The following is a 288,358-nucleotide window of genomic DNA, read 5'->3' as shown; positions in this document are numbered from 1 at the left end:
GCTGTACTGTCATGATCTTGTTTTCTTCTGTCAACAACGATTTGTTATTTATTCTTTAACCAGACTTTACTTGGTTAATGTAAGAGCTTTCGAAAATGTCATGAAGATATGTTACTTGTGATGCACTTTGTAAATGGGTGAGTGGTGGGGGAGAGGGAGGGGGAGAAGGGAATTGTGTAATATAATTCGTACCTAACGATACTTATTTTTTGTTGCTTCCAATTTTTCGTGCCTCTATATAAATTGTACTTCCTAGCACGCACTGTGTCACAGTTTATTAGGTATTCACCTGTTACGCCATCTTGTTATCTTGTTTTATGTGCTCTGGGAGGGAAATTCATACTCTGTAACGGCAGCCTACTCCGTGGGTCTCTCTCTCTGTCTCTCTCTCTCTCCCACTCTCTCTGTCTCTCTGTCTCTCTTTTAGTGTGTGTGTGTGTGTGTGTGTGTGTGTGTGCATGGAAACTAAGGTACATCTTTTTGTTATGTCATGCTGCAAAAGGATGTTGAAAATCAGGTGGACTGACAAGAAACGGGGAGGTTCTTCACAGACTCGGCGAGAAGAGGATGTGGAAAACAATGACAACAAGGGGCAGGTGCAGGATGATACGACGTATGTTAAGACGCCATGTAATAACTTACATGGTACGTGAGGGACCTGTAGAGGGTAAAAACTTCAGGGGAAGACAGATATCTAAGAAGTACATAAGAGCGATTGGCGCAAGTGCTACTCTGAGGTGAAAAGATTGACACAGGTGAAGAATTCATCACGGATCGCAGGCATCGTGTAGACAAGATTAGACTTATTACAGCGTGCACACAGGTATCCAAGCAATCGTATTCCCTGAGTTCTGTACACGAATGGTATAATGCAACGTACCCTCTACCATGCACCTCACAGTGATTTGTAGAGTGCACATGTAGCAGGCTGCATCGGCAGCAAAATCGTTTAGGATTGAAGGACAATTCCATTTCCCTTCCTGGCTGTTATAAAATCACTCGAATTTTCCCCACGATCGGCTGATCTCGGCTGTTAACCGTTTGCAGTTCCGTACTCCTGATCCATAATCTACGCCGTCACCATTTGTGGGTCTGTACAAATGTACATCTGTCACAGTAAATCCGATCGAGGACAACGTCCTGTCTCGTTATAGCTTTAAAATAACAATACTGCCATAGTGGCATACGTGTTTAAACTTATCGCACTGAACAACCCGGGTTGATTCGACACTGACATGATCAATAAATTTGTGGCTGTGCCCCGACACGAAAAAACTTAGGCTATTTGGGTTTGAGGATAATTTGGGATTTGATGCGGAAAGAAATGAACCGTATTCTTTTCGCCTTAAGCATTTTATGACAACCACATACAGTCGCAACATGGCCCTATCCGATTTTCCAGAACTTAAAGACTTAATGACTTTATTTTGGTAACGATGAAGCGGTGCAACCAGAGGTGAGGTCGTGGCTCCGTCAACAATCAAACATTCTACAGTGGTGATATCAACAAACTGGTCTCTCGTTAGGGGAAACTGTTCGTCACCAGGGCGACTACACTACTGGCCATTAAAATAGTACACAAATGCAGATCATAAACGGGTATTCATTGGACAAATATATTATACTAGAACTGACAAGTGATTACATTTTCATGCAATTTGGGTGCGTAGATGCCGAGAAATCAGTACCCAGAACAACCACCTCTGGTCGTAATAACGGTCTTGATATGCTTGGGCATTGAGTCGAAAAGAGCTTGGATGGCCTGTACAGGTACAGCTGTCCATGCAGCTTCAACACGATACCACAATTCATCAAGAATAGTGACTGGCGTATTGTGACGAGCCAGTTGATCGGCCACCATTGACCAGACTTTTCAATTGGTGAGAGATCTGGAGAATGTGCTGGCCAGGGCAGCAGTCGACTTTTCTGTATCCAGAAAGGCCCGTACAGGACCTGCAACACGCGGTCGTGCATTATCCTATTGAAATGTAGGGTTTCGTGGGAATCGAATAAAGGGTATAGGCACGGGTCGTAACACATCTGAAATGTAACGTCCACTGTTCAAAGTGCCGTCAATGCGAACAAGAGGTGACCGAGACGTGTAACCAATGGCACCCCATACCATCATGCCGGGTGATACGCCACTACGGCGATGACGAATACACGCTTCCAATGTGCGTTCACCGCGATGTCGCCAAACACAGATGCGACCATCATGATAATGTAAACAGAACCTGGATTCATCCGAAAAAATGACGTTTTGCCATTCGTGTTCCCAGGTTGGTCATTGAGTACACCATCGCAGGCGCTCCTGTCTGTGATGCAGCGTCAAGGGTAACCGCAGCCACGGTCTCCGAACTGATTGTCCATGCTGCTGCAAACGTCTTTGAACTGTTCGTGCAGATGGTTGTTGTCTTGCAAACGTCCCCAATCGAGACGTGGCTGCACGATCCGTTACAGCCATGCGGATAAGATGCCTGTCATCTCGACTGCTAGTCATACGAGGCCGTTGGGATCCAGCACGGCGTTCCGTATTACCCTCCTGAACCCACCGATTCCATATTCTGCCAACAGTCATTGGATCTCGACCAACGCGAGCAGCAATGTCGCGATACGATAAAGCGCAATCACGATAGGCTACAATGCAACCTTTATCAAAGTCGGAAACGTGATGGTACGCATTTCTCCTCCTTACACGAGGCATCAGAACAACGTTTCACCAGGCAACGCCGGTCAACTGCTGTTTGTGTATGAGAAATCGGTTGGAAGCTTTCCTCATGTCATGACGTTGTAGGTGTCGCCACCGGCGCCAACCTTGTGTGAATGCTCTGAAAAGCTAATAATTTGCATATGACAGCATCTTCTTCCTGTCGGTTAAATTTCGTGTCTGGAGCACGTCATCTTCGTTGCGTAGCAATTTTAATGGCCAGTAGTGTATGTTGAGTTTTGACACAAAAATTCGAAGACATTACTTTTCAGAACGCCCTCACATTTCAGTTCCAGAAGATAAACTACTTCTAACTAAGAGAATCACACCACCACCAACTGAATTTAATGTATGTTGTCTGTACACCATTAGGTTCTTGACAAAAACTTCGGCTGAACCCATCTCCCTCTTGTCTTCGAGGGTAAGCAGCGGCAGAGAGGGGTGGCACATAAAGGCAAAGTTGTGTATCACAACCGTTACAGGTTCGGCACACTTATGACGGTCACAGAGGAAACTGACTGTCTGGAAAAAAATGGGGTTTTGTAGACTTGGGTCTCTCATCTTCACCTTCCCCAGACGTGGGGTGAGGCGGCCAACTCAACGTGAGAGATTTCCGAGGCTTTTTGTGAATAAAACCGTCTAAATCAGTGGTTCCTAACATGAGGGTAATTACTCTCTGAGGGATAAAATGAAATTTTCTGAGGGATAAAACAAGGGGGTTCTGCTATGTTTCGGTCAAGAAACTATATTATTTTTAAAAGGTTATTACTATTATCACTATTTTGGAGGACTGTAATACTAATTACGTAAGTTACCAGTAATTGCATTTTCTCAAATACTATCATTAACGTGCATCCCTATGTGGTGATTACAGATTATGAAACGAACATATGAACATATTCCTTGCATATTCCACGCACTACACGCATATTTTGAACTTTGTACTACGCACCAACGACTGTAAAACTGAGACGTGTAGAGGATACATGCTTAAATATCTGTTGAAAATGTGATCTCCAAACTTTAGGTAGTTAACGCAGTGGACCAGAAATTGTTTCATTATTCACTCTGCAACAGATAAACGAAATGACTGATAGCACAACATAACCATGATTGTGTACTGGCTGCTGAAGTATTTTAGGGCTTACATATTATTATTGTTATTATAATTAGGGAAATCTTTCAGTTTCTGTCATTTCAGAAGTAAGAGGTCCAGCTATCAAATAAATTTCAAGTAATAAGTATAGTGCACATATCTTAACTTGGTTGATTTTAAATGTGGGAGCAGACTACGCGTGCAGTAGGTGTCACTAGGGAGAAGAGTGATAGAGAGGAAGCACGTTTTGTAGCAATTATCTGTCGTCAATGTGGATTGTTGGTTTTCTTTTCTGAAAAGGAATTGTAGGTAGCACTCGCGACGGATTGGGAACTCGTTCATCATTCTGTAAAAAAAAAAAAGGTTGTTCTGCGCAGAATCGGAGAGGAAAGGAATGTGTGGAAAACATTGATAAGGAGAATGGACAGTATGATAGGACGTCTGTTAAGACATGAGGAAATGACTTCCATGGTACTGTAGAGGGCGAAAACTGTAGAGGAAGACAGAGATAGGAATAAATCCAGCAAATAATTGAGGACGTAGGTTGCAAGTGCTACTCTGAGATGAAGAGGTTGGCCAGGAGAGGAATTCGTGGCGGGCCGCATCAAACCAGTCAGAAGACTGATGACCAAAAAAAAAATAAAGGTGTACATCCAAGACTTCCATATCATCCCCTAGAGTTCCAGTGTCCAGGGTTTCTGATCGAACAAACTAGAAATATCAGCAGAACTCACAATATCAATGACATTCAATATCTCTATAACTTGTATGCGATTCATTAACGTGGCCGTTTCGTCGTTCAAGTTGCTGTTCAACACATGCTGGCTACCATACGAAACTCCACCGCTACTTCTACCAAACCAAATTGCCAACAGTTCCTACCACACATCTGGTCCCACCTGGTTGCGACGTTAGCTGCCCTGTGACCAAAACCGCCTACGTTTCTGGCTTCCTGTTCTTCCACAAACTTTACTCCCTTGCCTCTGACGTCACAAATCGACGTCATAACGTGTCTCACAAGTAATATGTAAATTAATTAATTTATAAATAATTCATTACTGTAATACACCCTAAGCCAAAATAACCGACACGCCACGAAGGAGTTACGCAAAATGGTCAGAAAACTGATGTGCATTCAGGTATCGGAAGATAATGCAAAATTGTAAACTTTGGCGCACGATGGATGAATGTTTACCGCTGCATCGTAATTTCACCGCGCTGATGGCAAGGATACTAAACAGGGGATATGTCGACACCAGGGCATAAGATCTCTGCGAATATCATTCCGTGCCCTCAGATGGACAGTAACTACGCCCCGCAGACAGGGGCAGATGCCAGCATTTGAGAGAGGATGCGTAGCTGGGCCTAAAGAACCGGCGAATCACTAGAAATTTCAATAGGAGCGATGCTACTATTCGATGATGTTGGTAGTAATGGGTGAACCATGGTTGGACACAGCGTCTAGGAGGAGGCGGTTGACTTTCGAGGGGACCTTCTGGGAGGTGCATCGAGTTATGAGCTCCCACTTCGCCCGCTTATAGTGTGGGTGGACACATATCACACCCTAAAATTGTAGGTGCCAATGCGACCTCGTTTTTTAAATATTGCCTGTTAAAGTTTGGGCAGCTTTTTATATACAGAAAAGTTTCACTATTGTGGCAAGTGAAGCCGGCACGGAAGCTCAGCGTGTTCGGTCAGAGAGCTGGTTGGCCTCTGTAATAAAAAAACTGAGTGTAACGATCAACAAAAGAACCTTAACGGATGTCATGTGACGCCCGCAACGACCAAATACAACGATCAACAGCGAAGAAAAACAAAAAAAAAGTGGCAAGTGAGTGAGACCCCCGTCCAGGCGACCCTGATTCGAGACCCGTCTATGCTTCTTTTGTTTTCTTTTTGTTTTTTGAGATGCTTGTTTTAATTTATAATTACTCACGAAAATTTTACAAGGAATTGATTAAAAAGAATTACAAGCCTCTACAAATAAAAATTACAAACTGAATGTCACATTTTGTTTCAATCTTTTTTGTGTATTTTTATTTTAACAGGAAATTAACCGTAATCAGAACGTAGACATATATAAATTTGCCTATTTACCTAAAAATTGAGAGAAGTTGTTAAAATATTTCTTCGAAAATAGTCATAAACCCGTCATACATAGGTGTATGTTGGGCCAAAGGTCCTAGAAAATTTTATTCCTGTCAGATCGTTGACGCGTCGTCGCGCCTAAATCCTGTTTATGGTCTGTGACCGTTGGCGCTGCCCTATTTGTACCTGCCGTTCCACGAATAAAGGGACTCTACTGTGTGTACGTGACTAGCGACGGTTACATCTGCCGAATAAACGTTTCACGTCAGTTGAAAGCTTGGCTCTGAAGTGTGCAGACGTTTATCCTTTAAAATGGAGCAAAAAGTGCAAGTTGTTCACGAGTTGTCAGTCAGTGCAATTTTGACGATATTGAACATTTGTTGGAAGACCAAGGAGGTGTTTTGTGGGCTCCACCTAACAATGAAGAACGGCAGGAGGTAACAAAATTTGACATTCAATGTGTAATTTTGATTTGTAGAAACTTGTAATTCTTTTTAATCAATTCCTTGCGGAATTTTGATGATTAATTATAAATTAAAAAGGCATTTGAAAAAAAGGAAACAAAAGTAGCATAGACGGGTCTCGAACCAGGATCGCTTAGACGGGAGTCTCACTGCCTTCTCACTCGGCTACTCGCTCACTTGCCACAATAGAGAATCTTTCATGTATATAAAGAGCTGCCCAAAGTTTAACAGGCAATGTTTAAAAAAACGAGGCCGCATTGGCACCTACAATTTTAGGGTGTGATAGGTGCCTACCCACACTATAAGCAGGCGAAGTGGGAGCTCATAACTCGATGCACCTCCCAGAAGGTCCCCTCGTTCGAAAGACGACAGAAGGTGAGGAACGAGCAATCGTCAAAGATGCACTCAGGGACCCGGATTCATCGTTATCATCAATCCGAGGTGCAACTAGTGCTTCCGTGCCCACAAGGACTATTAATAGGCGGAAGAGGGCTGAGCTCATGACGCTCCTTATGCCGACTACCGTTGACCTCTGTACACCAACAAGCCTCTTTACAGTGGTGTCAGGCATATTCGGCCTGGAATTTCAGTGAATGGATTAGAATCGTCTTCAGTGATAAGCCCGGCTTCGAACTGAGCTCCGACGACCAGCGGAGACGTGTCTGGAGGCGCCCTGGTGAGCGGTAGGATACCAAGCTGACTGTCGCCCGTCATAAGGCACGACAACCAGGAATGACGGCCTGGGACGCCATTTCATTTCATAGTAGGGCTCCTTTGCTTGTCATCTGCAGCACCCTTATAGCACAATGGTACGTCGACGGTATTCTACGCCTCGTTTTTTGCCCTCCATGACAAGCCATCCTGGGCTTACATTTCAGCAAGATAATGCCTGCCCAAACACGACGACAGTTCCTACTGCTTGTCTTCGTGCTTGCCAAACCCTACCGGTGCCAGCAAGGTCGCCGGATCTCTCCACAATTGAGAACGGTTGGAGCATTATGGACAGGGCCCTCCAACCATCTCGCGATTTTGACCAATTTGACATAATTTGGGACGCTATCCCTCGGGAGGACAACCAACAATTCTATCAATCAGGGCCAAGTCAATGTTTACATAAGGGCTTTAGATGGACCAACGCGTTTGTGACTTGTTCAGACTGTGAGGCTCCTTCTCTTGAATAAATTGAAACGTCCCCTTAGAAAAATTTATGAATTACTGTGCTGGTAAACCTCTTACGTCATTTGATTTTCAAACAGCTGAGCAGAACTGAACGTACTGAGACATTTCTCTCTTTACTTATTCTGGTCAACACTAAACTGACACACAATATTTTTAGCGCAACGCAATCTGACTTTCAAAAATCTCTACAAAAGAATGGCCCTGACTAACAAGAACCTATACCTTTCATGAATCACTTAACTCACAAAAATCTTCGTTACTCTAACTACTGCAATACAGCGAGCGCCAATACTGCCAGCTAAATAAAAGATTCTAACTACTGAAGGCACTAACTACTGATAGGCATAGTTAGCAAATGAAAGATTTTGATAGAGAACAAACAATGTATTTACCTTAATAGTGTTCGAAAGTCATAATAACTACTGCAATACAGCGAGCGCCAATACTGCCAGCTAAATAAAAGATTCTAACTACTGAAGACACTAACTACTGATAGGCATAGTTAGCAAATGAAAGATTTTGATAGAGAACAAACAATGTATTTACCTTAATAGTGTTCAAAAGTCATTATATATATATATCAGTTCATGACATCCAGTTTTACAAATTTACTCTATCTGATGGCCACACGTCCAGATCGTCCGCTCTCAAAACTCCGTCATCTCTCTTCCCACATCCACCACTGCTGGCGGCTCACCTCCAACTGCGCAACGCTATACGCTGTTAACAGCCAACTGCCCAACACTAAAATAGCGAATATTCCAACAATGCCGACCAGCCACAGACTGCACACAGCACAGCCAGTGATTTTCATACAGAGCGCTACGTGACGTTACCAACATAAAAACCTGAACAGCCTACTTACAAAATCAATCAATTCCTCTGAAACTATTCCTTTTTTATGTGCACATATGTACGTCACATCTACCGATTTCCGTCCCATTCACATAATTAGTCCGTGATACATGGTTGTTTTTGTCTGAGAGTGTATTTGGCTTTGCATGCGACGTATGAAACAAGGAAATTAGCCATAAATGATTGTATGATGATTGGTACCCAAATACATGTTCTTAAACTGCGTGATTCATGGTGCAAAGGAAGTGTGCGTATATGACAATAAGTGTTCCGTCTTGTTCCGAAAGAAAATTGTCTCCCCTTTCTCATAATATATTCGAATTTGCGTTATTCCTTATCATTTTCTTCTAATTTGCATGTTTAACTGTATCATAATCAATGATAAACTTATCTATGTAAATATGAGTTCGTTGCATCTTATGATGCAGAATTATTCTGTTACTGTGATCCCAAAATGGCATGCCACTGTGTATTAATCTGTATCTTGTCTCCAAGTGGCTATAACCTAATTAATTCTAGCATAAAATTCCTTTCATTCCATCATTTATTGCTGATGTAGCAACCAGTGTAAAATTGGATCTAAAAATACAGTCTTAGTTGCGAAGTTTTTGAAAATAAAAACCTCCGCAACCAAGACTGTATTTTTATTTCCAATTCCACTATTCTGTTACTTCGTGCTGCCGCGCCTGCGTCTGGTACCGCGCGTAAATTTTGGGCAGCTAAATTGACTGTCTTTGACAAGAACCAATGAATGACATCTTCTGTGACACAATCAGATTAATACTAGTGAAGATATAAATTTTATAAGTTTCAATGCCCTTTGTAAAGCGTAACTTGTAAAGTAAGTGCTGCAGAGGTTAGCTTCAGCAATTCTACTCATCTGCTCTCTTCATGTTGGTGTATTTGCCTATTATTTATTTTATCTGCCACCTACAGTCAAAAATGGTTCAAATGGCTCTGAGCACTATGGGACTTAACATCTGAGATTATCAGTTCCCTAGGATTTAGAACTGCTTAAACCTGACTAACCTAAGGACATCACACACATCCGTGCCCGAGGCAGGATTCGAACCTGCGACCGTAGCGGTCGCGCGGATCCAGACTGAAGCGCCTAGAACCGCTCGGTCATACAGGCCGGCACCTATAGTTACCTAGTCCATCAGCGCAAATATTTTCCATCATCCGTCATAATTTCTCGAGCTCAGAACGTAAGCCGCCTCCCACCTCCAGAATACTGGTCTCCAAAGTTTTTTCCATGACGTCATCTCTGTTGTGTGCGAGTGTCACCTTCCTTCCGCTCGCAGCCGCACGCCATCCGACTGAGCCCTCACGCCAAATTACGGTGTACTAGAATTCATTTACTTGTCTAAACAGAGTACTGTTAATTGTGTTAATACTTTAAGAAAAATGAGCTGTAATTCGATTAGATACTCAAAAGTAGGAAAAAATGCGTAATGATCGTAGGGAAAAGAATAGCCATAGTTTGGGATACAGTGGCCACACCTCGCGCAAGAAGTTAGCATATAGAGGGACTACTTTTCTAAAATTGGTTCAGGTAAAGCCCATTTGACCAGCCACAATAATTTGACTTAATGACGTATCACGACAGTCGTCAGACTTCTGGAAAATGTATAGAACAACATGTATTACATAAAATCAAATAATACAAACATAAACAAACGAATATATACATATAATTTCTAAAAAAAAGAGCTTTCGGTACTGCGACCTTTTTGGGGGTGTTTCTGAAATTTAAACTTCTTGAAACGTTATTTTAACGCTCTTCTGAGCATTTTGAAAATGTGAATACAACGTTTGTACTGTTAAAAAATAAAGCTCTCATGTGCACCAACAATCTTTTGTTACACATTTTGTTAATTAAGCGGCCGGCCGGTGTGGCCGTGCGGTTCTAGGCGCTGCAGTCTGGAACCGCGTGACCGCTACGGTCGCAGGTTCGAATACTGCCTCGGGCATGGATGTGTGTGATGTCCCTAGGTTATTTAGGTTTAAGTAGTTCTAAGTTCTAGGGGACTGATGACCTCAGCAGTTTAGTCCCATAGTGCTTAGAGCCATTTGAACCATTTTTGTTAATTAAGCTGAACCTTATTTCTCAGTTTATGATTTGTTACAAAAAAGTTAACGATAGTAAGGTGAACACATGTAAATTTGAACTACAAGATACTGAATAAGGTATAATTTATATGTTTTAACTTCCAGTTTATATAACTGTCCGAAGCTTGTAGATGATTTAGTTGTACATCGCTCCTCTCTCTCTTTCCTTGGTGTCCATAGTGGAATGTCTTCCACGTAGCAGCCAAGATTCCTTATAGTTTTAAGGGTCAAAACGACTCAGTGATGGGCCATTTCACTTCAGAAAAAGCAGTGAAGAAACATGTTTACTTTTTGAGATACTTTGCTTTGTATTCACAATTTCCACCAAAGTTCTCCCATTTGTCAAAAACATACTCGCGAAATGCTTCAATCGTATTTCGTTTGTTCAACTGACTGCGAATTCCACGTGTCTACAACTTTTCCTCCAAAATTGATATTGTACACGTCTCAAAACCTCCGGTTCTCATTGTTTTTCGTCAGAGGTACCGTATATGGCAATACAATTAAAGGGTCACTTTTCTTGAAACCCCGTCACTTTCTTCCATTACGACGCAGAAGTTCGAAATTTGTCTCAAAGATAACTACTACATTTCTCTGTGACAGTACAGTAGTGTGCGGCCATGCGACGTCACCCTCAGTCTCGGTGACGTTTCAAATAGTAAGGTGTCGACACGGGCGGAAATAAGACCAGAGCTAAAAATTTCATCTGAGATGTAAGGTGGGTTAAAGATGTCACTTTGGCACCGAACGCCACTGCAGTTCTATCCAACGACACCGTGGACGTGTTACAAGGTCGTCACACTCCTCCCCTCCCTACATCTCACCTTTTCTCTTGAAGCCTCTGCGATGGAGGTCAGAACCGCAACACCCACGTTGGATCATGCGGTTTTGTTATGGGTGACCGAAGAAAATTTTTCAGACGCACCGCCGCTCAGAACCGACACGAAATGGCCTCAGGTGGCAGAGAGAGCGTCAATGAAACCATACCTTTCATCGGGCCGTTCGTTTACACATACTCCGCAGTCGAAAATGACAATTTGCTGTTCGATGTGCAAGAAAGTGATCTGCTGACACCCCCTGGACAATTTAACCCTTCTCTAGGGCATCGTGGCGCGGCAATTCCATTGAACGGGATCTGACTCCTTTGGAGTGGAGTGCGCCCGCAATTTTTATTCTGGTATAGAGAGCAGAACTCGTAGGAACCGTTGAAAAACATGATCCGAGCAGTGTGAATAAAAGGGGAAAGGGTCCCTCTGCGACCCTTCTTAGTTTAGCAACATCCTCAGTGCCATACACGAATCTTTGTTAAGCACTTTAAAAATATTCCTGCCAGAGCCATGCATTCACCAATGATTATTTACTGGCAGGATAGGCAAAACTTTCGATACCTTCAGATATCGAAAGCGGCCAGCAGTCGTAAATGCAACGATACAGCGATACAGCGATACTCAGCTCAGGTTGTATTTATGGGGTTGCCTATTGCCCATTCTAAAAATGGTTCAAATGGCTCTGAGCACTATGGGACTTAACATCTGTGGTCATCAGTCCCCTAGAACGTAGAACTACCTAAACCTAACTAACCTAAGGACATCACACACATCCATGCCCGAGGCAGGATTCGAACCTGCGACCGTAGCAGTCGCGCGGTTCCGGACTGAGCGCCTAGAACCGCGAGACCACTGCAGCCGGCATTTCCCATTCTGCTTTCACATAGCTCTCAGCGAATGCGTGTCTCTGTATAGGGACATATTTCAAAAACCCATCATTGGTGCGTGGGTGGCACAGAGGGTGTTGCCAAACTGGGATGTCTTTTGGATATCCAAACACCCCAACAGTACTCAAGAAAGAGTCACTGATAAGACAACTCTCTTGCTGATAAGTACTAGGACAGCAGTGGGCATACGAGACGACCTAGACGTTGATTCTCAGGTTATGTTTCCAGTGTCAGGGAACACTTGACTTGAAGAAATTGTGTGATGTTCATTCATGATTACCCCTTTCTCCCATCCCCCCCCCCCCCGCCCCCCCCCCAATCGCATCTTCCCAGGCACCTGATAATGACCCTTGTGTCAGTTCACACTGGACTTTGATATAGGGGGTATAATGTTACAGCTGAGGCAATTGGGCGACGCATATTCAAGGTCATCCCACTTCTCTCCACCCACAGTCATCGCCAAACACTTGATAAGGCCTGCTGGTGTCAGGTTACACTATTGCAGAGCTCACATGTAAGGTCGTCTCCGACTCCTCTCCCCTACGAGATAACCAGCATTTGTGTGTGCTACATTCATGGTCACCCAGGGGTTGCCCTACAACACTTATGCCCCCTCTCTCCTCCCGTCCCCTGGACCAACAGCATTAAAGATCACCCTGCCCTTCCTCATCCTTTATAGCTTGTGTTTGCGTAGAACTCTCCATTTCAGGTCTCTACACCATAGGGAGAGGTTCAGAAACAAATTATTATTGACAATAATCCTATAGTCCTTTAGCGATAGGGTCACGAAATAATGACAATGGTATAACATATTAACTAATGATTTATTAATAATTTAATTTTCTTTACAATGAAATTTGTTAGCAGTATTGTTTAAATTTTCACTAACAAGAGTTTTTCATTTATTGGTTTATTTACAAATCAATTTTTGTTCGATGAACAATAATTTACGAAGCTACCTTTTCTGATGGTATATATGCATTGGTTTACTTACACAGCTATTTACTCACAATTTTTTCTGAAGACGTACACTGACGTAAAAAGGAATCTCAACACCAGCAAGGATTTGTGTGACATAAACGAAAGTTGGTAGGCGTGTTTCTGCATATGAAATACGACGTGTATTGCTTGCCCTTTTGCCACACGATATACTGCGAACTATGGATGAAGGGCAACAGAGGGATTCCCTGTTTCTATATTCGCGGAAAGTATTTGACACAGTGTCCCTTTTGCAGTCTGTTAAAGAAGGTATGAGCATATGGAACTGATTCACACATATGTGAATGCCTCGAAGGCTATTCAAGCTGTAGGACCCAGTATGTTGTCCTCGACGGTGAATATTCATCACACGCAATAGTATCGTCAGGAGTGCCTCAGGGGAGTGTGATAGGATCACTCTTTTTCTCTGTATACACAAATGATTTGGAGGACGGGTTCGGCAGTAATCTATGGTTGTTTGCTGGTGATACTGTGGAGTACGATAAGGCGTCGAAGTTGAGTGACTGTAGGAAGATACAAGACGACTTAGACATAATTTCTAGTTGGCTTGATGAATCGTAGCTGGCTTTAAATGTGGAAAAAAGTAAGTTAATGCGGGTGAGTAGGAATATGAAACCTGTAATGTTCGGTTACGGTATTACTAGTGTCCCGCTTGACCCAGTCAAGTCGTTTAAATATCTGGGCGTAACGTGGCAAAGCGATATGAGGTGCAACGAGCACGTGAGAACTGTGGTGGGGAAGGCGAATAGTCGACTCCGGTTTATTGGGAGAATTTTAGGATAGCGTGGTTACCATGTAAAGGAGCCGCATATACGGGTTGTCCAGAAATTCCATAGAAGGAATTCAGAGGCGGGTTGCTGGACTTGTTACGGGTGCTTTAAACAACACGTGAGTGTTACGGAGGCGCTTCGGGAACTCAATTGGGAATACCTAGAGGGAAGGTGACGTTCTTTTCGAGAAAAATTATGAAGAAAATTTAGAGAAACAGCATTTGAAGCTGATCGCCTAACGATTCTACTGCCGCCAATATATGTTGCGCGTAAGGTCTACGAAGATAAGATTCGAGGAATTAGGGATGATAGTGAGTCATATAGACGGTAGTTATCCCTCGCTTTATTTACGAGTAGAACAACAAAGGAAATGACAAGTGTTGGTACAGGGTACCCTCCGTCATGCACCGTGCGGTGGCTTCCAGAGTGTCTATGTAACTGTAGCTGTAGATCTAGATGTTGTAAACCAACATGTTCTACAGTGTGTCGAAATGTTGCCTTGGCCTGCTGGATTACAAGATCTGTTTGCAGTCGACCACGTATAGGACATTAGGACTTAATCGGACGATAACTCCAGCGTCATCCACAAACAGCATTTACAGTCCCTGTATTCAACATCCTGGCGGTTACACCGATTATTAATGTACTAGCATTTCACACTTTCGCTGGTTTACTTGGCTCTCACATTAACCTGTGATCTTGCATTGTTAATCACTGAAATATGAAACCTAGACAAGTGTATTCCCGAAATTTCTTTACTTTAAATTACTTAATTTTTAGTGTTGCGCTTTTTTGCGTCAGTGTATACACACTACTAATACTATAAAGTACACTAAGAGCTTATATACTACACTTTGTAACTGTTGTGTTTCATTCTATATATTTTTTAATTACTGATCATTCTTTTTATATATTAATTACTTATTGGGTTGATCAACTTACACATATTCTTTATCATGTATATACGAGAAGCGACAATAAAGTAATGAGACTGATGTGAAGAAAATGTTTCTTACCGTTTTAGTCAATTTTAGCGTTCTCTCCTTCAAAGTAATTCCCTTCTGATTGCACACACTTTTTCCAGCGCTTCTGCCATTGATGTAACATTTCTGGAACTCATCTTCTGTAATATCCTCCAAGACACTCGTCACAGCTTTTTGGACATCTTGTGTTGTTTGAAAATGGTGTCCCTTTACCGCCGTTTTGACTCTTGGAAATAGAAAAAAGTCGCACAGAGTGATGTCTGGTGAATAAGGTGGCTGTGGTAGTACTGAAATTTGTTTTGAGGTTAAAAATTGCTGTTGTGGTGTGAGATTTTTGGGACCATTTTTGCACAAATCTTTCTCATACCAAGATTTTCAGTTATTATAAGACGAACCGTTTCTCGATTGATGTTCAGTTATTCTGCTATCATTTTCACGAATAATCTTCGATCAGATCACAAGAGTTCACACACCCTGGCCAAGTTGACATCTGTCCGTGAGGTTGATGGTCGTCCACTGCGGTCTTCGTCTTCAACATTCTTTCTGCCTTCACTAAACATTTTATGCCAACCTCCAAAAGCCTTATGAACCTTACCGTAAGTTGTCGCGTTTTCACCCAATTTAACGCAAAAAGAAATGGCATACCATTGCGCAATATTATGGGATTCCATTTCCGTGACGAGAGACACAAACACGTGTTAACTTATTACAGCACAACTCACGACTGAGCAGTTGCATCGATGTGCCGCTTGGACTAGAAGTTGCTTAGACCAAGGTGAAAGAATTTTGCCTATATATATAGAACGATGATGATGTTTGGTTTATGGGGCACTCAACTGCACAGTTATCAGCGCCCATACAAATTCTCAACCTTTGATCAGTCCAAACTCGCCACTTTCATGAATGATGAGGACAACACAAACACCCAGTCATCTCGAGGCAGGTGATGGAGAACGAGGGCTAACAGCAACAGATGAAGAAACACCATCTATCCACACAAAATTCAATATTTACGTACTCATACAGTGTGCACATAATTTCATGCACGCATACTGGCTTACACAAGGTAAAAAATGGTACATCCAACTATTCCACACATACATCCACTATTTACAAATAAATTAAGTCCATCACTCAGTGAATAATGTGAGTTCAGAAGTGTCCCAAATCTGTCTCTGCAGATGAAGCATTTGTCGTCATGACGCAACAGCCCTACTTTCATCTGCAGTGCAATATGTATCTCAAGACCTCGTGATCGAAAAACTAGTTGCCGCTCCATATGAGGAGTGGCGCCAACGCCCTCGATCAGGCGCCTCTTGTAATCCTCTACCGAGATAACCTTCGAGGCCGCACGATGCATTCTATTACCCCGCCTTACGATCTGAACCCTAAAACCTCCACAATCTGTGAATCATTCGTATCGTCTTTCATCAGGCCGATAACATTCTTGTTTTGAGGTGTCGTTCTGTAAAGATTATCAGCCACATATCCAGACGTGTTGAACGTTTCGGCTTTATGCGTAGAAACTTCATCTACATCTACATATACATGTACGGCTACAGCTACATACAGATTCTGCAAGCCACAGTACGGCGCGTGGCGAAGAGCACAACATACCACGACTAGTCATTTCCTTTCCTGTTTCACTCGCAAATGGAACGATATACGCCGTACGAACCCTAATTTCTCTTATCTTTGTGATTTTTATTCCAAATGTACATCGGTGGCAGCAGAAACGTTCTGCAGTCAGCTTTAACTGCTGCTTCTCTAAATTTTCTCAGTTGTGTTCCTCGAAAAGTATGTTGCCTTCCCTCCAGGGATTCCCATTTCAGTTCTTCAAGCACCTCTGTAATAGTTGCGTGTTGTTCGAACCTACCGGAAACAAATCTAGCTGCCCAGATTTGAATTGCTTCAATGTCTTGTTTTGATCTGACCTGGTACAGATCCTAAATACTGAAGCAGCACTCAAGAATGGTATGTACTAGCGTGCTATAGGCGGGCTCCCTTACAGATGAGCCACACATTCCTAAAATTCTTCCAGTAAACTGGAGTCGACCATTCGTCTTCTCTACTATAATCCTTACTCGCTCGTTCTATTTCATATCGCTTTGGAACGTTATGCCTAGATAATTAATCGACATGATTCTGTCAAGCAGCATACTGCTGTTGCTGTATTTCTACATTACGAGTTTGTTTTTTTTCCACTCATCTGTATTAATTTGCATTTTTCTATATTTAGATCCAGCTGCCATTCATCGCACCAAATTGAAATTTTGTCCAAATCATATTGTATCCTCCTACAGGCATTCAATGACGACACCTTCCCATCTGCATTAATTTGCATTTTTCTATATTTAGATCTAGCTGCCATTCATCAAACCAAATTGAAATTTTGTCAAAATCATATTGTATCCTCCTAAGGCATTCAATGACGACACCTTCCCATACACTACAGCATCGTCAGAAAAGTGTCAGAGATTGCTGCTCACCTTGTCCACCAAGGAAATAACAGCGGTCCTATCACACTTCCCTTGGGCAATCCTGGTGATACCCCTGTCTCTGATAAACACCTGCCCTCCACAACGACGTACTGGGTTATGTTAATTAAGAAGCCTTAGAAGTACTCACGTATCTGGGAAATAATCCATTTGCTCGTACCTTCGTTAATAGTCTGCAATGGGGCACAGTGTCAAATGCTTTTCTGAATTCTAGGAATGAAGAATCTGCCTGTTGCCTTTCATCCATAGTTCGCAGGATATCATGTGAGAAAAGGGCAAATTGAGTTTCATATGAGCGATGCTTTCTAAAACCATGCTGATTCGTGGGCAGAAGCATTTCCATCTCAAGGGAATTTTAAGAATACTTTACTTTACTTTACACGTGGCTAAGGCCTTATCGACCATACACCTGCTCTACGAGCCTCTTCCAATTTTTTCTATCCAGGGAAATTGTTGTCCAATCAGAGTTGATGCCCATCCTAGCTGCATCTTCCCGGATATTCTCCATCCACCTAATTCGAGGTCTTCCTCTTCTTCTCTTTCCTTCTAATTTCTTTGTGGATGCTATTTTGGGTAGTCTGTTCTCCGGCATCCTTGCTACATGACCAGCCCAGTTAAGCCTTCTCTTCTTTAACATTTCCACAATGGTACTATGTTTGTACAGCTCCCGTAGTTCTTCATTTTTCCTTATCCTCCACTCCATGACATTTTCATCGAAGATTGGTTCAAATATTTTTCTTAGTATTTTTCTTTCAAATATCAACAGTTTTTCTTCATCTTTTTTCCTGAATGTAATAGCTTCACATCCATATAATGCTACTGGTACAATAGTTGACTGATAAAAACGGGTCTGTAATTTTACTGGATCGTTCTCTTGACCTTCTTATATGCAGGAGTCACCTGTGCTTTTTTCCAGTTACTTGGAATTTTGACGCTAGGCAGAGACTCGCGATAAATGTAAGTAAATGCAAGTAAATGTAAATAAGTAAGGGACCAATGCCGTGACGTACCCTTTCTAATACCGAAATGGGATTCATGCGAATCTGCCGATTTATGTTTTCAACTCTTTCAATTGTTTCTGTAAGTCAGGGATGCCTATTACTACGTCCTCCATACGGGTTTGTGTGTGTGTGTTTTCAAAAGACGCTACGTGAACGAGCCACACCAAACTGGACAGAAGCCTTAGACTCGTTTCGTATGGATCGCAGCCTTTCACCAGCTAGATGAAACTGTCTGTATCCATATAAGGTAAGTGTGAGAACAACGAAGTGTGGGTTCGGAGAGGTCCAAAACACATACCGATACAGGAAGGCTTCGTGAACTACCGAGGAACCTTAGTCATATCCACAGTGACTAGTCTTTGATTGAAGGTGGTAGCCTGCTAGGAATTTGGCCTGGCGATGTACTCTCTTACACCATAACGGTCCCTTCCTCCGATCCCCCTGGTAAACTAAATGAATTTTGCGGTTTTCGCTAACAATTTCCGTGGATTTCCCGGAAACTGAATTGTTCATGTTGTGAGATGCTTACATCAATGAAATCCTTCAACCAGCAACGCTGCTTGAAGGAGATGCCACAGGTGATTCCAACAAACTGTGACATTGCTGGAGATTTCTGCAGTATACAATATACCTCTGCTTGTTTCCCAACATTGTCATGAACTTCAGGATGGAACCACTTTGCGGAACTAGGCGCCCTAGACGCAATAGTAAGTCACTGTGCGGCAAGAACGTCATGCAAGTGTCCAGGATATTCGTGTATTTACAACAAACACTATCTGTGACCCTCCCATGAACCATGGACCTTGCCGTTGGTGGGGAGGCTTGCGTGCCTCAGCGATACAGATATCCATGCCGTAGGTGCAACCACAACGGAGGGGTATCTGTTGAGAGGTCAGACAAACGTGTGGTTCCTGAAGAGGGGCAGCAGCCTTTTCAGTAGTTGTAGGGAAAACAGTCTGGACGATTGACTGATCTGGTCTTGTAACACTAACCAAAACAGCCTACAGACGTAATATTTCCCGAGGGCATGCAGCTTTGCTGTATGGTTAAATGATGATGGCGTCCTCTTGGGTAAAATATTCCGGAGGTAAAATAGTCGCCCATTCAGATCTCCGGGCGGGGACTAATCAGGAGGACGTTGTTATCAGGAGGAAGAAAACTGGCGTTCTACGGATGGGAGCGTAGTATGTCAGATCCCTTAATCGGGCAGCTACGTTAGAAAATTTAAAAAGGGAAATGGATAGGTTAAAGTTAGATATAGTGGGAATTAGTGAAGTTCGGTGGCAGGAGGAACAAGACTTTTGGTCAGGTGAATACAGGGTTGTAAATACAAAATCAAAAAGGGGTAACGCAGGAGTAGTTTTAATAATGAATAGGAAAATAGGAATGCGAATAAGCTACTACAAACAGCATAGTGAACGCATTATTGTGGCCAAGATAGACACGAAGCCCATGCCTACCACAGCAGTACAAGTTTATATGCCAACTAGCTCCGCAGATGACGGATATTGATGAAATGTATGATGAGATAAAAGAAATTAATCAGATAGTGAAAGGAGGCGAAAATTTAATAGTCATGGTTGACTGGAATTAGATAGTAGGAATAGGGAAAGAAGGAAACGTAGTAAGTGAATATGGATTTTTTTTTGAGGGGGGGGGGGGGGGAGGAATGAAAGAGGAAGCCGCCTGGTAGAATTTTGCACAGAGCATAACCTAATGATAACTAACACTTGGTTCAAGAATCATGAAGGAAGGCTGTATACATGGAGATACTAGAAGGTATCAGATAGATTATATAATGGTAAGACAGAGATTCAGTAACCAGGTTTTAAATTGTAAGACATTTCCAGGGGCAGATGTGGACTCTGATCACAATATAATGGTTATGAACTGTAGATTAAAACTGAAGAAACTGCAAAAAGGTGGGAATTTGAGGAGATGGGACCTGGATAAAATGAAATAACCAGAGGTTGTAGAGAGCTTCAGGGAAAGCATTAGGGAACGATTGACAAGAATGGGGGAAAGGAATACAGTACAAGAAGAATGGGTAGCTTTGAGAGACGAAATAGTGAAGGTAGCAAAGGGTCAAGTAGGTAAAAAGACGAAGGCTAATAGAAATCCTTGGGTAACAGAAGAGATATTGAATTTAATTGATGAAAGGAGAAAATAAAAAAACAGGAAGCAGCGGATGCGAACGAGGTAGCAAATTGGTAAACCAAAGTGGCTAAGCACGGATGGCTAGAGGACAAATGTAAGGATGTAGAGGTGTATATCACTAGGGGTAAGATAGATACTGCCTACAGGAAAATTAAAGAGACCTTTGGAGAAAAGAAAACGACTTGCATGAATATCAAGAGCTCAGATGGAAACCCAGTAATAAGCAAAGAAGGGAAAGCAGAAAGGTGGAAGGAGTATATAAAGGGTCTATACAAGGGCGATGTTCTTGAGGACAGTATTATGGAAATGGAAGAGAATTTAGATGAAGATGAAACGGGAGATATGATACTGCGTGAAGAGTTTGACAGGTCACTGAAAGACCTAAGTCGAAACAAGGCCCCGGGAATAGACAACATTCCAATAGAACTGCTGACAGCCTTGGGAGAGCCATGCCTAACAAAACTCTACCATCTAGCGAGCAAGACGTATGAGACAGGCGAAATACCCTCAGACTTCAAGAAGAATATAATAATTCCAATCCGAAAGAAAGCAGGTGTTGACAGGTGTGAAAATTACTGAACTGTCAGTTTAATACGTCACAGCTGCAAAGTACTAACACGAATTCTTTGCAGACGAATGGAAAAACTGGTAAAAGTCGACCTCGGGGAAGATCAGTTTGGATTCCGTAGAAATGTTGGAACACGTGAGGCAATACTGACCCTACGACTTATCTTAGAAAATAGATTAAGTAAAAGCAAACCTACGTTTCTTGCATTTGTAGACTTAGATAAAACTTTTGACAATGTTGACTGGAATACTCTCTTTCAAATTCTGAAGGTGGCAGGGGTAAAACACAGGGAGCGAGAGGCTACTTACAATTTGGACAGAAAACAGATGGCAGTTATAAGAGTCGAGGGGCATGAAAGGGAAGCAGTGGTTGGGAAGGGAGTGAGACAGGGTTGTAGCCTATCCCCGATGTTATTCAATCTGTACACTGAGCAAGCAGTAAAGGAAAGAAAAGAAAAATTCGGAGTTGGAATTAAAATCCATGGAGAAGAAATAAAAACTTTGAGGTTCGCCGATGACATTATAATTCTTTCAGAGACAGCAAAGGACCTGGAAGAGAAGCTGAACGGAATGGACCGTGTTTTGAAAGGAGGATATGAGATGAACTTCAACAAAAGCAAAACGAGGATCATGGAATGTAGTCGAATTAAATCGGGTGATTCTGTGGGAATTTGATTAGGAAATGAGACACTTAAAGTAGTAAATGAGTTTTGCTATTTGGGGAGCAAAATAACTGATGATGGTCGAAGTAGAGAGGATATAAAACGTAGACTGGCAATGGCAAGGAAAGTGTTTCTGAAGAAGAGAAATTTGTTAACATCGAGTATAGATTTAAGAGTCACGAATTCGTTTCTAAAAGTATTTGTATGGAGTGTAGCCATGTATGGAAGTGAAACATGGACGATAAATAGTTTAGACAAAAAGAGAATAGAAGCTTTCGAAATGTGGTGCTACAGAAGAATGCTGAAGATTAGATGGGTAGATAACATAACTAATGAGGAGGTACTGAATAGAATTGGGGAGGAGTTTGTGTCACAACTTGGCTAGAAGAAGGGATCGGTTGTTAGGGCATATTCTGAGGCATCAGGGGATCACCAATTTAGTATTGGAAGGCAGCGTGGAGGGTAAAAATCGTAGAGGGAGACCAAGAGATGAATACACTAAATAGATTCAGAAGGATTTAGGTTGCAGTAGGTACAGGGAGACGAAGAAGCTTACACAGGATAGAGTAGTATGGAGAGCTGCATCAAACCAGTCTCTGGACTGAAGCCCAAAACAACAACTATCTGTGATTCTTCATCCATCGGAATCTGCAAAAAGGTATCACTCAAATCTATCTTAGAAAAGCAACGTTCAGCACCAAGCCTGTCCATGAGTTCCTCAGGCCGAGGTAACGGATAAATGTTAACAACTGTCAGTGGGTTTACTGTAGACTTGAAGTCAACACAAATGCGAATGCGACCAGAAGACATAGGCAACAAAACGAGAGGACTTGCCCAAAGACTAGCTGAATGGGAACAATTACACCATTATCTTGCAATTCTTTCAATTCACTGGCTACTTTGTCTCTTAAAGCAATTGGAACGAGGCGGTCCCGGAAAAACTTAGGCTGTGCATTGTCTTTCATTGTAACATGTACTAGAAAGATATAAGATTTTTCCATTCCTTCAGAAAATCAATCAGGAAATTCTTTAAGCTAGCTAGCTACACTGTTCAAATGGTTCAAATGGCTCTGAGCACTATTGGACTTTACATCTGAGGTTATCAGTCCCTTAGAACTTAGAACTACTTAAACCTAACTAATCTAAGTACATTACACACATCCATGCCCTAGGTAGGATTCGAACCTGCGACCGTAGTGGTCGTGCGTTTCCATACTGAAGCGCCTAGAACCGCTTGGCCACTCCGGCCGGCAGCTCCACTGTCTTTTGGTTCAAAATCAGACACTGAAAGTACATTGTCTTGGATGCTAAGTCCAAACAAATCAAAGGCATCTAAACCGAATATGTTCTCGTTGTTTGTTGACTTCAACACAGTAAAATTCACTGTCCTGGTGTGAGATTTATAAGTGACAGGCAAACTACGCTGTCCAGGCACTGGAGTTTCCTGTCAGTTGTAAGCATCGAAATGCTTGCTAGATTTAGAAAGGCGTTGTGTGGCTACTGTTCGTACGTGGCACGATTAAATAAAGTTACTAAGGCACCTGTGTCTAACTGATCGTTGGTAATGATGCAGATAGTTTGTTAGAACGTCGTTGCACGGCATTGGGGTGAGAAGGAGGCACAACCTTAGTCTTACTTTTGTCAGAACCTGTTGTAGAGTTTGAAAACACAGCGTTCACAGCATGTTCACGAACAGTTTTTTTATGGGAGCGGGCAAAATTGGCGTTTTTGTGCTGTTGCAAACAAACTGCTTGGACATGGCCTTTTTTTTCCACACGTGTAACATGCTGCTTTACGTGATGGGCAATCCTGTCGTTCATGGCGAGCAAAGCAGCTGGGTCAAGACTTAACTAAATTCACAGGCCTGTTTACCTGTCTACGTGGCTGTCCGCGCGACTGCGTAGCGCCGACACCCCCGGGATAACAAGGCCGCCCAGCAGTGTTAGTGACGTCACACTAAGCGGCCCATAGCCGACGTAGCAGTCCACGGACACCTCCGTACAGACGCGCCTGATGCTAACGATCTTCTGTCCGTCATACAGAAAGGAGCGAACTATAATTCGAACCAAAGACTAAATTATATATATTCTTGTAAACAGCATAAAGGTTCATAACGAAATACCGATTACATATACGGGCAGGAATAGGTTCTAGGACTCCTCTGAAAAGTGTTTATCTTCAGTACCAGAATGAACATCAAATTGTCAGGTTTTCTAAATAGAAAAGCACTTTGTTAGTAACACACAGCAATAATGAGACTTGCAGTTGGTGATTTCTACGTGGAAAAGGAAATAAGCTGTAGAGAGATTGAAACTGGTAAGTAAAGAGAGCCTCAGCCTTTTGCTCACATTCTTACATGTAATGCACTTAGTTGTTTTTCATTTCCTTACCTTTCGTAACATTTTTAATATTGTTTCAAGAAGTGTATCTTCAATAGCAGAGTGAACTTCAAATTGTCAGGCTTTTCTTAAAGGAAAGAGCAGTCCCTTAGTATCACAGTGCAAGACAGAATCGTGTGTTCAGTGATGTCTACGTTAAAAGGAGAATATTTGATATCTATCTTTTGTTTCCATTCTTTATTACTGGGGATACACTTGTAAAAATTCTTGAAAAGAGCTGTCACCATGAACATATGAGTAAATTCACAATAGTCATTTGTTTTATGAGATAAAGCGAACTCTTGTTACCTTATTGTAAACGAAAGTTGTGAGGGTTTTGCTATGTATGACAGTGTTTAAGATAATTTACTTTCAGTGTAATAGCTTGAAAATGTTAAGTCCTGCTGTCAGTTGGCATTTGTCACCACCTGTATGCGAGTTTTAAAGCTAAATAGTGTTCTGACAATTATAAAGTAGTGGCAAAGTTCCTCAACCGATTAAACTTATTCCTGCCCGTATATGTAATCGGTATTTCGTTATGAACCTTTATGCTGTTCACAAGAATGTATATAATTTGCTCTTTGGTTCGAATTATAGTTCGCTCCTTTCTGTATGACGGACAGATGATCGTTAGCATCAGGCGCGTCTGTAAAGAGGTATCCGTGGACTGCTGAGTCGGCTATGGGCCGCTTAGTGTGACGTCACTAACACTGCTGGGCGGCCTTGTTATCCCGGGGGTGTCGGTAGCGCTCGTTGTTGTGTCTGCTTGGTGCGGTCGCGAACCAGGGCCGACTCGATCCGACAAATCGGGCCTGGTCAAACATATCGGCGGCTATGGCACCCGAATCGTATTGTTCTAAGATTTGCAATACTTGGAGAAGTGATGGATCAGAGGAATGTTATTGCATCACGTATTAACTCACTGCAAAAGTGGCCACAACTACACTTAAGTACACACTTCCTAGTGAAGTCCGTTAATTTTGTGTACCACTGGCGGTACGTCTGTTCCGGCTTTATCTGCAAGCGACTGATATCTAGGTGCAGCTACTTGGACTTGCTGGTCATAGTATTGAGTTAATGCAGCAATTGCTTGGTCAATGACGAGTTCGTCGAGAGACGCGGCTCGGAATAGTTTTTGTATTAACCTGGAGACCCCACAATCGAAAGGAAGGATTGTAACTCTACAGTACCTTGAACACGATGAAATTGACAATGTGCTTGGATCTGAGTCAGGTACTGAACCCATTCCTCCTCTGTTTCCTTAAACTGCGAGAACGTTGGTATACTTATATGGTTATGGTGTCTAGATGACCTGCAGCCGTCTAGGACGAAATTAGAATTATATTAACACCTTCAGCTGCTAACGGGCGTTGATATATATCAACGGGGAGAGGTGAAAATGTGTACCCCGAACGGGACTCGACCCCGGGATCTCCTGTTTACATCGCAGACGCTCTCTCCATCTGAGCCACCGAGGGCACAGAGGATAGTGCGACTGCAGGGACTATCCCGCGCACGCCTCCCGCGAGACCCACATTCCCACCTTGTATGTCTACACACTACATTCGTAGTGTCCCACCCCAACACACTAATCACTCGTGGAAGACATTCTTACCAAGTTTCGCAAGAGTTCAGGAAATGTGTGTGCATCCGCACAGAAGAAGAAGGTTATGGCCGGTGTTGCCAGAACTATATACTTATATGGATATGGTGTCTGTTCTTTCGGCCGACTGATGACCTTAGCAGTTAAGTCCCGTAAGATTTCACATTTTCTTTCGGCCATGACCTTCTTCAAATGGCTCAAATGGCTCTGAGCACTATGGGACTTAACTTCTGAGGTCATCAGTCCCCTAGAACTTAGAACTACTTAAACCTAACTAACCTAAGGACATCACACACATCCATGCCCGAGGCAGGATTCTAACCTGCGACCGTAGCAGTCGCACGGTTCCAAACTGTAGCGCCTAGAATCGCTCGGCCAACCCGGCCAGCTTGACCTTCTTCTTCTGTGCGGATGCACACATATTCCCTGAACTCTTACGCGACTTGATAAGAATGTCTTCGACGAGTAATGAGTGTGTTGGCATGGGACACTACGAATGTAGTGTGCGGACATACAAGGTGGGAATGTGGGTCTCGCAGGAGGCGTGCGCGGGATAGTCCCTGCAGTCACACTATCCTCTGTGCCCTCGGTGGCTCAGATGGATAGAGCGTCTGCCATGTAGGCAGGAGAAAAAAATGGCTCTGAGCACTATGGGACTCAACTGCTGAGGTCATTAGTCCCCTAGAACTTAGAACTAGTTAAACCTAACTAACCTAAGGACATCACGAACATCGAAGCCCAAGGCAGGATTCGAACCTGCGACCGTAGCGGTCTTGCGGTTCCAGACTGCAGCGTAGGCAGGAGATCCCGGGTTTGAGTCCCGGTCAGGGCACACATTTTCACCTGTCTCCGTTGATATATATCAACACCCAGTAGCAGCTGAAGGGTTAATATAATTCTAATTTCGTTGGTATATTGGTCGGCGGCACTTGTTGGGCTGGTTAGTTGGTTGGTTGTGGTTGTGCGTCCGACGGAGCTTGTGCAGCCAGTAATTGTTTTATCGTCGACAGTATGGTTTCGATTTGTTGGTTCTCAAACTGAAAAGCTTGTGTTAGATCCATCACATTGACCATCTGCGGCTGAGGCGCGGGGGCAGGGTGTGGAGGGGGCTGTAAATTCATGGTTTACACAAATCCGCTAGATCAAAAAGAAAGCAAATCCTCTGAAAAGAGAAATTTGATTAGTTCTGCGGCTCCCCTTCTGGAATACATTTAAGACCACAACAACAAATTAGCAAATAGAAACGCTTGAACACGGCCATCTCTGCAAGCTAAAACATAAGAGAAGCAAACAACACCTTCGACCAAGTTGATTATCTTCGATCGCCATTGAATTATCTTAGTTCGCCACTGTAGCGTCTTGTACCGAAAGAAAGCAAGGGAGAGGATGTTGTTATGGGTAGCCGGTATCCTCTTTCTTCAAAACAAATGCACACATGGATTAATACAGTTCTTTATTTACATGAGTCCGCCCCGATAGCTGAGTGGTCAACGCGGCGCTTTGTCTCGCCAAGGGGCCCGGGTTCGATTCCCGGCTGGGTCGGAGGTTTTCTCCTCTCAGGGACTGGGTGTTGTGTTGTCCTCATTATCATTTCATCATCATCAATGGAAGGCAACGGGAAACCACCACTAGAATCACTTCCCTAGACGCTGATGCGATGGACCTCTCTGTCTGGGCTTCCCCCATAACCAGACCTACCATAACGCAGAACACAAAGTTTACAGTTATTTACATGAACAGGAAGCTCTTACTTAACTTGAATAGAGTCCGTGTTTTGTGGTACAAACGCATCAGTAATAGTCCTCTTGCATACCGATGTAATGTTAATAAAACTAGACCTGCTATAGTCGCTAATCTGGTCGCTATGTACTGCAGTAGCATGTGACGAATTAAACCCACTCTGTGCGTAAACTGGTAGACGCCAAACTGGATGAGTGAGTGAGTGAGGCCCTGCGGGTAGCGGAGGTGGCCTAAATACATGCTGTCGAGAGGGCGTTGGCAGACTGTTGCTTGGTGGTGCGTCTCTGGCCTCTCGTAGGAGAGGTGCGCTTGATCCAGCGCCTACTAATCGATCTTCGCGGTTCATCTTTGCCGACTGGTGTGCTGGCGGCAACTTACGCCAGCACACGAAGTCTTGCACACATTCATACCGGTTTGAAAAGGAGTCGCTGCAGTTTCAGCTACCTAGTTTCATATGTTTTCAAAGTCACCCACCTACCCACTCCCTAGCCCCCTCTCCATCCGTTCAAATAACATTTGTAGATCAATGTAAATAGGAAACGTTTTAGGAGTTTTGGTAGAATAAAAAATAAGAAACAAATAATCTTCTAATGAAAACTTTACTCTTTATGTACAAGTGTTTGCACACAGAAAACAACACTTTCTTTGCTTGGTGTAGCTTTCACAACAACAAGTTTAATTGTTAATTTGCAATTTAAATCTACGATGAAATCACCTATTTCTTTCTCCAAGCAGTAATTAGAAACGTACAAAGAAGGTATGTCCTCAAATTCCAAAAAGTATAAATTTTTTCTTGTAAAATATCTATTTTTTGGTTCTAACAGTTAGCTCTGTTCATGATTGCAGATTTTCTAAACAACAACATTCAGGGATTGTACTGTTGGCTTAAATTCCTGCATATCACTGTTGTTAATTCAGTCCACACATTCCTGTGTATACGCTGGAAAGTCTTCTGCTCCACATTCTTGTGGGATTTGTTTACAATTTTTGTTCAAATGGTTCAAATGGCTCTGAGCACTATGGGACTCAACTGCTGAGGTCATAAGTCCCCTAGAACTTAGAACTACTTAAACCTAACTAACCTAAGGACAACACACACATCCATGCCCGAGGCAGGATTCGAACCTGCGACAGTAGCGGTCGCGCGGTTCCAGACTGTAGCGCTAGAACCGCTCGGCCACCAGCGGCCGGCACAATTTTTGTTCAATGAATGTGTAGTAACTGTAGTTATTCCTTCAGCTTTCAACTCCACAAACGGCTGTTCCATAGCTATGTGAACTGCTACCATTTCATCACAACTGGAAAGAATATAACGATTCTTTTAGCCAATTAAACTGGGAATAGAGCTTTATAACCAGATTTTTCTTGTATCTCTTAATGAAGCGAAACGTTCTCGATTCCATTGTTTCTGTCCAGAATTACGGCATGTGACCAACTTCCATTACAGTTTACTGTAAAAGCAGAAATTTTATACTGCTCAGTTATAGCAAGTTTCTGCAAACACTGTGTTTAATGTAACATGCTAACTAGCATGCACATATGCAGTAACTTTTTTTCCAGTTACAGTTTATATTCTTCCATTATGGCAGTTGTTTTCTCCAAGACACATTAAGTGCACTTAAAGGAGTAGTTTCTTTAATAGGGAATGTTCTAAGTCAGTGCGATACATTGGTTCTTTTTCTCAAGAGTTGTGAAGTAACATTGTTGGTAGGAATCTTTTTAATTCAGGAATATCTATATTAGATGCTACTGTGGACAACAGTGTCCTTCCCCGTCTTGCGTCTAATTCATATAATCATAAAAACCGTCAACAGATGTCCGTACGATCATGTTCTGCACGAAAGATGGCATTCTGGTCAACAGACAACCACGCCAACGATGAATTAATGGCACCTATCAAACGGGCTAGTGTTTGCCTGGAGGTATCACATCCCCAGTCATTCTATACATAGTCAGAGACGGTGCAGTATGGCAGAGAGAAGACGCCTATCAAATTCTCTACGGTGGAAGCCATAGGAATAATGGAAAAGGGACAGTCGCAAATTGTTGTGGCCCGATAGCTTGATGTGGGTCGTTGTGTTGTTTCTCGGATGTGGCGAAAGTTTATAGAGAGTGAAATTGAATCCAAAGGGCTAGTGCAAGGTCGACCTTGTGTGACATTACAAAGAAAGGACTGTTATAAGGGCACGCCTTAGTACTTCACGGCAACTGGCGTCTGACACAGCAGCATCCGCTGGACTTGTTGTATCTAAGCAAACGGTGTACAGAAAGCCTCTGCAGAGTGGCGTTTACTGTCGCAGACCTGCTGTATGTGTACCTCCGACGCGTCTTCACAGAAAGGAACGCCTAGAGTGGTGTCGTCAACATGCCACCTTGACGGTCGAACAGTGGTGGGCCAATTTTCTTTTCACAGATGAGTCCCGATGTGGTCTGGAGAATGGTTCTCGGCGGATTTGCACCTGGAGAGAACTTGGAACACGATTTCGGGACCCAAACATTGTGGAAAGAGTACGATATCGAGGAGGATCTTTAATGGTGTAGGCAGGGATTATGTTGACCAATCGAACACGTCTTCACGAAAGTGTATGGTGAATCAGCAAGATTTAACTGCTGTCAGGTACTGTGAGGAGATCTTGGGATCACATGCGCGGTTGTTGCGAGGTACTGTGGGCCCAGACTTCGTACTGATGGAAGATAGTGCTCGACCTCATAAAGCACAGTTGGTTGATGTTTTCTTGGAATATATAGCATGCAAGACGTGGCTTGTTTGCTCTCTCGATTTGAATCCAATAGGGCACGTCTGGGATGCATTAGGGAGACGGGTTACATCACGTCAGCATCCACCAACCACTCACCAACACTTACGGGCAGTTCTGCAGGAAGAATGGGCGTTATTGCCTGAACATGAGATTGATGACATCATTCACAGCATGCCCAGTTGTTGTCAAACCTGTATTGCTGCCAGAGGTGGTCACACTCCCTACTGAGCACATTAACCAGTTGTCGTAATGTGTGTGCAAATCCGTTAAGCTGAGAAAAAAAAAAAAAAAAACAACGAACGTGTTTGTCTTTCGTCACGCATGTTGCAAATGTTTACGTTCTGTATTCTTTATACTGTTTCTACACTTATATATAGGCCGGTCCATTGATTGTGACCGGCCCAAATATTTCACGAAATAGCGTCCAACGAAAAAACTACAACGAACGAAATTTGTCTAGTTTGAAGGGGGAAACCAGATGGCGCTATGGTTGGCCCGCTAGATGGCGCTTCCGTAGGTTCAGACGGATATCAACTGCTTTTTTTTTTTAAATAGGAACTCCCATTTTTATCTAAATGGTGCAATGTATGCTGGTTTCCGTCTTAATGTTCTACCGATGTTACTACAAGATGTTTCACTGCATGACAGAATGGCGATGTACTTCCAACATGATGGATGTCCGGCACATAGCTCGCATGCGGTTGAAGCGGTATTGAATAGCATATTTCATGACAGGTGGATTGGTCGTCGAAGCATCATACCATGGCCCGCATTTCTTTCTGTGGGAAAAGTTGAAGGATATTTGCTATCGTGATCCACTGACAACGCCTGACAACATGCGTCAGCGCATTGTCAATGCATGTGCGAACATAACGGAAGGCGAACTACTCGCTGTTGAGAGGAATGTCATTACACGTATTGCCAAATGCATTGAGGCTGACGGACATCATTTTGAGCGTTTATTGCATTAATGTGGTATTTACAGGTAATCAAGCTGTAACAGCATGCGTTCTCAGAAATGATAAATTCCCAAAGGTACATATATCACATTGGAATAACCGAAATAAAATGTTCAAACGTACCTACGTTCTGTATTTTAATTTAAAAAACCTACTTGTTACCAACTGTTCGTGTAAAATTGTGAGCCATATGTCTGTGACTATTGCAGCGCCCTCTGTCACAAAGCGAAAAAAGTGGTCCAAATAAAACATTCATATTTATTTGCATACTACACGAATATGTAATAAAAATGGGGGTTCCTGTTTAAAAAAAAAAACGCAGTTGATATCCGTTTGACCTATGGCAGCGGCATCTAAGGGGCCAACCATAGCGCCATCTGGTTTCCCCCTTCAAGCTAGACAAGTTTCGTGCTTTGTAGTTTTTGCGTTTGACGCTTATTTCATGAGATATTTGGGCCGGTCACGATCAGTGGAGCACCCTGTATATATCAACGGGGACAGGTGAAAGTGTGTGCCCCGACCGGGACTCGAACCTGGGATCTCCTGCTTAAATGACAGACGCTCTAGCCATCTGAGCCACCGAGGGCACAGAGCATAGCGCGACTGCAGGGACTATCCCGCGCACGCCTCCCGCGAGACCCACATTCTCACCTTGTATGTCCACACACTACATTCGTAGTGTCCCACCCCATCATACTCATTACTCGTGGAAGACATTCTTACAAAGTCCCGTAAGAGTTCGGGGAATATGTGTGCATCCGCACAGAAGAAGAAGGTCATGGCCGGTGTTGCCAGAACTATAGACTTATATGGATATGGTGTCTGTTCTTACGGACATGACCTCCTTCTTGTGTGCGAATGCACACATATTCCCCGAACTCTTATAAGAATGTCTTCCACGAGTAATGATTGTGATGGGGTGGGCATTGCAAATTAAAGGTACGTCACAAAGGTAATTCAAAACACAGCAATATCTACCAATGCCAGAGTTTTACTTCAAATGGCTAGCTTAAATTTACCCTACTAAACACTATGTAATCTTGTACAGATGGCTAACCGAGGTCGAGTAAGGCTTTAACTGACGATTTTGGGGAAAACTTGTTGTGTTATCCAGAAATCTGAGGAGACCTGTTTACGAATATTGTTTTTTCGTATAGTGAAAATGGGTTCCTCATTACTGCAGTAACCCATAAACCGTGCCCTCTTGTAAGCAGCTAAAAAGTACACGGCTAGAATTACTTGCCATTTAGAGAGGCGTTGCTTTCATGCCACCTGATTTTCCGGAACTTACCTGAGAAACTTGGAAATCGATATACATATTTTGAACTCACCAAAACAAGTCTAACACCCAACGTCCAAGGTAGCAGACAGCGAATCCCCTACTGTAGGGAATTCCTTCCTGTACAAGGTAGCTGACAGGAACGCTAGCAATTCATGTGTCACAGCACGTTACGCCAAAACGAACACGTAATGAGGGTAACAAGATAATCAACAACAAAAAAACATTTATTAAAATACACTACTGACCATTAAAATTGCTACACCAAGAAGAAATGCAGATGATAAACGGGTATTCATTGGACGAATATATTATACTAGAACTGACATGTGATTATATTTTCACGCAATTTGGGTGCATAGATCCTGAGAAATCAGTACCCAGAACAACCACCTCTGGCCGTAATAACGGCCTTGGTACGCCTGGGCATTGAGTCAAACAGAGCTTCGATGGCATGTACAGGTACAGCTGCCCATGCAACTTCAACACGATACCACTGTTCATCAAGAGTAGTGACTGGGGTATTGTGATGAGCCAGTTGCTCGGACACCATTGACCAGACGTTTTCAATTGGTGATAGATCTGGAGAAGGTGCTGGCCAGGGCAGTAGTCGAACATTTTCAGTATATAGAAATGCCCGTACAGGACGTGCAACATGCGGTCGTGCATTATCCTGCTGAAATGTACGGTTTCGCAGGGATCGAATGAAGGGTATAGCCACGGGTCGTAACACATCTGAAATGTAACGTCCACTGTTCAAAGTGCCGTCAATGCGAACAAGAGGTGATCGAGACGTGTAACCAATGGCACCCCATACCGTCACGCCGGGTGATACGCCAGTATGGCGATGACGAATACACGCTTCCAATGTGCGTTCACCGCGATGTCGCCAAACACGGATGCGACCATCGTGATGCTGTAAACAGAACCTGGATTCTTCCGAAAAAATGACGTTTTGCCATTCGTGCTTCCAGGTTCGTGGTTGCGTACACCATCGCAGGCGCTCCTGTCTGTGATGCAGCGTCAAGGGTAACCGCAGCCATGGTCTCCGAGCTGATAGTCCGTGCTGCTGCAAACGTCGTCGAACTGTTGGTGCAGATGGTTGTTGTCTTGCAAACGTCCGCATCTGTTGACTCAGGGATCGAGACGTGACTGCATGATCCGTTACAGCCATGCGGATAAGATGCCTGTCATCTCGACTGCTAGTGATACGAGGCCGTTGGGATCCAGTACGGGGTTCCGTATTACCCTCCTGAACCCACCGATTCCATATTCTGCTAACAGTCAACCGCAATCGCGATAGGCTACAATCCGACCTTTATCAAAGTCGGAAACGTGATGGTACGCATTTCTCGTCCTTACGCGAGGCATCACAACAACGTTTCAACAGGCAACGCCGGTCAACTGCTGTTTGTGTATGAGAATTCGGTTGGAAACTTTCCTCATGTTAACACGTTGTATGTGTCGCCACCGGCGCCAACCTTGTGTGAATGCTCTGAAAAGCTAATCATTTGCATATCACAGCATCTTCTTCCTGCCGGTTAAATTTCGCGTCTGTAGCACGTCATCTTCGTGGTGTAGCAATTTTAATGGCCAGTAGTGTAGTTTGTACAGTATCAAATAGTCTGCTTCAAGTGATGAATCATGCATGGCTCTGTAGTCAAATCCCTACAAGCTAATTTAACGTAACACACTGAAAAGGAACTATTTGATCTACAGAAGATCAGTCTGGAATGTTGCATGTAACATATTTTAGTTATAGCTCTGAGTAAGAACGTCACTTAACGCTCGGCGTTTGCTATGCGACGATCACTCGTTTACGCCAGCTGGATATATCGATGCCAACTAATGCTAGGCTTCGACTGGCTCTGTAGGCAACCGCTGCCGACGATGAAATGGAACAGTTGGCAGCTGGAACTCATGAATCGCAACTGCAACTGTGCGACTGTCTGAACTGCAACTGCGAGTGGACCGTGCGGCTGGTCCCAGCGGAGGTTCGAGTCCTCCCTCAGACATGGGTGTGTGTGTTTGTCCTTAGGATAATTTAGGTTAAGTAGTGTGTATGCTTAAGGACTGATGACCTTAGCAGTTACGTCCCATAAGATTTCACACACATTTAAACATTTTTTTGCAAGTGGCCCACCACGTGCGGTGCATGTCCATTTATCTGCGAGGGGAGGAATAATCTTACATCTGCGATCGCATTGGCGAAAGCTGAAAGTAGTTCCTGGTGCCAGTGCTCTCCATGGCCACTGACATCCCTATAGGTGTATTGAGCGAGCTGTCTGAATATGTTATGTATCTACAGTGTTTGATAGTATGGTACAGCAATCGTACTTTGGTTGTTAACAAGTTTTCCATTACCTACAAGATTGGTCAATGGTGCAAATATGCAAGGTATGTGTATTTTCTTATATATTATATAACTGTGAATTTACGACATTAGTGCCATGTATGTTTCGTGCTTGAAGTCTTGCATATTTTGAGAAATAATGCAATTTTATTTTGCTGAAAAATTTAAATTTCTCTTCATAAGCTGAGATCTGTAATTATACTTGCGTATTATGGTAAGCAACCTGCATGTGTTTTGTACTTTATAAATGATGAATAATTTTATTTTAGTGGCAAAGATGTTATTTTCGAGATGCTGAACTTCCATCTCCCTCTCATTGCACCATCGTCGATGACTGAGTTCCATCTCTGTCTTCTTCCAGCACAATCTATGGTCTTGTTTTGGTGTATATAAACACAGCAGAAGTTATTCTGTATTGCAAATAAGTGCAGTTTAAGTGATACATCGCAACAATCATCAAAGCACCTTCCTTCCTATAATGAACGTTCTCCAGCTCGTATGTCTCTGACTCTGTGTGTGTGTGTGTGTGTGTGTGTGTGTGTGTGTGTGTGTGTCTGTGTGTGTGTGTGTGTGTGCATCTGTGTTATTTTTTTCATTGCACGTTTTTATTTGGTATTTAGTAGCTGATTAAGGGAAAATCAATTTTCTGGTAGCCTTGACGCCATTGTTCCGACTGGTAAAATATTGCAGTCTTGCTCAACCTAGACTACCTCCAATCATTTGTAATAAAAATCAGCAACTGCCAATAGATCTCATCGTTTATATTTTTCTACTGCAGAACGCAAAACACTATGTTCAACTCATTAAATTGGTGCTTCTTAAGGTGAAACATTACTCAAAAACTTCTAAAAATCGTAGTTGATAACAGTACATTGTATGAACCCTTAATAATAAAGCATGAGATTGTCAACACTATTTACATACCTTAGACATGAAGATATCATTGTATCGCTTGAAAAACATTATGTAACAATTTGAATGAGGAAATATTTAATTTGAGGGTTCATTGTGCCTTACACCAAGAGTAGGCCTAAAAATAAAATGCGTTATATTCTTCCAGTAGCTGACAGTAACTGAAACTTCCTGTTTGTTTGTGTGCTTGCCTACTTAGCATAGTATTTTCGCTGATATATTTTCTGCAGTTCTAAGCCTGGTCAGTTTGTCTTACTACATAACTCTTCTAGTCCTAACTTGAAATGTCAACTGTCTGTTTAGAATATTATTTGTAACTATTTACCAATGGAAATAGCGTTGGGACACTTACTTTAGAGCTCACAATAATTTTTAGGCACCAATGCAATGGATGTATATGGATATGTGTGTGTGTGTGTGTGTGTGTGTGTGTGTGTGTGTGTGTGTGTGTGTGTGTTGGGGGGGGGGGGGGCGGTAATAACATTGCTGCAATTGATGTGGACATTGTATCATTTTGTCTTGCTACTAACGCATTTTGCAGACTTTTAGACATATAAAGAACACTGCAAAAATTGAAAGGCAACATTTAATTAGCGGAATATGTGTAATTCGATGATCTGTTGTGCCTTACACCATGTATGGTACAATAATCGACCTATGAACGCTGCCATCTATTGGCAGGGACAAGCAACAGGAGCATAAAGCAGCAGTTGATTTTATTTCGCATTTTGACATTTGCAGAATAGTTGAAGTAAAACTCATGTTCAGCCACTACTGAAGCCAGTTTTGATTTTAACTATTATTTTATGGACAGTATGTCTCTTACTCGTTCTCTTGTCATGTTAAAATTTTTACTTAGACGTCTGTGATGTAAAAAAGATACTATACGTGTGAAACTCTGGTACAATACAAGAGATCAGGTTAAATAAATAAAAGAAATATTCTGTAGTGAGTGGTATGTAGTTTTCTATGAAATTTACAGAAGTGAGACGGAAATTTACTGATGAGAGAGTACATTATGTGACACAAATGATGTTTTGTAGTGAAGAATGAAAGCATAGTTGCCAATATTCTTTTTACACAGTGTCATTTTATGCAGTTCAGGCGAATGTTACGTAATTGTTTTAAGTCTGTGTGTGTGTGTGTGTGTGTGTGTGTGTGTGTGTGTGTGTGTGCGTGCGTGCGTGTGCGTTTCCCAACTCGTGTGAAGCTTGCGTAATTTTTTTCGGAACTACTGCATATCTTCGAATATTATATCAATTCAAATAAGTTTGTGTAATTTTACGGCTACATTCTGATTGGTTACCTCATTTTAATACTATACCGAGACTGTCTGAAATATTGGGGGGGGGGGGGGGGGAAGTGGGAGGGGAACAGAGCGTGGCTTGTCACATGATGATGACGATGTTATTGACAAAGGGGTTGAGCTTACTGCCATGTTGAATTGTGAAGTCATGTAGGAAACTGCACTTTGACTGGCACATGGTGTCAGTGGCAACAATAGGTTCAATACCACATTTTAACAATTGGTTCAATACCATATTTAAGCGCGATGTGAGCTGGATATACTACTGGCATCAATTGGGCAAGAAAGAGTGTCCGAAATATTCTTCAGATATGAGTCTACATTTCACCTGCTGTTCTGCGCGGCCCCAGTTAGTTCTTATTGGACTAACATCGGATTATTTAGGGACCAGCCGAATTGCTGCAGGTGCCTCAGGGTTCATGAGCCAGGAACATACGTGTGTCGCCTTGCAAACACAATTATCATCATCTTGGAAATGTCATGCCCATTATCAAGATATTGAAGAAAGCAGAATGCTGAAATAAACATCCTGGTTCATGCTCTCGATAACCTGAAAGACTGGGCCCAAGTCCTGGTACGGTAAACAATCCCAAAACACCATAGAAGCACGTCCTGTCTGAACTGCACTCTCCATACACTGCGTGTTAAGCGACTCAGTGGGCCGTCAGTGCAGTCGACGCCTTGCTTCATTTGAAAAGAGGTGAAATCGTGACTCAACGGAACACACTACACGACTTCCGTGAGCTACTGTGTAGTTTCTGTGTTGTCTGGCCCACTGAAAACGTGCAGCTTAATGTGCCGCTGTTTGTGGTGGCCTTTTGTGAGGCGCCTAACTCCAACTGACCATTACAGGAAGTTGCCTTCCCGATGTTTGCTTGGGAAGTAGTTGAGATGGACCGGTGCAGGACCGGTGTTGTCAGGCCTAGTGCAACACAAAACTGAATGTTTTGTGTTTTTATCTAAAGTCAGGGATAGTGCATTTACAAAGAAAACGTCATTAATTTTCAAGAAAAATTTTATTTACTTTTGCAAGTGTGAAAGTTTCTCCAGTAGATTTGATCCTAATATTTGCATCATCAGCAAGGAGAACTAGTTCTGCTTCTTCGATATAAGAAGGCAGATCAATTATATAGTACAAGAGCAAGAGGCGATCAAATATCAGTCCCTGTGATACACCGGTAGTGATCATTTTCCATCCTGAAGATGCTATTTTGTATTTGGACAGCATGGGTTTATTAATGCGACACTCTGCCACATAGCGAGCCAGTAGCCCAACAGATGAGCTATTGGATGGTTCATTGGAAACATTGTGGAAATGGCGTATGTGTTAGAGGAGATGGCGCTGTGATATCACGAGAAATGATTGCACAGAACAAAGTCAGCTGTAAGAATTCTGAAAACGCTTTCATTCAGCGCCGGATAGATAATAGCAAACGAAGATGGAGACTCTCATATGTCCTTCCTTCTTTTGCATAGACTTCTTTCATCTCTTAATGTTTCTGTCAAGTCTTTATTTCGTGCTTTATTTATGTTTTTAATTTCCAACATCCTATGTGGCATTGTATATCAGATCAAGTGTGTGCCCGGGATCTGATCTGAGCTGAGGGGAGGGTTCAAATGGCTCTGAGTACTATGGGACTTAACAGCTATGGTCATCAGTCACCTAGAACTTAGAACTACTTAAACCTAACTAACCTAAGGACATCACACAACACCCAGTCATGAGGGGAGGGGAGTGGGGGAAGATTGAGTTGGAGAGAAACGCAACTCACTTTAATTTCGCGGAAAATAACGAAAAACGTTTAGAGATATCACGACAAAAGGTTCTGGACGTCAGTTTGAATGTCTGGTTGTCAGTATCTGTGTTGCTCAGTCGTTCTTCAGAATGATACTGAATAGCATGTCTATATGATGAGGCAGTAAGTCAGTTCGGTTAATGAAGATCATTCTCTTCTAAGAGGGGATGGAGCGGGGGGAGGGGGGAAAGGGAGGCAACTGCCCCAGGCCCATATTTCAGACGCTTCCAAATTCTTTTCTGGTTAACTCAGGTCTAAATTATGCTTAACAACAATTTTGTGTTTCGGAGACGCGGTTATCAACCAATCTTTTCTGTTCTACGTCCGTATCTGACACCAATAGAGGTCTCTCGTTGCAAAAGCAACACAATATCAAAACATTCTTTGACTATTCTAATCTTCTTCTGATGTCTGAGTTACATTGACCATCTTGTATAACCTTGCTTCCTAGACATTATATTTTTTCCTTCTGCTGTGTTCTCTCCAATCATGACATAAAACAGGATATTCCTCTCTGTACTACTCTTCCACCCTTTCGTTTTCGATGTATGTATCTTCAAGCAAAACAGCGTGTGCTAAACTACTTGAGATTTTTGCGATACTTCAGTCTGGTTTATGTTATGGTTGTTATTACTGTGGAGCTTACAGGACAAAGTTAGTCTAGTGGCAAGGAATTTAAAACATCTTCGAAACCCAGCGTGGTAGAAATAACCTGAGCCATATTGGTAAGTGTGTGAATCCCTTGTCTGGCTATTGTGTGTAAATAGAAGTTGTATAATAGATAACCTATAAAAACGACGGCAACAATACAATGCGTCAATGAAAACGTAAGGAGAATTCCAAGATGTTCGAGTTAAATCTTTCGAATCGTGGAGCTATCTTCCTCTTACTCATATGTATCAGAAAGAGAGATTTTTTTCCCGTGGAAATCACACTATCATAATTCCAAAACTGCTGCCATTTATTCCTACCACGCACGGGAGAACGGGATGGCGAAGAGCGGATGTCAGAGTAAATGAAGTGGAAAAGTGCGCGCAACACTTTACGTTAACGGGAGTGAGAGCAGATAGAGAACAGATACACTCACCCAAGGGGACAATAAAACCGACACGACAAATCGACGCTTTCACAGTAGCAGTAGAATCTAGATTTTTCTCATTGTTTCATTTGTGATTTGTGTAGTGTAATGGTAGCGTCACAGATCATTTTTCGGGCCTGCAACGGGATCCACTCAAGTCCTGCAACTAAATTACGGACTTGCGTCATAAAGTAAGAAGTGGAAATGATACGCAACTCCTCGAAATAGTGCCAAGATTTGCACCAGGCACCACACGAACATTTTATTGATACAGGGTGATTCAATGATGATGTTAAAAACTTCCAGGGGTGATGGAAAAGGGGACTTAATGCATCAGTTCGAGGTGGGCTCTAAAACGAATTCCTTAAGAGTTATGGACACTTGTTCAGTAGAAGAGATGAGCTTCACAATAGCGAAGGTGATCAAGTGTTCTTGTGTCTTAGTGTCTATGCGCCCAAGACCCCATGTTTAATGGACATTTTTTATCTTGTTTTGGTCCATGCTACCACCTCTGGAAGTTTCCTATCCGACATTCTTAGCAACAACAGTACCGATATGCGTGTTCCACTGTCAGAGGTATCACAATGAGTTTTGCTTACAACTTTCGACTCTGTCGTTTCCGAACCAGCCCCCTTTACCTCAAGCTGATTCTGTTACCCTTCTCCATTATCCCTAAAAGTTTGTATCACCCTGCATAACCTGGAGCAGAAGTTCACAATTCATATACAGAATGAAGAAAAAATGCCGCACTAGGAGGTCGTCGTGCGATACCTAGACCAGATTCAAGACAAAAGTTTACCTAGGAAAATCATACCGGGTGCATTTTTAAACCACTTGCATGAAAACAAAGAGCTGGCAATACTGTCACGCAGTGCAGCTCTTCGGAATGCACAAAGGTACGTGTAACACCTCACGCTACCGTACCAATCTTTGGCGCTCAATGAGTAGAATGCTTGGACTTTAAACCTACATCAAACACGGAGTTATGGTTCGAATCCACATCAGGTTCCTTTCCTTATTTTTAGACGTTCATTCCCTAGTTAATGTCGTTTATAAGCAGGACATCACATTGTCACATGACAACAACCCATCACAAGGCAGTGGGATCCACTAATGTGTCTACTAATCGAACTATGCACAACCATAACTGGTCGTGTCAAGTTCATGTAGAGTGGCTTCCCAATGTAGTGCAAAAACGATGAATACATCGATGTGGTGCTGGATGTACCCCATGGCCAAGACGCTTGCTGCTGCTCGCCAAAGGCACCATCCCGATAAGAACGTTTTTCGTCGCCTGCAGCAACGCCTTCGGGAAACCGATAATTTTCGTCCACAAGTAATGGACAGTGATAGTCCAAGGACTAGACATACTCCACAAACAAAGGACGCGACTCTTGAAACCGATCACCAACCACCTCGACGAAGTGCTCGTGATATTGAAGGCAGTTCCAGATATCTCAAAGAAGACGATGAAGAGCTCCATGCATGTCATTACACGTTAACTCAACACCAGCGGTCAGAAGACCTCATTCGGCGAGCACAGTTCACATCAAAAGGAAGACAACAAAATTTTTATAAATAACGTGATATGGACTGACGAATCTAGTTTCACTCGTGAAGGTATTTCCAACCTCCACAGCAACCATTACTGGTGTGAAAACAACCTACATGTCACTCGTGAAAGTTGCTTCCAGGCACGCTTTGGCATAAATCTATGGGCTGGAGTCGAGGAGGGAGTGCTTTTGAGCTTTTACCTGTAGCAGAACTAGAATGCGTCCCTGTGTCGTACGTTTCTTTCCAATAATTTGCCTGACACAATAGGAAACGTTCCACTTGATGTTTGGCGACAGCTATGGTTTCAGCACGATGATGTACCGCCACCATGAATGTGCATAACTATTTAAATGAAACACTTCAGGGTAACTGATAGATGGTGGAGGTCGAATGTTTTGGCCGCCACGTTCCTGGACATTAATCCACTAGGTTTCTATTTGTGGGGACACACAAAAGAAGTGGTTTATGGTATTCCACCTACTTATGTACACGACCTAACAGCTCACGTGCATGCTACTTCAGCAGTGGTGGATGCAGGTGTATTTCATAGGGTCCAGCAAAGTATGATCCAACGAGTGGCGAAGTGTTTACAGATGTAAGGCGGTCGCTTTGAACATCTTATCTAACGTGAACGTTGCTCGTGCGTGTGCATACCGGCTCTGTGAAGAGAAGCCAGGACGTCAAACGCACAGAATAAAATTATTGTGTGTAGCATACTGCTTAGTCTAGTGTAGCCTACCCATTGTGTTTTGTGTGCCTCATTAGGAACAATGATGTTACTATATCCACTGCTATATTCTACTGACTTTGTGTCATGGACGAAAGAAAATGATCGTTTACATGTGTAAGAAGTTCATGTTATGTCTTAATGTTTAAATAAAGGTAACAGTAATAGAAAGAAATACATAAATAACACATACCGGATACAGTTTGATTGTTTAAACGAAAAAAGAGTTTGACACGATCTCGATTCGAACATCGGCTAGTCTTACGTACCCGTTCCCTAGCTCCCCGCCTCGTCTCACTGAGGTAATGGGAGAGCTCTTTCACAGTGCAGGATTCATGCTGCCTGTTCTTGACCATGCTGCATGCAGTTATAGCGTTGCCAATGCCTTGTTTTGTAAATCGCTTTTTTAATAAACTCATTGGCGGAGCTAGGTGTTGCAGAATCGGATGCTGACCGCCAAGTGTTTTTTTTTTTTTTAATTTTTTATTTCCACGCTGTATATCAGATTACATTCATCGTTCGATAGACACATATTGAGGCGATAAAGAAAAAAATATTTTCACACATTCGTAATAAGTAACCTAAAACCAACTACATGTAAGATTGCTAGAATTCCTCTAAATCAATTTAATTGTTAAGAACAGTGCAATTAAGTTTAAATGGAAATATCACAAAGATGCGCTTGGGCATGATTCACCATCCTGTGGGATAATTATCTACAATGGTTGAGGAATTGTGCGCTTGAGAAGGGATGCTTGTATTAAATACGAGATCAGTGAAAATAATCACCACTTAAGTTATATGATAATTTGTGTTATGAAATTATAATATTGATATGTTTTTAAATACTTGTGTGGAACGTATAATCGCCTTCATTTTAATATTTCAATAAAACTTTGAATGTTCATCTCTTGGATAAGCAGCCAAGACAAACATGGTCCTGGGGTGTCTTCGTTAGTACATGCAGCATGATTCCAAAAAGATCACCCAACACACTTGTAATACGGTTCTTCGTCTTTAACTACTTGTTCACATATGAAACATAACTCTACAGGTTCTTTATACGAGTAGGCAGAGATTTTCCAGGTTGTTGCGATCATTGCCATCTGCATCGTCATAAATGCAGGAAATTTCAGATGCCTTCGATAAATCAGGTGTTTCCTCCTTACTTCTTGTTTTCTTTTCCTTCTTTTCTGGCTTTTCAGTGATGCAGCCATGTACAGCTTTCATATTTTTGTTTTTCAAGGCAGTCTGTTGTTCATTACCTCAGTCTGCCATTACATACTAAGGCGATCACATTCTGCAACTTAAACCGTTATATTTGGAAAACAAATTCATGGAAAGATATAACGAATTAAAGGTTTTACTAACATATTCAGATAAAAGTAAATCAGTAACATTTGTTGACTTACCTTATTTTCTGCCTGTCTGTACTCTTTTACTACCCCCACATTCACGGATTCCACGCCTGCATTCTAGTTCCTGTTCGTTACTCACAGGAATTAGAAGAGGACAGCGGTAATCGGTAGTCACCACGTTCATCGCAACCTTCAAATATTAAATGTGTACAATTATCTGATGAGCACTATTACCCAACTCTCCCCTACAAGTGACTTACGAAAGAAATAACGAGCTAACGATCCTAAATCCTCAAGAATATGGGAAAAGTGGATAATTGTATACATCCTTCAATTTACATCAAAGTAAAAACTTTACCACAAATATTTAAATTATATATAATACCAACAATTATGTAGTCAAAAATCGTCAAAAATAAAAATAAAGTTTGCAAATGTTACGCGCTACTGCACTCAAAATGGACCGAGGTAAAATATAAGGCAGCGTTATAGTTATCTGATATAGTTAATAATAAACACATGAATGAGTTCTACTAATAAATTAATCATTAGGGTAGAAGTCGGTAATCACAATTTAATATTTTTTTTTGTGTGGGATCTAAAATTTAAAAACCTCTCTCACACCGGCCCGATTTAGCTTCACTGATCAGGATAGTAAAAACATGCGTATGTTAAGGGAATTTTCATTCACAAAGCACGCTTATCACATTCACACAGTTCAATACTGTTCTATCCTGATTAAATTGAGCTTAACTTAAATTCCATAAGGCAGTGGAGCAATTTCGAAGTCTCGGTGCGACGAAAATTGTCAGTCGATCTCCTGGAAACATTTGTAATAATTATTAACTTTCGGTGATCACATGGGGAAGACCGGAGATCTGGTGGTAAGACCGTGTTAGCCTATTTATTTGAAGTAACTGGATATCTTGAGCATACAAAACGGCATGTTCGTCCAGTGTAAATCAGACGTTCCCCACTGATCCCGTGGAACACGGCGTAGTAAGCAGACACTGTCAATAATAATCAGTTAAATAATACGCGAACACACTTACTTTAGTTTAGTTCATGTGTTAAATTCCTTCTCATACAGAATCTCATAAAGATGGCGACTAGCTCAACAATACATCCATATACCTCCTTCTTTCACGACTAATCGGCAAGAAGTCCTTCATTCTCTTTATAAGAGAAAACATAGATAGCAGAGAAGCTATTCCATGGAGTAAATGGACGCTCCAAGGAATAATTGGGCTTGAAACTAGTTTGCATTGATAATCGGTAAGATAAGAAGAGATATTTCGAGATATGTACTGAGTTATATAATTTATAAAATTTCTGAAAATATCGCGCAGAGACCGCTGCAAGAGACATTACATCGCCCCTCGCAGCGAGCAAAGTTGATATGTATCCACTTTGCGAGCTAACTATTGGCTAAGCTAACTCGTTAGAATTTGTGGAACATACGTTCCTATAAATTTTAATAAGATAGTAAGATTTTTTTTTTTCAAATTACAAGAATTGAAAGAGATTTGGGATCTACGTTACCTAAATACCTAGCTGTTGCTTTCACGTGTACTGGGGCATACCCGCATCCCACGTACACAACCAGGGAAGATGGACTTATATAGTTGTTAATCAGGTCTACCTATTCAGGAACTGGCCTTCACAGGGAAACGCCGGAAAACCTGGAGGCTTAGACCCCAACTAGGTATCACAGATGATAGGAAAGACAGAATAATTTAGAAATTTGAGAGATATTCTAGAATTCATAGGAAAGATAAAATCTGCCTCATAGCCAAAAAAAAAAATCTTTACACATGCAAATTTTTTACAATCTTCTGAAAAATTTTCTTCATTGATGTCTTGCTGAACTGCGGTGAAACTGATCGAACAGGAACATGGGACACGGCACGGAGGACAGGCGTCGCATTGGCGTACCGGACAGGAGACGTAACGGATTTGAGAGACCAGAAGGAACCTCAGGAACAGGTACTCAGGATTGTGGCATGAAACAATCGAAATTCGTCTAAGGAATGGTCAACTATTAAAGATTCCTGGAAGAGAAGGGTTAGTCGAATTTCTCCAGATTCATTTTGAACTCAAATATGGACCTGATCCATCCAATCTTCCATCTGAGGAGTGGGAAAATCCATTCGTCTTATACTTTCCACACCTAGGTGTCTTAATCGATACTGTAGTTGCACAATATCATAACTGCAGATCGGAAAACAATTTTGAAAACATGGATAATTTCATCCATCTTCTTGAGTAAGCCGAAAGGTTCTAATTCTGGTTTAAATTATTTATTTATTTATTTATTTTTGTTGGCTTTTCCGGGTGGAAGTAGATCTGAATCTTTCCTAATTTGGTTTCAGGTACGAATGTGGATAGCATGTCAGAATGTCAAAAACTTTATTATATGCGACAATTTCCAAAAAAAAATTATATCTTACTCATACATGATTAAAATGAAATTTTGCTGAAAGAGAACGTTTAATTAAGTCTTGCTGCATGACCTCTCCAGCTGAAATTAATATTTGTTATTATTGATTGACGATCAAATTTTTCTCTTTTACACTCAGATTGCCGCATTTTCTCATGAACATATATGAATGCAATATAACAATAAACAAATCCAACTGGAAAATGACACATTATTATAAATTCAATGAAGAACTTTCTTATTAACTCTAATTTTATAAACACACACTATGCTAGTTAATTAATTAAATTCTCTTGAATAGAATTTAGCTCGCGCCAAAAAAAAAAAAAAAAACCAGCGAGTCTTTATATCTGTGGACAGTAGCAATCGATTCTAATTTCCTAACGCGGTTCATTTGTTCTCCTGTGAACTGTCAGTTTACAAACACTAACTTCACACGCAAGCGCCGTATTCGATCATATAGTTTCCGTAAACTTATTCTCACTGGAGATTAACACTCCCTGAATGTATATTATTTCACACGCACAAGCTTCTTTGGTGATCATCGTGTAGACAGATAATCCGTAAGTCTTCACAGCAGCAACAGCTACAGTTCCACTTACATTTCTAAATACTCCTATACTATCACAGAAGCAATCGCTTACTGTTCATTAAACTATCACAGATGCTTGGCATGCTGTCATTCAACCTATCACAGTAGCTGAGGCATACTGTCCTTCGCACTTCAAATTTTCTTTTCAACACCCAAATACTTCATACAGACTTTTCATTTAATTTGAAACACTTTCCTTAAAAGTACCTCTTTAGGTCTACATGGGGAAATAATCCTTTTATTTTTCCAGAATCCGGATATGCTAATAAATACGCACCAGGATTCGGTATATCAACTATTATATATGGACCTGTATAAATTAGATTCCATTTTCTGATGGTCTTCTTCAACCTTGATGACTTGATGTGTCTTCGTAAAAGAATTTTCTGTCCGATATTGAAAGTCTGAATCCGTTTGATGTTTCTGTCATGGATTTCCTTTCGCTGTCTTGCTTCCTCCGTGATATTAATGAGAGCATTGCGAATTTTTTCTTCCCATGACATTTTGGTGTCCTCGAGTTTAGGCAAGTTATGTACCCAAAAGTTTCTTTCATTATCTCTGAACATCAGTTCATTCGGGGTAAAGTTTGTAGAACTATGAGGTAAATTATTATATATCTGCTCAAACTCGGTCAAATAGTTTATCCAGGTAGTTCGTTTATCATGACAGTACGTTCTCATGAATCTGTTTAGTTCTCGAAAAACCCGTTCAATTAAATTCCCTTGTGGATGATAACAAGATGTAAATATCTGTTTTATTCCTATTTGTGATACTAATTTTCTCCATAAATATCCAGTAAATATCTTCGCAATGTCAGAGATTATAGATTTTGGAATCCCTGCATGAGGAATGTAGTCATTTACAAACTTTAATGCGGCAGCTCTTGCAGTTGCTGATTTTATAGGATATAGTTTAACATATTTTGTAAACACATCACAGAATCCAATAATGTACTTAACACCACCTCTGGCTCTAGGACGTGGTCCACAAATATCACATGATATAAGTGATCTTGGTGCTTCAGGTATTATTGAGTGAAGCGCAATTTTTACTTCCCTTGTTGTCCGACTTAGCCTTTTGACAGAGAACACATTTCTGTATGACTTTGTGCACTTTTCGCCTTATATTTGGGAAGTAACAATAATATCTAATCTTATTAGCACACTTTACAACACCAACATGACCCCAGGTCAAATGTGTAAACCACATTAATCGTTCTTCATATTCTGCGGGTATGCAGACGCACCACTTTGGATTCTCAGCCTTCCCAGATTTAAAAAATAAAATATTATTCACAAGCCGGTAGTATTCCAAATTGACCATAGGATTTTGTTGATTGAATTGCCGTATTATAGCATTCCATCGTCGATCCTTCTTCTGAAGCTGAGCCATTGTCTTACATAAATGAATATAATATAACTTGTAATTATTTTCTTGAAGCAGAAGCACTGGAAATTCTGCATTATTATTTATATCCAGTTCAGGTGTTATTCCTTCTGGAGATCTTGACAACGCGTCAGCTATAATATTTTCTTTTCCGGCTACATGAATAATTTGAAACTGATATTCTTGCAGCGCCAGCGTCCACCTTGACAAGCGAGGATGCAGCAACTTACAAGTTTGTAAAAAGGCTAGTGATTGGTGGTCACAATAAACGGCTATCCCTGAGCCATATACATAATAATTAAACCTTTTCAAAGACCAAATAACTGCTAAAGCTTCCAATTCCGTAGTGGTATATGCTCTTTCACAGGTGGATAAAACTCTGCTAGCAAATGCAATTGGACAAAAGGTTTTTACACCCTCGATGTACCTAATTTGAAATAAACAAGATCCTAATCCCACATCTGATGAATCAGCGGCTAATCAGAATCCGACATTCATATCAGGGTGGTATAATAACGGAGCATTTATCAGTTGACCCTTAATTTCACAAAAAGCCTTTTCACAATCATTAGACCATTGCCATGGTACATCTTTCCTCAGGAGCCGGTTTAGTGCTTCAGAGTTCGTTGCTTGAGTTTTAAAAAATCGACGAAAAAATGAAGCCAAGCCTATAAAGCCTTTCAGTTGTCTTCTGTTTCTTGGAGTTGGAAAATTTTTTATCGCACTAATCTTCGCTTCTGTTGGAAGAATGCCTTTTGCATTAATCATATGTCCTAAGAATTTAATTCTCTGTAGAGAAAATTCGGATTTTTTTAGATTTGCAGTTATACCAGTTTGTTTGAACACAGCAAAAATCCTCCTAATAAGTTGTACATGTTCCTCCCAAGTTTTAGAGGCAATTAATAGACCGTCCACAAAAATTGTTATTCGACTACGTAGTTCTGGTCCTGGGGCATAGTCCAACGCAGAAATAAAAACTCCAGAGCTGATATTGAGACCAAACGGCACGACCTTGAACTGATAGCTTCTCCCTCCATATATAAAACCAGTATATTTTCTTGAGTCCTTGTCTAACTGGACTTGCCAGAACGAACTTCTCAAATCAATACTGGTTAAATAGGATACATCTCGAAATTTCTGTATTAACTCATCGATGTTCTCCGGATGTGTGCGCACAGGTAATATAATTTTGTTAATTTCCCTTGCATCTAATATCAATCGAACTTTTCCTCCTGGCTTTGGTACAACAAGCAACGGAGAACATGGGCTGTTCGCCGGTTCAATAAGATTCCAGTTTAACATTTTTTGTATCTCTTCCTGAACTGGTTGTTTTAATCGCCAGGGAATGGGATAGTGTGTGCGGTAAAATGTCTTATGGGGCTTAATCTGTAATGTACAAACATATCCTCTAATAGTTCCGGGCTTTTCATCGAAAACTGACTCATATTCTGTTAATATATTGACTAATTGTTCCCTCTGACTATCCGTTAGGCAATCTGACCCAGTAATCTTCTGTTCGACTGTTTGTCTGAAATCCTCTACATGAATTGACTTGATCGGTAGTCGGTACATATTATTATTTTCAGCGCAACTCAACTGCACAGCAACACCACGGAAATATCGCTCATACACTGCCTCATTTCTCAGTAAGAACAGTGTAACACACTGATCTTAGATTTTATAATGCACCTTTCCTTCTACCAAGTCCAACTTGCAATTGGAGGCTTGCAAAGTTCCAATGCCAAGAATACAATCTACTAACAACTTTTCCACTACAAGGAATGTGCATTGTTTAGCTACATTTCCCAATTTTATCTCTATAAGCGTTTGTATCTTGACGTTCCGGGATTTTGCTCCCACTGCACCTATAACTCGGCAATTTTGTACTGGTACGACAGGGATTTTCTTAATTTTACTAATTCTGTGAAACAAAGTTCCGGATACTACGTCTGTAGATGAAGCTGTGTCCAATACAACATTGGTTAAAATTCCTCCCACTTCTGTGCTGATCTCAGACACAGGAACCCTTTTATCTTCGACTACACAGGCCTCTTAGTCTCTCGTCAATTCATCTGTCATTAATTCGCCTTCATTATATCTCAACATTGCCACGGAATTAATTTCGTTTAAAACAAGTTTGCCCCTGTTGTATTCCCCGGCCGACTTTACGGAGCATAAAGCGGCCCTCTTCAGTTTAAATGTCGATTATTATTTCTTCTTGAATCATCTACTACTTCTGTTATGACTGGTTGTTGTTGATGACTGGTTGTGTTATTTGCTTCAAATCGAGGGTCAGAATTTCTGTACGCGTTGTTGTTGATGACTGGTTGTGTTATTTGCTTCAAATCGAGGGTCAGAATTTCTGTACGCATTATTATTATTTGAAAACTGCTGGTTCTGATAATCTCTTGCATTTCCAAACATTGGGTTGTATCTGCGACCTGTTCGATTGTCTCTGAATCTGCCCCTCGCAGCACTATTATTGAAATTTCCATTTTCGTTGCAATTGTTTCCGTTGAATCTCTGACTATTCCTAGTATAATAATTATTAAATCCGTTTCCGTTCCGGTTTGCGTTTGGCGCCTCAATCGCTCTCTTCTGCATAACCGGTTGTATTGACCGATGTTCATCTTCCTCGATCATATCTATAGTGTCAAGCGTAGTCATGAGAGTCAAGGTCATGCTCATTAATATACAGCATTCTATTTCTGATACTGGCCGGAAGTCGAGATTTTAATATGCCAATCACGTCTTGTAGAGGCACAGGCTTATCACAATACCGCGATTTGTTTATACATTTCTCTAAGTATTTCTTTAAAGACCCACGTGAAAAGGAAAAAGGTTCCGGGTATAATACCTCCTGCCTTAAACGTTCTTGTACACCTTCGGACCAGTATTTGGATAATAATGATCGTTCAAAATCTTCATATGTGTCCCAAGTTGATATCATATCAGATGCCCATATAGCTCCCCCTGAATATAACCGGTCACGAAACTAACCTTTTGCCACTCACTCCAATTTTTTGGCAATACTCCCCTAAAACTTCTTATAAACACTACGGGATGAACATTTTTCTTGTCTGGGTTGTAGATCTGGAATTGACGTTGTTTCAGCATTTTCTCCTCAGTATTGCTTTTACAATTACAGTCATTATGACTACCCTCATAGAGTTGTGATTGATGTTGATTGCAAAAACGAACGTGTGCATTACTGTCCCTGTCTGTACTTGATCGGTTAAATAATGTAGCTTCATTGATAGATCTTGTTATGGGTTATTTTCCTTTCGTGGAACACAAATCTTCTCGAGATAGATTTAAGGATTTCTCAGTGGTTTCTTTCCACTGATAGATCTTGTTATGGGTTCTTTTCCTTTCGTAGAACACAAATCTTCTTTTCCTTTCGTGGAACACAAATCTTCTCGAGATAGATTTAAGAATTTCTCAGTGGTTTCTTTCCACTGATAGATCTTGTTATGGGTTCTTTTCCTTTCGTGGAACACAAATCTTCTTTCCTTTCGTGGAACACAAATCTTCTCGAGATAGATTTAAGGATTTCTCAGTGCTTTCTTTCCACTGATAGATCTTGTTATAGGTTCTTTTCCTTTCGTGGAACACAAATCTTCTTCGCCTAGTTGTTCTCTGGCTTCTCGAAAACCTTTATTACATAAATTTTCTTCAGAACTTTAGCTCATAGATTGAATAGCTGTCCTGACCGTGTGTTCAATATTGTCTGAAGAAATGCTTTGCCTTTCCAAACTTAACTGCGAGAATTTTCCCGCGAGAATGTTTACCTTATGATCAACCTCGTCTTGTCTCTCCTTTATGTTATTTATGGATTTATCCAAATTTTGGATGTCCTTCGGGATATTTTCTTGTGATTGTCTCAAATCCTGCATATCTGCTGACATCTCATTTACTTGTTGCTTTAATTCATCTTGAACTTCAACTAATACCGGAATTACCGCCATAGAACATTGCATCTGTTCTTGTGCTTGAACTATCTGTGGGATTGACTCGACCTGCTCTTTAATAGTACCAAGCTTAGTAGCAACATACTCAGTTAGCTCTAGGCGTAACTTCTTCGCATTTTCATTACACTGCTGAGCGACTTGCTCAATTTGAGCAGCTAATTTTAATTCTGTCTTTTCATTCTGAATTTTCAATTCTTCCGCAGTTTTATTTAATTTATCATCAAGTTTCTGAAATCTCTCTACTAATTTATTATTTAATTCCGCTTGATTAGCTTCTAATTGCTCCTGGACTTTCACTTGATTGGCTGCTAATTGTTCATTCAATTCCCTTTTAGTCTCTATTTGCGCTTTAGTTAAGTCTGTTACATTTTTGGCTAACAGTGTTAATTGCTGCATGATTACAGTCAATGGGTTTATTTCGTCCTGCTCAGATGACATCTGAACACTTAAGCTTTGATGTGGGGCCTGACTAATGCTGCCGCTAGGCACTGCTTCAGTTAAGCTAGCGCCTAATGTTTCACTAACCTCAGAAACAGCTGACGGCTGTTGTGATTCGTTCTGCTGTTGCGTTGCCATTTTATAAGCCGCCCTAGTAAGAACCATTAATACACAGAACAACAAATACATAAAGTCACTCGCATCTGAGTTAATAATGTCACTGACCTAAACTTTGCATAATACTCACTTATAATAAACACTTCCTATCTAAAGTTCAACCCAACATTCACTTAATCAATCTGATTCAAACCGATAGACATTTAACTAGTTATTCTAAATTTCTATCTACAAAAATTTAATTGTATATTGTCTAGCCTGAACGACGTTCTCGTAGGTTGAGGCGAAATTGTGACTTCTGGAACAGGCCTCGTCTTCTTTTCTCTCGTGCACATGCAACATAAAACTCACACAATGTTTAAGTAATGCTCAAAAATGTGTCCTGTCACAGTGAAGCCAAATTTAATATTTTTTGTATGTGGTCTAAAAATTTAAAAACCTCTCTCACACCGGCCCGATTTAGCTTCACTGATCAGGATAGTAAAAACATGCGTATGTTAAGGGAATTTTCATTCACAAAGCAGGCTTATCACATTCACACAGTTCAATACTGTTCTGTCCTGATTAAATTGAGCTTAGCTTAAATTCCATAAGGCAGTGAAGGAATTTCGAAGTCTCGGTGCGACGAAAATTGTCAGTCGATCTCCTGGAAACATTTGTAATAATTATTAACTTTCGGTGATCACATGGGGAAGACCGGAGATCTGGTGGTAAGACCGTGTTAGCCTATTTATTTGAAGTAACTGGATATCTTGAGCATACAAAACGGCATGTTCGTCCAGTGTAAATCAGACGTTCCCCACTGATCCCGTGGAACACGGCGTAGTAAGCAGACACTGTCAATAATAATCAGTTAAATAATACGCGAACACACTTACTTTAGTTTAGTTCATGTGTTAAATTCCTTCTCATACAGAATCTCATAAAGATGGCGACTAGCTCAACAATACATCCATATACCTCCTTCTTTCACGACTAATCGGCAAGAAGTCCTTCATTCTCTTTATAAGAGAAAACATAGATAGCAGAGAAGCTATTCCATGGAGTAAATGGACGCTCCAAGGAATAATTGGGCTTGAAACTAGTTTGCATTGATAATCGGTAAGATAAGAAGAGATATTTCGAGATATGTACTGAGTTATATAATTTATAAAATTTCTGAAAATATCGCGCAGCGACCGCTGCAAGAGACATTACAACTAACAAATCCTCTAGGCTAATTACACAGGGAACAAAATAATTTTTCTGTGGCATAAATTTATGTTGTCTATATGATGATGAAGTGCTTAGCGCATAAGTTATTTTGCTTGAATAGACTCTGGTTCTCATGATAAACCATTCTATAAAAAAATACACGCTTTTTACTAATCTACTCCAATTCACGTGTCTTTTTCGAAGAAATGTAACTGTACTCAGTATGGCCTGTGTTGGTAACTATGACAGGAATCCAACAGATAGCACCTCATGCGCATTTGGACACTACGTTAACAATCTCTGCTTGTCACAGAGAGCGGTATGACTATCAGCCATTTCACAACTGAGCACTTGCACGTGAAAGGCAAAGGTCCCGAGATCGAGTCTCGGTCCGGCACACAGTTTTGATCTGCCAGGAAGTTTCATATCAGCGCACACTCCGCTATAGAGTGAACATTTCATTCTAGAAACATCCCCCAGGCTGTGGCTGAGCCATGTCTCCGCAATATCCTTTCTTCTAGTTCTAAAAGGTTCGCAGGAGAGCTTCTGTGTGTAGGATACGAGGTACTGGCAGAATTAAAGCTGTGAGGACGGGGCGTGAGTCTTGCTTGGGTAGCTCAGTTGGTAGAGCACTTGCCCGCGAAAGGCAAAGGTCCCGAGTTTGAGTCTCGGTCCGGCACACAGTTTTGATCTGACAGGAAGTTTCATATCAGATTTTGTTGTTTGCCATTCGCTCATTATGTTCTGCTGATAAGCTTCTTGCGTTGCTCATTCGTTACAATCTTTCTACAATCGTGATACTATATCAGTTACTTCATGCTGCTTTCCTGTTTGGACGTTTTTGTTACAGAAAGTGTGAGTTCTTTATGGAAGACTTTTGTTAATAACCCCGCCTATTTCTGCTGCATACGTGGTAAATATTGTCAAGAAAAGCAATATCTACGAAATGTAGATAAATGTTGGCCCCCATAGAACGTTTTTAAAACTTGCGTGGAGTCACTTCCATATTGGACTCACGGAGGACGAAAAGTGCTTCCGTTTGGAGTAGCCATGACGTGGACAGAGCGAAGAAACCACCTCGATGATTGCTACATTTATGCTGTGAATGTAAAAGCTATGAATCGATACAAAAAGCGCTCTTGGGTTTACCCAAACGCGCAATCCGCTAAGCTATCAATTTTGCACACTGAAGATTTGCCAGAAGCAGTATTTACTTCCTTATGAGGCAATTACTGTGATGATGTCAAAATGTTAGACAGCCAGAGTAAAAGAAATAGCGAAAGTGAAATCGAAGAATGTAGTCCGATATTGAAAGGCTTTTCTCGGGGCGAGCTAAATGACTTGATTCGAGATAAAAATTTATCTAAGATACTTGCGTCAAGACTAAAACAAGAACATTGCCTTCAGCCTGGCTTAATAGTAACAGCCTATCGAACTAGAGAGCGCGATGTTCTTCCATATTTTAACGAGACGAATGATGCTGCATACTGTAGTGATATTTCTTTGCTTTTAAATTTAATGAGTCTTCCAGTAATCCAGCCGAAAGACTGGCGACTTTTCCTAGACAGTTAAATAAAAAAGTTTCTAATGTGTGTTATTGCATAACGGAAATAACCGATAGCTCATTCAACTATTCTGAAGGAGGAATATCAAAATGTTAAAGCTGTTTTATAGACAATTTCATTTCATCAATATATGTGGTCAGTGTGTTTAGTTAGATTCAAAAATGGTGAATTTTTTATTGGGTTAGAAGAGTTGGTACACTAAATATTCCTGTTTTCTTTGACGGTGGGACAGTCCTGCGAAAAATGACATTGGAGCAGAGAAGACTGGCCACCGAGAATGAACATCGAACATGACTACAGGAGAAAATAACATCGTTCATGAACCGTTGGTCAGTTGCGAAGAAATCATTCTTCCTCCACTACATATTAAACTTGGGCTTATAAAACAGCTTGTTAAAGCTTTAGGTAGAAATGGCGATAGCTTCAAATATATTTGTCAATTATTTCCTGGTCTTTGATGGGCCACAAATCCGTACTCCTATAAACAATGATGATTTTACAAACCACATCACTCAAGCTGAATTGGAAGCATGGACAAACTTTATATCGGCTGTCAAAATTTTTTTTGGGGAATCACAAAGCTAAAGAGTGTTCCAAAATAGTAGAACTGGAACTTGCAGAGAGACTGTGTGGATCAAAAACACCGTAGAAAATCCCATACTAAACCTCTTCTAAATTATTATTGTTATGTTATTGTTGTTATGATTAATTTTATTATTCTTTGTATCATTTATAGCATTTTGTATGTTTAAAATCATCCGATAACTTTAAAATAAACTTTTAAAATAAATCTCCTACTTTTTATAATTTAATTTCCAGTATAAATGGACTGCCTTTATACCAAAAAGTTTAATTAATTCAACAAAAACACTACTATTTTCGCATTCAGTAGATCAGTGATACTGAATAAAAAATCACATGCCGCAGAATCAGTGTTACCCTGTGTTATAAGTATTAGTTACTAAACTTTTAACGATTGATGGCAAATTACTGAAACTGTCTGTTCCTCAATAATGGGCACCGGTCTGGACCAGAGTAATTTTAAGGGCTTAAGTAAATTATTGTTATCTCTAGTTCGGATTCAGCGGAGTGAGCTGTTAATTTGAAATATAGATATATTATTTTCGTAGACTCCATCTTTGAGGGTCTTTCAGTTGTAGTTTGTTAACTGTATACTGGAAAACTACCTAAGAGCTGTGTTTTATTTAATGTATTCGTATTACGCTATCGCTTTCAGGTTTGTAGAATCACATAATCAGATGTCCATGCATCTCTTCTGATTATTCAAGTTGATGGTATATCTGATTAATCAGAAATGGATATCCAAACACAGAATTATACGATCCCAAAACCAAAAGTATGATAAGAATACCTTAAATAAAAGAAAGTTGACTGTAAATTTATCCTGGGTAAAATTAAGAATTACATTGTTTATGACGAATTTAATTAAGGAATAAATAAAGAGAGAAGCAGAATCTAGCATATCCTGCTTTCTAAAGTCTTCTGTAAGACATTATTGAATCCATGCAAGAAATATTTCGAATAACACTCTTTTGGAGGGAAAAACTTGAGTTTAGCCTACTGAACTACCATCAAACTTTTATGTTGTAGGAGTATGACTTAAAGGTTCAAATGGCTCTGAGCACTATGGGACTCAACTGCCGAGGTCATTAGTCCCCTAGAACTTAGAACTAGTTAAACCTAACTAACCTAAGGACATCACACACATCCATGCCCGAGGCAGGATTCGAACCTGCGACCGTAGCGGTCTCGCGGTTCCAGACTGCATCGCCAGAACCGCGCGGCCACTTCGGCCGGCTGACTTAAAGGGATAACAATAAGCAAAGTGTGCTAAAGCTTTTTATTTTTACATCACCTGTGTAACAGCATAAAAAAAAGAATTTCGGCTCTTCGGTAGTTCTGTTGTTTGCTCCTTGAACAGAAGTATATTATCAAGCTGTGTTGCAAAAAATTTTCTACTGTAGTCTGCTCTATTTGCATATCCTTATATTTGATGGACATGGCTGATGGAAATCTTTGTACGTTCTGAGGTGCATAGAATGACTTTTTCTCGAAGTTTAATGCCATGTAGTTTCACATCAGCGCACACTACTCTGCAGAGTGAAAATTCAATCTGTGTGCTTTCTCAGCTGAGTATAATATACAGTGTAGGTAGTACTGGGCATTATAAAGTGGCAGCATTGGTGAGCTCTCCAGGCAAATCATCATCCATCTTAGAAGAACCCATTGATCAGTTTGAGCATTGTAGATAGTGCAGTATTGGTACCGTCTGGTCACGTGAGCCTCCCTCCACCTCTGACGTAAGTTAAAACAGTGAACTAGTGTGGTAGTGCTGCTCAGCTGTATAGCATCAGCGCAGTGAGATGAGTCGAACAATGACGCGAGAAAAAGAAAGCAGTTGCCTATCATGTTTGGACGTGCCCCTAGCCATCTAGTGACTCCTTCCGATCTGATCATGTAAGCGTAGAAACGATGAACGATTTCAAAGAGATAGTATCGACGGCAATTAAGAGATACAAACCACATAAATGAACAAGTGATGGTACTGATCCCCCATGGTACACAAAACGGGTCAGATGGCTGTTGCAGAAGCAGCGAAAAAAACATGCCAAATTTAAAAGAACGCAAAATCCCCAATTTTTGCAGACGTTCGAAAGATAGTGCGTTCTTCAATGCGAGATGCTTTTAATAATTTCCACAACCATACTCTGTCTCGTAATCTGGCAGAAAACCCAAAGAGATTCTGGTCATATATAAAGCACACCAGTGACAAGACGCTATCAATACCTTCACTGCGCGATAACAACAGTGAAGTCATTGATGACAGTGCCACTAAAGCAGAGATATTAAACACGGTTTTCCGAAACACTTTCACCAACGAAGACGAAGTAAATATTCCTGAATTTCAATCAAGAACAACTGCCAAGATGAGAAACATAGAAGTAGATATACTCTGTATAGCAAAGCAGCTTAAATCAATTAATAAAGGCAAGGTCTCCGGTCCAGACTAAATACCAGCCAGGTTCGTTTCAGAGAATGCTGACACGATAGTTCCATATTTAGCAATTATATACAACCACTCGCTCACAGAAAGCTCCGCACCTAAAGACTGCAAAACTGCTCAAGTCACACCAATACCCAAACAGGGAGATAGGAGTAATCCGCTGAATTACAGGCCCACATCACTAACGTCGATTTGCAGTAGGGTTTTGGAACATATACTGTGTTCGAACATCATGGATTACCTCGAAGATAAAAATGTATTGACACACAGTCAGCACGAATTCAGAAAACATCGTTCTTGTGAAACACAACTAGCTCTTTATACTCATGAAGTAATGAGTGCTATCGACAGGGAATGTCAAATTGATTCCATATTTTTAGATTTCCGCAGGGCTTTAGATACCGTTCCTCAAAAGCGTCTTCTAACCAAACTGCGTGCCTATGGAATGTCGCCTCAATTCCCGTCAGAAAGCTCACAGTTCGTGGCAATAGATGGAAAGTCATCGAGGAAAACAGAAGTAATATCATGCGTTCCCCAAGGAGCGACATAGGAGACATTCTGAGTAGCAGTCTTACATTGTTTGCAGATGATGCTGTCATTTAACGTCTTATAAAGTAATCAGATGACCAAAACGAATTGAAAAATGATTTATATAAGATGTTTGTATGGTGCGAAAAGGGCAATTGACGCTGAATAAAGAAAAGTGTGAAGTTATTCACATGAGTTCTAAAGAAATCCGCTAAGTTAAGATTACGCAAAAAGTCACACAGATCTGAAGGATGTAAATTTAACTAAATACTTAGGTATTAAAATTACAAATAACATACATTGGAACGATCACATAGATAATATTGTGGGAAGAGCAACCAAAGACTGCGATTCGTTGGCAGAACACTTAGAACGTGCAACAGGTCTACTAAAGAGACTGCTTACTACAAATTTGTCCGCCATAGTCTGGAGTACTGCTGTGCGGTGCGGGACCCGCATCAGGTGCTACCGACGGAAGACATCGAAAAAGTTCAAAGAAGGGCAGCTCGTTTTGTACTATCGTGAAATAGGGGAGATAGTGTCACAGACACGATACGTGAATTGGAGTGGCATTCATTAAAATAAAGGCGTTTTTCGTTGCGACGGGATCTTCTCATGAAATTTCAATCACTAGTTTTCTCCTCCCATTGCGATGGCATTCTTTTGGCACCCACCTACGTAAGGAGATATGATCATCACGATAAAATAAGAGAAATCATGTCTCGCAAAGAAAAATTTAAGTGCTCGGTTTTCCCTCTCGCCGTTTGAGAGTGGAACTGTAGAGAGACAGCTTGAAGTGGTTCATTGACCCCTCTGCCAGGCACTTTAGATGTAGAGACTGTCCAAAGTGTTTACAAGGAATGGTGCACCGCGAGCAGCCATCTCACACGTATTAGGAGCAGCAATAGTGAACAAATCCTAGCCAACAGGGACCAGAGGGACGTGCTATGATTTGTCAATGACAATCGGTTTCAAACCCGACAGGAACTGTGGCGACCAGTGAACGTAAGTCCATTTCAACAAGTTTCCGAGCGAACACTGGGAAGACTGCAATTGACATTTGGAGACCATGCAAAGAGCCATTGCTCACAGCGGCGCATGAAAGTGCACGCCTTTAATGGGCCGTCCAACACGAAACTGGGCAGCAACTGCCTAGAGGGGTGTTGTGCAGCTCAGTGATTCGCGAGTGTGCGTTTCCCAATGACGCCAGGTGTCGAGTAGTGCACGGACGGACCAATGACGTTGATTATGTATTTAAAAACATATGTATACGATCCTCTAAACTCCTCCAAAAATGTGTCAACATTATACTTATAATACCATAACTCCTTTAACCCTGGTTTAGCAGCACAGTAACTAATTTTGTTGCTATAGAACGTGATGGGGACTTCAACGCTCTGGCAGTCCGGGAACAGGAATGCTACACCACGAAGATGACGCATCCGTGTTTGGCGACATCGTGGTGAACACACATTGGAAGCGTGTATTCGTCATCGCCATACTGGCGCATCACCCGGCGTGATGGTACGGGATGCCATTGGTTACACGTGTCGGTCACCTCTTGTTCGCATTGACGGCACTTTGAACAGTGGACGTTACATTTCAGATGTGTTACGACCCATGGATTTACCCTTCATTCGATCCCTGCGAAACCCTACATTTCAGCTGGATAACGCACGACCGCATGTTGCAGGTCCTGTACGGGCCTTTCTGGATACAGAAATGTTCGACTGCTGCCTGGCCAGCACATTCTCCATATCTTTCACCAATTGAAAACGTCTGGTCAATGGTGGCCGAGCAACTGGCTCGTCACAATACGCCAGTCACTACTCTTGATGAACTGTGGTATCGTGTTGAAGCTGCATGGGCAGCTGTACCTGTACACGCCATCCAAGCTCTGTTTGACTCAATGCTCAGGCGTATCAAGGCCGTTATTACGGCCAGAGGTGGTTGTTCTGGGTACCGATTTCTCAGGATCTCTGCACGAAAATTGCGTAAAATGTAATCACATGTCAGTTGTAGTATAATATATTTGTCCAATGAATACCCGTTTATCATCTGCATTTCTTCTTGGTGTAACAATTTTAATGGCCAGTAGTGTAATTAGGTGAGACTCGAACTCAAATATTACTCTTTCTAGTCATCCTAATTACTGTAGAAAGTTTCAGCAACACTACATCGACGTGGATTTGGAGAGAAGCTGGAGAGACTGGCGAACGAACCTGTAAATAAACATGCCGGCTTTCAACGGACTGAAGACACACAACACGAAGTCTGCCACTCGTCTTTACCAGCATGTTACACACGACAAAACACACACAAGGCGAGTTTAGTTCCGATGGACATTTCAATACATTTGAAGACCAAGAATATATGCTAAGCTTGTCTGTAAAACTATAAAATACAATAAAAATAATAATATACCACGAAGTTAAAATGAGTATTCCTTCTCGGCCTTACCGAGTCTCTCAATGAAGCTCTGGCGGCTTGTAAACGCTGTATCCGCAAGTGAGGCCGACAGGGCTGTAGACAGCGGCGCTAGAGTTCGTGTCGTTTTCCTTGACTTCAGGAAAGTTTTTTACACAGTACTGCACTCCCGTGTGGGGAAAAAGTATCGGACCAGATTTTTGCACTGGCTTAAGGACTTCCTGAGAGACAGAACTCATCCCTCTTAACGAGACAAAATCGATAGATGTAAATGGTTCAAATGGCTCTGAGCACTATGGGACTTAACATCTGAGGTCATCAGTCCCCGAGAACTTAGAACTACTTAAAATTAACTAACCTAAGGACATCACACACATCCATGCCCGAGGCAGGATTCGAACCTGCGACCGTTGCGGTCGCGCGGTTCCAAACTGAAGCGCATAGAACCGCTCGGCTACAACGGCCGGCGATAGATGTAAAGGTAATGTCTGGAGTACCCCAAGGAAGTGTGGCAGAACCGTTACTGTTTACAATGTATACAGTATAAATGATCCACAGAAAGCGTCGGAAACTTTTTTAAACTGTTTGCAGATCATGCTGTTGCCTATGAGAAAGTAACAAAACCAGAAACCAGTGTAGATCTTCAGAACGGCCTGCAGAGGATAGGCTCTGGTAGTTGACCCGAGACGGCCTGGGTGACCGAGCGGTTGTAGGCACTGCAATCTGGAACCGCGCGACCGCTACGGTCGCAGGTTCGAATCCTGCCTAGGGCATGGATGTGTGTGATGTTCTTAGGTTAGTTAGGTTCTGGGGACTGATGACCTCAGAAGTTAAGCCCCATAGTGCTCAGAGCCATTTGAACAATTTGAACCAGTTGACCCTGAACATTAATAAATATAACAGATTGTGCGTAGATAGTAAAAGAAAGCTCCCACTGTACAACTACACTATGAAAGAGAAACTGCTGGAAACAGTATCTACCGTAAAATATCTAGGAGTTAACTGTCCAGAGCGACCTTAAATGGAGTGACCACATAAAATAAATCGTAGGAAAGGTAGACGCGAGACTGAGATTCCTAGGAACATTCTTAAGGAAATGTAGCTCTCCCACGAAGAAAGTGGCCTGTAAGGCGCTTGTTCGATCGATTCTTGAGTAATCTTCAACGGTATGGGATCCTTACCAGAAAGGACTGATAGAGAAGATCCAACGAAGAGCGGTGCGCACGTCACGCGGTCGTTTAGTCGAGAGCGTTGAAGAGAGTCTGAACAAAGACAGGCGTTGTAACATATCGGAGAAGCTTGCTATTGAAATTTCGAGAGAGTAAATTCCGTGAAGAGTAGAACAACACATTATTTTCTTCCACATACATCTCGCGAAATGATCATGACAAGAAAGTTCAAGAAATTAGAGCTATAGTACAGAAGCCTACCAACAAACACTCTTCCCAAGCGCCATTCGCGAGTGGAACAGGGATCACGTAGTGGTAACGGAGGTAACCTCCGCCCCACACCGTGGTTTGCGGAGTATGATATAGATAAAGAGAGAGAGTAAGAAAGAGAGGGGTGCACTGTAGCGAGAAAGGGCTGGAAGAGCAAGCGAGATGAAGTTACCCGCTTCCTGCGTGTGACTGCCCTGGTGCCCAGAGCCTGCGGCAAGGCAAGAGCAGCGATTCGTCTCCCTCGCCTTCTTAGTTCTTGCTGGCTGCTCAGCCAAGTAATTTTATTACACGGACCTTGTAAGGGTCCGCCTGTTGCCGAAATGTCATTATGTCTCAAGTAACATTCTAGTGAAGGCATCGGCTGAATGAGATGATTGCAAATCGACAGGCGAGTATATAGACAAGCCCAGAAAATACCTTACGGATTGATAGGACACTTATGGGCAACGCTGTTAGCCACGACCAGGCGACTGACAAGGGGAGGCCAGGACGTTTGGAACGCGGATTTACTGCAAACTTCGTACACTCGTAGTACCCCATGAGGACAACAAAATGTGTAAGCAGTAGCGCGTACTTCTCAAGCGTTATTGAGAAAATCACAAGGTAATTTCGGTCGTCGAATATATATCTGTGCGTGGGCATTTTAACCACGTAGCGGCTGCAGCTGAGTGGTGCCCGCACGGTAGCTCAGCGTGTTCGGACACAGCGTTAGCTTTCCTTTATAATAAAAAAACTGAGTGAACGTATGAACGAACAAACTGAATGGGTGTTATCGGACGTCCGCCCTCAACAAATTCAACGAACAATATAGAACATTTTTTTTAAGAGTTTGGCGTTCAAGTCGCTGGATCGCTGGATCGAGTTCCGTTCGTCAGTGTTTTTTTATTTACAATACAGTCATTTTCTTTATTCTTTATATTACAATTGATATAATGGAAAAAATACGTGTAATCGGATGAACTTTTATTAAATTTACAATGTTATTTGGCAGTCTACCAATTTTTATTATCACAAATAATTTAATATTCATAACTATCGACTCTTGAACGACCAAACGCATAAAGTGATACTGAAAATTTATGCTTGTCCGTGATTTGAGAAATCCCTTAAACCTGGAAGGAGCCCGAAACGACTTGTTACCTCCAAGTTTTGACCGGCACAGACGGCTTTCGAAAGATGTACAATTAATCGTCGCTTTCGACATTACGCGTCCAAGTTGCAGGATGGTATTTTTCGTAAAAACATGGAAAACATAAAGTTAAACGGCACTAGCTGCACTGAATAAATGCTACGTTTCTGCATACGCAAGGTCTTTTGACGTATTCCTTGGAAAAACAAACCTCGTTAACATTTTCAAAAACCTCTCTTTCAGACGATACTTTCGAAGCAAACCATGCATAACGCAGTATTTCCTTAAAAATCGGCGCTGATAATTGGTTGTGCTGTATCGAGTGTATTTTAAAAGCGTCTTCCGAGAAGCAATTTATCGTTCCCTTTCCATTAAATACGAACAGTTTTGAAGACACGGACAAGCATACATTTTCAGTATCACTTTGTGCGTTTGCTCGTTTACTAGTCGATAGTTACGACTATTATATCATTTGTGATAATAAAAATTACTAGACTGCCAAATAACATCGTAAATTTAGTAAAAATTCATCCGATTACACGTATTTTTTCCATTATATCAATTGTAATATAAAGAATAAAGAAAATGACTGTATTGTAAATAAAAAACACTGACGAACGGAACTCGATCCAGCGATCCAGCGATCCAGCGACTTGAACGCCAAACACTTAAAAAAAAATTGTTCTATATTGTTCGCTGAATTTGTGTTCAGGCTGGACGTCCGATGACACCCGTTCAGTTTGTTCGTTCATCCGTTCGCTCAATTTTTTTTTTTTTTTTATTATAAAGGTAAGCTAAGGCACTGACCGAACACGCTGAACTGCCGTGCCGGCACCACTCGGCTGCAGCCGCTTCATGGTTTAAATAGCCACGCACAGATATATATATTTGACGACCGAAATTACCTTGTGATTTGCTCAGTAACGCTTGAGAAGTACGCGCTACTACTTACATATTTTGTTGTCCTCATGGAGTACTTCAAATGGTTCAAATGGCTCTGAGCACTATGGGACTTAACATCTATGGTCATCAGTCTCCTAGAACTTAGAACTACTTAAACCTAACTAACCTAAGGACATCACACAACACCCAGTCATCACGAGGCAGAGAAGATCCCTGATCCCGCCGGGAATCGAACCCGGGAACCCGGGCGTGGGAAGCGAGAACGCTACCGCACGACCACGAGCTGCGGACCATGGAGTACTACGAGTGTACGAAGTTTACAGTAAATCCGCGTTTCAAACGTCGGCCGCTGGCTACGTATAACCGACGGCCGTTTGAGGATGCGATATTAGGATAATGCTCGTTTCACAGCAGTTCACGGGGAAGTGACGTCATTTTGACGTCACGCGCAGTACCGACGACAGCAGGATCCGCCACCGACTTTGTGACATACAAGAATATGAATATTATTGCTCCTCGATTCACTCGCAGCAATTTAAGCTTCCTCTTAGGTTCCAGCCTAACCACACCCTCAGGAAACGCCACACATTCGTAAATAACAGCGAAATAAATGTGACGAAGAGGAACATGAACGGCAATGCTCCTTGTTTCACTCGCTTCAATTTTAACTGTCCTCTTAGGTTTCTGCCTAACCACACTCTCTATAGCCTGCACGTATTCGGACGCCTAATCACACTCTCCAAAGCCTGCACGTATCCGGGAATAAAGAACCAAATATTTGTGAGAAAGAAGAATATGAATTTTATTGCTGCTCGTTTCAGTCGCAGCAATTTACGTTGTCCTCTTACGTTCCTACCTAACCACATGCTCGGAAACCCATATTCACTTACCGAGCGAGGTGGCGCAGTGGTTAGACACTGGACTCGCATTCGGGAGGACGACGGTTCAATCCCGCGTCCGGCCATCCTAATTTAGGTTTTCCGTGATTTCCCTAAATCGCTCCAGGCAAATGCCGGGATGGTTCCTTTCAAAGGGCACGGCCGACTTCCTTCCCCGTTCTTCCCTAATCCGATGAGACCGATGACCTCGCTGTCTGGTCTCCTTCCCCAAAACAACCAACCAACCATATTCATTTCATCCTTCGTTATCAGATCAGACTGAATGTGAATGATATCCAGTATTGCAGAACATACTTGTACTCCATTCATAAGAAAGTAACAGAACATACTAAAAACGCTGACATGGAAGGAAATGCATGTGACGGAATACCCACCGACAACTTTCCACTCTAGAAACCACAATGTTATTCATTACGCTAGCACTTAGCCATATGATGTTTAACTCCGGTCTTGGTTATCATGTTCTGTCTCGAAGGCTTGTATCGTTGAGGCGTTATTAAGTGACATTTAATGACAATGGTGAGACTTCATGTGATAAACTGTCAATGCTCGGTTACACTAAAACGGCACACTGCAAATTAAAAAACAAGTCATTCATTCTTAATTAGTAAATTATTGACGCTAGTAACTCATTCCTAAGAGAGCATTCTTGTATGAAGGCATTCACCGTCGATAAATCACTACGTGAAATTTTATTATAGCAATAATTATAATACATCATTCGAGGAATGAAGTATTTTTGTAGATCACCGGTACGCGCGCATAAATGTCGAATGCTAATGAAAGTCGATAGCCGATCGTAGTGTTGCCGACATTGCGCGTGATGTCGTTTGCGGGAATTATTGTGAAATTACCATTACCCTGCTACTTACGGCAAATAGAAAGATATCGACGGCCAGAACTGAAGTTAAGTCATATTTATCTAATGATCGAACAGCGCCGAGTTTCCTTTATCTGAACTTTGATTGACGTAAACAGACTTTATGGTAGTTAGGGATTTGACAGCGTACTTTTACGACTAATGTAGAAACAGAATTGTGTTATTATGAATTTCCTTTGAACGTGATTAAATAGTTTACACCATACTGATGTGATTGTGTGAGTTGCACGATATCTCGTACTTGAGAATCATTTCCCATTTATTTAAAAGCAGTGATATCCTCAATTCGTGATCATAATGATGCTAATATATATTGATTTCTTGGAATAAGGAGATTGATGATTACGATTGATGAGACCGCTACAGAAGCAAGGAAAAGTTTGCACCTGTTCAGTGAAAAGTGTGGCCTTTAGCGATAGACTTGTCTTAAGGGGGTAGGACGTCAAACGGGCAGACTTGGAGCAGGAGAGGCACCACAGGACATTTTAATTTCCACTGTCTGTACTTTTACAAATAAATTCATAAAACTTTGTCAGCATAACCACAGTATAACTCACACCCATAGCAGTGGAAGTTCAAAAACATAAGAAAATAGATTTTGTTTACCTGCGAAATTTCATCATTTTTTCATTTACTATTGGGTGCATTTGTTGCTATAGGTACACTTTTCTTCATAAGTAAGAGAGATTCTTCGATGAATTTTGCACAGCATACAAACCATACTTACAGGTGTATAAAACTCTAGAATTTATTTAATTTGCGAAAAAATGAATGAGCTGTCACATTTTAATATTTGTATTTAGAAAAAACTCAAATTTTATAGTTAATTATCTCAATTTTTACCACAGTTTTCAATAGATCTGGAAAATTCTGGAGTTCCATACACCTTTAAATATGGTTTTTTATGCTGTGCAAAATTTATCGAAGAATCTCTCTTACTTATGAAGAAAAGTGTACCTATAGCAACAAATGCAGCCAATAGTAACCGAAAAAAATGATGAAATTCCACATGCAAAAAAATTTATTTTGTTATGTTTTTGAACTTCCACTGCTATGAGAGTGAATCCTGGATCCTTCCTGGTCATGCTGACAAATATTTATGAATTTATTTGTAAAAGTAAAGACAATGAAAATTAAAATGTCCTGTGGTGCCTCTCCTGCTCCAAGTCTGCCCGTTTGACGACCTACCCCCCTTAAGTTGTGTTACGTGACTTTGATCACGAGATTGTAAGTGGTTCCTCTGCTGCTGATGTAGAGGCCATTACACAGCCTGAACGTCATGTGTGTATAACGAGTGAAAGAAGAGAGGAAGATCACTGTTTAACATCCCATCGGAGTCCGCCCCCGGTAACTGAATGGTCAGCGCGACAGAATGTCAATCCTAGCGCCCGGGTTCGATTCCCAGGCTGGGTCGGACATTTTCTCCGCTCAGGGACTTGGTGTTGTGCTGTACTAATTACCACCATTTCATCATCATCGACGCGCAAGTCGCCGAAGTGGCGTCATGTCGAAAGACTTGCACCCGGCGAACGGTCTACCCGACGGAAGGCCCTAGTCACACGACATTTACATGTGCATCCCATCGGAATCAAGGTCATTAGAGATAGGGAACACCCACAGAATGATTCAAGGATGGGGAGTGAAATCTGCCGTGCTCTTTCAAAGGAAGCACGTTGGCATTTGCGTTTTAGGGTAATCACAAAAAATCTAAATCAGGGTGGTTTGATGCGGATCTGAACCATCATCCTCCCAATGCGAGCCCAATGTGCTAACCACTGCACCTCATCATTCGGTACGTGCACACAAAGTAAAGATATCGCGAACACAGGATTTTCTAATTCGTGGGATAAATACGAGGGCGGTTCAGAAAGTAACCTCCGATTGGTCACAGTGCGGGTTGTGGGGGGGAGTAGCGACGCCACCTGTGCGTTCACACACTCAACAGGTCAGTCGGCATCAAGCCGTGGTCGAGTGAACGTCGTACCTGCGCTAGTTTAGTTTTTGTGGCAGTTTGAAATGTGTGCTGCAATAGAAAACCCCGCCAAATGTGAAGTGCGTGCTGTCATAAGGTTTTTTACAGCCAAAGGATATTCTGCAGCAGCTATTCATCGTGAGCTTTGTGCCGTGTACGGACCAAGAGTTATGAGTGAAGGAGTTGTCCGTGAATGGGTACGTTTATTTAAAAGTGGACGAGAAAACGTTCATGATGAAGAGAGGAGTGGTAGACCATCATTGGTGACTGACGAACTCGTTCAGACAGTTGATGCAAAAGTTCGTGAAAATCGACGTTTCTCAATGTCGGAGTTGTCTACTGGTTTTCCACAGATTTCTAAGACTCTCTTGTACGAGATAGTGACAGCAAGATTGGGTTACCGTAAGTTCTCTGCACGATGGGTGCCCAAAATTCTTACCGACCACCACAAAACTCAAAGAATGGCCTCTGCATTAGACTTTCTGTCACGTTATGAGGACGAAGGAGAACCATTGTTAAACAGAATCGTGACCGGTGACGAAACCTGGATTAAGTACGTGAACCCTGAGACAAAAGAACAATCAAAGATGTGGGCACATTCAAAATCGCCTACCAAACCAAGAAAAGCCTCGCAAGATTTTTCTGCCAGAAAACTGATGGCAACGGTGTTTTGGGATGCCAAAGGGGTGTTGTTGGTTGAATTCATGGAACGTGGTGCGACCATTAATCAAGACGTGTACTGTGAAACAATAAAAAAGTTACGACGGGCTATACAGAACAAACGCCGTGGTATGCTGACTTCCGGTATCGTTTTTTTGCACGATTACGCCCGTCCTCACTCTGCTCGCAGAACAACGGCCCTTCTTGAGTCCTTCAAGTGGGACGTTATCAACCATCCACCTTACAGCCCAGACCTGGCGCCAAGTGATTATCACCTCTTCATGCATTTGAAGAAATGGCTCGGGTCACAGCGGTTTGATGACGATGAAGAGCTCAAAGATGCGGTCACAGGCTGGCTCCAGGCACAAGCGGGTGATTTTTATGCAGAAGGAATTTCAAAGCTTGTGAAGAGATACGATAAGTGCCTCAATCGCTATGGGGACTATGTAGAAAAATAGTGCAAAGATGTAGTTGTAAGATGTATATATTAAAATATTTTTATTTAACTTGGTGTATTTTTTTAAATCAACCGGAGGTTACTTTCTGAATGGCCCTCGTAATAGAAACACCAGTGCTGATGGCGTGTGGTCCATATTGGTATGAACAGAGAGAGAATCCAGATTTAAACATTACTCACAAGAATCAATCGAAAAACTCCACGATTCGTAATGAGCAACAATTCCGAGTACGTCGTGCAATTATTAAAGTAGCTTCCTATCAAAAGAAAAGTATCTACACTCACTAATGAAGCACAGGATGTACCAAAGTATCTGCCGAGGACGACCTGTTGTTTTAAGAGAATGGGGCTTAGTAGCCAATGTTACGGAGAAACAGAAGAGTGGGAAAAGCTCTGATCCGCAGAGAAGCATTCAGATAGGCCACCCTGTAGTGGTAGGATGGTTCTAATGGCTCTGAGCACTATGGGACTCAACTTCTGAGGTCATCAGTCCCCTAGAACTTAGAACTACCTAAACCTAACTAACCTAAGGACATCACACACATCCATTCCCGAGACAGGATTCGAACCTGCGGTCGAGCGGTTCCAGACTGTAGCTCCTAGAACCGCTCGGCCATCCCAGCCGGCTAGTGGTAGGAACTGGGAGGAAATCGTAATGTGCTGAGCCAAAATTACTGTACACAGTTTTGCAAAAGAATTAAAAAGTATAAAAAACACATAAATATTAGGTTTTAATATTCAAGCTCAAAACTTAGTTTTTCTTCACTGTTAGGGGACACATACCATTATCGCATATTACAGTTTCTAATGACACCACGCTACAAGAATAACAACTTAATACTCTGATGGTAATGCACACTAAATGCTAACAGAGCCCTTCGAGATACACGTGCCTCTACCAATGGCAAGCCAGACCAAGGTGTTACACAAGCAACAGCCCCCTCAGACACACACAGCCGACTGACCCCGTGCCTTGTCGTCACAATCCGCGTCATTTGCGGCATCTTTTGGGGAGCCACCACACACTGCACGACCCTACTCTCGAAGCCAAAATCAAATGCGCACGAGCCCAAGTGGGTCCCCCTCACTGCACAAGAAGCCCCTGACAGGACAGTTTCGAGAGGACACTCGAATTATCCAAGAAGTTAGAAGGTGCAGCGGGCAACGACCTTGCCGCAGTGGATACACCGGTTCCCGTGAGATCACCGAAATGAAGCGCTGTCGGGCGTGGCCGGCACTTGGATGGATGACCATCCAGCCGCCATGCGCTGTTGCCATTTTTCGGGGTTCACTCAGGCTCGTGATGCCAATTGAGGAGCTACTCTACCGAATAGTAGCGGCTCCGGTCAAAGAAAATCATCATAACGACCGGGAGAGCGGTGTGCTGACCACACGCCGCTCCTATCCGCATCCTCAACTGAGGATGACACGACGGTCGGATGGTCCCGATGGGCCACTTGTGGCCTGAAGACGGAGTGCTTTTTTTTAAAAAAAGGTGCAATGCATCCTGTCACGAAGCAGCAACTGTGAGGCCTTGGTTTGTGGACAGTAACATTCGTGAAATGGGTTGGTCTGTCCAGAATCCCGATATGAACCCAATGGGACACCTTTGGGATGAGCTAGAGCTTCGACTGCGCTCCAGACCTTAGCGTTCAAAATCACTATCTTCTCTGTTCGGCTCGTGAGGAAGATGACTCTGAGCACTATGGGACTTGACATCTGTGGTCGTCAGTCCCCCAGACTTAGAACTACTTAAACCTAACGACATCACCCACATCCATGCCCGAGGCAGGACTCGAACCTGCGACCGTAGCGGTCGCGCGGTTCCAGACTGAAGCGCCTAGAACTGCTCGGCCACACCGGCCGGCTCGTGAGGAAGAATGGGCTACCACTCCTCCACAGACATTCCGACACCTTATTGGAATGTTTACCACTTTTTACGTATGCTCAGACCCTTGTTTATATCCGTTGCGGCACAGTGTCGAATGTTTTCCGTACATTTATGAATACGGAATCTTCGTGGTAGGCTCCAACCAGTTCGCAAGATATTGCGTGTGGAAAGAGTTAGCGATGTCTTACACATTCATCTGATGTACAGACAGAAACTTCTGTCTCTCTTTGGAGACCCATGATATTCGAGCTTAGAACATGATCAAAGAAACTTCATTATGCTGACGTAATACATACTGCCAATGTTATCAACAATGAACAACTGCATTGAACATGAGACCCTACGTGGTAGACGCAGTGAGAAAGAAAATGCCACAAAAGTTCTTTTGTATTCAATACATTAGACGTAAGTATACAGGGTGGTCCATTGATCGTGACCGGGCCAAATATCTCACGAAATAAGCATCAAACGATAAAACTACAAAGCCCGAAACTTGTCTAGCTTGTAGGGAGAAACCAGATGGCGCTCTGGTTGGCCCGCTAGATGGCACTGCCATAGGTCAAACGGATATTAACTGCGTTTTTTAAATAGGAACCCCATATTTATTACATATTCGTGTAGTACGTAAAGAAATATGAATGTTTTAGTTGGACTACCTTTTTCGCTTTGTGATAGATGGTGCTGTCATAGTCACAAACATATGGCTCACAATTTTGACGAACAGTTGGTAACAGGTAGGTTTTTGGTTTTTTGAATTAAAATACAGAACGTAGGTACGTTTGAACATTTTATTTCGGTTGTTCCAATGTGATACAGGTACCTTTGTGAACTTATCGTTTCTGAGAACGCATGCTGTTACAGCGTGATTACCTGTAAATACAACATTAATGCAATAAATGCTCAAAATTATGTCCGTCAACATCAATGAATTTGGCAATACGCGTAACGACATTCCTCTCAACAGCGAGTAGTTCGCCTTCCATAATGTTCGCACATGCATTGACAATGCGCTGACGCATGTTGTCAGGCGTTGTCGGTGGATCACGATAGCAAATATCCTTAAACGTTCCCCACAGAAAGAAATCCGGGGACGTCAGATCCGGTGAACGTGCGGGCAATCCACTTGTCATGAAATATGCTATTCAACACCGCTTCAACCGCATGCGAGCTATGTGCCGGACATCCATCATGTTGGAAGTACATCGCTATTCTGTCATACAATGAAACGTCTTGTAGTAACATCGGTAGAACATTACGTAGAAAATCGGCATACATTGCACCATTTAGATTGCATCGATAAAATGGGGGCCAATTATCCTTCCTCCCATAATGCAGCACCATACATTAACCCGCCAAGGTCGGTGATGTTCCACTTGTCGCAGCCATGGTGGATCTTCCGTTGCCCAATAGTGCATATTATGCCGGTTTACGTTACAGCTGTTGTTGAATGACGCTTCGTCGCTAAATAGAACGCGTGCAAAAAATCTGTCATCGTCCCGTAATTTCTCCTGTGCCCAGGGGCAGAACTGTATACGACTTTCAAATTCGTTGCCATGCAATTCCTGGTGCATAGAAATATGGTACGGGTGCAATCGATGTTGATGTAGGATTCTCAACACCGACGTTTTTGAGATCCCCGATTCTCGTGCAATTTGTCTTATACTGATGTGCGGATTAGCCGCGACCGCAACTAAAACACCTACTTGGGCATCATAATTTGTTGCAAGTCGTGGTTAACGTTTCACATATGGCTGAACACTTCCTGTTTCCTTAAATAACGTAACTTTCCGGCGAACGGTCCGGACACTTGGATGATGTCGTCCAGGATACCGAGCAGCATACATAGCACACGCCCGTTGTGCATTTTGATCACAATAGCCATACATCAACACGATATCGACCTTTTCCGCAATTGGTAAACGGTCCACGAAGCAAATACCGTCTGCACTGGCGGAATGTTACGTGATACTACGTACTTATACGTTTGTGAGTATTAGAGCGCCATCTATCACAAAGCGAAAAAAGTGGTCCAACTAAAACATTCATATTTCTTTACGTACTACACGAATATGCAATAAAAAATGGGGGTTCCTGTTTTATAAAACGCAGTTGATATCTGTTTGACCTATGGCAGCGCCATCTGGTTTCCCCCTTCAAGGTAGACAAGTTTCGTTCTTTGTAGTTTTTTCGTTTGACGCTTATGGCGTGAGATATTTGGCCCGGTCAGGATCAATGGACCACCTTGTATACATACCACGTATATAAGGTGTGACATAAAACCTATTCCACTCTCATTGGCCATGTTCCTCTCCACGACGCAAAAATCTGACATGCCAGAGTCTTCATTTCACGTCTCACAATGTAGTGGAATTTGGAATTCCACGCTGGGACATCGTCAGCTCCTCGTCCATGTACGTCTTCATGTCTCACGAGAGGACACCTTAAGGATACCTAGCATCACCGAAAGTGTCAGTCTCTAACTAAAGTTGCTCCTCAGGATGTGATCTACCGTCCCTAGATGTCTGTCACCAAGACTGAAATAACCTGTAAGTAGTAGGGCCAAGTATGAATGTATGCAACAGACACAAACAAAATGCACTAGAACGAATTTTACTCAACTACTCCAGTATACAAAAATCTTATTCACCGAGTGAGGTGGCCCAGTGATTAGTACACTGGACTCGCATTCGGGAGGACGACTATTCACAGCCACGTCCAGCCATCCTGATTTATATTTCGCATGATTTCCCTAAATCGCTTCAGGTAAATGCCGAGATGGTTCCTTTGAAAGGGCCCCATCCTACCCCGATCCGAGTGGAGCGATGACCTCGCTGGTTGGTCCCCTCCCCGAAATCAGCCAATCACCGTAACCCAGTCTATACAGGGTGAGTCAGGAGGAAAGATGCTTGGTTTGTGGGGTAATATTATTCGTGATTTCGAACAAAAAGCTTCTTGTGGACATTTGCGCTATTCCGAATGGTTTCTGAGACAGAACACATTTAATATACATGTTTATTTACACATGCTGATGACATCTGTTTGGTAACCCAGAGCTCTAATTTCACCACAGCTGAAAGCACATTAACTGCTGACATGGAAATCCTGGACACATACTTCAGGAAATGGTGCCTCCGCCTAAACCCTCAGGAAACTGTTACTTCAGCATTCCACCTACGGAACAGACGCTCTGACTATAAACCAGATGTTAAACTCCGAGGCCAAACCTTGAAGTACTGCAGCACACCGAAGTACCTCGGAATAACACTGGATGGGTCTCTATCTTTCCGACAACATCTCTCCAACGTGGCCGCAAAAGTGAAGACCCGTAATAATATCATTCAGAAGCTTGCTGGTACCTCCTGGAGTTGCAGCGCTCAAACCTTATGATCAACTGCTTTGGCACTATCATACTCTGTCGCTGAATGCTGTTGTCCAACTTGGATGAACAGTGCTCACTGTAGCAAGACAGATGCGCAACTCAACCAGACAATGCGACTTATCACAGGCTGCATACGTAGCAATCAAACTGCATGGCTACCAGTTCTAAGTAACAGCCAACCTCCAGCTCTACGAAGATCATATGCTCTCCTAAAGACCTGGAGAAACATTTAGAAGAACCCCCAGCTACCCGTACACAGCGATATATTAATAGCAGAACATCAGCGTCTGAAGCCAAGAAAAACACCTTGGTGAACTGCACGACATCTTGAAGCCTCCGACTTTAACATCAACGAAGTATGAAGAAGTCAGTGGGAAGAATCGTCAGTGTTCAACCGTCATCTGGTTGAAAAGCCTTCCATGCGAGTTCCGGGTTTCACACTCCCCAGACGCCAGTGGAGAACTAACAACCGCATCCGAAGAGGACAAGGGAACTGCGGATATCTAAAGCACAAATGGGGCTGGGCAACATCTCCAGATTGTGACTGTGAAGCTGCCCTGCAAACATAAACCACATTGTTGGTGAATGTCCGAAACGAGCCTTCGGAGGATCAATAAATGACATCCATCATGCATCACCTGAGGGGCTCCACTGGATCAACAGATTGGACTTAAGAAATCTAAGAACTTGTGTAATGCGTACATCATTTAGCATAATACTGTGAACATTTGATTCTGTACATGAATTTTGCTTGTCGTTTCTTACACTGTATACTCTTAAAATTATGTATTTGATCCAAGCTCTGTATCACCATACGATAAATAAATAAAATAAAATTTTTTCTGTGTTATTAAAACATGGTAATTGTTCACAACGTACCACAGAAGTGTAGAGGAAACTGAGATGAACAATCTGATACAAGACACTTGTGGTCCATCAAGTCGGGGAAATACTTCAAACTGCCCTAAAATGGCTCTGAGCACTATGGGACTTAACATCTTAGGTCATCAGTCCCCTAGAACTTAGAACTACTTAAACCTAACTAACCTAAGGACATCACACACATCCATGCCCGAGGCAGGATTCGAACCTGCGACCGTAGCAGTCCCGCGGTTCCGGACTGCAGCGCCTTGAGCCGCAAGACCACCGCGGCCGGCCAAACTGCCCTACAAAAGCTACCTAAGCTACAGCGCATGCACATCGCGCGTCATTTTCAATATTCTCGCGCAGTCTTCGCGCGAACTATTAGTCCTAGAGAAAAAAATGAATCAGACATTTTTTGTAAGAAATTTAATGTAGTTTAATTTTGCTTTGCGACAATTCTTCGCTGGAGGTTGCGGTTTTTGAGTTACTCAAGAAAACGTACGAAAGTGATACTTAATGTTTCCAGAATGAGATTTTCACTCTGCAGCGGAGCGTGCGCTGATATGAAACTTCCTGGCAGATTAAAACTGTGTGCCCGACCGAGACTCGAACTCGGGACCTTTGCCTTTCGCGGGCAAGTGCTCTACCACTGAGCCACCGAAGCACGACTCACGCCCGCTACTCACAGCTTTACTTCTGCCAGTACCTCGTCTCCTACCTTCCAAACTTTACAGAAGCTGTTGGTAGAGCACTTGCCCGTGAAAGGCAAAGGTCCCGAGTTCGAGTCTCGGTCGGGAACACAGTTTTAATCTGCCAGGAAGTTTGATACTTAATGTGTTCCATCTCGGAAACCATTCGTAACAAGGTATTTGTTTTGCTCAGGATTACTAGTATTATCTCCCTTCAAAGTCTGAACCTTTTCTTTTAACTCGCCCTATATACAGGCTGTTCGGAAATCCCCGTTACTAACTTCTAGGACTTGTAGAGGGGAGTGAGTTCGTAACATTTTGAATAGGAACTCATGTCCGGAAATGTACAGTGTCCGTGCTACAGCCGCTGGAAAACATGTTTAGTAAGTAGGTTTGCAACAGGGTCGTCATGGTAAGGGGTGCTTTCGTCGTGTTGGCTGATATCATTTGACGTCTGTCCTGCCTCCCTCACCTGGTTCGAGCTTCAATCACGTGTCTGTGAGTATTAGAGGTAGTATGGAGTGTTGGAGCTGGTTTGGATGTAGTTGTCGGTCATCCACAACACACCAGACGGTGCTGGGTGCACCATCCACTTCACCAGCAGCTGCTCGAGTACTCGTTGCCGGGTTCTCTTCAAAACGATGCAGTACGGTCTCTTCCACTTTGGATGTGCGGCGTCTCGTTGGAGCACGATTGTCACGTCTTCTGACGGTGAAAGTACCCCTTTCTCGAAACCTTTGCGTAAGTGTGGTGAAAAGGGAACGCGTTGGAGTCGGACGTTGCGCGTAACGATCTTGATAAAGACGACGAGCAGCTTTTCCATTACCGTGAGCTTCGTCACACAGAAAGATCATGTCGGTGTATCTGCAAACTTGTACTCAACCAAGTAGGTCTTATACTCTCAGACACATGACTGAGACTGGAACCAGATCAAAAATGTAGGATGGACTTCAAATGACACCAGCCAGCCTGACGTACGCACCCTTCACTATGACTACCCTGTTGCAAACCTACCCAATCGACATGTTTTGAAACTGCTGTAGCACGGGAAAGGTAAATTTTGGAACGTAGGTTGCTATTCAGTATATTATGCACACACTCCGCTCTGCAACTCCTGGAAGCTCGTAACGGGAATTTCCGAACACCCAGTATTTGCGAAAACCGTATTAAAATCCCTACAATACTTCTTGAGATTAGCCTTTACCTATAGGCATACGAGGGACGCTTCATAAATAATGCACAGGCTAGTATTCCTGTGGATTGTTTGATGCAACAACAATGAAAATTATATCAGGTGTAGTTAGGAGCTTGAGGAAGAAGCACGTGTTTTTGTTTTTCGCTGTGTACGCTAACATAGTATTACGGAGAGGTAGAAATGGATCCTCCAGGGGTCTCCGGTACCGTGACTGTTGAAGATCAGAGGTTGTACATCAAGTTGAAACTTTAGACGGCAAAAACCTGACAGACACTCACAGTGCGTTAAGTGAAGTTTGTGGCGAGGTTACAGTGGACTGTAGTACAGTTTCACGCTGGGTTAATCGTCTTCGTGGTGGTCATATGAGTATAGACGATAATTGAAGACATAGAAGGCCAAATCGTTTACAGGTGAACGAAGCGTAGAACTTGTCGGACATGCTCTCGAAGAAGATAGCAGTGCGACTTGTTAGGAACTCTCTGAAGCCACGGGAATTTCCTCAACACCAGTATTCCGAATCCTGACAAATTATTTGAAGAAGAAAAAAATTTCTGCGAGATGGGTTCCACACTGTTTGACTGCTGCAGAGAGGCAGAAACTACTGGGCATTGCAACCTTGCTCGAACAGCGATTCGGGTGTGAAGGTCAAGGATTCTTCTGTTGAATTGTCACTATTGATGAAATGTGCATTGTATTGTATTGTTTTATATGTTAACCTGGGGTACAGAAACGACGGAGAGGCTCCGTCCCCACCGCAGCCACAGTGGTCCACAACCCCACGACGACTACCGCAGTCCACCCCTCTGCCGCTCCACACCGAACCACTCTTTCAGGGCTATTGTGCGGTTTGGCCGCCGGTGGACCCCCCCTCCCCCCCCAGGGAATGTCTCACACCAGACGAGGGTAACCTCTATGTTTGCGTGGTAGAGTAACGGTGGTGTACGCGTATGTGGAGAACTTGTTTGTGCAGCAATCGCCGACATAGTGTAGCTGAGGCGGAATAAGGGGAACCAGCCTGCATTCGCCGAGGCTGATGGAAAACCGCCTAAAACCACCCACAGACTGGACAGCTCACCAGACCTCGACACAAGTCCACCGGGCGGATTCGTGCCGGAGACCAGGAGCTCCTTCCCAATCCAGACACCTGTGCGTTAGACCGCACGGCTAACCGGGCGGCCAAAATTACAGACTTTGAACCGGAGTTCAAATGACATTCCAGTGAGTGAAGACCTTCAGATGCTCCACGTTCAAAAAAATTCGACGCGCTCAATCAAGGTTCAAGCAAATGACGAATTTTGCTTAAGATCACCAAGAATCATCATGACAATAGGGTTCCATGTGAGACAAGTGTCATAGCAGTGTATTTTCATAACTACATGCAAAAACTGCGCAGAAGAATGCGCAAATCTCGACCCCAGTTGTTCGAGGCTGGGCTGCTCATTCTCCACAACAATGCTCACCCAAATATCGTAATGTTGCAGCCCAAGAGCTGCGCGAATACGGATGCGAACAGGAGCGATTCTAGAAGACGGTCGGGGGGGGGGGGGGCTAATTGGGGGGAGGGGGTCTGGGGGAATGGAATATCGCTTAACAAAAGGAGAGTTGGGGTTCTCCACCGACAAATTGGTAAAATTTGGTTTTGCTTAAAGTAGTTTATGGTAACTGTTTTGCAGTTCAGGGTAAAAAATGTGTATTAATAAATTATATAATGGTTCAAATGGCTCTGAGCACTGTGGGACCTAACTGATGAGGTCATCAGTCCCCTAGAACTTAGAACTACTTAAACCTAACTAACCTAAGGACATCACACACATCCATGCCCGAGGCATGATTCGAAACTGCGACCGTAGTGGTCGCGCGGTTCCAGACTGTAGCGCCTAGAACCGCTCGGTCACTCCGTCCGGCAATAAACTATAAGACGCCCATTTTAAGTTAAATGGTATTTATTGGTTTAGATAGGAAGCTATTTGCCGCTCTTATTCTTTTTTAAACGTGTTAATGTGTTTGAAATACATTAAAACCTATGTTGCTACAGAATTATAAAAAAATGATTGAATCTGTTGGAGTAATATATTGGCTGATTTCTTAAGTCATTTTATTCAGTGTAATATGATAATCCATTGGGGAAGGGGCTATAGCCCCCATAGCCCCCCCCCCCTCCCCCCGTGGCCTTGACACCGCCCATGGATGGGAAGTATTGCTGTACACTCCGTACATCCCGGACATGAGTCCACAAGACTACGACTTGTTCCCGAAGTTGAAAAAAACATACGTGCGAACGTCGTTATCTTTCTATGGAAGAGCTTTGTATCACCGTTACCCCAGCCGTTGGACAGATGAACAGAAGTGGTGTGGCTCAAATGGCTATGAGCACTATCGGACTTAACTTCTGAGGTCATCAGCCCCCTAGAACTTAGAACTACTTAAGCCTAACTAAACTAAGGACATCACACACATCCATGCCCGAGGCAGTTTTCGAACCTGCGACCATAGCGGTCGCGCGGTTCCAGACTGCAGCACCTAGAACCGCTCGGCCACTCCGGCCGGCCAGAAGTGGTGTCCTGGATAGAATAATAGAGCTTCCGAGACGCTGGTATTCAGTCATAGAGAAGAAGGGAGACTACACTGAAGGACTGTAAAGAGATACTGAAAAAAATAAACGTGTAACTAAAAAATTAGTGTACATTATTTATGAAATGTGTCTGGTAAAAACGTAGCAGGACACGTTAATTTATGACATGTTATGGAGATCGTCGAATGTAGTTTGGTGGCACGTGGCGCTCTGAGATGCATCCAGAGTCTCTTCTTCTTCTTCTTCTTCTTCTTCTTCTTGCGTTAGGGCCTCTGTAGGACCACCGGTAGCCCCTTCGTGGACTTCATTTTCCTCTTCTTCTCCCAGAACCTCTTCATTCTTTCTCTTCTCCTCTCCCGCTCTTCTTCCGAGATCTTCAGTTTCCGTTTCTCCTGGCGGCTCCACTGGTGACATTCTAATCTTTTCCTGTATCCTTCTCTGTCATTGATCTCCGGCATATTTGCCGGTGTATATTTGTTCCTCCAATTTTCCTTTCCTTCGACCTTGATCCCCAATTCCAACCAGTCCTTCCGAAGTTCAACAACCCACTTGGTTCCTGTCTTTACCCTTGTCCTCCCTGTTGTTTCCCACACTCTCTTCGTCACTCTGTCCATACTCATCCTAACTACATGCCCAGCAAACCTTGCCCTTTTGAGTCTGATTTCCCCGAATATTGTCCTCATGTTCCGGTACAGTTCTTCCCTAGGTCTTCGCATCCACCTCTCTCCACCTCTTTTGGGACCTAGTATTTTTCTCAGTATTTTCCTCTCTTCTTTCTCTAGTTGCTCTGCCCCATTTCTTCCTAATGTCATCGTCTTAGCAGAATATAATACTGCATTCCTCACTGTTGCCTTGTAGTGGCTTATCTTTGCCTCTGTGGATATATTCTTTTTATTGTATACCTCTCTCGTCATGCAGAAGGCCGACCTCATCTTCTTTATCCTCTCTGTTACTCCCTCCTTGCTCCTGTTCCTTCTTGTTATAAATTCTCCCAGATATTTAAATGTGTCCACCATTTGCACATTTGCACAATGCCTTCCGGTGTTTCCCAGTCTGCAGTGGTGTTTAATGTCTTTGTCTTGTTATAGGCGATCCTCAGTCCCACCTTTCTGGCTACCTTACTTAAGTTGTCGAGTTGTGTCTTTGCGTCTTCTTCCGTCTCAGTTACTATTGCTATGTCATCTGCAAAGGCTGGGCAGTCCACTTGAGCCCTGTTGTCCTTTTTGTCCCCCACATGGGTCTTTGGTATTCCCATTTCCTCGTTTATTGCTCTCCACTGCCTGATCACTTCCTGCAGTGCTATATTGAACAACAATGGTGACAATCCATCACCCAGTTTAACACCAGTCTTGATCTCAAATCCTTCTGACAGTGCTCCTCTGAATCTCACCCTTGCTTTTGTGTCTGTCAGAATTTCTTTTATGAGTTCTTGTGCAGTTCCATCAAGTCCTCTGTTCTTCAGGATCCTAACAAGAGTCTGTCTGTCGATAAAGTCATATGCCTTTGTGAAGTCCACGAAGGTTATTACTGTCTTTTTGTTTTTTTTAAGGCCCTATGTTCTATCAGTTGCTTCAGGATAAATATCTGTTGTACACAACCTCTTCCCTTCCTGAATCCCGCTTGGTAGTCGCCAGAGTCTCCTAGCCACAGCACACGCACTCGTCCCTGTAAGCATCTCAGGCCAGCGAGAAAGCTGCAAGAAATTGATGAGATGGAATTTTATTCACACGTAAGGACGCACCTTATACATAATCACTGCGGTACAGATTTACGCTGTGCGACTTGAGTTCCCAGGAGAGCGGCGCAGTAAGTAATAAGTAAGCAGTGAGGCGCGAGCCGCGACACGGTGAGCCCGGCTCGTCCCGGGGAAAAGCCGCAGCGCCGTAGCGGCTGCATCGCCCCCGGAGGAGCGAGTTTTTCCCCTTCCTGCCGGCTGTGAATCACGGCCGCTGTTAATTACGCGCCGGCGTGGCCGGGAAGGGCCCGCGTCCGCGAGGAAAGGCGAGGTGTTTAAGGCCGCCTCTCTACCTGCTGCCCCCCACCCCCACCTCCCGGAGAACAATTAATTAGCAGAGGCCGCCCGCGCACACGCCCACTCAATCTGAGATTAATTTAATTCCATTACCTTAATGAAGATACAAAATAGAGAGCGTGTTTTATCCCGGGGCGGGGCGGGGCGGAGCCGCGCGGGGTGGCTGGCAATTTGGCAAATGGCTGGAGGCGCAGCAGCGGCAGCTGGAGCTGCGAGCGCCGCTATCGACGCGCCCTCCAGCACTCTCCAGCCACTCCGGGGTGCGCGCTGCACCCTGCGTTGCTTCCCCGCCTAACCGGAACACCTCTCGACACTTCCTTTCAGTAATAGGCCTCGCGCCAAATACCCTCACGAGCAAATTTGTTCATCTTGTGGAGTGCCGCAGCTGTCCGTTGTTACCGAATCAATCATCGCTGCCACCGGTTGCTTCAGCATTGAAACCATCGTATAGAGTAAGCAGACAGAAAAGGTACGAACGTGATGGATAAAAATATAACCACAGCAAATAGCCAATTTCGTCTTCCCTTGCCGGCCGCTGTGGCTGAGCGGTTCTAGGCGCATCAGTCCGAAACCGCGCTGCTGCTACAGTCACAGGTTCGATTCCTGCCTCGGGCATGGCTGTGTGTGTGTGTCCTTAGGTTTAACTAGTTCTAAGTCTAGGGGACTAATGACCTCAGATGTTAAGTCGCATAGTGCTTAGAGCCATTTGAACCATTTTCGGGTTCCCTTGAAAACAGTCTGAGTATACCACTAATCTACAACGATGAGACAAAACACAATTACCACCTGTTTAATATCGTGTTGTTTCACTTTCCAAAAACAGTTGCAACGTACGGGGGGTTTATTGTAAAATTGTCGATATATTGAAAAATATCTATTGGTAGTCCTAGTCGACCTTGAGTTGCTATCTGACTTAAGTTGGCTCTGTTTAAACGCGTGGTTTGCCCTCAGTATCATTTGCATCGAAATTATCATTACATTCTAATTATTAACCAAAAATATGGTGATTGCTAGCTACGAAATCAATAATGCGGCGATTAGCATGTGATACCAAATTAAGATCTATTCAGAACAGGATGAGCAATATTTATAGCATAACATGACAATGCAATACACTCGCTAACCTAGGTAGCCTATCATTGGCACAATGTATCCTCTTTTCCTAACTACTTAAGTCAACACTGAACCAGCAAGTGACTCTATTGCAGTTCTGCCTGAACGGTCACAGACTCAGAGAGCGCCAGTCAAAGAGCTAGCGGAATACGAACTCATTTCGAATTACAGTGCCCTACTTTGGCTGATGATTGCTAATATCATCGTAATTCTTCGTGATTATTACGACGGTCGGCACAGCCAACGTCGTGATGCCGTCTTTCCCGTGAGGGAGCTTGGCTTTAATCTCCAACGTGGACGTGGTTTGCGCCCGTAAACTCCTGTACGTAAGTGTTCAATTGCGGAGTCCGTCACTAGTCAATACTCAAGCTACTTGCACATATGCCAAGAGTAGTTGGTCGACTCAAGCGCACAGCAGCAAAGGTACACTTCAGATTGCATATGAACACCACAAGTTAGTACAAATCTGTTTCTCTTGTAAGGTGTCAGGCAAATCCAACACCTTCCATGAAAACCCTAACATGATAAGCAAATCCAGTAGTATGTCACATAGCTCCGAATAAATCGTGACATTAAATTAACCAAAGTAATACGAGTAACGAGTGAGCAAATGGAATACCACAGACTAGCACAAGAGTGCCTAAATGCATGTCATACCTTCCCACCGTGGGACAGACGCAGTTCCGAGGGGAGAAACGAGAACAGAAGCCGAGAGCAGAACCGTGTTAAGCGAGAAGGCCCTACGATAAGGGACGGACACCCACGTCGCCAGCTAACCGCTACGACTACACCACCCGTAAGTTTTCAGCGTGAGACTTTTTCGCGTCTCTGTCACGTTAGGACCACCCCCCAGCCCATGTTAAAAGCTAGAGCCCTCCAGAAGAACAGTATAGATCTTACGATAACGCTAAAAGGACCACCCCAGCTGCAAGTTTTAGCGTGAGACTTTTTCGCGTCTCTGTTACGTTGCAAACTTTAAAAAACATTGCCCCACCACAAAAAGTATAACGTTTCTCATTGGATAGACAGAATTTTTGTAGGCGGAGGTTAACATTGAGACCCTGATTGGTCAGATGAAAACACAGCCAGATAGTTTTTTTTCTAAACCAACTTCGGTAAATTGTAGTAAGGAGAAGTTAGGACAGAGTTGCTTCGGAGACGGCGAGGTGAGTGGAGCTGTGCTGCCCGCCGCCCCCTGACGACCACCGACAAGGTAATGAACGCACGCGATGCCGCATAACAGCGCATCAAGCTTCACTCAGAACTACAGAAGTCTCATCTGTTACACCCCCTTTTCGCGTAATACTAGTGTCGATCGTCAATTAAAGCTCATGGTGTTCACATTTGCCACTTGAAGTAAAAATCTGAAACGCGATGATTTTTCTGTTATATAGTTATTGAGAAGCCACATCAGCCACTGTAATTTACGGCAAGTTAGATAAGTAATTAAAGATAATTGAGGGTCACTGTAGACCATTTTGATAGTTTGCTCTTTTGTGAAACTTAATTTAAACCTAGGTTATAGATGTGATATGCCATAGGCCATCCTTCGATCCATTGTAGAACTTGGAAACCCATTCAGGGAATATTCGTTCACATTTTTGTTGAACGCGGTTGGTTTTTACCATCCTGTATTAAAACATTTCCTTTTATCAATAGTGCAATTTATAAACGATGTTTTGTGAGTAGAATAAAATTTCCAATGGTAAACTTAACTGCTTTTTCGACGTTATTTTACCAGCTAACTAAAAATAGGAAAGCCTTGAACCCCTTCAACTAAATTTAGTTAGTATTAAGATTCCTTTACAGGGAGTGCAGTGGAGCTGACGCTGAAATCATTAAGTATTTGGTTATATCATCGCTAGTCTCACTGAACTCTTCTGAATTCTACATGTCATGTGTGGTCTGACGTCTCCTTACCAGCAACAGGTCCCAGGTTCAAACTGGACAATTCCCTAAAAAACACACTCAGAGCGTCGTAAGAGTGGTAGGGAGACACGATATAGAACAAACAGACACCACGCAGAATGTTTAGACTCTCCTCAGAGAAACAGATAATGCTACGTGTGTGGAGTCGTATGCTCTAAACTATTCAGACTTGGAGAGTAACCACTGGATTCAATGCCGGTAACTTCTCCAACCTACTTCTCTCCACGTTCTCCAAGCAGGACAGCCAGACACCGCGACTGCTCTCCTCCATAGCCGACCCCAGAATCCCCATTCAGAGTTTTTGCAAACCTGGACATTCTTCGCCGCATGGATCCGTGCGCGTTGGTACCAATCACGACACAGACTTCCATGTACCCGTGCGCGTTTGTTCCCAACCACGACACAGAATTCTCCCGCGGTTACTGTCGCCGCCAACCTTTTAACACGTATCTCTACGCGCTCTGCGCCAATCCCGTCACAGTCTTCCGCAAATTTTCCACTGTGGCTCGAAATCGTCTTTCTCTCTTTCTCATATAGCTCCTTCTCGCTTCTTGTTGTCATGGCCCAGCCTCTCCGAACGTCTTTGGTCGTCTGAAGCGCCAGCCGACAAAGGGGTCCGGCTGCGGCCATCCCGTTAGTTTGACATGACATAAACACCATTTTTAGGGGTTCCGGCCGTGTTCCAGCCTCTGAACCCATCTCGTTGGTCTCACATGACACACACAACTTTCTTTTCTGTGTCCATTCTCTCCTACCAGTTGGCCAATTATCAATTATTATTCGTTGTATTAATACTCATTTAGCATCATGTATGGTGCAAAATCTGCTACCTTACAGAGTACAATAGAGATTCTGTAATTCCCGCCAATTACTGTGCTCACGCTGTAGTACGCCAACAGGCGACCAGCCTCGCCGTTTCAGAGATTCTCATTACCAGTTGCAGCACCCCAACAACGTGCGCTTTGTCAAAACCGTTTACACCAGTGAATTTCCGCATTTGCGGCCCGTATCTTCGCTGTAATCACAGCCCATTCGTCTCACTTCCGCTTACATTCTTTTCTTGCAGACGCGCGGGGTAGCCACGCGGTCTGAGGTGCCTTATCACGGTTCGCGTGACTCCCGGCATCGGAGGTTCGAGTCCGCCCTCGGGCCTGGGTGTGTGTGTTGTCCTTAGCGTAAGTTAGTTTCAGTTAGATTAAGAAGCGTGTAAGTTTAGAGACCGATGACCTCAGCAGTTTGGTCCCACAGAACTTACCACAAATTTCCAATTTTCTTTCCTTACTGGGTGATGTGCCAGCAACACCACCAGGAGGCGTTCATCCTCGCTGTGGACAGTGGTATAATGTTTCGGCTCATCAGTGTGTATTAGTATCAGTCATACGATACGGTCCGAGCCTTTCGGCTCATAGACCGCAGCTAGTGAAGCCCGCTTCATCAGTGAGAAGGATTCAACGAGGAGTGCTGCTAGGATTATTGGGCGCCTACTGCACTGCCTGGAAAGTTGCTTTGTTAGTAATTCTAGGAATATGCCCACTTCACTAGGAAATTAGAAAAAGAAAGCCTTTTACTATTTAAAGAAGGGCAATCAAATGCAAGTACGAAGGGTGCTTGAAACTGAGGCCAATTTGAAAAAGGTAATAAAAGGTGGCGTATTACAACTGTTTCAGACACGGGCAGGAGAACATTCGAATTTCTCCCTAACATCAATGAGAGATTAAAAATGAGATTTCTTAACCAGTTGAGTGGAAGATATATTACCCGACTGGCCATGACCCGTATGCTACGTATCTATACAAAATCAAAAGACATGTAAATGATAGCTGCGCCTGCGACAGTGTGGGCACACCAGAACACACTTTGTGGGACTGAGCGCTCTATGAAGATGCGGAGTTTAATGGACATCAGGTATTAAGGATGATGGATCCCAAAGCAGCACTAAGGACGGTGCTGTGGTCGCAGTATCCAGGAAGAGCAAGGAAAACTTCACGAGGCATTCGACAATAAGTCAGCACGCTACCATCCAGACGAGACAACATACGCTGCAGAAGGAGAGAAGACAACTGCGATCGGCAACCACCGAATCAAATAGTTCCCCAAGAATCTACATTGTGTCGATGCAAGTGATCATGGAAGTACGGACTTTAAGGTGTAACAGTGGTGGGTGGAATTGCTTGCTATAGTGGAAACGCTGCTGGCGCGCTGTCCGACGAGCAAAGAATCCAGCAGACAATGGCTGTTGACTGAGGGTAATACGGCGGCGGAACCAGTAGCGAAAAGAACCATCTGCAAGTTAAATGCACCAAAATAAATGAACAAATAGAGAACAGATTCTGTAGGACTTATAGCAGAGTTAGTAATTGAGTGACTGGCTGGGGTTTTATTGTAGTTTTGTAGTTGTAAAAATAATTGTAGTATTTTAAAAAAGTATCAGAAATAAATAGTTGATATATAAATTTATTACTATCCAAGTAAATGTGATTTATATGGCATATTTAGTTTTTCAGATAATAAGCAGTAATTCTGAAGAATAAATAAATAAATACTGAAACCAACTCGATTCGCACTTGCTTAAGTAGCCACAGTCCTCCACTCTTTTCATCCAAAATGTCTTTAAGATTTGAAAATGCACTAATTCGCAGAATGATGTAGGTAATACTTGACAGACATGCCTGAAATATGGTTTTGTTGGAACCAAAAACGAATGCAAAAGCCGGCCAACAGATGGCGCTGGAGAACAACACGTCAGTGACGGCGCATGAGAATCGTATAAGAAATGAGCTGTAGTGATCGAGGGAATCAGATGCGCTAACAGTCACGTCATATTGACTTTACCAGAAAAGGAACTGTTAGTGAAGCATGTATGGTAAATCTCTGTTGATGGAGGAACACTCGAGTTATTTTAACATTTTCTAGCTCCCACGCCTAGCTGTTGTGGCTGAATGTTGGCCTAAGGGTAATCCGACGTCGAACCGTTAAGAACCATAGCGAGGAAATGGTGCATCTGTGAAATTCTCTTCAAATTAAAAAAAATGTTCTTTTCATCTCCTCTAAACACGATAAAGTTTCGGCTACGCATTTCTCTTACACCCTGTGTATATATTACTGTACCGCCGTTCTGATTGAGCCTTCCGGAAAATATGTTTGGGTTGTGTGAGACAAATCCTTAGTGTGAAAAGTTCCTCCAATTTGCCACTTCCGCTGCCCCACTTGCAGCTCGCCATGAAAAAAAAACACGAAGAAAATGTTCATGTCAGGAGACGCTGTGGACAGCGGTGGGGTACCAACCTGACTGTCGTCTGCCCTATGGACTGACACCCAGCGGTGCCATTTAATTTCATATAAGGACCTCTTTGGTTGTCATCCGCGACATCCTTACAGCGCATCGGTACGTCGACGATATTCTACTCCTAGTTTGTTGCCCTTCTTGGAAAGCCATCCTGGGCTTCTATTTTCATCTACATCTACGTGATTAATCTGCTACTCACAATAAACTGCCTGGCAGAGGGTTCAATGAACCACCTTCAAGCTGTCTCTCTACCGTTCCACTCTCGAAAGGCGCGCGGAAAAAACGAGCACTTAAATTTTTCTGTGCGAGCACTGATTTCTTTTATTTTACAGTGATGATCATTTCTCCCTATGTAGGTGGGTGCCAACAGAATGTTTTCGCAGTCGGAGGAGAAAACAGGTGATTGAAATTTCATGAGAAGATCCTGGGAATTAACTCTATAGATGTAGCAGTCAGGGCGAACAGGCTTAGATGGTGGGGTCATGTTACGCGCATGGGAGAAGCAAGGTTACCCAAGAGACTCATGGATTCAGCAGTAGAGGGTAGAAGGAGTCGGGGCAGACCGAGGAGAAGGTACCTGGATTCGGTTAAGAATGGTTTTGAAGTAACAGGTTTAACATCAGAAGAGGCACCAATGTTAGCACTGAATAGGGGATCATGGAGGAACTGTATAAGGGGGGCTATGCTCCAGACTGAAAGCTGAAAGGCATAATCAGTCTTAAATGATGATGATGATGACGATGATCCTTTCGCAACGAAAAAGTCTTTGTTTTAATGATTGCCACTCCAATTCACGTATCATGTCTGTGGCAATATCTCCCCTATTTTGCGATAGTACAAAAGGAGCTGCCCTTCTTTGAACTTTTTCTACGTCATCTGTCAGTCCCACCTGATGCAGATCCCACACCGCACAGCAATACTCCAGAACAGGGCGAACAAGCGTGGTATAAGCAGTCTCTTTAGTAGACCTGTTGCACCTTCTAAGTGTTCTGCCAAAGAGTCGTAGTCTTTGGTTTGCTCTATCCACAATATTATCTATGTGATCGTTCCAATCTACGTCATTTGTAATTGTAATCCCTAATTATTTAGTTGAATTTACAGCTTTCAGATTTCTGTAACTTGTCGCGTAATCGAAATTTAGCGGATTTCTTTTACTATTCGCGTGAATAACGTCATACTTTTCTTTGTTCAGCGTAAATTGCCACTTTTCACAACATACAGATATCTTACCTAAATCATTTTTCAATTCGTTTTGGTCATTGATGACTTTACAAGACGTTAAATGACAGCACCATCTGCAAACAATATAAGACGGCTACTGAGATTGTCTCCTACGTCGTTAATATAGATCAGGAACAATAGAGGGCCCATAGCAGCACTCCCTTGGGGAACGCGGGATATTATTTCTGTTTTCCTCGTTGACTTTCCGTCTATTACTACGAACTGAGACCTTTCTGACAGGAAATCACTCCAGTCGCACAACTGAGGCGGCATCCCGTAGGCACGCAGTTTGGTTAGAAGACGCTTGTGAGGAACTTTGTCGAAAGCCTTCCGGAAAACTAAAAATATGGAATCAATTTGACATCCTCTGTCGCTAGCACTCATTACTTCAAGAGTATAAAGAGCTAGTTGTTTCACAAGAACGATATTTTATGAATCCGTGCTGACTACGTGTCAATAAATCGTTTTCTTCGAGGTACTTCATGATGTTCGAACACAGTTTATGTTCGAAAACCCCATTGCAAATCGACGTTAGTGATGTGCGCTGTAATTCAATGGATTAATATGGAGCTATTGTATCAGCATACTCTGAAAGGAACCTGACTGGTATACAAGCTGGACCGTAGGCCTTACCTTTATTAAGTGATTTAAGCTGCTTTGCTACGCGGAGGATATCTATTCCTATGTTTCTCATCATAGCAGTTGTTCTTGATTGGAATCCAGTACTATTTACTTCGTCTCCTTTTATGAAGGAGTTTCGGAAAACTATGTTTAATAACTCTGCTTTAGTATCACTGTCATAAGTGACTTCACCGTTTTAATCGCGCAGTGAAGATATTGATTACGTCTTGCCACTGGTGTGCTTTATGTATGAAAAGAATCTCTTTGGGCTTTCTGCCAGATTCCGAGACAGAATTTCGTTATGGAAAAAATTAAAGGTATCTCGCATGGAAGTACGCGCTATATTTCGTACTTGTGTAAAACTTTGCGAATCTTGTGAATTTTGCGTTGTTTTAAATTTGGCATGCTTTTTTCGTTGCTTCTGCAACAGCGATCTCACCCGTTTTGTGTACCTTGGGGTATCAGTACCATCAATTATTAATTTATGTGGTATATATCGCTCAGTTGCCGTCGATACTATCTCTTTGCAATCATTCCACATCTTTTCTACGCTTACATGATCAGGTCTGAAGGAGTGAAGACCGTCTCTTAAAAAGACTTTAAGAGCTTTTTTATCAGCTTTTTTTAAATAGATATACCTTGCGTTTCTTTTTTATGGTTGCAGGTGTTACGATATCACCAACTTGTGGTCGCTAACCCCTCTATTCGTCACGATACTCCCTATTTGTCCAGGATTATTTGTAGCTAAGAGGTCAATGCCTACCGCCGGCATTAAACGTATGATTTTTCCAACATATCGAGAGTAGACTGAAGTCACCACCGATTATAGTTGTATGAGTGGGCTCATTTAAAATGACTCAAGTTTTCTTTGAACTGTTCAGCAACTGTATCTTCTGAGTCGGGGGGTCGGTAAAATGATCCAATTAATAGTTTAGTCCGCTTGTCAAGTATAACCTCTACTCCTACTATTTCGCAGGAACTATCTACTTCTCTTTCACTACAAGGTAAACTACCTCTGACATCAATAAATACTCTACCACCCTATCTAAACACTGTTAGATCGTTTGAAAAAAATTCGGCTGAACTTATTTCCGGCTATAGCCAACTTTCTGTACCTCTAACTGTTTAAGCTTCAGTCCTTTCTATTTGGGCTTGGAGATCTGGTTCTTTTCCAACACAGCTACGACAATTTACAACTATAATGACGATCGTTTCTACAACTACCTTACTGTGTTTTACCTCTCCCCTTTTAGGCGGACGCCCTTTCTGTGGTTTCCTATGACCATCTAAATTAAACAACCGCCCAGTCCCTTCCACACAGTCCCCTCTATACGTGTAGCCGCTTCCTGTGTGTAGTGGACTCCTGACCTATTAAGTGGAACCCGGAAACCCACCACTCGATGGCACAAGTCAAGGAATCTGCAGCCTACACGGTCACAGAACCGCCTGAGCCTCTGATTCCAACCCTCACTTGGCTCTGCACCAAAGGACCACAGTCGGTTCTATCGACGATGCTGCAGATGGAGAGCTTCACCTTAATCTCACAAGCAAGACTGGCAGTCTTTACCATTTGCGCTAGCCGCCCTAAAGCAGAAAGTATCTCCTCCGATCCAAAGCGACACACATCGTTGGTATCGACGTGAGTCACCACCTGCAGTTGGCTGCATCCTGTGCTCTTCATAGCATCCAGAAGCACCCTTCCACATTCGGAATGACTTATGAGCCCCCCCCCCCCCCCCCCCCAGTATGTACACGGAGTGCACAGGTGGCTTGCTTCCCCACCTTGGCAGCCATGTTCCTAAGGGGCCCCATTAAGCGCCTAATGTTGGAGCTCCCAACTGCCAGCAAACCCACCCTCTGTGGATACCCAGACCTTGTAGGCCGAGACGTTTCTTCTGGAACGGGGTGAACGACTGCATCCAGCTTAGAGACTTCGTCAGCCACAGATAACGCCCGAAACATGTTCGTCAAACGAACTGGGGAGGCCGTACGATCGGCCCCTAGGAAAGTTTTTCGCTGCTTGCCAGACTTCGGCATGATTTCCTACTCAACCACGGATAAGGTGTCAACCTCAGTGCTGACAGTACCTGGGGCGGTCACAGCAGTGGACCGAACGGGGGACACGTGGGACGTGCTCAACTTTCTTCGTATCCCCATGTCCGAACCCCTACAGTGATGCCCCTTGTCAGCAGCCTCAAACTGTGTGACGGAAGCCAACACAGCCTGGAGCATTGAATGAAGGGTCACAAACTCAGCCCGCATCTGTACACAGCAATCAGTTCCTATTCATTATTGAGGTCGCTCCTGTTTGAAGCTTGTAAGAATATGAAGAATATGTAACAAACGAACTGTGTACTCGGCTGATTAGCAGCCGGACTTCGAAGTGCTCTCTTGCTGACGGTCTAACTGACACTGAGCTACACTAACCAAATCAAACAAAAGCCTGTACGATATTAGGGTCAATATAAGGGTCGATAACAACGCCAGTACTGTGCGCTACACTGTTATTAAAATAGAAGGTTGTGACTAGTAAGCATTCGAACACGCAAGAAATTACAAAAATAAACTAGTAACTACACAGGTATCTGTAAATAAGTCTCTCTTGTTGGAAGCTCGTAAAAATATATAACAAACGAAAGGTGTACTCGCCTTATTAGAAGCAGGAACTCGAGGTGCCCTCTCACTGACGATCTATCCGACACCTAGCAAGATAATGCCCGCCCCGTATGGTGAGAGTTTTTGCTGCTTGTCTTCGTGCTTGCCAGGCTCCTACAATGAAGGCTTTCACGACCGGATGTTTCAGCTCGCAAGAATTCTTCTGGGCTGTATGGCCGTGGTCCATGGAACTCTTTTATCCCTGACGTTTCGTCCAAAGCGACGTTGGACACCTTCGGAGGTGCTCCTGGTTGTGCTGAGTCTTGCCGACTGACGAGTCGGACGTCGAAGAACGTCCTAAATACCGTGGAAAGTGGCCGTGGTCTGAATTTCACGTGATAGCAGAGATAAACCTTGTCAAGCATAAAATATAACTATCGATCATAGTACGTCAAAGATAAAACTTGTCGTCGATTCTGTAGCGCCACTGTCCATATATCGCTGAGTTTCATGGCTTCTTCTTTTCTGTTAAAATTATCCCTGTGTTTATATATTTCAATGGCTTCTCTATATAGCAGTGGATAATAGTTCGTCACAGTACACAAAACTTCAGTTTCCGAAAATTTCACTACCTGTTCACCCGACTGAAGAGCATGTTCCGCCACGGCTGACTTTGTTTTCCCTAGTCGGCAAAGACTTTTATGTTCCTTCAACTGTGCATTCACACTTCTCTTTGAAGTTCCAATGTAGACCTTACCACACGTACACGGAATCTTGCATACACCACTTGCAGACAGAGGGGGAGGTTTGTCCTTAACGGTACGAAGTGCCTGGCCTATTTTGTTAGTTGGTCTGAAAATCGGTCGAAAGTCTTGTTTCCTTAAAATCTTGCAGATTTGATCCGTTACTTTTTTGATGAAGGGTGGAGAACCCTGACTGACAGAATCTTTGCAGAATCAGCGCCGGGCCAGGAAAACTCACTCAGAGTCAATCGATCTGGTCTGGCCTGAGTGCTGCCCTAAATATCACTCAGATAGGATACAGCCAGGCCTGTTTTTGGTCACGTGTCTTATGGAAGATAATAGTGTGATACGGTTCGCAGCGTCTGACAGTTAATGTCTCCTCCTTGCGGAGCATGACCCACAGAACTCCGAAAATTGTCCCATGTGTGTTACGGCATATTTGAACCACTTATGTGGTATTGTTTGCTGGCTCTGTGAACGATAAGCCTCGGTACAGCACCTCCCCTTCTTCCTCCTGTGGAGGGGAGGAGATGAGGATGCTCATCTACACAACCCTGGAGGAGGCAGATTCCACACTGGCTGCCAGGGTGGTTTGTGGGGATGATGTCCACATCCACTGGTGGTGTGTGGAGTTGTTGAAGCCTCACCAGTGAGCTGGCCACCAGCAATGGTTGACATGGTCCAGTGTGGAGATGATGGGTGCCCTCATCTCTGGAACAAAAGAAAGTAGTAGTTTCTTGGCGTCAGGAGAGGGACCACAGTAAGGTCATAGTTGACTGACATGTTTGCAGCACAGTCGTCCATCCTGAAGCGCAAATTCAGCCATGGCCCTGCCTAGTAATTTGCAAATTTTTGCTGGAAACCAATGTTGGCGTCCTTTAATAAAAACAAAGGCCACTCTGGGTCTTTAAATGAGAAAACCGTGACAGCTAGGTCGCTGAGGAGGGGGACTGTGAACTGAGGAGTGAAGAACAAAAAGTTGGGACTGATGAGATCAACTAAGAAGTTTCTCAGCAGGAGACTAGCTGCCCATTGGATTCACATATGCACTCCGTCTTCAGGCCGCAAGTGGCCCATCGGGACCATCCGACCGCCGTTTCATCCTGAGTTGAGGATGCAAATAGGAGGGGCTTGTGGTCGGCACACTGATCCCCCAGTCGTTATGACGGTTTTCTTTGACTGGAGCCGCTACTATTCGGTCGAGTAGCTTCTCATTTGGCATCACGAGGCTGAGTGCACCCCGAAAAATGGCAACAGCTCATGGCGGCCCAAATGGTCACCCATCCAAGTGCTGGCCACGCCCGACAGCGCTTAACTTCGGTGATCTGACGGGAACTGGTGTATCCACTGCGGCAAGGCAGTATGGATGGTATAAAAAGGGAGAGAGCCTTGTCCAGAAGATGGTGACGATGAAGTTTAGACTTTTGGATTTCAAAATTGTGGACGAAACGCTCCACTTGTCCATTCAAGGCATCGTGGAAGAGTCCTTTGTGAACTAGGGCTAATTAATTTTTGTCACAGAAAACAGAGAATTCTACAGATGCAAACTGTGGCCCATTGTCTGTGACAGTTGTGTAAGGAAGGCCTCCAATGGAAAAAAGGATTGAATAGTTTGACTAATTGATGTGGCAGACTTGCAGGAAACGTATGAGAACCTGCTGTACATTTATTATAATGAGTCAAGTGTGGCCTAAGAAATTTATCTCAAACCCAAAATGAAGCCTGGGCCAGGAACTGGAAGGCCCTGGCCAAGGGAAGAAATGGTGTGTGTGTGTGGGGGGGGGGGGGGGGGGTCCTGCTTGCTCAGCAGGTAGTGCAACAAGACATTATTTGACTATCATTAGACATATCATCTGTGTAACAGCAGTGTCCATGCCATGCCAATAGACATGGTGGCAGAGTAGACATTTAGTGAACACCATGTCCTAGTGCTCAATGTAGAGAAGTGAAAAAACAGGCTGCTGCATATATGCAGATGTGTTCATCTGGGTGCAGCTGTTTTCTCCGTGGAGCAGCAGCACATCATTCAGTGCTGAGAGCTCTTTCTGACAGTGCTAGTAGGCCTGGCCCTCAGGCTACCAGATCAGTTTGTGGTCTGGCAATCATCTGCAGCATACCAGGTGGAGGATCTTGGTGAGAGGTGGGTGCTGTGTGGTGTCGCGTGCGATGGGCTTGGCGTTCAGAGAGAAGTTGGCCATGGCTTCTTCCAGTGCTATGTCCAGACGGAAACATTCTTTGGGGTCCGTGTCAAACACAGTGTCCTGAACATATGTTTATGGTCCGTGAATAATGAGAAATTCTACCACACAAATAATAATTTTTAAGTCCAAAAATGTAGGCTATTGCATTTGTTTAATTTGGCTACAATTTCGCTGAGTGGTGGTGAGGATTTTTGACACAAAAGCGATTGGGTGTTCCATCCATCAATCACGTGGGCTTAAGACTGCCCCTACCCCATATTCTGATGGATCTTCTACCAGGATAGGACGTTTGGTGGGATTGCATGCTGTAAGCATGAGGGCCAGAGAAGGGCCTGTTTTAAGTCTCTGAAAGCTCTGACACACCAGGGTCCACTGCCAATGGACATTTTTCTGCAGTAGGTGATACAGTACTTTGGAAATGGCGGCTGTATGGGAAATAAACATCTGGTAACAACCGAATTGTGCCAAGACTAATATCAACAGGCTGGTAATGGTACTGAGGCATGGAGCAGACGCCTGAGACACTGAAAATGTGTCCGAGATATTCTTCTTAATGAACATTTTTTAGACTGAACAGTTGGAGGACCATGAACAGTGTGTCCAAGTTGTTGGCCAAGTCCTACGATCTTTGCCTGTGACGGAGATGTTGTCTAAGTAATTTTCTGTCCCTAGTACATCGCGATTGAGATGCTCCTGATATCGTTGACATGTCGTCAGGGCGCTGGCTATTCCAAAGGAACTCTGTTGTACAGGAACAATCCAAATAGAGTGTTGATGAGTAGGATACGTCAGGATTCTTCATCTAGTGGCAGCTGGACTCATGAAAAACACTTGACTGCAGGAAGGAAGCTGCTTAAGATGGTGCTGTGGTGCCATGTCTTTGCCTGAACTTCATAAGTCCAATTGGGCAGGTATCTGTAACTGGGTCCGAGGACGACGTGTTGTCAAAGTTGCAAATACTTGTGAGGAGTCCTTCAGATTAGCCAAGGACCAAATAGATTGTTTGAATGGCCTGATAGTGGAAACACAAGATCCTAGAGACCAGTGCTTGTGTTTCAAGAGATCAGTATTAAGACTGTCATCCAGGTGATGAACTAAAATCATATCTCTAACCAAGGAAGCAGCATAAATTTGCTTGCACTCCAGTTAACTGCACTGAAAATGGCAATCACGAGATAAACTCTTTTCGCAGGCAATCAGTTCTCTGTATGATTGTCCTTGGAGTTTATGAAAACTAAAATACTTGTGGTTGGTTGCCACCACATGCACTTGAGAGTCAAAGTATTCAGGTAAGCGGTCTTCAATATGTCATACGGAAGGGCATTGAGCTCCACTTCTGGATTTAGTTGTTGGAATAGATGATAAATGAATAAGCCTACGTATGTCAAACAGAAAGCACGCAGCTGATCGTCACTGGGGTGCTGTGAGCCAGGAAATGCTGCTCCACGTGCGCAACATAGTTTGAGCATGGTTCAACATTCCTGTCAAACAGCTGGAAAGCTTGTGGCGCCGACTGGAAAATCATGACAGTGGAGCAATCTCAGAGAGATGGGAGGAAATTTTCGGAGATGATTGGCGACAGATGCTCGATTAGGAGTCCTGATGGAGTAGTACCAACACCTGGGCAGAGGGATCCACGAGTTCTGTCATGATGTAAACAACGTTTTAATGATCAAATTGTCAGTTGGAAAACACACGCAAGCACTGACTATCTGGATTGGGACACATGCATGAGCCTGCTGTGAACACAAAGCCTCATCACCAACTGATACGTCGGTCAATAGTGGCAATTATTGAACAAGTTTATTTATCAAAGATTAATTGCACGTCCTCTCTGATATGGATTGAAACAAAACATAAAATAAATCACTTCTTGAAACTGAACAATAATATTTCTGCTGGCTTAAGCTGGCTGAACGGTCACTGAGTCTAAGTTCGTTTGATAAAAGTCAAGTCTACATCTACATTTATACTCCGCAAGCCACCCAACGGTGTGTGGCGGAGGGCACTTTACGTGCCACGGTCATTACCTCCCTTTTCTGTTCCAGTCGCGTATGGTTCGCGGGAAGAACGACTGTCTGAAAGCCTCTGTACGCGCTCGAATCTCTCTAATTTTACATTCGTGATCTCCTCGGGAGGTATAAGTAGGGGGAAGCAATATATTCGATACCTCATCCAGAAACGCACCCTCTCGAAACCTGGCGAGCAAGCTACACCGCGATGCAGAGCGCCTCTCTTGCAGAGTCTGCCACTTGAGTTTGCTAAACATCTCCGTAACGCTATCACACTTACCAAATAACCATGTGACGAAACACGCCGCTCTTCTTTGGATCTTCTCTATCTCCTCCGTCAACCCGATCTGGTACGGATCCCACACTCATGAGCAATACTCAAGTATAGGTCGAACGAGTGTTTTGTAAGCCACCTCCTTTGTTGATGGACTACATTTTCTAAGGACTCTCCCAATGAATCTCAACCTGGCACCCGCCTTACCAACAATTAATTTTATATGATCATTCCACTTCAAATCGTTCCGCACGCATACTCCCAGATGTTTTACAGAAGTAACTGCTACCAGTGTTTGTTCCGCTATCATATAATCATACAATAAAGGATCCTTCTTTCTATGTATTCGCAATACATTACATTTGTCTGTGTTAAGGGTCAGTTGCCACTCCCTGCACCAAGTGCCTATCCGCTGCAGATCTTCCTGCATTTCGCTACAATTTTCTAATGCTGCAACTTCTCTGTATACTACAGCATCATCCGCGAAAAGCCGCATGGAACTTCCGACACTATCTACTAGGTCATTTATATATATTGTGAAAAGCAATGGTCCCATAACACTCCCCTGTGGCACGCCAGAGGTTACTTTAACGTCTGTAGACGTCTCTCCATTGATAACAACATGCTGTGTTCTGTTTGCTAAAAACTCTTCAATCCAGCCACACAGCTGGTCTGATATTCCGTAGGCTCTTACGTTGTTTATCAGGCGACAGTGCGGAACTGTATCGAACGCCTTCCGGAAGTCAAGGAAAACAGCATCTACCTGGGAGCCCGTATCTAATATTTTCTGGGTCTCATGAACAAATAAAGCGAATTGGGTCTCACACGATCGCTGTTTCCGGAATCCATGTTGATTCCTACAGAGTAGATTCTGGGTTTCCAAAAACGACATGATACGCGAACAAAAAACATGTTCTAAAATTCTACAACAGATTGGTGTCAGAGACATAGGTCTATAGTTTTGCGCATCTGCTCGACGACCGTTCTTGAAGACTGGGACTACCTGTGCTCTTTTCCAATCATTTGGAACCTTCCGTTCCTCTAGAGACTTGCGGTACACGGCTGTTAGAAGGGGGGCAAGTTCTTTCGCGTACTCTGTGTAGAATCGAATTGGTATCCCATCAGGTCCAGTGGACTTTCCTCTGTTGAGTGATTTCAGTTGCTTTTCTATTCCTTGGACACTTATTTCGATGTCAGCCATTTTTTCGTTTGTGCGAGGATTTAGAGAAGGAACTGCAGTGCGGTCTTCCTCTGTGAAACAGCTTTGGAAAAAGGTGTTTAGTATTTCAGCTTTACGCGTGTCATCCTCTGTATCAATGCCATCATCATCCCGGAGTGTCTGGATATGCTGTTTCGAGACACTGACTGATTTAACGTAAGACCAGAACTTCCTAGGATTTTCTGTCAAATCGGTACATAGAATTTTACTTTCGAATTCACTGAACGCTTCACGCATAGCCCTCCTTACGCTAACTTTGACATCGTTTAGCTTCTGTTTGTGTGAGAGGTTTTGGCTGCGTTTAAACTTGGAGTGAAGCTCTCTTTGCTTTCGCAGTAGTTTACTAATTTTGTTGTTGAACCACGGTGGGTTTTTCCCGTCCCTCACAGTTTTACTCAGCACGTACCTGTCTAAAACGCATTTTACGATTGCCTTGAACTTTTTCCATAAACACTCAACATTGTCAGTGTCGGAACAGAAATTTTCGTTTTGATCTGTTAGGTAGTGTGAAATCTGCCTTCTATTACTCTTGCTAAACAGATAAACCTTCCTCCCTTTTTTTATATTCCTATTAATTTCCACATTCAGGGATGCTGCAACGGCCTTGTGATCACTGATTCCCTGTTCTGCACTTACAGAGTCGAAAAGTTCGGGTCTGTTTGTTATCAGTAGGTCCAAGATGTCATCTCCACGAGTCGGTTCTCTGTTTAATTGCTCGAGGTAATTTTCGGATAGTGCACTCAGTATAATGTCACTCGATGCTCTGTCCCTACCACCCATCCTAAAGATTTGAGTGTCCCAGTCTATATCCGGTAAATTGAAATCTCCACCTAAGACTATAACATGCTGAGAAAATTTATGTGAAATGTATTCCAAAATGTATGTGAAATGTATTCCGTAGGATACTCAGTGTTAAAGCACAAACTGAATGAACACAGGTCTCTATGGAGCAAAACTGTCCAAGTCCAGCGAGTAGTCATTTGAAAAACATGAATAAATTTTCAAGTTCACAAGCCTGTCATGACAACAGGAGCTGGCAGCAAAGTCACATTTGAATAGCAGTGACGCCGTGGAAGCGGCTCTTGAGTGAGAATCCAGATTGATGGAATCCTCGCGGATTTGAAGCCTGGCACAGGAAACTCAGTCAGAGTGAACTGATCTGATTTGGTCTGACCTGAGCAGTGCTTTAAATACCACTCTGCACTAGGATACACGACACTTGACTCATCTCATGGTCTGTGTATGGCTATCTGTCTTCCGGAAAATTTTCCTCTGGGTGTTAGGCATCTTAGAAGCACTGATGTGACAGCTGCTGACACTGCAGGCGTTAAGCCTCGCTACATCTTCTTCAGTCTACTCACACAGCTGGCCTGATATTCTGTACACTCCTATTTTGTTCACTAGGTGGCAGTGCAAAATCGTATTGCACGCCTTCCAGAAGTCAATGAACATTGTATTAACCTGAGCACCAGTACTTATTGCTATCTGGATCTTCTGGACGAACAGAGCGAGCCTGTGGTGGCGGCAGTTCTCCATCTGCCAAACGCCTAAAAAGTCGTAACTACCACACCCAAGAGGTGCCACGTTTATAAATAGTGCAAGGAAATCTGACTAGTGACCCTAGTGTGGATCACCCCTGAGTTGGCTAACTTGACATAAAATTAATTTAATTCCTTCAAACCCACAACAAAACAAATGACATCATAGGGACTGAGAATGAGTGTGACTGAAAAATTAATAACAAGGACCTACGACATCACAAAGAGATTTATTAACTAATATCAAGGTCAAGAGAGAACAAACATATAAACAGCAACTTGAACTGTATAACATTTCATCGACACAAACTCTTGTAGGTTGGCAATAGATTTGGGGAACCTGACTGGAATTTATGTGTAAATGAGACTGACTATTGCGAGTGGAAGGATGCCAGTCTAGGCAAGCACACTCTGTTGTATCGTTCCGCTGATTGTTCTCTCACGTCAAAATATAATTAAGCATGCAATGGACACTGAGAGTGACTACTGTTAGTACAATGCTGCTTTGAAAAAAGATGGTCGTGAAAACGATTGATAGGCTTCTGAATTTTCCGAAGCTGTGCAATGTTACCGCTATAGCTGGTGAAAGACGAGATGCTGTTGTCTGAATGTGGGCGCTGCAAGAGATAACACCACGTCCATCGGTGATCGTCTCACGTCCACGAAAGTATAAAGTTTCGCCTGGGTGTCCGGACGTCTTTCCAGTTAACTGCTCTCTTTGTAGAGATGGAAGAGCTCTAGCGACTGTACTGTGCAACGGTCGAGAAGCAAGTCCCGTTGCTCAAAACCTTCCGAAAAACAGCCATTCTCCCCGATGTTCTTGAATAAATCTATCATGGCCCAGCAGTGGTTACCTTGCCAACATGTTTTCTATGAAGGAGACCCGATCTTCCTCAACCAATCACTGCAGTGCAGTACACATTCTGTTCTCTGAAAAAACAGCGCACAATGCCTGGAGGTCCTGCAGCCAAACCTCCAACCCATTTCACAAGATGAGGGAAGCTTCCTAGTGGAAACAAGCTCCGTTTCATCCATAAAACGATTTAGTCGGCGCCGTTTTGGCGGGGCGCACCGGCATCTAACAATAAGAAACGCGACATCTGGAGAAAATCGTCATCCCGTCTCACAAGGTACGCTGTTCTTGTAATGAACACATAAGCCGGTCGCCAGCCCGACGCCGCTTTACCTTGACCCACACACGGGATAAGGAGACCAGACTCCCACACCACGTCCACTCGCTAATAAAGCGTTTAGGCCAGCCAGAATGGCAGCCCATAGACCACAGACCTGCAGAGCCCACGACCAGTTTCGGTGACTCCAAAGAATCCGCGAACTTGCTTGTTGCTCGACGAAAGTTCTAAAACCCTAATTCAATGGTCACCTCCAGCGTCATAAATCTGTCTCTATAGCCGAGTTTAATTCTACTACTGCTACTCAAGTCATGCAAGTACTGTCAGATCAATCAGTGGTTTACCCTAACCCTAATAGACGATAAGATTAATATCAATCATGGAAAATTTAGATACACCAAAGGCGAATGAAACTGTATGATAATCAACCGAAACAAAATGAAAGGGGGCCGGCTGCTGTGGCCGTGCGGTTCTAGGCGCTTCAGTCCGGAACCACGCTGCTGCTACGGTCGCAGATTCGCATCCTGCCTTGGGCATGGATGTGTGTGTTGTCCTTAGGTTAGTTAGGTTTAAGTAGTTCTAAGTCTAGGAGAATGATGACCTCAGATGTTAAGTCACATAGTGCTTCGAGCCATTTAAACCATTTTTTTTGAAAATGAAAGGGGAAGTGCCTGATTGTTATTACCACAGCAGTGGTTGGCCCGGAAGGCAACACAGTCTTTCAAGCAAGCTGGGTTTCATACAATTGTTGATTTAAGTTCCCAATGCTGATTCTTACACAGGAGATTTTTGGTCTCCAGAAGTGTCATAATATGCAAACATTGATGATGTTTCAGAATCCTACAACAGACTAGTGGAAGAGATACAGGCCTATGTTAACAAGAGTGGGTTTGTGCATCAGTAACATTTCGAGACCGTTAAGTTCGAAGAAGAGCCAACCCGCTAGGTTAGCCGAGAGCGCCAATGCGCTGCTTCCTGGACTCGGGTAGGCGCGCTTGGCCCCGGATCGAATCCGCCCAGCGGATTACTGACGTCGGCCGGTGTGTCGGCCAGCCTGGGTGTGGTTTTTAGGCGGTTTTCCACATCCCGCTAGGTGAATACCGGGCTGGTCCCCACGTTCCGCCTCAGTTACTCGTTACTCGACTCGCAGACATCTGAACACGTTAGCATTATTCCATGGATTACACTAGACACAGACAGTTGGGGTACACTAATTCCGTCCTGGGGGGGGGGGGGGGGATATGGGATGGCAGCAGGAAGGGCATCCGGCTACCCCTTAAAACTAACCTTACCAAATTCATTCCTAGCCGTGCCGACCCTGCGGAACTGTGGGACAAAGCACTAGCAAAAGGAAGAAAAGAAATAAGGTTAGGAGAACAGCCAGACAACATATTACTTCCTCTTGCATTGGTAGTTTCACTTCTTCCCATGCACCATTCATGAACGTTTCAGGAAACAGGAAATGATAGTAGTCATTATTATTATTATTATTATTATTATTATTATTTATTTATTTGATATTTTTTATCTAGATGCAAGTATACATCAAATGTTGACTACAACCTGGTATAGAAGAATATAAAACATAATATTCTGAAATCATTTCAAACATATTACTGTAGCTAAGTATTATAATGTTTAAGGAATAAACTACGCAAAAGATCTACAAACTACGCTTTGGCCATTGGATCACAGATATATGCTAATTTGTGATCCAGAAGACATATGCTGCTCGTTACTGCATTATGTTACACTGCTACATCATAAATTTTGTAATTTATGATTACAGACTTCTATACTATGTAACACTGCACAACAACACTGTTCATAGTATCAGATTTTCTCATTTTGTCCGGATGGTTATCCACTGGCACACTGAGGCGTTGGCATGCAAAGGCACAATTCATGATTCACGGAGTCTATGCTGCCGTGTCACCCATTATTCAGAGATGTGAAATGGCTGTCAGTCTCCTTACTTCTTTTGGAAGGTGATTGTAAGGGGATGTTCTGCAATGGTGCATTCCACTGTAGTGATATATGCTGTCTTCTAGTTGTCTGTCCACCATGTAGGCCTGCAATTCATGAGGCGATGTTTTGTCTGTCAGCGAGTTCAGCTTTTGCCGCAGCTGACCAGGGTCAATCACGGTGTGCCAAACATTATGCGAGCATAATATGCTGCACGCATGTGGGCAGAGGCTAACCCTTTCCCGGGTTCGTTGGTTCCTTCTCGAAAGTACTCGGTAGATCTCGAATCATTCCATTTAGTATTGCAGTGCGGCATCTTTCGGTCGGCACGACATTCTCCAGTTTGGGAGAATCATGGTGTCAGCACTGTTTACACTTCGCTATTTGTTAGTGTTATAAAGAAAGTTAAAAGATCCAGTGGCTGTTTGCACAAAAAGATTAAGTCTAGTGATCTATCATCACACACCTTTAAATTGAATGGAAATTACAAAAGAGAAGGATGAGAATTTTCAGTATCTAGTATGGATCGAATAATCGACGGTTATCGCATATTTGCTATAGAATGACATTTCAACAACCTACAAGAAGAATTTAAAGATTTAGCTGACGACGAAAGAGCGAAAAACTGCAACAACCAACAGACATAATTCATTGTTCTGTTTCCAAAAAGCTCTTTGTGCTAAATTTTCAGGCATCAGCATGTGAAGAACTCCATGGTATGAATAGTAAATTTTCTGAAGTCGCATGCATTATTACACTGTCATTTGCAACAATTTTCGATTGAGTTTAACGAAGAGTATGGACACTTTATATGTTACTGTAAAAGTACGTTGTGTAAGTCAACGGGCACTCCTGGAAGAAATTTTATATTTAGAACTCTCTACTGTTGATTTTATAACGAAAAAGGAAAGCAGGAAGGAAAACTAAATCATCTAGAGTGGGTTGCTGGCCTCAGAAGTGGATTTGACTGCCCACAGTCCAACAGTGTGATATCGTAAGGTGAGAAACAGCTTATTTATGATTTGATGGGGGACGCATTTGAAAAGATAATGTCATTGTGAAGAGGACAAATACTCACAAAAAACACCATCCTTTCCCGAATGTCACTAGCGTTAAAGAAAACGCTGGTGTTGAAGAATTCACTGTGGCTTTGAAAGAATTACAAGGATAGTTTCCTACACATTTTGAGGGCATCGCCAATGTTACATCTGTTTTCGAACTGTTTCGAGGCCGTTTGCCGTTTCATTTGAAAGCACCCCTGTGCATGTGCAGATGGAACTGAATGATCTGGAAGCTAATGCCCATTTTACCTTAAAACTGATCAGGAGGTCTATGTTGTTTTCCATGGTAAGAAATTCCACGTCTCCATAATGAGGTTCAAACGTGAAAACATATTTCGATTAAAATATGTGTGTGAAAGACGTTTTTTGATTATGAAACTAAACAAGTCAAGATCACGCGGCAACCTGAGCGCGAAAATCTGTGTCATTGTCAGCATTTGTCTGTTTGTCTGTATGCCGTTAGCTTGTACCAGATAAATGTTATGTATTCAGCATGTGCCAAAAATTACTTTGTAAGTTATTGTAAGTTAAATGTTATAAATAATTCCTGAACTACAAAAGTGTATATCTCGGCAACGCATTATGCGACTGCAACAAACAAAGGGTTTACGGATACATCTCGTAGAACTGTATCGGACTGTGGTAGTAGATTTACTGAAATCATTCACGTATTTAAATAAGAGGCTGAAAAGTGGATCTCGTGCAAGTAAAAACAGTATTTTGTACTAAATAAATAGAGAAACAGTAAATAAGCAGAGAAATTTTAGATATATAGGGAATTGTTTAATGTATGATTTAAATTGTTTGTTAATACTTACACCTGTAAGTGCAAAACGGAGGAAAACCTTAGAAATTGTGGTTTATAAGTAAACTATGGCAGATAAAAGAAAACTGTTAACAGTAGAATATTTTTCGGGAAATTTCCGTTTCATTTTACGTATCATATGTGTATAAAAAGTTAAAATTAAGAATTTCAGCAATTTTCATGTTCAGTAGTTCAGCTGACTTCAGTGGTCTTGATCGAGATTTCCTGGTGGGCAGCGGCATTTCGATGTGCAGTCTATATTCGGACGCCGTTGGAGGCGTTCAGGTCGTGTTAGTCTGTGTTTCGAGAAAGTGATATCTGATGTGATGTGAAACAGCTGCTAATTCGCATGTGTGAATTATTCAGTGTTCCTACTTTTGGACATTGAAATTTTTCGGTATCTGATGGACTTATTTTTCGGTTTGCGTGTGATACAATCCGCACTTAGAATGTTTCCGTGTGAAGCAATTGCGGAGTTTATAGATTGAGTTATTGTGGAATTTTAACTGTTTTCTAAATATAACTCACATAGTTAACCATGGTTTATTCAGTCGCCTCTGAGACCTTAAGAAACTTGGGAAGGCTCTGAAATTAAGTTATTGTGGACTATCACTTTCGATTTTCATACGTTCTTATTGGACATACACTCAAATTTGTGAAACTTAAATAAATAGATGAGTGTGTACGTGATTTTTGGATAGCAAATCCTGCCTGCATTTATATTAAATACTTTTGTGTAGCATCGGGTACATTGCGACGAATGTGAGATGGCGCCCCACAGACGAAACGTAACGAAACTAGTTAGTCCAACCACATTTACGGGGCCCAATCGAAGTGTTAATGCGGTGCAATGTATGGGTAATGCTTTTCGTGCAGGTGAGCTGATACAGAACTTGAGAACACTTTAGAACTTTGATTTGCGGCGAGTTTACGAGAGAGATTTATCTTATTTCGTCATACACACTACATGCACATTGCTAAGCAACCCGTACGGTCGCAGTGGTGTGGCGGTGTGGGAAGCGTGCAGCCAGGTGAGAGAGGTACGGCACACAAGCCAGGATACTGATCTCGTGACGAATTCTTGTCCACCACTGTTATAGACTGATGTATTACCGAAGACATGCCTATCCTAGCCTGTGACATCTTGTCTAATGGCACACTCCCAGTTGAAGTTGTCATTTGTGTCAACTGCTACACATTCATAACTGTGTGTGGTGTCTTATTTTCAGTATGTGTGTAACTCCCCTGGTCGGAAGCAAATATGACATTTTTTTGTCTTTCTTTAACATTAGGAGGAAACTGGTAGCTTCTCATCCCTGTTTCTGCCCTGTCCCAGATTTCTTTCCTCATTCGCTGCGGCCTTCTCTTATCTTTCCATATTCGTCCTTTGTGAGGTCAGTGTGAAGCATCTCTCTCTCACACAGCTAGGTCTCGCGGTAATAAGCCTAATATTACTAGAAGCGCTTCAGTCGAGGTTGTTCTAATGTGCCTGTCAAGGGTAGGGGCACACTTTTCTCTGCTCGCCGAAGAACCGGTGACGTCTTTGCATCTCTGTCCGGCCCGATAGCTGAATGATCAGCGTGACGGATTGCCGTCGTAAGGGGTCCGGGTCGGGAATTTTCTCCGCTCAGGGACTGGGTGTCGTGTTTTCATCATCATTTCATCCCCATCCGGCATGCAGGTCGCCCAAAGTGGCGTGAATGCAATAATACCTGCACCAGGGCGGCCGGACCTGCCCCGTAAGGGGCCTCCCAGCCAATGACACCAAAAGCTCATTTCCATTTTTTGCCTCTCTGGCTCTAGGGCTTATAGCCCACAATAGTGGTTTAGATTGCCTTGTGTTACGTTGTTTGGCCAATTGTTGGGGTTTTAATACTTCTCTCGCAAACTATTTCTGTCTGCATAAAAGTTTTAATTTTTGTCGATGTTTACACCAAGGTACCTGTACACTTCATTTCTCTTCACAGGTTGACCACTTATTATGAATGTGGGGGTTCCCGATCTTGATGATGTTCCTTTTAGCAACATATAAACTGTTTTGTGCGCTGGTATCGTCAATTTATTTTCTGCCTATCCTCATTAAGTGTGCCAAGAACTTTCCTATTATTTTCCTCTAGTTTAGTCCCTGCTTTGGCAGATTCTATAATTAACAGATCATCTATGAAGGTGACACATGCTCCAGTGTTTGTCATATTCTGAAGCCGGTTCAGTAATGGCTGTACGCCAACAACCCGGAATTCTGGAGCATAGGCACCTTTTCTTTCCGTGGCTTGGCAATTTCGCCTGCCTGTCAGAGCGGTAATCTCGTAGGCTGGTATACACACACCTGGGACAGTCTATCTGCTTCAGTCTGTTGAATAGCGCAGGCCACCGTAAACTATCCATCACTATGTCTAAGATGTACTTGTCTGAGGTGTTCACAATGTACGATGCGTGATTCGCAGTATCCTCGGTGGTTTTCTCTTTACTGAAAGCGTACAGCAGGAGTCTCATGCCAATTACTTCTTTGTAGTCCCTCAGATGACGGCACGGAAGCTAGTCATGTCCTTTGGCTGAGCATTTACGAAACAAATCCGCGTGTTAATTTTCTATTCTCTTGAGTCTTTGTCTTCCCCTTAGTATACTGATATTCGAGATTTTTCAGATTATGGGCACCCGTCCCTGCAAAAGACACTGTTAGATACGTATTAGAGATTCGAGGGTTGGAACTTTAATATTTGCAACTATTTATTTACAGATTGTACAAAACAGATACGTGTTCCAAAGTTTTACTGACCTTGAAAGTAGTCGCGAACATTGTGTATAACTGGCTGCCAGCGATGTGGAAGTCGTAGGATACTCTTAGCAGTGCAGTTGTGTTGACAGATAGATTATATAATGGTAAAACAGAGATTTAGGAACCAGGTTTTAAATTGTAAGACATTTCCAGGGGTGGATGTGGACTCTGACCACAATCTATTGGTTACGAACTGTAGATTAAAACTGAAGAAACTGCAAAAAGGTGGCAATTTAAGGAGATGGGACCTGTATAAACTGACTAAACCAGAGGTTGTACAGAGTTTCAGGGAGAGCATAAGGGAACAATTGACAAGAATGGGGGAAAGAAATACAGTAGAAGGAGAATGGGTAGCTTTGAGAGATGAGATAGTGAAGGCAGCAGAGGATCAAGAAGGTAAAAAGACGAGGGCTACTAGAAATACTTGGGTTACACAAAAATTAGATCGACGGAAGTGCAAAATGGGTAAGCAGGGATGGCGAGAGGACAAATGTAAGAATGTAGAGGCTTATCTCACTAGGGGTAAGATAGATACTGCCTACAGGAAAATTAAAGAGACCTTTGGAGAAAAGAGAACCACTTGTACGAATATCAAGAGCTCAGATGGAAACCCAGTTCTAAGCAAAGAAGGGAAAGCAGAAAGGTGGAAGGAGTATATAAAGGGTCTATACAATGGCGACGTACTTGAGGGCAATATTATGGAAATGGAAGAGGATGTAGATGAAGGTGAAATGGGAGATATGATACTGCGTGAAGAGTTTGACAGAGCACTGAAAGACCTAAGTCGAAACAAGGCCCTGGGAGTAGACAACATTCCATTAGAACTACTGACAGCCTAGGGGAGAGCCAGTCCTGACAAAAGTCTATCATCTGGTGAGAAAAATGTATGAGACAGGCGAAATACCCTCAGACTTCAAGAAGAATATAATAATTCCAAACTCAAAGATACCAGGTGGTGACAGATATGAAAATTACCGAACTATCAGTTTAATAAGTCACGGCTGCAAAACACTAATGCGAATTGCCTACAGACGAATGGAAAAACTGGTAGAAGCCGACCTCGGGGAAGATCAGTTTGGATTCCGTAGAAATGTTGGAACACGTAAGGCAATATTGACCCTACGGCTTATCTTAGAAGCTAGATTATGAAAAGGCAAACCTACGTTTCTAGCATTTGTAGACTTAGAGAAAGCTTTTGACAATGTTGAGTGGAATAGTCTCTTTCAAATTCTGAAGGTAGCAGGGGTAAAATACAGGGAGCGAAAGGCTATTTACAATTTGTACAGAAACCAGATGGCAATTATAAGAGTGGAGGGACATGAGAGAGAAGGAGTGGTTGTGAAGGGAGTGAGACAGGGTTGTAGCCTCTCTCCGATGTTATTCAATCTGTATATTGAGCAAGCAGTAAAGGAAACAAATGAAAAATTCGGAGTAGGTATTAAAATCCATGGAGAAGAAATAAAAACTTTGAGGTTCGCCGATGACATTATAATTCTGTCAGAGACAGCAAAGGATTTGGAAGAGCAGTTGAACGGAATGGACAGTGTCTTACAAGGAGGATATAAGATGAACATCAACAAAAGCAAAACGAGGATAATGGAATGTAGTCGAGTTAACTCGGGTGATGCTGAGGGAATTAGATTAGAAAATGAGACACTTAAAGTAGTGAAGGAGTTTTGCTATTTGGGGAGCAAAATAACTGATGATGGTCGAAGTAGAGAGGATATAAAATGTAGACTGGCAATGGAAAGGAAAGCTTTTCTGAAGAAGAGAAATTTGTTAACATCGATTATGGATTTAAGTGTCAGGAAGTCGTTTCTGAAAGTATTTGTATTGAGTGTAGCCATGTATGGAAGTGAAACATGGACGATAAATAGTTTGGACAAGAAGAGAATAGAAGCTTTCGAAATGTGGTGCTACAGAAGAATGCTTAAGATTAGATGGGTAGATCACATAACTAATGAGGAGGTATTGAATAGAATTGGGGAGGAGTTTGTGGCACAACTTGACAAAAAGAAGGGACCGGTTAGTAGGACATGTTCTGAGGCATCAAGGGATCACAAATTTAGCATTGGAGGGCAGTGTGGAGGGTATTAATTGTAGAGGGAGACCAAGAGATGAATGCACTAAACAGATTCAGAAGGATGTAGGTTGCAGTAGGTACTGGGAGATGAAGAAGCTTGCACAGAATAGTGTAGCATGGAGAGCTGCATCAAACCAGTCTCAGGACTGAAGACCAGAACAACAACAACCTAAAATTTCATCCCTACAAAATGGTCATTGTGAGGAAATTAAACCCAAGAGATTATGAACAGCAGCTAAATTTTGCCCGAGAAATGGAGGTCATATTTGAGCAAAATGACAACATTATATGCTTATGAGTGACGAAGCTCATTCCCATTTGAATGGAATGGTAAATCAGTAGAACTGTCGTTATTGGGCCAGTAAAAACACAAAACTACTGGATGAGAAACTATTACATATTCCCAAGGTGACTGTTTGGTGTGATGTGACAGGAACAGGTGGAAAACGTTCAAAGAGACAGAGGCATGCTGCAGAGAGTTGAGACCAATTTCCGGGAGCGCCTTGAGAAGTGCATCGCTGAAAACGGCCGTCACCTGGGAGATATTGTTTTCAAGCATTAATTTTGTTAAATGGCAACATTATTTGAGTGTTATACTGTAATTAAAAATTTTTTTGAAGCACTCCTAACGACGTATTGTTCATTTGAAAACCGTTCATCCTTTATGCCTCACCCTGTATTAGGAAAATAATTTATTAAGATGTGATCATGCTGTCGAATAATTGAGAATAGACAAGTTATATGAATTATAAAGCAATGAACAAAAACAAACAGGGAAACATTTATGCTAAATATAGGCAATAATGCAGATTTAAGGTTAAAGAATTTGTTCAATGAGGTCGAAGTTCCTACTAAATGGTGGTCCTACAAACAGGTTTGCGGGCGTGGTGGCCGAGCGGTTCTAGGCGCTTCAGTCCGGAACCACGCGACTGTTACCGTCGCAGGTTCGAATCTTGCCTTGGGCATGGATGTGTGTGATGTCTTTATGTTAGTTAGGTTTAAGTAGTTCTAAGTTCTAGGGGACTGATGACCTCAGATGTTAAGTCCCATAGTGCTCAGAGCATTTTGAACCATTTGAACAAACAGGTTTGCACGTAAATAGAGTTAATTATAGAAATACACTACAGCCATTGAATTATCTAGTGTGACACGAACGATGACAGAACCTCAAGACAGATCAAGCCGCGACTTGTACCCAGTACTTAAGTTTTGTCACCTGCGTTCTTAGATCCCCTTTACTTAGATCCGACAAGCGATCGAAATGTCTCTATATAAATTCAATCACACCACTCTGACGCCCTCTCTGATGGTACAAAAACGACATTCTCTCCTTCTCGATCGATGTTCCGAACTGTTCTTCCTCCCAAGAGCACCTCTTACACCTTCAACATCTAACAATGTCATGATTCTTCAGCCAATGTGAGCTCGAGCAGCTCCCAAAGATGCATACTTCGTGTAAACACTGATATATATGCAAATGGACTACCATTCCTACACTAAAAATTCTATAACTAAAATAAATATTGTAATTGATAGGTTACGTCATGATGTGTCCACTGACACCAATCCTTATCATTTTTAATTATATATTTCATTAACACCGACCTATTTGTGCTTCTAGAGCACTTTCGTTCATATCGTAATCAGTAGTGATTGTAGATTAATAAATCGATTGAATAACAACTACATACTGCTTGGTTTCATCACTGGAACTGTGGAGAATGATCTGGTTCCACACCCTTAGACATATAAACTTAATATTATAGGACATTAAACAGCAACAATGTAATGTTCGTTGTATGTCTCAAAGATGGCTGCTGTATAATGTCAATACCGGCCACATACAGTGCCTTTGCGGTGCATGGCGGCTGTCCTTCGGCCGCCTATACAGGGTGGTCCATTGATCGTGACCGGGCCAAATATCTCACGAAATAACAGTTAAACGATAAAACTACAAAGAACGAAACTTGTCTAGCTTGAAGGGGGAAACCAGATGGCGCCATGGTTGGCCTGCTAGATGGCGCTGCCATACGTCAAACGGATATCAACTGCGTTTTTTAAAATAGGAAACCTCACTTTTTATTACATATTCGTGTAGTGCGTAAATAAATATTTTCGCTTTGTGATAGATGGCGCTGTAATAGTCACAAACATATGGCTCACAATTTTAGACGAACAGTTGGTAACAGGCAGGTTTTTTAAATTAAAATAAAGAGCGTAGGTACGTTTAACATTTTATTTCGATTGTTCCAATGTGATACATGTACCTTTGTGAACTTATCATTTCTGAGAACGCATGCTGTTACAGCGTGATTACCTGTAAATACCACATTAATGCAATAAATGCTCAAAACGATGTCCGTCAATCTCAATGCATTTGGCAATACGTGTAACGACATTCCTCTCAACAGCGAGTAGTTCGCCTTCGGTAATGTTCGCACATGCATTCACAATGCGCCGACGCATGTTGTCAGGCGTTGTCGGTGGATCACGATGGCAAATATCGTTCAACTTTCCCCATAGAAAGAAATCCGGGGACGTCAGATCCGGTGAACGTGCGGGCCGTGGTATGGTGCTTCAACGACCAATCCACCTGTCACGAAATATGCTATTCAATACCGCTTCAACCGCACGCGAGCTATGTGCCGGACATCTATCATGTTGGAAGTACATCGCCATTCTGTCATGCATTGAAACATCTTGTAGTAACATCGGTAGAACGTTACGTAGGAAATCAGCATACATTGCACCATTTAGATTGCCATCGATAAAATGGGGGGCAATTATCCTTCCTCCCATAATGCCGCACCATACATTAACTCGCCAACGTCGCTGATGTTCCACTTGTCGCAGCCATCGTGGATTTCCCGTTGCCCAATAGTGCATATTATTCCGGTTTACGTTACCGCTGTTGGTGAATGACGCTTCGTCGCTAAATAGAACGCGTGCAACAAATCTGTCATCGTCCCGTAATTTCTCTTGTACCCAGTGGCAGAACTGTACACGACGTTCAAATTCGTCGCCATGCAATTCCTGGTGCATAGAAATATGGTACGGGTGCAATCTATGTTGATGTAGCATTCTCAACACCGACGTTTTTGAGATTCCCGCCGGCCGCGGTGGCCGAGCGGGTCTAGGCGTTTCAGTCCGGAAGCGCGCGACTGCTACGGTAGAAGGTTCGAATCCTGCCTCGGGCATGGATGTGTGTGATGTCTTTAGGTTAGTTAGGTTTAACTAGTTCTAAGTTCTAGGAGACTGATGACCTTAGATGTTAAGTTCCATAGTGCTCAGAGCCATTTGAACCATTTTGAGATCCCGATTCTCGCGCAATTTGACTGCTACTGATGTGCGGATTAGCCGCGACAGCAACTAAAACACCTACTTGGGCATCATCATTTGTGGCAGGTCGTGGTTGACGTTTCAGATGTGACTGAACACTTCCTGTTTCCTTAAATAACGTAACTTTCCGGCGAACGGTCCGGACACTTGGATGATGTCGTTCAGGATACCGAACAGCATACATAGCACACGCCCGTTGGGCATTTTGATCACAATAGCCATACTTCAACACGATATCGACCTTTTCCGCAATTGATAAACGGTCCATTTTAACACGAGTAATGTATGACGAAGCAAATACCGTACGCACTGGCGGGATGTTACGTGACACCACGTACTTATGCGTTTGTGACTATCACAGCGCCACCTATCATAAAGTGAAAAAAGTGGTCCAACTAAAATATTCATATTTCTTCACATACTACACGAATATGTAATAAAAATGGGGGTTCCTGTTTTAAAAAAACGCAGTTGATATCCGTTTCACGAATGACAGCGCCATCTAGCGGGCCAACCATAGTGCCATCTGGTTTCCCCCTTCAAGCTAGACGAGGTTCGTTCTTTGTAGTTTTTTCGTTTGATGCTTATTTCGTGAGATATTTGGCCCGGTCACTATCAATGGACCACCCTATATATGCAAATCGACCACTATTCCTAGAATAAAGTTCTATAACTAAAATAAATATTCTAATTGATAGGTTACGTCATGATGTGTGCACTGACACCAATTCTCATCATTTTTAATTATATGTCTTATTAACACCGACCTATTTGTGCTTCTGGTGCTTTTTCGTTCGTATCGTAATCACTAGTGTTCATGGATTAGTAAATCGATTCAGTAACAATTACATATTGCTTGATTTCATCAGTGGAATTGTGGAGAATGATCTGGTTCCACACCCTTAGACATATAAACTTAATATTATAGAACATTAAACAGCAACAATGTAATGTTCGTTGTATGTCTCAAAGGTGGCTGCTGTATAATGTCATTACCGGCCATATACATTGCGTTTGTGGTCCATGGCGGCTGTTCTTCGGCTGCCTATAGATGCCCTGCCGGTAAAAACCAGTCGTTCGCTCGCGCTAGTCTTGTCATTGTCCATAGGCCGTCTCCATACCTGCTTATCGGAAACCGTTTCCAAGCTTCTAGCTTTCTGTTCATATGTACCCAGACTCAAAACCCACTTACTCGTAAGTTTATGTTATGTTCCACTGCTGTTTCGGGATTCTCCCAATATTCGGTACGCTACAGTCCTCTATTGTAAGCGCGTCCTTGACTTCTCAACAAACCTTAACTACACTGCTAGCCGTTAAAATTGCTACACCAAGAAGAAATGCAGTTGATAAACGGGTATTCATTGGACAAATATATTATACTAGAACTGACATGTGATTACATTTTCGCGCAATTTGGGTGCATATATCCTAAGAAATCAGTAGCCAGAACAACCACCTCTGGCCGTAATAACGCCCTTGATACGCCTGGGCATTGAGTCAAATAGAGCTTGGATGGCGTGTACAGGTACAGCTGCCCATGCAGCTTCAACACGATACCACAGTTCATCAAGAGTAGTGACCGGCGTATTGTGACGAGCCAGTTGCTCGGCCGCCGTTGACAAGACGTTTTCCATTGATGAGAGATCTGGAGAACGTGTTGGCCAGGACAGCAGTCGAACATTTTCTGTATTCAGAAAGGCCCGTACAGTACCTGCAACAGGCGGTCGTGCATTATCATACTGAAATGTAGGGTTTCGCAGGGATCGAATGAGGGGTAGAGCCACAGATCGTAACACATCTGGAATGTAACGTCCACTGTTCAAAGTGCCATCAATACGAACAAGAGGTGACCGAGACGTGTAACGAATGGCAACCAATACCATCACCCCATACCATACCCGGCTGATGACGAATACACACTTCCAATGTGCATTCAGGATCCGTTACAGTCATGTGGATAAGATGCCTGTCATCTCGACTGCTAGTGATACGAGGCCGTTGGGATCCAGCACGGCGTTCCGTATTACCCTCCTGAACCCAACGATTCCATATTCTACTAACGGTAATTGGATCTCGACCAACACTAGCAGCAATGTCGCGATACGATAAGCCGCAATCGCGATAGGCTACAATCCGACCTAACGTGATGGTACGCATTTCTCCTCCTTACACGAGGCATCACAACAACGTTTTACCAGGCAACGCCGGTCAGCTGCTGTTTGTGTATGAGAAATCGGTTGGAAACTTTCCTCGTGTCAGCACGTTGTAGGTGTCGCCACCGGCGCCAACCTTGTGTGAATGCTCTGAAAAGCTAATCATTTGCATATCACAGCATCTTCTTCCTGTCGGTTAAATTTCGCGTCTGTAGCACGTCATCTTCGTGGTGTAGCAATTTTAATGGATAGTAGTGTATATATCTTATTAACATCGACATATTTTTGCTTCTAGCGCACTTTCGTTCATACCGTAATCAGCAGTGATCATAGATTAATAAATCGATTGAATAACAAGTACATACACCCTTAGACGCGTCAACTTAATATCATACAACATTAAACGGCAACAGTGTAATGTTGGTTGAATGTCTCAGAAATGGCTGCTGTATAATGTCAACACAGATCACATACAGTGCGTTTGCGGTCCATGGCGGCTGTCCTTCAGCCGCCTATAGATGCCCTGCCGGTGAAACCAGTCGTTCGCTCGCGCTAGTCTTGTCATTGTCCGTAGGACGTCTCCATACCTGCTTATCGGTAACCGTTTCCAAGCTTCTAGTTTTCTGTTCATATTTACTCAGACTCAAAACCCACTTACTCGTAACTTTGTGTTATGTTCCACTGCTGTCTCGGGATTCTCCCAAGATCCGGTACGCTACAGTCCTCTATTGACTGCTCAACAAACCCTAACTACTTGTTATGCTCAGTTTCACCAAGGGATCTCTCCCGAGACTCGTTAAGTTACAATAGGCCCAGTGAGGTTGTGAGTGATGAAGTTAAAAAAGAAGGAATAACCTGGGCCGGATTGAATTACGGCAGAAGTATTGCTTCAGATAGTACTCGAAATGGCTTCATATGTAACAGTATTATAAAACGAGATGACAGTGGTACCAGAGGAACCCTTCGCCACACGCCGTGAGGCAGGTTGCAGAGTACGGATATGGATGGAAAAGGTGACGTGTGGTGAGCATAGCGCCATTTCACGTAGTTGCAGAACGCGTCGCAGCCGCGTCTGCCGGACTGCTGCAGCTAGCCGCGTTTTGCCGTGCCCTCCCTGCAATTACCGCCGCCCGAGGTAGAGATAGCGCCCGTCACAGCTGGTCGATCGCCGCCGGCCGCGTTAACCCGCCCCAATAAAAGCCAATCGCTTTAACGCGTCCAGCTCGGGGTAGAGGGTAGGGCGAAGGGGGGGGGGGGGAGGGGAGGAGGGAAAGGGGGCGAGGCTCGCCTTAATATTAACTGCAGCGGCTCTGCGCTCGCCCATCGCCAAATTGCTTCCCGCGCGGGGCCCGCGGGCACAATAAAATGTTTATTGGGGGTGCCGGCGCGGCCTCGCTGATTTGTTGCTGTCAACCCGGTTACGAGCGCCACCCCCGCGCGTAAATTTCTGTTTAAAACGACGACGAAAAAATGGCGGCGGGCGGTGCGACGGCCAACAGAAGTCGGCCACCAATCACGGCCATCAAAGTTTAAACCGTGCAGCCGCCCCGCGTTATTATAGACCGCACGAGGGGAGCGACGCGCGCGCAATCTCGCGGCCGCGCGTAAAACATAAGCCGGCGACGCGATCCCTGCTCCTCCCCGGGCGCCGGGGACAGAGTTATGAAATACTTTAAAATCACTCAGCTCCGCGAACGAAACACGAACCCTCGAATGCCTCGTGACATTTCATTGCGCTACTAACTTTTTAGTCAAAAATGAAATTTTAACTGAATCCGTAATCTTTGTAATACTTTGTACATGCACATGCACACACACACGTACACACACACACACACACACACACACACACACACACACACGAAAAGTGACAGTACAGCAGGAGCTTCACATGTACTGAATGGGGTAGTGCAGTGGTTGACACGCTGGACTCGGATTTGTAAGGACGGTTCAAACCAGCGTCCGGCCATCTTGATTTGGGTTCCTCATGATTTCCCTAAATCTCGTAAGGCAATTTCCGGAATGGTTGCTTCAAAAGGATAAGGCCGATTTCCTTCTCCATCTATCAAATGGGGTAGCGCAGTGGTTTGCACGCTGGACTTGGATTCGGAAGAAGGAAAGTTCAAACCTGCCTCTGGCCATCTTGATTTAGGTTCCTCATGATTTCCCTAAATTGTTTAAGGCAATTTCCGGAATGGTTGTTCCAAAAGGATAAGGCCGATTTCCTTCCTTATCTACCAAACAGGGTAGCGCAGTGGTTAACACACTGGACTCAGATTCGAAGGAGGACGGTTCAAACCCAGGTCCAGCCATCCTGGTTTAGGTTCTTCATGATTTCCCTAAATCGCTTAAGGCAATTCCTGGTATGGTTCCTTCAAAAACATAGGCCGATTTCCTTCTCCATCTACCGAACGGGGTAGCGCAGTGGTTAGCACGCTGGACTTGGATTCGGAAGAAGGACAGTTCAAACCTGCCTCTGGCCATCTTGATTTACTTTCCTCATGATTTCCCTAAATTGTATAAGGTAATTTCCAGAATGGTCGTTCCAAAAGAATAAGGCCGATTTCCTTCCTTATCTACCAAATGGGGTAGCGCAGTGGTTGACACACTGGACTCGGATTCGAAGAAGGATGGTTCAAACCCAGGTCCAGCCATCCTGGTTTAGGTTCTTCATGATTTCCCTAAATCGCTTAAGGCAATTTCTGGTATGGTTCCTTCAAAAACATAGGCCGATTTCCTTCTCCATCTACCGAACGGGGTAGCGCAGTGGTTAGCACGCTGGACTTGGATTCGGAAGAAGGACAGTTCAAACCTGCCTCTGGCCATCTTGATTTACTTTCCTCATGATTTCCCTAAATCGCTTAAGGCAATTTCTGGTATGGTTCCTTCAAAAACATGAGGCCGATTTCCTTCTCCATCTACTGAATGGGTTGGTGCAGTGGTTAACACACTGGACTCGGATTCGAAGGAGGATGGTTCAAACCCAGGTCCAGCCATCCTGGTTTAGGTTCTTCATGATTTCCCTAAATCGCTTATGGCAATTTCTGGTATGGTTCCTTCAAAAACATAGGCCGATTTCCTTCTCCATCTATCAAATGGGGTAGCGCAGTGGTTAACACTCTGGACTTGGATTTGGAAGAAGGACAGTTCAAACCTGCCTCTGGCCATCTTGATTTAGGTTCCTCGTGATTTCCCTAAATTGTTTAAGGCAATTTCCGGAATGGTCGTTCCAAAAGAATAAGGCCGATTTCCTTCCTTATCTACCAAATGGGGTGCGCAGTGGTTAACACACTGGACTCGGATTCGAAGAAGGATGGTTCAAACCCAGGTCCAGCCATCCTGGTTTAGGTTCTTCATGATTTCCCTAAATCGCTTAAGGCAATTTCTGGTATGGTTCCTTCAAAAACATAGGCCGATTTCCTTCTCCATCTACCGAACGGGGTAGCGCAGTGGTTAGCACGCTGGACTTGGATTTGGAAGAAGGACAGTTCAAACCTGCTTCTGGCCATCTTGATTTAGGTTCCTCATGATTTCCCTAAATTGTTTAAGGCAATTTCCGGAATGGTCGTTCCAAAAGAATAAGGCCGATTTCCTTCCTTATCTACCAAATGGGGTAGCGCAGTGGTTAACACACTGGACTCAGATTCGAAGGAGGACCGTTCAAACCCAGGTCCAGTCATCCTGGTTTAGGTTCTTCATGATTTCCCTAAATCGCTTAAGGCAATTTCTGGTATGGTTCCTTCAAGCACATAAGACCGATTCCCTTCTCCATCTTTCCTTAATCCGGGCATGTGCTGTGTCCCTAATGACCTCGTCATCAACGAGATGTCAAACACACTTCCTCCTCTGCCTCGCACACACGTCTCGGGCAGGACAGTCTGCAAGTCTCAAGCGCACATTGTTACAAACCATTACCAGCTTCAATCACTTACTGGTGAGCTTGAAATCTACAGATAAAAATAAAACATTAATACGAGGGGTGTTTGAAAAGTATGTGCAAAGTCCGAGAGATGGCACCACAGGCACGTATCGAGGTCATCTTTAGTTAGTAGCGTCTTTGGAAAGAACGCACACCAAGTTTCAGCCATATTGGTCTATTTCTTTGTGTTTAGCATTCGTGTGAATCAAGGAAGTCGAGTGATCGTCGAAACATGGACGAAAAAAAATTTCGCGTGGTGATTAAACATTACTTTATGAAAGGCAAAACGCCTCGGTAGACTAAAGAGAAACTTGATAAAAGTTACGGTGACTGCACCTTCGATTAGAACAGTTTACAAGTGGTTTCAAAATTTTCGGAGTATCCATATGGGCACAAGTGATGCTGAACGTTCTGGACGCCCTATGGTGGTTATGACTTCAGAAATCATTAATAAAATCCATGATATGGTGATGGATGACAGAAGAGTTAAGGTGCATGAGTTTGCTAGTGCTGTGGGCATCTCGAATGAACGGGTGCATAATATTTTGCATAAACATTTGGACATGAGAAAACTGTCCGCAAGATGGATTCCGAAATTGCTCACACTTGACCAAAAACGGAATCGTGTGAAGTGTTGCAAGGATGGTATGCAGCTGTTCAGGAAGAATCCGCAGGACTTTTAAGCGTCGTTTCGTCACTGTGGATACTCCTGAGACCAAACAACAATCTAAACAATGAGTTACCAAGGGAGAATCTGCACCAAAAAAGGCGAAGACCATTCCTTCGGCAGAAAAGGTTATGGCGACTGTATTTTGGGATTCGCAAGGGATAATCCTGATCGACTATATGGAAAAGGGTAAAACTATTATAGATGAATATTATCCATTGTTATTGGACCGTTTGAAAACCGAGCTGCAAGAAAAACGCCGGCGATTGGGCCGCAAAAAAGTGCTTTTCCATCACGACAATGCACCAACACACACCTCAGCAGTTCTGGTCGCAGAAGTAGTGGAAATAGGATTCCAACTCGTTTCACATCCCCCTGTTCTCCATACTTGGCTCCCTCATTCTACTATTTGTTCCCAAATTTGAAGAAATGGCTTGCGGTACAAAGATTTTATTCAAACGAGGAGGTGATTGCGATTGCAGCAGCTAATAGCTATTTTGCAGAATTGGACAATTCCTATTATTCGGAAGGGATCAACAAATTATAATAGCGTTGGACGAAGTGTGTAAATCTAAAAGGAGACTATGTCTGAAAATAAAGAAGGTTTACCCCAAATACGTAAGTAGATTTTAATTTTGCACGGACTTTTCAAACGCCACTCGTAAGTACGTGTTTAAATGGGTAAAGTACACTGAAAATATTTAAAGTTTTTTAAAAAAACTTTTCTTGATTTATCACAAGTCACATCGACTTAAAGTCTAAAATTAGTTGTAAAAAAACGCAGTCATCTGTACGTGTTATAAATTAGTACCCCAACGCATTTTTCTCTCTACGTGTTAAGGCTTATCTCAGGAAGTATTATAGGAAATCTGATACGGTTTTCCACGACAGTTAAGTCGTCCGGTCGTAGATACTTAGTGCTACCCGTGTGAAGCCAGGGTGGGTCGCCAGTAAGCTATAAAATAACAGGGATAGCTTTATACCAGACTTGTAACAGTATCCAGTGGTATCCGAGATCTACGTGTCTGGGACAAAAGCAGTGGGAAGGAGAGCAGTGGCTAGGCAACCAATAATGTGCGGTGTTAAAAAGTAACAGACGTATTTTCTAAAACAAATATTGAAGTTAATTTAAAAATGGTGAACTATTTAGGCAAATAATTAAATTAATGTATAAATAATTAAATTAACATATGGATCTTAAACAATGAGAGCACTTAATGCTTCTCCGAATAAACGGGCGTGGTAGCTCTTTTCCATAGCGAGAACTTGCGTGTCGGAGAATTTTATTATGTGGTCTGACTCACACAGCCGATTTAATCATCCATTCCAACCTGCAACACTGAGCCTGGTGCTGATGGGGCACCTGATTACCCCAACATAGACGTATCCTCATGTGTACGGTATGCGATATACCTCGACACTGTGATAAAAGTGATATAATGAAATCGGAGAACAGTGTAAAAGAAGTGTAGGCCTACAGTAATGAGGCCGGACACTTCTTTCTTTAAGAAAAATAAAGATACGCATTCGGACTTTATACGGAAGTGGAATTACTGGTGAATAGCGTTTGAGATGCTCGAGCAAGAAGAGCTGCAATGCGAAAATTTTTACCAAAGACCGTGTTTCGTCCAGATGTGTGGGAAATCACACTCACGATCCATCTTCAGTAGAAAAATAGGTAGGAAATCGGTAGCAAATGAAGTAAAAAAGAAAGGTTAAGTGAGTGTGAAATAGGGAAGTGCCTTCATTACTGCTTCTCTGTAATTTAATTGAAACAAGAAGATGTGAAAGACGCATTCCAGGCCTAACGAGCATCATGACGCAAGATCCATAACTCACGCAATTCGCTGTTCGCCTCGTAGATCGTAGGAAAACTAATTATTCTCACCTTGTATTTGGGTAGATGAGTCCCCTGCGTTGCCAATACAAATTATATATATATATATAGCTCACAGGCCTTTTCACCATCTTCTTCTGTGCGGATGCACAAACAGTGCCCGAACTCTTTCGGGAATCGTCAGTAAAGCCGCGAGTAATGAATATAATGGGCAGGGGCACTATGAATATCGTGCGCGACAGTAAGCTGCGATTGTAGGTCTCACGGGAGGCGTGCCAGAGGTAAGTCCCTGCAGTCTCACTATCCTCTCTGTCCTCGGGGGCTCAGATGGATGCCGGGACGGTAGCTGAGCGTGTTCGGTCAGAGGGCCGATTATCAAAAATCGTTCAAATGGCTCTGAGCACTATGGGACTCAACTGCTGAGGTCATTAGTCACTTAGAACGAGTTAAACCTAACTAACCTAAGGACATCACAAACATCCATGCCCGAGGCAGGATTCGAACCTGCGACCGTAGCGGTCTTGCGGGTCCAGACTGCAGCGCCTTTAACCGCACGGCCACTTCGGCCGCGGCCGATTATCCTCTGTAATAAAATAACTAAGTAAAAGAATCGACGAACAACTTGAACGGATCTCATGTGACGTCCGCCCAGTCCAAACGAACCTAACAATACCGAACAAAATAATTATAAAAAATAAATTTAAAAAAAGATGGACAGAGCGTCTGCCATGTAAGGAGGAGATCCCGGCTTCGAGTCCCGGTCGGGGCACAAATTTTCAACTGTCCCCGTTGACTTATATCAACGCCTGTATGCAGCTAGGGGTATTCATTTCATTGTGATTTCGTTACAAATTTTGTTCGGTCTAACAAAATAGTATGTCCAGTCTTCCTGTTGCTGTAATAACATTTTCATTGTTTCACTTAGTCCTGTTAATTTGGTGACTGTATCGATGATAGGAAGGCTACCACATGTCAAGTTGATACCTGAAATATAAATTCTAGGACTATTCATTTGTCCTGTCTAGCGTTTTTGGTTACAGTTTTACATCTTTGCTGAAGATCACATGCCACTTCAGTCTTGCCACGTGCTCCACCACATTACCTACCGTGTGCTGTATATACTCAAGTATTATAGTTAGATTTAACTTGTTGTTTTACGGTATGATCCTTGTTAATGGTTCTGATTTATTATGCATCTGATTAATGAAGTTACATTATAAGTATACAGGAAACCAAGAATAGTGATTAGTACATTGTAACTGTTTTTGTAGTTTCTAAAAGCGGCTAATTTCTTATCTTTTGTCGTGGTATAAAGATACCTGCGGATGGTCCATTTCTGACCGAAGCTGGTTGTTTAATAAAGTGACAACACAGATATGTGCAAACTACGATTTTCCAAAAGCTTTTTCTTCATTCCTGTGTCATTTAGGGCATTTGAGATAATAATATACCTTTTGATAATATTTATGGAGCATTCTGTCGGTTCTTGGACCAATACACAGTATTAATGTTCTGCAATAACATTAATGCTGTGTATTCAGGTTATTAATCTACCTTTCCTTAAATACGTAAATCTGTCTTAATCCTTAAACAACTGTGTGTATGTATTTCCCACATCTCCTTCTAAAGCGCTGGATCGATTGCAATCAGACTCACTACACAAATCATTTATTGTCTGGAAAAAAGTCCTATGGGGTTGACAGCCACCAACTTCACATAGGGAGGGGGGGGGTGGAAGTAAAAGAGGGGTGACATAGGAGTATAACTCAGAAACGTCTTGAGCACATGCAACCACGTTTTGCACGTAGATCACTCATAATGTATATTGTTTGTATAAAAAATACTGTGCTGCAATATGCCATATCACCTGTAGGATGGGAATTGGTATGAGAAGCAGTGACACGTAAAAATAACGATGGATATTAGCATAGAATACATAGTTTCGACGTCGCTAGGATCACTGGTGACACTACAGATGACGTTGCACCCCTAGAGGGAAAGAGGGGGGGGGGGGGGGGGGTTTAGTACAAGACAGTCACATGCCGCATATCTCTGTAACGACTGAACCAATTTCTACCAAACATGGCAACGTACAACTTACTACTTGGGTAGAATTACTGTGTCACTAATACACTCCTATGGCTGAAAGTTGAGGTGAAAAGATGTTACATAAAAGCGCAACTCAGAAACACTTGGATTAATTTTAAAATTCGGAAATTTGTGGTAAGTTCCTATGGGACTAAACTGCTGAGGTCATCGGTCCCTAGGTTTACACATTACCTAATCTGACATACCGGACCTGGAAGAAACACGACTCAATATTTGTATTAAAATACCATGAGAGTTAGAAACCCCTACTACCCTTAGGAATGGGGATGGGGATGAGAAAGGAGAAATAATGCTCGAAAACAGACGAAATATGTGTTCAGATATAAGTGAAATGTGTCAAATAGGTATGAAAAACATTTGCCGTCTGTGTACATAGGTGAAGCGAAGACAAAAGACTAGTTTTCTAATAAAAATGTAATAGTAGTCGTTAGTTTAATATTGGCGCTCTCCTACAATATAGCTTACTGTTGTATTCTGGGGAGTGGTCAAGAGAAAATCAACTGCAGAGTCCGTTTGCTGGCGGTAAGGGCAGTTTTTGGCAAGTTGAAGAGTTCGTATGTTGAGCAGGTACAAGTTGCGGAGTTAGTGTGAGACGAAAAATGTAACACCTTCAGTGATATTGGAATACGTTGCGAACATTGTTGCCACTGCATCTACTGCATCTTCTGATGCTCAACATCTGATCAGTTGGTCCTTGTTAGTATTTGAGCGGCAGTCGGTGGTGGCATCACATACTCGTACCTATGGGCAGAGGGCGAATTTAGCAACTTCCCGTATGATTTTCCCCTTACGCCTTAGCACAGCCTCGCCTATTGGACTAGGAGCCGATTTTCCTGCCTGGTCCAGAGGAACACCGAGGGTAGATTACAACTAGTATGTTTGCGTGGAGGTCTCGTACGAGACATAAGAGGCTCTGCCGTCTGCTGTTCTACATGAATGTCCAATTAACTCACAACAATGTAGCACCTCTGATCGTAACCAGACTACTTAGCAAGCAAAACTGTAGCAATATGTTTGCACTGGGCTATGATTTTAAGGAAAGTAAACAGTATGAGTGATGGTTTGTGTGTATGTGAACTTTTGTATAATAAAGGAAGCAAAATACCTGCATGTAAATTTATCTATGATACTCTGTACGTACTCAACATGTATTACCAAGATCACCTCCTTATCTCCAAGGGCAGGGGCCAATACCCTGGCAGTTGTGTGACTTGATAAGACCTATAATCATCTATTAATATGATGACTGTTATCTTTACACTTTGAAAAAAGCTAACTTGTACTACACCATTCCACATCATCCCTTAATTAATGCGCTTTTAAATGTGGGAAATAGAACTCCAGAGGCAATATGTAAACTCTTCAAAGTTAGTAGCGACTCGCCGCTACATTGGGAGTTATTAGGATGGGAGAATATCTGATTCCATTAAGACTTGCAACACAGCAAATGTAATTCGTTGCATGCACCCATATTTCATATTACAGTAATTTAGTGGATACCTATACTTAGGACAAGCAGTATATGCTGGAAGTAATCGGCATTTGCAACAACAGCTCTGGAGCTTTAATGTAAGTACCACATGCAACAGGCAGACGGCACCACATGTGTATTTTAATAGAGGGCTGATGAAGCATTCTAAGCTATACATTAAATTGCATAGTACATGTGTTGAGTAAACTGTGTAAGCACATGCTTTCAAATAAGATTGTGCAGCAATGTAGGAGAGGTGACACCACATAGGATTGCAAGCATGAATTACATAGGGGTATGCTTCTCTGACTCATCAGAATACTTTGCCAGTAAGTCAACGATTCTAGTGTGTGAACGTTGTATGTGGAGTGGGGTTTTGCAGTCTTAAACAATGTCATAGATGATGTGGCTGTCTATAGGAAGAAAGTAACGCCAGAAAGCTGTAACGAATTGTAGACGGACGGATTATTGCTACAGGAACTGGATGGAGGTAAATGTAGCTAATGTACACAAATAGACGAAGAGACTGGTTACTGTTCCATTACATTGTTAGTAATAAATCACTGGTTTCGGCAAAATACCTAGGAGTAACCAAATGGCTCGACCATAGACACGGGTTCACAGGTAGATGCCGTGTTTCTTGACTTCCGCAAGGCGTTCGATACAGTTCCCCACAGTCGTTTAATGAACAAAGTAAGAGCATATGGACTATCAGACCAATTGTGTGATTGGATTGAGGAGTTCCTAGATAACAGGACGCAGCATGTTATTCTCAATGGAGAGAAGTCTTCCGAAGTAAGAGTGATTTCAGGTGTGCCGCAGGGGAGTGTCATAGGACCGTTGCTATTCACAATATACATAAATGACCTGGTGGATGACATCGGAAGTTCACTGAGGCTTTTTGCAGATGATGCTGTGGTGTACCGAGAGGTTGTAACAATGGAAAATTGTATTGAAATGCAGGAGGATCTGCAGCGAATTGACGCATGGTGCAGGGAATGGCAATTGAATCTCAATGTAGACAAGTGTAATGTGCTGCGAATATACAGAAAGATAGATCCTTTATCATTTAGCTACAAAATAGCAGGTCAGCAACTGGAAGCAGTTAATTCCATAAATTATCTGGGAGTACGCATTAGGAGTGATTTAAAATGGAATGATCATATAATGTTGATCGTCGGTAAAGCAGATGCCAGACTGAGATTCATTGGAAGAATCCTAAGGAAATGCAATCCGAAAACAAAGGAAGTAGGTTACAGTACGCTTGTTCGCCCACTGCTTGAATACTGCTCAGCAATGTGGGATCCGTACCAGATAGGGTTGATAGAAGAGATAGAGAAGATCCAACGGAGAGCAGCGCGCTTCGTTACAGGATCATATAGTAATCGCGAAAGCGTTACGGAGATGATAGATAAACTCCAGTGGAAGACTCTGCAGGAGAGACGCTCAGTAGCTCGGTACGGGCTTTTATTGAAGTTTCGAGAACATACCTTCACCGAAGAGTCAAGCAGTATATTGCTCCCTCCTACGTATATCTCGCGAAGAGACCATGAGGATAAAACCAGAGAGATTAGAGCCCACACAGAGGCATACCGACAGTCCTTCTTTCCACGAACAATACGAGACTGGAATAGAAGGGAGAACCGATAGATGTACTGAAGGTACCCTCCGCCACACACCGTCAGGTGGCTTGCGGAGTATGGACGTAGATGTAGATGTAGACCTAGATTGCATTAGACAAGTAGCAGGAATAGCAGATGGCACGCTGATGGGGTGTTGTCCACGAAAGAACCGGGTAGTATTAAGCTTCTATTTATAACTACAGTGTTTGAATCCACACACAAAGAAACATTTGCAAAGTTGAGGGAAGTTACGGACACAAGTCTTGCAACTGACTGACGTACGGTTCAGAAACAAAGATCTGATCTATATCCTCAGATAAAAGCAACGGCCTTGCCGCAGTGGATACAGCGGTTCCCCTCAGGTCGCCGAAGTTAAGCGCTGTCGGACGTGGCCGGCAGTTGGATGGGTGACCATCCAGGCCATCATGCGCTGTTGCCGTTTTTTGGGTAGCACTCTGCCTCGTGATGCCTACTAAGGAGCTACTCGACCGAATAGTAGCGGCTCCAGTCAAAGAAGACCATCATAACGACTGGGAGAGCGGTGTGCTGACCATACACCCTTCTTATCTGCGTCCACAGCTGAGGATGACACGACGGTCGGATAGTCCCGAGGGGCCACTTGTGGCCTGAAGACGGAGTGCTTTTATATCCTAAGACAGTGGTCTGCGCTGCTGTGGCTGGGGGGTTCCAAGTAGCCACGCACAAGCGTGGTCTCTAGGCCTATGCCGCAGAATTAATGTAGATCCGACCTACAGCTTTCGCAGAACGATGTTAACTGTACTGTAATGTGGATACGGTGTGCGTTTCATCTGACATGTGATGCAGAAGTAGCAAACGCCTCTGTAGGCTCACACCCTGAGTCAGTAATCACTGTGAATGGATGCTGCAAAGGTGTTTCTAGCCGCACGAGGATGGTGAAGGCGGATTCCTTATCTTAATAGACATCTATGGCGGGGATTAAATGATGGAAGTACTCTCTCTCTCTACCACATATCATACTAGGGCATCTGTTTTTCGGTACGGTCGACGTTAGCGTCGTCTGCGGCCGCAGTTCCCTGTACTCTAATGTGCTAGACATTCCTCAGCTAGTGGGGAGGAATACGAGAGCAATTGGCGAACGCTGTCGAACCTGGCTACCATCGTTTCTGGTAGCATAAATTGCACCGAAAGTGACATGTTCCTTAGTAGAAAGAAGTTAAAGGCGCTTCTGCCTATTACAAAGCCATTTTGTGACAACGTTGTGATGGTTAAAATCTGTGATAAAGTCGACTGTCAAGAGCGACAGAACTGCCGAAAAATCCGCAGGAGTAACCGACCTAAAGTGAATCAAAGATACCTACCAGTACGTGCATGTGCACTTCCCATGTAGGAGAAGATATACGATACTCTAACCGATATCTGATTTAAAAGTCATAGCACTCTTCAACAACGCTTGGGAGAAAATAAAAATGAAAAACGCTTGTGTTACCACCTCGCAGATCATAAGAGAGAGATTAGGATACGTACAGAGGCATACAGACAGTCGTTTTTCCTCGTCCAGTGATTGTTTGGAATAGCTAAGAAGATCGATAATACTGTTAGGATGTATCCTTCTCCATGCACTGTACAGCAGATTGTGGAGTATGTGCTGCGACGTAGTCTGTTTTGTATAGCAGGGACTCAATAGCTGCAGGGTATACCAATATACAGGGGACTGACGACTGGAGCTTAAATATTTCAAAAAAATGACTCTGAGCACTATGAGACTTAACATCTGAGGTCATCAGTCCGCCGGCCGCGGTGGTCTAGCGGTTCTAGGCGCTCAGTCTGGAACCGCGCGACTGCTACGGTCGCAGGTTCGAATCCTGCCTCGGGCATGGATGTGTGTGATGTCCTTAGGTTAGTTAGGTTTAAGTAGTTCTAGGTGACTGATGACCACAGATGTTAAGTCCCATAGTGCTCAGAGCCATTTGAACCATTTTTTTCATCAGTCCGCTGGAACTTAGAACTACTTAAACCTAACTAACCTAAGGACATCACACACATCTATGCCCGAGACAGGATTCGAACCTGCGACCGTAGCGGTTACGTGGATCCGGACTGAAGCGCCTAGAACCACTCGGCCACAACGGCTGAACTTAAATATTGCAACTAAATAGGTAAAGAGATCTGCTACTGTTATATTACGCTGTTGACTACAAATCACTAGGAAAAGCAAATATCCTAAAATATCAGGGACACTTTTTCGACTGGTTTTTAAAGTATAACTCGTCAACATGGAACCCTTGCCAGGTCAGATTGACGGGACCACTTAAAATTCTGCTTTAAAAGAATTATGCTAAAAACAAGGTGAGCAGATTTTTGTGTGCTGACTGCAGCACAGAAATTGTAGCTCTTGATTACTGTTAGGAGTGCCATACTGATTCTAAAATAATTTAAACATTTGTAGTAGATGTACAGATACTTTTTATCACATAATTTATGCAGATTGCACTTCTCAATGTGCGAATTCCGCTCAAATAAATTTATGATTCTGCTCCTGCTCCACTGCCGTAGCCGACTTGCTCAGATTCATCTTATCTGGTAGGGGTGTTAGCGAAAAGCGTGACCTACAATCATACTGGGGCCTGCGGAGGCTAAGGTGGCCAGTCGGCAGCTGGACGCGCTCTCATCAGTGCATTTCCAGTGTCCACTCCGACATATTGTGGTCGCTGTCTGCGGCAACTGACGCGATTGCTTTTTTTAGACACATCAAAAAAAAGTTTTGCATCACCTCGCTTCCGAGAGTTCCGGAACCTGTATAAAAAATTGGAATAGAGATCAATATAAACAACACTTCCGCCCTTTTTATTGCTCATGAAAACCACACATTGCACGTTGTACCACCATACAGCGAGATCTTCAGAGGTGGTGGTCCAGAATGCTGTACACACCAGTACCTCTAATACTCACAAGCACGTCCTCTTACATTGGTGCATGACTTTATCCGTCGTGACATACTATCCAAGGCACTGTTGGTTAAGATTGTCCCACTCCTCAGCGGCGAATCGGCGTAGATCCCTCAGAGTGGTTGGTGGGTCCCGTCTTCCGTAAACAGCTCTTTTCAGTCTATCCCAGGCATGTTCGATACAGTTCGTGTCTGGAGAACATGTTGGCCACTCTAGTCGAGCGATGTCGTTATCCTGTGGAAGTCATTCACAAGTTGTGCACGATGGGGCGCGAAATGTCGTCCATAAAGACGATTGCCTCTCCAATATGCTGCCCATATGGTTGCACTATCAGTCGGAGGATGGCATTCACGTATCGTACAGACGTTCCGGCGCCTTCCATGAGCACCAGCGGCATAAGTCGGCTCCACATAATGGCACCCCAAACCTTAAGGGAACCTCCACCTTGCTGCACTCGATGGAGAGTGTGTCTAAGGCGTTCAGCCTGACCAGGTTGCCTTCAAACACGGCGATTGTCTGTTTGAAAGCATATGCGACACTCATCGGTGAAAAGAGAACGTGATGCCAATCCTAAGAGGTCAGTTCGGCATATTGTTGGGCCCATCTGTACCGCGCTGCATGGTATCGCGGTTGCAAAGATGGATCTCGCCATGGACGTCGGGAGTGAAGTTGCGCATCATGAAGTCTATTGGGCACAGTCTGAGTCGTAACACGACGTCCTGTGGCTGCACGGAAAGCATCATTCAACATGGTGGCGTTTCTGCCAGAGTTCCACTGAGCCATAACCCGTAGGTAGCGGTCATCCATGCAGTAGTAGGCCTTGGGCGGCCTGAACGAGGCATGTAATCGACAGTTTCTGTCTCTCTGTATCTCGTCCTTGTCCGAACAACATCGCTTCACTCCGAGACGTCTGGACACTTCCCTTGTTGAGAGCCCTTCCTGGCACAAAGTATTAACGAGGACGCGATCGAAGCGCGGTATTGACCGTCTAGGCATTGTTGAACAATAGACAACAAGAGCCGTGTACCTCCTTCCTGGTGGAATGACTGGAACTGATCGGCTGTCGCACCCCCACCGTTTAATAGGCGTTGCTCATGCATGGTTGTTTACATCTTTGGGCTGGTTTAGTGACATCTCTGAACAGTCAAAGGGACTGTGTCTGTGATACAATATCCACAGTCAACGTTTATCTTCAGGAGTTCTGGGAACCGGCGTGATGCAATTTTTTTTTTTATTTGTGTAGTTCAGATTGTCGTAACCGATCCGTTCCTTCCATGTATCCTACTATGGTGGTACAGAGTGACTGAATAAAGCCGCGCGGGATTAGCTGAGCGGTCTAAGGCGCTGCAGTCACGGATTGTGCGGCTAGTCTCGGGGGAGGTTCGAGTCCTGCCTCGGGCATGGGTGTGTGAGTTTGTCCTTAGGATAATTTAGGTTAAGTAGTGTGTAAGCTTAGGGACTGGTGACCTTAGCAGTTAAGTCCCATAAGATGCCACACACATTTGAACATTTTTTTTTGACTGAATAAAAACAATGGCAGTAGTTTGTAACTAGGGGCTATCAGCATAAACCTTTAGTGATGTCCTGTGTGTGTGTGTGTGAGAGAGAGAGAGAGAGAGAGAGAGAGAGGGAGAGAGAGGGAGGGGGGCTGAGTTGGACGAGGAGTGGGAGAGCCCTGTAGTACACTTGTTACATACGGTTCTGCGTGTCTAACTGTGAGGTTCCACGGCAGTGGCAGGAGATGAGGTGAGTTGTCTGCACGACTGGTGCTGGGCCACGTGAGGTCCGGTCGTCGTGCTGAGACTGGAACGCAGTGCTGCACTGGGATGCGACATAGCCTGCTGAAGCACTCTTCGATGTGCGTGTGAGGTACTCGACGGTGTGGTGTTTGCTTAATAAAGATATTGTAATTACTCCTATCGTGTTCCAGCAATAGTGTCAGTTGTTTAAACATTAGATATACCTGTCACTTGTGCTGATAATCTTGTCTGATCGAACTGGAGTTCTTTACTTTTCAAAAAGTTCCTGCTTCATTTCTAAAAAATGGATAGTTGGATGACCTTGAAAAGTATCTGCAACTAGATATGCGAAAGCATAGCAACTCTCATTCCTTACCTATATGGTGTCACAGTGTGTGGACCATTGTTTTTAATTCACCTAAGCTCCAGTTTAGTTCACATCTAACCGAAGTTGAGTATTAATTTCCGAAACCACAGTAAACTGTCAGTTTTATAAGCCTTTGAGATACATGTAATTTGTATGAATAATGCACTATGGTTATTGTTAACCGTCTAACGTCTCGTATTTGCGATCTCAAAAAGAGAGTCTTTTAGAAAATCAACTTAGCTGTAACAAATAGCCCCAAAATACTAGATGGCAATGGAATAAGGCGGTCATGGGTTGGAATGCTTCCGTAAATGCCGTTTGGCGCAATACTGCAATGTAAAAACAAGAGAAACGAAATTGAATAAAAGGTTGTGGAGCGTGTCAGCTGTGCAGATAGGTAGAAAACAAGTAACGAGTCTGTGTGATGGTTAATCATTAACCTTCCACTACGATGAACAGAACTCAAGTGACGAGACTCATACATTTGGTCTAAAATCTTAGGCATATATTTTTCGATCATAGATCATTAATAAATGTACACTGAAGAGCCAAAGAATCTGATACACCTGCCTAACATCGTGTAGGGCCCCTGTGAGCCCTGAAGTGTCGCAACACGACGTGGCATGAACTCGACTAATGTCTGAAATAGTGTTGGAGGGAATTGACACCATGAATCCTGCAGGGCTGTCCATAAATCCGTAAGAGTACGAGGGAAAGAAGACCTCTTCTGAACAGCACGTTGCAAGGCGTCCCAGATATGCTTGCAATGTTCATGTCTGGGGAGTTTGGTGGTCAGAAGAGTGCTCCTGTAGCCCCTCTGTAGCAATTTTGGAGGTGTGGGTTGTCGCATTGTCCTGCTGCAATTGCTCAAGTCCGTCGGAATGCACAATTGACAGGAATGGATGCAGGTGATCAGACAGGACGCTTACGTACGTGTCACCTGTCAGAATCGTATCTAGACCTGTCGGAGGTCCCATTTCACTCCAACTGCACATGTTACAGAGCCTCAACCAGCTTGGACAGGCCCCTGCTGACATGCAGGGTCCATGCATTCATGAGGGTGTCTCCACATCCGTACACGTCCATCCGCTGGATACAGTTTAAAACGATACTCGTCCGACCAGGCAACATGTTTCGACCCATCAACATCCCAATGTCCGTGTTGACGGGCCCAGGCGAGGCGTACAGCTTTGTGTCGTGTAGTCATTAAGGGTACACGAGTGGACCTTCGTTTCCGAAAGCCCATAACGATGATGTTTCATTGAATGGTTCGCAAGCTGACACTTGTTGATGGTCCAGCTTTGCAATCTGCAGCAATATGCGGGTGGGTTGCACTTCTGTCACGTTGAACGATTCTCTTCAGTCGTCGTTGGTCCCGTTCTTGCAGAATATTTTTCCGGTCGCAGCGGTGTCGGAGATTTGATGTTTTACCGGATTCCTGATGTTCACGGTACAGACGTGAAATGGTCCTACGGGAAAATCTCCACTTCATCACTAACCTGAGGATGCTGTGTACCATCGTTCCTACTCCGACTGTAACACCACGTTCAAACTAAATTAAATCTTGATAACCTGCCATTGTAGCAACAGTAACCAATCTAACAACTGCACGAGACACTTGTCGCCTTATACAGGGTGAGCCATTAAATATTGCCACTTAGAATAACTCAGTAAGTATGATAGGAGCTGAAAAGTTTGTGGGACAAATGTTGCATGGGACAACGGGGGCCATAATATGACGTTTTTTTTTTTTTGCTAGGTGGGATCGCGTCAGAGATATGAAGGTCAACTTTGTTTTTTTTTTAATATAGTTATAGTTTGGTACTTATTTTCTGATGGCGGCTATCGAGACGAATCCAATGATGTATAACAGTAAGGTCTTTGAAGGTCAATGAAGGTCACAAAGGTGGCGAGAACGTCCATTCACAGAAGTTCTTCGAAGTGACGACCATTGATATCATTGCAGTGCTGCGATCTTCTTATCATGGATTGAGTGGTATTCGTTATCACATCGGCACTTATCGAAGCACATGCTCTGACAATTCTCTCTCACATATCTTCAGGTGTAGTTGGAACGTCTTTATAAACAAAGTCTTTACGTGATTCTTCAGTTTCTCCCGGCATATTTGTTGCTCGACCAGTCCACGGGTATAGTGCCGGTTCATAGTGTCCAACGGACACAATATTTCGGCGATCAGACGTGTCGCCATCGTCAGGTGCGCTGACGAACTGAGCCCTGAGGGCGGGCGGCACCTGACGATGGCGACACGTCTGATCGCCGAAATATTGTGTCCGTTGGACACTATGAACCGGCACTATACCCGTGGACTGGTCGAGCAATGTCTTTACGAATCCCCACAAGCAACAATCCAGAGGCGTCAAGTCTGGCAAACGAGACGGCCACGACGCATCTCCTCCGCGTCCAATCCAACGATTTGCGAATTATCTCTGCAATTCATTTCAGCGAAAAATGTGCTGGACACCCATCGTGTTGATACCACATTCTGTTCCTTCTTCCTGAAGGTATTTCTTCCAATAACAGACCTAATGTTTCTTGCAGGAATGTGGTGTACTTCCTACCATTAAGATTTCCTTCAATGAAATAGGGGCCTATAATTCTGTCCTCCAGAATCTCACACCATACATTCACCGTCCAAGGTTTTTGGTGTGGAACTTGCCACAGCCAATATGGATTTTCAGTTGCCCAATAATGCATGTTATGCAAATTAACATTGCATGGTTCGTGAATGTAGCCTCGTCAGTAAATAAAATCAAATTAATAAATGTGTCATCCCTCTGAATCTGAAGTTGAGCCCATAGGCAGAATTCAATGCGATGCATACAATTCATACCAGTTAATTCTTGGTGGAGACTGATATGGTAAGGATAATATTTATGAACAACACTCTTCTGGCTCATGCCAGATTCCCTTGCGATTTGACGCGAACTAACAGAAGGATCTCGAACCAAAATGGCAAGAGTACCAATTTCCGTTTCCTTGTTAGTAACTTTCCTTTGCCGGATATGTTTCCGATGCGTTAAAGATCCAGTTGTTCTCAATTTATCACATGCATATTCAAAGGTACGACGTGTAGGGTGCCTACGTTGAGGATATCTTTCACTGTATAAGTCTCTAGCTCTCACTGAATTTCGTTGGCATTCTCCGTAAATGAGTAGCACATCGACTTGTTCTTCGAAGGACTACATCATTAAAAAAATGGTTCAAATGGCTCTAAGCACTATCGGACTCAACATCTGAGGTCATCAGTCCCCTAGACTTAGAACTACTTAAACGTAACTAACCTAAGGGCATCACACACATCGATGCCCGAGGCAGGATTCGAACCTGCGACCGTAACAGCACCGCAATTCCGGACTGAAGCGCCTAGAACCGCTCGACCACCGCGGCCGGCGACTACATCATACACATTCGCTTGATTCGACGATACTAGTCTTACCGTTCCTATTACTGTTGTATTGTGAAACCGTCGCATGATATTTACATTTCAATGGCACGTTAGATGGATACGCCGAATTCGGCGAATATTTACTATTTGCACAACATACGAGAGAATTGTCAGAGCATGTGTTTCGATAAGTGCCGAAGTGATAAGGAATACCACTCAAGCCATGATAACAAGATTGCATTGATACCAACGGTCATCACTTCGAACACATTCTGTAAATGGACGTTCTTGCCACCTTTGTGACCTTCGTTGACCTTCAAAGACCTTACTGTTATACATCATTGTATTCGTCTCGATAGCCGCTATCAGAAAATAAGTACCAAACTATAGCATCCCATATAAAAAAATGAAGTTGACCTTCATATCTCTGACGCGACCCCACCTAGCAACAATAAAGCAACGTCATATTATGGCCCCTGTTGTCCCATGCAACATTTGTCCCACAAACTTTTCAGCTATTAGCACACTTTCTGAGTTATTCTAGGTGGCATTAGTTAGCGACTCACCGTGTATAGGCGTTGCCGCTCGTAGCGCCGTATTCAATCTGTTTACATACCTCTGTATTTGAGTACGCATGCCTATAACAGTTTCTTTGGAGCTTCATTGTATAATAAGTAACGGCGATAAAAGTGATGCGTCATTAATAATAGTAGTTGGGTAATAATTATATAAGTTATACTAAATGATTAATGAATTGCGAGAGTTCATGAAAACAAAGTGATAAGAACGCTAGGCTATTTGGCTGACCTGTAGAGGACAATGGACCCCTTGCCTCAGGGAAGGGGCAGAGGAAGGGGGCAGGACATCGAACAAGAAGTACATTGATCTGTGACCTTGAAGATAAGTCACACAGCTGCCAGGACATTGACCCCTTTCCTTGGAGATAAGGAGGTGACCTTGACCTTAGATAATCTTGATATGTTAGCAGTAAAGAAGCAATAAATTTAAAGATCATGCCTGATGCCGAAGTGTTATTCCATGAACAGTAAAAATGTAAATACAGTAAGCGATAAACTTTTCTCATTTCATCATTTTGTGGGGGGGTCAAGTCTCAGACAGACATGGTTTCACAAAAGTTTGGAATTATATGTAAAGTTTGACGGAAGTCGCTAAGTACTCTCATCCTCAAATACTGGATGAATACATGCATAATCTGCGAGTTATGCTTTCTCAAGACATACATACACACACACACACACACACACACACACACACACACACACACACACACACACACACAGTTTTCAACTGTACTACTTGTCGTTTTGTGTCAAACCTTAAACATAACTTCAAACGTCTCAATGAGTAGATTGTGACATAAGTTTAAATTTGGGCAGTAATTACATTAAATCTAAAATCAAATTTTTATCGCTCCCAGAATCCATTAGATAGGCAACCTACAATGCATCCTGTACTGGGCTCCCAGAAGCCATTAGATAGGCAACCTACAATGCATCCTGTACTGGGATGGGGTTAGTAACTCTGACTTGTCAATTACATCTGCAGTTTCTAAACAACATGGATTTTATTCTCTTAGTTAATATGTGTTCCATAAACCATGAATACAACACTTCATAGTGATGTGGAACATGTCAGTTTAACAAAAGGTTTCTTTACATGCCATAATTAAAATGTTTTTTTAGTTATAAGATGACTAATTTATACCTTAAAATTTATCTTTTGGGTAGAAATTATCATATTTTTGATGCTATTTGGCAAGTGATGCAAGATTTTTATGGCATCATAATTCACTCCTTTCCATGACAAAGTTAGATTTAACCCAAAGTGGTGAAGATCAGCCTTTCTGCTAGTGTTGAAGTTTTGCACATTGCTCCTGCCTTTGAACTGGGATGGGTTATTAGTAACAAATATAACAAATTTCGTAAGTTTATATATAAGATACTGTGAACATCCCTAGCTCCTTACATAAATATCTGCAAGTGATCTTGACCGAGCTCCAGCATTTATTCTGATTACACATTTTTGTGTGATGAATACATTTTTTGTTAATGATGAATTACCGTAAAATATTATGCTATACGAAAGCAGTGAATCAAAAAAGGCGCAGTAAGCTAATTTACTTACATGTCTAAGCCAAAATTTGTAACAACCTTAACAGAATAAGTAGCTGAACTGAAACATTTCAGTAGACATCAATGTGTTTCTTCCAATGCAATTTCTCATCAATGCACACACCCAAATTTTTGGAATATCCTGCCTTAGCTACAGCCTTCTGTTCAAACTCTATATTTATTAATGGTGTTGTGCAACTTAATGATGGTCCATTTCGAGAGAACCCACTTAACAGTTTTCTGAGAGACGTTATTTACAATTCCCTCAGCTAATTCTTGTTTACTGGGTATGATTACCATTATTGTATCATCATCAAAATGAACCAGCTTCGCATCTTTGTGAATATAGAGTTACAAGTCAATAATATATTTTAAGAACAATAAAAGACCCAAGACTGAACCCTGTGGGATTTCATTTTTCAGTTTGAGAAGTCTACTGATTTTTGTGCGTTATATGAACCATTTATTTCAGCCTTCTGCACTCTTCCGGCTAAATATGAATTAAAACATTTGTGCACTGTCCCAAGCTTACCACAATACTTAACCTTGTGTAGAAGAATTCTATGGTTTACACAACAAAAGCCTTCGAGAGATCACAAAAACCCCAGTTCGTGATGTCCGTTATTCGGAGCATTTAATATTTGATCAGTGAAAGCATATATAGCATTTTCTGTTGAAAATCCTTTCTGAAAACTTATTTGACATTTTTTAGTATTTTATTTTTACGACTATGTGAAACTACTTTTGAATACCTTACTTTTTGAAGGATTGTGGACAAAGCTTTCAGAAGAGAGATTGGGAGGCAGATGGTGGCATGAGACTTATCCCCATTTTTTATGCAATAGTTTAACAGTAGCATATTTCAGTCCAACAGGAAAAATGCCTTTTAAATAAAGCTTGCCTCGTTGTCTGTAATTATATTAGAGAAAGACGTCCATTTAACTATCGTTTGTCATGAGCTCAAGTAAGAGAAAGACCGAGAGACTGATTTGAAAAAACACTGTTCATAATTGAAATGACTAGCAGTTCACAAATAAATCACACTGAAACACCTAGGGCTACTAGGCAGGGCAGTTTGTACAGGTTTTTTTCGTTGATTGCGGACTTTTAACGCAAGTCTGAATATACTGAGTAGATTCTCAGATATATGAATGACTCATAGGCATACCAACTTGTGTTGGTTGAGCGTTTTAGCATACCCCTAAGTCCGATCAAGAGAGTCCTACATGGAAAGGGAGTTCCCCATAAGATGACGCAGATTTAATAGAAAGATTGTCACGCAAAGGATAACGTCTTATTGAATGAAAACTAGGGGTGGCCCAATTAAGCATGAAAGTACCACTCCTCACACATATGAATGAAGGGATTCATCTAACTACCAGAGGAATTATTGGGTACTGTAACAATCTGTTTTATTATCATAAGACTTCAAATAATATAATTTACCCACTGAATCAAGTATATAATCATTTAATAAATGGACGAAAGGTTGTAATCATAAACTATAATCTTGGCACATTTGGATGGACGCAGGAAGTGAAACAATATTGTGCGTACAACCAATGACTGCTAAAATGGTTAGTGATTTGAAGGAGGAAACCGGGAAAAGCTAGTATGAATTCACTTGTGTACAAAATGAAAGCAACAAATGAAAATTTTGAAACGTTGCGTTTATTTTGCCACAAAACAGTATGAACAGGTGATAGTAAAGTAGAAACAATGTAAAGAATATCGTACGTAATGAATTGCAACATGCATAATGGTAAACAAACATGTTCGTTTTTTTTTCAGCTTAACGGATTTGAACACACACTCTAACAACTGGTTAATGTGCTCAGTACGGGGTGCGACCACCTCTGGCACCAATACAGGCCTGACAACGACGGGACTTGCTGTGAATGATGTCATCAATCTCATGTTGAGGCCATAACGCCCATCCTTCTTGTAGAGCTCCTCACAAGTCTTGGAGAGTGGTTGGTGGATGCTGAAGTGATGTAACCCGTCTCCCTAATGCATCCTAGACATGATCAGTGGGATTCAAACTGGGAGAGCGAGCAGGCCACGCTTTGCGTCCAATATCTTATGTTTCCAAAAGAAAACATCAACCACCCGTACTCTTCGAGGTCGAGCATTATCGTCCAACATTACGAAGTCTGGGCCCACAGTACCTTGAAACCACAGCGCATGAGATCCCAAGATCTCCTCACAGTATCTGACAGCAGTTAAATCTTGCTGATTCACCCGTACACTTTCATGAAGACGTGTTCGAGTGGTCAACATAATCGCTGCCCACACCATTAGGGATCCTCCTCTATATCGGTATCTCCCCACAATGTTTGGGTCCTGAAATCGTGTCCCACGTTCCTCCAGATGCTAATCCGTCGAAAATCACTCTCCTGACCAAATCCGGACTCACCTGTGAAAAGAACATTAGCCCACCATTCCATCGTCCAGGTGGCATGTTGACGGCTCCGCTCTAGACGTGCCCTTCTGTGAAGACACGCCATAGATAGATAGAAGGTCTCCAACATTAAAAGCCACTCTGCGGAAGCCTTCTGTATATCTTTCACCTAGATACAACACGTCTAGAGGACGTTGCGAGGTCAGAAGTCAGCTGCAGTGTTGTGCTAAGGCGGTACCGTCGTGCTCTTACATCCAAATAATTGTCCACTCTATCTGATGTCACGCGTGGTCGGCCCTGCCCTGGTCTCCTGGATACAGTTTCCGTCTCTATAAACTATCGCCTCATCCAAGAGAGAACAGAACGATTCACATTAAGCCGTCGGGCCACATCAATTTGCAACTCTCGTGCTTCCATTCTTGCGATGGCCCTCCACAGCAGAGAGTCTCTACCCGACTTCTCTGGGTCATACTGCACCGCCTGAGACTGTGCAAGCAGAGACTGTGGATGTGGGACTACCCTGAAAACACTACCCCCGCTTGATTGGTGCCTCGACGACATTGCTGGCGTGGTTGTTCGTTGATTGGAATGCCATCTTTCGTGCAGAACACGATCATAACGACATCTGTTCAGACACCAGTGTAGCTGGCTGCGAATGTTAAAACTGCACACTTAAACCTTGATGTGAATTCGCGTCTTCCTCGGCTCGGTAATCGCATCGCTGGCTCATGCTTGCCACTCTTGGACGGAATTAGTGTGGAAGACAGCCGCAGTGGCGGCAGAAAGTATTGAGTCCAGTCCAATCTCTTTACTCTTCTCTAAATCAGACACATCTCTCTCTCTGCGGCTGCCTAAAGCGAAGTACATTCGCTATAGCCCTCCTGAAGTAAGTATATTCATCGATCTCTTGGCAGCAAGTGTGTTCTTACATTACTCCGTGAAACATAATTGGTTCTGCCAGTGTAGGAATCTTCCCACCCAACTGCACAGACCTTTAAGTTCCGACTACTGATAATTTTATGAACAAGTTAAAGCATTTCTTACTCTCGCAAATTTTTTCATGGTTAACGAATTCGATTGAAAGTTTGCAAAGTAATATTTCAGAGCTAGATCAGAAATGTAAGGACTATGGTATGAAGATTAGCATCTCCAAAACGAAAGTAATGTCTGTGGGAAAGAGACATAAACGGATTGAGTGCCAAATAGGGGGAACAAAGTTATAACAGGTTGACGGTTTCAAGTACTTGGGATGCATATTCTCACATTATGGCAGCATAGTGAAAGAACTGGAAGCAAGGTGTAGCAAAGCTAATTCAGTGAGCGCTCAGCTACGATCTACTCTCTTCTGCAAGAAGGAAGTCAGTATCAAGACTAAGTTATCTGTGCACCGTTCAATCTTCCGACCAACTTTCTTGCATGGGAGCGAAAGCTGGGTGGATTCAGGTTACCTTATTAATAAGGTTGAGGTTACGGATATGAAAGTAGCTAGGATGATTGCAGGTACTAATAGATGGGAACAATGGCAGGAGGGTGTCCACAATGAAGAAATCAAAGAAAAACTGGGAATGAACTCTATAGATGTATCAGTCAGGGCGAACAGGCTTAGATGTGGTGGGGTCATGTTACACGCGTGGGAGAAGCAAGGTTACCCAAGAGTCTCATGGGTTCAGCAGTAGAGGGTAGGAGTCGGGGTAGACCAAGGAGAAGGTACCTGGATTCGGTTAAGAATGATTTTGAAGTAATCGGCTTAACATCAGAAGAGGCACCAATGTTAGCACTGAATAGGGGATCAGGGAGGAATTTTATAAGGGGGCTATGCTCCAGACTGAACGCTGAAAGGCATAATCAGTCTTAAATGATGATGACGATGAACGAATAATTGGATGCCGTGGGGAGGAAAGCAGAAAATCATTCCAACCGCAGCCAACTAACAATGCAACACATTTATTTTCTGAAATCAGGTTGCTTTTTTTTCAGAATTCCAATACATCGTGTTATTCCCCTCTCGTTTGGCTACAAAACTCCACTTATCAACATAATCTTCGTTCAGTACGACTTTTTTACTCCAGCTTACTGATAGGGTCTGTATGCCTGCATGGCACCACTCCAACGTCTAGCTGCGTCAATAACCTCCCTGTCACCCACTTACTGCTTCCTGTGGTGTGCAGCCTTCATGGAAGTCGGAAGTTGTTGTATCTGGACTGTGGGGTGGATGAGGAAGACAGTCCAATGCAGTTTTGTGAGCTCCTCTCAGGAGCGCACACGTGTGAGTCCCTGCATTATTATGGAAGAGGAGAAGTTAGTTTGCATTTTTGTGGCCACAAACATGCTGAAGTCGTTTGTTCAATTTCCTCAGAGTAGCACAATGCACTTCAGAGTTGATCGTTGCACCATGAAGGAGGACATCAAACAGAATAACCCCTTGAGGGTCCCAGAAGACCGTCGCCAGGACTTTGCCAGCGGAGGTTGCGACTTTGAACTTTTCTTTTAGATGAGGGTGTGGCAGCCCTCGATGGATTGCCATTTTGTTTACGGTTCGAAATGGTGAAAACATGTTTGATCGTCTGTGATGAGGTCGATAAAAACTGTCATGTTCAGGCTCATGACGTGGAAGCAGTTCCACGCAGATGGTCCTTCATTGCTCCTTATGGTTTTCTGTTAAGTGACATCAGTGGGCCCACACCTTTGAGTACCCCAACAGGTGGATGAGTGTGTCAGAACTACCGACAGAGATGTCCACTTGTGCAGCAAAGTGTTTGTGATCTGTGTGAGAGTGTCAGCATGTTCCAACATTGCAGGAGTCACAGCTGTGTGTAGCTGGCTGGCACATGGGAGACAAGACAGGTTTGTGAGACCTTGCTGTGATGGTGATGCCTCGCCCAATGACTCACGATGCTTTTGCTCAGTGCCAGGTCTCCATAGCCAGTCTCCAAGCGTCTGTAAATATCTATTGAATATCTGTGATGCTCTGATTTTCCACCAGACACAACTCAATGATAGCTCTCTGCTTGGAACACGCCTCTGTTACATAAGTCACTTTGAAACTACCGCATAGCGCTGCCTTCTATTGGAACTTCATGAAACTATAGGGGTTGAAGTGAGAATTCTCCACGATGACCCAGAACGAATTCCACATTTTTTCCAATTTAAATTGGCCGAGAAAAAAAGTGTTACGTTGCTTACCGAACGTCTCTCATACATACACATGTAGGAAAACGCTCCTGCTACCGAAATAACCATTGTCAACCCATCCGAGTCCTTTTTACTCGGATTTAACCGAACATTCCTTCATGACAGCCCTGGTCAATGGCCAGTCTCACTGTCTCAAGCTCTGAGAACTTCACCTGGGTTTCATATCTTTACTTCACCAAAAAAGCATTCCTTCTACCGAGGCGATTGAAATTAGGTCGGCGGATAACTTAATTCACAGAGACAATGTGTTTCCTCGTAGCAGGACGTGGAATCCTGTATTGCCTCGCATCAAAATTGAACGTTCCTCGGTGCGACCCTGAGTGCGATATATCGTGGCCGCCAGTGTTCTACTACGGGCGGCGCCACCTCCCGGTCTTGGAGATAGCAACCGTGATGGGCGGCGCATGCGCAGTGTACTGAACGGTGGTCTACATAGTACGTCGATTTGTAGCCTGGCGTCAGTGAGACTCATCAGCGAAGCAGCATTTTCGTGAAGATAGTGACCAGCTGGATCGCCGAAATATCGAGTCAAGTTGATTTTAGGATTCAGCAGCAAACCCGAAGAGACTTTCATGACTTATTACGCCTACGATGTCACATTCCTTCTACCGTCTCTCACATTGCAATTTTGTGGAATGCAGGCCACCATCCTATAACCTGTGCAGTTACAGCGCACCGTGACTTCCCTGTTCTCTACTTGCTTGGGCCTACTTTCGGCGCCGAACAAGTCTATGGCACTTACTGGCAGATTAAAACTGTGCACCGGACCGAGACTCGAACTCGGGACCTTTGCCTTTCGCGGGCAAGTGCTCTACCGACTGAGCTACCCAAGCACGAAGGAAGTTTCATATCAGCGCACACTCCGCTGCAGAGTGAAAATCTCATTCTAGAAACATCCCCTAGGCTGTGGCTAAGCCATGTCTCCGCAATATCCTTTCTTTCAGGAGTACTAGTTCTGCAAGGTTCGCAGGAGAGCTTCTGTAAAGTTTGGAAGGTAGGAGACTAGGTACTGGTAGAAGTAAAACTGTGAGGACGGGGTGTGAGTCGTGCTTGGGTAGCTCAGATGGTAGAGCACTTGCTCGCGAAAGGCAAAGGTCCCGAGTTCGAGTGTCGGTCCGGCACGCAGTTTTAATCTGCCAAGAAGTTTCATATCAGCGCACACTTCGCTGCAGAGTGAAAATCTCATTCAAGTTTATGACACACTAGTCCTTCTAAGATAACTTCCCTGTCATGAGCCAGCTAAAGAAAACTCTGAATGCTGCAGAAAATAATATGTCTCCCCCCCCCCACACACACACACACCTTCATTAAGGAATCGACAATGATGCTTGGGATGTGCATATTACACTATAAAGTAGGTTACATGACAGCCTGGGCATGAACTGTCACGTAACAAACTGTTGGAGATGATTTCCGGCAAAATCCTGCGGTGAAGGCGTCCCAGTCGTCTAGTGCAGAAGAGGACACGACCTGTGAGGTCTGGAACATGACAAGGAAATAGAATTCAGAAAGCAGACGTAATTAGTTTGATACTTAACTTTAATCCCTTAATGATGAACGTCGCTCTTGACGGTACATGATTTACAATATTATCTGTTCAGAATACATTCTTGAAGTAATTATAGTAACTGAATATGGCGCCTTGCTAGGTCGTAGCAAATGACGTAGCTGAAGGCTATGCTGAATTGTCGTCTCTGTAAATGAGAGCGTATGTAGACAGTGAACCATCGCTAGCAAAGTCGGCTGTACAACTGGGGCGAGTGCTAGGGAGTCTCTCTAGACTAGACCTGCCGTGTGGCGGCGCTCGGTCTGCAATCATTGATAGTGGCGACACGCGGGTCCGACGTATACTAACGGACCGCGGCCGAGTTAAAGGCTACCACCTAGCAAGTGTGGTGTCTGGCGGTGACATCACAGCTATCATTTAGAATTTCACGTAAGCTCATGACTCTCTTCGCTAAGCTGTCTTGCTATTTCATTATGGAACATTCCACTATACACTGAAATCCACAGGAAATTTGTTAATATTCACATAAGTTGGCCAAGTTTACCTCTTTTACGGAACCGGTTGATGAATTTCAGATTTGCTCTTATGATTTGTACGTTTTCTCTTAGAAGGACCTGATTCTATCCATCATTTTTGTTGTTTTCCTTTCTTAGCATTTTCTTTGATTTCCGTTTCTCTTGAATTGTCAACACCTCTTTGTATGAGTGAAAATAGTGTAGTGTTGCTTTTCGTAGTTTGTGTTTTTAAGTCTGTTATTATATTTCCAACGATATGATTAAAACAAAAATAAAAGTATAACAGTGTTGCTCATACGATGCATTCAGCCAGTGTGGGCCATGATATCTCAGCGAACAGTAGTTGATTAAATACGTTACAAAAAAGGTATGAAATGTAATCTGTTAAACACTCTACCTACGGATGCAGCAACATGTCAAAACTATTCCTAATATGCAAATACACCACTGGCCATTAAAATTGTTACACCACGAAGATGTCGTGTTACAGACGCGAAATTTAACCGACAGGAAGAAGATGCTGTGATATGCAAATGATTAGCTTTTCAGAGAATTCACTCAAGGATGGCGCCGGTGGTGACACCTACAACGTGCTGACATGACAAAGGTTTCCAACCGATTCCTCATACACAAACAGCAGTTGACCGGCGTAGCCTGGTGAAACGTTGTTCGTCTAGAAGGGAAGCCAGAGTTGTGATGCCTCGTGTAAGGAGGAGAAATGCGTACCATCACGTTTCCGACTTTCATAAATGTCGGATTGTAGCCTATCGCGATTGCGGTTTATCGTATCGCGAATTTCTGCTCGCGTTGGTCGAGATCCAATGACTGTTAGCAGAATATGGAATCGGTGGGTGCAGGAGGATAATACGGAATGGCGTGCTGGAACCCCACGGCCTCGTATCACTAGCAGTCGAGATGACAGGCATCTTATCCGCATGGCTGTAACGGATCGTGCAGCGATGTCTCGATCCCTGAGTCAACATGGGGACATTTGCAAGACAACAACCATCTGCACGAAAGGCTCGACGACGCATGGACTATCAGCTCGAAGACCATGACTGCGGTTACCCTTGACGCTGCATCACAGACAGGAGCGCCTGCGATGGTGTAGTCAACGACGAACCTGGGTGCACGAATGGCAAAACGTCATTTTTTCGGATGAATCCACATTCTGTTTACAGCATCATGATGGTCGCATCCGTGTTTGGCGACATAGCGGTGAACGCACATTGGAAGCGCGTATTCGTCATCACCCGGCGTGATGGTATGGGGTGCCATTGGTTACACGTCTCGGTCACCTCTTGTTCGCATTGACGGTACTTTGAACAGTGGACGTTACATTTCAGATGTGTTACGACCCGTGGCTCTACCCTTCATTCGATCTCTGCGAAACCCTACATTTGAGCAGGATAATGCACGACCGCATGTTGCAGGTCCTGTACGGGCCTTTCTGGATACAGAAAATGTTCGACTGCTGCCCTGGCCAGCACAATCTCCAGATCTCTCACCAATTGAAAACGTCTGGTCAATGGTGGCCGAGCAACTGGTTCGTCACAATACGCCAGTTACTACTCTTGCTGAACTGTGGTATCATGTTGAAACTGCATGGGCAGCTGTACCTGTACACACCATGCAAGCTCTGTTTGATTCCATGCCCAAGCGTATCAGAGGTGGTCGTTCTGGGTACTGATTTCTCAGGATCTATGCACCCAAATTGCGTGAAAATGTAATCACATGTCAGTTCTAGTATAATATATTTGTCCAATGAATACCCGTTTATCATCTGCATTTCATCTTGGTGTAACAATTTTAATGGCCAGTAGTGTATTTAATAATAAATTGCACAGTTGCTCTTCCTTCGTAAAATGCACAATCGAAAAATTACAAAAAATGGCGACAAAACATGTCATTTCTGTGCAATAACCCAATGGCAGCTGACGGCTTCTTCATCCTGTCGGCTGAAGGACGCAGTATCCTTCAGAGATATACTGGTTTTGAAACTAGCAAGATACAAAGATGCATCATACTCCCTGTCACATCAGATTCTTGCACCCTCTCCTACTTCTTGAATGTTTAACATCCGCCAGGTCAGAATTATTATTAGTCGGTTTGATTTGTGTGAGAATTAAAGGCCTGCTCTGTCTGATGGTGTCACATTGGGTGTCCCACAATCCTGTCGCTACCTGGGCTTCCTGAATCTACATATTACTTTCATTTACTGCACCAAGTTCCCGTTTTACTTGTATCTCTCGCCATGATTTACAGTTTGTAATACCCACTGTTTTAGAATTTAAGAGTTCTTACATATTTTTATTATTTTCTGGCTAACTGTAATTTAACCAGTTCGCATCACTTAACAGTAAATTTAGCTATAGTGTCCTGTCATACGGATTCTACATGCAAAACTCCCCCGTCCCCTTACAAATGTATGTAAATGTCATGTGAACTGCTACTTTACTACATTTTGACCGTTATCGTTATATTAACGTTTAGTTTAGGCTGTTGGACTCAAAGTTATGTATTCTCCATCGAAATAGACGATAATCGGCATATAGAACAATAAGGATAGTATATCGTTTGTGTTAGGTCATACAAAATTGTAACTACAAGTTGTATCAATGCAAAATTACGACCGTCAGTTCAATTCGGACATACTTTTTAATAAGCAAAGAAACTGTAATAATTAAACCTAAAATGTAAGTGATTAATTAATTCTCTACATTATCTATTTTATGAGAAAGCTATTGAGGCATCAACTGTTTAATGAAAAAGCTATTGAACCAAATTTAAGCTGTGGTGTTGATTACGTATTTTACTTTGGGACACTAATTAACCAGAAAACACTCACACATATTAACGGTTATGAAAATATTCTGGGTAGATTTAGTAAAGTAATATCTAAAGTAAGCGACGAAGTAAATCTACTACCTTACTTTCGTTTCACAGAAATCCCATATTCACAATTACATGCAGATGAACATACACATACCAAATGAAATGATAAACATAATTTAATCATATGTCATGAGTATTTTTTTAAATATTACTGTCAGAATTGAGTTACTTTTAGATTGATTGTTATCTTTTCATAAAATTCAAAATCTGTTCAAAACTGCGCAACTATCTGACTGCTTAACTTAGCGAGGGTCAATCAGAAAAATTATTTTTCCAGATAATACGAGTGCAGATCTGTGACCATCTTTGTTAAGAATATGTGCATATTCTCATTATAATTATGACACTAAGGTTAGTTTTAGGTTTGGGGCCAGGAATCTATAACTGAGAGCATGACTTGCGTCAGGAAAAGATTGCATACACGCATAAAATAAATTATATTGATGAAAGAATATATAATAATCACTGGCCCATGTGATTTACAATACCAAAGAAAACAATACGTTACCTGGAGGCAACAATACGAACCACTGGGTCGAATATTATGTGGTTGAGGGAACCAGCATTTACATGACTCCTCTTCTAATTAACAAATCACACGGAGCACCGTTTCAACGTACTACGTGTTTGCCGACGGAGCAAACGATCATCTGCCACGGTAATTTCATGTAACAGTCTGGGTTTTAGCCTCGTTACTGATCCAACACGTATTCACTATCGTGGCTGACTACTGACTGGTGCTGTGGCACGCTCTCCTCGCGCGTTTCATCTTTTCCACTGGCTTTTGCCTCCTTAACACAAGAGGGACTTCTCTCCAGCCTTCCGTATCCTCTATTTCCTCTGTTTACAGTTGTAACTACGGACACTATAGGTGTTCCAGTGACAATATAGTGTTTTCCTTGTTTACATTGCATGTGTAAATATGGTTCACATTCAGTACACACTGTTCGCCACCGTAACTGGGTGGACAGTGCGCCAGCTTGTCAGGCCAGGTGGCGCGAGTTCGATTCCCGGCTGGATTGGAGATTTTCTCCGCTCAAGGATTGGGCGTTTGTGTCGTCTTCAAAATCATCATTTCGTCTTTCTCGACGCGCAAGTCGCCGAAGTGGCGTCACCTCAAACGACTTGTACCAGGCGATCATTTCGTTTCAGTACACACTGGGAAATAAAAGTCAATGGTAAAAACACATACACAAAAGGCAAGCAAAACATTATTTATACACAAAGCAAAATTATGACTGAGGTACAGTGTTACTGTTACAGAATTACTTAGTTAGTCACATGTTCTGAAGATAATTTCGACGAATTTTATCGAAATGATGTGGAACGAATCAGTTTGCAGGGTATGAACTCGTATATGCGACTATTGTTATCATTAATGAACATATAATTTTTTAGTCGGAATCATGTAACTACACTTAATAATTAGTTTTCTTACAGGAATGGGGAAAGAAATACAGTAGAAGAAGAATGGGTAGCTTTGAGGGATGAAATAGTGAGGGCAGCAGAGGATCAAGTAGGTAAAAAGACGAGGGCTAGTAGAAATCCTTGGGTAAGAGAAGAGATACTGAATTTAATTGATAAATGGAGAAAATACAAAAATGCAGTAAGTGAAGCAGGCAAAAAGGAATACAAACGTCTCAAAAATGAGATGGACAGGAAGTGCAAAACGGCTAAGCAGGGATGGCCAGAGGACAAATGTAAGGATGTAGAGGCTTATCTCACGAAGTGTAAGATAGATACTGCCAACAGGAAAATTAAAGAGACCTTTGGAGAAAAAAGAACCACTTGCATGAATATCAAGAGCTCAGATGGAAACCTAGTTCTAAGCAAAGAAGGGAAAGCAGAAAGGTGGGAGTATATAGAGGGTCTATACAGGGGCGATGTTCTTGAGGACAGTATTATGGAAATGGAAGAGGAGGTAGATGAAGATAAAATGGGAGATATGATACTGCATGAAGAGTTTGACAGAGCACTGAAAGACCTAAGTCGAAACAAGGCCCCGGGAGTAGACAACATTCCATTAGAACTACTGACGGCCTTGGGAGAGCCAGTCCTGACAAAACTCTACCATCTGGTGAGCAAGATGTCTGAGACAGGAGAAATTCCCTCAGACTTCAAGAAGAATATAAAAATTCCAATCCCAAAGAAAGCAGGTGTTGACAGATGTGAAAATTACCGAACTATCAGTTTAATAAGTCACAGCTGCAAAATACTAACGCGAATTCTTTACAGACGAATGGAAAAACTGGTGGAAGCCGACCTCGGGGAAGATCAGTTTGGATTCCGTAGAAATATTGGAACACGTGAGGCAATACTGAGCCTACGACTTCCCTTAGAAGAAAGATTAAGGAAAGGCAAACCTACGTTTCTAGCATTTGTAAACTTAGAGAAAGCTTTTGATAATGTTGACTGGAATACTCTCTTCCAAATTCTGAAGGTGGAAAGGGTAAAATACAGAGAGTGAAAGCCTATTTACAATTTGTACAGAAACCAGATGGCAATTATAAGAGTCGAGGAACATAAAAGGGAAGCACTGGTTGGGAAGCGAGTGAGACAAGGTTATAGCCTATCCCCGATGCTGTTCAATCTGTATATTGAGCAAGCAGTAAAGGAAACAAAAGAAAAGTTCGGAGTAGGCATTAAAATCCGTGGAGAAGAAATAAAAACTTTGAGGTTCGCCGATGACATTGTAATTCTGTCAGAGAGCAAAGGAGTTGGAAGAGCAGTTGCACGGAATGGACAGTGTCTTGAAAGGAGGGTATAAGATGAACATCAACAAAAGCAAAAAGAGGATAATGGAATGTAGTCGAATTAAGTCAGGTGATGCTGAAGTATAACTGATGGTGGTCGAAGTAGAGAGGGTATAAAATTTAGACTGGCAATGGCAAGGAAAGCGTTTCTGAAGGAGAGAAATTTGTTAACATCGAATATAGATTTAAGTGTCAGGAAGTCGTTTCTGAAAGTATTTGTATGGAATGTAGCCATGTATGGAAGTGAAACATGGACGATAAATAGTTTGGTCAAGAAGACAATAGAAGCTTTCGAAATGTGGTGCTACAGAAGAATGCTGAAGATTAGATGGGTAGATCACATAACTGATGTGGGGTATTGAATAGAATTGGGGAGAAGAGGAGTTTGTGGTACAACTTTGACTAGAAGAAGGGATCGGTTGGTAGGACATGTTCTGAGGCATCAAGGGATCACCAATTTAGTACTGGAGGGCAGCGTGGAGGGTAAAAATCGAAGAGGGAGACCAAGGTATGAATACACCAAGCAGATTCAGAAGGATGTATCCTGCAGTAGGTATTGGGAGATGAAGAAGCTTGCACAGGATAGAGTAGCATGGATAGCTGCATCAAACCAGTCTCAGGACTGAAGACCACAACAACAACAACAACAACAACAACAACAACAACAGGCTACCAGGTTTTAAATAAAATTTTGTCTGTAAAATAGGAGTTGTCCAGGAGAAACGATTTCGGGTTAGTTTTAAGACTTACCTGTCAGACATTTTATGTTTTGGAGAAATGATAAAAAATTATTGTTGCTGCATACTGAACTCCTTTCTCAGTGACCGACAGCTTTAATAATAGACAACGAAGGTAATTTCTCTCTCTAGTGCTGTAGGTATGGACATCACTATTCTTTTCCAATTGTAATTGATTATTTATGACGAATTTCATTAGCGAATATATTATTGTGATGGTGCAGTTAAAACAACTAACTCGTGAAAGAGGTACGTATTTGAGGACCTCGTGTGAAAACCACATATTATTCTTACTGTTCGCTTCCGTACAATGATCGATACTTTGTTTCTAAGTGATGTGTTACCCCAGAAAATTATTTCATAAGACGTTGCAGTGAAAATATGCAAAATATGTCACAGGCTGATTCATTTGTTTCGAAGACTAGCAATCATACAAAGAACAAAAGCAGCTGAACCTGGCTGTTTGAGAAGCACAATAATACGTTTCTTCCAGTTCAAGTTTTCTTCATTATGTACACACAGTTGTACATAACTGAATATAGCGTGTTTTCTCTAAATTAAGGAAGGTTCCATTTTCAGAAAAGCACGTAATAATTCTTTGAAAAACATAATTAACAATCTCTTCTGTTCCTTTCTCTCTAATTGGATTAATTACAAGATAAATATCATCCGCAAAATTAGCAAATTCTGATTGTTTAATGTTAAGTGAAAGGTCATTGACACATAAAAGGAACAGGAACAGAAGCAAAATTGAACCCTGTGTGATACCGTCTGTGATTTCTCCTAAAGATGGTTCAAATCGCTCCGAGCACTATGGGACTTAACATCTGAGGTCATCAGTCCCATAGACTTAGAACTACTTAAACCTAACTAACCTATGGACATCACACACATCCATGCCCGAGGAAGGATTCGAACCCGCGACCGTAGCAGCAGCGCAGTTCCGGACTGAAGCGCCTAGAACCGCGCGACCACAGCGGCCGGCTGTGATTTCTCCCCAGTAACTAAAATTTGCTACCTTTCCAACATTGTTTGAATTATTCTGCGCAACGTTTTGCATCCTGTTTGTTAAGTATGATTAAAACCAGTTGTATACAAACCCATCAATTCCATAAAACTTGAGTTTTTCTAAGAGAATACCATGATCTAAAAAAACACAAAAAATACGAACTGGAAATACTTTATTATTTAAGGCTTGTAATATTTGGTGCGTGAACATATAACTAGCATTCTTAGTCCAGCAACCTTTCAGGAATGCAGACTGTGATGTAGTAAGTAAGTTGTTTCTTCTTAATTATGAGATTACTTTTTCGAATATTTTGGATTTCGCTGAGAATAATTTAATTATTTCTTGTCACCTTTCTTGTAAAGAGATTTAACAATTTCATGTTTTAATCTGTCAGAGAAAATTCACTATGCCAATGAAGCACTACATATATTATTATGGACGTTGCTTATTAAGTCTGAACAACAATTCAGAATTATATTTAAAATTACATCGGAACCGTATGAGGTTTCATTTTTTTATAACTTTTGTGATTATATTAAATACAGTGAAGTGGTGCTACTTGTAGTTGCTTAAAGTTTGTGGAAAGGCATTTTTAACACATTCTTTTGCTTGTTTAACTGAACCATTTAATCCTATTTTTGCTGCTACATTTATGAAGTGATTATCAAAAAACTTGTGACTTGTGAATTATCATCATAATGTAATTTGCTTTAATTGCTGTGGTACCTTGAACGTGCTTCTCTCCCGTTTCACAATATCAAATACAGTTTTAATCTTATTATCTGCATTATTAATTTCTTCCAGGATATGTCTATTTCTGGACATTTTAACGACTTTCCTTAAAATATTACAGTATTTTCCGTGGAATGTAAGTAAATTCGGATATCAACTTATTCTGGCCTCTATGTAAATTTCCCTTCTCCTTTTACATGAAATTTTAATCCCTTTAGTTATCGATGGGTTACCTGTCTTCTTAATGAATTTTCTGTGTAACTTTTTAGGAAAGCCACTTTCAAATATTGATAGAAGTTTACTACGGAATATAGCATCCAATGATACCACACTCGAACCCCCAAGCCACCCCGTGCTTGCGTGTTGGGAGCAACATTCAAATCATCAATGGGACCCTCAATTTTTATTGCAGATTACTGTTCTACAACAAAATCTGCATACTTTTTGTCTGAAGCATTTTCTTAGTTTCATAGATGGCTCTGTAATCGGAGGAGTAGAACTGGGTACACAATCGTAGTTTATGACATGCTGCTCAATGCCTCTTGAATATTAATACACATGGGACCCCACCTCCGTGTTGCAAGGGTGGGACATGCCAGTATTTCCTAACTTCTAATTGGAAAACCCACTGACAATGTAGTATTGGCATACCGAACAGGGGACTACTCTACGCACCACTGTGGCCGTGTAGTGGACTACGAAGTATCATAAAACGTAGTACACTGCGACCGGAACTCACTATCGCGCAGACGTGGAACAGATAGCGGCTCTAAACAGGGTTTCCATTGAAGGATGTTGTGCTTGTATTGATCCCTCGATAATGTCCCACAAATGTTCGACGGGATTCATATTAGGTGATCTGGATGGCCAAATCATGTGTTCGAATTGTCCAGAATGTTCTTCAAACCAGTCGCGAACTACTGTGGCTCGGTGACTATTCCATAGTTGTTCAGGAACATTAAGTCCATGAATGGTTGCAAATGGTCTTCACCTAGGAAAACATAACCATTTCCAATCAATAATCGGTTCAGTTGGTTCAGGGGATCCAGTCGATTCCATCCAATCACAGCCCACACCATTCTGGAGCCACCGCCAGCTTGCACAGTGCCTTGTCAACAACTTGGGTCCATGGATTCGTGGAGACTGCGCCGTACTCAATCCCTATCACCAGCTCTTACCAACTGAAATCGGGACTTATCTGACCAGGTACGATTTTCCAGTCATCTAGGGTCCAACCGAGATGGTCAGGAGCTTAGGAAAGGTACTGCAGGAGAAGTCGTGTTGCTAGCAAAGGCGTTGGCCTCGGTCGTCTGCTGCCACACCTCATTAACGAATTTCGCCGCACTTTCCTAAAGGATACGTTCGTCGTATACCCTACATTGATTTCTGCGATTATGTCACGCAGAGTATCTTGCCCGTTTGCACTGACAAGTCTACGCAAACGCCGGTGCTCTCAGTCGTTAGGTGAAGGCCGTCGGCCACTGCGTTGTCTGTGGTGAGAGGTAATCAGCGGCGACTGTTGTGTAAGAGCGCAAGAGCACGTGAACACTCAAACTTTTGACAGTGTGCGGATTTATTGGTTATTTTTCTTCGAATGCTGTTAAAAGCAATGCAGGTGCGGTGATCTGAAATGCAAGGCGCTAAATCTACCGCGCTATGCTACATTGCTACTCCTGTAGACTCTGTGTACCTAGATATCAGGATCGCGAGCACACCTCCAGTTTCGCACATTTTAAAGAGCTTTTGCGCATGCGCAACTGGAGTGACGTAATTGCCTTATGGGCCAAATACATAGGGATTTGATAAAAACGTGCACGGTTCACGCCATGCAACAGATAGCCTCTACCAATCTACCAATCAACAACACGTTTACGTCAACGCCACCAGCTGGTAGTACACTGCAGCAGATTTTTATCCCCATTTGCTTCCCATTATACCCGCTACACTCTAGCACGATCCTCAGATATTACAAATCACTCACTACATAGCAAAATTAGATCGGACGTAAGTGTGTGTTATACTAGTAGAAAAATCTATTTCGTGGGATTCTGAATGAGATATAGTGTATTAAGAACCACAAAGTACATCATCGTCGATTGTGAGACTGAAGCATTTTTCAGGTTTCTGACATCTGTTGATCTTCTGGTGGGTCAGGTTTATCTGTACTGTCTACATCTACAGCTACATCTACATGACTACTCTGCTATTCACAGTAAAGTGCTTTGCAGTGGGTTCAATGAACCACCTTCAAGCTGTCTCTCTACCGTTCCACTCTTGAACGGCGCGCGGGAAAAAGGGACACTTAAATTTTTCTGTGCGAGCCCTGATTTCTCTTATTTTATCCTGATGATCATTTCTTCCTAGGTAGGTGGGTGCCAACAGAATGTTTTCGCAATCGGAGGAGAAAACTGGTAACTGAAATTATATGAGAAGATCTCATCGCAACGAAAAACGCCTTTGTTTCAATAATTGCCACTCCAATTCACGAATCATGTCTGTGAGACTATCTCCCCTACTTCGCGATAATACAAAACGACCTGCTCTTCTTTGTACTTTTTCGATATCAACCGTCAGTCCCATCTGATGCGGATCGCAAACCGTGCAGCAATACTCCACAATAGGGAGGACAAGCGTGGTGTAAGCAGTCTCTTTAGTGGACCTGTTATACCTTCTAAGTGCTCTGCAAATGAATCGCAGTCTTTGTTTGCCTCTACCAACAACATTATCTATGTGATCGTTCCAATTTAGGTTATTTGTAATTGTAATCCCTAAGTATTTAGCTGAACTTACAGCCTTCAGATTTGTGTGACTCATCGCGTAATCGAAATTTAGCTGGTTTCTTTTAGTACTCATGTGAATAACCTCACACTTTTCTTTATTCATGGTCAATTGCCACTTCTCACACCACACAGATATCTTATCTAAATCATTTTGCAATCCGTTTTGGTCATCTGATGACTCTACAAGGCGGTAAATGACGGCATCATCTGCAAAAAAACTAAGACGACTACTGAGATTGTCTCCTGTGTCCACATTGTGTATATAAACATTCACGAACAGCTGTTTTTTCTGATATTCGTTTAAATGTGGAATCGACGACGGTGTGCTTTTGGCCCTTACGGTTTTCAGTGCCTCATTTGTATTCTAGTCAACTGACAGTGTTGATAGACAATACTACTTGAATTCAATCGTGTGCACAAACGGCAGTTTGCGTTTGGAGTTGGTTGTTTATTGTGCAGGAATCGGCTTTCGTGTGCAGTGCCTGCATTAACTCTGTTAAATCTGTTTTAAATGCTAACAGAAAAGAAAATTACCAGGAAAAGTTAGGTGCAAAGGAACAAGGGGCTCCCAGAATAGATCCGTTGACTGAGAAATTGACGAAATCAAATAAGTGACTGCAAGCGAACATTTAATAAATAAGTTATAATAAGCATAAGTTGTGTAGGTGCAACGTAAGAATGTCTGATTTTCAGCCCGGAAGGTAATTCGTAAACTAATACATGTGTTAGTGGTCTTGCACGTTTGTGCGAAAAAAAAGAACGCGCGAAATCTCCCACGTATATAAAAATGCGAAGCAGAGAGTAGTGAAAGATGTACTTAGTTATGCACAGAACAACAAAATTCCAAAAAAAACAATTCTTCCTCTTTTCAGACAAGTTGTGCGTATTATTATTATTGTTATTATTATTATTATTACTGGTAGTGAATAACCGTTAAACAGCAGATGCTATTAATTTTACACTCTCATATTTATCTGAACCTAAAAATTTGTAAACACACAGAATCCCACGAGCCGCCACTGGAGGCAGTGCCTCAAATGTGATATTCTCGGCACACTCTTGACACTGTGGATCTCGGAAAAATGAATTCCCTAACGATTTCCGAATTGAATCGCCCCCATGTGTGTAGCTCCAAATACCATTCCGCGTTCAAAGTCTATTAATTCCTGTGGTGCGGCCATAGGCAAGTTGGAAAGCGTGTCACATGAGTGCAAATGACAGGTACGCCAATGCACTGCTTTTTTATACGTTGTGTGCGCGATACTACAGTTGTCTGCATGTATGCATATCGCTGTGTGAAGTCTCTTGTCACATCAGTGTACATTGCGCAGTAGTCTCGTTCGGCAGCGCCGCTGGGAAGTTCTACTTGAAAGGTGCAGTACCCATCAGAGCACAGTTCTCATTTCCTGCCTACTCAGTACTCAGTAAGCCTTTAATACGCTATCATTTACCGTTTCTGCGCAATGAAGGTTAATCACATACTAGGGTTAAGCGTAGCACTCCAGTATGAAGAAAACGTGCGCAGACGGAACTGCATGTTGGTAGTACAGTGACACCTGGTGTCAGAAAGTGGAAGCTCCCAGCAGGCGCTTCCCCTCGCACGTATCGCCGACAATCAAATTTGCAAGCGGCGCGAGGGGAGCTAACGGACTTATTCAAAAATACTTGATTACAGCAGGGGGCTCCGAATAATCTCGGCGCAATGTTTCCCTTCCGCTTACAGCGTTCCGATTTCACTCGTTTAGCAGTAAACACGGGGCGCACCGTCGGCGTAATTTAATTGTCCGTGGACCGACTCGCGTTTTTCTTCGTGCACTAATCCGCACCGTTGCAGGGACAGGTAAAATCGAAGCGTAAACAGTATTTAGGTACATATTCTCGTGAGTACCGATCTCCGATACACTCCATAGACAGGAGTGTAGACGCAAGCTAAAACCACGCTACTCACGCCTAGTGTAGAAATATGACAACTGAAGCAATGAAGACAGCACAGAAATGAAAAAAAAGAAAGTCTGAACAACTGTGGTGCCTTATGTATGTGATTTCCCTGCTAGTGTCTACGACTCAAATTTTACAGCTTTATGCAAAATAAGAAAAAGATAGCAAATCGAGTAAAATTCAAGTGAATGATATCCTAGTCGTCCGCATAGAGGGATTGGGTGAGGGGGGGGGGGGGGGGGGGAGGGCTCTTGCCCCTCCGGGAATCTGGGATACGGACTTGTTATTCGTCAAAGACTTCTCACGACTTATAGAAACGATTGTTTGTGATTGTACTACATCGTAGACATACCATTGCCGAGTCCTAGGGGGAATATTATGACTTTATCAGTGACCATATAACTTAGATTTGTTTGGTTGGTCGTGGGGAATTATGCCTTATCCTTTGAGCGGTGCTCGTTTCGGTGCAGTCCTACAGTTATGGTGAATGTGACGATTTACATAACATTGCCCAAAAGTTTCTAATACATCCTATTCAGCATTCAAACCTTCCTCGAGCTGCAGAAAAGGACTATTCCAACACGCTGGCGAACAGATTATGGCCCCTATTCCCAGCACAAAATAAACGTAACTCAGTAACTGCGCTAACATGACGTGATGCGAAGTTTTGTAAATAAACGATGTGTTGTGGACGGTATAAAAGCTATATAACCGCTTTTAAAGTTTAAATCCTTTTATTGAACTTAAAAGAGTATTTATCAATGATACTTAATTTAGTAGTTTCTGTTATTAACCGACAGGATTTTCTCAAGTTTTCAGAGTTCTTGTGTGTTTCAGATATTTGCTTTTCAGGCACAGTCTAACATTATTGGAATATGCACAAAAATCTCGTTTGTGAATCTTCTAGATTTATTTTCTAGCTAGTTCGATGCGCTGAATTGTATCATGTGGGGGTTGTAATTTCATATTGTTAAATCGAAAAAGGCTTTATTCATGTCAACGATACAAAAAGAGTCCTTATGTTATCTTTTAGGTATGAAAGTAATCTACCTTCGAAAAATAATGGACTGAACTTGCGAATCGTTTGACATACACACAACAAAAAAAGTTTTGCTTCACGTTGGTTCCGAGAGTTCCGGAACCTGTACAGAAAACTGGAATAGAGATCAACATAAACATCATTTCCGCCCTTTTTATTGCTCATGAAAACCACACGTTGCATGTTGTACCACCATACAGCGAGACTTTCAGATGTGGTGGTCCAGATTGCTGTACACAACAGTACATCTAATACCTATTAGCACGTCCTCTTGCACTGATGCATGTCTGTATTCGGCATTGCATACAATCCACAAGTTCATCAAGGCACTGTTGGTCCAGATTGTCCCACTCCTCAACGGCGATTCGGCGAAGATCCCTCAGAGTGGTTGGTGGGTCACGTCGTCCATAAACAGCCCTTTTCAGTCCATCCCAGGCATGTGATTACGAAGGCTTTCCCGGCGTAATAATTGATAATATTCTTCTCGGGTGTGCAGCCGGATCATAATGTCATCTTGACACAATATTTCCGCGGTCCAAGTGGCACAGGCATGTTCGATAGGAAGTCTGGAAAACATGCTGGCCACTCTAGTCGAGCGATGTCGTTATCCTGAAGGAAGTCATTCACAAGATGTGCACGATGGTGGCGCGAATTGTCGTCCATGAAAACGAATGCCTCGCCAATACGCTGCCAATATGGTTGCACTATCGGTCAGAGGATGGCATTCACGTATCGAACAGCCTTTACGACGCCTACCATGAAACCCAGCAGCGTACATCGACCCCACATGCGACCCCAAAACAGCAGGGAGCCTCCACCTTGCTTCATTCGCTGGACAGTGTGTCTAAGGCGTTCAGTCTGACCGGGTTGCCACCAGACACGTCTCCGACGATTGTCTGGTTGAAGGCATATGCGACACTCATCGGTGAAGAGAACGTGATGCCAAACCTGAGCGGTCCATTCGGCATGTTGTTGGGCCCATCTGTGCCGCGCTGCATGGTGTCGTGGTTGCAAAGATGGTCCCCAACCTCGACGTCGGGAGTGAAGTTGCGCATCATGCATCCTATTGCGCACAGTTTGAGTCGTAACATGACGTCCTGTGGCTGCACGAAAAACATAATTCAACATGGTGGCGTTGCTGTAGGGTTCTTCCGGGCCATAATCCTTAGGTCGCGGTCATCCACTGCAATAGTAGCCCTTGGGCGGCCTGAGCGAGGCATGTCATTGACAGTTCCACTTTCTCTGTATCTCCTCGATGTCCGAACAACATCACTTTAGTTCATTCAGAGACGTATGGACACTTCCCTTGTTGAGAGCCCTTCCTGGCACAAAGTAATAATGCGGACGCGATCGAACCGTGTTATTGACTGTTTAGGCATGACTGAACTACAGACAACACGAGCCGTGTACCTCCTTCCTGGTGGAATGACTGGAACTAATCGGCTGTCGGACTCCTCCGTCTAATAGGCGCTGCCCATGTATGGTTGTTTACATCTTTGGGCGGGTTTAGTGACGTATCTGAACAGTCAATGGGACTTTGCCTGTGATACAATATCCACAGTCAACGTCTATCTTCAGGAGTTCTGGGAACTGGGATGATGCAAAACTTTTTTTGATGTGTGTGCAAATCGTTTAGTATAATTTAGTTCTTGGAACAGGACATATTTTCAGACACACCGAATCAATGACATAAAAACTGGCAAGTTTCGACTCTTGCTCCAGCTTGGATGAATTTCTGCAGAAACCCTTGATTGAGAGTCAAATGACAAAACATATTAGTTCATTATTAGGAGACTTTTCAAATAGGTAGTGATGCTTTCAATTCTATAACCTGTATTCACATATCGCTTGGTTATTACAATTTTTTGTAATGTATCTGAGTATTCTCTCGGAGTGCAGATACAAAGAACGCTTTCGCTCCAACGACGAAGAAGAAATGATATCAAGATGCAGTCATTCAGAGACAGAGGCACCTGTCTCCTTATTCTGTTAATGAGTATTGGAGTCTTGGCGTTATCGGCAGCTGAGCACCTTCTGCAATTCTGCAATTACGTCGACTTTCCCGACAGAAACATGACTTATTGGCAAATAGGGTTGTTGTCTCTTCTCTCTCTCTCTCTCTCACTCTCTCTCTCTCTCTCTCTCTCTCTCTCTCTCTGCGGTCGGCAACGCCTATATAAGACAGCAAGTGTCTGGCGCAGTTGTTAGATCGGTTACTGCTGCTACAAAGGCAGGTTAACAAGATTTAAGTGCGTTTGAACGTGGTGTTGTAGTCGGCGCACGAGCGATGGCACGCTGCATCTCCGAGATAGCGAGGAAGTAGGGTTTTTCCCATACAACTGTTTCACAAGCGTACCGTGAATATCAGGAATCCGGTGAAACATCAAATCTCCGACATTTCTGTGATCGGAAAAAGATCCTGCAAGAACGGGACGAACGACGACTGAAGAGAATCGTTGAATGTAACACAAGTGCAACCCTTCCGCAAATTGCTGCAGACTTCAATGCTGGGCCATCAACAAGTGTCAGCGCACGACCATTCAACAAAACATCATCGATATGGGCTTTCGGAGACGAAAGCCCACTCGTGTACCCTTGATCACTGCACGAAACAAATCTTTACACCCTGCCTGGGCCCGTCAGCAGTGACATTGGGCTGTTGATGACTGGATTTGTTGCCTGGTCGGACGAGTCTCGTTTCATATTGTACCGAATGGATGCATATGTACGGTTATGGAGACAACCCCATGAATTCATGGATCCTGCATGTCATCAGGAGGGGCGTGTGCAGTGGTGATGTGGGAGCCCTGATACGTCTAGACACGACTCTGACAGGTGATACATTTGTAAGCATCCTGTCTGATCACCTGCACCTATTCGGGTCCATTGTGCATTCCGACTGACTTGGGCACTCCCTGCAGGACAATGTGACACCCCACAAGTCTAGAACTGCTGCCGAGTGGCTCCAGAAACACTCTTCTGAGTTTAAACACTTCCACTGGCCATCAAACTCCCCAGAACTGAACATTATTGAGCATATCTGGGATGCCTTGCAATGTGCTGTTCAGAAGAGATCTCCACCCCCTCGTACTCTTTCGGATTTATGGACATCCCTGCAGGATTCATGATGTCAGATCTCTCAAGCACTACTTTATGCATTAGTCGAGAACATGCCACCACGTGTTGCGGCACTTCTGCGTGCTGGAGGTAACTGACATCATGAATCCTGCAGGACTGTGTGTTTTATAACCTCCTAGCTCCAGTAGGAGTAGGGATACAGGCAAAAAGCTATTTGTTCCATCCACTCGGACACAGGCTGCTGTGCATGACAGGCATACTGTGTAAGAAGAATATCAACTGCCTGATCAACCTACTTTGCCGGGCGGCTTATGTGTCAGGGGTAAGAAATGGTTTCTAACCCCCTGACTTGTACGCTGCTCTGCATGATGGATATGTTGTGTTGGAGCAGTGTCAGTCTGGATGCAGAGATGTATAGAGGTGAGGGAGGCAGAAGGGGATGGCTAGAGAGAAGGTGGAAGGAGAGTTGGGACAGAGACAGAGGAAGGGGGAGAAGAATCAAGTGGGAAGGAGGAGACAGTCAGGGACTGTGGAGGAGGCAAAAGTTGACACCACAGAGTAGGAGGGGGGGGGGGGGGGAGGGGGTGAAGAAGTAAGAGAAGGTGCTGAAGAGACAGTGGAGAGGCAGACAGATAGATATGGGAGGATGAGGTGGACAGAGTGACAGAGGGAGAGGTCGAGACAGGGAGGGTGGAGGAGGTGCAGGCAGTATTGTGTTGAACACAAATGTGGGTGAAGCTAGGGGGAAAAGGCTAGTATTCACTAAATACTCTTGGTGTCAAATATAAGTATGTTTCAGGATGATAAAATAGTTGCTGACATGAGATGACTTGCTTGCATGCAGCAACCATACATCCTCTTTACAGGGGCAAATAGGATAAAGTAACAGCTACTACAAAATGATGCTAACACAGATTATCAATGGTTTAAAATCATTTATTAATAGAAACTTTACGTTACTTAACTGTACAGTGAAAATAGTGTGTGGCATTCGTTCAGTGTTCACTTGTACTCAAGTGTCTCTAACTCTGGTCTAGTGAATCCAGTGAATAATGACTAAGACCACTTGTAGATGGTACTGTTTGGCTCTTCTTGGCGTCGACAATGAATGAGTCCTATTGCTGTTTTGAGGTACCGCTGATAACGTGAGAGTGTTGCATAGACACTGACTTGATTAAAGCCATTTGTCTGCTTTATCCACTTTCGGCGGATAGATGTCCGCTTGGGAACTATTTGTGTGACGTAAGGTGGAAGCACAAAATAATTCTTACCTTGTGTGTGCTCTGTTGGAGGCTAGTCTCAACACAGTCGCAACTGAGCACTAGGCAGCTCGGCGCTCTTCTATGCACGGCTGTAATCCGTATTGGCAGGAGGACACCGCAGGGGTCAAGTGCGTGTTGCCTGTTATTCTAGTGTGTCTTTTAATAGAAATTGGCGCTTGTCGTTTGTCTGAGAATCGGATTCGTTCTCGAATATCTCGTCTGTTGTTAACTCTGAACGCCACTGTCAATGTCACTATGGTGCTGAGTATCAGCATAGGTTCACAACTCGTATGCTTCAGATTACCTCTCGTTACTGTGAACACGTAGGCATCAAGTTGCTGGTTTTAAGTAGTGTTTATTGTGATTGTGTTTAGCTTTGGATGCAGGCATGCACGTGATCGTGTCTATACGCTATACTGTTTGAATTTTTTGAATATTTCATTATCGGTAGGCCTCTAGTGTACTTTCTCGGCGCTCCATTTTATCCGTAGTCGGTTCAATAAGCAATATCAAGTGTTTTAATCTGATGCTTCTTTGTCGCTGTCAAAAGGCATGTTTCTTTTTTATCGAGTTGATGATGAGCATAAGTTTAGGTTCAAGGAAGGAACTGTGTGTTTATAGTCGTAAAAGGCGAGTCTCTCGCGGAGGTGAATGACCTGCAGCTCACACAGCCTTCATCCTTAATATGTTGCCATCATGACCTACAATAAAAAAGATATGCGCTTTAGGCTACTATAATCTTCCCGAACTTTGACGTAGAGACGGTGCTTCATACTCGAATCGTGAAAAAGAGCGGCATTGAACGACGTTCTAATAGAAAAACAGATTCTTCTAGGACCTAACATGACTCGTGACAGTGTGGAGAAGAAAATAGACAACTTCTCGTCCGCTTTTCGGACAGAATTGAAGAACCAACACAGCTGCTACCACACAAGAAACTGCGGCTCTCCTTTTTCTGTCACCCATTGTCGTTTTATCGTCACGAATACTGCACGGGAAGTTCAGCTAAAGGAAGCGAGAATGGATCTGCGTCGAAGACTGGATGTCGCCTCCACATCTTCAGTTCATATAACTGAAGAGATGTGATCTGGACAGATAACTGCGCAGTTCTGCGCAGTTAAACTGTAGGTGCGAAGGAGCATTTGATTCCAAGACGAGTCTGTGGCTGTTTATTATCGCGAAATGCACGAATGATATAAACTTGTTTAAATTACTTAAATTGAAATGGTAAGAAGAAAAGCATTGAAACATGTCTATATAATTTACTTTAAGCTAACTAGGAATGTTGTGAGTGGTGGAAACTCCCCTATTTGAAGATGAATTGTACCCCATTTTAAATTATGTGTCCACTGCGTTAAATATTATTTATGTAACAGATAGGTCTCAGTAACAATATTTTGTTAACAGTTGTGTTAAATATCTCCCATTTCTATCATCCCTATTTCTTTCTTTATTTTTATTTCGTCCCCCTCATTTCATAAAGACAGGAGGGATGGGCTGTCAACGATACAACAATCCGCTTTTCAGCCAACAGCTTTTAAAAAGTATAACAAAGACGAAAACAAATGTTATCAAAGAACAAACGTTGAAACATGATTTTGAAAGCAATAAATGGGATGAATTTTGTTAGCTTCTACATAAGAAACATTAAAACTGATGTCTTCTTTTTAAATTAAAATCAAAGGACTAGAAGAGTTAAAGTTGGTATCACAGATAAATACTGGGGCGGATAGCACACTCTGCGAAAGACAGTTGGCTGAAGTTGCGTTGGGCCTTCCGTTGTGGCAGAGCGGTTCTAGGCACTTCAGTCTGGAACCGCGCGACCGCTACGGTCGCAAGTTCGAATCTTGCCTCGGGCATGGATGTGTGAGATGTCCTTAGGTTAGTTAGGTTTACGTAGTTCTAAGTTCTAGGGGACTAATGACCTCTGATGCAAACTCCCATAGTACTCAGAGCCATTTGAACCATTTTTTTGAAGTTGTGTTTGGACAGGACACGGAATATTTGCATGTATAAGGACGGTGGGATGTGTATGTAAAGGCGTAGCAGCGTGCCGGGTTGGTGACTAGAGGGGAAACAGTAGGATTATTGCAATTTAATTTGTGGATACCGTTGAACATGTGGAGGTGTTTGATGTAGGTGTGGATGGGTGGTAATTTGATGAAGCTGCAGAGGATCCAAGTGATGGAAGGTAACTGAATATGGAAAGTGAGGCAAAGTGCATGACGTTCCAGGATTTCGAGGGAGTTGTAGAACTTAGGTGAGAGGGGGATATTCATACGTCATTAGAATAGGATAGATAGAATAGCTCAGGTGGAAGCTTGTAATCCCCAAGATCAGCCACGTAGTAGTTTTGGTAGTTTCAGTCTGTTGCGGGCTTTCGTTGGATGGTTAGTAGGTGAGGTTTCGATTTAAGTTGCCGCTCGAGGGTTAGTATTGAGTATTTTAGTGTGTTAGTTGAGTGGGTAGGAAGGTCGTAAATGGTAGAGTAAAAGTCATGGGGACGGAATATGTAGGTGGTTCATCCTATTATTGTTATTGTTTTGGTGGGGTAGAGCTTATGGATCCATTGCTTGCACCAGAAAGTAAACTTATTGAGGTGGTTTTGTTGGCATCTTTGGGATTTCTGGAGTGTGAGGTAGACAGCGATAAAAGTGGTGTCATCAGCATGCTGAAAGTAGTGGAAATATTTTTGGCACGTTGGTAATGTAAATGGCATAAAGGAGAGAAGAAAGTACAGAGCCTTGGGGCACACCTCCAGTGAAATGGAAGTTGTGCGAATTGGTATCGTTAATAGAGACAGTGAATCGGTGATTAGAGATAAAGGATACAATAAAGCGGACATATTTATCTGGAAATGCTTAAGTGAGGAGTTTGAAGAAAAGACTAGAACGCTATACACGTTCATAGGCTTTTTTCTTGGTCGAAGGAGACAAAGTTAGCGGATTTTTGGGTATTGAGCTGGTGGGATAGGAGATGGGTGAGGCACAGGAACTGTCATCAGAGCGTAATTTGGGATGGAAGTGGCAGTTTTTGTGTGTCCATCCTTTTGATTGGAGCCACAGTGGTTAACGGAAATCAGGTGGTGTTGATTTGGTTGTTGATAGGTGTGTCGTGAGAGGATGGAGTCGAAGACATTGCTAAGCATTGAGGTGAGGCAGATGGGGCGGTACAAAGAGGTATTAGTAGGGGATTTATCTAGTTTGAGGAAAAGTTGGATTCTGAAGGTTTTCCAAAGTTCAGACTAGTAAGGTATGGGTAGGATAGTGACATAAAGGCTTGCAAGGGATACTAGAAATGAGAGGAGGCAATCTCAGAGGTGTCAACAGGTCATGCCATCATGACCAGAGGAAGTGTTGCGTTTTCTGTGAAGTACTTGTTTTATGTCATGTACTATTCAAAAAATGGCTCTGAGGACTATGGGACTTAATTTCTGAGGTCATCAGTCCCCTAGAACTTAGAACTACTTAAACCTAACTAACCTAAGGACATCACACTCATCCCTGCCCGAGGCAGGATTCGAACCTGCGACCGTAGCGGTCGCGCGGTTCCAGACTGTAGCGCCTAGAACCGCTCGGCCACTCCGGCCGGCTCATGTGCTGTGGTCGGTGTTGTATTTCTTTTTGTGGTATGTTCTCCAAGTACTGGAAGCTAGGAACCGGGGCTGGGGAAGCGGTATTCATACGTTCAAGGATTTTAAGGAGCAGAGAGTAAACAAAATGGGGGTCGTCACAAACTGAGAAGAAGTCAGAGAGGTAGCATGCGAAGTGTTCAGCTATGCCGTGGCTGTTAGGTAAGGGATTATTGCTGTAGACAAGCATATAGTGAGGAATGGAATCGCTACGAGCAAGTCGATGGACTGTTGTCCAGTACTTGGAGGAGTTAATGCCGAATTCAGTTTTAAGTCTGATGCACGTCTGATTCCAGTCCTGTCATTTCTTAGTATTTAATAAATTCTTGATGTCTCTGAATTTATCAGTGGCATATAAATGTTGTTATGTTGCTAGAGAAGGCCGAAATGCACGCTATAAGCTCACGCAGGATGGCGTGAGGTCTGAAACAGGATACGTAATGAATGCTATAAAGAAAAGTACGTAGCTTCTGGAATACTTAACTTTAATCCATCATTTGTATACATCGTTCTTGATGAGACATGCTTCATACGATAACTATCAATTGCTATGGCGCCTTGCTAGGTCGTAGCCATTGACTTAGCTGAAGGCTATTCTATCTTCTCTGCAAATAAACGAGGCTTCGTCAGTGTTGCATCGCTAGCTAAGTCGTCCGTACAACTGGGGCGAGTGCTAGTAAGTCTCTCGAGACCTGCCGTGTGGTGGCGCTCGGTCTGCTATCACTGACAGTGGCGACACGCGGGTCCGACATGTACTAATGGACCGCGGCCGATTTAAAGCTACCACCTAGCAAGTGTATTCTAATCATAAGTCCTAGGAAGGTGTGGTGTAAGTGGAGGAGTAGGGCTTGTGGGGGTAGAGCGTGATGATGAGGACATGTGTAGTTTTGGTAGGAACGCGGGCAGATATAGCGCCTGACGAGATGTGCTGCAGGGAGGAAGTGGCTTGGGTGATGTCATCAAATTGCAGGAAGATTGATGGAGTGGCTCCCAATCTGGATATCTATGGATTTCCGGTAGGCATTCCATTTGACGTGGGAATCGAGTACTTCTGCAGTGAGGCGTCCAAGGCTGTCGGATGGGGGCAAAGTCGCCTTTGGACGGAGACTGTAAATTGACGCCACTGTTGGAGTTCTGCAAAGGAGCTACTGTAAATGTTGAGGTCAGCGGCAGTAATATAGGTGGAAAAGGTAGGGTCGATATGGTAAGAAAGTCATAAGAGATGGTGTGATTTACTGTGATGTAGAATGCAACGAGAATTCCACTGTTAAGTGCAGACGAGACAGCGGAAAGGTGGAAAGAGTACATTCTAGGCCTCTATGAGGGGCAAGATTTGATGTGATAGAAGAAGAAACAGGAGTCGATTTAGAAGAGATAGGGGACCCAGTATTAGAATTAGAATTTAAGGGAGCTTTGGAGGACTTAAGATCAAATAAGGTAGAAGGGACAGATAAGATACCATAAGAATTTCTGAAATCATTGGGGGAAGTGGCAACAAAACGACTATTCACATTGGTGTGTAGAATGTATGAGGCTGGTGAAATACCACCTGACTTTCGGAAAAATATCATCCACACTATCAGATTAACAGCTCATGCATCCAAGTTGCTGATAAGAATAACATACAGAAGAATGGAAAAGAAAATTGAGGATGTGTTAGATGACGATCAGTTTGGCTTTAGGAAAGGTAAAGGCACCAGATAGGCAATATTGACTAAAGTAAAATCAAGACACGTTCATAGGATTTGCCAACCTGGATAAACCGTTCGACAATGTAAAATGGTGCAAAATGTTCGAAATTCTGAGAAAAATAGAGGTAACCTATACGAAGAAACGCGTAATATACAATATGTACAAGAGCGAATAAAGAAAAATAAGAGTAGGCGACCAAGAACGAAGTTCTCGGATTAAAAAGGGTGTAAGAGAGGGATGTAGTCTTTCGCCCCTACTGTTCAATCTGTATATCGAAGAAGCAATGATGGAATTAAAAGAAATGTTCAGGAGTGGAATTGCAATTCAAGGTGAAAGGACATCAATGACATGACTCGTTAATGACATTGCTATCCTGAGTGAAAGCGGAGAAGAATTGCATGATCTGCTGATGGATAGGACAGTCTAATGAGTACAGAATATAAATTGGGAGTAAATTGAAGAAAAACGAAAGTAATGAGAAGTAATAGACATGAGACTAGCGAGAAATTTAACATCAGAATTGATCTTCACGAAGTAGATGAAGTTAAGGGACTAAACTACCTAGGCAGCAAAATAACCAATGACGCAGGGAGCAAGGAGGACATCAAAAGCAGACTAGCAATAGCAAAAAAGGCATTCCTGGCCAAGAAAAGTCTACTAGTATCAAACATAGGCTTTGATTTGAGGGAGAAATTTCTGAGAATGTATGTTTAGAGCACAGCAGTGTATGGTAGTGAAACATGGACTGTGAGAAAACCGGAACAGAAGAAAATCGAAGCATTTGAGATGAATGTTGAAATTTAGGTGGACTGATAACGTAAGGGATGAGGAGGTTCTGCGCAGAATCTGTGAGGACAGGAATATGCAGAAAACACTGACAAGGAGAAGGGACAGGATGATAGGACATCTGCTAAGACATGAGAACAAAACATGGACACAAAATATTAAAGTTATGCAACATCAAAAAGCGTAAAGTAAATGGCAATGGATAAGTATGAGCTACATTGTAATCACATGCAACGGGAAGCCTTGGATTCACTATTATGGATGACTCCTCTGAGTCACACACTGCATCATGTGCTTTGACTTCCGGACCACGTGCACTCGCAACATGTACTCGGCATTTCATCCCTCCGTAATCATACCAATACACTACACAAATTACTACCTAACCACAATAAACACATACTAATCACTAATACATGCAGTACGTATAGAAAATAACATGTACTAGCAACTTCTACAATTATCTCTTCTCCTACAGCTATATCTACTCCAGTGCGAGACGTAAGTCCTCAATCTGCAGTCGTTAAATACGCCAACGTTGTGATTGCTGTCGTAGATGGCATATCGTGTTTGTGTCCTCACACAGATGAAAGAATTTGGAGATCCCTTTCCATACGGCGTCAGACAGTTCATGCATTCCTATAAAGGACGCAGTCCCCAAAATTGAAAAACGGCTCTGAGCACTATGGGACTTAACTTCTGAGGTCATGTGTCCCCTAGAGCTTAGGACTACTTAAACCTAACTAACCTAAGGACATCACACACATCCATGCCCGAGGCAGGATTCGAACGTGCGACCGTAGCGGTTCCAGACTGTAGCGCCTAGAACCGCTCGGCCACTCAGGCCGGCCCCAAAATTGAAAGTCTTTCCCTTTTCACTTCCTCCTTTTCGACCCCTTTTGTCGCCTTTTCTGCCTTGAGCTCCCAGGACTGATTCACGTTTTCTGGTGTGTCTCTGCTTCTCCTGTTGGAGGTTTTCCCAGTCTCCTCCATGGACTTTCTATGTTTCTGAAATTGTAAGTCTACCGGTCAGTACCTCGTACTGCGACGCACAGTTTCGTTGAAGTACCTCTCCAGCTCTGGTAAGTGCAGGAGGCAGGCATTGTGCCTGTCAGAAACTAATATTCTAAACAGCACTTCCAGCTGGCGGATGTCTCGTTACGTGGCGTTTGACTGAGGGTTCCTGATTGAAGAGAAGTTCACTTCGATAGCTTCCTTTACCACTACTGCCTTCGTCACACGATCGATGAGGACCCTCCCGCGTTTAACACCCGTGCCCACGTAACTCTTTATGAATATTTTGATGCAGTATATCGTCGTGGAGCAGTTTGTGGCCTAAGGCTTGACGTGTCTTATGAATGTGTTCACGACGATGAAGATAAGCGACTTCCTCCTGTGTGAAGTATTCTCCCTGATTAAATTTACCTGGTCATTCCAACATAAATTACTCCACAGAGGAAGTTCTAGATTTTTGAAAGTTGTGACTGACTCTGACGTGTCTGATCGCTGACCACATGGTCGAATGATATCGGACCTTTTCGTCTATTTACAGCATTTAAATTACATTCGTTTCTATTTAACATCAGCAGTGATTGTCTACGAGTCTCTCTTCATTTCCCAGTCAGTTCTTAACGATGCCACCCCCTGCACACAACTACGTTAGCTGTGAAAAATCTCATACGGCTACAGACTCTGTCCTCCAGGTAATTTTTGTAAGTCATCCCTCTGCGGCCCCAATACATTACACTCAAGTATGCCAGACACGATCAACGCTTATGACGATGTTTTCCATTAAGAAAGACATAGAGAATTCTGTCACAAAGAATTCTTGAACTCCATAGAAGCCGACCGGAGTGGCCGAGCGGTTCTAGGCGCTACAGTCTGGAATCGCGCGACCGCTACGGTCGCAGGTTCGGATCCTGCCTCGGGCATGGATGTGTATGTGTGCCTGCCATAGTGGCCGAGCGGTTCTAGGCTCTACAGTCTGGAATCGCGCGACCGCTACGGTCGCAGGTTCGAATCCTGCCTCGGGCATGGATGTGTGTGATGTCCTTAGGTTAGTTAGATTTAATTAGTTCTAAGTTATAGGCGACTGATGACCTCAGAAGTTAAGTCGCATAGTGCTCAGAGCAATTTGAACCATGAATGTGTGTTATGTCCTTAGGTTAGTTAGGTTTAAGTAGTTCTAAGTTCTAGGGGACTGATGACCTCAGAAGTTAAGTCCCATAGTGCTCAGAGCCATTTGAACCAATTTGAACTCCATAGCACATACACTGATACACCACAACATTATGGTCACCGCCCGCCACGTGACTGAATGCCGCGTGGTGACGTTGTGGGCACGTGATGTGTATTAAAGGGGAACGACGGTACGGACTGCAAATGGGGAAGTCACTGACATAAGCGACTTTGATCAAGAATAGATAGTTAATCACGGTGCCTCAAACGACATCTCGAAAACGGTGAAGCTGATAGGTTGTTTGTGTGCTGCTATCCTGAGCATCTATGAAAAGTCGTTGACGGATGATGAAGCAGTGAGTACGCGACAACGTATGGTAAGTCCACGCACCATCACAGAACGTGGAGGTTGGAAGCTTGCCAGCTGTGGAGGATAGGCGGCGATCAGTGGCAGATCTGAAGTCAGAGTACAATGTAGGTGCAGGTCCAAGCGTTTCGGAACATAACCTTCGTCCACATTGCTGAACAGTGAGATCCGCAACAGACGACACCTACATTTTGCCCAGACGACTTCGTCGATTACGATTGGAGTGGGCCCTGGGAGCATCGAGTATGGGTCGTGGGTCAATGGAAATTGAAGGCTGTGTCTAGATATGCCGTCAACCAGGAGAGCGTCTGCTCCAAACATGTATTGTACCACAGACACAGGCCGATGGGGGCGGTGTTGTGTTATGGGGACATACACCTGGGCTTCCATGAGATCTGTGACAGTAATCGAAGCCATCATTAAATCTGTGGACTAAGTGATCTTTATTGCTGACCATCTTGTCGTTTTCCCAGATCCCAATGGCATATTCCAGCAGCAAAACTGTCCGTTACATGGCGCCAGTGCAATGTTTCGAGGGTCATTATAGACACATCTAGGACGCTTTCGGGCGCCTGCTTCGCGCTCACAAAACGTCGGTCAGTAACTGATTATAATTTCGTAACCTGTGTGCAGACTGTTACGACATACGAGGGTAATCCCAAAAGTAAGGTCTCCTATTTTTTTTTATAAGTACAGAACTCTGTTTGTGCGGCAGTTGGTCACACTGTTATGAAGAGTGCTTCACGTGCTGAGTGTAAACATGCGCATGCCACGCTGAGGCGCTGTCTTGGCTTGGCAGCCGTTAAGAATGGAGCTCCCGTTGGATGTTACCGCCAAGTGCGAATTGCGAGCAGTTGTTCGGTTTTTGAGCGCAAAGGGCACTGCGCCGATTGAAATCTATCGCCAATTGACGCTAGTGTATAGTGAATTGTGCACGGATGTCAAAAATGTTCGTAAGTGGTGTAGAGAGTTTGCAGCTGGTCGGACCGAAATTCATGACTAACAAAGGAGCGGGAGACCGTCAGTTTCTGAAGAGACAGTGTCAAAGGTCGAGCAAAGCATGCGTGAAGATCGGCGGATCACCCTGGATGATCTCTGCACGTTGGTTCCTGAGGTTTCCCGAAGCACCACTCACAGAATTTTAACGGAAACATTGAATTACCGGAAGGTGTGCGCAAGATGGGTGCCACGCATGCTGACTGAGGACCACATGCGGCAACGAGTTGATGCTTTCCGCACATTTCTTCACCGCCTTGCAGCCGAACATGACAACTTTCTGGACTCAATTGCCACGGGTGACGAAACCTGGGCATACCACTTTACACCTGAGACCAAGCAACAATCAAGCCAGTGGCGGCATCCTTCTTCGCCAAAGCCGCGGGAATTCAAACAAACACAGCCTGCCGGTAAAGTCATGACAACCGTTTTTGGGGTCGGAAAGGGGTCGACTTTGTGCCCACTGGGACCACAATTAACGCTGACAGGTACTGTGAGACACTGAAAAAACTCAAACGGGCAATTCAGAACCGGAGAAGAGGAATGTTGAGCAAGGGCGTAGACATTCTCCATGACAACGCTCGCCCACATATCGCTCGGCAAACCGTTGCTCTCCTGCAACAGTTTCAGTGGAACATAATCACCCACCCACCCTACAGTCCTGACTTGGCGCCCAGTGACTATCACCTGTTCCCTAAGTTAAAAGAACATTTGGCCGGAAAGCGATTCATCTCGGACGACGAGGTGAAAAAAGAGGTTCATAACTTTCTGAACAGCATGGCATAGGCTTACAGAAACTACCACAGCGTCTACAAAAATGCATCGACAGAAATGGTGATTATATGTAAAAATAGCTAAATGTTCAAGCTGTAAACTGATGTAAAACATTGTAGAAATAAACAGGTCTATGTACTTATAAAAAATTAGAAGACCTTACTTTTGGGATTATACTCGTACTTCCGGAAACCTACCAAAGACTTGTCGAATACATGCCACACAGAATGATTGCTGTAATGCGTTTCAAAGGTAGACCAACACGCAGGAGGTCATAATGTTTAGGCTCACCAGTATATGTTCTGATATTCCATATGCAAGTGTTTTGTTTACCAGGCGACAATGTGGAAATGTATTAAAGCTGTATCTGCTGATGGGCGAAAATGATTGTGTTACACTATTCTCTACAACACCACGTGTAGTGACTGTCTGTATTTGTAAACAGCTGAGACACACACGCGGTCGCCCTGTCCCAGCTGCAAGATGCCTATCTGACGGCTTCTAGAAGAAACAAATACGTGATTTTCACTAATTCTTTTAATTATTGACCGATGTGAAAGTTTAAGGGGCTGCGAAATCCTACTCATTAAGTGGTATAATCTTACGTTAAAGGTATAATACAGTAAGTCAAATGTCTGACTATAGTCATCCAGTATTTGCGAATGACAGCACTTAGCGACTTCCAACAAACTTTACACTAGATATCCAACCCTTCCTAAACTTTTTTCTCGCTGAAACGCCACCCCCGTTCTCCGCCACCCCTCACAAAGTAATGAAAGGCAAAAATGCTACCGCTTACTACACTTTAGCTATTCATCTAATCAAATTCAGATTACGCATGAAGTTTTCATTTATTACTTCTTTACTACTAACTCTATTCGCAACACATTTTGCACAAACTGTTCACGTATACCATTGAATGTAGATGCAAAATTTTATCATTGTACGACATATAGTTCTGGAGGCATGACTTCATAAACTTTGAGGTGCGTGAATGTTCCCATTAGTCTGTTAGTGAATAATCAGGTAACAAAACTAACACAGAATTTTGTGTCTTCAACCATAAAAGTTTTACATGCATAACATCAAATTATGAACACATTAACTTAGTGTAATTCAAATGGTTCAAATGGCTCTGAGCACTATGGGACTTAACATATGAGGTCATCAGTCCCCTACACTTAGAACTACTTAAACCTAACTAACCTAAGGACACCACACACATGCATGCCCGAGGCAGGATTCGAACCTGCGACCGTAGCAGCAGCGCGGTTCCCGACTGAAGCGCGTAGAACCGCTCGACCACAACGGCCGGCAACTTAGTGTAATTGTAAAGTAATCAAACATTTCAAGCTGTCTTATATATGGAAGATCGATTCTTTAAAGAACCTGGAGTTTGGGGTTTATTGATTTGAGGAGAAGCCTCTTCTGAGGCACGGTTGCAAAGGTTACTGATACACATACTCAAGTAAATGTAACACTAGGAGGCACATGTGGTGCGATTGGCGTCCAAACTGGGCGCAAAGTGTTACGGTTGTTGTGCCCGCAGGTGGCGATCTGGAGGCGGACGTAGACCCCGAGGAGGCGGAGGAGCTGTCGGCCAGGTCCCGCCTGCAGCCGCAGTCCCAGCTGAGGGGCAGTCCGCCGCCCCCGGTGCCCACAGCCTCCGCCGCCTCCGCCTCCAGAGCCTCCGCACCGCCCCCGCCGCCTCCCCAACAGCAGCAGCAGCAGAACAAGCAGCGCCGCAGCCGCACCAACTTCACGCTGGAGCAGCTGAACGAGCTGGAGAGGCTGTTCGACGAGACGCATTACCCGGACGCCTTCATGCGGGAGGAGCTGAGCCAGCGGCTGGGGCTCAGCGAGGCCAGGGTGCAGGTGAGTCGTGCATGCACTAAAAATCTAGACCAAAACTATACAAACATAAAATAATACGAACCAAAATCAGACAATAAAAGAAAATATAAAGTATGAGCGAAACATAAACCTTAAACAGAAGTAACAATAAGGGTGCATAAACTCGCTTCCCTGCCACAGGCCAACTACACTGACTTTCACTTACAGTTGTAACACAATGACCCTAGACAGCCTCGTCATGTGCTGAAAAGCATGTCACATCAGTTCAAAATGTTACGGGTCTGGATTAATAAGAGTTAGAGAAAAGTTAAAATGGTGGTTTTAATGTTTCCGGTGTTCTAATTAGCTTTCCGCCCCCCCCCCCCCCAAGGCCCACACACAGATACCCCTAACTCTGTACAATGGACGGAACGTTCATACTACCATAATGAGATTTTCACTCTGCAGCGGAGTGTGCACTGATATGAAACTTCCTGGCAGACTAAAACTGTGTGCCGGACTGAGACTCGAACTCAGGACCTTTGCCTTCCGCGGGCAAGTGCTCTACCAACTGAGCTACCCAAGGACGACTCACGCCCCCTCCTCACAGCTTTACTTCTACCACTACCTCGTCTCCTACCTTCCAAACCTTACAGGTTCGCAGGAGAGCTTCTGTAAAGTTTGGAAGATAGGAGACGAGGTTGTGGTAGAAGTAAAGCTGTGAGGACAGGGCGTGAGTCGTGCTTGGGTAGCTCAGTTGGTAGAGCACTTTCCCGCGAAAGGCAAAGGTCCCGAGTTCGAGTCTCGGTCCGGCACACAGTTTTAATCTGCCAGGAAGTTTCATACTACCATGTTAAATGGTCAGAAAAGTCCTTCTTTGGAATGTTGTTCACCATGTGTGCCACATTGGCTTGAATGCGGGTTATGCCGGAAAAGTTTTGACCATTCATGCGAACGATTGCAGTTTCTTGTTTTATAGTAGGTTCATACTGATAAAACCAAGTATACAGCCGTAATGACTTTTACAGAAAACAACTGTCCGTGTTTTGCTTTTAATCAAGTCGTGGCAGACGCCCACGTGCCATTTTCGTTCAGAAGACAAGACGTGAGAAATTAACTAGTCGCCGGAAGTTGTGACCGAGGGTTCTAGGCGCTTCAGTCAAGAACCGCGCTGGTGCTACGGTCGCAGGTTCGAATCCTGGCTCGAGCATGGATGTGTGTGATATCCTTAGGTTAGTTAGGTTTAAGCAGTTCTAAGTCTAGGGGACTGATGACCTCAGATGTTAAGTCTTGTAGCGCTTAGAGCCAATAAACTTCTCACACACTTTTCTCCTCCTCAAAAAATTGTGGCGAATGTCTACAACACATGATTTAGAGATGTAGCCTCATTGTGTTAGGTGAACCAACAACGTCGACATGCTACAGCCGCACGTTTATTATTTGACATTCCCTGTTCACAACTGACTGGTCGAATCCCCGTCTTTTTCGAGTGTATACAGATGTTAGTTCCAGCTGCCACCACGTTACTGCGCTCATGTCACTTGTACGCCAGGAATAAAATCAGTCACGGAAATTTCTGGACGGAATGTGTACATGAGTATTCGCACAGTGTCTTTAATAAAGACAATGGCGATAAGTAATTAAAAATCCATACATATCCGTACAGAATTTGGATCCATTACTTACGACTAACACCCTGATGAACTTCTATTTTTTATGCTACTCCTATTATTAGAAACATGTAAAACTTTATATTGTAATTAGTCCCTCAGTAAAACGTTGGAGAAAAAGGAGGCAATAGGAGCTAGATGCCGTACCTGCTAAAAAGCATTATACCTGAATCTGACTTTTGATACAGTAATTATGAACGGATTTACTTATTCCGAAAATGGGGCTCGATTTAAATTCTGCCAGAGGTTTGAAAGACTACATCTTCTTCAAGGAGACACAGTGAAAGGAAGATAAAGACACCATACATGAGACAGTTGGAACGAAGATAGGATGAGGAACACCTGCATGCTGAAGGTGTTGTCTGCATTCTGTGTCCTGGAAGGTAGAACTTGACCACTGCCCATTACGTTCCCCGGCAGTTGGTATGAGACATTTTTTGAGGTCCGAAGAATGCAGACGTCCAGCCACTCCTAGTTTATAATAACACTTCGGTGCTCAGTTGCATCACCCCGATTGCCCTATATTCAAGTAATTAGATAGTGCATTTGGAAGAAACCAGCGGTCATTGTGATGAACTCATGGCCCTTGCCTCCTTGGGTCATGATACGGTTCTATCATCCATTACTTTGGACAGAAGCTCACAAAGTCGACTGCAGTTAGTTGCCACCATTTTGCAAGTGCAACTAGATCATGCAGGAGACGTGTGATAAAAAGTCAGCCCAACCCCTCCTTTCCAGTATCTCCTCGATTGCTCTCTGATGCATTCAACTCACTCTCCAATCTCTCTGACCTATCGTGAGATTATCCAACACAGTATCACCTTTACAAGCATAGGACTAGTCACCAGTGTAATTGAATGTTGTCTGTGTGTCTACCACCCAGGTTTAATAGTGCATCAATAATGCCTCTACCTTTTAAGTGATTATTAATGTATTGTTTCCTTTCTGTGCTGATTTCTTTGCATCTCTGTTAGTGTCTCTCTCTTATGGAGGAAGGATCGCTGAATCATTGAAGGCTGCTGGTTGCTGCTGTATGAATTAACTTTATCTCATTACATGTAAATTCATTACAATAACTCATTTCCTATGTTGGAATGTCGGTTCACACTTAGTCTCTGAAATAGTTATGCTGAAAGTCCCTGCAAGCAAATATGAAACCAATAGCTTTCCACTATCATCACTGAGACAGAGATAAAATTCAATTTCCCTCTTATCACATGCAACTTGAATTAGGACGATACTGGATTGACAGAGCACAATAATACATTGTTAGCTCATGGCTAGTATTAAGTGGACAGATAAGAAAATCAATGAAATGGTCATACCCGGAATCTATGAGAAAAAGAATTTGTGGAAAATACTGACTAGAAGAAGAGATGAGACGAAAGGACATGTGTTGGGGCAGAACTTCCATGGTACCAGAGGGAGCTGCAGAGGCCACAAACAATAGTTTAAGACAGAGACTAGAATATATGCAAGAAGTAACCGAGCCCATTGTGTGCAAGTGCTAGTCTGAAATGAAGAGGAGAGAGAAAGTTGTTAGAATCACCACACACTGATAGTCATGTCACGTTGCTGAAGGAGGGACCCTTGTATCATACGAAAATTCCTGCCTAGAGACTTAAAATTACATAATCTCGATTAAATGGTGATCAGAAGAATAGATAACGCTATCATCAAGTCAGGATTCAACAATGGCCCTTACCCAGCCAATTTCAGTAGCACCTGCAGCTCAGAGTAGACTCTGAACTATAGTTAAGCTTGACATTTTCACATACACATCAATTCTAAAGGTGAAAGGAATGATGATAGTTGCTACAAGGCTATCAGACGATTTCTGCTTTTGGACTCACTCTACACAATTATGTACCCTTAACCCCATTTTATACTTCTTGTAGCCCCGTTTCTTTGCCAAATCACACCACCTCTCATTTTAGTTGTCTCACACTAAATTTCAGTAGTGTCTTGATATATTTAAAGTAAAATCTATGATTCTACAAATGTGCCAAAATATATCATACAGAAATATACAAAATCTAGAAAAATATATAAACCTTCCACTTTTGATTCTTTAAATATCGATCTCCCTTGTGTAAAACAGTTCCAAATGTGTGATTACTTTACAAATGAGTTGATGTGTTAAAATTTTGATCTTGAGCATGTAGGCGAGAAAAGTTCAGAAAATTATGTTTAAAGTTTGTTGGGAGTCATGAAGGGCTCTCATTATCACACACTGAATAACTATAGTCTGGCTAATTTGCTTTCTGTTTTAAGCAAAAGCTAATTTTTCAACACCATAATATGTAAGATGATCTTCTGACTCATGTGTCTAAAAAAATATAATTTTGTAAGTACATTCAGTGTTATATATGGATATTGTCTACAAAATGTGTTGGAAACAATGTTAGTAGTAAGGAATTAATAAATTAAATGTCAAGCCTTATGCCAGCTATAGTTTTACTGCATGATAGGCGAAAATGTAGTAAGTGACAAACTTTTTTTCCTTAGGTATTGTAACTTAATTATAAATGTTCTAACTTCATGTCTATGTATCCAACAATATTTTAATATTTTATCCTTATCTCTTGATTTAAAGAATAAGATTATGGTTATGAAAAAACGATTAAATCCCAAATAATAATACAAGCATAGGAAAGGAATCAAACAGATTAAACTTAAGATTTTTTATCCATTTAGGTTAGTGGCTTCATCATTAGATAATGTACTATCCTATTTGAATAAAGATCAAATTAAGAATATCAAGAAAGTTTTCTCAGAACATACAGTAGCCCTAGTTATAAGCAGAGGGGTTTGTCTTGATTAAGAGCAGAACAATCATTAATGAGGATGTAGCAGCAATATCTATACAGAAGACAGAAATGTAGCTTAGTACACAAATTTTTATAGGTATCACTATTTCAGATTGATTAAAAGTACTAATGTATGTTTTTACTATAGTCTTATAGAACCAAACTGTGAATACAATATTGAATTATGCTATAAAGATCCAGATTCATACATATATGGTACGAAAAGTTAATATTTCTGCACAGATATGAAAGAAAGTTTTAATAAAGTTGAAAAATTAAAACAGTGGAAAAATCATGAAAGAATTTATGGGATTCATAACTAAAATATATAGCTGTAAAGTTCAGAAAAAAGATGTTACTTAAGTAAAAGGTGTGTTTTAAATAATACATCATCAAAGATTGAAAACTGCCTATTCAATATCAAAGAGCAATATAGATCCATGAAAATAGTAATGAATTTGAAAAAATTATTATACAGTATAGAGGTGTATATAAAGCTCTATGTCCAGTGACTAAGGAATAGTTTCAGTAAATTTAACAGAAACTTCATGATGTGATCATTACAAAAAATTCAGCAATATGAGTCTTTAAAACATAATTTATATTGCTCTGCAAACTTTCGAAAATCATTTTCTTTCCTTTAACAAACCTACAGATTTCTTAGTTTTACTTTCTTTTATACCTATCTATCCCCATAAACATCAGCTACTGTATATTCATACAACTGAGACAGACAAAATAAAAATTTATCAAATTTTTCTCATCCTGCTTGACCATTTATATACATTGTAAACAACATCAGTCCTATCACATTTCGTTGATATATCCCAAAAATTAGCTTTACATCTGGCAATTTTGTTCTGTTAAGAACGACATATCACGGTCTATCTGCAAGATACCAACCTGTGTGCCACTCTACAGCACTGTGGATCTCATGGGAGTGAGTTGAGTTTTGCAAGATCTCTAATTGCAGAATCCATGTTGATTTTTATAGAGGAGATTTTTATTCTCCAAAAACATCATAATAGGCCTACATGAGCATAAAACATGTTCTGTAACTCTACAGCAGATTGACATCAACGATATAGGGATATAATGAAATCCAATTGTCTTATGTCCCTTCTTGAAAATGGCAATGACCTGCGCTTTTTCCAGTCACTTGGTACACTTGGTTGGTCCAGCGACCTACAGTAAACTGCTGCCAGAAGTGGAGCAAATTCTTTCGCATAATCTCTATAGAATCTTACAGGTACCTCATTTGGTTCTAATGCTACTCCAATATTAAGCAATTATAGATGTTTTTCGTTCCAGTTATCTAATTACTGCCATTTCAAAGTTAGTGAAGGCATGGGAAAGGCCACCTTGGCTTAATAACTGTGCTAGAAGACTGCTATGTAAACAAAGACAGCTTCTTCATAGATGAAAGAAGAGTTAAAACTTAGTAGAGACACAAAAGCTGAACGAAGCAGAAATGAGAGAAAGGAGAATATGAGAGGAGCGTTTGTGACTATCATGGAAATTAACTGAACTAACTAAAAACTCTAAGACGTTTTGGTTTTACATAAAATCAATAAGCGACTTGAAATCATCTATTCCATAGCTTACTGACCATAATGACACCAAAATGGAAAATGACAAAAAAAGCTGTAATACTGATTTTGTTCATCCAAAACTGTTTCAGTGCCTTCTTCCAATGTTATGAAACACATGAAATCAATTCACAGCTGCGAATGATGGCTGTAGTCGCCACAGTGCTTGTTCCTTTGGACATGCACGCATGTCGAAAGGAACTTGGCATTGTAATCAGAATAACACAGGCACTGCAATATTGTATTTCTCTGCCGATACTATGCAAGCGACTTTCAAGGCAGTGTCTGACCTGTATAGAAATATACGTAATGGATGTACAAGTATAGATGATAGACGCATGATTGGTGACATACAAAAGTTTGGGTCTGACTGAGAGACATGCACAGATCACTAAATGGTAAGGCAGCCACTCGCGACAAGCGGAAAATCCGAGTTCAAGTCCCGATCTGGCACAGATTTTCACATCGTCATTCCATTCTATAGCTGATGATTGTCCTTATTCGCAATTGCGAATTCATTTCATATCTTTCATAATGGCTGTAGTTGCCACAGTGCCTGTACCTTAGGACATGCATACATGTCGAAAGGAACTTTGCTTTGTAATAATAATAACACAGACATTGCAATATTGTGTGGTGAAGGATTAGTTAATTGGATGATTAATACACTTCCTTTTGAAATACATCTACCTGGCTACTCTTAATGTGGACCAGGAACTATATCAGATGAAGGATTACCTAGAAGTGACAAAGAAGTTAAACCTTGTAAAATATGTGATATTAAATATACAGAGCATTGCAATTTAGAGTACAAAAATAGCATGTAAAAAACGCCAAATAGCTACAAAGGATAGAATACACATATCAGAAATTTCAGTTGGAAAAGAGAAATCTGCAACATCTGATGGACAAATTATACATAGAAAAACAAAAAAAGAGGTGTTGGTATTGCAGCTGATGATTATGGTTAAGGAATTCGAAATTTTTCATTATTAAATGAAATTATTTAATATTCATCATAATATTACTGTGTGTGAAAACCTAAACTGAAACGTAACAGAGATTAAACTACTAAATAACAAATAGAAAATCTAAAGAAAATCGAATTATAGAAGACGGTAATTAGATTTTACCATCAACCAGTCCAGCTCTACAGCAGATTGTAGAAAGTAAGAAACTTCTACATTAAATCAACATGAACCAAGAATTCATCCACTGCTACTTGCTGCATAAGGAGGTTTTGGATCTTTAGCTGGTTGAGCTGTACCAGCTACAAGTGCAGCTTGTTAAAAGAAGGTGCTGAATAAGCTGAGGAACAGAGGTGTAAAGTCGAAATGAATGAAAGAATAGTGGGAAAAAATTAGAAATCAGGCACATCCTCTAAGTTATTTTGTTGCTGAATAATTAATAAAGGCATTTAAGATTAAGAGCTTTGGAACTGTTTTTTGACTGATTAAGATTCTTTAACATTAGAAATAATTAAATCTGGCACTGTGAAATTTAATTTATTAGATCATGTTTGTAGACACTGGATTTGTTGTTATAGATACACCAATAAGAGATCTGTCTTTGATTCATTTGGAAGAAGTGATCCAAAATACTTTTTTTTAAATATGCGGGATCAATAAGCTATGTTATAATGAAAATAAAATTCTAAACTTCAAGAAATACACATGTGTGATTTTGTGTTTATATGTTTAAAACTATTTTGTGATGGTTTACTGAAATTTTGAAGCTAATAAATATGTTTTTAAACAAACAAATTGGAAAAAAGTCAAGTTAGATGAGCTAAGAGATACAGAAATATAATACATCAAATTTGGAAAGTACTTTGCTGCTATCTGTAAGAAAAATAAAAAATACATCAATCTCATAAACAGATGATTAGTTAATTGAAGTGTAGCAGTTTCAATGGATTAGTTAATAAGCGATATTTAAATTGCAATCTTGAACAAACTAACATTCAGTCTCAAATCTGTTGACCACATTTAATAATTATAGAGAAAGCGTTTTCGAAATATTTTTTAAAAATAGATTACAACCTTTACATTAGCCATCAACAAAACAGAAGAATAAAGTCTGTGATTAATAGAAACTGAATTCATGTTTGTACAAAGTGATAGCAACTTGGATATATACTAGATTACTGTATCAAAGATAAAATATTTTTTTAATAGGTGTCAAATCTGATGTAAAATGGCATCCTACTGATCATAAAGTGAAAATATCAGAGTGTAATTGAGAATTATCAGTTGGTATTCCAAAGACTACTGACTATCTAATTTCAGTAATCATCCATCATTTGATTGGTTTAGATTAAATTAGTCAAGTAAAAGCAGAGAAGATTTGACAATATTAATTTTTGGTTAATTGTCTATAATTTATTCAAGATATCAATGAAAAGAATTAACTCTTTTATTTTTTATTTTATTTTTATGATCAACAATATTTGGTGTGTGACTAGCAAGAACTATTCAGAAACTCATCATCAGCAAAGAACAGCAACTAAAAGCAGAAGACAGTGGACAGAAGGTAATTGTACAGTATGGAAAAGCAAAATAAGTAAATTTGTTAAATTGTATTTGTATAAATAGGTTCAAGAAACTGAAATATTTGTGAAGAAACTTTAAATAATATACAAAAAATGATGAGTAAAAAATATTGTTACATTTGGAATCTTAATTTATGTCCAGCAATTATATTAGAAATGTATTCAGGAAAATTGAAAGGAATTTCAGAAATAAGTGAAGAATATAAATATTTCGTAATGTAAATTAACATATTTTTGAAGTTTACACTGGTTGAAAGTAAAACAGAGGGGGATCTATGTGATGCTTTTCAAATAACATCCCATAAACATTTTAAACATTTTCAAACTGAATTTTAAAAAAAATGTATGAATGGATATGAAAGTAATCATTATTCTGCTTTCATAGAGACAAAGGTATCTGTTGTAGAACAGTTTAACAGTATACACAAAAAGAAAATTTGGAGAAATGTGGTACATCAGTAAGTTGATACAGTTCCAAAATCAGTTAAAAAAATATGAAAATACATACAAAAATAAAGATGAAACCTAAAGATGTAAATAAGCATAATGAGAAACGTATACATCCATTGTTTAAAACTGCACAATGTGCAACGCTTTATGTTATGGTTGGTAGGAGAGCCAACACCGGGTTACTAGAGGAAGCCGAAAGGCACGCGTTTTAGCTCACGCAGGCTGGCGTGAGGTCTGGAACAGGACAAGGAAATTAGAATTTAGAAAAACGGACGTAGCTGGTGGCATACTTAACTTAAATCCATTAATGGTGAACGTCGCTCTTGACGGTACATTATTCTCAGTATCAATAGTAACTGGTAATGGCGCGTTGCTAGGTCGTAGCAAATGACGTAGCTGAAGGCTATGCTAACTATCGTCTCGGTAAATGAGAGCGTATTTTGTCAGTGAACCATCGCTAGCAAAGTCGGTTGTACAACTGGGGCGAGTGCTAGGAAGTCTCTCTAGATCTGCCGTGTGGCGGCGCTCGGTCTGCAATCACTGATAGTGGCGACACTTGGGTCCGACGTATACTAACGGACCGCGGCGGATTTAAAGGCTACCACCTAGCAAGTGCGGTGGTCTGGCGGTGACACCACATTCCTCCCCCGCAAATCGGCGTACGGTTGTGGCATAAGGCTTCCGCCCGCCGTGGGGAGGACCCCATGTTAACGTACGCGACGAGGTGGAAAGCCTAACAACAGGCGAGGCTGTGCCACCCGCACCCTGCCATTCGGACCGCGGGGAGCTAGGAAACGCCTGAAAACCTGCTCCAGGGTGCACGCCAACATGCAGTGTATGCGCCCGCAGAGAGACAGGAGGGGCCGAAGGGTCGACCTCCATCGGGCCGGGGCACCCGACGGGCGAAGACGACATATGGTCCGGAGCGGGCAAGAGTTCCATGTCGGAGGACATTCGGTCACGGGAAGCGATCGGCAGCACCTGACCCAGGGAGGCGCCCGGCGGTTGCAGCGAAGCGTCCACTGCGGGCGTCACCGGCGGGAGAACAGGCGGCGGCGGCGGCGGCGGCGGCGCGTCGCCATGGGGCAAAATGGAAGGCAGCGTCGGTAACACCTGGGGCTGAGGCGAGCCAGTAGATGGGTCCCCAGGCGCTCACCGGACGGCACCGTCGCTGAAAGCAGACGGCGAGCGGCAGATCCCATGCGACGACAGAGGCGCAGCTGGTTGAGATGCCGGCGCACCTCACCAGAGGCCCCCAAAACCAGATACTTAGCGCGTCCGAGGCAGCGAAGAATGCGCCCTTCGAGCCAACGCCGTGAACCTCGGTAGTGACGATAGTAGACAACGTCGCCTGGAGCAAAAGCAGGTGTCGGCCTCTGCACAGGAACCTGATACGGCGGATGTGGCAACGACATCGAGGTTCGATGATGACGACCGTGGAGCAACTCAGCCGGCGAGCGACCATCTCGGGGCTGAGAGCGATACGAGGACAAAAAGAGCAATAACGCGTCCTCCCGAGAATGCGACGCTTTTAACTTCAACATCTGTGACTTGAAAGTCCTGACCAATCGTTCAGCGGCACCGTTTGACTGTGGCGAAAACGGCGCGGGCGTCAGATGTTGAATACCATTGACCTTGTAGAATGACTGAAATTCTGCAGACATGAATTGTGGGCCATTGTCGGAAACAATAGTCTGTGGAAGATCTTCAATGCAAAAGATAGCAGATAACGCTTGGATGGTGGCAGATGACGTCGTGGAAGACATCCGAACAATAGGAAAACTACTGAATGAATCTACCACAACTAACCATCGAGCATTCCAGAATGGACCAGCAAAATCGATGTGTAAGCGTTGCCAAGGGGAAGTGGCTTTTGGCCATGCAAAGAATTTCCGCGGTGGGGCTGATTGTTGTTCGGCACACAGCATGCAAGAAGAGCACATATTCGTAATCGCGGCATCGATTCCAAACCAAGTACAGTGCTGACGAGCAAGTTGTTTCGTTCTCACTATACCCCAATGTCCTTGGTGGAGTAGCTGTAAGACAGAGGACTGTAACGAACGTGGGACCATGACCCTCGGCTGATCATTATCAGAACGCAACAGCAAAACACCACGTCGTACAAAAAGTCTCTCCTTGTGAGCAAAAAATCGGCGAACCAACGGATCCCCGATCCGTGACTTTGACAAGGGCCATTGCGTAGCAACAAAACGCAGGACAGGGTCGGGAGCTGTGGCTGTAGCTACACGACGAAAATCAGTCGGAAATGATTCGACCACGTCATCGGTTTCCGAATCAATGAACATGCAAGCAAGTTCGGAGGAATCGAATGCTCTATCCTCAGCAACAGGCAAACGGGACAACGCATCGGCGTTTCCGTGCTTAGCAGTGGACCGATAAGAGATATCGTAGCGGTACTGCGAGAGGGAAATAGACCACCGAATGAATTTCTGTGCTATACGTGGAGGTACAGGCTTGTTCGGATGAAAAAGCGATGTCAAAGGTTTGTGGTCTGTGATGATGGTAAAGTGACGACCATACAAGAAATCATGAAACTTTGTAACGCCAAATACGAGAGCCAATGGTTCTTTCTCGATCCGTGAATAATTTCTTTGCGCAGACGAGAGCAATTTGGACGCAAAAGCAATAGGGCGATCGTGCGATCCATCTTTGTCCGCAAGCACAGCACCGATCCCGAAATCCGATGCATCCACCATCAACAAAAGGGGCTTCTGGGGATCCAATGGCGTAAGGCAAGTATTGGAAAGCAACTCCGATTTCAACTGGCGAAAGACGCGTTCGCATTCCGTCGTCCAGACGAACGGAACACCTTTACGGCGTAAGCGATGAAGCGGAGCTGAAATGGAAGAGGCGTGTGGGATATATTTATGAAAATAGTTGATTTTTCCCAGCACACTCTGTAGCTGCTTCAAATTCTGCGGCGAAGGCAAGTCTTGTATGGCACGGAGGTGCTCGGGACTGGGATGTATGACTTGGGCATTGAGTACATGTTCCAGGTAGGGCAAGTCGCGAGCAAAAACACACATTTGTCCTTCTGCAATCGAAGACCATTTTGTCGCAAGACCTGAAATAATGTTCTGAGTTTGGCTAAATGTTCTTCTTCCGTCTTTCCGGAGATCACAATATCGTCCAGATAGTTTGCTGCAGTAGGGACCGACGCAGAAACAGTTTGTAGATATTGCTGAAACAATGCAGGGGCGGATGCACACCCGAATGGCAGTCGTTTGAATTGATACAAACCCAGATGCGTGTTAACCACCAAAACGCGCTGGGATTCTTCAAATGGTTCAAATGTCTCTGAGCACTATGGGACTCAACTGCTGAGGTCATTAGTCCCCTAGAACTTAGAACTAGTTAAACCTAACTAACCTAAGGACATCACAAACATCCATGCCCGAGGCAGGATTCGAACCTGCGACCGTAGCGGTCTTGCGGTTCCAGACTGCAGCGCCTTTAACCGCACGGCCACTTCGGCCGGCTGGGATTCTTCATCCACTGGTATTTGCAACTACGCATCTGCTAGGTCCAACTTCGAAAAATATTTACCCGGACACAGTTTGTCAAAAAGATCTTCCGGGCGGGGTAAAGGAAAAGTTGCAATCACTAGTTGTGGATTCACTGTTGCCTTGAAGTCCACACAAAGTCTCAATTTTCCGGAAGGTTTTGGCAAAATTACTAAGGGTGATGCCCAGAGAGAAGCCTGCACACGTTCATTGACACCTTGTTATTCCAAATCGTGTAATGTTTTTGCGACCTCATCACGCAATGCGTGGGGAACATTGCGCGCTCTGAAAAATTTCGGTTGCGCGTTTACTTTTAGTTCCAAATGTGCTTTATAGTTCTTAGCGCAACCAAGGCCTGGTGCAAAAATGTCTGCAAATTCTTCACATAGACGAGAAACACCGTCTGAAGGCACAGTCTGGTTCACTGATAGGACCTGTTTTACTATAGGCAAGTTAAACAACTGAAATAAATCCAAACCAAACAAGTTCACTGCAGAAGAAGAACGAAGGATGTAAAATGACACAAGTTTTGTGTGTCCGTTGTATGTTGCAAGAAGGCTGCACACAGGGATAACTTGACCGGAATAACTAGTTAACCTAACATTTGCGGCACGCAACGGAGGTGTGCCCAGCTGTTTGTATGTGTCTTGATTGATCAGTGAAACTGCAGCTCCGGTATCGAGCTGGAATGGTATCACTTTGCCGTTAATGTCCAAATCTACAAAAAGTTTATTGTCCTGCTGACGACAAGAGCGACTGTCTCGTGCAACGTGAACTGACACTGGTACATTATCACTTGCGACTTGACGGGATCTCCGGTGATGTTAGAGAGAGTGGCACTGGGCGGAGTGCAATGAACTACATGAATTTCCATGGGCGAAGTTTCACGAGCCTGAGTATCCTTGGTTCGAATTCGGCGCGAAGCAAAGGGCCTGGTATGGTTTTGAGTTACTGATCTGAGCTTTTTCTGGCAAACACTCTGAACATGTCCTTTTTTATTACAGAAAAAGCAAATAGCCTGGCGTGACGGGCAATTCTCACGTGAATGTCTAGTAGCACACCGCAGGCTTGATTTTAGCACTGCATTTGCTTGTCTGCACGGTACACGTGGCTGAGAGCCTGGCGGCAGCAGCGCGGCCGGGCGCAAGGACTGTTTACTGTTCTGTGCAGCTCGCTCGGCGGGCCGGTTAACCTGACACACGGCTGGTGAAGGTTCAAATGATTCCTGACCAAAGTCAAGTGTGTCCTGCTGATCCAAGATGTCCATCACTTGTTGAAGGGAGGGATTGACTAGTTTCAAAATCTGTTCCCTTATATGAACATCAGAAACGTTCTGTGCAATTGCATCACGTACCATAGTATCGGTATAAGGGAGTCCATATTGACACTCAAAAGCACAATCCCTAGTAAGGCCTTGCAAGGTGGCAACCCACTCCTGATTAGTCTGACATGCCGTACGTTTTGTACGAAAGAAGGTATACCTTTTTGCAACTACATTGACTGATTCTTTGAAATATGCATCTAATGCAGACAAAATTTCGTCGTAGGACAGAGTTGCTACGTCGCGTCGGGGAAATAATTTGACTATCACACGGTACGTGGTCACCCCGACCGATGATAACAAATAAGGCTGCCGCTCATTACCTTGAATTCTGTAGGCGGCGAGATGGAATCCGAAATGGCGTGACCACTCCGTCCAGCTTTCCAGTGCAGCATCAAAAGGTCGATACGTTGGACCAACAGTGTGTTGTGGCTGCGTTAGCAGTGGAGCGGCGGCTGCCACATCGTTTTGCACTGCACGTTGACCCTGGACGAGCTGTCCAAGGGCATCCAGTAAGGCCTGCGTCTGCTGATTCTGTAAGCGATAAAATTCGGACAGTACATCTGGAGATGGTGGCAAAGCCATTACACAAGTAAATCAGAGCAGTATACTTAAGAACGCGGTATTGCCTCGTCGCCAATGTTGTGGTTGGCAGGAGAGCCAACACCGGGTTACTAGAGGAAGCCGAAAGGCACACGTTTTAGCTCACGCAGGCTGGCGTGAGGTCTGGAAAAGGACAAGGAAATTAGAATTTAGAAAATCGGACATAGCTGGTGGAATACTTAACTTTAATCCATTAATGGTGAACGTCGCTCTTGACGGTACATTATTCTCAGTATCAATAGTAACTGGTAATGGCGCCTTGCTAGGTTGTAGCAAATGACGTAGCTGAAGGCTATGCTAACTATCGTCTCGGCAAATGAGAGCGTATTTTGTCAGTGAACCATCGCTAGCAAAGTCGGTTGTACAACTGGGGCGAGTGCTAGGAAGTCTCTCTAGACCTGCCATGTGGCGGCCCTCGGTCTGCAATCACTGATAGTGGCGACACTTGGGTCCGACGTATACTAACGGACCGCGGCGGATTTAAAGGCTACCACCTAGCAAGTGTGGTGTCTGGCGGCGACACCACTCTTTAAGTTTCACATTGGAGCTAAAATAAGACTCCACAAATCAAAAGGTGTATTTGAAATGGGATAGACAACCATCTGGTGAAAATAGATATTTGAAGAAACTGATGTAGTAGTTTGCAATCTAATGACACACAAGTTGAAATATGTAGAAGTTATTTTTTATGAATATGAATACAGAAAACAAACTATCCATATTTATGTAACACTGAAGAAGTTATAATAGAGGTAAATAAGAAAGTATATTTTAAATGGTTAGGATTTAATAAATGTCAGAATAATTTGAAAATATAGATAATGTAATTGTTTATGGTATACTTTAATTTTGTAAATGCTTACTTGCATCTTCTGAAACCTGCTGTTTAAATTAAAATAATTTCTTTTAAAATAGTATTTCTATTCAATAGTTCTTTTATTCTATTGTATATGTTAACTGATTTGGATTATATTTAACTCTTAATACTTCATCACAATTTGGAGGTCTGTCATCAACTAATTTGTGTTTATAACTTTCTTCTAAGACGTAATTACAATCTCACAGAAATCATATGGAATTCCTTCATAAAATAATCATACCAAACATATTCCTCAACTTTCAATTTGCAATTGGTAGCTCAGCATTTATCAGTAATTTTTAAGGCTACAACTACATTTACCTTTATGATAATAGTTAACATTTAACTTTTTTTAAATTTTGCATCTTATTTAGATTTTTCTTTTCTAGGTTTGTTTTCCAATCCAATGTAATAAAGTGAAATTTGTCATTCCAAAATTTACAGAACATTTCTTTCATTTTATCAAAGTTTAAAGCTCCACCTTCAAATTTGTCATAAATATTACTTATATTAGGTATAATCTTTTCAAAACATTTTTAAGAAATTATGATTTTCCATCACTAGTTGTGTAGGAACTTTCTAACACATTTGAGCTAAATAAAATCAGACTCTTCCCTTCTGTCTTTCTCTAGAAAATATTCTCTTGTTACAACCTCATTTATGAGAGTAACATCAAGTAAAACTTCTGAATTATTGTTGCACTTATCTAGACTTAGATCATCATCATTATCATTGTTTTCTGCTAAAATAATTATATTAGTACAGATTTTGTCTCCTGTGTTATTACATGATATTTATGTTAATCCAAGCTAATAAAAATAACTGTTATTATCTTTTTAACCGTCGTGCTGCTAAAATATGGTGACAATCATTAGAGCTGTTTTTCCACATCTATACAGACTTATATAAATATTATAATTTTTCACATTGGTAGTTGTTTTCTTACCTTTTAGTCATATCTTTGAACCCCAATCAGATTTACTCATTTAGTAATTTCAACTTCTTTTACTTCATAAATGAGTAGATTATTCCTTTTTAATGACAAGAGCTCAATTTTCAGACAACAATTGACTACTTCTTTAAGAGATGAGTTTACAGAAGCTCCAGAAGTTGAATATGTAGCTACATTTATCAATTCAAGCGTTACATCCAAATATAATAAATTATGCTGCACTAGAGATACTATTACTATTCATAAAGGTCAATACAGAATCAAAATTTTTCAAAAATTTGTTTGTACAAAGAAACCTATCAGATTAAGTTTCAAATAGAGTTGTTACTGAGATGGATGTTAAAGTGTATATGGAGGTAAAATAATAGTATTGAAAATCTTTTAGGATCTAGCAATATTGCAGAAATGAAAGGCTGTTTCTAATCATATTCTTGCAATTATTACTTTTGCATTAATTAATGTCAGTTTTCATTTAGCTGTTTCTGTGTTCATTAACATTGGGGATCTCTTCACTGATAAATGAATGCCAGTGCTTGTTTTAAGCCTAATACAGAGTTTGATGTGTATCTTGTTTTGAAACCAAATCGTTATTTGTTTGCACTGATTCGTAATAAAGTTCAGCACCTAAAAATAACTGTAAGTCATGAGAATGGTGAACTAACAATTTTAATTTGGCTGATATAATAGTAATTTTCGAGATGAGATGAAGTGATTTCTTGTCCTATATAAACGAAAAAGTTGAAAACCATCAGTTTCAATCATTTCCATTACTTTTTACCTAGATGTCAAGCAGTGTAGTTTTCTCTTGAGAGGTCAGATATTAATGATGCTAGTGTAGACACAAAAGATTGTTGGAGCAAAACACAAAATTATTGTGAAAAGCATGGAGTATGAATTTCGAATTGTTAGATATATTTCTGTATATGATATTGAATTAGTTAAAAATAATCTTCAGAATAATAAAATACCAATGTCATTTTAAGAGCTACAGACTAAAGAGTTTGCCAGATTACATGGTAAAAGTAATTTCGAATTATATATCACAAATCAGTATATATCGATGGAATTTGATAGGCTTCCCTTCATTTCTGTAGTATTTCAGACAGATAGGGAGAATAACACTCATTACTACTTCTCCCATCTTAAAGTTTATCTAAACTCCATTAAGAGATGTGGAATTTGAATGCAACAGATACATTTCTGAAAGCCTTCGACTATTACTATAGTTTTAAATAATTATTCATTTGAAAGAAGATGTTTTTGTGAATCTTTATAATTTTATTGCGAATTATTCTTTGTATGCTATGAGTTGCAGCAGGAATATCTTAGCAACTCAAAAAACAGCTATGAAAGTGTGTTCTGTATTTGGTAGTAAGACACCTGAAAATACTTTAGGTTATATAGCAATAGTCTTGGAAAGGATGAAAAAATCAGCTGACAAGTTGTGCAACACAGGTTTATTAGAACACTACATTTACGTAATTTTAAAATTATCTTCTTTAGAAAGAGAGTGTTACACCTAGAAATAGAAAAACAGAAATAGTAAATACTAGAAGCTTAGCATAAACACTTCCAAGTTACATATTGTGTTGGAAAGGTACATTGGAATAGAGACATCTGACTCTTGTCAAATATAATTTCACTTCAAAAACAATAAAATGACAAGTCATGATTATCAGATAACATCAGTGTCAACTTCACATATGAAACTTGTCAACTGACTAACATACTAGGCTCTTAAGTTTACTAGCACTCTGAATAGAGAGAACCACATGTTTAATGCAGAAGAAATTATTTAAAATTATTTTAAAAACCCTAGTCTTAAAACTCATGATAACAGAAAAATTCTATAAAAACATCAAATCATTAGCGCAATTACAGGTACAATGCATGAATCTTTCCTCTCTGGAAACACAGGCTGTTGATTCATTTAGGTGAAAGAAGAAGCTAAAAAAATTTTAAAATCTAATTACAACTGTGACAATATAAAATAAAACATGATATCTTAAAATAGTTGTGCATATTGGAGTTTTCTTTCAGTATGACATCTGAACTATAATCTAAACTATCTAGTGCTGGATAAGTGACATAAGAAGCTGTGTATGTGAAGTAAATGATATCCTCAACACGGTACATGCAGCCAGTAAATACCCATCAAGTGGCCATGAGTAAGGGCGTAAAGCCGTCCACGTAATTCTTATTATTATGCTTCAGCTGTTTCTGCTATAATGAGTTTTGAGACAAGGGTTTGAAATAATTTGTTTTTACCATCATTTGCTTTGAAAAATGTCTTGTGTATGAAAGAGCAGTGTTAATGATAAGCTTATAATTTTCTATAGTCATGCACTACTCTTTTGGCAGTTACTGATTATTTGTAGTTAATCATACGCAGTTTTTGTCAATTGATTTTATGTAAGCCACTCAGTGTACTTATTTGTGCTTTTCTGGTACGTTACACACATGGTGCCCTCTGTACAGAATTACCTTATCTTAAGAGCCTAGTATATATCCCAGTTGACAAGCTTGTGAAGTTCACAAGACATCACACTCTCCTCCTGAAGAAGATAATTTTATAATTAACGAAACCTAGATCAAAGATTCTAATAAACCTGTGTTACATAACTGGTTTGCTGATTTTTTTTTCGTCATTTTCAAGACTTTCACTTTACACTTGCTATTTACAGCCATATACAAGATTTTATATAGCGATGTATGGGGAGCAAAACTTGTCTTATTAGTCATAACATACATTTTCACAGAAAACGTCCAAGATGTGTCTTAATGCGTTCGTTATGTATGTAAATTTATCAGCTACTTGCAAAGTAGAATAAGATACTTGAGTTTCCTCAACTATCAAAGTTTAGGATCAATAAAAAACACGACGCTTCTGATTCTGAAATTGTTGATACAAATATGGTAAGAATATTAATAGTATTTTAAATAATAGATACAGAAGTAGTTTACTTGGCAGAAATGTGAAAAAATTATAAAAATGCACTGTCAGTGCTAAATGATAAACCTGTTTTTAGAAGATACAGAGGTTAGAAGGATACGGAGAACGAAATACTAATGTATGAAACTAAATTTTCTTAACATATTCATCCTATAAATATAGTATATTTTCTATATTGATGTATTTAGTGCATTTTTGTATACTTTGTATATTCATACATTAGCTATTTTTGTGATTATATTGTACATTATACTTTAAACATAGTGTGAGACTACTAACATGAAAAGGTGGCTAAATTTTCGATTTGTTAAAAAAGGACTTACAATAAAAATGAAACAGGCTTAGGAGCACACTTTTCAGTGAAGCAATGTGAAACACTAAAGTGGCCTCATTGCCTCAGTTTACATCTGCTGGTAAGTGACAGAAAGACTGAACATAAACCTTTGTCTTTGATACTTGTCCACTCAGCCACCACTGACAAATGCAAGGACCATACTGTTGCTTTTTTCCATTTATCATCATTCATTTGTTGCACCTAAGCACTGTTTCTCATCATGAGCTAATTGGTCCAATGGTTAAGTCATTCGACCACATTGAAATCCCTGTAATGCCTTATCAAGTAGTCTTCTATGATTTCCCTTAAGGTAACTGACTCGAATGCTAGTATGGATCCTTTGCAAAGGACATTGCACGTTTACTTTGCCATCCGTATAGTTTCCGAGCCTATTCTCCATTCCAAATGATCTAATGACCTTTTATTGATGTGACGAAAAATCCTAATTTTCAATTTTCTATTTTCCTTTGATTGATACATGGCCCTGCTGATCCTGTACCTTTACAGCGAAATGGCTGTTGGTAGGGGTATGGTGTCGCCACAGTTTCCCATGCAGGCATATTTGCCATCATTTCCGATTTCATTCATCTAAACTCCCACATTCACTGGTATCCAGCACAATCACGTCCTGTCATGAACATCAATTAAATTGAACAAGCAAAAAGTGTAATAATCTGAAACTGGAACTGATAACTTGTATTACTTTTAGTCACATTCAGTACCAAACACATTGTGATGCGTTTTTTCTGTTGTTCAAATAATGTCTCTCACAGTGTCATAATGTAAGGTAGGAATGTTCATTCCTAGATGTGGAGGATATATGTCTGTTTTTGAATATCCCTTTGGTATTTTGCAGGTGTGGTTCCAGAACAGGCGTGCAAAGTGTCGCAAGCACGAAAGCCAAATGCAGAAAGGTAAGCCAAATAAATTTCCACTGGTATGTGGATGCCTATTGTCATATCTATTACGCAGGATGTTTCAGAATAAATCTTTCAGTTTGCAGTGGAGTGTGTGCTGATTTGTAACTTAAACCTTTAGAGTCAGTAACACTGACGATAGTGTACTGTAAATGGAGCACTTTGACAGGTGGAACCAATGATAGGAAATGCAATTAAGATTTTGTATTGATTTCATTAATATGTGAATTACAGGTAAGTGCTGTGCTAGAGACAGAGCGCTCCCGGGCACCATGTCACCAGGGAGAATGAAATCGATTGCCCTATCGCATGTGGGGTGTTGTGAGACAGGCTCTCAGTGTGTCAGTCAAGGGCATGATAGGAAACGGGGCCAATATGACTGCATCTGTTCGCTACTCGACTCATTGGTCACTCCAATTAGTGAGTAACGGACAAATTGGGCAATTCAAACGTCAGCGTTAATATTTGAAAGTGAGTATCTTGACTCAGCCAAACCATTGATTACTGTGAGTGTACTGTTGAGGGCAACAGTACGTGATAGCAAGTGTGGCTGTTGCTATTACGGATCATAGACGCTACTTCAACGCTGGACAACTACAACTGGTTAGCAGCTAAACCATCCCATATCCTGAGCTTAGACTTTATGAATGTGAAGTTTGTATTGGTAATCAATGCATTGTTCTAGAACAAAATAAGACTGTAATACTACATTTAAGAAATTGATGTGTTTCACCAAATTTTATGAGGCGTTCAAAGCAAATACTACTTATTCTGGAAAGTAACTGAAATATTTGCAACAGTCAGCTAAATTCATACGATAGTGTACGGTATATTAGTGTATAATAGCACATTCTGAACACCTCCTGGACCAAAAGTACTGAAAACAAAAAGAAATATCTTTCCTTTTTCGAAGGCTTGCTTATTCTGCTATAAACGGCTTACTTCAAGCAGATCCTGAGAGCTCCTGGGACTTGCAAAAAGTAAAATAAATAATGCAGAGAAAGTACATGGTGTGAAGTATATGCCACAGTCAGGTACAGCGAATATTGATTATTCCCTGAAGTAGGAAAAAATAAAAGTTTGATGTAGCATATATACAGGGTGGTCCACTGATAGTGATGGGCCAAATATCTCACGAAATAAGCATCAAACGAAAAAACTACAAAGAACGAAACTCGTCTAGCTTGAAGGGGGAAACCAGATGGCGCTATGGTTGGCCCGCTAGATGACGCTGTCATAGGCCAAACGGATATCAACTGTGTTTTTTTAAAATAGGAACCCAAATTTTTTATTACATATTCGTGTAATATGTAAAGAAATACGAGTGTTTTAGTTGGACCACGTTTTTCGCATTGTGATAGATGGCGCTGTAATAGTCACAAACGTATAAGTACGTGGTATCACGTAACATTCTGCCAGTGCGGACGGTATTTGCTTCGTGATACATTAACTATGTTAAAACGGACCGTTTACCAATTGCGGAAAAGGTCGATATCGTGTTGATGTATGGCTATTGTGATCAAAATGCCCAACGAGCTTGTGCTATGTATGCTGCTCGGTATCCTGGACGACATCATCCAAGTGTCCGGACCGTTCGTCGGATAGTTACGTCATTTAAGTAAACAGGAAGTGCTCAGCCACATGTGAAACGTCAGCCACGACCTGCAACAAATGATGATGCCCCAGTAGGTGTTTTAGCTGCTGTCGCGGCTAATCCGCACATCAGTAGCAGACAGATTGGGCGAGAATCGGGAATCTCAAAATCGTCGGTGTTGAGAATGCTACATCAACATCGATTGCATCCGTACCATATTTCTATGCACCAGGAATTGCATGGTGACGACTTTGAACGTCGTGTACAGTTCTGCCACTGCGCACAAGAGAAATTACGGGACGATGACAGATTTTTTTGCACTCGTTCTGTTTAGCGACGAAGCGTCATTCATCAACAGCGGTAACGTAAACCGGCATAATATGCAGTATTGGGCAACGGAAAATCCACGATGGCTGCGACAAGCGGAACACAGCGACCTTGGCCGGTTAATGTATGGTGCGGCATTATGGGAGGAAGGATAATTGGCCCCCATTTTATCGATGGCAATCTAAATGGTGCAATGTATGCTGATTTCCTACGTAATGTTCTACCGATGTTACTACAAGATGTTTCACTGCATGACAGAATGGCGATGTGCTTCCAACATGATGGATGACCGACACATAGCTCGCTGGATTTCCACCATTGGACACTTGAAGTATGGACGTAGGTCTCTTAGCGTAAAGAATCGTCGTATCTATTGGAATATCTCTGTTCAGAGAATAATGTAGCATGAAAACTAAGAGTTTTGAAAAGGGCAAGGATTTCTAGAAATTACATGCTACATTCTAAGACAGGAAGATGACGCACCACGAAAGCGGTATTGAATAGCATATATCATTACAGGTGGATTGGTCGTCGAAGAGCCATACCATGGCCCGCACGTTCATCAGATCTGACGTCCCCGGATTTATTTCTGTGGGGAAAGTTGAAGGATATTTGCTAGCGTGATCCACCGACAACGCCTGACAACATGTGTCAGCGCATTGTCACTGCATGTGCGAACATAATGGAAGGCGAACTGCTCGGTGTTGAGAGGAATGTGGTTACATGTATTGCCAAATGCATTGAGGTTGACGGACATCACTTTGAGCATTTATTGCATTAATGTGGTACTTACAGGTAAGCACGCTGTAACAGCATGCGTTCTCAGAAATGATAAGTTCACAAAGGTACATGTATCACATTGGAACAACCGAAATAAAATGTTCAAACGTACGTACGTTCTGTATTTTAATTTAAAAAACCTACCTGTTACCAACTGTTCGTCTAAAATTGTGAGCCATATGTTTTTGACTATTACAGCGCCATCTATCACAAAGCGAAAAAAGTGGTCCAACTAAAACATTCATATTTCTTTACGAACTACACGAATATGTAATAAAATATGGGTTTCTATTTTAAAAAACGCAGTTGATATCCGTTTGACCTATGACCGCGCCATCTAGCGGGCCAGCCATAGCGCCATCTGGTTTCCCGCTTCAAGCTAGACGAGTTTCGGTCTTTTTTAGTTTTCTCGTTTGACGCCTATTTCGTGAGATATTTGGCTCGGTCACGATCAATGGACCACCCTGTATACTGCGTAAGGGCTAATGAGGATACCATATAGACCTCCTGCTCGTTATGGGGTGCAGAAAACGGCGCTGCACATAGGTATCTCTGTTTAGTCGGTTTGGGCGCTGGATTTCCACCATTGGACACTTGAAGCATGGAGGTAGGTCTCTTAGCGTAAAGAATCGTCTTACCTATTGGAATATCTCTGTTCAGAGAATAATGTAGCATGAAAACTAAGAGTTTTGAAAAGGGCAAGGATTTCTAGAAATTACATGCTACATTCTAAGACAGGAAGATGACGCACCACGAAAGAATTATCCGAATGGGATGGATATCGGTAGATGTGATGTACATGTACAGACAAGCAAATGAGTAGAATTTCATAAAAACTTGATGATTTATTCACAAAAGAAGCAATTCAATAACGTCTAGGTCCACCCCGGCCCTTATACTATCAATTATGAGGCTTGGCACTGATTGATAGATATGTGCCAAATTGTGTCCAATTAGAGCGTTATATCATCAAAATCCCGAGACACGCTCACATTTCAGCAAGATAATGCTCGCCCGCAGACTGCGAGAGTTTCTATTGCTTGTCGTATTTGTCAAACCCTACATTGGCCAGTAAAGTTGCCAGATCTCTTCTCAATTGCGAACGTTTGGAGCATTAAAGTTCAGCGCCTTCCAACCAGCTGGAGATTTTGACCATTTACCGCGCCAGTTGGAAAGACTCTGGTGCAGTATCCCTCAGGAAGACATCCAACAACTCCATCAGTCAATTCGAAACCGAATAACTGCTTGCATAAGGGTCATATATCGAGCAAAGCTTTATTGACTTGCTCAGTTTGTGAAGCTCTTTCTCTTAAGCAAATCAATCATCTGATTGTTGCGAAATTATAATCATTCGTCTCAGAGTGCATGTTTAACACAGAATTTTTACAGTTACTTGTGCGAGGGCCCGTCGACGTTGATGGTTTTGCGAGCTAATAGACTTCAGGGAGAATTCCAATCAGCAAAAGGCGCCCATACATACGCTAACCGTACTTGCTGTCAGCAACAAATCCAACTTGGTTCACCAGTCACACGCAGCCTGCAAATCATAGAAGGTCGATTATGGGAACTCAGAACGCCTTTTCCAGTTCATAATGGGTTTGGTACAGCAGCCAATATGTATGATATGAAGAAAGAAGCAATCTTGGTTGCAGACTTAATTTTTCTTATTGTTTCCTAATAACGCGTTTCACCTTCATCTAGGCATCCTCGAATAGCTAATATTTGGTAGCGGTTGGTATATGGGATACCGGGCATAAAATATCCCAGCAGGTAAATGTCCCAGGCCTGATCCCGTTTGGTTTGCACTGGACTGCGCTACATGCCGTAATAAGGGCACCGTGCAGTGTTTTTAAAGCATTTACCTGTTGAGATATTTTATACTCGATATCCCATGTACACATCGCTACCAAACATCAGCCAGTCCGAAGATACCTAAATAAAGGTGAAACGCGTCACTGGGAAACAACAAAAAAATTTGACACTGCAACCAAGACTGCTTGTTTCTTCATGTTAACTCCGAAAGGGAAAGACCGTCCTCTAAAATAAATATAACAGACAGACTATTTTCGCGAACGTAGGCGGAAACGACTGAAAGAAAAGGCATTCCGCTCACATTCACACTTACGTAGTCTGCACACCTTTGTTCTGTCTCAGCGCTTAGTGAAATACTGATTACGTCGAGTGCATACTGCGTTTAGTCCATGTGTCACATATCATGTTGTCAAAGTTGTGATAAATTGTTGCTGTCCTAATTCATAAATCAATTGCATTACACATTGTATGCCTACTGTAGTATCGCTGTCCGCCTCAGAATCTTGCATCTCTCTAACGTGCAGAGTGTAATTGTTAGTAAGGTGCATGAGGTTTTAATGGTGCTGCATCAGTTTTTGATGTGCCCCATGAGTATTGCCGGACGCGTTGCATACAAAAACACCAACTGTTGTGTTGCCAAAAACGGTTAAAATCTTCATAGTAGAAGTTATATGTTTTATATCAGTGTTTGTCAGCAAATGTATTTGTTAATTATTACGAATAGTCTACTTTCCGCATTCACGTCTCATGTTGTCGCTGTAACAGTCAGTCGCGTCGCGCTTATTACGGAATCAACAAACATTCAGAGAACATTCTAATTCAGATAGGCTTATAAACTGTGTGTAATGAAAATACTTCTGTTCGTATATTGTGGCACGAGACCAACAGCGAGCTGTGTCACGAAAGTCATGCTTCCACTTGTGAAAGTGATCGATCAGTAGCATTGTTACGATGAACTAACGTTAATTCAAGAAACTGTGACAAGTATCAAAATTAAAACTAAATACCCGAATAGTGATGTTCAGATAGTCCAGGTGCTATTAAACGCACAGCAGGGCAATAGGGTGCAATGCATTACATATACCCTGTCTATGAAATGCTGATAACAGCTCACAAATATCATATGACTGGTCTGTGGTTTTCATTATGTGCATGTACCGCAGCTTGCAAGGAATAAAACAAACAGTTACAGGGTTGAATTATAGCTGGTGCTTGCAGAATTGAGAACATAAGTGACGAGTAGAAACGGTCACAATGCAATCTAGGCACACGGCTATTAAGTATTCTGATCCACGTGCCTGTATCATTAGTTATGTGCGAGAGATCCCTGGGCTTAGGAAATCTTATGCAAGGACTACCATCTGTTTTAATCCCTCAGGCCACTTATATCACGTACTCAAATTTTTGGATGAATACTTTTCCAATGCTGTACTTCTCTAAACATCAATTTCGTGGAAGTTATGGTAGAGTGATGTATTAAACACTGGTGTAAACTAATAATTATTAGATTTGAAGAGTCCAAGGGAAAAACCTGGTAAGTCACAATTCTTATTTTTTTCAGGAGACGAAATTTAAAGTCTCAAGACTCATAAAATTTTAGTTTTTCAAGTTCTGTTCTTCATTTTTGTTTTAGACCTTAATATACCTTTCAGAGAAAGAGTACTGCTTAAATTATACACATCTGAATAGGATTTACAATAATATGATTCAATTTTATTACGAAGGCAGGTCGTACAGAGGAAAAATATGCAAGTCCATAACAGATTGCAGGTAACTACAAGATTTCAGATTCATGCTACAACAAATTATCTCATATAATCATTTAATAATTTTCTATAAAAGGTCCTGTGCTTTTTTGATGTTGGATTAATGCAAAAGACGATCAAAATACACTTGCACTTCACTACGGCAAAATCTTTTTAAGTCTCTTAAATCTCTGTATTTCTCAGTAGATATTTTAAGATCGCCTGCAAAAAATCAGAATTCCTTAATTTAAATAACTATATGCCTAATACTAAAAAAATTCTTATTTCAATAAATAAAAAAGACTTTCAAATCATATTGCTATAAAAGAATTACTATACCTTCATATTTAGCTGAGGGTAGGCTGAACTCGCCTTCTTTCAGGCTGGAATCTTGCCCTTTCTTTCCACGAAGAAGTAATGAAGCTTGCTCATATGCTCCATTGTAGCTTCCTCTACGCTGAACCAGTGCTGCATGGTATCGTGTGGCCTCCAGTTCTCTTATTGGCCTGGACTGGAAAGGGAGTTACTCCTTGTGTATTGTATTATCCAGATGCTCTGTCCAGCATTTGATTACCTATCTCTGGTTGCTCCTCAACATCAGTGATGACAAAAGGCGAAGGCTGTGTGCGTGAATTTAGAAAAACCTGACACCAGTCCTTTGGAATTTGACATTCCTGAGTTTGGTCTATCATACCAATATTTTTATCACATTCGAGGTACGAATGACCTCTTATGGGGAATGTCATCTTTACATAGTCCAATCGTTTTTCTGTATGGACCAGATGGTGAAGGAATCTGAACACAGTGGTATTCTTGTTTTGCCCTCCGCATGAGTCACAGAAGATCTCCAGATGTCTGACTTCTGGATTTAGAAAATTGTGCACAAAATGGTGAAGGAACGATGAAACTTCGTCTGCTCCTTTTTGGCCTGTGCTCTCTGGATACATGTAAAAATAGCTGTCCCCTGCTGCCAAATATGAACATTGAATAGAAATACAGAAAGCTGTCGTTTATACTAAACTTCATTTGTCTTTATATTTAGACAAGGAAAGTTTTTGCTATAGTCCATCATAATTGCAACCTTTGATGGATTTTTTTGACATTCCATCTTTGCTTTTTTTTCCTGTCATAGAACACTTTTTGTTTTCTGAGATGCAGTTCATGGGCTATTTCATTGGGTCGAAGTTCGGAATGAAGCCTTACTTTATTTTCAACAGATGATGTTAAAGTCAGTTCCTTCAAATTTTTCTTCTTGGCTAGATACTCATCGCAGGAGCCACAAGTATCAGATCATGGATATGCAAAACTTATATTCAAATTTGAACTGAATATAGTGCGGTATGTTTCATACGACACGTTCTGATCCTGAAACTTCTCCTTCAATGTATGGAACATTTTTTCAATATTCAAAGACTCTGGTAGGTAAATTGTTTCTGACTTCGTCAAACTGTAGTGGCTGTTGCGACCTTTAAAGGATTTAATGTGCCCTCTTATTATTGCAAGTGTTTCATCTCTCAAAGCCTGTGGGCAGGATCTGTGTTTCAGTCGGCCGTCTTGTAGAGGTTGGTCTCCAGATTTCAGTTTCTTCAGTAAATTATCTACCTTGCCCTTCTTTATTCCATGTAATGACATGAATGCTTGCTTGCACAGATGTACTTCTTGGACATTTCCATTAATGGAAATACAAACACTGAATTTGTATGATGCATCACGAAACTTTGCTTCCTGCTCTTCTCTTCTAGGACCCCTTCGCTGTACAGAGACCACTGTGATTAAACCACTTAAATACAGATTTATTGAACTTGATTTTGAAAGTGGTTCATGTTATTAATAATATTTCTTTTATTTTCATCACTGACAATATCAAAACAATTGTTTTTGCACTTACATGGTTCTCCTGTTTCATGTGACTGCAATCTTAAACGTTTGGAGGCTTCTCGTGACCATACTCCTTCCTTTTCTTTGTCAGCTTCTTTGATGATATTCTATAGTTTTCCTCGCAAGTAGATGAGTCACTGTCTTCTTTATTCATTTTACACTGACAGAATACAATGCTAGATCTAACTTCCTTCACAAATTCCACAAAGCTAACAACAATGGTCAACTTATACACGACAATGACTGTGGCAACAACGACAAAACAACGATAACATTAGTGAAAACAAACCTGCGCGGGCTGGGAATCATTAAGTCAAAAAAATTTTATCGTTGCATTCTCTGGACTTTTCAGGATATTCCCCTGTTTTGCGTGGACTTATAATGTTTTTCGCCTGCTCGTGCTTACAAGATTTCAGAATATCTTTTCACTCATCAGGTTTTTGAGCATTTCTGTAAAACGAGCTAAAACTACACTGGCTGGTCTATTAAATTATGAAAAACAAAACAGAAATTTTGGAATTTTGGACTTATCAGGTTTTTCCCCTGGACTTTTCATTTGTTTTTGGATGGATCCGCCTTGAGCAGAACATAGTTTTTTTTTTGTTCTATTTCCCAGACATGTTTCGCGTCATCAGTAGGCTTTTGTTTTCTTTCTTGTTACAACTTACTGTGGTTTTGCTGTTTTTTATGTTTTAATTGCGCTCGTTTTCTTTCATAGAGTGTCATTTTTCTATTTTCTGCATCACTGTCACTGTGAAAAACTGCACTTTGTAAATTTCATTATCACTGTTAACAAAATACGAAAACACGATCAGCGAAACATGTCTGGGAAATAGAAGAAAAGATAAAATTGTATTTTGCTGAAGGCAGACCTACCCCCCTCCTACCCCCCCCCCCCCCCCCCTACCCCAAGAAAAAAAATCCATTTGTAAGTGAACACGGACAGAAGAGCTTCAATCTCCAGATGTGCGGCATGTTAAAAGTGGTGGCGGCAGCAATTTATATATGTGGGGACACGGAATGAGATGGTAAAACAGACTGTGTGACAAGAACAGATTTGGAAGAGATCAGACTTGAACTGACCAGTACAGACGAAAAGTAAACAGTGTCAAAAGCCGAGGATATTAGGTGTCACATGCCACAGATAAGAGAAGGTCAGTATTAGGGTTTTCCCCGAGTCCGAAAAAGAAGGAATTCCACGGAACCAGACTTCCTTTGGGAATTTAGATTGCAATGGCGGAATCAGTGCAGCAATGAAATATGGTGAAATGTTATTGCTGTATTCACCAAATACTCTTGGTGTCAACACAAATGCAAACCACCGAAAGTAGTTCCTGTTATTGAAAAGGCTTGCTTGCACGCAGCAACTATGCAGCCTCATCATGGGGCCAAATAGATTTAGTTACATTACGCCAAAACTCACAGCAACACAGATTAGCATCAATTAACAATAAATAAATTATACATGTCTGGCAATGCAGTTTGAAGTTCATTTGCACTGATCAATCTTTGAACACTGATTAATCCAATACGAATCGAATGAGTTACGACTAAAATAACTATCCAGATGGGCTCTCCTTGGCGGCGACTGTAGATAACTGAAACTGTCTTGAGGCACGATGTTGACGATCTCGAACTGTTGATACACTCTGTCTTGGCAGAAGGTTTTCCACTTCGGAAATACTTGCATGACGTAAGGCAGGAGCATGACATAGTCCGTATTTCGAGCGCCCTCTATGACGTCAGATCGTAACTATGTTGTGCTACACTGGAGGCTGGCCTCACCGTGTGCGACCCTTTCTATATCGCTGTATCTCGAATCTCTGAAGGACACAGCATTGAGTACATATATCTATGAGCTGAGCGTAGATTACTGCGCATGTTCTCAACATCAAACCGGGCCAGTCACGTGATTTTGTGAAGACGCTGCTTGTCTACAACTTGTGGTAATGGGTAAACTTAAATACACTCCTGGAAATTGAAATAAGAACACCGTGAATTCATTGTCCCAGGAAGGGGAAACTTTATTGACACATTCCTGGGGTCAGATACATCACATGATCACACTGACAGAACCACAGGCACATAGACACAGGCAACAGAGCATGCACAATGTCGGCACTAGTACAGTGTATATCCACCTTTCGCAGCAATGCAGGCTGCTATTCTCCCATGGAGACGATCGTAGAGATGCTGGATGTAGTCCTGTGGAACGGCTTGCCATGCCATTTCCACCTGGCGCCTCAGTTGGACCAGCGTTCGTGCTGGACGTGCAGACCGCGTGAGACGACGCTTCATCCAGTCCCAAACATGCTCAATGGGCGACAGATCCGGAGATCTTGCTGGCCAGGGTAGTTGACTTACACCTTCTAGAGCACGTTGGGTGGCACGGGATACATGCGGACGTGCATTGTCCTGTTGGAACAGCAAGTTCCCTTGCCGGTCTAGGAATGGTAGAACGATGGGTTCGATGACGGTTTGGATGTACCGTGCACTATTCAGTGTCCCCTCGACGATCACCAGTGGTGTACGGCCAGTGTAGGAGATCGCTCCCCACACCATGATGCCGGGTGTTGGCCCTGTGTGCCTCGGTCGTATGCAGTCCTGATTGTGGCGCTCACCTGCACGGCGCCAAACACGCATACGACCATCATTGGCACCAAGGCAGAAGCGACTCTCATCGCTGAAGACGACACGTCTCCATTCGTCCCTCCATTCACGCCTGTCGCGACACCACTGGAGGCGGGCTGCACGATGTCGGGGCGTGAGCGGAAGACGGCCTAACGGTGTGCGGGACCGTAGCCCAGCTTCATGGAGACGGTTGCGAATGGTCCTCGCCGATACCCCAGGAGCAACAGTGTCCCTAATTTTCTGGGAAGTGGCGGTGCGGTCCCCTACGGCACTGCGTAGGATCCTACGGTCTTGGCGTGCATCCGTGCGTCGCTGCGGTCTGGTCCCAGGTCGACGGGCACGTGCACCTTCCGCCGACCACTGGCGACAACATGGATGTACTGTGGAGACCTCACGCCCCACGTGTTGAGCAATTCGGCGGTACGTCCACCCGGCCTCCCGCATGCCCACTATACGCCCTCGCTCAAAGTCCGTCAACTGCACATACGGTTCACGTCCACGCTGTCGCGGCATGCTACCAGTGTTAAAGACTGCGATGGAGCTCCGTATGCCACGGCAAACTGGCTGACACTGACGGCGGCGGTGCACAAATGCTGCGCAGCTAGCTCCATTCGACGGCCAACACCGCGGTTCCTGGTGTGTCCGCTGTGCCGTGCGTGTGATCATTGCTTGTACAGCCCTCTCGCAGTGTCCGGAGCAAGTATGGTGGGTCTGACACACCGGTGTCAATGAGTTCTTTTTTCCATTTCCAGGAGTGTATTACACGTGTTCGTCTTGTGTTGTATAAGTTTCCGCGCGTTTGAGTTTTAGGAACAGGTATGGTGCAGTACTTTCGTTGTTACAGATGCAAAGATAAGTGTGTGGAAGGAGGACCAATCACTTTTCTTACATATGTACAATAAATGTATAATTGTGAATGTCATGAGGCACTTTGTAAGTTGAAAAATATCGAGATACGATGTTATACAATCTTGTATTGTAGAGATAATTTCTGTGATTTTATGGTCAAGTGTTTACGAAACAAGCGCTAGATAAATTTAGAAGAGTGTGTGAGAATATTGCTAGTCAGTGTATACATATCGGTGCTATGTTCACATGAAAGTCTGATTAATTTCCTCCAATTTATGCAGGTTCTAGAACTCTTGTATGTAGTTAAGTATTTCCCCATGAGCACGTTTCCTATACGGTGTAATAGTAACGTAATTAATTAGAACAGAATCGTGAATATGAAACAGTGCGATAGAAAAACGTATAAAAATATTGTTGGCTGTCATTTCTTTTGTTTCTGCAAAATTCGAGGATTGATGTATTTTTTATTTTTGTGCGTAGTGTATGATTTTACTTTTCTGATGAGATGGCGAAAAAATATCATAGATATTTTACTTGTTTATAAAAAGCGGAAGTATAAACAAAGAAAAACTGAAAATAATAATGGACAAGCAGATGATGCAAATCGCTTACCGTGTTTACTGTCAGAATTTCATAGCTCCAGATGCGTTGTTTTTTTCGTGACATTTCGGTGTTGTCTACAGGGCATTGTAACGTAATTAATTAGAACAAAGCTTCGACAACATGAATAAGTGCAATGGGAAACGTAAAAAATATAACTGATTGTCATTTCTTATCCCGTTAGAACTGAAAAAACGTAAATAAGGGGGAATTTCAGCTGCGGCGAAAAAGCACAATACCATTGCTCTCCAAATCTTTAAGCCAATTTCACTTCATGGTAACAAAGTTTTAAGATGTCTGTAAAACACACATGCGAAGTTTCATTCTGCTTCTGAAGTTGACCCCTCCATAGCAGCGAATAACACTCGAAATACGCTAAGCGTTGTCCGGCCTAAAATGCTCCGTCCCAAAATCGTGCGAGGTGAGCTGCAGCAGATGTTGCTGACAGAATTCTCGTTCTGCGCGTCCGAAAGCTCACTCCATAGATATTTATACTCCATGGGACACAGCAGTTGTATTCATGAAATTCTGAGCTAAGCTTTATGAAGGTCACACACAATTCCCGGGTACAGGTTGTTCCAGGAGGAACGGTCAATATTCAGGGTTGCTATAGAAATGATCATTCGAAGCAAAAAAAAGTCTAAAATGCATACCTTTGAAGAGATTTGTTTCACATTATCGAAGATAAAGATTTGCTCATAGCTCTTAAATTATGCCTTTTAGAGCCCATGTTTGCTAGACATTTTTTTCCCAAGCGAGTGTTCCTGTCATAGCCCTAAATATTGACCATTCCTTCTGAGACACCCTGTACACCAAAATGATCGTAAAAATAATAGGAATTCACTACCGCTAAACCTACCCATTAGCATTGCTCTTATAAAAGTTACTGTGTTTCAGCAACTAAACGTCTCAGACCAATAGTCATTGCACAACTCAAGTTACAACCTGGTTAATTAATACTGAAATGCAAATTGTGCCAGATCTTTGAGTCCTCCATAGCTACACAGTATATGAACGAACACGAGAAAGCTACAATCGTTTACTTTCCATTTGATATGTAACATTTGCAGTTTTATGTTAGATTGTTGATAATTTGAGTAATGACTCATGTTAACGATTAACAAGAATACAAATCTCATTTTATGAGACGTGTGTGGAAAAAGTTGCTAGCCGCAGTGTATGAATGACAGCAGCATGTGACCCACTCTTAAGATGGACAGTGAGCTAACATTATTACTTTGTGTCGTACGGTTGCTTAATCTCCCAGTATTATATTTATTTATTTAAACTAAAAGAGAGGGGAAGAAGCTTCCACAGAAGGTCACCTCGAGTGAAAAACGCGTGATACGATGCATCCCACTTGTCAACAATGCAGGCGATGAAGGTATTCCGATGTGGGGGATTCTTATACGGGGTGGAAAGGGGTCCCCGGCCTATCTACCATCGTCTGTCATCGTCAAATGTTACAGTACAGGTCCCTGCTTTCCGACAATGTACACCCGTTAATTTGCACGCATGGCTCGTAAGCAACCTGTGCTTTCAGCAAGGCTATCTGTCAGTCTGTAGCTCCGAAACTGAGTTAGTTCCACACCACCGATTTTAGGATGCTTGTAAGCGCCACCAACCTCTCATCCAGGGTTACCTGGCCTCAGTCCTACTGACATATCTCGGACGCCAAAGAGCGCACACTGGAATCAACTACAAACTATCTCATTTCACGAGATGTATGTGAAAAAAGTTAACAAGCTGCTTGTCACTTCTTGGAAACTACATTTTCATAATTTTTGCAATAAATCTGTCCACAGTTCACAACTCTCTTCTAGCGGTTGCTACAGGAATTTGATGAACATCCAAATAATGCTCTCACACGTATTAAACGGATGCGTTATTAAACGCTCGGCTCTTAGCTTCAATTGCGCACATGACCATATGCTATTGCAGCCCATTCATTTTTTTAAGATAGAAGAATAACATATTTATGTACATTTAACCATCTAATGTAATGATTGAACTGTGCACATGTTGTTGGCTTATGCAGTCCATTCACACTTTTTTAAAAAACCATATAATAATTGAATTGTGATCTAGAGTGATTAATAACCAAGCTACAGCTACAGCATCTTTCAGTTATTTTTGTATCCAATGTAAGCAAGCATATCTCCAACATGCATAACATCTTCGAAGTGACAAGATAAACACAATGTACAGCGGAGAGGACACACAACAAGTAGAAGTATGCAGATAGAATGAGATTTTCACAGCGGAGTGTGCGCTGATATGAAACTTCCTGGCAGATTAAAACTATGTGCCGGACCGAGACTCGAACTCGGGACCTTCCCCTTTCGCGGGCAACGGTAGAGCGCTTGCCCGCGAAAGGCAAAGGTCCCGAGTTCGACTCTCCGTCCGGCAAACAGCTTTAACCTGACAGGAAGTTTCAGTATGCAGACAATTTACGTTTATAGTACTCCTGTACATACTATTTTCTCTTACAAATCCGTATTTTTTAACTTTAAAATTATCTTTTCAAAAAACTTTGTATCGTCAGCAAAATACGTACAATAACCTACACTGCCCTTGGTCTGCTGCTGTGAAAGGCGTTTGCGCTCTTCACGAACACCATCTATGTAAATAAACAATTCTCCACCTGAAGATAATGGTGATGATGATGATGAGCGTTTGGCGTCAGTGGCCGGGAGGCCCCTCGCGGGGCAGGTCCGGCCGCCATATCGCAGGTCTTATTACATTCGGCGCCACATTGGGCGACCTGCACGCCGGATGGGGATGAAATGATGATGAACACAACACAACACCCAGTCCCTGAGCGGAGAAAATCTCCGACCCAGCCGGGAATCGAACCCGGGCCCAGAGGACGGCAATCCGTCACGCTGACCACTCAGCTACTGGGGCGGACTAAGATAATGGTGTGAACCACTGAGACGTGTTGTGGCAAAATAATTAAGTGACCCACGCAGAAAACTGTTTTATTCATATTAATAATTCTTATTCCGATTTTTCGATTGACAACCTTTCAGCCATTCTCGCCGTGGGTCGCTTGCAAGATTTTTAAATCACTTTACACAATACTGTGGAGCAAAGGCGCGTGCGTCAGAGATAACATTTGAGAATGGCTGTAAAGTTGCCAGCCGAATTATCGGAACAAGAATTAATAATATCCCGGATGCACGCCCGAAACTTGATGGAATATTCGATCCGCCGGGAAGACTTCAAGAAACATAAAGCTTGCTGTATATTTGGTATCAAGGAGCATTTTATCATTATCTTTAATTAAAATATCATCTTGTTTCTTAATAGTCCTTCCTGTTCCCCTTCTATGCTCCATATTGGTTTGCTTTTATGTTCATTATTATTCATCTCTGACATGACACGCAACCTTTTTAACTTTTTTATAACTCTTATAAATAAAGAACAATGCCATCTATAATATGGAAATAGTTGCAAATCCACGCTTATCCTGACAGCCTACACAGTGTCCAAAAACTCAGTGCCCAAACTAACAGGGAGACGACAGAGATAAAAACAAATATGTTTCGTAAAGCGACCATGTGTCGGAAACTCATATTGTTGGCGTACTGAGTATGCAGGAGGTTATAGTGTGTCATTGAGAACGAAACTGTGTTAAATGTTTTTCACTGCTTTATTGTTCTGATCACTATTGCATCAGAATAAATGTTCAAAACGAGCACCATTAACCTCTGTGCAGAGCCGGTATCGACATAGCAAGGAGTCTCGTGTTCACTGAAGGATGTGTGGTGTGTTCTGTGTTTGTGTTGTTGCTGCAAGAATTCTTGCAACCAATTCCACCCCCGAATTACAGCGATGGAATACACCTCGGCTTTCATGTATACCAAGAGAAAGAAGTCTGATGGGGAGACGTCCAGGGAGCTTGCAGACCAATGCACAGGTTCTCCCCGGCTGATCCACCGACTGCCATAAATACTGGTTATTACCATTCGAACTGGTTCCGTAATGTGTACTGGAACCCCATCATGCTGGAACCACATTCTCCTTCTGCCTTCAGCAACATGGTATACAAAGTGCAAGTCTCGGAGTTCTTCCCATTTGTAGAGCTTCATGTTGTCACTGCAACTGTCATACAGGCACTAGTGCAAACCGCAGTTTACCAACTCAGTGTCGAAGGGAATGACATCATAGCATACAACGTATCTCAAACTAAAATTTGGTGTAACAAAGTTAGACATAACGACATTTATGTGCTCCACTCGTGCAATATCTACACATGCCCAATGTTCACGCAATATTGGTTTCTGACACATGGTTGCTCTACAAAATATACTTGTTTTTGTCTCCTGTATCATCCCTGTTAGTTTGGGCCCTAAATTTTGAAAACCCTGTATGCATGAAACTTCCTGGCAGATTAAAACTGTGTACCGGACCGAGAGTCGAACTCGGGACTTTGCCTTTCGTGGGCAAGTGCTCTATCATGTTAGCACCCAAGCACGACTCACGACCCGTCCTCACAACTTCACTTCTGCCAGAACCTCGTCTCCTACCTTCCAAACTTCACAGAAGCTCTCCCGCGAAACTTTCAGAACTAACATTCCTGGAAGAAAGGATACTGCGGAGACATGGCTTTGCCACAGCCTGGGGAATGCTTCCAGAATGAAATTTTCACTCTGCAGCGGAGTGGGCGCTGATATGAAACTTCCTGGCAGATTAAAATTGTGTGCCGAACCGAGACTCGAAACCGTAACTTTGCCTTTCGCGGGCTAGCGCTCGACCATCAGTCATGTCGTTCAAATGCCTGGGTGCAACGTTGCAAGGCGATATGAAAGGGAATGAGCATGTGAGGATCGTGGTGGGGAAGGTGAATGTTCGACTTCGGTTGATTGGGAGAATTTTAAGAAACTGTGGTTCGTCTGTAAGGGAGACCGCATTTAGGACGCTGCTGCGACCTATTCTTGAGTAATGCTCGAGTGTTTGGGATTCGTACCAGGTCGGATTAAAGAAAGATATCGAAGTACACTACTGAACATTAAATTTGCTACACCATGAAGATGACGTGCTACAGACGCGAAATTTAACTGACAGAAAGAACATGCTGCTATATCCAAATGATTAGCTTTTCAGAGCATTCACACTACGCTGGCGACGGTGGCGACACCTACAACGTACAGACATGAGGAAAGTTTCCAACCGATTTCTCATACGCAAACAGCAGTTGACCGGCGTTGCCTGGTGAAACGTTGTTGTGATGCCTCGTCTAAGGAGGAGAAATGCGTACCATCACGTTTTCGACTTTGATAAAGGTTGGATTGTAGCCTATCGCGATTGCGGTTTATCGTATCGTGACATTGCTGCTTGCGTTGGTCGAGATCCAATGACTGTTAGCAGAATATGGAATCGGTGGGTTCAGGAGGGTAATATGGAACGCCGTGCTGGATCCCAACGGCCTCGTATCACTAACAGTCGAGATTACAGGCATCTTATCCGCATGGCTGTAACGGATCGTGCAGCCACATCTCGATCCCTGAGTCAACAGATGGGGACGTCTGCAAGACAACAACCATCTGCACTACGACGTTTGCAGCAGCATGGACTATCAGCTCGGAGATCGTGGCTGCGGTTACCCTTGACGCTGCATCACAGACAGGAGCGCCTGCGATGGTGTACTCGACGACGAACCTCGGATGAATCCAGGTTCTGTTTACAGCATCATGATGGTCGCAACCGTGTTTGGCGACATCACGGTGAACGCACAGTGGAAGCGTGTAATTCGTCATCGCCATACTGGCGTATCACCCGCCGTGATGGTATGGGGTGCCATTGGTTACACGTCTCGGTCACCTCTTGTTGACGGCTCTTTGAACAGTGGACGTTACATTTCAGATGTGTTACGACCCGTGGCTCTACCCTTCATTCGATCCCTGCGAAACCCTACATTTCAGCAGGATAATGCACGACCGCCTGTTGCAGGTCCTGTACGGGCCTTTCTGGATACAGAAAATGTTCGACTGCTGCCCTGACCAGCACATTCTCCAGATCTCTCATCAATTGAAAACGTTTATTGAAAACGTTTGGTCAATGGTGGACGAGCAACTGGCTCTTCACAATACGCCAGCCACTACTCTTGATGAACTGTGATATCGTGTTTAAGGTGCATGGGCAGCTATACCTGTACACGCCATCCAAACTTTGTTTGACTCAATACCCAGGTGTATCAAGGCCGTTATTAAGGCCAGAGGTGGTTGCTCTGGGTACTGATTTCTCAGGATCTATGCACCCAAATTGCGTGAAAATGTAATCAAATGGTTCAAATGGCTCTGAGCACTATGGGACTTAACATCTATGGTCATCAGTCCCCTAGAACTTAGAACTACTTAAACTTAACTGACCTAAGGACAGCACACAACACCCAGTCATCACGAGGCAGGGAAAAAATGTAATCACATGTCAGTTCTAGTATAGTATATTTGTCCAATGAATACCCGTTTATCATCTGCATTTCTTCTTGGTGTGGCAATTTTAATGGGCAGTAGTGTATTTTTTCCACCTATGTGCTCTCTCCTCTGCATTTAAAAGTGGAGTTCCTGTTGCACTCTTAGTGTCACCACCCTAGCTTTTAATATCAACGAAAATTGTTCTGGCTTTCTTGTACGCTAAGTCTGTCCTTCCGACAATCATTTTTTTTTTCAGTTTCTTCACATTTTTCATGCAGCCATATCATCTTAGGTTCCCTGCACTTCCTATTTATTTCATTTCTCAGAGACTTGTATTTCTCTATTCCTGAGTTTCCCGGAACATTTTTGTACTTCCTCCTTTCATAGTATTTCTTCTGTTACCCATAGTTTCTTCGCAGTTACCTACTTTGTACCTACGTATTTCTTTCCAACTTCTGTGATGGCCCTTTTTAGAGATGTCCATTCCATTTTCTTCTACTCCTTCTCCTACAATTGCATTCAAATCCCCCATGACTATTAGATTTTCGTGTCCTTTTATGTACTGTGTTACCCTTTCAACATCCTCGTATACTTTTTCTATCTCTTCATCTTCAGCTTGCGACGTTGGCATGTATACCCAAACTATCGTTGTCGGTGTTGTTATGCTGTCGATTCTGATGAGAACAACTCTATCACGGAGCTGTCCACAGCAACACACTCTCTGCCCTACCTTCCTGTTCATAACGAATCCTACTCTAGTTATACCATTTTCTGCTGCTGTTGATATTATCCTATACCAGAAATCCTTGTCTTATTTCCATTTCACTTCACTGACCCCCACTATATCTAGATTGAACCTTTGCATTTCCCTTTTCAGATTTTCTAGTTTCCCTACCACGTTCAAGCTTCTGACATTCCACGCCCCGACTCATAGAACGATATCCTTTCGTTGATTATTCAGTCTTTTTCTCGTGGTCACCTCCCCCTTGGCAGTGCCCTCCGGGAGATCTGAATGGGGGACTATTCCGGAATCTTTTGCTAATGGAGAGATTATCATGACACATTTTCAATTACAGGCCACATGTCCTGTGGATACATATTACTTGTCTTTAAGGCAGTGGTTTCCATTGCTTTCTGCATCCCCATGCTGTTGATAATTGCTGATTCTTCCGCCTTTAGGGATAGTTTGCCACCCCTACGACAAGAGAGTACCCTGAACCTCTGTCCGCTCCTCCGCCCTTTTTGACAAGGCCGTTGGCAGAGTGAGGTGTGACATCTTATGCCGGAAGTCTTCGGCCTCCGATACGAAGACAGAATGCGAGAAATTAGGGCTCATACGAAAGAATATAGAAAGTCATTTTTCCCTCGCTCTATTTGTGAATGGAACAGGAAAGGAAAAGACTAGCAGTGCAAGAGAATACCCTCCGCCACGCGCCGTTCGGTGGCTTGCAGAGTACCTTACGTAGAAACAGACGTAGATGTGCATGGTGTGGTATTGTTTTCAGAAGCTGTGACCCCAACTGTCGGCGTTTCTGCAGTTCCTGGCGGCCCTTGTCCAGCGCGGCGATAAGTTAGCCGTTAGCTGAGAGCAGAGTCCTTACCCTGCGAGAAGAAACAAGAAGTTGCGTGCTGTGATTTAGAGCCGCGCGCCGCCGACGGCCGTGAATCAGCGGCGCGTATTTCTGCGCTTAGCGCTGCGCTGCCCAGCCCTATATCACGGCCGTAATATACAAATTGGACGGCGGGAAGTGGCCTTGGGGGAACGCGATATACTGGCGGGGGTGCCCTGTACCAGGCGGACTGCTCCGGGCTCCGGGAGGGCAAGCCCGAGTTTGTCCCGTGGCGAAGCGCCTGCTGCGCTGACAAAAATACCCCCTTCACGTATATACTGCTGGCCATTAAAAAGGGCAACACAAGGGTAGCATGAAAAGTAATTCTACTTAATGCGCGAATGTACTCCTGGTATAATAGGTAGAGTATATGATTTAATTTATAGGTTTATTTATTTATTTGACGTATCACTCTATATGAAGCGCCAAAGAAACTGGTATCGGCGTCTGTATTCAAATACAGAGATATGTAAACAGGCAAAATACGGCGCTGCGGTCGACAAAGCCTGTATAAGATAAGTGTCAAGCGTAATTGTTAGATCGGTTACTGTTGCCACAGTGGCAGGTTATCAAGATTTAGGGGGAGGTCTATTATTTTTGCAACGGCCTTGCCGCAGTGGATACAATGGTTCCCGTCGGATTACCGAAGTTAAGCGCTGTCGGGCGTGGCTGGCACTTGGATGGGTGACTATCTGGGCCGCCATGCGCTGTTGCCATTTTTCGGAGTGCACTCAGCCTCGTGTTGCCAATTGACTAGTAGCGGCTCCGGTCAAAGAAAACCATCGTAACGACCGGGAGAGCGGTGTGCTGACCACATTCCCCTCCTATCCCCATCCTCAGCTGAGGATGACACGGCGGTCGAATGGTCCCGATGGGCCACTTGTGGCCTGATGACGGAGTGCTTGCGATCTTTGGCCTGAAAAAAAAAAAAAAAAACATGTCCTTTGAGAATTTTTTTTCGAGATGTGTTATAGATATCAATGTCAAATTTGGTGAAAATGTTTATTGATATTTCCACTACAAACTGGAATATTTTCGACCGGAAATGTCGAAGAGCAAAGGTGGAAGTGCCGTCGGAATGAAACAAAATTTCGATGTAGAACCCCACGCGCGGTATGTCACAGGTCAGCCGGCTCGTCTGAAATCAAAATTGAGTTGACGTTAGCGAAGTATATGAGATTCTTTAGGAGTTGTACCTCGCTTAAGTTAGTTGGACCATAGGAAACAAAATGGCGGCCATTTGAAGAAAATAGGGTAATTTTCATAGATTTCTCGACTTCGTTGGCCAAGTAAAAATTTTTATAGTTGATGGATCGGAATAAACGTGGTACAACTCCTAGGCAATTTAGTTAGCTTCGTCGGAAACAAATAATCATGGCAATCGCTTCAGTAGATTTGAAGTTACCATACCGCGCGATAAAAAAAATTCATTTCGAGAAAAACGCATTTGAAACTTTGACTACATACAAAAATAATATTATTCAACTTACGTTCAATATGCTATTCCGGGTCCGTAAACAAGTCCTTCCTCTTCCTCACAGAGGGCGTTCTGCTCGATCTGGGCCATCCCGTGCTGCTCGAGAGCCGCTCGTACGGCCGGTGACAAGCGGTTTTCGGCCGCTTGAATCCAGTAGTCGTCCGAATGCTTGGCGAACTGCGTCGAATAGAGTCCCAGGGTGACGTCCATCGTCGTCATGGTCTTCAGAACTACTGAATGCCCTTCGTTGAAGCTGCTCACTGTCAGGAAAGTCGCAATCTCCACAGTCTTTGCACCAGAATGCAAATGCTTGGGGGCTAACTTCCAAACACACGCGTTCAAACTTTCATTTAAATTTTGTGTATTTCCTTCCAAGCACCGGTACAATAGCTCGTCCACCGAAAGAAAAAAACTGGTGCGTGAAAAAGGCCGATTTCAGGCTGGTGCATTTTTTTCTTCAACCGCGAATAACAAACATTTCCGTTGCGTATTCGGAAAAACCGTTTCAGGGTTGGATTCTTAACACTTTTGTGGATCAAAAAATGCAATTTTAGAAAAATTGATTTTTTTGAACCAAAAGATAGTAAACCTCGCCTTAAGTGCGTTTGAACGTGGTGTTCTGGTCGGCGCAAAAGCGATAGGACACAGCATCTCCGAGGTAGTGGGGATTTTCTCGTACGACTATTCCACGAGTTTACCGTGAATATCAGGTATCCGGTAAAACATCAAATCTCCTACATCGATGCGGCAGAAGGAAGATCCTACAAGAATAAGACCGACGACGATTGAAGAGAATCGTTCAACTTGACAGATGTGCAACCCTTGCACAAAATTGCTGTAAATTTCAGTGCTGGGCCACCAACAAGTGTTAGCGTTCGAACCATTCAATGAAATATCATATGGACTTTCAGAGCTGAAGGCCCACTCGTGTACCCTTTATAACTGCACGACACAAAGCTTTATGCCTCGCCTGGGCCGGTCAACATCGACATGGCGAACTGCGTCCATGGCTGGAACATGTTGCCTGGTCGGACGAATCTTGTTTCAAATTGTATCTAGCGAATGGACGTGTTAGGGTATAGAGACAACATCATGAATCCATGGATCCTGGATGTCACCAGGGGACTGTTCAAGTTGGCGGAGGCTCTGTAATCGTGAGGGGCGTGTGTTGTTGGAGTGATATGGGACCTCTGATACGTCTAGATACGACTCTAACGGGTGACAAGTACGTAAGCATCCTGTCTTATCACCTGCATCCATTCAAGTCCATTGTCCATGCTAACGGACTTAGGCTATTCCAGCAGGACAATGCGATTCTCCACACGTCCAGAATTTCTACAGAGTGGCTCCAGGAACACTCTTTTGAGTTTAAAAACTTCCGCTGGCCACCGAACTCCCCAGACATGAACGTTATTGAGTATATCTGGGATGCCTTGCAACGTGCTGCTCAGAAGAGATCTCCACCCCCTCATCCTCTTACGGATTTCTGGGCAGCCCTGCAGGATTCGTGGCGTCCATTCCCTCCAGCACTACTTCAGACATTAGTCGGGTCCATGCCACGTCGTGTTGCGGCTCTTCTGCGTGTTCGCGGGCGCCCTACACGATATTAGGTAGGTGTACCAGTTTCTATGACTCTTCGTTACATAAGGGATGATCAAAAAGTTTCCGTCTGAGGGCGTTGGAGCACCATATATGCAACCCGCTCGACTCCGATGCGGGTCTATAAGCACCGGCATGTACGCAAGGCATTAGTGTGGCATTCGTGTCTTTCCAACGTGTGTAGTGAATGCGGAAACGTGAACTATGGTGACGTTATTACCAAATGCGTCCAAACAGTACCAGTGTGCTGTTGTTCTTTACCTGGCTGCCGAACGCCGTAGACATCCATCAGAGAATGAAGAATGTGTATGGACAGCAAGTGTATCTAAAACAACTGTTTTTAAATGGTGCGCCAAGTTCGGTTCTGGTCGAGATTCGATACAAGAGGCCGGTCGATCTGGGAGGCCAGCCTCATCCATTACAGACAACAACAAGCCAGTAGTTAATGGTGCGATTAGAGCGGACCGCCGCATAACCATTCGTGAGCTAGCAAAGGAATGGTTCAAATGGCTCTGAGCACTATGGGCCTTAACATCTGGGGTCATCAGTCTCCTAGAACTTAGAACTACTTAAACCTAACAAACCTAAGGACATCACACACATCCATGCCTGAGACAGGATTCGAACCTGCGACCGTAGCGGTCGCACGGTTCCAGACTGAAGTGCCTAGAACCGCTCGGCCACATCGGCCGGCGCTAGCAAAGGACATCGAAGTCGCCTTATGTAGCGTGAACACATTATTCGGCAGGAGTTAGACTATTGTAAGCTATATGGTCTGTAGCCAGTGAACACACCGGGCGTTGAGTGCCGAACAAAAAACAAATCGAATAACTGTATGCCTGGAGCACGTGATGAGTGTCAATTTTGAAGGCAACACATTCCTTGAGAGCAACCCAGACGACAAAAACTAGTGCCACCACTGCGAATCACAGTCGAAAGCGTCGACGATGCAGTGATATCATCCATCGTTCCCTCGTCCCAAGATGCTCAAGAGCTAGTTATCGGCTGGAAAGGTGATGCTCACCCTGTTCTTAGATTACTGGGGCCCATTGTTTGTTGACTTTCAAGGAACTTGGTGTCTCAATCACTGGAGAACGATACTGAGAAATTACGGAGTGCAATTAAGGTGAAATGTACGGGAAAACTAAGACAAGGTGTGGTGCTGCTTCGTGATAACTCATGTCCCTATATCGCAAATGTCGTTTCGCAGAAGTTACGCCACCGCAAGTGGGGGACGTTCGAGCACGTGCCCTACAGCCCTGATCTCTGCTCATGCGACTATCGCGCCTTCGCTCCCTTACAAAAAAGGCTTTGGGGAGTCGACGATTCCCGACGGACAAGGGTGAGCGGCAGGCTCTTATGGACTTCTTCACGCCGCAGGACACAGTGTTTTAGCAAACAGGTATCTTCAACCTGGTGCATCGATGGCAAGATTGCCTCAATGCTCACGACAATTTTGCCTGTTTGGGACCAATTCTGGAATGCACGACCTTCGAACGGAAATTTTTTGATCGCCCTTATACGATCAAAAATACAAGTAGGGAAAAAACAAAACATAAATACAAATTATTTATTACACAAAGAAACAGCTATTCTCGTATGATATGTTCACTTTCCTTATCCAGCGAAGGCTTGATAGTACAGGCATGAAAAGGTAGGCCCTCAATTTACACGCCACTCAGTGTACTCGATGATCTGGCCCGCTGCCCCACGATTACACCTCGGTGTGGAGTGCTTACCCCTTTGTGAGAGTTTTACTCATGTCGTGGGAGTTAAAAGCTCTTGAGTCTCTGTAGAAGGTAAATAAGACGTCGGACTTCAGATGGAACATTCGTAATTCAGGTTTCACACCATTTTCTGTCAATGGTGAAGTTCCTAAAAGCAAGCTGTTGGCTTCTGAAATGAAGTCGGTTTGTTATCAGTACGGGAATATCTTCACTGATGCGAGGTCGAAGATTATTCATTATTTTGGAATATTGTTTCAACAGCGCTTCTTCTCTTCTTAACAGAGGGATTGCGATGTGGCTGGACGTTGGAAGCCAGTACTATGGAGAGTTCTTATTAGGGATGTTCCCATACCATCGAAGTAGCAATACCTAATCAGATGAGTAGTACTGAAGTCGTATAGCGATTCTACTCATATGAATACCCCAAAAGGATCGATGCCTGCTAGTATCGATACGTTCTTAATTTTTTTAACGCAACTGAAGTATTTTTGAGTACATATGGTATGTCACTCGACTGATTATTTTATGTAGTCTAATAAAATGCGTTAATAATTTTGTTTCTTTATTGACGATCACCCTAAAAGAAAAAGTCACCTTTTGGAATATTTCACAAAAAGAGCAACTGCTGTAAATATTTAGGAGATAACTTATTTCTGTTCTGAGTCACAGTTTCAGTCACTAGGCCCATATGCTGCAACGACGATAAGATGTTGTTGAACATAGATGTACAAACATGGAAACATGACTTTCATGTTTTCTTATTCTGCAAATGATTTGGAGAGTGATACAAGAATGGCAGCAAAATCCCCAAACTAAATAGTCATCAAACACTCCCGTAACCTACGTCTATTTCGTGATCACAATACACAAAAGATTCACCAACTCGAAATACTTCATAGATCAACATGATGATTCACAAATTAATACATGTAATATTACCAACTGGCTCGAGAACCATTCAAATACGACATCCAAAGATATGTCTCAGCGACATCCAAAGATATGTCGCTGAGACATATCCTTGGATGTCGTATTTCAATGGTTCTCGAGTCAATTGATAGTTGATGGTTGGAGTGCTGACACATTATCTGCGTATTCAGTAATTCCTGCAACTGATGTGTTAAGCATGGGGATCATATCAACCTGTACCGCATCAAAACCAGCCTGAAGATGACGCACTGAAGCGTTGAAACTGGTAGCAACAAAATCAAACAAAATCATACGGACGGCTGTAGGTGTTGTTATTTGTCACGATAGTAAACGACCCTCGTCCCAGAGACCTCCCGCTAAAAGGATGGACATACAAAATCTCTAAGACTGTCTGGCACTCGGCCATTGCTGGAGCATTGTCTGTCCTCCTTACCGAACGTCCATCGCCAAAATTCCCGTAATTGGATTAATCGACATCCGGTTCTTTGCTGACACCCTTGTACTTGAGTCGCCCGGAGCGGGCGCCTAGCCAGATGCCGAAACTGCCGCTTCGCTCCCTAAAAGATTTGGGGCCACCAGTGTTCAGCCGTACAGCGAATTCATCCTGCCTCGTAAGAATACTGGGCGGCCGAATAGCTCGTCTAAATACCCGTAACGTTACAGGTTATTGTAACATACTTTTGTTCAGATGCTTCTCTTGTGACATACCCAAAATGCTTTAATAAAGTTGTAAGTTGGTTGAGAGTTTCCATTCCGACAGCAGACACGAGCAAACAGTCACTCGCTGACTGTTCAGATATGTGCGTAAAATCGATTCGATACAAGTATTTTTCTTTCGATACCGAGTAAATATCGAAAGAATGATTTGATTCCAAAAGTACTCGGTGCTGAAACAAAAGTGTCGGATACTTACTTGTATCGTAACATCCCTAGTTTTTATGCACTCAGAGATGATCCTCATGGTTGTATTGAGGTGAGTGTCTATCTTATTTACAGTGATCTGGCAAGCAGGCCTAATCTTCACGTAAGATCTCCTCGCTATAATACACATGAAACAAATTTGTTGGTGGTTTGGGAGTGCACAGGTTGCGAACCCTGTACGCACCTGCCACCTATAGCAGCAGCAGTAGTTGTAACCCAACTGAGCTTATGTTACAGATATCGGTGCGTCACACCACGGTGTTTCAACTCTAAGCAAAAGTTCATCAAACATAGTGGTTTGCTAGCGGTGGCGAGCCAGTCTCTCTGCAACCGATGACTAGATGTTTTCAATGGATGAGAGATCTGGATAATGTGCTGGCCACGACAACAACAGTTTGACATCCTCTGTATTGGTGTGGGTTAGGACAAAATGGTCAACATATAATCTTGCGTTTTGTCATTGAAAGGTGACGTCATGGAGACCCAGAAGGTAGTGCAAAGCCACTGGACTTAACATCAGCAATTTAATGGTTTCTGTCCAATCGAGATCATCGTGTTGTGTACAAAATGCCATTCCATACTATCACACCATGTGCTGGGCGTATATGGCGATGCCGGATACAATCTGACAAAGCTCGTACTCCCAGAAACCTCTAGACGTGAAGACGTCCATAATGATACTGTACACTGACCCTACACTCGTCTGAAAATACGACATGGTGCCACATCTGTGTCCAGTATCGTCGCTGGGCACATCACTGTTGGCACACAATCCTCTGCTACCGCATCGAGGTAACTTGCGAAACTGATCGCTATGGTGCTGTAGGTGTCATCATAGTGGTTCAAATGGTTCAAATGGCTCTAAGCACTATAGGACATAACATCTGAGGTCATCAGTCCCCTAGACTTAGAAACTACTTAAACCTAACTAACCTAAGAACATCATACACATCCATGCCCGAGGCAGGATTCGAACCTGCGCGGCCGTAGCAGCAGCGCGGTTCTGGACTGAAGCGCCTAGAACCACTCGGTCACAACGGCCGGCCTCACCACAGTGTCCGTGTGGGTATTTGTCTTGCTATAACAAGCACGTTTCCTGACACAATGCACGCGACGTGGCTCTACGATCATGCACAGTCGAGAAATAATATTTCTGTCCTCTCGGGGGCTAGTCTTGTGGGGCAGTTAAAATTTCACTGAGTATGGCTCTCCTGAACCCATCGAATCCTATTCGAATGAGAGTCGTGGGATCTCAATCAGTGCGAGCAGCAATGTCATGGAAGAGTAAATAGCAGTTTCGATAGGCGACGATCCTGCCAACCTGTCGCTGCTGGTGAGGTCTCTCCTTCTATGAGGAATAACACGGTCCTCCCACATACGACCAGCACCGAAACAGGGAATGAGAATCCTAGTGTGTAATCTTTCCTTACCTCTTTAACCGCGAGAATGTTTTTTTTTTTCAGCATAACAATTAAATACATGTCAGTACGTATTCTTTGAAAATACTTATGAATAAAACTGATCAATTTATGAATTTCTAAGTCCATAGTAACTATTGGGGAACCAATGAATCAGTAGCAAAAAATTATGCATATTAGTTCCACTGGTAAGTATTCTTACTCTTAATTTATTTTGCTACTTTGTTTGCTTTTTTGACAATAAGCGAAGGTGCAATACTGAGTCAAATGCTTGTCGGAAATCAAGAAACACTGCATCTACCTGATTGCCTTAATCCAAAGTTTTCAATAAGTCATGTGAGAAAAGTGCAAGCTGTGTTTCACATGATCGATGTTTTCAAAATCCATGCTGGTTGGCATTGAGGAGATCATTCTGTTTAAGATACCTGATTATGTTTGAGCTCAGAATATGTTCTAAGATTCTACAACAAATTTATGTCAAAAATACTGGACAATATTATGTGGCTTACTTCTAGTAACCTTCTTGTAGACGGGTGTGAGCTGTGCCTTTTTCCAAGAACTGGGCACATTTCTTGATTGAGGTATCTACGATTGTAGTTAGAAGAGGGGCTTACTCATCCACTAATTGAGTATAGAATCTGACAGGGATTCCATTGGGGCTGAAGCTTTGTACAATTTTAGCGATTTCAGCTGTTTCTCAACACCACTGAAACTAATACATATTTCATTCACCTTTTCAGTGGTACCAGGATTAAACTGGGTCAATTCCCCTGGGCGAAATTTGTAAAGGAACATTTGAAAACAGAGTCCAGCATTTCAGCTTCTGCTTTGCTACTCTCAATTTCGGTTCCTGTCTCATTCGCAAGGGACTGGACACTAACTTTGGTGTCACTAATAAGCCTTTACAATCGACTGGAATTTCTTCGGATTTTGTGAAATGTCGTTTGACAATATTCTGCTCCGGTAGTCACTGTAGGTATCACGCATTGCTCTGTTGACATTGAGCATCTCTCTATCTGTAGCCATACGCTTGCCTTAAGCCTATTGTGCAGTATTCTCTGTTTCTGTAGAAGTTTCTTTACAGTGACTGTATACCATGGAGGTTCCCGCTCATTATGAACTGTTCTACTGGGTACATATCGATCCAGCGCGTTATCAGCTATTCTCTTAAACTTGAGCTCCTGACCTATCTGAAAGTTCCAAGTCCCTCACTGAGATACGACACTACCGTCTTTTATTGTCCGCCCCTGGTAGCTGAGTGGTCAGCGCGACGAAATGTCGTACCTAACGGTCCGGATTCGATTCCCGGCTGGGTCGGAGATTTTCTCCGCTCAGGGGCTGGGTGTTATGTTGTCTTTATTATCGTCATTTCATCCCCATCGACAAGCAAGACGCCGAAGTGGCGTCAACTCGAAAGACTTGGACCAGGTGAACGATCTACCCGACAGGAGGCCCTAGCCACACGGCATTTCCATTTCCATCTAGCTTATTGAACATATATATCTTTCTGACTGTTTTAGATGTTCCATGTACTTTGCTATTCATTGTTGCCACAACCGCATTACGGTCACTATTACGGTCACTGAGGCCAGTTTCGATGTGGACATCCTCAAAGACGTCAGATTAGATCCAACATATTTCCATCATGAGTGGGGTTTCCAACATCGTCGTACTATAGCACAACTAGTGGTCATATTGTACAGGGGATTCTTACTCACTTTAAAAACACCCGAAGTGACATACTCGCCGCTGCGACAGTTCATTTCATGTATGACACATGTACTCACAAATGTCGGAAATACCTCAAAAGTTGACAAATATTGAACATGTGACGTTATCATATGACGTTCCTCGACGCACGTGCAGCGGCTGGGCTTGTCAAAATGGTTAAAATGATTCTAAGCAGGACTTATATCTGAGGTCATCAGTCTCCCTAACTAACGTAAGGGCATCACACACATCCATGCCCGAGGCAGGATTCGAACCTGCGACCGTAGCAGCAGCGCGGTTCCGGACTGAAGCGCCTAGAACCGCTCGGCCACAGCGGCCGGCCTGGGCTTGTCGATTCTCCACTCGTCCGTAGGGGGTGGCGCTACACATCGCTACACGGCGGTGCAAATTTCGAACTCATTTTGTAACTGTGGTCTGTTGTAAACTTAGAAGTTAACAGGTTTACTGTCCTCGCCGTAACAAAGCAAAAACTGTTCTTATTTTGTGTTTCTTTCCTTTTGTACCTTCCTCTGTGTTTACAGATCATTTACTGGTAACAATGAAATTCAGAAGCTTATACTCATTTACTTGTGACGCAATACCGTATACGCTTGTTGAACTGTGCTTTGCAATAAACCGGCGTGGACCGCGAGACCAGTAAACAAAATAGTAAATCTTACTTCAATGTAAACACATAATTGCCTAATGCACTGAAAAAAATACTGCCACAAGCAAGACTCAAACGTAGGCCAGGAGCCACACCGACGTGAATACTTGTCTTGTTGGGACGACCAGGTGCAAATGGACCGACAGGTGCAACTGCTGCTGCTTACATGTCAGTAGCTGTCATTCACTTTTGGGGTATTTCCCGACATTGCGCCGCCTTGTGTCTTATATTAAATTACTTACCTCAGCGTCATCTACGTCGCTTCGGAGGTTTTTAAACATTAATAAAAATCGCCCTCTCTGTGCAAACCGGTGAAAAGGACGTCGCATCCCGCACACGGATCCGGAGCCCTATTGCAAGTGTACATTTGGAATTTTCATCGGCGACCTGATTTTTCAAGCATCGTTGGGCAGGAAAAGAGATACAGATTCCGAACTGTTAGTTACAAATTTCATGTGCACTGTACATCTTTGCATACTGTAACAATAACTATTCAAACCGAGAAAGGTGATGTAATTAATAAAGTGGATAGTGTTGCTCTGGATCTCATTAATAAATTGAGATTACTTCGCGGAAATCAAATCGGAAAGGCAACTGATAACGGAAGTCCAAATTTGATCGTGGATGCTGTATCGCGAGAAACTGGACAGACAATAATTGTGTTGACAACATAGTAATGGATGACATGATGTTGCTGTTATTATGAGAAATTAAGACCGATAGCCAAAAAATAAGTGTAGATTTGAACAAAAAGCTAGACGACACTAAGCAGTAACTGAACGCGCATTTGAACAAATAACTTGATCATTATGAGCAAAGTTTGAGCAAAAAAAATCAATGAACGTCGTGAAAAGTTAAGTGAAGATTGCAGCCTTATGCTGGATCAGAAGGTAGTAGACATGCATAATGACCTACTATAATTGTTCACAGATTTGAAAAGCGATATTATAAAGCTGAAGGACACACTCAGTACAGTAAGTACAGTACGTAATACAATGGAAATGAGCGTTTGGCACCATTGGCCGGGAGGCCCCTTACGGGGCAGGTCCGGCCGCCTTGGTGCAGGTCTCATTACATTCGACGCCACATTTGGCGACCTGCGCGCCGGATGGGGATGAAATGATGAGGAAGACAACACAACACCCAGTCCCTGAGTGGAGAAAATCCCCGACCCAGTCGGGAATCTAACCCGGGCCCCTTAAAACGGCAGTCCGTCATGCTGACCATTCGGCTATCGGGGCGGACTAGCAATACAATGAAAAAGGAAGAATACCAGGTGGCTGAACGTCAATCTCTATTAATATTAAAGCGATATGAAATTCATCAGACTATTGAACCAACTGCAGTAATTCATGACGGCACTCTTGAAATGCAAAGGTCATTGGAGGAAAATAGTGCAGGCGCCAAACTGACTTCTGGTACGCGACGAAATTCTTCTGATTTTGAAATTAATATTAATGGACTCGATCAGTTTTTCAAGGCCAAGCATAACTGCAATGCTGACAGTGACTGAAGTTTCACATGAAAAGATCGTTATTTGCTGACGGAAGGAAGCTACAATAAGAACTGGTATTTCAACGTAAGGAACGACGATTTCGCTACCAACGGGCAATTTAAAGTTTCACGTTCACGAATTTCTAATGAGGCAGATCAGATCGGTTTTTGTTCACAACAAATGTACAGAAAAGTTCAGAAAAATGTGGACACTTTTTGATAGTCTATATTAATGGAGCAAAAGTACATGCTGTTACAATTTTTGCATCTGGGGTGGGGGTGGGGGAGAGGGAAGGTTATTTAAATGACGAAAGAGATTGAAACTTCCCCTTTGTATGTAAAGAATGCCAGTGTTGGAAAAACTCTTACGTCATTTGATTTTCAAACAGCTGAGCAAAACTGAACGTACTCAGACAGTTCTCTCTTTACTTATTCAGATCATCACTAAGGTAACACACAATATTTTTAGCGCAACGCGATCTGACTTTCTTCGATAGTCCCTACAAAAGAATGGCCATGACTGACAATAGCCTATACCTTTTATGAATCACTTACCTCACAAAAATCTTCGTTACTCGAACTACTGCAATACAGCGAGCGCCAATACTGCCAGCTAAATAAAAGATTCTAACTACTGTAGGCACTAACTACTGACAGGCATAATTAGCAAAAGAAAGATTTTGGTAGAGAACAAATAATGTATTAACCTTAGTAGTGTTCAAAAGTCATAATATATACATCAGTTCATGTCATCCAATCTTACAAATTTCCTTTTTCTAACGGACACACGTCCAGATCGTCCGCTCGTAGTAACCTCTCAAAACTCTAGCATCTCTCCCCCACATCTCCCACTGCTTGCTGCTCACCTCCAACTGCCCTACGCTAAGGGCTGTTCACATCCAACTGCCCAACACTACACAAGCGAATATTCCAACAATGAGTCCAACCAGCCACAGACTGCACACAGCGCAGTCAGCGATTTTCATACAGAGCACTACGTGGCATTACCACCATAAAAACCTAAACAGTCTACTTACAAGTGACTCATTTGCACCCAAACAACGCCGATGCCGCTGAACTGTTGACCTAACTACGGCTGTCAGTGCTGCTGGTGTGATAGCCGCACAGGACGTCTCGATGGTTTCTCGTAGGTCGTTCAGTGTAGCTGGCTTCTGTTGGTAAACATTTTCCACGGTCACCCATAGCTAGAAGTCAAGACGTTTAAGGTCTGGAGACCGTCGTGGGCATTCAACAGCTCCTCTTGGACCTATCCATCGTCCCAGTAGATTTTCATCCAAGTAGCCTCAGACATTTCTGTGGTAGTGAGGAGGAGCGACATCTTATTGTAGGTTAAATGTTTCATTTCCAAACACCTCTCGAATGGCAGGTAAAATCAATGTTTGCAGCATTTGAAGATACACCTCATCAGTTACGGTACCTTCCAAGAGGAATGGGACAATGAGAGACCACACGACACATTAACACCCGCTAGATTAATATGATTGTCCAAGTGAAGTTGAGGATCTTCAGGACCCAGTGCACGCAGTTGTGGCCGTTATACTGTACCGTTCAGTTTGAATTGCGCCTCGTCAGGCCAGATAGCCACCCTTCAAACCGTTCATCCCCACGAAGCATGTCTTCAAACCACTCGCAGTTCTCTGTCCTTCGATCCGGGTCATCCTCGTTCATAGCGTGCATCGATCTTGCAATGTACACTTTCCACTTTGCAGTCTTCAGAATTCGGCGTACCCCGCTTTCACGTGCAGCTTGCTTCATAGATTCTTTAGGTGACCTAGTAAAACGTTGCGACACAGCAACGCTGAAAGCTGGATTTGTTACGTTTTTGGTCGGCCAGACTTCCTTATGCGCATCCTGAAGAGTACAGTAGGCTTCAAATTTATCCCGAATACCCGTTGTAACTCCGTCATGTTTTAGTACTTCCAGTAGCACCTTACGTTGCTCAAACGACACTCTTACTTCATCCATTGCTGCTCTGTCATCTGCTGAAAAATGTGCGGCTAGATATGATGAGCAAACAATGAACTACGCTACCATGCAAAATTGCAACGATATACTGTTGTGTTCCAAAGATATTAACTGTCAAAGAGTGTCTACTTTTTTCTCGGACCCTCTGTATATTAGACTACATAGAAGCAAAGTGCAGCATTGAAAATCTTACCACATATACAAGATTCAAAACTGCTTTCTCAACTGCATCTTTGACCAAGGATCAGCAGAACAAAGTAATGTAATTTATTAAACCACGACGAGCATTCCAATATTGCGATAGGAACTGCACAACCATGATTGGGAAAAAATTCAAGTGGAACAGCAGCTCGAAAAACAGAGTGAGAAGAAGAAACAGGAGTTGTACGCTCACTTCATGAGGAAGAAAAAAGCGACTGGAAAGGAAAGAGGATTAAATTTAATGTTTGCTTTCGAGAGATAGTAACCAGTGATACCTTTCAAAACTGTACTTTGAGTTGTATAGGGATTTGTGTTTTCATAAATGAGTGCGGATTTAACGTCCTTGCAATATTTCAAACACATTTTTGTCGTGAGACTTATTTTTATGATGTGGCGGCTCGAGGGTTTCTTTTATATGATTGCGATGTTCTGGTGTGTGACACTACGTCACCGTGACGTCATGAATGCGGACAACAGATTGATGGAAGCTGCACCACGTCAAAAATGCAAGACAAACAGTTGGCGTGCCTTCTGCCGAGCGGCGTTCCAGTCGACGATGCGTGAATCAAGCCGCGCACACGACGACCCTGTGTGGATCCGCTGCGCACCCATCTCCCCACGGCAGGCAACGTGGGAGCTGACTGTCAGCAAGGTCACGTGGACCAGAGTGATGACGCAAGTGTGCAGTTTCGTGTGACATATTTATAGTGTCCCCCTTGCAAAGCAGAGCACCAGCAAGAGCAGCGAGTGGTTAAGATAAAATGGTGAACGCGACATGTGCACAACTGGATGGTACAAACTCTAAGGAATTTATCTAAATAGATCTGTAACCTGTACGCCACAAACATATTTCTTTCGCTCAGTTATTTATATTGTTTCTGGTTGGAGCCCTTGGTTCTCGATGCAAGCTGGGCGAAAAATTTTTAAGCCCCAGCTACGGGACGTTATCCCGGAGCAGAGCTGCGAGTGTTGTAACACCTCTCGTCCGCTTCTGCGGTCGATATTGCTTAATCGACCAGCGGAACAAGTTGCCACAGCGCCAGCATGTGGTGACATTCATTAAGTGTAAATGGTTCAAGCGCCTGTTAAATTAACATTGTATATTATTGATCTATTGTTTCTGCTATTTAGTTGATATGTCATTTCCAGGCGATCCTATGGATAGCCTCGGATGCAAAAATGGGCAGAAACAGTCGAAAATATGGCCTTTACCCACTCGAGCAGGAAAGCATGGAGTCTTCTGCGAAAACTGGGAGGAAGTGCACCAGCATGCAGAAAAAATTCCGAAGTAACACCAGACCAAATTGCTTCCCACATCATTACTACCTCAAGAGTGCCTCCTGACAAGACACATACAAGACATATCAGACGACAGCTTTGTGACACGAAAAAGAAGGCATCTCCCTCATCTGAGTATACCCTCCCTTCTCAGTTTCAGACATTGACTCTGAACTGTAGGACCTCAAACCTCTTAAGGCGCCTGGATTCGATGGTATCCATCCAGAATTCCTGATTCATATGGGAGGAAAAGATAAGAAATGGCTGGCAGAATTCACTGACATCCTGATGACTGGTCAACTTCCATTGGAGTTTAAAAAGGCGAAGATAATATCTGTTCTGAAACCTGGCAAACCCAGCAACATGGTACAAAGCTATCGCCCCACTGCCCTACTTAGCTGCTGCTACAAGCTTTTTGTAAGACTAGTATATAACAGAATAAATATCTGTATCCTAGAGAACGTTCAAGTTGATCAGGCAGGCTTCAAACCAGGACGTAGCTGTTGCGAACAAGTATTGTCTCTCAAATCCTTCATAGAGTTAGGATACCAAATGAAGCAGAAAACATCTGTGGAGTTTGTTAATCTAACTGCCGCCTTCGATACTGTGTGGAAGGATGGCCTAATCTACAAATTTCTCCGCATCATACCCTGCAGAACAATGGCTCGACAGATTAACAGCATGCTAAGCGATAGGAAATTCCAGGCAATCACTGGAAGCAACATAAGTAAGGAGAGGAAGCTGAACAACGGATTGCCTCAAGGATCAGTTCTCTCACCATTACTGTTCAACCTATATCTCTCTGATATACCTGACACTTCGTCCAGAAAATACTGCTATGCCGATGTCCTAGCTCTAGCTGTACAACACCAGGAAATGAAGACAGCAGAAGAGATTCTAACCAATGACTTGTCTGCATTAGATAATTACTTCAAAATCTGGAGCCCCAACCCAGTGTGAGTAAAACAGAAGTGTGTTGGATCCATCTAAATGATCAGTTGGCGAATGTAAAACTGGAAGTAAGTTTCAGAGGCAGAATTCTTCGTCATAATTGGAACCCAAAATATCTTGGTGTCATCCTGGATCGCACACTATGATTCAGACAACAGCTTCTTAACTTAGCTCAAAAGCTGAGGACGCGAAACAACATCCTCCATAAGCTATGTGGAACTACCTGGGAATCTTCAGCAACCACCCTGCGATCCTCAGCTCTGGGCTTGGTGTACTCTAGTGCTGAGTATTGTGCACCTGTTTGGACGAACAGTCATCATACTAGGCTTGTTGATACCCAGCTGAATACGACAATGCGCATAATATCTGGACCAATCAGATCTACTCCAGTTTATTGGCTTCCACTGTTAACCGGTATAATGCCTCCTGATCTACACAGATGTACTGCCCTTGTGAGAGAATTCCACAAGATCTCCCTCTAACCTACCCGCAAGAGACTTAAATCACGCAATCCAACTCTGTGCGATGCTGCTGACATGGCTGCTAAGGATTTCAAACTTCTTGAAGAATGGAAAGGTTGGTGGGAAACAGTGATAGATGTGCACCTGCATAACATCTCCTCAGGTGCTAAACTTCCAAGTGGATTCGACCTACCACGCAAGACCTGGACTACTCTCAACAGAATCCGTACCGGCCATGGCCCATGCAGGGATGCTCTCTTTAAGTGGAAGATGCTGCCTGATCCAGCCTGTGACTGCGAGGCTCCATACCAGATTGTTCATCACATTGTCAGTGAATGCAGGATTCGAGCCTATCACTGCGCCGAAGAGGACTTCCTGCTAGCAACTCCAGATGCAGTGCGCTGGATTGAAGGACTGGATATTCAGTTGTAAAGACAAACTTAAGTTTCTTGTGTTTCAATATGTACATATGTATATGTAATTTAATTTCATGATATGTCTGTATTAGCCATACGCTAAACAAATAAAAATAAAAAAATGATCTATTCTATATTTCCTGTCTACTAAGCCCCTTATCTATTTATTTCACGTTAACGTTATGTCTCTATAAATATTTTTTTCTTTTTTCTTTTTTGAGATCTGAGGATGGCGTCCTTTGTGACATTTGGTCGTAAACTTATCGGTCTGCTTCACCACAGAGTATATTATGTTGATTCAACTTCCGCTGGTTTAGCCGAATCGAACAGCCAGAGGAATCACGCCCACTAACGGCACATTCAGTAGCAGTGATTGTGTTGTTTGGCATGAACACTTAGTGTGGGTGACGTCAGTGCTAGATGACGAGTGTTCAGACGATATGAGTGCCCATATTGCTCAAATGTATTTGTGAATTTGATTTCTGTACAATTATTCATGCTCCGTTCTGTTCACTTTAAGATTTCAGTATGTAACGATTAATGTCATGTGGAATATTTATAAAACTAAGTGTGTTTAAAAGTGTTTGAAATGAGTAACGATTTCGGTAATAAACCATATAGTTTGTAATCTGCTTGCAATCACTGTTGTTAATCAAACTCGTCATTCTGCGTTTCCTCAAACTACCACCAAATGAAGGAACCTTGTGCTCTGTCTCCAGTCACCTTTATGTTGACAGGACATTAAACCTTCCTCCCTTTCCTCAAACTGTCAGCAAATGAAATAATTATATCGTTAACATCTTGTAGCTGAGAGATGCAGCATTATCGTTACATGCTACTCGTGATATAAGCCCTTTAAATTCGTCATTTTATCAGAACGCAATCATAATGTTATTCTCTGATGCGACTTCTTGCAGTCATTACAAGCAGCTATAGACCGCGGAAAATCAGAGGTCCAGCCGGTTGGAGCAATTTTTATTATGTGTGCTTGTTGTAATTAGCACACATAAAAAATGCTCGGTCTGTTTGTTTGCAGTTGCCAACGTTGTTATCCTGCCGTCATCAACGAGACGAGTTCCAGTAGTCCGTCAAAATTCTGTTAAACTGTGAAGCTTTTGTCGATTTGAGAATGCTACCCAGGCTCACAAAATAAGTCTACATCTCAGGCGAAGTTCATAAGCATTTTAGGTGGTCAGGAAGGACTGTGAATCAATAATTGTCATGAGCAGCCATAACTTATCCCTAAAAGCATGTTCGTAGCGACAGTCGAACCGGTCCGGGTAGAGCAGCTTAGTGTCTTCGATGAAGAATCGTGCCCCATTATCATTGCTGAGAACGTAAAAGAGGATGCAATTGTCGAACTGTTAACATGATCTGGTCTGAACGAGGAACAACATCGACAGATGTTAGATCTTCTGTTCCAATTTTCGAATGTTGTCAAATCCGGAATGGAGAAAAGGCAGACTAAACAGCGCAAGGTGAAACACCATATTAACACAATGGTACATCGACCAATTATCCAGTGTTCATATGGGGTGTTCCAGCTGAACATCGGATAATTCGGGTGGAAGTGGAGAAGATGCTGCAAAATGAGAGCACTGAACTTTCATTGGGTCCTTTCCTGTGGGCCTTGTAAAGGATGGCACAAGGCGTTTCTGCATCGATTACCAGCGGCTGAACAAAACAAAAAAATAAGATTTCTTATCATTGCTATGCAATGATGACATCCTAGACTACTTGAAGGGAACCAAGTATTTCTAATCTGTGGACATACAGACAGGCTACGGGGAATTCCATGTCGACAAGGCTGACAGGAAAAAGACTGCTCTCGGAACACCTGATGGCCTCTATAACATCGAATTTATTACCATTTGGACTATGTAACACTCCCGCCACCTTCGAGCATATGATGGACGGTCTGCTTAAACACCTGAAATGGATGACGTGTCTTTACTATCTGGAAGATTTTGATGTTTTCTTGAAGACATCTGAAGAACATGTAAGCTGTCCGACAACTGTATTAAAGTGAGTTCAAATTTCAAGCTTCTGCTTGCACTTAGTTAATGGCGATGGGGTCTGTCCCGGTCCATGGGCAATAAAAGCACTCACAGTTTTTTAGAGTCCTCGGCAAATTCGTAATGATATAAGTTTCCTTAGGGCACGTTCGTTGAAATTCATGGTGAAAATCTACAGCTGTCTTTTATTTTGCACAGTGTTACTAGTTGCAGTCATAGACCACTAGCAAGGTTCGCAGGCATAAGCAGCAAGAATGTTATATCATGATGTAAACGATTACAAGGTCCTGTTTGCAGGCCGACTACCAACAATAATTAGTTTGTTATTGACTCCCGCTGTGAATTAGCATTCTAGTGACAATTGCTCTCTACAGTTATAATATTTCTGACAGTTTTTTGACTGTGGTTGGCCTAGAACAGCAACTTTTAATCGTTTACATTCCTGTCATTTATGCCTGCGAAACTTGAAAATGGCCTAGGAAGGAAACTAGTAGCACTGTGCAAAATAAAAGACAGCTGAAGGTTTCCACCGTGAATTTCAGCGATTATTTAGCAGCTGATTTTCCCCACCTGCATGCATACATAAACTCTCAGAATATGCTCGTGCTACTGGAGACTCATATAGGACTTCTACACCAAGACCGTCCCTTGCAAGAAGTACTGCCTGGACACACCAAATTTTCCTGGAATGAGGTGCGTGAAATATGTTTTATGTCCTTAACGAACCGCTAATGTCATCTCCAGTCCTAGCACTATACAGGTATGATTAGAATGTCGAGGCAGTGGTATACCGAGTCGGCATGTAGCTTCTAACGTTGTCATTCTAAGTGATTGTTTTTATTGATGTGACAAGCCCTTGATTCTAGGGGCCTTAATTTTTACATATGGACGTACAGATCGTTGCCGATAAATGAAATGTGGAGACAGCTTTTACTGACTGAATTGCTAATGTAAAATTGTCTGGCCTTCTGAAGAAGACGGGTTTAGATCCGTCGAAACCGTGGCCCAGGTTATTTGAAAACCATCATTTTTTTCAACTGGTTGGCTGTCCTTTATTCCTGCTGTTCCGTAACCGTTGCTGTAGTGCAACCATGTTCAAAATATTTAAGCTAGTTAGTTACATGTTGTGTAGATAATTAAACGATTTTTTCATCGAAATGATATGGAATGAGTCAGTTTACAGGTGCTGCATGGCTAATTTCAGGGGTGGCTACATACTAGCCATTTGCATCTTCCTAATGGCAGACTGGCCTTACGGTAACATTAATGACCATATTTATTTTCTGTTTTACTCATTCAACTAAATTCAAAACTATTTTTTGTTTTACGGATTTCAGTTTTTAAATAAAAAATTTCTTATGGTACAGAAGAAATGATTTTAGGGTAGATTTAAAGTCAGCTTGCTACCTAGTAGACATTTCATGTTATTTGGCAAATAATCAAAAAATTTTTTGATGCTTATTTAAATCCTTTCTGAGCCTCTGAGAGCTTTAATAATGACTAATAAAGGTAATTCTTCTCCTTTTGGACATGGCTATTCATCAAAAACTTATGACGAATTTCATATATACAGTTAAAGTGCCCCAATGGGACTCGGGGCAAGTAAGGCTAGCAACCTGCTTCCCTGGTACTTTAAATATGATGCTGGCAACAATCAGAGCAAAATGCCTCGGACCTTTGGAGGTGACGGAGTCCCACCTCTAACTGACAAACCAGGGACTCCTAAGATACGACTTGGCAAACAAATGGTAATGAGATGGGGAGCTATTAATATCAATGGGGGCTACTCTTGGAAGAAGGTAGAGCTGGCAGAGGCTGCAAGTAAGATGGGGCTGGACGTTTTAGCTGTTAGTGACATTCGGGTAGGGGGTGAGAAAGAGGAGGAAGTGGGAGAATACAAGGTCTACTTGTCAGGAGTCAAAGCACGAATAGCACAATGGGGTGTAGGGCTTTACATCAGGAAAGAAACGGAACCCAGCGTAGTTGCAATAAGGTATGTAAGCGAACGACTGATGTGGATAGATTTGACAGTGTCTAGCAAGAAAATTAGGATTGTGTCAGTATATTCGCATTGTGAAGGGACTGATCAAGATAAGATGGATAGTTTTTATGAGGCACTCAGTGATGTAGTTGTTAGAGTAAAGGACAAGGACAGTGTTCTGCTCATGGGTGATTTTAACGCCAGGATTGGAAATCGAACAGAAGGGTATGAAAAGGTTATGGGTAAATTTGGAGAGGATATGGAGGCCAACAGGAACGGGAAACAACTCTTGGATTTCTGTGCCAGTATGGGCTTAGTAATCACAAACTCCTTTTTTAAACATAAGAACATTCACCGGTATACTTGGGAAAGCAGGGGAACCAGATCTGTCATTGACTATATAATAACAGATCAGGAATTCAGGAAGGCTGTGAGGACACATGTGAATTCAGGGGATTCTTTGATGACACTGATCATTATTTAATCTGCAGTGAAATTGGGATTGCGAGGCCGAAAGTGCAGGAGGTCATGTCCATATGTAGGAGGATAAGAGTGGAGGAACTTCAGGATAAGGAAATCAGGCACAAGTACATAACAGCGATCTCAGAAAGGTACCAGTTAGTTGAATGTAGTCAATTACGGTCATTGGAAAAGGAATGGACAAGGTACAGGGACACAGTACTAGAAGTGGCTAAAGAATGTCTTGGAACAGTAGTGTGTAAAAGTAGGAGGAAGCAAACAGCTTGGTGGAATGACACAGTCAAGGCAGCCTGTAAAAGGAAAAAGAAGGCGTATAAAAATGGCTACATACTAGAACTCAGGTAGACTGAGAAAGTTATGTTGAAGAAAGAAACAAAGCCAAACAGATAATTGCAGCATCCAAGAAGAAATCTTGGGAAGACTTTGGAAACAGGTTGGAGACATTGGGTCAAGCTGCTGGAAAACCATTCTGGAGTGTAATTAGCAGTCTTCGAAAGGGAGGTAAGAAGGAAATGACAAGTATTTTGGACAGGTCCGGAAAACTGTTGGTGAATCCTGTGGATGCCTTGAGCAGATGGAGGGAATATTTTGAAGAGTTGCTCAATGTAGGTGAAAATACGATCAGTAATGTTTCAGATTTCGAGGTGGAATGGGATAGGAATGATGATGGAAATAGGATCACGTTTGAGGAAGTGGAGAAAATGGTCAATAGATTGCAGTGCAATAAAGCAGCTGGGGTGGATGAAATTAAGTCGGAGCTCATCAAGTACAGTGGAATGTCAGGTCTTAAATGGCTACACAGGATTACTGAAATGGCCTGGGAGTCGGGACAGGTTCCATCAGACTGGACAAAAGCAGTAATCACACCAATCTTTAAACATGGAAACAGAAAAGATTGTAACAACTACAGAGGTATCTCTTTAATCAGCGTTGTGGGAAAAATCTTCTCAGGTATTGTTGAAAGGAAAGTGCGAGTATTAGTTGAGGAGCAATTGGATGAAAATCAGTGTGGGTTTAGGCCTCTTAGAGGTTGTCAGGACCAGATCTTTAGCTTACGACAAATAATGGAGAAGTGTTATGAGTGGAACAGGGAATTGTATCTATGCTTTATAGATCTAGAAAAGGCATATGACCGGGTTCCTAGGAGGAAGTTATTGTCTGTTCTACGAGATTATGGAATAGGAAGCAAACTTTTGCAAGCAATTAAAGGTCTCTACATGGATAGTCAGGCAGCAGTTAGAGTTGACGGTAAACTGAGTTCATGGTTCAGAGTAGTTTCAGGGGTAAGACAAGGCTGCAACCTGTCTCCGCTGTTGTTCATATTATTTATGGATCATATGTTGAAAACAGTAGACTGGCTGGGTGAGATTAAGATATGTGAACACAAAATAAGCAGTCTTGCATATGCGGATGACTTAGTTGTGATGGCAGATTCGATTGAAAGTTTGCAGAGTAATATTTCAGAGCTAGATCAGAAATGTAAGGACTATGGTATGAAGATTAGCATCTCCAAAACGAAAGTAATGTCAGTGGGAAAGAAATATAAACGGATTGAGTGCCAAATAGGAGGAACAAAGTTAGAACAGGTGGACGGTTTCAAGTACTTAGGATGCATATTCTCACAGGATGGCAACATAGTGAAAGAACTGGAAGCGAGGTGTAGCAAGGCTAATGCTGTGAGCGCTCAGCTACGATCTACTCTCTTCTGCAAGAAGGAAGTCAGTACCAAGACTAAGTTATCTGTGCACCGTTCAGTCTTTCGACCAACTTTGTTGTATGGGAGCGAAAGCTGGGTGGATTCAGGTTACCTTATCAATAAGGTTGAGGTTACGGACATGAAAGTAGCTAGGATGATTGCAGGTACTAGTAGATGGGAACAATGGCAGGAGGGTGTCCACAATGAGGAAATCAAAGAAAAACTGGGAATGAACTCTATAGATGTAGCAGTCAGGGCGAACAGGCTTAGATGGTGGGGTCATGTTACACGCATGGGAGAAGCAAGGTTACCCAAGAGACTCATGGGTTCAGCAGTAGAGGGTAGGAGGAGTCGGGGCAGACAAAGGAGAAGGTACCTGGATTCAGTTAAGAATGATTTTGAAGTAATAGGTTTAACATCAGAAGAGGCACCAATGTTAGCACTGAATAGGGGATCATGGAGGAATTTTATAAGGGGAGCTATGCTCCAGACTGAACGCTGAAAGGCATAATCAGTCTTTAATGATGATGATGATGATGATGAGTTAAAGTGCCAAATTCTTTGAGGATATAGCTCCATCAACATGTATGTCTATACTCTGCATAGCCTTATGAACTGCATGGCAGAGGGTATGTCCCATGGTGCTAGTTCTGTCTTTTTCCCATTCCAATCATGTGCACGAGGAATGACTGTTTTATTGTCTCTGTGTACACTGTAATTATTCTAATTTAAAGCCGATTCCTGAAACTTTGTAAGTAGGCTCTCTTGAGGTAGTTTACGTCAATCTTCAACAGTCTGCCAGTTCAGTTTCTTCAGCATCTCTGTAGCACCCTCCCATGGCTTAAAACAAACCTGTGACCATTCGTGCTGCCGCTTTCAGTATATGTTCAATATGTTCTGTTGGCCCTATTTGCTATGAGTACCACATACTGGAGCAATATTCCAGGATGTGTCGTACGAGTGATTTGTAAGTATTCGCCTTTGTAGACGGATGGGACTTTCTTAGTATTCTACTCACACAGTGAAGCCTGCTACCTGCTTTACCCACAACTGTGCCTATGCGATCGTTCCCTTTCATAACCCTACAAGGATATTTGTCTGAGTTGATCGATTCCTAATGTGACTCACTGACATTATAATCATAAGATACAAAGTTTTTTCGTTTTGTAATGTGAACAGTTTTACACTTTTGCACATTGGAAGCAAGTACCCAATCTCTGAACTACTTTGAAAACTTATCAAGTTCGTACTGATTATCTATGCAGCTTCTCTTACACAATACTTCATTACGGATAACTGCATCATCTGCGATAAGTGTGATACAAAAACTTCTCAGTCCAGTCACAAATTTCGCATGGTACCCCATATGGTAATAAGCGTAGATGTTCTACTTAGGCAAATGCTTTTTGTAAATCGAGAAATACTGACTGCCTTGATCCAAAGCTTTCAGTGCGTCATATGAGAAAAGTGCAAGCTGGGCTGTACATGGTAGATGTTCACGGAATGCATGCTGACTGATATGGAGAGGTAATTCTGTTCAAGATACTTCACCACGTTGATCTCAGATTTTACGACGAATCTATATCTGGAATATTGGACGGTAGTTTTGTGGAAACTTCCACTACACCTCTTGTAGACGTGTGTGGCATGTGCTTTTCTCGAACTAATGCTCGAGCGATCTACGACAGATTATAATTAAAAGAGAGGCTAACTCAGCCGAAAATTAAATATAGAATCTGACAGGGATTCCACTGGTCCCTTGACCTTTGTTCATTTTTAATGATTTAAGATATTTTTCAGTCCCACTGACAGTAGTATCCATTTCACTCACTTTTTCAGTGGTATGAGGGTTACATTGTATTATTCTTATCGCCTGGTTTTGTGCTATTTTGTAGGTCATGAGTCACTCCAAAAAATTATTCCATAATCCGTTGTTCAGTGTACTTACTCAAACTAGGTTAGCAATTATATAAACAGCAAGAGTACCTGAACTTAATTATTTGAACTGCTCAGTAATACGTTTCTTCTAGTTCAAGATTTCATCAATACATACGTCTAAAAACCTGGATCACTGTAGTGTGTTGACTTAGTCTTTCTCATAGGCTAAATCAGTTGTTGGTATGACTCTATTTGTTATACAGAACTGATTATAATGCCTTTTCTCATCTTTGATGGAGCGTCTACTTTCAGAAAGCCACTCTGAAAAACATTAACAATTTCTTGTGTTGATTTCGCTGTATGTGGGACTTATTGTACACTAGTATCATCTGTAAAAACTGGGATTCTTTTTGATGAATGTTAGTTGGGAGGGCATTCACATATACAAGAAATAGGAATGGACCCAAAATTGAATCCTGGGGGAATCTCTTCATTATATGTCCACAGTCACTAAACTTATCTGTCTTTCCAATATTTTTTTAATTATTTCGCACTACTTATGTGGTTCAAGGACATGTTGGCTGCATTTTAGAACTTTCAGAGTGTCATTTCGGTAAACTGCTAATGATGCGTTCATATTACCTCTCTGCTGGAACTATGGCACACCACTGGCCGCAGGCAATCTTGACTCCTGACAAAGGAAGTGATTTTCTGGATGACAATGTCTGTCCTCACACACCAAGACAAACACTGGAGCTATGGCAAACAGTTCACTGAGAATCTCAAGGGTCATTGAGGGGTGACTGCTCCTCCACAGTGGGCTCCCATAAAAGTCATGGGACAGTAGGAGATGCTTCTGAACGCCGCCTAAGTGGGATGACATCACGTCCAGCCTCGCTACAGCTGCTGCCCACTCCAACCTTTACGTTGGTATCTCTTTCACAACTGTGGGATAAGTCCACAAACCTCAGACCTTGGCCTATTAGTGGTGCCTTAATGTCACCAATTGCTTATGTGTGTCGCAAAAGACTTGTTTCGGCCTGATTCCTTAACCAGAATGCTCATAGTTACCTAACCATGAACATGTTGGAAGCTTTCAACTAGCTCTTACCAAGATTTTCCCCACAGAATGAAAACAATTCTCGACTCTGACTGGCTTTATTCCTTCAGTTTTTTCGATGAAATATTTCGATCGATTGAATATCACACTTTCTTGGTTTTACTCACACGTCTAAAGTTATGGTGATTCTCGTGTACAACTGAGATGGTGTTATCCTAACGCATTACGTTCCTCCACGGCAGACCGTCAGTGCACAGTATTACTCCTTATAGGACGTTGGTGCGACCTGTTCGTGAGTACTACTGGAGTATCTGGGATCCACATCAAGTCCGATTAAAGGAAGACCTTGAAGCAATTCAGAGGCGGGCTCCTAGATTTGTTACTGGTAGGTTCTAACAACGCGCAAGTGTTACGGACATGCTTCAGATACTCAAATGGGAATCGCTGGAGGAAATGCGACATTCTGTTCCAGTAACAGTATTGAGAAAATTTAATGAGTCGGCATTCGAAGATGACTTCAGAACGATTGTGTTGCGTCCAACATACACCGCCCGTAAGGAACACGGAGATAAGACACCAGAAATTAGGGCTCATACCGAGGCACATAGAGAGTGGTTTTTCACTCTATCTGCGAGTGCAACTAGAAAGAAAGTCACTAGTAGTGGTACAGGGTAACCAAACTCTCCCACGTTTCTTACGGGGGATTGTATCTATGTACACTACTGGCCATTAAAATTGCTACACCACGAAGATGACGTGCTACAGACGCAAAATTTAACCGACAGGAAGAAGATACTGTGATATCCAAATGATTAGCTTTTCGAAGCATTCACACAAGGTTGGCGCCGGTGGCGACACCTACAACGTGCTGACATGAGGAAAGTTTCCAACCGATTTCTCATACACAAACAGCAGTTGACCGGCGTTGCCTGGTGAAACGTTGTTGTGATGCCTCGCGTAAGGAGGAGAAATGAGTACCATCACGTTTCCGACTTTGATAAAGGTCGGATTGTAGCCTATCGCGATTGCGGTTTATCGTATCGCGACATTGCTGCTCGCGTTGGTCGAGATCCAATGACTGTTAGCAGAATATGGAATCGGTGAGTTCACGAAGGTAATACGGAACGCCGTGCTGGATCCCAACGGCCTCGTATCACTAGCAGTCGAGATGACAGGCATCTTATCCGCATGGCTGTAAGGGATCGTGCAACCACGTCTCGATCCTTGAGTCAACAGATGGGGACGTTTGCAAGACAACAACCATCTGCACGAACAGTTCGATGACGTTTGCAGCAGCATGGACTATCAGCTCGGAAACCATGGCTGCGGTTACCCTTGACGCTGCATCACAGACAGGAGCGCCTGCGATGGTGTAGTCAACGACGAACCTGGGTGCACGAATGGCAAAACGTCATTTTTCGGATGAATCGAGGTTCTGTTTACAGCATCATGATGGTCGCATCCGTGTTTGGCGACATGGCGGTGAACGCACATTGGAAGCGTGTATTCGTCATCGACATACTGGCGTATGACCCGGTATGGGTGCCATTGGTTACACGTCTCGGTCACTCTTGGTCGCATTGACGGCACTTTGAACAATGGACGTTACATTTCAGATGTGTTACGACCCGTGGCTCTACCCTTCATTCGATCTCTGCGAAACCCTACATTTCAGCAAGATATTGCACGACCGCATGTTGCAGGTCCTGTACGGGCATTTCTGGATACAGAAAATGTTCGACTGCTGCCCTGGCCAGCACATTCTCCAGATCTCTCACAAATTGAAAACGTCTGGTCAATGGTGGCCGATCAACTGGCTCGTCACAAGACGCTAGTCACTACTCTTGATGAACTGTGGTATCGTGTTGAAGCTGCATGGGCAGATTTACCTGTACACGCCATCCAAGCTCTGTTTGACTCAATGCCCAGGCGTATCAAGGCCGTTATTACGGCCAGAGGTGGTTGTTCTGGGTACTGATTTCTCAGGATCTACGCACCCAAACTACGTGAAAATGTAATCACATGTCAGTTCTAGTATAATATATTTGTCCAATGAATACCCGTTTATCATCTGCATTTCTTCTTGGTGTAGCAATTTTAATGGCCAGTAGTGTAGATGTAGATACCGGCGGGACGCCCCTCGTGACATCTAATTGTGAAATCCGAATTACAGAGGGATGTCAGGATACGTCTGATGAGATAGTGTAGGTGGCTCTAATAATGTGTATGGACAGTACAGGCGGCACGGAACATGGGCAGCACCCGCGGACCATACTGGTGCAAATAGGCGTGCTCGCGGGGCAGAGGGCTCTCCGCTCCCCCTGCAGCGGGTGGCGGTAATCGGATTGCGCCTCCCCACCCTGCCGCGCAGCACGGCGCGTTTCACAAACGGCGCCCTGGGGACGGCGTCGGCTCGTCAAACACAGCCGGGGCGGACTGCCGCTCGCTTAAGCGTCGCCCGCGCAGTTCGCAGTCGGCGCCCCGCTCCCCCACTACCGCCTAATGAAGCGGCGCAGCTACTAAACGCTGCCGGGATCCATACCGAGGCCCGTCTTACACCGGCGACACTCTGCCCAAAACCCACCGCTCGTGGTGGGTAAGCGTGTAGACGAGCCGCATCGCGCGTGGGTCGCGTAACGTCTGTGACCGATCGACTGTGCCGAGTGTCGAATTCAAAACTCCTGAGTACTCTGAAATCTTGCACATGAGCAGAAATCGAGTGCAGTTACGTCGACTGCTAACAATGGAAGTTAACCAAATCTCGAGTATCTCATACATACACTACTGGTCATTAAAATTGCTACACCGTCGGCCGTTGGTGGACGAGCGGTTCTAGGCGCTTCAGTCTGGAACCGCACGATCGCTACGGTCGCAGGTTAGAATCATGCCTCGGGCATGGATGTGTGTAATGTCCTTAGGTTAGTTAGGTTTAAGTAGTTCTAAGTTCTAGGGGATTGATGACCTCAGAAGTTAAGTCCCATAGTGCTCAGAGCCATTTGAACCATTTTTTGAATTGCTACACCAAGAAGAAATGCAGATCATAAACAGGTATTCATTCGACAAATATATTATAGTAGAACTGACATGTGACTACATTTTCACGCAATTTGGGTGCGTAGATCCTGAGAAATCAGTACCCAGAACAACCACCTCTGGCCGTAATAACCGCCTTGATACGCCTGAGCATTGAGTCAAACAGAGCTTAGATGCCGTGTACAGGTACAGCTGCCCATGCACCTTCAACACGATACCACAGTTCATCAAGAGTAGTGACTGCCGTATTGTGACGAACCGGTTGATCAGCCACCATTGACCAGACGTTTTCATTTGGTGAGAGATCTGGAGAATGTGCTGGCCAGGGCAGCAGTCGAACATTTTCTGTATCCAGAAATGCCCGTACAGGACCTGCAACATGGAGTCGTGCATTATCCTGCTGAAGTGTAGGGTTTCGCAGGGATCGAATGAAGGGTAGAGCCACGGGTCGTGACACATCTGAAATGTAACGTCCACTGTTCAAAGTGCCATCAATGCGAACAAGAGGTGACCGAGACGTGTAACCAATGGCACCCCATACCATCACGCCAGGTGATACGCCAGTATGGCGATGACGAATTACACGCTTCCAACGTGCGTTCACCGCGATGTCGCCAAACACGGATGAGATCATCATGATGCTGTAAACAGAACCTAGATTCATCCGAAAATGTGATGTTTTGCCATTCGTGCACCCAGGTTCGTCGTTGAGTACACCATCGCAGCTTCAAGGGTAACCGCAGCCATGGTCTCCGAGCTGACTCAGGAATCGAGACGTGGCTGCACGATCCCTTACAGCCATGCGGATAAGAAGCCTGTCATCTCGACTGCTAGTGATACGAGGCCGTTTGGATCCAGCACGGCGTTCCGTATTACCCTCCTGAACCCACCGATTCCAGATTGTGCTAACAGTCATTGGATCTCGACTAACGCGAGCAGCAATGTCGCGATACGATAAACCGCAATCGCGATAGGCTACAATCCGACCTTTAACAAAGTCGGAAACGTGGTGCTACTCATTTCTCCTCCTTACACGAGGCATCACAACAACGTTTCACCATGCAACGCCAGCCAACTGCTGTTTGTGTATGAGAATTCGGTTGGAAACTTTCCTCATGTCAGCACGTTGTAGGTGTCGCCACCGGCGCCAACCTTGTGTGAATGCTCTCAAATGCTAATCATTTACATAGCACAGCATCTTCTTCCTGTCGGTTAAATTTCGCGTCTGTAGCACGTCATCTTCGTGGTGTAGCAAATTTAATGGCCAGTAGTGTACTAATACAGGGCAGTGGAAATACTATTGGTGACAGCCTTACGAAATTCCTTCACCAAAGAAGACGAAGTAATTATTCCAGAATTCGAATGAAGAACCGCTGCCAACATGAGTAACTTAGAAGTGGATATCCTCTGAGCAGTGAAGCAACTTAAATCATTTAATAAAGCAAGTCTTCCTGATCAGACTGTATACCGATTAAGTTAGTTTCTGTGTATGCTGATACAATAGCTCCATAGTTAATGATCATATACAATCACTCTCTCGATGAAAGATCAATACCCAAAGATTGGAAAGGTGCACAAATCACACCAATGTTCTAGAAAGGCAATAACAGTAAACCACTAAATTACAGGACCATATCATTAACGTCGATATGCAGCAGGATTCTGGAACATACACTGTGTTCGAACATTAGAAATCACCTCGAGGAGAACTGTGTATTGACACATAACACGGATTTAGAGAATATCGTTCTTGTGAAACACAACTAGCACTTTACTCACACGAAGTCTTGAATGCTACTGACAACGAATTTCAGATTGATTCCATGTGTCTAGATTTCCAGAAGGCTTTTGCCATCGTACTTCACAAGCGGCTTGTGAGCAGATTGCGTGCTAATGGAATATCGTCTCAGTTATGCGACTAGATTCGTGATTTCCTGTCTGAGGGTACCAGTTCGTAGTAATTGACGGAAGGTCATCGAGTAAAACAGAAGTGATTTCTGTAGTTTTCCAAGGTAGCGTTATAGGCCCTCTGCTGTTCGTTATCTGTAAAAACGAATTTCGAGACAATCTGAGCAGTCGTCGTACGATTTTTGCAGATGACCCTGTCGTTTATCTACTACAAAAGTCGTCAGAAGTTCAAGACCAGTTTCAGAACGACTTAGATAAGATATCTGTCTGGTGGGAAAATTGGCAACTGACCCTACATAATTAAAAGTGTGCATGAGTGCTAAAAGGACTCCGTTAAAATTTGGTTACACGATAAAGGCCGTAAATTCTGCTATATAGTTAGGAATTACCATTACTAACCATTTAAATTGGAAAGAACACACAGAAAACGCTGTGGGGATTGTTGGAGCACATCGAGAAAGTTCAAAGAAGGGCAGCACGTTTTGTATTATCGGTAAATAGGGGAGAGAGTATCACGAAGATGACGCAGGATTTTGGGTCGACATCATTAAAACAGAGGCGTTTCTCTTTTGGCATAATCTTCTTACGAAATTTCAATCACCAACTTTCTCTGAATGCGAAAATATTTCGTTGACGCCGACCTACACAGCGCGAAACGATCACCATAATGAAATAAGGGAAATCAGAGCTCGCACGAAAAGATATAAGTGTTCGTTTTTTCCGCGTGCTAATGACAGCACAGTGGACAGATAAAAGTAACAGATTATCTACTGTTTCAGTGAGAGGTATTGATCTTTTTAGGTATAATTTTTAAAACTTCAGTTGTTTAGAATTTCTTGAATATCTTTCAAATAAGCTAGATGTCTTGCGTAAGATTAGTTCTCCAGGAAGTACAACTGACTGCTACTGATGATCTCATGGAACAATGTATGAGTCACTATTTTAAGAAAACGTAAATGTATATGTCTGTTGACATATATAAATAAGTCGTAAATTATAACTTTACATTATTTCTGCATGGACCGATAATTTCCTACTTTTTTTTACCATTGCGTGCTACATTTCCATAAAACAGTTCCAGCCTCATTCACGTGTCTGTTGGTGCTGGAGCAACATAGTTGAGTACATGTTTGCAGAATACATCGACATAATCCTTCTGAATGGTGAAGCTCATCGGCAATCGAAGAGCTACTCATCGTCTTTATCAAAATCGTTCTCCGCAACGTCGGACTCCATCGCATACCCTTTCCTCCACAATTACGCAACGGATTCGAGAGAGGGTACCTTGACCGTCAACAGGAGTGACTGCGGTGCTCCAAGGAGACGCCGTACAACCGAACTGGAAGAGGCCGTACTGCAGCGCATTAAAGAGAACCCATCAAAGACAACACGTGCAATTTCGTTGGCTATGGAACTATAAAACATGTTATGTTCCGGGTCGCGCCTGATCAGTTACTTGTCAAAGTGGCCGCGTTATCAACGTGTTTTCAAACGGTGGTATCACGGAAACAGTACGTCTCCTGACATGGATTTTAGTTCAACATATTCATTCCCCTCTACAAGTCTTAGAAGTTTATAACGGGACTTTCCGAACACCCTGTGTTAAATAGTGTTAACATGATGAGCAGAGCTACAACAAGCTTTACATACAGACATTTAACATTAACTTCTGACCACGGGATATATTTTCATTCTACAGCGGAGTGTACGCTGATTTGAAACTTCCTGAAAGATTAAAACTGTTTGCTGGACCAGGACTTCAACCTTCGAGTGAAGTTTATAAACTTATACAGATCTCGATTTAAGAAAAGGGTATATATTTGGAACTATGGTTCATAATATAGTCAAACACATCCCTAATCCCTCCTCGTTCAAAATGTCTTCACCTTCATCTCCACTTGTCTCTGATAGAGAATCGGCATCAGTGAACTCAATTTCCAATTCACCGACGGAATTCTCTAAGAGAAACAACATTTCTTTAGAAGAAAGTCCACGCTAATAAGACGTGTTCGAAAACGTCTTCCATGGACAAACAATATTACCTGAAAGGCGCGATATAAACTTTGGCGCCGGCCTTTGGTGGCCGAGCGGTTCTGGGCGCTTCAGTCTGGAACCGCGCGACCGCTACGGTCGCAGGTTCGAATCCTGCCTCGGGCATGGATGTGTGTGATGTCCTTAGTTTAGTTAGGTTTATGTAGTTCTAAGTTCTAGGGGACTGACGTCCTGAGATCGTGCCCAGAACCATTGGTGATCGTGCTGAGATAGTGCTCAGAGCCATTTGAACCATACACTTTGGCAAACTGGAATGTACATACATCTGCATGCAACAACAACCAGAAACAACTCTGCATGATTGCTGATTGTTGCCAGTTCATTGTTGGATTGTTGTTGTTGTGGTCTTCAGTCCTTGGACTGGTTTGATGCAGCTCTCCATGCAACTCTATCCTGTGCAAGTTCTTCATCTCCCAGTACCTACTGCAACCTACATCTTTCTGAATCTGCTTAGTGTATTCATCTCTTGGTCGCCCTCTACTATTTTTACCCTCCACGCTGCCCTCCAATACTAAATTGGTGATCCCTTGATGCCTCAGAACATGTCCTACCAACCGGTCCCTTCTTCTAGTCAAGTTGTGCCCCAAACTCCTCTTCTCCCCAATTCTATTCAATACCTCCTCATTAGTTATGTGATCATACAGTAAAGCTGCATGCCCTCGGGAAAAATTACGCCTGTAGTTTCCCCTTGCTTTCAGCCGTTGGCAGTAGCAGCTCAGCAAGGCCGTTTTGGTTAGTGTTACAAGGCCAGATCACTCAATCGTCCAGACTGTTTCCCCTGCAACTACTGAAAAGGCTGCTGCCCCTCTTCAGGAACCACACGTTTGCCTGGCCTCTCAACAGATACCCCTCCGTTCTGGTTGCACCTACGGTACGGCTATCTGTATCGCTGATGCACGCAAGCCTCCCCACCAACGGCAAGGTGGATAATTTGTTGTATAATTTACATATATTCAGCAGAGAAATTACAGTGGTATTAAAGGTGATCCCTTCCGCTGTTGTAGCTATATTGATTGAAATGTCCAAGAAGATATAAATATATTGTAAATCATAGTACATCATCCTACAGAGTAAAAAAGATTAGGAAAAGTTACGAGATTTCATGAAAAAATGCAAAAAACTACTATTGATGGTCTGTGTAAATGATATTGCAACTCGATTCATTCTGTTCCATTCTGATGTGTTGTGGTGGAAATGGTTACGCTGGAAAATCATTACACTGGAAAACGGGTATACTGGAAAATGCTGTAACATGTGGTAACTTGTTACAGTTTTGGAGTAAGATGGAAAGCAACATAACATCATATAATACATTTCCTTGAGACCAGGAATCTTACGTTCACGAATCAGCATGGTTTTATAAAGTATCGGTCGTGTGAAACTCATCTTGCCCTTCTCTGGCATGGTATACTGAGAACTATGGATGAAGGGCAAAAGGCAGATTCCATATTTCCATATTTCTATATTTCTGGAAAGCTTTTGACACGGCGCCCCTCTGCGTCGTGTAAACGAAGGTACGACCATATCGAATAAGTCCACCTATTTGTGAGTGCCACCAAGACTCTTAAATAACAGAGCCCAGTATGTTGTCCTCGACGGAGAGTATTCATCAGAGACAAGACTATCGTCAGTAGTGCCCCAGGGAAGTTGATAAGACCGCTGTCGTTCTCCATATACATAAATTACTTGGCGGACAACGTGGGCAGTAATCCGCCGTTGTTTCCTGATGATGCTGTGGTGTACGGTAAGGTGTCGAAGTTGAGAGACTGTAGGAAGATACGACTTTGACAAAATTCATCCTGTATCTTCCTAAAATCTGGAAAAATGTAAGTTAATGCGGATGAGTAGGAAGAACAAACCTATAATGTTCGGATACAGTATTACTAGAATCCTGCTCGACACAGTCAAGTCGTTTAAATATCTGGGCGTAATATTAGTTGGAACAAACATGTGAAAAGTGTGGTAGGGAAGGCAAATGGCAAACTTCCGTTTATTAGGAGAATTTTAGGAAAGTGTGGTTTATCTGTAAAGGAGACCTCTTGTAAAACGCTGGTGCGACCGATTCTTGAGTAGTGATGGAATGTTTGGGATCCATATCAGGTCAGATTGAAGGAAGACATCGAATCGATTCAGAGGCGGGCTGCTAGATTTGTTACCGGTAGGTCGATCAACACGTAAGTATTACGGAGATGCTTCGGGAACTCAAATGGGAATTCCTGAAGGGAAGGCGACGTTCTTTTCGAGGAACACTATTGAGAAAATTTAGACAGCCGGCATTTGAAGCTGACTGCCGGACGATTCTACTGCTGCCAACATACATCGCGTGTAAGGACCACGAAGATAAAATACGGGAAATTAGGGCTCATACGCAGGCGTACAAATATTCATTTTCCCCTCACTCTATTTGCGAGTGGAACAGGAGGGGAAATGACAAGTAGTGGTACAGAGTACCCTCCGCCACGCATCGTACGGTGGCTTGCGGAGTATCTATGTAGATGTAGATGTAGAACACAGTTTTGTTGTAAATGGGGCAACGTTACAGTTTTTCTTCAACATGGAGGGCAACTTGTTACATTTTCACTGTGACATGGGAAAACATGTGACAGTTTTGTTGTTTGGATGATTTTGAAAGCATTGCAGTCCTCATTCGTGAACTATACTAATGTGTGTTACTACTATTCAGTATGTTATTTCATCAAAGTGTCATTTAATTTCTACTTTGTGACAGCAGAAAATGACAGAAGTTTTACCTGCAAGATGAATATCCTAGCATTTGCTCACTGCAATGTTTGGATGACTTTGACATCAGTTTTAGAGACGAGTTTTTGAGAAATTTATATGTAGTAATAATATTGTTTACTTTGGCATTTCTCATCAACAAGTGTATTTGTGGCTGTAGGTTAGATCAACAGTAGTACCCATGTGTGTTTTGCGATGTTATAGAACCAGTTTTTATGTATTTTAACGAATGTTATGCAAAGTGCAATGATCGAACTATGCTCATCGAACAGCCTGTAATTTATTTCAGTAGTGGCAATAAGTGAGCTGTGTGCATTCTAATAAGTAATAAAGACAATTTAGACGTAGAAATATTTAATTTGAGTGTTCACTGTGTTTGGAAAATGTGGTACAAATATCGAACTATAAATGTTGACAAGCGCAACTCGCCCTATAATTAAGCCAAATGTATAGTCCTTATTTCTTTTTTTAACTGTTACAGAATAATTAAGTTATGATACTATTTCCACATGTATTTTGTACTTTTTGAGAAATAATATAATTTTATTTTGGTGCAATGTTCAGTTTTTTTTTTTTTTTTTTTTTGCATTTTACTCAGATTAGTTACTTATTTTAAGAAAAACTCTATTTTGATGGTAAATATTGTATTTTCGAGATATCGATTTTTCATCTCTGTCTTGTTGCGTCATTGCCTTTAATGCCTTTGGCTATGTTTCGTCTCTATCTTGGAACACCACCATGTTTGAGCATGCTATGTTCTACATAAACATTTAGTGGTCTGAAGTTCACCTTGTGTATTACAAAAAAATGTGCGCTAACCTCTACGCCACTCTGGCACAGTGGCTTCGCACAGTTGCACGGACTACCCTAGAACGCCTCTATCCGTCGCTTCAGTTTGCGTATATACAGAGTGGCCCATTGATCGTGACCGGTCCAAATATCTCACGAAATAAGCGTCAAACGATAAAACTACAAAGAACGAAACTTTGTCTAGCTTGAAGGGGGAAACCAGATGACGCTATGGTTGGCCCGCTAGATGGCACCGCCATAGGTCAAACGGATATCAACTGCATTTTCTTAAATAGGAACCCCCATTTTTTATTAGATATTCGTTTAGTACGTAAAGAAATATGAATGTTTTAGTTGGACCACTTTTTTCGCTTTGTGATAGATGGCGCTGTAATAGTTACAAACATATGGGTCACAATTTTAGACGAACAGTTGGTAACAGGTAGGTTTTTTAAATTAAAATACAGAACGTAGGTACGTTTGAACGTTTTATTTCGGTTGTTCCAATGTGATACATGTACCTTTGTGGTCATTTCTGAGAACGCATGCCGTTACAGCGTGATTACCTGTAAATATCACATTAATGCAATAAATGCTCAAAATGATGTCCGTCAACCTCAGTGCATTTGGCAATACGTATAACGACATTCCTCTCAACAGCGAGTAGTTCGCCTTCCGTAATGTTCGCACATGCATTGACAATGCGCTGGCGCATGTTGTCAGGCGTTGTCGGTGGATCACGATAGCAAATATCCTTACACTTTCCCCACAGAAAGAAATCCGGGGACGTCAGATCCGGTGAACGTGCGGGCCATGGTATGGTGCTTCGACGACCAATCCACCTGTCATGAAATATGCTATTCAATACCGCTTCAACCGCACACGAGCTATGTGCCGGACATCCATCATGTTGGAAGTACATCGCCATTCTGTCATGCAGTGAAACATCTTGTAGTAACATCTGTAGAACATTACGTAGGAAATTAGCATACATTGCACCATTTAGATCGCCATCCATAAAATGGGGGCCAATTATCCTTCCTCCCATAATGCCGCACCATACATTAATCCACCAAGGTCGCTGATGTTCCACTTGTCGCAGCCATCGTGGATCTTCCGTTGCCCAATACTGCATATTATGCCGGTTTGCGTTAGCGATGTTGGTGAATGACGCTTCGTCGCTAAATAGAACGCGTGCAAAAAACCTGTCATCGTCCCGTAATTTCTCTTGTGCCCAGTGGCAGAACTGTACACGACGTTCAGAGTCATCGCCATGCAATTCCTGGTGCATAGAAATATGGTACGGATGCAATCGATGTTGATGTAGCATTCTCAACACCGACGTTTTTGAGATTCCCGATTCTCGCCCAATCTGTCTGCTACTGATGTGCGAATTAGCCGCGACAGCAGCTAAAACACCTACTGGATCATTATCATTTGTTGCAGGTCGTGGTTGACGTGTGGCTGAACACTTTCTGTTTCCTTAAATAACGTAACTATCCGGCGAACGGTCCGGACACTTGGATGATGTCGTCCACGATACCGAGCAGCATACATAGCACTCGCCCGTTGGGCATTTTGATCACAACAGCCGTACATCAACACGATATCGACCTTTTCCGCAATTGGTAAACGGTCCATTTTGTCACGGGTAATCTATCACGAAGCAAATACCATCCGCACTGGCGGAATGTTACGTGATACCACGTACTTATACGTTTGTGACTATTACAGCGCCATCTATCACAAAGCGAAAAAAATGGTCCAACTAAAATATTCATATTAAAAAAAAACCGCAGTTGATATCCATTTGACCTATGGCAGCGCTATCTAGCGGGCCAACCATAGCGCCATGTGGTTTCCCCCTTCAAAATACACGAGTTTCATTCTTTGTACTTTTTTCGTTTGATGCTTATTTCGTGAGATATTTGGCCCGGTCACTATCAATGGACCACCCTGTAGATAATGGATGTTTGAGGCACGAAAAGGTCTCTGGAACCATATACTTTCATTTGATTAAAGCACCTCTGCCTGGGTTTCTGGTAGCATCCGCAGTTCCGTTCGATGCTAAGGAGCTATTCCAATTCAGTTGGAAGACCTCTGAAATGCTATTCCAGTTTATAGGGAATGCCAAGTGGACTGAGGTGTGAATGGGAAGTTGGGTTGAGGAGGGAGGAATGCTGGAGTATTCTGTGCAGTTGCGCAAAGCCACTGTGGCAGGGTGGAGTAGTGGTCAGCGCATCTGTCAAGTGAGCAGGAGACCTGGGTTCGAATACCGGGCTCTGTATAAATTTCCATTTTCCCTTGGGTTCACATTTACACTACTGGCCATTAAAAACGCTACACCACGAAGATAGCGTGCTAAAGACGCGAAATTTAATCGGGATGGTTCAAATGGTTCAAATGGCTCTGAGCACTGTGGGATTTAACTTCTGTGGTCATCAGTCCCCTAGAACTTAGAACTACTTAAACCTAAGTAACCTAAGGACATCACACACATCCATGCCCGAGGCAGGATTCGAACCTGCGACCGTAGCGGTCACGCGGTTCCAAACTGAAGCACTTAGAACCGCACGACCACACTGGCCGGCTTTAATCGAGAGGAAGCAGATGCTATGATATGCAAATGATTAGCTTTTCAGTGCATTCACACAAGATGGCACCGGTGGCGACACCTACAATGTGCTGACATGAGGAAAGTTTCCAACCGATTTCTCATACACAAACAGTAGTTGACCAGCGTTGCCTGGTGAAACGTTGTTGTGATGCCTCGTGTAAGGAGGAGAAATGAGTGCCATCACGTTTCCGACTTTGGTAAAGCTCGGATTGTAGCCTATCGCGATTGCCGTTTATCGTTCCGCGACATTGCTGCTCGAGTTGGTCGAGATCCAATGACTGTTAGCAGAATAAGGAATCGGTGGGTTCAGGAGGGTAAAACGGAACGCCGTGCTGGATTCCAACGGCCTCTCATCACTAGCAGTCGAGATGACAGGCATCTTATCCGCAAGGCTGTAACGGATCGTGGAGCCACTTCTGGATCCCTGAGTCAACAGATGGGGACGTTTGCATGACAACAACCATCTGCACGAACAGTTCGACGACGTTTGCAGCAGCAGGTACTATCAACTCGGAGGCCATGGCTGCGGTTACCCTTGACGCTGCATCACAGACAGGAGCGCCTGCGATGGTGTGCTCAACGACGAACCTGGGTGCACGAATGGCAAAACGTCGTTTTTTCGGATGAATCCAGGTTCCGTTTACAGCATCATGATGGTCGCTTCCGTGGTTTGGTGACATCTCCGTGAACGCACATTGGAAGCGACCATTCGTCATCGCCATACTGGCGTATCAGCCGGCGTGATGGTATGGGGTGCCACTGGTTACACGTCTCGGTCACCTCTTGTTTCATTGACGGCACTTTGAACAGTGGACGTTATATTTCAGATGTGTTACGACCCGTGGCTCTACCCTTCATTCGATCTCTGCGAAACCCTACATTTTAGCAGGATAATCCACGACCGCATGTTGCAGGTCCCGTACGGGCCTTTCTGGATACAGAAAATGTTCGACTGCTGCCCTGGCCAGAACATTCTCCACATCTCTCACAAATTGAAAACGTCTGGTCAATGGTGGCCGATCAACTGGCTCGTCACAAGACGCCAGTCACTACTCTTGATGAACTGTGGTACCGTGTTGAAGCTGCTTGGGCAGCTGTACCTGTACTCGCCATCCAAGCTCTGGCTCAATGCCCAGGCGTATCGAGGCCGTTATTACGGCCAGAGGTGGTTGTTCGGGGTTGTGATTTCTCAGGATCTATCCACCCAAATTGCGTGAAAATGTAATCACATGTCAGTTCTAGTATAATATATTTGTCCAATGAATACCGGTTTATCATCTGCATTTGTTCTTGGTGTAGCAATTTTAATGGCCGGTAATGTATGTCACGTGATTTTCGGAACATCAGTCGATACTGTATAGAGCCCTGCAGCGTATTGCGAGTACCGCCTGCTGAGCCCCGGCTGTGCCTTGGCGTGTTGCAGCGGCGGGCCTGGTGCTGGGGTCTGCGTCGCGGCGCTCTCCGCCCGTGGCCACGCCCCTGGAGCCGTGCCGCGGCGCGCCCTACCTCAGCGTGCCGGCGCTGCGGCTGCCGCTCGCCGTGCCCGCCGTCGACCCCACGCTGCTGCACCAGGTGAGCTCGCAGTGCACTACCACCTGCCACGGCACTTCCACGTCAGTCTCACACCAGTCTCTTGCACCGCTTTCTATTTCGACGCCTTCTTGACACTCTGTGCACATTCCTTACTTCACAAGGGAAGCAATTGAAGTGCTACGGTCGCAGGTTCGAATCCTGCCTCGGGCATGGATGTGTGTGATCTACTTAGGTTAGTTAGGTTTAAGGGGGTAGGACGTCAAACGGGCTTACTTAGAGCAGGAGGGGCATCACAGGACATTTTAATTTCCCCTGTCTATACTTTTACAAGTAAATTCAGAAAACTTTGTCAGCATGACCAGGAAGGATTCAGTATTCACACTCATAGCTGCGGAAGTTCAAAAACATAACAAAATAAATTCTTTTACACGTGAAATTTCATCATTTTTTTCACTTACTATTGGGTGCATTTGTTGCTATAGGTACACTTTTCTTCATAAGTAAGAGAGACTGTTCGATGAATTTTGCACAGCATACAAACCATACTTACAGGTGTCTGAAACTCTAGAATCTATTTAACTTATAAAAAAATGAATGAGCTGTTACGTTTTAAACTTTATGTTTAGAAAAAACTCAAATTTTATGGTTAATTATCTCAATTTTTACCACAGTTTTTAATAGATTTGGAAAATTCTAGAGTTTCTTACATCTGTAAGTATGGTTTGTATGCTGTGCAAAATTCATCAAAGAATCTCTCATACTTGTGAAGAAAAATGTACCTATCGCAATAAACGCAGCCAACAGTATGTGAAAAAAATGATGAAATTTCATATCTAAAAAAAAATTTATTTTGTTATGTTTTTGAACTTCCACTGTTATGAGTGTGAATCTTCAATCCTTCCTGGTCGTGCTGACAAAGCTTTATGAATTTATTTGTAAAAGTATAGGCACTGGGAATTAAAATATCCTGTGGTACCTTTCCTGCTCCAAGTCGGCCCGTTTGACGTCCTACCCCCCTTAAGTAGTTCTAATTTCTAGGGGACTGATGACCTCAGAAGTTAAGTCCCATACTCCTCATCAAAAAAGAAAAAAAAATTAAGTGCTGCTGCTTACAGAGGTGACTGTGGACTCTAATTATTGGACGGCAGCAAAATTTGGCAAATATGCTTGTGCGTCAGTGCGGAACCGATTTACGCTGGAAAAAAATAGTTCCAATTTTTACCACCCGGTGCAAATCTGGCGCTGTGTGTTGTTTGTATCATGGTATGAGTGGACAGTATAGCTATCGAGAAAATGGAACATGCACTGTTAGTGAAATTGTTTTATGTGAATGCTAGCAATTACAGTGCTGCGTTGAGAGAGAATCGCTGACTGAAAAGTCGTATCTCATTAAATGGTTTAAAAAATATAGTAATGAAATTTCAAAACACTGGTAAACTTGGTGTAGCACCTGAAGAGGAAAGTATCCTGTCCCAGAGGAAACTACTGATGATGTTGCCGTTGCTGAAACTGACCATGCAGCACGTGTCCCGCATAGTGGTAGTGTTTGTGCAGTGTCACGAGATTTGTCCATCCGATGGTCAACAGTGCGGAAACTATTGCAGTCAATTTTCAGGCACGGATCGAAGTTAATAACATGTGGGAAGGCAATATTTTATGGAGTCATGAGGCACCTTTTAAACTGCAGGGTGCAGTGGATACACAGAACTGCCGAATTTAGCGTCCTGTTAAAACGCGTGCCGTGCACGAAGAGCCTTCAGTCACTGCGCGGGGTGGACTCACAGACGCCTTTACTGTCGCTCCGTTCTTCTTTGAAGAGAATACACCAGACAGCCTGTCAGATGTACCATGACGTCTGCACGTTATCGAGACCTCCTTGTATAGCATTTGATTCCCGCTTTGGGAGAGCGCGAATGCGTGGAAACCACTGACTTCATGAAAGGTGGTTAATAATAAAATCAACATTATGCCTTTCTCACTTATTCGACCTTTTCTGATCATGTCTCGTTCCTAATCCGTTACATATGGAAACCTTTCTGTACGTCTTTCTTGCATTCACAGCGCCAAATTCGCACATGGTGTCCAGAATTGGAACTTTTTTTTCTGCGTAAATCGGTTCCGCTTTAAAGCATGTCCAGCAAGATTCACTGCTATACGATTATTATAGCCCACACTGGACCTCCGTAAGCAGCTATACTTAAATTATAAGCACCCAGTGTAATACCACCTCTTATAACGCGTATGCTATTTGTTAGTTAGTTTGTTACATGTTTACTAAACTGTAGCTGTGATAGTGTTCCTAATGTTTTGTTTAGGTAATATGTCTCAAATTTATTTAGTCGTCACCGAAAAAATCCACTACTTTTACACAAATGAATGCGGAATGTGAAACGGTTTTGCTAGTTTACACGAAGTTTTTCTTATGAATTGTTGCAAGGTAATATTACTCTCGCCGGTCCTATATTTCGTAAAGGTCAGTTAAATGAAAATGAGATTGATGGAAAAAATAAGTAAACTGTTAATGATTTCAAGAGCAATCACTATAATAATACATTTATCCCACTGTGAGACAAGACGGTCAATGCTTTCATGGAAAAATGTTTGCAGTTGCCAACGGAAACATGATTGTACCCAGGCGTACGACTCTTCGTCCGAAACAAATCGACGGCCATCAGTGTCTCTCTTCAGGGCTACAAAAATGTGGAAATCGCATAGGGAGACAATGTATGGAGGATGTGTAATGGCTCCCCAGCAAAACTTCTGCAGCGCAATCGAAACAACCTCGGCAACTTGTGGGTGAGCATTATCCTACAACAGAATGATACCGTCCATCAACACTCCTGGTCGTTTGGAACTGATGGCATGCTTCAATATTTTCAAAGTGTCCATGTATCGCTGTGCGTCAATTGTGACGCCGTGTTCCAGAAAGTCAATGAGCAGTGGACCCTTGCAGATCATCATGTCTTCCCTGGAGCTGGCGTACCTGTTGTTTTCACTGCGCTGCGGAAGCTTCGCTGGAAATCCCTTTACGCATTCACTAAACACTCCCATTCTTTCCCCGTGCGATTTCGATATTTTTGAAACCTTGAAGAAAGACATTCGTGGCTGGAGATTTGCTTCGAACGAAGAGGAGCAATCATGGTTCCATAGGCAACCACAAATATTTTCCATGAAGACTCTGACCACTTTATGATACAGTGGGATAAATAAACCGTTTAATAGTTATGACGATTACTTTTAATATAACAAACAGTTTACTGTAACCCGTAAACCCAAAATTTCACAAAGTACGTAAATTTCTTCACTAACTGTTTCACGAGAAAACTATTTCATGGAATCATCGGTCCACTACAATACTCATCTTGATCTTGTGATCCGTTACGGCCTCAGTCCATCTCCACGCTGGTCTTTCTACATCACTTCTACCCTTGGATTGATCTCTGAGGATTTTTCTTGGCTCTAATTATCAAGAAAATCACCCCCTCACATTAACGATTACCTAATTAATCTGGACCGTTCTGAATACAGCAACATCTAAAGTTATCACGGAAGCTAACCTGCACAAAAGAACACACAATGAATATTGGCTCTTTACAACACTAAAGAAAGCAATACATTGCTCGGGGACAACAATAGAAGCGCTGCTTCTGCGTCTGTGAATATTACATAGATAAGATAGCATCAGTGTTTACATGGCTCATTGGTGGCTCTTCTTCTAATTGCCATCTAGCACAATATAGGATGTTTCAAACACGTCGAAAACACCATACCTGCTGATTTTGAAGACACTCCACTGATCATTTGTCGACAAGCTCACCTCTTGCATGATGGCGTTTCTGTACAGCTCACGGGTACTTGAATCAAATGTTTCCTGGATAGGTAGGAGTAGACTATTTGCTTGGTCTTCACGTTCACATGATTTTAACCCCATCGATTTCTACTTTGGGGCCACTTAAGGTCATTGGTGCGCTCATCTCTGTCGTCTCACATGAAATCACATCAGAACGGAATTGTGCCAGGTTACGAGGAAACATGCAGTCCTCCCCGAATTTGGGATCGTATTCACAGGACTAAGAGATAACGAGGTAAGGCCTCGATTCAAGCAGGAGGTGGACATTTTGGACTTCCTTGAAAGTAACTATCTGCAGGAATGATTTGCTACAGGTTGTATGTAGCCTCTGCGAGGGCATTAAACAACTGCGGACCTTTTTCATTTTTATTTCTGTTCAAGGGCAGAGCCTCTGCTCCGATCGCGCTGTTACACGCTGCCATTACCCAGTTTGGAGTTTTATAAAGAGACGGCCTGGAACAAGGAGATTAGCCAAGGCTATAATGAACATGGTATCTTCTGCCGAGGCATGTAGTCCTCTCTAGATAGGCAACATGTAAATATAAAAAGTTGGTAACTACAGTCACGTTTGGCCATTGAAATTTGCAAGAACATACAAAAGACTTAATTTCTCCGGTTGCTTTCTCATACACGCTTTCGTAAAATGTTCGTCAATCATGCTTTCATTTGGAAGACTGTGAGCAAACTACTCACTAGCTAACAGATATTAACACTTTAGCTGGCATATGGTCACAAGAAAACTTCAGCAGGACTCTGAATTTAAAAGATGTGTGGGATAAAAAAAGTTGACAATCACTGTTAACCGAAAATACTCTGTCATCTATGTCTCTAAATCGTCCTTGCAAAACAGAACCTGAAATTAACCTTCAAAATGAAAAACTTGCTCACCTGTGGTTCAGTCTGTAGGTGTTTATGTAATGTTTTGAAAGTGTTTTTCCTAACATAATTTGGGCCCACTCATTCAGGTTACCGTGAACACACACCTGTCGTCCAAGATAACAAGAACCATGTTCACATACTTTCCTGATTTGACCAACACTCGACCAGCTTACCACATTCCTGATTTGAGCAATACTCTAGCATGCTACCACACCTCGACTGGGCCACTAAATGAGCAGTCTTAATCCTACAGAAAATGCCTGAGATTATTTGGAACAGCACGTGAAAAGTAATGGTCAGCATGCCTCATTTTGGTAGTTTTGCTGCATATAATCAGTGGATGGCGTCAGCTGTATATGGAATACCTGATGAAACTAGTTGACTCTCTACCTCGACGGTGCTAGAGTTTATACAGGATACGATGACTAATGCCCCGAAGCGAAGGGCGAGTTCATTTGTTTATTTGGAAGGGGGAAGGCCGACATTGTTTACCCGCTTCCCGCTGGTCCTTAACGCACTGCGATGACAGAATAAAAGCATAGGCCTTGCAGTCTTCCTAAAACTGTTTTACAGAAACTATTTGGTGAAACAAATTCATTTTTGCCTTATGTATAGAATTAGCTCTGCAGTCTTTCTCAAGCTATTTTACAGAAACTATTTTGTAAAACAAATACATTTTTGCGTTACTTACAGCTTCACATGTCAGCTACATGACAAGCCCATTATTTCGTTAATGGTCATAGTTATCGTGATAATTGTATGTAAGTAAGACACTGCGCGAAATTCGAAAAATTTTACAATAAAAAATAGGGGTCGCTATGATTTTGTGTTTGGTCTATATTAATATGTTGCTGTGTATGAAATTTAACTAACATATTGAATTTTTCTTTAGGCTTGGGTGAAGGTCTCTGTCTGTCACTAATCTTAAGTAAATTGATCTGATATAGCACACTCATTTGCGATCACACGCACTAACGTAAAGCTGGAATATATACCATCAACATTCCTCATCTTTCATAAACGGATTCAGATATAGAAACGCCATTTTTGAAAGTGATAGCACACAAAATGGATAGTATTTTAGCACATGGTTCTTATGAAAAACCTCATTATCTACCACGATATTCCAGTTACTAAAGACTTTTTCTATGAAAGAATGTAATTTTTAAGGGCCATTAATAGCTGGTAGAATGAGAAACGCTGTGGGTCTTGAAACAGCATAAGTGAGGACATTACACGTTTATTTTTGCACTGAGGATGTGCTTTTTCATAAGCTATTAACTTTATTTTTCCTCAGGTTCTTTTTTTTCCTTTCAAGGAGTAGGTGTAATAAGGTCTCTGTCATCTATCCATCCATCTCTTACGAGGTCTAGCTAGTTCTCTCTTTCCAGTCATTCGATAACTCAGTATCTTTCTTTGCAGTCTGTTTTCTCTCAGTCTGTCAACATGATCCTTCTATTTCTTTCTATACTCTTCTATCTTGTCATCAAATGAAAATTTTTAAAATCTGAACTTATTGTTTCATTCCTTATTTTATCCATTTTATTACAGCTTCTTACATATTTCATGAACTTCGCTTCTGCCACTTATGTACGTGAGTTTTCATTTAATGTTGCTGTCCATGATTTGGAACCACATACAAGAGTAGGTACAGCCATAACATTCTAGTAATTCATTTGTGTTTCTTTTCTTGTTTTTCTTCCCAAAGTTCTCTCAGTTGTTTCCCTTTCCTTTCAACGTTTTCGTCATAGCTAGAACTAATATCACATCCTAGATAACTGAAGTGAGATACTTGTTCTTAAATTTTCTAATTTATTTTTGTTTTCGATCTGACTGGATTCTTTCCTTTGAAACCCATTATCTTTGTCTTATTTGCAGGTATAGTTAAACTTAATAAAGTATGGTTTCAGAATTCTCTCGCAGTTTTGTCCGTGCAACTCCACTGTGTTTTGGCAAAAGAAGCGAATTTTAACATGGCAGCAAGAGAAATGCTCGTTTTATGCAAAATTCGCCACTCATGATGTTTCTCTTAAAGTTACAAACGGTTAACAAGCCAGACTGAAAGAAATCGATGCTTTTGTTGGATTTTCAGCGGAATTTTTTCTAGATACTAACCAAAGCAGAAGTGACAGTATATCTTCTTGAATGGTCACCTTGCACGTGTAGCCATGGAGGGGCTCCACTTAATCATCACAAAAAATCTGATCATACGCTTCAGTTTAGGATGGCATTTCCCCTACAGTGCCTGCCCATAACCCTCACCACTGCCACTCTCCCCACGCATGCCCCGCCAATTGCACATCTACTGGCCACATTATTCCATGCACACTCTACATGATAATACCGTGATGTCTAGTCCGCCCACTTAGCTCAGTGGTAACGTGCTTGCCTCCCATGCAGGGGGCCTGGGTTCGATTCCCGGCCGGGTTGGAGATTTTCTCCACTCGTGAGCTGAGTGTTGTCCTCATGATCGTTTCATCCCCATCACCGGCACGCAAGTCGCCCAGTGTGACGTCGACTGCAATAAGACTTGCACTTGGCGGCCGAACTGCCCCAAATGGAGCCTCCCAGCCAGCAATGCCATAGGATCATTTCATTTTATACGATCATTTTATTTCATTTTCTGGTGTGTGACTAATTTTTCGTTTGATTCGCTTTTGAGACACTTTCAGTTACTTGGCTGAAGTATAGAAATATCATCGATGATTTTGCAGAGAGTTTTGATCACAGAGCATTACCGTAAACTGGGAGATTACAACGCGGCGGTGTTGTGTTGCAGTACGCGGTCGCTGCGATGTACCAGGCGGCGCCGGCCGGCCCTTACCCGCTGGGCCTGCAGGCAGCACTCGCCGCCGTGCACCGCGACCGGCTGCAGCACAAGAACCACAGCATCGCGGACCTGCGGCTCAAGGCGCGCAAGCACGCCGAGGCCCTGGGCCTGCGCCACAGCACGCTGTAGCCCGCGGGCGGTCGAATGGAGCCGTCCGAACCGGAGCAAGGCGGCGGCAGCTCTGGCACCAGCTGAGCCCCGGAGAACCACATGGCCGCTCAGTAGTGCCAACTACACATCAACACGATTTAGCTGGCGGACCGTCAAATGGGGCCACCTGCACTTAAGCAAGGTGGCAGTTCTGACGCCAGACGAGGCTGCCCAGTCACGTTGCTCCTCAGTAATACCAATCGCACGTAGCCAACAGGGTGTCAAATGGAGCCACCTGCGGCTGGACAAAGGCGGTTCTGGCACCAGCTGAGGCATCCTGCAGCTGCCAGATGAACCTTGTGGCTCCTCATTTGTGTGTTGCTGGCTGAGGAGGCTCAGCGGTCACCAGTTGAGACAGCAAACAAGAGGCCACGGGGCCACTGTACTACTCCTCAGTAGTGCCAACTGCAGAACAGCACACAGTATTCCCCAGAGGTTCACCAGGACCAATGGTGCACCTTCTGAGGTATCTAACAAATGACGCAACACTGCATAACTCCTCGCTAGTGCTAACAACGAACACAACACTGTGTGGACTATTTCGACAGTAGCATCATGGTGGAGTGTCCCTATTGAAAGTTATGAGTTTGTCTTGGCGCAGTGCGAATACTGAGAATACAAACTGAAACATCATTTCAGAATGTCATATACTGAAAGTGATGTTCACCCAGTAAACAACTGAACAGATCGAAGCAAAACTTCACAGTTCAAATTTCTCCAAATGGCTTCAGTCTAGATTCACATATGAACTGATGCTTGAGATTGTACTGATCTGCTTACTGTGAGAAAACTTTCTGTTTAATTTGGAAGTCAAAGACTTCATTCCAGTTCTGACATGTGCTAGTGAATATGTGATATGACCTTCTTGCCTGTAAAATATTTAAAAAACTCTACGTAATAAAACTATTTGTGTGGCTAATGTATAATTAATTGCCATACTGAAACTTCACTTGTCCATAATCCATCAGTGTAATTACCAACAAGGCGTTAAGGATTTGGTGAGCATTTAATTTTTTAAAAAAGAAATACCACTTTCATTGCTTTTAAAATGAAAGTTTTGTTTACAGCAGATAATACATCCAATTTACATAATCTACAAAGGAGAAAGTTTTCAGAAAATATAAGAAACAAATGTAAATAGCTTTGGTGAAAGAATATGATTTAACATCTCCTTATTTACAGCTCTGCTAGACTGGGACTACAAAATATTAATTTTCTTGAATTTGGCTTTTGTCTGTGGTAGCAAACAATGCTTGTTGGCATCTGAACTGATGAAGTCCCACTGAATAAAATGTTTAACTCAAAGTTATTTATATCGGTACACAAGTCTTACAGACAAAAAAATTAAATGTTTGTTCAGACACCTGTAGCCTTTTAGAGTCTCCAGAATTACACATTAAGCAAACAATGCCCCCAAGTCAACACCAATCGTCTATTTCGTAAATGAAGATCAAATCGCTTGTAACGAAACTATGATGTTTGAAGCCTCAAGTAAGCCTTACACCATAGCTTTCGGGTTGTATGTCGTGGTGCAACGCTAGCCAGTAGTTAGAAAAATAATCGAAATTCATTTGTAAGAGTGATGTGACTGTCATCTCAGACTATTACTACTGATACTGAGCAATTTAGAAGAATTATACCATGGTACTTGATCAGTATGATGGCATTTACCCTCGTTATATTGAAATCATTACCAGACTATTGCAGTTTCCCTCATATTACTTTCACGTTCTACAGACAACATATAGGGTACCACATAGTCTTTTTGTTCGTACTCGTAGTCAGTAAATACGATTTCAACGTTCAGTAGTCTTTCCTGCCTAATTATAGAGCTTGTAAACTTCCTTCATTGCAAACTATCACATAGGGAATAGTTAAAATTACAGTATATTACCTCAGTGTGTCTATTGTTCCACTGAATCAAATATCTTTTTTGTATTGCTCTATCTCTGTTAGAGATGGAAAAAGTTTTCTGTTTGCAGGCCAGGTTCAGAGTCTTCCTTATGAGACAGGCTAGTAAATTAAAGAATAAGTGAAGGAATTACAGAAAGAGATACACCTCACACTTTGCAGACAGAACGTTCCAAAGACGTCCACACAAAAAAGTGCTCAAGTCTTTGGTTTCTATAGAGGTAGTTGCATTCTAAATAAACACAAGAAAGCTTAAATTTGGCGTTTAGTTAAAAGCAGTTGGCTCATGGGGGATAATTGGTGCAGTCAAAACGTTTCAGCCACATCAAGCAAGCATTACTTTATGATCTCACAGACCGCAAATACCCTGTTTTCTTTTGCTATAATACCTGTCACAACAAAACTACCCTTAGTCGAGGATCGTTTTTGCACAGTTAGAATTTTTTTTTTCTTCAACGAAACTCTCAAATGGCACGACTTTCTCGTTCTTGCGGCTTTGGAACGTTCACAACAGTAGCCTGAATATTTTGCACTGTAACGCCACTGCAGCTCATGCGTATTGGAAACTGCGGTGCCTTCTTTGCAAAATAACCAGACAGCTTTATTATCAGCACCTGCATAAAAAATCATGTTGTTTACTGATTGTTTACTTTTCGGTACACTATATCCAACATTTTCCATCATACTGATATGCTTCAATAATCGTTCAGTTCGACAAAATTACTATCTTCCACACAAACGCTAAACAAGTGAACTGTGGAAATATTGTTGTCATATGACTCTCAAAACAAACAATGCTGTGTCAGTCACATTATTGATTTCTTATTTAACTCGTCTTTGTTACAATGGAGTGAACTAACTACAGGCAACCACAAAGAAAAGAAAGTTTATGCATCTAAAGAAAATGGGGTTTTGTGGAAGCCATTTATGTTGGTACCGTTGGCGACTATTTTAACGACTTTTTAAGCAAGATTAAATGAAGAAATTACAGAAACAGATATATTCCACATTTTAACGAAACGTCATCTTCAGACCTGTTGTTTTGGAGATGCGTATTCCTGTTTCATGCGTATTATACCAAGGAAATGTATTCGTTTAAAATACACATCCTGCACGCTTGTAATACATCAATGTGTATTCCATATTCGCTACACAAGGTAATTCCCGAGGTGAACAGATAGTGTGATTTTGTAAAGACATCACAACAAATCGCCACTAGAAGCTAACAGAGGCCAGACTATGTTAGAATAATGGATCACTATAAAAGGGCTCCCTGAATGATACGAAACGATGACACCCATTTTTATTCCTCATCACTTCTACAACAGTTACGGCAACATGACAGATCCAGATATACTTCCCCAGAGCTACCGTCACTACGATTATGACCTTGTATTATATGGCTTTAAAGCAGAAACTAAGTATATGAAGTAATAATTGTTCAACTTGATATTGGATAGAAAGTTTCTTAAGGCGCTGATATGATTTCAATAAGTGTATAACTGACGTGTGAAATTAAAACTGCTACATAATGGATTGGCTTATTCGACACTGAACGCCACATACACAGGACGACGATCTGCTGTGCTATTTAAAGAAGTTAACTCTTCGATACCAAGTGCCCATGCATAAGGAAGTCTAATAAGATCAGTATAGGAAATGATTCTGGCTCGAAAAAATGTCCGATTATGTGACGTCATTAGCCATACGTCTTGTCCATATAGTAAACTTCAGAAGCGTGAAGAACTACAAGAACAGTGAGAAGCAGTAAGTATAAATTACGTATTGTGTACTGCACCAAAATCTACAATTAGGTTTTGATTGTTATTGGAAGCATATGGTCTAGCCTACCGTAAATACTCTACAACTGACTCTAAATAATATTTTTAACTATAAAAAAATCTACTACTTCAAAATATTTTCTGTTTATCAAGTAAAACTGTTTTATATTTGTGTAGATATACAAATACTTGCTGTGGGGTGACAGATATCGTCCCTATAGTAGGTAAGAACGCATACTTATTTAATTATGCTCATTACTGCGTAGAGTATTGCTAAGGATTGGTAGCTCCTGAATGCAAATATTAGTTGATTTTCAAAAAGATTGAATGATAAGGTAATTTGTTGTTTAATTTTGAAATTCTGATTTTCTCTGCTACGATTACGTCTTTCTGTGAATTATTGCAGACTTATGCCGTGGAATATATAACTGTCGTCTAAAGATTACAACATTTGTATATATATACAGGGTGATTCAAAAAGAATACCACAACTTTAAAAATGTGTATTTAATGAAAGAAACATAATATAACCTTCTGTTATACATCATTACAAAGAGTATTTAAACAGGTTTTTCTTCACTCAAAAACAAGTTCAGAGATGTTCAATATGGCCCCCTCCAGACACTCGAGCAATATCAACCCGATACTCCAACTCGTTCCACACTCTCTGTAGCATATCAGGCGTAACAGTTTGGATAGCTGCTGTTATTTCTCGTTTCAAATCATCAATGGTGGCTGGGAGAGGTGGCCGAAACACCATATCCTTAACATAGCCCCCATAAGAAAAAATCGCAGGGGGTAAGATCAGGGCTTCTTGGAGGCCAGTGATGAAGTGCTCTGTCACGGGCTGCCTGGCGGCCGATCCATCGCCTCGGATAGTTGACGTTCAGGTAGTTACGGACAGATAAGTGCCAATGTGGTGGCGCTCCATCCTGCTGAAATATGAATTGTTGTGCTTCTTATTCGAGCTGAGGGAACAGCCAATTCTCTAACATCTCCAGATACTGTAGTCCAGTTGCAGTAGCACCTTCGAAGAAAAAGGGACCAAAAACTTTATTGGCTGAAATGGCACAGAAAACGTTCACCTTAGGCGAGTCACGTTCATACTGAGTTGTTTCCCGCGGATTCTCAGTGCCCCATATACAGACATTGTGACGGTTGACTTTCCCGTTAGTGTGGAAAGTTGCTTCATCACTAAACACAATCTTTGAAACGAAAGATTCACCTGTCTGCCTAGTCAACAGCGCCTCAAGCGAACAAATGTGCAACTAAATGAAACTTTATAGCTCCCTTAATTCGCCGACAGATAGTGCTTAGCTCTGCCTTTTGTCGTTGCAGAGTTTTAAACTCCTAAAGTTGTGGTATTCTTTTTGAATCACCCTGTATTTTTATCTCTATGTAATGTTCGTACCTAACATAGTAATCTCTAACTGACTTTTATTATATTAGCTAAGTCTGGCTAATGTGAGCGTGAAAATCCAAGTCCTTGAAAATTGATATGGAAAACAGTCGGTTATCAGTCACACAATATATTACTTTATTAAAGACTATGCGAAGTGAAAAGCTGGTCATATTAATATTTTCGTTAGCTTATAAATGTGTATATTTTACTTGAGATTGCCATCTTGTTTGGACATCAACGCGTTTTATGTATGTTGTTTCATCTAATATATATACCCACTGACTTTTATTTCTGGGCCGGCCGAAGTGGCCGTGCGATTAAAGGCGCTGCAGTCTGGAACCGCAAGACCGCTACGGTCGCAGGTTCGAATCCTGCCTCGGGCACGGATGTTTGTGATGTCCTTAGGTTGGTTAGGTTTAACTAGTTCTAAGTTCTAGGGGACTAATGACCTCAGCAGTTGAGTCCCATAGTGCTCAGAGCCATTTGAACCATTATATTTCTGGGACATATGTTTGTTGTTGCTTTTGTTGTGGTCAGTCCGAAAGTTGTTTTGATGGAGCTCTCCACGCTGGTCTATCTTGTCCAAGCCCCTTTATCGATCGTTTCTTTTGCTCAAGTTATGCCATGGAGTTCTGTTATCTCCGTTTCGATTCAGAGATTCTACATTACTTTCCCAGTGTATCTATCTAATCTTGAGTCTTCTCCTGTAGCGCCAAATTTATAGCTCCTATACTCTTTTCTTTCCTGTGCTGTTTATCGCTGTTCCGCAACACATTCGTCAGCACTTGTCGGTGTCGTACTGGCATTATTACGTTCTTGTTATATATCGTGCACACCTTCTGTTTCATTCGATTCTTTAAAAGTAGTGGGAAGGGGATTACTTGTCTGATTAGAAATCACTTGCGAGGAACGACGTCGAAAGGCCTTCAGGAAGCCTAGACCTACAAGGAACGGTCGTGCTTAATTGAATGCACCGCAGCTAACTGCGCCCTGCTCGAGAAGGCAGCTCGCTGACTCACGCAATTTGTACCAGCAGCACTAACCAAATGAAGCACGCGCCATTTGGCGCAATTTAGTTGATATTACTATCCAACTCGCAGTTAAATCTGCGACGGACACAATCGTCGCATTGCTAGTTCCTGGAGTGGAGCACAATAAAAAAACAATGCTAGTGGCGGTGTCTGCAGGACGGGTGTGTGACAGACGGCGGACATTTGGCCGGCTCGTCAGCTGCGCACTCGCGAGGGTTTGTGGGGTGGTGGGGGGGGGGGGGGGGGGGGGGAGAGGGTGTCATTGCTAACACTGTTAGCATCGAGCGGTACGCGCCTGTCCATCTCTGGTTCACCGCTCCACCGCTGCCGCCGCTTGCAGAGGCCGTCAGGCGCAATCACATCCCCGCGTAACTACACGTACACCGCTGCTTTCGTAGCCGATGTCGTCAATGCACCCTTATTCCGCGGCACTCGTCTCTGAGGTATCCGGTATGTACACCGATTGCGGAAGAAATTTTCGTCGCTAATAAGCCGAGTGGGCAATAGTTATAAAAAAAAAAGCACTGGGTGTGATGTCGGTTGTCGTCTCCTGAGGCCGGGAGTACTCATAATGTTTTAATTCTTACCCTGGAAACATAAGTTACGTAATTATTATTACCAATTTTTTATACACTCATGGTCATATATTAAGGATAATGCTGGTAGTGAAACAACGCTCAGGTGGGCGGTTTGCAGGTTTAAATCACCTCGGGGTATGACCATGCGGTGCATTTGACCTGCGGTCGTCGCACGGTGGCGTTGGCAGCAGTCCACATACGCAGAGATGTGTTGGTGCATGTCAGAGTACGGTGCAGCAAGTGTGCAGACATTTTCAGATGTGCTAATGGTGACTGTATGTTGAAAATGGCTGAGAGAACACATATCGATGACGTTATGTGGGGTAGAATACTAGGGCGACTGGAGGCTGGTCAAACACAGCTGGTTGTAGTATGGGACCTCCGTGTGCCACAAAGTGTGATCTCAAGATTATGGCAATGATTCCAGCAGACAGGAAACGTGTCCAGGCGCTACAGTACGGGACGTCCACAGAGTATAACACCACAAGAAGACCGATATCTCACCATCAGTGCCCGCAGACGGCCACGGAGTACCGCAGCCACTGGAACAGTTGTCTCCAGACACACAGTCTACAGATGACTGAACAGACGTGATTTATTCACCCAGAGACCTGCAAGGTGCGATCCACTGACACCTGGTCACAGGAGAGCCCGTAAAGCCTGGTATCAAGAACACAGTACATGGTCATTGGAACAGTGGTCCCAGGTTATGTTCACGGACGAGTCCAGGTGTAGTCTGATCAGTGATATTCGCCGGGTTTTCATCTGGCGTGAACCGGGAACCAGATACCAACCCCTTAATGTCCTTGAAAGGGACCTTCATTGAGGTAGCGGTTTGATGGTGTGGGTTGGGATTATGATTGGTGCACGTACATACCCGCATGTCTTTGACAGAGGAACTGTAACATGTCAGGTGTATCGGGACGTCATTTTGCACCAGTATGTCTGCCTTTTCAGGGGTGCACTGGGTCCCACCTTCCTCCTGATGGATGATAAAGCACAGCCCCACTGAGCTGCCATCGTGGAGGAGTACCATGAAACAGAAGATAATCAGGCGAATGGAGTGGTCTGTCTGTTCTCCAGACCTAAACCCCATCGAGCACGTCTGGAATGCTCTCGGTCGACGTATCGCTGCCCGTCTTCAAACCCCTACGACACTTCAGGAGCTCCGACAGGCACTGGTGCAAGAATGGGAGATTATACCCCAGTAGCTTTTCGACCACCTGATCCAGAGTATGCCAACCCATTGTGCGGCCTGGATGCGTGTGCATGGTGATCATATCCCATATTGATGTCGGGGACACTGGCGTTTTGTAGCACATGTGTTTCGGGACGGTTTTCTCAACTTATCACCAATACCGTGGACTTACAGATCTATGCTATTATAGCCAGTTTTGTGTAGTGCCACGTTGTGTTGCACCACATTGAGCAATTATACTTAATTTATGAGCATGAGTGTATTTTTTACCAGGTGTATGTCTGCGGTTACGCTGCACGTTGAAATCTTTGTGAGAAAGTAACAGCACGCAGTTTGAGGGCCAAAACAGTAACGCAGATCATTGATACAAAGTAGCAGGGCTGCATTATTTTGTTACAAAGCCCTCTAACGGCGTGGTGCGAAACTGTAGCTCGAGAATTTCAGTGGGTGCCGGCTTGCAGGCCTATACGTGCAAATGAACAATAAATTAACTATGCAACTTTACTTTCTCGAGTTGATCATTAAGGCTTTGATGACCCTTCATAAGTTTCCGCATTATTTGTGTTATGAATACATTAACTGAATGCCAGTCTTAATTCAGTACAAACATCCACAGTAGCAGAAAAGTATTTCCCTGCTATAGTTCCTTAATGGTGGTCCTTGTACGCTATTGTTATTAAACACTTGTCATATAGGCGGCACTATAACAATGATGTCACAACACTAACAAATAACATATAACATTTATTTAAGATGAATAAAAAAGTACACTGTTTTTCACTAATGATTTATGTTTATTTCTAATTAGTTTTCAGTTCTTATGCCATTTTTGGGAAACAACCTACAAGCGTCTACAAGTGACACCAGTTCTAAGGTAAGCAAAGATATAATCGACTAGCACAGTTGTTGTGCAACAAAATTGCTTTTTTAACTTTGAAACTACACTTTATACAATGGTCAATATTGTTGTTGTTGTTCTTGTGATCTTCATTCCTGAGACTGGTTTGATGCAGCTCTCCATGCTACTCTATCCTGTGCAAGCTTCTTCATCTCCCAGTACTTACTGCGACCTACATCCTTCTGAATCTGTTTCGTGTATTCATCTCTTGGTCTCCCTCTACGATTTTTACCCTCCACGCTGCCCTCCAATGGTAAATTTGTGATCCCTTGATGCCTCAGAACATGTCCTACCAACCGGTCCCTTCTTCTTGTCAAGTTGTGCCACAAACCCCTCTTCTCCCCAATTCTATTCAGTACCTCCTCATTGGTTATGTGATCTACCCATCTAATCTTCAGCATTCTTCTGTAGCACCACATTTCGAAAGTGTCTATTCTCTTCTTTTCCAAACTATTTATCGTCCATGTTTCGCTTCCATACATGGCTACACTCCATACAAATACTTTCAGAAACGACTTCCTGACACTTAAATCTATACTCGATGTTAACAAATTTCTCTTCTTCAGAAACGCTTTCCTTGCCATTGCCAGTCTACATTTTATATCTTCTCTACTTCGACCATCATCAGTTATTTTGCTCCGAAAATAGCAAAACCCCTTTACTACTTTAAGTGTCTCATTTCCTAATCTAATTCCCTCAGCATCACCCAACTTAATTCGACTACAGTCCATTATCCTCGTTTTGCTTTTGTTGATGTTCATCTCATATCCTCCTTTCGAGACACTATCCATTCCGTTCAACTGATCTTCCAAGTGCTTAGCTGTCTCTGACAGAATTACAGTGTCATCGGCACACCTCAAAGTTTTTATTTCTTCTCCATGGATTTTAATACCTACTCCGAATTTTTCTTTTGTATTCTTTACTGCTTCCTCAATATACAGATTGAATAACATCGGCAAGAGGCTACAACCCTGTCTCACTCCCTTCCCAACCACTGCTTCCCTTTCATGTCCCTCGACTCTTATGACTGCCATCTGCTTTCTGTACAAATTGTAAATAGCCTTTCGCTCTCTGTATTTTACCCCTGCCACCTTTAGAATTTGATAGAGAGTATTCCAGTCAACATTGTCAAAAGCTTTCTCTAAGTCGACAAATGCTAGAAACGTAGGTTTGCCTTTCCTTAATCTTTCTCCTAAGATAAGTCGTAAGGTCAGTATTGCCTCACGTGTTCCAATTTCTACGGAATCCAAACTGATCTTCCCCAAGGTTGGCTTCCACTAGTTTTTCCATTCGTCTGTAAAGAATTCGTGTTAGTATTTTGCAGCTGTGGCTTATTAAACTGATTGTTCGGTAATTTTCACATCTGTCAACACCTGCTTTCTTTGGGATTGGAATTATTATATTCTTCTTGAAGTCTGAGGGTATCTCGCCTGTCTCATACATGTTGCTCACCAGATGGTAGAGTTTTGTCAGGACTGGCTCTACCAAGGCCGTCAGTAGCTCTAATGGAATGTTGTCTACTCCCGGGGCCTTGTTTCGACTCAGGTCTTTCAGTGCTCTGTCATACTCTTCACGCAGTATCATATCTCCCATTTCGTCTTCATCTACATTCTCTTCCATATCCAGAATATTGTCCTCAAGTACGTCGCCCTTGTATAGACCCTCTATATACTCCTTCCACCTTTCTGCTTTCCCTTCTTTGCTTAGAACTAGGTTTCCATCTGAGCTCTTGATATTCATACAAGTGGTTCTCTTTTCTCCAAAGGGCTCTTTAATTTTCCTGTAGGCAGTATCTATCTAACCCCAATGAGATAAGCCTCTACATCCTTACATTTGTCCTCCAGCCATCCCTGCTTAGCCATTTTGCACTTCCTGTCGATCTCATTTTTGAGACGTTTGTATTCCTGCTTCATTTACTGCATTTTTATATTTTCTCCTTTCATCAATTAAATTCAATATTTCTTCTGTTACCCAAGGATTTCTACTAGCCCTTGTCTTTTTACCTACTTGATCCTCTGTTGCCTTCACTACTACATCCCTCAGAGCTACCCATTCTTCTTCTACTGTATTTCTTTCCCCCATTTGTGACAATTGTTCCCTTATGCTCTCCCTGAAACTCTGTACAACCTCTGGTTTAATCAGTTTGTCCAGGTCCCATCTCCTTAAATTCCCACCTTTTTGCAGTTTCTTCAGTTTTAATCTACAGTTCATAACCAATAGATTGTGGTCAGAGTCCACATCTGCCCCTGGAAATGTCTTACAAGTCTTACAATTTAATACCTGGTTCCTAAATCTCTGTCTTACCATTATATAATCTATCTGATACCTTCTAGCATTTCCAGGATTCTTCCATGTGTACAACCTTCTTTCATGATTCTGGAACCAAGTGTTAGTTATGATTAAGTTGTGCTCTAGGCAAAATTCTACCAGACGGCTTCCTCTTTTATTTCTTTCCCCCAATCCATATTCACCTACTATGTTTCCTTCTCTCCCTTTTCCTACTCTCGAATTCCAGTCACCCATCACTATTAAATTTTCGTCTCCCTTCACTATCTGAATAATTTCAGGTCAATATTAGGCGCAATAAATAAACTACAAAATGTTATAGTATTACAGGTTATTTGTTTATAATACTGAAGTTAGCAAGGTCTTGACATTGGTTAGGAAACTTTCAAACTGAGCACTCTTCATTTCTGTTTACACCAAACTTGCTTTTTAACATTGTAAATTACACTTTACACAATGGACAATATTAAACACAATAATTAGCATACACAGTAGTACAGTATTAAGGGTTATATGTTTATGGTGCGATAGTACATAAGAGCGCGACATTGAATGAGAACTGTCTAGTTAAGCTGTACCACTTATGTTGTCCAACAAAAAGGTTTTACACTGTAAATTACAGTTTATACAGTGGGAAATATTAAGCACAGTACATGTTTAAAATACACAATATTACAGCATTACAAGTTGTATTGTTATAATGTTGAAGTCTGTGAGGTAAGCAAGGTGACGAATATGAAATTATTTTCGGTTTTAATTTTGCATATCAGTATGTGTCATTTTGATCATGTGAAGCTTAAAGTGGAGATTTGGTCAGTTGTAATTGTTCATTTAAGATCAGTTGCGGGTTTGCGCTAAATGTTTGTTTACCGCCTGTGCTTCTAACAGGATTAGTTTTCTGCCTTTGTTGACAATGTGTGGACTTGGTTTGGATTTGTATGGACTTGGTATATGTATCATTCCCTCAGCACTTGTTCAGCAAAGGTGGAGTCTGACTTCTGTAATCTCCAGCTGCGTTCATGTTCGATCAGTTTAGTTGCTACAGCCCTGTCTGTTTGACCAATCATTGCAAGTGATTTTACAACCACCACTGTTACTTAATAAATCTGTTTTGTTCTTACTGTTGGATACGTAAGTGGCACTACAGCTCACATGTTGTTCAACAGCAAGGATAAAACAGCTTAATTAAGTAACAATGGTGTTTATAAAACCGCCTGCAGTGATTGTAGCAAACTGTATATTGCTCAAGCAGGGAAGGCTGTAGCAACTGCGCTTTCATGAATGAATTGTGCTCAGTTAGACAGTTCTCAACCAACGTCCCGACCTCATTAACTATGGAATCATGATCATATACCTTTAATATGGTACTACTGTGTATTCTAATTATTATTATTTACTATTATTTTGAGCTTTACCTCATTACCGAGGCTTATCTCCAACATAACAATTTACTTGAAAATTACTATACAAAGAATAAACGTCCTTAAACTATATTTTCAAAATATTCCTCCAGGTGTTTCGATCTTGTGTGTCCTCTTCCTCTGCGCTCATTCTCCTCGTTGTGTTTATTTTATTGTTGTGTTTAATATTTTCCATTGTGCAAATCGTAATTTACAGTGTTAAAAAACATGTTTTGTGCACAACATGAATGAAGAGTGGCCAGTTTGACAGTTTCTCAACCAATGTCAAGACCTTACAAACTTCAGTATTATAAACATATAACCTGTAACACTGTAATATTGTTTAGCTTAATTATTTGCTCTGCTTAATATTGTCCATTGCAAAAAGTGAAATTCCAGTGTTAAAAAACAAGTTTCCTGCATAAAATTCTGTTCAGGTACATTGTATCTTTGCTTATAATATTTGGTTAGCTTAGAAATAGTGTCCGCTACAGAGACTAGCCAGTTGTTTCCCGAAGATGGCCTAATAAGCTGAAAACTAATGAGAAATAAACAAAATCAATAGCATAAAAACGGTGTACTTGTTATTCAAACTTAAATATGGAATCGTTGTATCAAGAAGTAAAGGAATAATCCATAAATAAGAATAAAATTTACTAAGAGTACGTTATAAACTGGTACTTAACTTTGGTACAGTTTGATGTGCGGCACTTGATACCCCAAACCTAATACAATGATATCTAACTTTGCTGTCTCTTGAGAGTCTATGATATTGTAAGTTTCACTGATAATAATATTTGCAGATAATCTGTTAATGATTCATGTTCTCTGTTAATAGCGAGTGCTACATCGAAAGGAGTGCTATAGTGGCTAACTGCAGGCACTGATTGGTACTGTCTAATTGCTGGTGCAGAACTGTCAGAGTGTCCATAGCGCATTATGCTTTGAGACTGTCGGCTGAAAAATATCAATGTACAAGGCGGAAGCGAAGTAATCTGCAGTTAACAGTGTTCCCTAACGGCTGTCCACATTATCGGTGGGTGGACACGATGTGCCCAAGGTAGTGGCACAGAAGGAGGTAGGGGTCCATGTTTATGAGCGTGATCTGGAGGCTGGTACAGGGAGATGAGAGACGCCAAGTGAGTGGGTCTTCCTGTGTGGTGGCAGCCTGTCACAGTGTTTGTTATGTACCTCGTTGGTGGTACACAATGATATGTTTCTCACCGTGCTAGAACTTCCTAAGAGGCTGATAAACTCATGGTATCGACTGTAATTTCGTTCTTGTATTGCAGAAGTGACTCAGGAGGGCTGAAGTTATAGTTTTAGGAAAGGGGAGAGTGGTGTGTGTGACGCATGCAAGACTATCGAGAAACAGAGAGAGTTCTGACAACGATATAAAATCGGATCATTGGCACAAGAAGCTATAGGGACTAAATTGTGAAGAAGCAATGAGTAGATGCTGGATGTATAGGGATCGGAAGAGACCATATCATACATTATACTTGGATGTAAAATTCTCACACATAGAATATTTGGAAACGCCTGACGAGGACACCAAAATAATTCACCACAATTTCTGGCAGTAGTAACAATTAACGAAATTTTTCTCATCGTAGTAAAGACGCAATATTCTCACTAATAGAAAAAGACAAATTCAAAATTTGTAGGAACCACAATACAGGGTGATTCAAAAAGAATACCACAACTTTAGGAATTTAAAACTCTGCAACGACAAAAGGCAGAGCTAAGCACCATCTGTCGGCGAATTAAGGGAGCTATAAAGTTTCATTTAGTTGTACATTTGTTCGCTTGAGGCGCTGCTGACTAGGCGTCAGCGTCAGTTGATGCTAAGCTGGCGACCGCTCAACAGAAAGCTTTTTGTGTTATTGAGTACGGCAGAAGTGAATCGACGACAGTTGTTCAGCGTGCATTTCGAACGAAGTATGGTGTTAAACCTCCTGATAGGTGGTGTATTAAACGTTGGTATAAACAGTTTACAGAGAATGGGTGTTTGTGCAAAGGGAAAAGTTCTGGACGGCCGAGGATGAGTGATGAAAATGTAGCACGCATCCAGCAAGCATTTGTTCGCAGCCCAGGAAAATCGACTCGCAGAGCTAGCAGAGAACTGCAAATTCCACAATCAACTGTATGGAGAGTCCTACGAAAAAGGTTAGTTATGAAACCTTATCGTCTGAAATTGGTTCAAGCACTGTCTGCAGCTGATAAGATTAAAAGAATCGATTTCTGTGATTTTATCCTTGCTCAAATGGAAACAGATGAATCTTTCGTTTCAAAGATTGTGTTTAGTGATGAAGCAACTTTCCACACTAACAGGAAAGTCAACCGTCACAATGTCTGTATATGGGGCACTGAGAATCCACGGGAAACAACTCAGTATGAACGTGACTCGCCTAAGGTGAACGTTTTCTGTGCCATTTCAGCCAATAAAGTTTTTGGTCCCTTTTTCTTCGAAGGTGCTACTGCAACTGGACTACAGTATCTGGAGATGTTAGAGAATTGGCTGTTCCCTCAGCTCGAATAAGAAGCACAACAATTCATATTTCAGCAGGATGGAGCGTCACCACATTGGCACTTATCTGTCCGTAACTACCTGAACGTCAACTACCCAAGGCGATGGATCGGCCACCAGGCAGCCCGTGACAGAGCACTTCATCACTGGCCTCCAAGAAGCCCTGATCTTACCCCCTGCGATTTTTTCTTATGGGGGTATGTTAAGGATATGGTGTTTCGGCCACCTCTCCCAGCCACCATTGATGATTTGAAACGAGAAATAACAGCAGCTATCCAAACTGTTACGCCTGATATGCTACAGAGAGTGTGGAACGAGTTGGAGTATCGGGTTGATATTGCTCGAGTGTCTGGAGGGGGCCATATTGAACATCTCTGAACTTGTTTTTGAGTGAAAAAAAACCTTTTTAAATACTCTTTGTAATGATGTACAACAGAAGGTTATATTATGTTTCTTTCATTAAATACACATTTTTTAAGTTGTGGTATTCTTTTTGAATCACCCTGTATAATAACTGACAAAACAATTCAATCCAATCGACCTGATATATCGTTGATCAATGAAGCTGTGCAAGTCACTTCCATTACAGACATTGCTGTAGCCAACACCTGTAATTTGCAAACAACTTGCAGTGGGATGATGACTAAACACATGGATCTGGCTCATGAGGTAAAACCTATATGGCAATATACGTTTGTGTACCTCGTCCCAGCGGTAACATCGGATACCATCATCATTTCAAAGCAAATTACGGAGACAGTACTAGATTTAAGAAGACGTCCTCCAGCCTATTGTAGTCGGCAGAAAGAGAAGGGTTCGGAGAACACAGTCAACATACTAATGACATGCTGAAACCATGTGGATTTTCATATTTTGTCAGCTAAATAATGATTCCAAAGTGTCTGTGATACCGTTTTATTGTTTGTCGGTGCCAGTAGATTTCAAAGTCGACTTCGGAAAGACCAAAATAATGGTGAACATAAAAACATCGAAATATTTTGAAGTGGGAGAGACAAAAATATAAATCTTAAAAGAATTCAAATGTCTTGGAGAATGCATCAGCTGGAATGCCCTCAACTAAAAGGCAATGGAATCTTGAAGAAATAAAGTTGAATTGGCACTCCAACTTATCAAAAACACGTATAACAAAAAGTCTCTCGTGGAATGCAGAAATAAGAGACTCTAACATGGTAATCAAACCATAATTTCCACATACAACCGAAACATTGTTCGTCACTCACCATGGCCCATCTCAAAGGCTGGAGCTTAAAGAAAGGAAGATATTAAGAAAAATCCAAGGCCCTAAATTCCATAATAACAAACTAATTCATATGAGGTACGAAACCCTTTACCAAACAACCGAAAACTCTCAGACCTAATGAGGAAAAGAAGAACTGATTTTTATGGACACGTCCTCAGAATTAAACCAAATTGATTAACTAAAAAAATTTGACTGCTCCAGTAAAAAAAAAAAAAACAAATTGGTTTTAAAAAACCGGAGAAGGACTTAAAAGAATTCCATATCATAGAAAATATGGCCGCATATAAAACTACAAAAAAAGAAACAAAGACAAGAAACAGAGGCTCCAAATCAAAATCAAAAACGAAAGAACAATCTAAATCACTGAAGAAGAAAGAAAAGCAAGATCACAAAGAATTAAAAATACTCTGCTAAAAGAAACCTTAAACAGTAATTGATCTAATCGGGTGTAATGAAAGAAAAACAAATAATGATGTCACATTCATTTATACTAGAAACACAGCGCAAACTCGTGGATACAAAAACATCCAGAATAGAGTTTCTGTTATTTGAAGACATAAGGCGTACCTAACGATGTTACTTTTTGAACTAACAGCAAGTTCTGTTTTAAATGTAAGTTAAAACATGTTGTGAAATGTAACCAGTGAGCTGAATACGTGCATTCGGTCACACATTTTGAACGGGGTTCACGCAAAGTGAACATTTTCTGGACTGTATAACATAAGAAACTGACACATCCACATGCTCTTCGGTCAGTGTGGTGAAGTGGCTGACATGATGAGTGAGGTTCCGGCAGTCTCCGCAACAGAACGTTCATTTCATATTGAATTAACTCATTTTGAGAAGACAGGAGGAGCGATCTGTTTTACTTGTTAAAAACTTTCTAAGGCCAAGATTGTATAAATACTTCTATATTTGAAACATCCAGTTTCGGAAGACTGTGCTGCCATCTTCAGGTCTTAAAAATCTTTTTATTATGAAACGTGACGTGAGAGCCAATTTATAAGGAACACATTTCATAACAAAAAGGTTTTTTTGAGACCTGAAGATGACAGAAACGTCTGACAAAACCGGTTGTTTTAAATAAAGAAATATTTATGCGACGTGGCTTCAGAAATTTTTTAACATTCAGTCCATAGATGTTGTAAACTTTTTCTGATAAAATCCGATGTGGCACAATATCGTAAGCTACTATAAGTTCTGTGATGACAGCTCTCGTCATATGGTTTCTTTCATACCCATCCTCTAACTGTTGGATTAGGCTGATTACCTGATATGTGCATTTGGTTCAAATGGCTCTGAGCACTATGGGACTTAACATCTGAGGTCATCAGTCCCCTATAACTTAGAACTACTTAAACCTAACTAACCTAAGGACATCACACACATCCATGCGCGAGGCAGGATTCGAACCTACGACCGTCCCAGTCGCGCGGTTCCGGACTGGAGCGCCTAGAACCGCTCGACTACCGCAGCTGGCTATGTGCATTTCTTTCTAGCCCTAAAGCTTGTTTGTTCAGGAATCAGGAATGGGTCGATATTTTCAACCACTCTTTGCAAGACAATCCTTCCGAACACCATGTACAGGGCGTCTAGAAACATCTGCCAGAAGCTTCAGGGAATTATTCTTGACATCAAAAATTACAACAAATTTATATGAATGGGAGCTGAATAGACCAAGAATTTTGAATTTCCACAAAGTAAAAAATCTATTGGATTCAAATCTGGCGATCGGGCAGGCCGTGCACTGGATACCCCTCAACCAATACACTTGTTCTGAAATTTACTGTCGAGATACTGGTGAAGTATCCGCGTAAGGGGAGGTAGATCACCACCGTGCATAATCACACTGTTGGATGACGTCTAGAAGTGCGTCATCAACTGAATGAAGTAAGTCATGTCTCTGAAACTGTAGATACGTCTGTCCAGTAATATGCGGAAAGAAGCAGAAGCCAATGAGATGATCATGAATGATTCCATCCCGCACGTTGAGGCTCAACTTCTGTTGATGTATGTCTTGTTGCAGAGGGTTTTCGTAAGTCCAAACGTGTTTGCAATGATAAACGAAGATCCTATTAGAGAAAAAAACCATATTAGTAAATGACGTACAGGCTAAGAACTCCAGAAACATAGCACAATGCCCTAATATGCATCGACAGAAAGCTGCTCTTGGCTGGAATTCTGCATCTTTTGATCTTTGTAATTCGTTAAAGGTGATACGGGTGCAGGAGATTTTCACGCACAATGTTCCAGGTCATCAAGTGATTAATGCCTTCCATTCTCGCAGTTTTCCTTCTATTGGTTGATGGAGTTTCATTCACAGTACACAGAACCCCTGCTTCAAATTGACGCGTTGGTACATGACGTGATCTCCTACCATCTGCCACTCTCTCCTCAAATGAGCCTGTCTCTCATTAGCGTTTTTGGAGTCGTGCAATCAGTCTTATACAAGTTAACTGCCTATCGGGATGACGTTCAGCGTAACCTTGGCGTGCTGCGCCCCGGTTTCCATGTAGTGTCTACCCGTCTTTTCAGACACTGAATGTGTCGTAGTAATTTGTTGCGACGGAAGTTACTCTAAGACAGAACAAACGTCGATCAGACTAAGTAAAACGAATGCCATGACCAACCCTACACAAGAAAGTGAGTAAAAACGCACGATTGAAGTTAATTACACAACCAAGAGTCACTATAGGAAAGTCCATTAATGTTCATATTAACTTCTTGTAATTAATTCGTTGTCAAGTTTCTGACACATTTGTAGTACTCCCTGTGAAGATGGCATAAGAAGAAAATCTGCTGATATCTTTTTGGATTGTTTTCTACGTCTGGTTTTAATAGGGTTATAACCTCAGTTCTCATATTGTTGCCATCGAACCAAAATGTTTAACTTGTTCGATTCGCAAGTCATTCAAGTCAGCTGTTCTACCCATTATAAATACGTTTCCAAGAAGAAAGTCGACAGTGATGGCCTGCGTTCCAGTGGCGTCTGACAAAACAATTCAGCACATGTCTGTAACAATATTTATCTCAGTATTAAAATGGATGGATGTTATGTGTAGACAGGGTGAAGACGTAATGAAAGGTGAGTGCAAGCCGCCAGAAAACAAGCAGGACTAACTTGAGCGTGTGCAACTACATACACTAATCCATGGTCAGGTCCAACCCAAACCTCTCTTTATTCATTCCAGACGATAAATTTATGATGATCATGATGCTGATAGTGCATCCCCCTACCCAAAAATTGACGCTGCCTGACAAAAAACTGGATTCACCCAGAAGGGGCGGAGGAAACGAAGTGAAACTTCTGGAGTTGGGCCAGTATATGATGTTATTTAAGTGACAACAAAATCGACTGACAGTATGAACCCACATATCAGTATGACGTTGCACCCCTCTAATCGGGATCCATCTAATGGTTCGGTGAATAAGGATATCACAAAATCGTTGTATGCACTTCGGAGGCAAGTTGGCCTACAGATATTGTAACTGATCGTTAATATCCTGGATATTGACACTGGGACGGAGTTGACGTCCGCTCTAGTCCCACACAAGTTCTGTAGAGATCAGGTCTGGGGATCTTGCTGGCCATGGGAGTAGCTCATCATCACACGCAAGCGGTTCATAGAAACATGTGACATGTGTGGGCGAGCATAGTCCTGTTGAAGGATAACATCACGATGCTGTCGCAAGAGGGGTAACACTAAGGACGCAGGATGTTCGTGACGTATTGTTTTGCCGTGAGAGTACCCTCGATTGCTAACAGCCATGAACTCATTGTTTCCCACACCATGACGGAAGGTGCAACACTGCTGTGGCTCTCCAAAACATTAGAAGAATGGTACTTCTCTCCATACTCTCCGACGATGGTCATCCGGGGTAGAGCAGAACCGCGAGTCATCGCTGAACACAAGGCGATGCTATACGTCACCAGTCAATTATTTCCTGGTCACAGTACCATTCCAAATGCAACCGGTTTTGTTGTGGTGTTACCGGCAGCCTACATAGGGGCGGTAATCCCCCAGTCTGGCTGCTGCTAGGCCCAGACCAATCATGTGGGATGACACAGAACGTTGCAGAGAGACAATTACTTGTTCTCGGATGGCAGGCGCAGATGTGCCTCGTGCACAACATGGCGATGTTCTGTTGTAGTGGTCAGAATTGGTCGATCGGAACGTTCGTGATGAATATGCCTGGATGTTCCCATCCAGTCAAACATCGGGCCACTGTCACAACAGAATGCCCTAAATATATGGACATTGCAAGATTCAACCAGCCGACCTTAATGGAGACCCACTTTCAAATCCTCTAAGGTTCCGGTAATGCGTCCCACGTGAGTGCGACTCGCATTCGGGAGGACGACGGTTCAATCCCGTCTCCAGCCATCCTGATTTAGGTTTTCCGTGATTTCCCTAAATCGTTTCAGGCAAATGCCGGGATGGTTCCTTTGAAAGGGCACGGCCGATTTCCTTCCCAATCCTTCCCTAACCCGAGCTTGCGCTCCGTCTCTAATGACTTCGTTGTCGACGGGACGTTAAACACTAACCACCACCACCACCACCACGTGAGTGCGCGCCATCTCCGTGTCTTTCACAAAGAACCACTCAGCATATGATACTGTTCACACCCCTTATATACTCCACGAGGCTTGGTAAGAAAACTGAACACAAGCAGTACTAATACACTGTGGTTGCAGCACCACCTGTCACTAACAATTGCAGCTCTTATCATTTACATATCCACCGAGGGTGTGTACATGTACAAAGTTATGTAGATAGGTAATTTTGTCTTCTATGTGTTTTACTTTTTCGGTTAGGAAGTGTATTTTAGTTTCCACGACAACGTCCAAAACAAATAAGAATCTCAAGCTGAGTGTCATAGTTTGTGGTCCCTTGTAGATGCCTGGGTAAGGAAGTTCAAAGGTCGGAGGAAGGCAGCAGCATAATCACCTCCGATAGAACCATGACCAGTAAAGCACTGTAGCGTTCTACCCAACCTTCGTGTTGAGAACAGACTTGCGTACGAGTAGAAGGAAGACAACACGGAATGAGACAGTATATAACAGAGGTTTTGGGTTGGGGTTTAATTCAAAAGACTAGGCAAAGAACTGATAAATACATGAGGGAGAACTCTCCTGCATCTGAATTGGTAGCAGAAACGAGAGGTTATCATAGGTGCCTCTGCTGCTATGGTAAGTTAAAAAGCATCTGCAGAACATTTTTTTAATTTGTGAAAACAGTAAAGTTTTTTACAATGACATCATTTCTCAACTTGGTCAGCCTGTATTTCAGTGCACTTGGTCAAATATTGCACAAGGTTTCCACCACCCTAAAAAAAGAAAAAAAATCAGACTGAGCAGCGAGTCACGTACGCACCGCCTCCTTCACCTCTTCAGCAGAAATGAATCGAAGGCCTCTTAAATCATCTTTGTACGGACCAAACAAATAGAATTCCGACATTACATGATCAGGAGTGATTGCAGAACTCTCTAACACCTCAAAATGCAAACCCTGAAGAATCTGAACGGTCAGTCCGGCTGTATGTGTACGCACGCTGCCATGCAAGAAAAGACTGCCATTTGACAATACTGAAAGCCGGCCACCGCAGTTTGTTTGTAAGTAGGCTGTTTACGTTTTTATGTTGGTAACGCCACGTAGTGCTCTGTATGAAGAAAATCGCTTACTGCGCTGTGTGCAGTCTGTGGCTGGTTGGACTCATTGTTGGAATATTCGCTTGTGTAGTGCGGGCAGTTGGAGGTGAGCAGCGCGTAGCGTTGTGCAGTTGGAGATGAGTCGTCAGCGGTGGTGGATGTGGAGAGAGAGATATGCCAGAGTTTTGAGAGGTTACTATAAGCGGACTATCTGGACGTGTGTCTGCCAGAAAAAGGAAATTTGTAAAGATGGATATATATATATATATATATA

The 288,358-nt window shown here is 42.6% G+C and overlaps 1 protein-coding gene and 1 non-coding gene across 2 annotated transcripts; one reads left to right on the top strand and one right to left on the bottom strand.

The window, feature by feature from the left end:
* The first annotated feature begins 82,476 nt into the window (after positions 1 to 82,476).
* Positions 82,477 to 266,137, top strand: LOC124798941 (short stature homeobox protein 2-like). The gene is made up of 6 exons (XM_047262474.1): positions 82,477 to 82,558; positions 176,371 to 176,474; positions 176,541 to 176,696; positions 197,127 to 197,184; positions 258,340 to 258,488; positions 265,958 to 266,137. The coding sequence occupies exons 1-6, from the start codon at positions 82,477 to 82,479 to the stop codon at positions 266,135 to 266,137; spliced, it is 729 nt and encodes a 242-aa protein (XP_047118430.1).
* On the bottom strand, positions 144,911 to 144,985 carry Trnas-cga. The gene has a single exon. It is a non-coding gene; the product is annotated as a tRNA-Ser (tRNA).
* Positions 266,138 to 288,358: the final 22,221 nt, after the last annotated feature.

The sequence above is a fragment of the Schistocerca piceifrons genome, chromosome 5 (genome assembly GCF_021461385.2).
Source record: "Schistocerca piceifrons isolate TAMUIC-IGC-003096 chromosome 5, iqSchPice1.1, whole genome shotgun sequence".
In the NCBI taxonomy this organism is placed as follows: Eukaryota; Metazoa; Arthropoda; class Insecta; order Orthoptera; family Acrididae; genus Schistocerca; species Schistocerca piceifrons.
This window is presented reverse-complemented; position numbering and strand designations above follow the sequence as displayed.

Coding starts and splice junctions, on each gene's coding strand:
- LOC124798941 (XM_047262474.1), top strand. CDS start 82,477: ATGGCTGGAGGCGCAGCAGCGGCAGCTGGAGCTGCGAGCGCCGCTATC. Junction 176,697..197,126: donor TCAGCGAGGCCAGGGTGCAG/GTGAGTCGTGCA, acceptor GGTATTTTGCAG/GTGTGGTTCCAGAACAGGCG. Junction 258,489..265,957: donor ACCCCACGCTGCTGCACCAG/GTGAGCTCGCAG, acceptor GTTGTGTTGCAG/TACGCGGTCGCTGCGATGTA.